Below are 271,030 nucleotides of genomic sequence, written 5' to 3'. Positions count from 1 at the left end.
CTCTTCTAGGTGTCCTTAATAACTCAAGGAAGAAAAGTGTAAAAAAAGCTAGAAGCTTCTAAGTATGGGAAAAGTCTGGATCCAAATTCTTAATATATAGATTCTTACTGTGCATATGCTTTTTTGATAGGCGTATTGAGATTAGGACAGCTGACAAAGCTCTCAGTCTCACAAGCACCGTGCATAGTCCCTCTGAATGCAACTGTTCTGCTACAGGCCGATGCTTCTGCCACGAAGGGAGGCTGCCCTCTTGGATTGTCCTGTACTCCAATGGGTCAGGCTTTCAGCTGCCTGTAGAGAAAAGCAAAAGGAAAGGTCACCACACACGCATTCTGGCTGTCAGTCAACTCTTCCTCATTACAGCCATGATAGATGCAGCTGTACAGGTCCATGAGATCCTTTTTGTGTTCTACCCCATTCCCTCAGCATTTACAAGGTGAAAAGCTCACCTGATTGCAGCTTTCAGACTCTGATACCAGTCATTAATATCTTGTTGATCACTGGACATCAACAAAAGTGTCTTGTGTGGAAAGGAAAGCTGGAAGAGAAGCAGAATCTGGTGTCGCTCTGTACCAACCCTTGCCAAGGTGGCAACTCCGACACAAGGAGAGACATGCCCACTGATCTTCCAACTCAGCCCTGCATGCAGATTTCCACTATTTTTTCCCCCCTAATAAAACAAACAGTGGCACTAGGCAAAACCAGAGACTGGACAGTACAGACCCAATGCAAAACCTGTCTTACTGCAGGCATCCATCCATGCTACAGGTGACAGCTCCCTTGGGTTCCTGTGCTTAACAGGGTGCTTGAAAGTGGGCAACGTCAGTCCTCATGTGCTTTGTTTTTTTAATGTTTTTTTTTTCTACCAAACGCTTACACTGAGAAGCCCTCCCTGGCTCTGTGTATGGCCAAACACTTTATCCACAGTGCACTCCTGAAGTGGGTAGACAGCCTGGCATGTGAATTTGTTCGAGTTTAACAGGTGCAGCGGATGGCAGGGCCTTGTTACAATAAGGATATCAGAAAAAAGGAAGAACATTCTGTGCTTCAGTTCTTCTCCCTTTGAAGGCACCACCAACAGCCAGCCTTCCCGGATATACCAGCGCCCTGAGCGTGCAAGGGAAACAGACAAACAGACAGTTGTAAATTACTGGCCAAAAAAAGGCATTACAGCACCACAGAAAACATATTTTCTACCTTCACTCAACAACGTACACACATTGCAACAACCACATTCAGATTGGAGCTATGTCTTGGAGACCCTTAAACAGAGCAATTTCAAGACTCTTCTCCAAGCGACCATTTCACAAGTGTCCAGGCTGGAAACGTTTCCTCCGTCTATAAGTTGGAGCATGCTCTTGGCATGGAGAACACGGTCACACAAGAAAAATCTGTTATCCAGGGAGATGACCTTGCATGCCAGTGACTGTCACCATATACATCGTGGCTGTCAACACAAATACTCTGGTTTGTGGCACTTAAACCATGCAGATAAAAGATTCTTATCATGTACAGGGTGTGGTTCATGCATCTTAAAATAAAACAACACAGTCACCAAGCCCTTAACACTCAAAAAGGGTATGCAGTTCGTGCATGGAGAGGGAGAACACTGCTACTTACGTTCTCCCAAAATCCAAGTCTTTCTCTCATTCTCACCTAACAGTTGCTCTCCTGACCTCCTTGGACTCTCAGTGACTAACTTTGAGCTACGTGTCATCAACTTCTATCTGAAGGTCAGGCAATTAAGCTGCTGCTTATTCTTGCCAAAAGACACTTTTATTACTCATTTTCCATTTTAAAAGTGCCCAGGTAAGTAATTACTAGCTACATTCTACATGACTACTGACTAGTTACGTTCCTTCACCACCTATCTGGAATTTGGGCAGTATGATTTGGGTCAGACATGAAGACAATTCAGGTGCGTTTCAGGTATCGCGATCTAACAGGAAAAGCAGAGCTGTTTGTAAGACCCACCCGGTGCCAAGACCTTGGTCTTCTGTCCTTTCAGCAGTTTCTGAATCCGAAGTAGTTGCAGTGAGTTCTCTCTGTTACGAATGACATCTTGGACCCATCGAGATACCTCAGAAACGCAGTTCACAGCCTCTGAAATTACAGCAGCATATTCTGAAGTTGCATGAGTACATGCTATTCTTCATCTATCTTGGTGTGAAAAGAATGGTGAAATTAAGAAATTACTATTTTAAACCAAGTATCAGCAATGAAGTTGCTCATAAATTTCAGCAGGAGATTAGACCTCCAGAGGCCCCTTTCAACCAAACTTCTATGGTTCTGAAAAGACATATGTTTGCCAGTGAGATATCAAACAAAGAATTTTCTGAATTTGAAGGGGAAAAAAACGCCTCACTGCAAGTAATGTTGACTGCTGATAGATGATAAAGGGCCTAGGAAAAAATTGAAGGAGAGGACCAAAAGAGCACTCGTTTTTCTGATGTAACCTCTAGACCTTTCCCCCTGTCTGCTGCTCTCCATTGCTATTTCCTGTACCTGCCTCCTGGGATATAGCTCTGGATAAAAAATGGTGATTGGAAGCAGTAATGCCCTAAAACCTCAGGCAGAAGAGGGCTTTGTTTTTTTCCCGTGGAAAGTAGATGGAAGATTAGAATCAGCAAGGAGTTTAACTAATAAAGATACCAGGATTTATAAGGAGGAACATACTTGCAAGTTTCTGGTACTCTGTGTTGTCTGGGCTGGTGTTCTCCAGCAGGTCTCTGAGAAAGTGTTTGTACCTAAGATAGAAGGAGCAGTTTTATTTCACAAAGAGACACCAGAAACAGCAGCCACTCCTATTTGTGAAAGATGGTGATGATTTTTTTTCCAGGCTATGCAATCTGAACCTGAAGGGCCAAGCCACCTCTGATTTTAGCCCTGTTATTATCAAGGCATCCAATAAACTGCCTCCCCTTTTTCCATAAGTCTATCACATTATGTTCTCTTACATTTGTGACACCCAGGCCTTCTTCACGTGAGAACTGTGCCATCTGTGCCAGGGGGTCTCTGCTTTCATCAAGAGCCTGTCCTCCCACATTCCTCCATCCTGGACAGCAGACCAGTTCTGCCATTCTCTGGACATGTGGTTCACTAATTACATAACTTATATAATTTTTATGTATAGTTTTTAATGCCCTTTGCTGCAATCCCCTTGCCACACACAAGCCAGAACCAAGACAACACCAGTGTGCATCTAGAAAGAAAAATAAGAGCCAAGAATTTTCTAGACAGATTGTCAGTAAACTAAAGAAACATCTCTGTGTCCAGCAATCCTACTGGCACATACTGACATCCAGCCCATCAGATACAGATGCAAGATGTCTGTGTTTTTTTGTCTTTTTCTGTAATTTCTCGAAACCTTCCTTAATTTCATAAAACAATATGTTTGTTCAGTAATATGCTGCTGTTCTGTTCTTTGGAGTAATGGCTGCAGTTAATGAAAGATATTTTAATAACAGGTCTAATCCTCCAATTTATAGCAATGTCTTTGTGTTTTTTTTAGTGTGGGAATGTGGGCAGGGAACATAGTATTAGTATTATTAAATTATTAAATTATTATTAAAACCCAATAGTTGGGAGAGTTTTGTCCATTACTGAAGACATTCCTATGTAAATGTTGAACTATGAGAGTTTTGTGAACTTATTCAACATAAATGGTTGTTTCTATCACCTCTCCAGGAAGTGGCTTCCAAATATATGAACTTCATTACTAAATATGAAAATAAAATGAGTATGTTCAAAGAACTGTGAGGTAGAGCTCCTGTCATGTAGAGCACTCAGAATTGCTTACTTACTGGTGCAATCTCTTCAGGGGCAAAGGAAGAAGATCCTCTAGCTTCCTCCCTTGAAAATGAGGTCGAGACTCCTGGAGTTTCTTAAAGCGTCGAAATGACTTATTCTTCTTCAGCTGTTCCTATGTGGGACAGAGCACAGAGCTTGAGAGTACAGAATAAATATAAGCACAGACTTTAATGTCCTGTGCCTGAACTTCAAAAGCAGAATTCTAGTCCTAAACACAACCATCTGGTACTTCCTTTGTGGCCACGGACAAACTGTTTGCTTTCTCCTAACCATCATTTTCCCTGAGGGCAATGTTAGTGACATCCCCCGTTCATGCACAGCAATATAAAGCTAGTTTACATGGCACATAGAAGCAAAGAAAACAAGCAAGGGTATTTTACACAGGTAAAAAGCAAAGAGCCCATCAGTGGCTTTTATCACCAACCTTGCGCTTTTATTTCTTCAAAAGAAGTACTCAAATTGGCTTACTTTTCCCTTCTCATTTTTCATATCAAAAGTGAATGCATATGAATAGAAGCAGGGCAGAAACATATTAGAATATTTCCTATAGCAGTGAACGAGTTCTGACAAGAACTTGTAGGCAGGTGGCATGAATTCCAGGTAGAGTTTTCAGGAGTTCAAAATATATCCTGAAATCTCTTGGAAGACAGACCATCTGAAGAGGGAGGTAGAAAGGGGAAAAGGAAAAGAATAAGCAAGGAGGGAGGGAAAGCAAAATTTTCTATTGTAGAAAGGAATAAAAAAAGTGGGGGAAGGAAAAAAGGATATTCCACTGGAATCATTGAGTAAAGCTCTGCTCCCTCAAAAAAAAAAAAAAAAAGGGAAAAAAAAGGCATGCTGGAAACAACAAGCATTAAAAATTTGAAACTTTAAATAAGTTTCATGACAGAGAGACTTGTGAATAGCAGCAGCAGCACAGAGAGAGGAAGAAAACTTATCACTCCAGAAACAGAAGTAAGAAAAAGGGAAAGGAAGAAAAGAAAACAGGAAGGAGATAGGAAACGCTTACCTTCAAGGTTTTATCTGCCTGCTCCAAATTCTCAGAATAGTGACCATAAAGCTCCAGTTTCTGACATAAATTTTCCAGTCCTATTCCCAAATTCCCTCTCTCCAGGTGAAGTGAGAAAACCCTGTGCGTAGGAGGAAAGAAAACTATGGAGGGATACATCCCTTACCACATTTTCCCAGTTCCCTGTGATTAATTCCTATACTGACTTGTGTTTGTCAGCCAACACCTCACATCTTGTTTTCCATCCAGAGCATGTACATAATGTTCACAATGTCATCTGTAGAAAGTATTCCTTTCAAAAACATACTGCAGATTTACTGAGTTAAAAAATCACTGTCCAGACAGCAAGGTATCCAAATGTGTGGATAGAAAACAGCAGTTACCTGGTACATCTCCAAGTGCAACCAGGGCTAGCACTGCTAGAAGTATATGCCTGTTTCCCGAGACGTTAGGTTTACTTCCTGAAATCTTGTTTCCTCATTAGTATAGAATCCTCCCCATGTAATTGAAGAAACTGTATCAGAAGGTTCACTTACTGGCTGGCCTCGTATATGGATTCTAGGGGTCCAAATATGGTTTCCAGCACAGCAGGTTTTAGCGTCCCTTTGGCCTTTAAAATTTTCACGAAGAACTAAGCAGGAAAAAGAGAACTTATCAAACAGTTAACACAGCTCTACAGGATTGACTGGGTCTATTTCACTATTCCTCGATGCACGTGTTTTTAACCATGTCTGTTCTCTTTGCCCCCTCTGTGTCCCTCTGTTTCAAAGATCTCAAACATCTCAAGTCATGTGCTCCCTACATCCACAGCTTTGTGACTTACATCTGGATATGGACGAAAGCCAAGGGGCCAAAAAGCACAAACCATCAAATGTAACAGAGGAGGTAAAAAGTACCTTTCAGTCCCAACAATGTGAAAGGTGGGGACATGTCCCATGCCACAGATGCACAGTGCTGCTCTGCAGCACTTCCCAATGAGAACATGCTGCCTGAAAGCACCCACGCACCTAAGGGAGCCAGAATACTCACTGTGACCACCAGATCCAGCTGCCCAAGATACTGGTGTTCAGTTTCCAGCAGCTCCTTGGCCGTCCGGCTGCGCTTCCTGCCCCAACGGGCCCTCTGCTCTTCGACGGTGTTTACTCCAGCCATTAACATCAGGGCTGAGTCACTCAAGGCAGACACAGGGCCAAGATACAGAGAAGAGTATCCTGAAGAGCCAAGAGAGACCAACACATGACAAACGCATGACCTATGTAGAGCAACACATCTAGGCTTTGCTGCGGGATTAGGAAATCAGTTAGGAGCCACGGTCATTAACAGCTTCCCTGGACATTCCTGCCTGCAGATAACAGCAGCCCTGCTTCAACCAGAGGAACAGCGTTAGAAAGCTCGGACTGTGAAAGCAAGAGAAACCTTTGCACATTGCGGCAGGGTGGGAGCAAATCCCAAGCACTCAACCCCACATTTTCTAGCCCACAGGCTACTGCTGCCCGTGTTTTGCCTAATTCTTTATGTAACATTCTCAATAAAAATCAAGGAAGTTAGTGAGTGGAAGCAGAAAATGTAAGTAGAAACCAGCCATAGAATTGATCTTGGGAGAGGAGAGACAGAGAGCTCTTATGCGCTTTTCCCAGAGGTTCTCTAAGAAACTGGTGTTTTTTCTAACAGTTGCTTGTGGTCTTAGAGATGAGAAAGACCAAGCAACTGCCATGAATCACACTGTTCTTCTCATCCATTCAGGAAACAACAATTTTGCCATTCTAATAGGGCAGATGTGATGCCTCATTTAGTTAGAGAGAGAGAGTACGGATAAAGCTAATAACAGATAAGCAAGAGCTCAGCATCAGCATGAAGTTGCAGAGTGCTCACAAACAAGACCAGAATAACCACTCATCGCATAGTTTTAGGCAGGGAAGGCTTGTTGTGAACCCTTGAGATTGTGAACCCTTTACCACCTTTGGCAGCCTAAATCTGCAGGAAGACCAGAAAATGCTTTATCTAGCGATGGCATGAGCAGGTCAGCTTGCTTCTTTCCAGACACAGAATAAAAGTTATGATTAGACTTTCTGTACAGTTAGCTACTCCGTGTTCTGTTAGAAATACTTGAATTGCTTCTTAATATTTTAACAGTCTCAAAAAAAAAAAAAAGTAACAAGAGAAACCTCCCTTTATTACCTTAGCCCAACCACCCCTGATATTTTCCTGAAATCTTAACAACCCAGCACGTCAGCTCTAAGGCCATGTGCCTCGCACTGCACCCTGTCTCCAAGGTTAGTGACATTCCCAGGGGCTTTCAGCCACATGCTCCATTCTCCTACTGTCGTACCCCAACCAGAGAGAAACCAATGGGTCTTTTAAGACAAAAACAGGTCCAACAGCCCTGGAAGAAGAGCCTGCAGTTAGGACTGATCCTGCGCACACAGCTAGACACGCAGCTTGGCGATTTCTGTGCAGAGCGGAGGGCAGATTCCTGATCTGGCTCATGGGGTTCTTTGATTTGGGCCCCTGCAGCGAGCAGGGGAGAGTGGCACACACATGTACTGAGTGTGCAGGACCTCTTGCAAAGGCTCTGTCATTTGGTCTGTTTCCAAAGCAGGGCAGCAATTCACCAGGGCACCTACAGGGAAAACCACATGATCCTCAGGGAGCGTTGCTTCCACTTCCTGCGACTGACCTTCTGGAGAGCAGTTCTGAGGAGAAAGACCTGGGTGTCATGGTGGATGATAAGTTGACCATGAGGCGCCCTCGTGGCCAAGAAGGCCAAGGGGATCCTGGGGTGCATTAAGAAGAACGTCTCCAGCAGGTCGAGGGAGGTGATCCTGCCCCTCTACTCAGCCCTGGTGAGGCCGCATCTGGAGTATTGTGTCCAGTTCTGGGCTCCACAGTACAAGAGGGATGTGGAGCTGCTGGAGAGAGTCCAGCGCAGGGCTACAAGGATGATCAGGGGCCTGGAACATCTGCCCTATGAGGAGAGGCTGAGGGAGCTGGGCCTGTTCAGCCTGGAGAAGAGAAGGCTGAGAGGGGATCTGATCAGTGTCTATAAGTACCTCAAGGGAGGGAGTGAAGAGGATGGTGCTGGTCCCTTTTCAATGGCGGCCACTGACAGAACTAGAGGTAATGGCCAGAAACTGAAGCACCAAAAGTTCCACAGGAATTTAAGGAAAATTTTTTTAACAGTGAGGGTGACAGAGCACTGGAACAGGCTGCCCAGAGAGGTTGTGGAGTCTCCTTCTCTGGCGATCTTCAAAACCCGCTTGGATGCAGTCCTGTGCCACGTGCTCTAGGTGTCCCTGCGTGTGCAGGGGGGTTGGACTAGATGATCTCTAGAGGTCCCTTCCAACCCTAAGCATTCTATGATTCTATGATTCCCTCCACTTCCTCATTTTCACAAGTTTTGACAGTTTGACTGTCACTTCCTCCCTTCTGCCATTCATCTTCCCCATGAAAAAGCTAAAACTCCTCAGCCACGTGAGGAAGAGCTGCAGGAAGGCCAGCACACAGCCCCGGGCGTCCCCAGCCCGGCAGCTTGCAGCTCTGTGGCTCTCTGCCCTCCACGGAGCAGCATCCCGCATGCAAGAGGCCTGTGCAGCGTCATCGCTATCTGCAGCCTCCTTCTGCTTTTTATCTAAAGCCAGCGCCTCCCCTTCCCACCTCTGCCCTGGGCAGAGCCACCTCACACTCCTCAGAGCAGCCGGGTGCTGCTGTGGGTGCCCATGGGGGCCAGCAGACCCCAACTGGGCTCATGGGAGACCAGGGCACAGCCAGGCACCCCAGAGCCCGAGGTCTCAGCAACACAACCTGCTTCCCTCTGGCCCCCGGGCACTCTTCGGGGAGGGCAGGGGGGCTCAAATCCACACAGCCATATCTCCTAGCAGGGCTGAGGAGCAGCCAGCTGCCCCACAGCCCTGCCTGCCAGCCACACACTGCCCGTGCCCTGCAGCACCTGCCCACCAGACCCACAGAATCCCAGCCTCACTGATCAGCTTGTCACCCCATAGCACCCATTACCCCACAGCACCTGCCTGCTGGGCCCACAGCACCCACCACCCCACAGCCCGGCCTATCGCCCCACAGCCCAACCCAGCGCCCAGCAGCAACCGCTGCCCCACAACCTCCGCCAACCCACAGCGGCCCCCGGCCCCACAGCGCAGCTCCCCGGCCCCGCCGCCCCACGTGGGGCCGGCAGGAGGGACCCGCCGCCCGTTACCTGCACCACGACCCGGCCCGGCCGCTGCCGCCGCCCCGCGTTCAAACGGCGGCTCCGCCCCGTCGGGGGCGGCCCCGGGGCGGAGCGCGGGGCCCTGGGCGGGCGGGCTGCGGGCGCGGGCCGGGGCCGGGACACGCCGGGAGCGGGATGGTGTCGCCGGCGGAGCGGCGCCCGCGGGACGGGGCCGCCGGGGACCTGGCGGCGCTGGCGGAGCTGGACGAGGCGGCGCTGCTGGGGAGCCTGCGGGAGCGGTTCCTGCGGCAGGAGGTCTACGTGAGTGCGGGGCCGGGGCCGGGACCGGGGCCGGGGCCGGCGGGCGCTCACCCTCGTGCCTCCTCTCCCTGGGCCGCCAGACCGACGTCGGGGACATCCTCATCGCCATGAACCCCTTCCAGCGCCTGCCGCTCTACGGCCGGGAGGTCAGTGAGCGCCGCCGCTGCGGGGATCCCCGCGCCCGCCCAGGGCTGCCCCCCGCGCCCCTTCCCCGCTCTGCCCCGCTGTGTCCCCGCAGATCTCGGAGCAATACCGGCGCCACGAGCAGGGTACACTGCCGCCCCACATCTTCGCCGTCGCTGACCGGGCCTACCACGCCATGCTGGGCCGCCACGCTGCCGGGCCCCGCAGCCAGTGCATCGTCATCAGGTGAGGGCCACCGTGTCCCCAAGGGTCCCCATGGGCCCCCAGCCTGTGTATGGCCCGGGTAGCCCTCCTGCCGCCAGGCAGCTCCAGCTGCTGCCTCCCCCTTCAAAGAGCTCCCCGGTGCAGGCGAAGCTCCCTCCGCTTCAAAGGTTTCGGCGAGTCGAAACCCAGCCTCGTCTGCAGGCGCCTCTCTGCTCGGGAGCGGCTCGGAGAGCAGATGAAACAGCTTTTGTGGGGGAAAGAAAAAACAAACTGTGTTGGGTTGAAAGCGGCTGGCTGGGGAGGGCAGAGCGCTGGAGAGACTGACGTGCCCCGGGCAAAGAAACTGTAAGGGGCTCTGCTGGGGTGAAGCTGCGCGCCTGCCCCGCGTGGCGTGGAGGTGATAAGGACGGACAGACAAAGCGCGAGTAAGGAAAACTTGTTTACGAGGAGCCCTTTAGGAATTTGGTCACGAAAAATCTTACTCTACCAGGAAGTTCTTAGTATTAGAAGGCAAACAGAGTTTCTTGTGACCAAGTGTTGGAGTGTCGTGAGCACTTCACCCCATGATGTCACCGCTGCCGTGTTGGAACCGTGCCAGGCCACAGATGGCATCAGGTAGCAGGAAAAGCCTCAGAGTGCTAGCTAATTATCTACTGTGATTAGCTTAGACTTCAAAACGCCACCTCAGCTGAAATGTTAATGGGCAGCTGCTTAATTCTCTTCTTTAGGTTGGTAATCTGACCATGCTATCAATATTTTCATTCTACGTGTTAGGGAAATGACCCGTTGAATCACTCTTGAGCATCTCTGTGGGACTGGAAGTAGCCCCTAAAGGTCTAGGCCCTCCTGTTTCTCTAGCTGTGCATCACCCATGTCTGTGCTTTATGTGAAGTGTGTTGTTCACCAAACACATGAGAAGTTATGGCCATGGAGTCAACATGTAGAAGAGGCTCCTAGGAATGCAAAAAGTCACAGAAATTGTTGTGGGAGATGGAAAACCATCTCAGGTCTCTCTGAAGGTGTTCTGTGAAAAATCAGCATTCTCACTCATCTCCTAACAGCAGTTTGTGGTGTCAGAGATAAGAATCTGAGTTACTGCTATGCATCCTGCAATCCGGTTAACAAGTTTGTTCGTTCCTATAACAGGGTTTCCTTTATGCAAGCAGTAAAGTACTTGCTAATAAACTTATCTGGTATGGGCAATGCTGGGATTGGGGAAAGTATGAAGGGGGAGGAAGCCCCTTCTGGAGTGCCCATCTGCAGTCTACCATGAACCTGTGTGCTTTCCTCCAGGATATAAGCACAGCCTCTTTGGCTTTCCTGTTCTCCGTTTAGTCACTCCTACTTTGTGAGGTCTGGACGTGTTTCAGAGCCTACAACTGATGCTGGACGCAGCAGCTGCCTCCCAGGTGACAAAGGCTCATTAGGACTGCGTTGTCTTCTGCTGCAGCTTCCACTGTCTCCTATTACTTTCCATCCTGGCTTTAGTAGCAGCCTCAGCGTGTTGTAGCAGGGCATTCGGATCTCTTGGAGATGGCTTTTCTTTTCTTCAGAGTCTGGGGCATGTACACAGCTGCAGATGGAGAGGAAGGGTGCTTGCAAGACCTAGTGATGCTGTTCCTCTTGCTGCAGGATGTGAAGGTGGGCTCGAGCATGGCCGTGGAGTTCATCGATCACTATCTGTATCTATCACTACCTATCACTGTCGATCACTATCACTGATCACTATCTTGGCCTTGCCGAGGAAGGAAGTTGCTGAAAACAAACCAGCTTATGTACAGGGCAGGGACACTGTCTGGATGGCATGTCCTCAGCGAGGAAACGGTCCTGTTTTGTTGTGCATATTCAGATGATGGCGGCCTGGTGCGCGCTTGGGATCAGGTATCCGTCACGGGACTAAACGCCTCTAATGCTTTGCAGCTGTGCTGTGCCCACGGCTGCAGCAGCTGTGAGCTCGGGAAATGTTACAGAGTAAAACTGGCTTCTGTGAAGGAATCTGGCAGTGAGTCCTGGCATCCTCCCAGGAACCAGTGTCTCGCTCCGTGACAGGAGTAAACTGGGACCCTGGCTCCCAGCTGGCATCATGCTGAGATACTGTTTTCTTCTGTATTTCCTTTCCAAGCAGAACAATTCCCGAAGTTCAGTTCAGTTATTATAACATGATGCTCTCCCTCTGAAAATTGCTGCTCTTCCAGTCACTGCCTGGGCTCTCTTTTGGGGAGAAGAGCCCAGGTCAGCAGCCCACACTGCCTGAGTGCCCAGAGCTTTCTGTGTGAAAACTCTAGTGGAATTCGCCTCGTTCCGCCAGGCTTCGGGGAGCTACCGAGCAGTAAAGCCACAGCGGAAGCTCAAAGGTCAGATGTGCAAGCAGAGACCTACCCTCGGGTGTATACCTGCAGCATTTCCTGCATCTCATTCTTCCTATGCTTATGCTAAAGGTCTCTACCAGAATGGTGCCGGGCTCCTTTGACAGGCTGTACATCCCCAGTCCTCCCAGGCTTGAGGAAACTTTTCACGTGCTACTGCTTGACTTGGAGGTGGAGGCACTGGGAATATGTGACGCTGGAATGACGTGTGATGTCTCGACTGCTGGCCTTCGTGCCACATTCCCGTGTTCGGAAACAGCCGAAGCACATGGATGTGTGAAAGGCTGCAGGTCTGAGACTGCTGCGTGTCATGAGATCAGCGCTCAGTCGTGGATGGGGCAAAGCTCTCTGTAGAAAGGGGAAGCTGTCAGCTCAAGCATGTGCGAGGGAATCTGTGAACCAGACACTTTCAAAGGGTGTTGTTTTCCAAGAGCTAGATACGTGGGGTGTTTTTCCCTATGAAGCAGAGTGAGTGTGCTGTCTGGTGCATCTCATCTGGATGTGATAGTGTGGAACATCACAATGAACAGGGAAAAGTTCCTCTGGGAACATATCCATACCTTATGGAGCTCACTGTATAATAAAACTGTGGTCCAAGCTGATATACCATGTCTGATGTCGCTCAGAAAGTCATAACCACTTGGATAGAGCAGATGTTGCTTTCAAGTGATGGGACACCGAAATATAAGGTACAGGACAACTGCACTTTATGGCTGGTGGAAGTTAACTTTGCCTTTTCTTGGCAGTGGAGAGAGTGGTGCAGGGAAAACGGAGAGTACCAAGCTGCTGCTGCAGCACATAATGAAACTTTGTAAAGGCAACTCACAGCTGGAGCAGCAGATCTTACAGGTAGGTCACTATGGGGTGATATTCACAGATGGAGAAGTATTGATGCTGCAAGGTGGCTTCTGCGTGGCTCAGGGATCCTCCTGGTGCTTTATCACACTGGATGTGGGGCGGGGGGAAATTCTAGCCACATTGTAAGGAAATAGTGGGTAAGAATGGTGAAATAGCTGACCAAAAATGAGATGGGGTGGCAGGATCGGTAGTTCTGTTTGTTTGCAATGTAGTGGGCTCATTCTTAAATGATATAATCACTGTGATCATTTTAGCATGCTGTCTGTGAAAAGGGATTAGGGATTTTGGAATCGCCTTCTTCCTGTTCAATGTAGAACAGGGACTTCTTTGTTTCTGTAATACAAAATCTTGATTTAGTGATACACAGGGATGGAGAATCTGCAGAGCTTTTGGAAACATTTCTTTGACTAGTAAAACACTTGCTGTCAGGAGCATACCTGCTATTCCTGGCTAGCTTCATCTTTGCTGTTTCAATATACCTTTTCTGTCTGATTTTCATATACTCCTGTCTCTTTAATCTGAATTATTTTCATTTGAATTGCCATCCAAAAAGTTTTTGAGCAAATCATACCTTAACCTTCCATGTGAAAAAATAAGCAGAACGAGCCCTTGGACTACTTCATAAAAAAATCAGTGTTTTCACGTTTCCTGGGGAGCCTTAGAGGTGTTTCTGTGCTGTGCTTGGAGCTCTGGGACAGCTTATTATTGCAGGGCAGTGTCACGCATGGTGGATCTCAAATATATAGACAGAGTGAGTTAGCCCATTTGGGATTACAGTGCAGTGCTGCAAAGTTATGTTCAGCAGGTTACTCAGCATGTAGCCCAAGTCCCTTTGTCTCCAGCCAATAAGCATTCTTTGCTCTCATATGAATATATTATGAATATATTTGAATATATTTGTATTTTAATTCATTTTTCCAGGATATGATATAAGCACTGATGGAGCGCTTCCTATGCCATCAGTAATTGAAAACCATGCTAATCCTCAAGTGCTCAACTTAGATTTTTCCAAATAAGTTAGATTAGATCACTTAATTTCAAGAGCGTTCGTGCTATTTCTCTTCCTCTTTTAGGTAAATCCATTGCTTGAAGCTTTTGGCAATGCCCAGACTGTGATGAATGACAACAGCAGCCGTTTTGGAAAATACATACAGCTGCGTTTCCAGAAGAATACAGGTGAGGTCAAGGGCAACATTTGAAATGTCTAGTTTGGAGGATGGGTAGGCATTGGAGGGACTGGACTCAGTAGTCAGAACTTGTGGAGGGTAAAATTTGGAAACTTGATGCTCTGTGAGAAGGGTGTGCAACGGAGAAAATCTTATGGTAACTAGGACTTAAGGATAAGACCTGGACTAGGACAATATGGGGCATGCGAAAGGCATTACCTTAGGGTAAGGCGGAGGAGAGATGTCAGTTGTACTCCCTTGTCCCTGAAGTCTTGATTGTTTCTAATGGAGACATCTCTAAGGCGATGGGAAGCATGGGGAAAACCACTTCAAGGGAGGTGGGAGGCTTTAAGGGTGTTGTACACCAGATACCTATTTTAGGCAGCACTTATGCTCCTTTTAACAAAAAATAATGGGGAATAGCTCAGTCAACTTAATATTTCTAGAAGGTTGGCTTGTTACCTTTTTGAGTGCAGTGAAAGGCGCAAAGCTGAGTGAGTATCTGTTGGAGAAGTCACGAGTGGTACAACAAGATACTGGAGAAAGGAATTTCCATATCTTCTACTACATGTTTGCTGGGCTTTCATCAGAGAAAAAGGAGATGTATGGGCTATTGGATCCCTCACTGTACAGGTAATTCCAAGGCAGATCCTGGATTAGTGTTCATGGTGTGGGGTGGAGGAGGATGCAGCATAGCAGAGCCTGGCAGGGGTGAACAAATGAATGGAAACGGGAGGAGGATATGGATGGGGCCACATGAAGAGATCTTATGGATCAGCTTGGAAGCCAGCAGATTGAAAATCTCTTCTTTCGTTCTATTTGTATGACCTTGGAGAAGCTTTCCCATTCATGTCTCCACTGTCCCTGATCTGCTTTGTTACTGTGGGGTAGGGCTAGTGGCTGTGCTGATTATGTGATGATTGTATATGAATATACACTTTCTCAGGTACATAAGTGGACGCTTTGGTACAGAAGATGTAGCTCAGCATTGGAAGCACAAATATCAAGAGGTTTGCAATGCCCTTGACATGGTGGGCTTCCAAGAACAGGTGAGTCCCAAGGACTCCTCGCTTCCCTCTCCGGATGTAGGGTTTCTTTCTGGCTGCAGTTATTTCCCATTTCTCCACCCTCTGAACTTCCTATGCTGCTTCCAAACCATCTGAATCTTGCAGTCTTATGTAGAGCCTCCTTCTGCAGGTTCCCTGTGCGTTTCCCTCACCTCTTCACCTTCTCTGATAAAGAAATATGGAAGCTCTTTGGGGCAGGTTGTGTCTACACTATGGATGTTATATGTTACAGGCTGAGTGATGACAGTTTTTCAGTTACTCCTGTGTGTGTTTCAGGAACAAGTGGACATGCAGGCAATCTTGGCTGGTGTCTTGTCTCTGGGCAATGTGACCTTCGAGCCTCAGGAGAACAGTGTGTCTGTAAAAGTGAGTGAAGCTTCCCTGGGATGGCTGAAAGCTGCAGCGGTGAGTCACAAGGAGAATGGACAGAAGTCTTATCAATATGATACTGGTCCCTACTAGCTGTGTGACTGTATCATCTTTAGACAATACTTATGTTAAGAATTGCTCTTAAATGTATAAGATGATGGAGTTTTCTTGTAGGGATTTCAGGAGCTGCTCCTGCCAGAGATTGTAGGAGAAGTTTCATTCTCTAGAGAACTCCTGAAAAACAAGGAGATTCTTCCAGAAATGCCCAGTATGACCTCATGACTATCTTGACTACCTCTGTGGGATTGCTGGTGATATCCAAAAAGCCAGTTCTCAGCTTCTGTGTGTCTAGGGAACAATATTACCACTGAGCTGAGTTTTGCAGCACATAAACTGTACAGTGATTCTGAGGCCCTTTGTTCCTTTTCCCCAGAAATATTTTCCTGCATGTGGCAATATTACACTTAACTTGTTGGGTTCATATAATGCAAACTTCTTAAAATCAAGAGTCATGTGATACCAAGTGCGATGCCTTGGGGAAATTCAAGTGTACAGTACACAAGTTTTATTTTCTTGCTAGACTTGTAGCCTGGCCAAAGATACCATCTTAACTACTATCATTTTTTGTTAATCCTGAATTAAACATTTTGCTCTTCTGGCCAAATTAACATCAGATTAAGAACTACATATTTCCCTGAACCATCTAATTCTTCTTATATGGGAGGGATATATTATCTGCTTTGTTAACAACACAGAAGAGAAGGATTTAACAAATATTTCTGCCATTCTGCCTTCTCTGTGACTTTTTATTTTGACCTATTTGAAACCACAGTTCTTTTTTGTTGTTGTTTCACTTTCATCTCTGCCAGTTCCCCTCCTACACTGTTCACGAAGCAGCCACCTACATCTGTTCAGCAGCCATTTATTTATTTATTTATTTATCTCTTCACTTATTCACTAATGGGAATTTCTGGAAGGGAAGGGAATTTCTGTTAAAGCAGTTACTAAGGAGTTCACCTGCATCTGTATTCCCTTTGTTCCTGGTTCCTGTGAGTTCATGTGACTAGTCTAAAGTTTGTTGAAGCTCTCCTTAGCACCTGTAAAACCACCTCATCATGGTGCTGTACAATAAGTCATTAAACCATTCATCAGGGACTGGTGTATATCTCCTGTGTGAGGTGAAAGGTGGCAGCACTGGGAAATTAAGATGTAAAGTATGTCAAAGAGGGAGCGAGAGTGAGCTTGATCACTGCGTGGGATAGTGAAGATCTCAGGGTGTACATCTTTAATGCTGCCAAATGTTAAAGTAATATTTATATTGAAGCAAATCTCAAAGGCCTCCCTTTGAGCAATTGCTCCCTTTGAGCAATGCCTTTCCTCAAAGGAATGCCAAGGAATCATGGCTCCCTTACATTGGGTGTCCCATATGCTCAGGGAGATATAGTCCCCACATAAGGGTTCAGTGTTGGCTAATCTCCTGTATTTCCCTTCTCCAAGGGTCAGTTTGGAGTTCAAGAAGATGAGCTGTTGAAATGTCTCATTTGCACAATGTCAGTGACCCGGGGGGAGCAGATTCAGCGCTTTCACACCAAGCAGCAGGCAGAAGGTAAGAAACACATAAATCATAGAAGTGCTGATTAGAAAGACTGACATGCATTCGATGAAAGGGTGTCTCTATTCATGTGCAGTTTCTTAGTAACAAAGATTCCTATCAGTGCAGCTTCCTTGTTTCTCTTGCATAGGTAAGTATATCTGCGCTTGTCCTCTTGGACTCCTTGATGCATAGCACCATGAACATTGCTTTTGTTTGATCTCCCAGAGAACACAGAGCTGCTGAGAAACAACGAAATTATCCTTGCTTTCTCCCTCAAATCCAGCCTTGAAGACAACTGTAGATGTTTATCCTTGCTTTCTCCCTCAAATCAACTGTAGATGTTTGCGCAAAAGAGGGGGAGGCTGCTGCAGAGTGCTGGCAATGTGCAGATTTCTGGGTAGTAGATGGAGAAATAACTGAGATTATCAGTGTCATAGCACAGTATCAGGGAAGGAATGACGGAAAAGTATATTAAAATAGTAAATGTGAAGTGTTACTTTTTCTTTCAGCAAGAAAAGAAATTAACAAAGATAATCTTCACAAAAAAGGTTGAATTAAAATAAAAGACATGTAAAAAAAAATGAAATCCCAGAATTTCTAGATAATTGCTTAACCAAGTAGAAGAAAAAATGAAAACTGAGAATTATTTACTTCAGTTTCCCAAATGTCTCCTCTTGCCTCTCTCTAGGCAATAAAATAAACACTTCAGACAGTAGTGCATCAATTGATCGTGTTGATTAGGTCTCCCATTTCAAATATCAGCACATTTTTCAGCAATTTTATTCTTCTTGTTTAAATACGTCGAGGCAGAAATTGTTTAGCAGAAAGTTTAGGTATTTATAGTGACGATTCAGTTTTCCAAATGCTACTTGGAGGTGTTACTTGAATTTTGATTGTGATAGGGCTTCTACTCTGCAGACAGGCAGAAGAGGAAAGAAATCTGGATATTCTAAAGAACAGCTAGATTTTTTTTATAAACTTCTCCATTTTATGTGATCTTACAAGGGCTTTAGTACATCTATCTGTTATTACCTTGTAATCAGACTTCAGAAAGGAAGAGTTCTGTGCATGCTTGCACAGGGCAGGGAAGATTGTCAGATATCAGATTAGTTGCGCTCTCCAAAACAACTTCATAAACCATTGGACACTACTGCTTGAGGTGGATGTTTTGGGACTGCTTGTATGCTCTGTCCCCTACTCTTCTTTGAGAACTTTAGTGAGTCACTGTCATTCTCTCTCACCCTATGCAGATGCTCGAGACTCCATTGCAAAGGTAGCATATGGCCGAGTATTTGGCTGGATTGTTTCCAAGATCAATGAGCTACTAGCTGAGAATGTGGATCCTGAGGTGGAGCTGAGGGAGATAGGTGAGTTTTGCTTGTCTTGCTCCTGTTCTGCCATCAAAGTATGCATCCTTCAGACATGATGGAGGAACAGTGCAATATGAGGTATGACGACTGCATTCAGTGTTATCTTCTCAAAAAGATGATGGTGTTGAAGGTACTGGTCAACAGCGTCTGAAAGGCAGCCAGCTGGTCTGAAGTAACTGTGAGGCTGTCGTTCTGGGATGCTCTGGCTTTGCAGAGCCACTGGGTTTGGTGTGGGGGATCTCCTAGCGAGTTCTCCAAAAGGAACTTGGGCAGATCTCCAGGTGACAACTTAGCTTCGTGGGCTGTAAGGCGAGATGACAGTAGTTGTATTTTGGGGGTATTTAGCTACCTGCAGGAATAATTTGCAGGTTCCATCTCCCCTCTTCTAGGAATATTGGATATTTTTGGGTTTGAAAACTTTGCAGTGAATCGTTTTGAACAACTTTGCATAAACCTGGCCAACGAGCAGCTGCAGCATTTCTTCAACCATGTAAGTCTACAGTGGGTAATCTCGCATGGTGTGGTGGGGGAAAGCAGAGGACATGAAGAGTGAGAGGAAAGAAGGGCCATTGCCTAGAAAGATAGAAAGAGTGTTTGACACAGCAGAGTAGAGCAACAATCTGCCAGAGCAGAGGAACCACCTGTGCAGGGAAAGCAGGAGTGAATAGGTCAAGCAGTGACCAGACTAGTAGAGTAAGGACCAGTGAACATTGTGGTGATCTAAAAGATGTTCCTGCTTTATGCAGCATCAGTGAGCAGCTAGGTTACAGATGGGCATGTGGAATAGCAATTTTATCTTGGGCTCCTGATCCATGAGCAAGAGAGCCATGCCTACATACCCTGCTCAGGATGGGGAGGAAGGTGTTCAGAGTTGTCTAAGCCCAAAGTTTAGAGGCTTCAATTTCTGCTTTCTCTCTCCTAGCACATTTTCCAGCTGGAGCAGGCTGCCTACAGAGAAGAAGAGCTGCCTTGGGAAACTATTAAGTTCAACAATAATGAACCCATTCTGGTGAGTGATATAAGACTGACAGAGTGAGGTACTCTATCCAGCCAAGAGAGGGGACTTCCTCATTCCACCATGGGGAGGAGATGTATCTGGAAAGAAGCTCCATCAAGGATGGCATAGATGAGAAAGTACTGCTTTAATGGTATATAAAAACTTGCCTTTCCTTGCAGGACCTGCTCTTGGCCAAACCAGTTGGGCTGCTGTCTCTTCTGGATGAGCAGAGTGCATTCCCTCAGGTATGGGTGAGGTACGAGAGAGAGAAAATGGTGTGGAGAATTTGACAATGAATATGTGCTGCAAAGAGTGCTGTAATGTTGGTGCATTACTATAAGAACCAGGATGAGCAGAAATGTTTCCACGTGTGGATGATGGGACAGGACAGCTAGATCAAGGACAGTCCAAAGATATTAGCATCTCTGTGTAGAGTTAAATAAGCTTAAGTAGTCAGAAATTATTGCATGGTCAAGGCCACTTGCAACACTTCGTTTTATTTCTGTGTGTCCTGGTCAGGACTATGTTGTAGCATTATAATTTGATTATGAAAACTGTTTTCTTGCAGGCAACTGATAAAACATTTGTGGATAAACTGAACAGCAGTTTCAAGAGGAATTTGCACTTCCAGCCAAGTCGAGGTCGTGTTTTGGGTTTCAGCATCATTCACTATGCTGGGAATGTAAGTACAGTTTTTAGGAAGTGTGCTTTGGAAGGTGTGTAGCGGAGAAAAATGTGTTGCTTAAAAATAAGACTATGAAATTCAACAGTGTACAGCTCTAAAGGAGTGTTGTATCTCCTGGGAACTGCCTTCTAGGGTAAATGGAGCTCTTTAGCAAATGTAAGAGAAAATATTCTTCCCAGAGAAGCCCCATTTTCTTCAGGAGTCACAAGGTTTTAGAGATGTTTATGTCATATCTGTCATCACTATATTGAAGCTCTAGTCTTAAAATAGTCCTTCATAAAGTGAAAGCCCTGCATGCATTGTAAAGCCTTGATGGAGAAGCTAGTCGCTTATGTTTAGCTGTAAGGAGTGATACTGATACTGATACTGATAAAAGTCACTAATTTATTTCAAGCCCTGAGGAACTCAGTGAAAGCAAATAATAGTAAATATTTTGAAAATGTGAGCACTTGTTTATGTATTTAAATGTGAAAGCTCCTTGATTTAGGGCCAGTATATAACTTTACTGCCACTAGTTCTGAATGCATTGGCTCAGATATACTGAATTGATCGGAATTCATTCCTGTAGCAAGAACAAATGAGGTCAGGTCACTGCAGTATGTGATTTAGTAGTCTAATTCCCCAACTGTTGACTACATCATTCCTTATAATGTTCATTATTAGAAAGCTTAACACTTAACGTAGAAAGGAAAATGGCAGGCTGGAGATGAGAAAGGAAGGGAGCAAGAGAAGCAAGGGGCTGCATGGCAGCAAGCAGATTGGAAGCCTTTTCAAAGGGAAGAGAGAGAGCAAGGAGGAAGGAGTAAAGTGTAAACAAAAAGTAAATGAAGCATCATCACTGTGAAAGAATACAGAACAGGAAATGTGAGTGTCTCAGTGTTATGCTGCAGTCCTGTAGTTCTAACTTCTCAGCACCAACCTCTTGGTTTTGATGCTCAGAATGTGCCTCTGAAGAGAGTGTACAGTGGTCTGCACAAGCTGTATATGCATATACATCTAGATTAACAGTTGCTCCTCGCAAGCTCTTGAGGTGGCTTTTGGGGCCAACCTGTAAGAGCTGCTGCCCTTACTGACTTGTTGCACATTCCCCTAGGTACAATATACTGCTGGTGGCTTTCTGGAGAAGAACAGAGACACCTTGCCAGCCAATGTTCGTGGACTCTTCATCAACAGTGTCACCCCCTTGCTCAGTGTGCTCTTCACAGGCAAGTCACAGAATCACACAGAATCACAGAATGGTTAAGGTTGGAAGGGACCTCTAGATCATCTAGTCCAACCCCCCTGCTCAAGCAGGGACACCTAGAGCCTGTGGCACAGGGTGGCATCTAGGCGGGTTTGGAAGATCTCCAGAAAAGGAGACTCCACAAACTCTCTGGGCTGCCTGTCGCAGGGCTCTGTCACTCTCATATACTTTACTTTCCAACTTACTTTCAGGGCAAGTCTAGTCACACAGTTGAGGTGTTGAATAGTCCTTCTCTTATGATGGGGCAGGCTGCATTAATCAGGCCCCTCCTTTCAAGACCTAAGCATCAGAATTAGTTTTATGAACCATGAATGTGCTCCAGAGCTGGCAACCTCAGAGAGGTTCTGGGAAGGCTGCTGCCTAGAACAGCCTTCTGACTTATACAGATCTCTCTGAGCTGTTCCATTCCCCTTGGCACATACACATGATAGCAGAGATATCCGTCCCAGGAGTGCCTTCACATTGTTCCTCTTATGCAATTGAAGCACCCCTCCATACTGCATAGTTCCAGGATCACAAGCCTGACCTTTACAGATGCTAGTTAGAGTGACTGATAAATTTCATTTTTAGTCTTCACTGTGTTTTACAGTTTTTCTGCTTTGTTTCACAAATATCTGTCTTTGTTGTTTCTTCCATGCTGTTACTGAAGATATTCAGTCTAGTTCCAACTCTTTGTAAGTTCATAAACAACAGGTATAATCTGTTCTCAGTGCACGTGATACTGTTGCATCAAGGGTGTCATTATATTGTCCCGTAAACTCAAATTCCCTGAATTTCTCATTTTGTTGCTGAATTATTTTAAGTTATTTCACTTTATATAATCTCCCATGTTGACTGTTGTAGGTGATCTTTCTGTTTGCTAACTATACTTTTTTTTCTCTTGCATTGTTGGAGCTTCCTTGTTGATATTTCTTTTGAAGGTCATTAAGGATTGTTCAGTAACCTGGCTGCCTTTTCTTTTCTGTAGCGTAGCATAGGAGTGTTCTTCTCTTCTTCAGCTCTTTCCTTGTATTTTCCTCTGTTGTTCAGTTTTTGTGGGGAAATGTGCATGTGAAGTGAAGTCTGAAATATTTAAATATAGTTGATTGTGGGTGAGGGTACAAAAGTAGTTACTGTATTTATTTTTCCAGCTACTATCTCCAGGACAGGGACGCTAATGCCTCATGTCAAAGCCAAGGTATTGTACTTCTGGTCTGCATGGCAAATGATAATTGGTGGCTCTGTTCCCGATATTCCGTGGATAATCCTTTTGTTTGGTCTGGTTTTAGATCATACCAGGAGCAGATGACAAGTTCAACAGCACACGAAAGCAGTCAGTGGGAGCTCAGTTCCGGGTAAAGTACTGCTGCCTGCCGTGCCCCTTGAGATGTGTGCAGGGATATTCTTAAGAGCTTCCAGCTGCTACACATAGCAAAACTTCCAGCAAATGGACTGGGGCTTTCTGCCATCAGAGCCTGGGCACTCGAGGTTGAAAGAGCCTGAATTGGTGGGATGGGAAGGCAGTTCTCATGAGCAGGATGATGCGCTATAGAGCTCTGGTAACACGTTGCCTTGCTGGACTGTTGACGTTTCTGTTCTCCGCAGCATTCCCTGATGGTGCTCATGGAGCGGATGTATTCTGCCAGCCCGCACTTCGTGCGCTGTATAAAGCCCAACAGCCAGAAGGAGCCAGGCGTGGTGGACAGCCAGGTGGTGCTGCAGCAGGTGAGAAAATAGCAGTTTTCTTTACAGGTGCTTCAGTAAGTGTTGGTGAAAAATGGATCTAAGGAAGGGAAGTGCATATTCCACTGTAAGACCATGGATATGGTAGGAAGGTGGCTGGTCTGAATGAAGGCTTTTGTGGAGAAAACAGTAGGACACCCTTCTTACACTGGCAAAGATTCTGGGTGCTTACATGTCTTTGTGACAGCTTGCAAGGTCCAGGCTTTCCATTCATAGCTCTCTCCCATTTATTTTTTGTGAACGCAATCATAAGAGTTGCAGGATTTGGTAAATTCAGTCTTTAACTGAGAAATCATTTTTAAAGAAGCATTCATTTGAACTAGAGAGGTTTGGGACTGAATGAAGGAGTTTTTCTGCAGAGGAATGAGTGGATAACCTGATGACCTATTCTGACTTGTGACTGTCTGTCTCTCCGAACCTCTCTATGCTGCCACTTCAGCTCCGGTACAATGGATTGCTGGAGACCATCCGGATCCGACGAGAAGGTTTCTCCTGGAGACCCTCATTTGAGGAGTTTGCTGAAAGGTTTGTTAAACCTTTAGAAAGTTCCTTGTTAAATATTGTCAGAAAAGTGACCCTGGTAACTGTAATGGGGCAGAGAATAAAATTATCTTTAAAGTTTACATGCCTAAGACTACAGGGTTGTTTGCTGTGGAAGACTGAGAAAGGCACTGGTTTATTGTTATTTGCTGTGAGTGTTACATGGATTAGCATATCAAGGATATGACTCTTACCTTACTGAATTGGTTTGTTTTTGACAGATATGGAATTCTTCTAGTTAAACCAGATGTGTCTCTCACAAAAGAAAGGTAAGAATCCTACTTCTTTCATGTGCAATGTAATTTTAGTCCCTTTTGTTTTTCAGAAACATTTGCTGTCAGGATAGCATAGCAAACTGAGTAAAAGGAACAAATTAAGGATGTATTTTTGTGGTAATGGGAACCATAAATACCTAGACAAAGATAGCTAGGGTTTTATAAATCATTTAGTACAATGATGAATGAGATCTTTTGTAGATTGCTTTATGTATACTCTTTCTATCCTGTGGAAGGAGAATTGGTAAATGGACTCAGTTTCAAGGATTAGTTAGGATGTCCACAGTACTCAACTGGACATGAACTCAGTGCAGCCTCTCCAGGTTCTTTCCTGATGATTTGAAAAGAGTAAGTTGAAGACAGAGTTGACTAAGCAGCCAGCACTGGATGTCTCACAAACTGAAGACCATATATCTCTGGTACAAGAACTTGCTATGTGTACATGCACAACATACCCACAGCAACTGTTTTTTTTTTTTTTGTACCTTCCACAACATTTAAAATGTAAATGTCTCTCCAGCTCTGCAGTCTGTTCCTACAGTCAGCTTTCCCCTTCCAACCTCTAGGGCAGCAAATTCTCACCTCCTTCTCTTCTTTACTGTTCCAGTCCTTCCTGCCGCAGTCAACTGTGACAGATTGTGAGAATAAATCATGTAAGGCAGACAGCTGAGATATACATATATATATATTTATATATATATGTATATACACACACTCACACTTTTTTTTCTCCTTCTGAGAAAAGGATTTCAATGTTCTTCTGAAAAAGCTATCTTGTGGGAGCAGCAACTCCAGCCCTCATAGAAATTCCTTGAAATTTCAGACAAGGCAGAATTAATAAAGATTGCAAATCCAAGTGAGGTCAAGAGATGGTCTTATAATGAGAGAGGTGGTGGTAAGGAAGCAGCACCATGTATTTTCAGACATGAAAGTCACAGGATACATTTGGGAAAAATGTAACCTCACATGTAGGTTTGGCACAGCAGAATTTGGCTGAGGGAGAAGCTGTTTTGCTATGTAGCATGCTGGTAAAAAGTGCCACTACTTTTACTTTAGAGGTCTGGATGTGCGGGCAGAGGGAGGAGGTTGTCTTTGTGATGCTCCCGAATTTTTCCTGCAAAATGAAATCAGAATTGGAAAACCATCTCTTTCCAGGATTCATATAGATCCTACAGCTTGCATGCTCTAAAGTGGTCCGAATCTAAATGATAAAACCCACCTCTGAGAATAGGATACACCCTGCACACTTGCCTTCCAAGATGCTGAAGAGTGTCTGTCTTTAGGAACCCCTTTGCTGACACTCCACAGTGTGATTCTCTCCCAGCTCTACCTCAAGGAGCTTTATAGATTATAAGACTGAATGTGGTCAATGACAAAGGTCAAAGAATATAACATAGAAGTTCTAAGGCACTTTCATCTCCTTTATACACCTAAAATCACTGGCTGCAGCATTCACTTTGGGTGAAAAAAAGAATGACTTTTGCTTTTTTTTCCCTCTCTTTTAGCTGTTTGGAAATACTGCAAAGTACAGACCTGACAGGCTGGATATGTGGGTAGGTGTGGATTGCTGCTGTAGGGTTTGTGGCGGCCCGAACTGCAGAGACTTCATCCATGCAGACTGTTATCTGGCTTCCTTCGAGGAGGAAGCTATAGCTGTATGAAGGATCTATTCATGTATGATAGGATGCAAGTGCAGACAAACAGTGTTTCTCAGTGTTTCTTTCTCTCCTCTACCCACAGAAAGTCACGACTCTTCTTTAAATATTGGCACAAGGAACAGCTGGCAAAGTGTGTGGAGAAACTGGAAAGAGCAGCAGTTGTCATACAGAAAGGTGAGCACTGGGGCAGAACAGTCCCTTAACTCTGATCTCATACCAGAGAGTGAGGGCAGCCTTGTGAGTGGTGGTAAGCCGAGGAGACTCTGTCACTGTAAGTGAAACAGATCTCAGTCCTACTTTCAGAGACAGGGCAAAGGAATATTGCTTCCACTTGGGAGTGACAAGATACGATTAGCATTTTTTTCTCTAACCACAGCTTTTCTTTGAACAGCTTTCAGGGGATTCAGCTGCCGGAAGAGGTACTTGAAGCTGGTGGCTGAACTGAAAGCCCAGGCACTAAGGCTACAGGAGGAGGCAGAGAGACAGAGAATCCAGCAGCTGGAGATGGAAGCAGAAGCCCGAAGTGAGTTGCTTCCACTACCACTACATTAGCATAGGGCCGCTTTTGTGATGATCTCTTCAAAGTGCTTTAAATTGCTGGCCATGGTGGCATGTCCCTGCTGCCTGTGGAGCTGAAAGTTCCCCTTATGTGGTCCATCTGACAGTGAGGTTTTCTCTGTGAGGAAAGAGAAAATGGATGTCACTTACCTGGCTGCATTGGGAGGACTGCCAGGCTGGGCCTTTCCCATCTGCTCAGTGGGAAGTATTTTGTATCTCTGCTTTGTGATTTGTCACTTTTCCTTGTAGCATGTGGAGTGGGGGTTGACAGTGGACTTGAGGCCATGTTCTTTGGCTCTTTTGTCCCTTCCCAGCCTTGGGAGCCTGGCTGAGGAGAGAGCCAGGCTGAGCTCCACTTATTTTCTTGGTGGTTCTTATTTTCTTCCTACTGTTGCTATAGGGGGCGCTGGAAAGACAGAACATTTCCTGTTCTGTCTGCATGCTCGTTCCTACGCTGGGCATATGGAGGACAGATCCCATTGATCTTGGATCCCAGATTTCATCTACCTGTTCCTCTTGTTCCAGAAAGAGTCAGTCTGCCAGTTCCTCTACCACGAAAGAGACGTTCTCAGCCTTCTAGTCCTGCAGCTGATACACCACCACAGCCCCCAGTTCCACGGCCACGCAGCAAACTCACAGAGGTAGCAATATTAGCTCTGTCTGGGGTCACTTAGCCATGTGTGGCATTTCCCTGCTCCTTCTGTCTTCTGCATATGCATATTCTCTTGCATGTGGTCACAGGAGAACACTGTGTTTATCAGAGATGAGAGAGCCCTTTCCTAGTTTATTTAGTGAAAATATTTTGTCAGTGCCTTTGAGGAACTGAAAGCAGAGTCTGATGACTGGTGATCTTATCCGAAGTGCGGGGACTCAGGAATAGGATCTACCAAAGCGATCTCTTCTAGGAGCCTTGCCTCTGACCTTGCTTTCATGCCCACTTTCCCCTGTCCCCATTTTCAGTCCACTCCTTTTGATAATTTCCTGCACCCCCCTGGGCCTCGTCCCATTCTGGGGACAGAGGAACAGACTGGAGAAGAGGCAAAAATGAGGAAACTCAAGAGAGGAGCAACTCTTCGTTGGTTCAGAGAGACACAGGCCCAGAAAGTCATGCAGGATGATGGAGCCTTTCCCAGCTGGCTGCATGGGATGATCAGCAGGAGGTGAGTATGTTGGGATGGACACACTGATCACAGCTGGGTTTGGGACAAACAGGCAGAAGCTGCCATGTCCTTAGGAAGAGAGGTTGGAGTCCCATGGATTTGCCTCCATAAAGAAACTGAGGACATGCAAGACTTTTCAATGCCATGTTGTGAGCTTCAAACCGTTAGAGGGAGTTTGGCGCTCCTTGCCATGCAGTATGAATGCTGAAACTTTATGTGGGCCCAAGGAAAGGCAGTGCAAGCTCATGGAAAAGAAATCTGCTGTGGGTTCTTAAATACAGACTCTGTGCAGGCAAGGGAAGCTGAGAAAGTACTTGAAGGGGATGAAGGTGGACTTTTGGGCAGGCTCATTATGGCTGCTCTCACATTCTCAGTTGCTGTTCTTACAGCAGAGGAAGGTAGAATTCAATATACATTTATTAAAAAGCCTATTAAGAGAGGCTTTTGTGAGTATCCAGTGGCAAGATTTGCAAAGACCCCAGGTATGGGAGGAGGCAGAGTTTTGTGGTTGCCTCTGCCTAGGTAAGGAAAATGTAGCAAAGGTGGAATTAAAATCCCCTGGGTTGAGAGAGACATTCACAATAGCCAGCCTTCCTGTGGAGTGATTAAGTGACTGTGAATTCCAAAGTTTTTTTTTTTTTTTTTTTTTTTTTTGCAAAACCGTTATTTAAATGCCTAAAATTATGCCACTGTGTATGCCTTTCACATTACTCTCTTGGCTGAGCCAAACACTTCTTCTTTCCAAGCAGTGCGACAAGCAGTGAAATGCTGATTACGCCAGTGATCAGATAGCAGCAAGATAGTGAGGTTAGCAGGTAGATGCCAAAGTTTCTAGCTACAGTATCCCCTGTGTAGAAGTTAATTTATGGTGTTGCATGCCTGCTAACTGCCAGAGCCCTCTTATTTAGGGGGGTACTGCTGCCAAATGTGCCTAGCATTCAAACATCCTTATCATCCTATTCAGTTTGCAACTTTTTTTTTCCCCTGTTAATGCTGCAGGTCTCCTTTGGTCTTACTAGATCACAAGTTGCTGGGTTTTATTAGCTTGTCAGTGGGAGCATTACATTACTCAGAGACATTACACCGTGTCAGCTTAGTACAGAGCCCTTTAGTGGCTGTCAGCTACATTTTTAAGGTAATTAAATGACATGCATTAGTGCTTTTGTCGATAGATGCAAGAACGCCTGGGAAGAGCTAGTGCCTGTGGGGCATTTTTTTTTGCATTCAAATATAGGCTAGAGATGAGCACATCACTACGAAGGAAACAGCAGGTTCTCTGCCTGCAGGCTCTTCCCAAGACATACTGAGGCATACTTCTGAGCACTTCTGAAGTGGTACTTCATGCCACTGAATGACCAGAATCACTGGTCTCCCTGAATTAGTTTAGCCTCATGTACCAGAAGGGGAAGAGCAGTCCCAGCTTGCACTCGTGATGTGCAATTGCCTTTAATCTGGAGCAAGGCGTGTGGCCAGCACAAAGCAGTGCTTTGTCTATCGGGCATAAAGGGGAAGGGCCTCTTTCCAGTAGGGATGTTTAGGGAAGCAGAGCAGCCATAGCTGGCTTTTTTTCAAGGCACTGGGCTTACCTCGTGCTGAGCGCCACTAATGCAAAGGCTTCTCACTTCTTCCAGCAGCCCCAGAGCCGAGGAATTGCGCATGTGCACCAGCTTCTTATCCCAGCCATGCTTTGTCATGTGCTCTGTGCTGGATCGTGGTTGTTGCTATTGCACTGCTGGAGCAGGTTTGGAGCTGCCCTGCTTGGAAAGGCTTTGGCTGAGAGTATTGCAGCACATCAGCATGTTTATGCCTCCTTGCACTAGTAAGCTTGAGCCTGGAAACATCTAGCTGGGAACACAGTGGGCAGATAGTGGCCTCCTTGTAGATAGGGTCCGCTACGATGGTTGCAAGATTGGGAATGCCTATGTGGAGACAACTACTTGCAGACCTTTGAAAAATTCTTTCTTGCTTCCAGGGAAGCTGAAAATTTGCTGATTGATAAGCCTTTGGGCTGCTTCCTTGTTCGCATCAGCCAGAGCCGACCAGGCTACACCCTGACATACAGGTAATGAGCCTTGCAGAGAAGGAAGAAGAAATTCCTAAATGGAGCTACGTATGGCTGGAATAGTTAATTTTCTCCACAGAGTAGTCCACTGAGTCTAATGCTTAGCTTCTTCTGTGGGAGGTTGCCACAGACCCAGGCAAACAGGACACTGCAGAGCCTGTCTCTTGCCAAAGACTAGATCAGCCTGTGATTTAGTTGATGTGGGTTGGTTTGCAGGGTGCAGGTACTGCTTGGAGTATGTGAAATGGCTTTGTGGCTACAAGAAGCATTTACTGGGGCCTGAGGAAATGTGTTACAGCACAGGACATTATTCTAGAGAAGAGGAGAAGTAATCGGAGTATGCTAGAAGCAGGCAGCATCAGGCAAGAGGAAGGGCAGGTGATAATGTGGACAACAGGCCTGGGAGATGGTACGGCCTGCTGGGAGTTAGATCCAGAAGCCTGGGTTCTCTCTGTGCTCCCATTGCTCACTTTGGGAAAACCGATGCTCCTCTGGGACCTGTTACCACAGTGTCCAACACTCCAGCATGGAGGATCTCCTGCATCTTTGCAATATTTGGTACTGTGGCTTTTGATCCTTTCTGGGCCTCCTGAGACAACAAATACAGAAAGCAACAACCAGGTCCTGGAGAGATGCTGTGGCCTCGTGTCATGACTGTTTCTGTCTGTCCCTCTTGCCAGGGGTGAAGGCCGTTGCAGACACTACATGATTGAGATGCAGCCCAATGCACGCTATGTAATTCTGGGTGAGGACCGGGCTCATGCCTCGCTCACTGACCTGGTTCGGTATCACCAGGCCGTGGGCATCCAGCCCTTCATGGAGACGCTGACTGTTCCCTGCAGGCAGGTGAGTGCAGCAAAAGGGGCTGGGGCATGGGCTGTGCCCTGTGCCCTGTATCTCTGCTTTTGGTTCCTGTTGCGGGAGTCCTGTATTGGCTGAGCTGTCTGGCTGCTTCTGCATGTGCCAGGGAAGGGTAGTAGGTGGGCACTGGGGTTTTCTGGGTTGGATGTTACCCCTGCACTATTCTTGTCAGTAATCACAGCTGGATATTGCTCTTAGCTGTGCTGTTCGGGGTATGTAAAGGGTTTGTGGTGATAACTGCTGAATGCACTCTTTTCACCCTCAGAAAAGCAGTGAGAGTTTGGATTATGAAGACCTGGAGTGCCTCTCGCTGGCTGCATCCGCAGCCGAGGAGCAGAGCCCTCAGCAGGGGCAGACTTGCCTCTCTGGGTCTCCTGCTGGGAAGCCCATCCTACAGACAGGAGCAGCCTCAGTTCTCAAACGTGTGTGGTTGAGGAGGGCCAAGAAGGGCCAAGAGCAGCAGAGCCTTGATGAGAGCAGAACAAAGCCAAGCCCAGGAGAGCAGGGATGCAGCGAGCAGGCATTCCCTCGCCTTCACTCCTCCATTCGCCTGGCAATGCAAGAAATCCAGCAGGTGAGCAGGGAACAACCTTCCGCTGTCACAGGCTTGCCCTGGGGCTGGTGGAGATGCCCTGTCCAAATATAAGAGATAGGAGGCTTCCAGAGTGGTGCTTGATTTCCTGTCTCCTCAATGACCAGATTTATTTGGTGCTCTTGTCATCCAGATTGTGGGAGACCCTGGGGGGGGGGATCTCTTGAGATTCACAAAGAAAATCCACAACACAAGAGGTTGTGACGTGGCCAGTGACCTAGCCAGTACTTCCCTAATGCTGTGTCTTTGTTTCCCACTGCAGTTCTCTTCCGTTCCCTTGAACAGCTCCTGTACTGAGCTGCAGTCGAGCTCTGAGCATTGAGGACATGCAGCCCAAGTGACACGGTAAGCAGAGGGGATGCACAGGAGGCCAGATGGCAACTTTAGCACCTCCAGGAAATAGACAAGCAAAGGGGAGAGTCTCCTGGCCATCGACAAGAAATAGAGCAGGGCAGATGGAAAGCACCTGCCAGCTTCTACTCCATGCCTCTACAGAGATCAGTAGTAGAGGGAGGCCAGGATAAATGGGAACCACCAGCATAGGATTACGTTCCCGACACATGGGGAGAACATTGTGCTTGCAGTACTGCAACAAAACTGCTGGAGGGAGCTCGAGTTTGTTAGAGATCACAGTTTGGAGGTCTGAGACTGGAAGAGGATCATAAGAAAGTAAACCTACACACTAAATAGTGGTAATAACTCAAAGTTATGGAGAGTGGCATGTGTCAGAAGGGGATGCTAGGCAGAGGGCCTCACAAAGAGTGAGCTGAAGGAAGGCTGAGAAGAAGGCAGCAGTCTGAGGACTTTAAGGACATAAAGCAAGGTCTCAGCACCTGGTTAGTGAGGCTATAGCACACTGGGTGGGTTATAGAGGGTTTATGGAGGGGCTAGGAAGAGCTAAGCCAGTATCTTATTTGAATGAAGCATCTAGTGGATGTGTAGTCCACCTGTGCAGTCAGTGGGCTAAATCATTGTCCTATTCTTCAGTGGCTTATGCCAGGGAGAAGCAGTAGTGATGCTACTGCACACATCTATAAACATCTGGATTTGTTGGGTTGGTAGCAACTGGGAGTGGAGAAGGATCAGAAGAACATGCTGTTGGCTACAGATTTACTGCAAGGTGTACAGCTCTGCACCATCATTGCTGAGTGCCCTGCATCATTCAGCTCCCAGAAACTCATATTGGGCCACAGCTTATTAGCTGTCGCGAGTGGCTGACAGAGAGGTCTCCCTGCAGTGTTTGACTCAGTCATTTCATTCTTGTGTTTGGTTGTTAGTGCACCTGAGGACTCTTTTCTTGTGCCTGAGGTAATGTAGAAGAGAAACAAATTCTGTGGGATCTTCATAAATCATTGCAAGCATGCCATGCAGGGATTGCTGAATGAAGTCTTCCTTTTATGTTCTGCACTTCATTGTGTTTCCTGACTTTCTTGCAGGTGGAAACCATTTAGCCCTGTCATCTTTTGGTGCTACTGAGCCTTGCATAATTGGGTGAACACATCCAGGTATAGAGCAGCCTTCTCTTTTTTTCCCTGCACACAGCTGGCTCTGTGCCTTTAGGCAGGGCTGCTGCAGGAATGAACCTTCTTCAGCCTTCAGCTAGGTCTGCAGTACCTGGACCAGTCTCCTCTGGCAGCGGAAAGAAGTTGGGAACAATCACACTCTATGCACAGATCACAGTGTCTGACAATACTTCAGTGTGCCTGGAGAGCTGTCACCCATATTTAATGGGGTTGTTTGTCACAAACTGGATATTTCCCAACAAGGGGTTCGCTTTACAGCTGTGTGCTGATTTCCTAAGTGTTTTTTCTTGAGTCTTCTGTTTCTGCTCTGGGCCTGTGTGTCTGCGTCGCTGGGGGAAGCTGGGCTGGGGAGGCACAGCATGAATCTGGTGTGTGCTCTTTGTGGGTGCAGAAGCACCTGACCAGGAGCTGAGACTGTTAAAGGATGAGAAAATCTGTTTGCAGAGGGCATTACCAGTCCTTATTATCTGACACATTGCTTCCCCCCTACTTAGACAGTGTTCAAGCTGGGGAATAGGTGGCAAAACCGTGGTCTCTTCTTATCCCCACATCCTCCAATATGCCTGAGGGTAGAGGATTTCGGAGTATACAGGACTAGGTTACTTGTTTTGTATTTTCTGCCTTTTTAAAAGATCACTTTTCAGCCAAGTTGTTCTCCTAAGGAGAAGCCCGGGGTTTTCTTTGTTCCTGCAAACCTGCAGCCCGTTCAGGCATGGATTGTAAATGGAGAAGGGCTAACAGCGGGAGTGTAGACAGAGGTAATCGAGTAACTGCAGGCAGGACTGGACCTGTGAGGAGCTCCAAGTCAAGCTGTCCATGCTGCTCTAAGGGACAATGCCTGCCCAGGCACAGGGCAGCCTCATGTCTCAGTTTCCATCCAGATGCTGGCCCAAGCTCCCACCCCTCACATGTGCCTGACTGTCCTGTCCTGATGTCCGTCAGCCATGCAGCTGCCACCGTGGCCGGCTCACTGGGGAATAAACCGTATGCTGCTGAGTTTTTCCTTGCAAGAAGCAGTGTTATTTAGTGAGGAGGTTGCTGCCTCAGTTTGCTGAAAGAAGTTATGCAAAAGTTATGCAAAAGGTACATTCCCATGGAGCTAGGCCAGGAAGAGCTACCAGTCACCCATTGGTTTCTTCCATGTGTTGTGCAGTGCTGAGGCTATTTAAGGAAGGGATAAAGAAGCTCAGATATGTTGCTACTGCAGAGTTACTTCTGAGCTCTCCGAGTGCAGAACCCAAAGGCTCACAGTAATCCTGGTGTCCAGCTGCTGCCTCTGATGAGCTGATCTCCCCCCACACCTGAGTTGAGCTCTCTGTATCTGCCAGCAGGGCCAGGAGGTGCCTGCACGCCTGAACACGGATGCTGTCTGTGCCCACGGCTTTGCCAGAGCCTGCTGCACACTAGAGCTGCACCTGGAGAAACTAAGAATTACGATTCAGGATGCTTGTGGCGGAGCCTCTTAGTCCTGCCTTCACACATTAGGTTATTTCCACCTCCCTTACGTGTGCTCCTGCTGGGGCTGCAGCATTCGTGCCAAGCAGTCCTGGCTCAGGGAGAGCACTGCTGGGACGGGGAGGGAAGTGGTGGTTGTCACAGCGTGACATCCAGACTCTCTCCCAGCACTGCCCTGTCATGCAAACACACCTTCCTCCTGATGATGATGGGGTTGTGGCAGCTGTTTTGGGGGTCTTCAGAACAGGACCTGTCCAGGGAGTCGGGCTGCTGTTTGAAGAGCCCTCTCAGCTGAGTTCGGGTGCCTTTGCTGGGCAGCCTTGGGCTCCACAGCAATGTTTTCCTTGGCTTCCTCAGCCTCTGGGTGTCTGGAAAACCTTCCTTTGAGGTAGCTCATAAACCTGCCTTCCTGCCAAGACGTTACGAAAACCTCGCAGAACTAAGGCACGTACAAGCCATGCATTTCAGGAACTGAGATGCTGCCTCATTCTTTCCTAGTTTCTGTGCCATGGAGAGCAATACTGACCCAAGGGCTACCAGGAGAGCAGGTGAGAACAGCAGTGGTGAGAACTGGGGCAGACGTGCAAAGTGCCCTGCGGGCTGCCCCACTCCTGCCTCGGTGCTGTTGCTGGTACTGTGCTCTTGGAGCCGAGCTCCACGTGGCTCGGGGAAGCATTGCCAGCTTCTCTGCTGGCTGCACACAACAGGTCTCCTAACAATCTTCCCAAGACCAGAGCAGATACTCCACAAATTTCTTTTGCCCCGGCTTCAATGGGTAGAAAGAATCGCAATGGGAGCAGCCAGGAGAGCCTGCCTGGCACTGACCTGCGTAGTGAGTCTGCCCGGCACGTCGGGTTTCCTTCTTGTCTGCTGCTTCCACTCTTCCTGTGGGGGACATGGAGGGATCAGCAGAATTCCAGTCTGCTAGGCTGAGGAGGCTACGCAGCAGTGGAGGCATTGGCGTGATTTCTACAAGGGTGCAGTGAGCAGGAATGTCAATAAACCATGTGCTGCTGCTGTAAGCAAGGTCTAGCCATGCTTCTGGGGAGCAGGCAGGTGAGTGCTGAACTGTTGTGAGGAGAAACACATGCCAAAAATGGGGCAAAGCGGGGAAAAGTGCTGAGAATACATTAGGTTGTTAAAGTATAAAATGCATTTTTGTCATATTTACAGCTTCCAGCCAAAATCTCTCTGCAAGAAGAGCCTGAGTTATGCTGAGGGTTTCTTTCATCTTCTGTGGCTCTCATGCTGGATACCCTGCTGAACTCAAGCAGCTGCACTAGCACCATATCTTGTTTCCTGTGGCAGCAGCTTGTCTCGTGGCACTTCAGAGGCTGCAGCTCAGAGAAAGTAAGGTTTAAATCATGCAATCCAGAGTGCAGTGGCAGGTCATGTTGTATCATGTTATAGTTCAGCTGGCATGTGATGCACTGAATGAGATCTACTCACATAAAAGGCAAACGTTGGGCTGTACTGGGCTGCACAAATGGAGCAGCACGCAAGATGGGGCCTGGCAACCTGCAGACGCTCTGTGCAGTATTTCCTGCCTTCAGCTGAGCACAAGGAGGAAGGCTGGGGAGATGGCCAGGCACCGAGAGGGAGCCAGGCAGAAAAGTCAATGAGCAGGACCTGCAATCCTCTTGAATATATGACACCAGCATCTGGTAGATCTTGGGTTTTATTTGCTTCAGAAGAGAAGACAAAGTGCCTACTGCATTGTATATTTTTTTCTGATTTATTACAGTCCTGATAGTTTGTGGATATCTCCTTATGGCAGGAAAGTCACCATTTCCCTTGGTTTGTAATGAGCTATGCATGAAATTTTGTTTTCTTTCAGTTTAGATACAGCTCTAGCAAACCCTTACAGCATTCTCCTTGCTCTTCTACAACACATCCACCTCCTGCATGTGCTGTTGTCCCTGCACCCAGAGGCAGGTTTCCAGCAGTAGTTCCCCAGAGTTGTTGTGTGAGAGGAGGAGATGAGAGATGCAGTCTCCAACAACTCTAACAAGCCCTGCTGCTGTGACTGACTCCTACTGCAGCCTCTGGTGCATCCAGGTAGCGAGAATAGAAGATGAAGGCACCATCTTTGCCCTGATGGCTGTTTTCAATGCAGTAGATCCCTCTTCTCTCCCTGCAAGCACTCTCTCTTGCTTCCCTGCTGGCTTTCTGGCTGCCCCTCTCTGAGCAGTGCTTTAGGGCATCCGTCAGAGAGCTGCCCAGTTTTGCAGAGGGGTTTTCTGTCCCCTTCTTATCTACGATTGATGTCTGAACAATCTCAGCTACCTCAGTTAACAATCTCTGGATTAAGATTTACCTCTATCCTGGATCAGTCCTGTTTTGCCCATAGCAAAACTCTGATTTTACTTTGGCCTTCAGGGTGCCTGGCCAGGAGCTCATGATCAGACTGGCAAAAACAGAGGTTTTCTGTTTTCTCTCCTGCCATTCTCAACCCTTCTCCCTTTTGCCAGCTGTGTTTTTCCTCATCTCTCCTCAGTCTGGCTGTTACCTTTGATACAGTCTTTGAAGTCTTTGATAGAGACTTGTGTTTAGCAACATGGACCTGTGACCCAAGTACCAGTGTGTCTCTTGATTTCTTTTCACACAGCTTGCAGGTCTCGTGTTGTTTGCTTTTTTCTGGGCAATACCACACTACATGTTGCTTCGTCAGATATGTTTAAAGACCTGTTTTGGCCAGCGGCCCAGAAAAAAACTCTCCACTCTGTCCTTAGCCTCATGTTGGACTGTGTCAAACCACTGTGGAGTGTTGAAATAGTGGCTCTCAGATATGGTCTTTCCTATTCTTTAGCTGGTTAGTGTTTCCACACAGTGAGTGCATTGTTTTGCAGCAACACTTGCAGCAGGCTGTTCTTGATGACTGCTGTCCATGGCTTTGCTTCTCAGCTAGCTCATCCTGGGGCATCGAGAGAGCATAAGAAAACTGTCTGAAATATAGGGACACCAGCACAGGGCCCTGGTGTGACGGTGGCTGGCAGATGTGCATGGAGCAGACTAAGGAGCAATGTAGGCATGAAGTGCTGCTTCCTGTGATACCTGCTTCCAACAATATTTGTTTTAGTCATACTATGAACAGTCCTTGCTGAGTTGCTCTTCCATAAAACTCTCTCCTTGTTTTTGATCAGTATTTGCCTCCATAACAGCCTTAGGCAATTAGCTCTTCAGAATTTATGATGCATAGTGAAGAAGAATTGCTCACATTTTTTGTGCTTCTTTTATCTGCTATGACATTATTTAGTCAATATGCCCTTGTTTCTGTTTCTGTACTGTAAAACACCACAAATCATTTCCAAAACACCTCCCTCACCGAACACATTTTTATACACACCTGCTTCTCTCCATTGGTTGTCTTCTTCACGCTAGGCTTTTGATTCTCCTTCTTTGCCTTAGTGCCTTTTCTTGATCGCACAGTCTTCTCTGAGAGGGAAGGGAGAAAATACAGCTGCAGCGCAGAGCTCGAGACACCCTGCAGGCAGACAGCAGGGAACATCCCTCTGCCCCTGCCTTCCCACCGTGACCCCAGGCACCCTCCCTCGATGGGAATTACTGCACCAAACTATGTCCCTGTGCAGCCAGAACTTCTCCCTGTAAATCTTTAATTTCCTTTTAATTTAATTTGCCACTTTATTGTCCAGCTGTTCCTTGTGCAATCTTCCCCAAACTCTTCCTTCTTTCATAGCATTCATTCCCACTATACGGAATACCTTAATCTTATCAGCAAACTTTGTCCCATCACTGCTCACACTCTTTGCCAGGCCATTTATGAGTATATCGAAAGGCAGAGGCCCTTGCACAGATCCCAGGGGGGACATTGCTGGTGCTTCCCTCAATACCGAACACTGACCATGAGTCTCCCATTCCCTGTCTACTACGTTATCACTGATAATGAAACACAAACATGTTGTAGCAATAGACAAATTAAGGAACTCTGGTGTAGGGCCTTGCAGAGAGATTTTGGGGAATCCAGGAACACTGTATCCATCTACCCACCAAATTCCATGAAACAGGACTCTCTACTCTTTCAGAAAGTGAGCCATGACTTCCTTCCCTAGAATGGGGTTGCCCCTTTCCCTTCAGTCCTGCTTCTCTGTGTGTCCAGTAATGCTATTCCTGCTTCCCTATGCAGAAGTCAGGTTTGCAATGTGTAAGTCCAAAAGAAAGAAGGAAAGAAGGAAGAAGGAAAGAAGGAAAGAAAGGAAGAAAATCTAACCCTGGCATCTCATTTGCCTCCCGTAATTCCTCTGGTTTCAGCTGAATTAAGCAATAGATTTCTTGCCCTATAGCAGCTGAGATGTGCTCCTTGGTTCCTTCAGAGCTCTTGGAAAAATGCCATCTGGCCTATGCCACCTACTGTTCTTATTAATCTGTTCTGAAATGCTCATGCTTTCATCAGAAGCAGATCCTCCCATTTTTTTCCTATAAAAAAAAAAAAAGAAAGAAATTTCAGTGTGGGAATTTCCCGTAGTTCTTTGATAGTGTTGATAGCTCAGCATGTTTTTCTGCTATGGCTTTATCTCATTTGAATGGTTCTTTTACACCTCTACTATCTGTTGACTTTCTGGCAAGCTTCCAGTGTGGAAATGTCTTGGTTTTGTTTTCAGTTTTATGGCTTTAACAGCTTATCACTCTAATGCATTCTGTTATGGGTTCACATTGAATTTGTTGTGGTTAGTTCCCTTCAGGGACTTGCAGAAGGTGTTGAGGTATAACCAAGGACACACCGTCTCTTCCCATTATGCCTCGCTTATCTTTTTGCATGTTAATTCTACTCTTCAGTATGGACACTCGGTTTACTAATCTGAGTCCTTAGGGAACCCAATATAAAATCATGTCACATTTACCACCTTCCTATCTCTTGCCATTTACCACCTTCCTATCTCTTGCCATCAGTGCAGGTTATGGATCACCTAAGAGTTGAGCAGTTTCTTCTTGAGCTCCTTCAGAAACACTTCTACAGAAGGTAGCCTGGCATGGTCCCCACCAATCCCCAGCCCCAGGTGTTTTCTGCAGAGCTGCTGTTATATCTGCACAGGGCTCCTAACACCAAAGCTTGAGCTGGGGTGCATCAGCCGGCTCCAGCAAGGCTGTGGCTCCATGCGCAGCCGCACAGATGTCACCACGTGCATCCCTGGTGTCTTGGGAAAGGAAGTGCACAGAGAGGAGCTTTGGGGTCTGGGCTTGTTCAAGTAGGTTTTTAGCTTGAGCTCTTGTAAAAAAGCAGTGAAACTTCTTCTGAGTAAGGAATCTCAAATGATGCTTAGTGTGTCCTGGCTGCGGATGGAGCCACCTCAGTGTCTTTGCATTCCCAGCATGGTTAATCTGCAAACCCTCCTCAAACAATGGAGAGTTGGAGGTTTCAGAAGGGACTTTGTATTTGAGATAGCACTGCAAATCACACCCTGTCACAGCCAAAAACGTAAATTTTTCTTTAGCTTTGAATTGCAGTCCTGTTCTGCTTTACCTAAACTGTGGTATGCTTTTCTGGTTCCCAGTAGCTCAATGCAGGACTGCCAGCCCAGGTTACAGTTCTCAATAATTGCATTTTTCATTCCTGTGTTTACTTGTCTTAGAGGAAAGAAGCTTCTTTGGAAGCACCTGATTTCCCTGAAAAAGCCTCGGGGGGGCGAGGGGGGATGCGGGGAGTGCCATTTTTATACCAAAGGGGATTTCTTTTTAGAGGTGCCATTTTTTCTCAGGTCTGGTGCAATCTGTCTAGCACGTGTATCCTCTAGCTCCGTTGCTCCTGAGACCTGCTCCAAGGGCAGGTCCCGAGGTGAAGGAAACTTGGCCACTTTTCAGCCCCCTGACTAACGGCTGGGACAGGGGAAGGCAGTGTTAAGGCTCCAACAAAGGCTTAATGAATTCCAAAATCATGTGCTCCACGTGACAGCACTAATGCTGCCTTTCAGTGGCTAGCCCTGGGATCCAGCTAAACACACATTTGTCTGACGCATTCCCAGAGCCTGTTACTGCTCTTTTGATTCTGTTATCCCCTAGTGCTTCTGCTGCGGCAAGCGCGAGAGGCCAGGGCCGGGGGACCGCGGGGCCGAGCGGTGCCGGGCGCTACAGCTGTCCCATGGCATTAGCCTGACAGCCGCAGCGGAGCAGAGCGCAGCGCCGCGGAGGCTGCCGCGCTCACAGGGACCTCGCGCAGGCCGCGGGGTTGCCCGCTCCGAGGCTTTTGCACTCGCGCTGGTGTTCACTGACTGTGGTTTTCCTTTGAGATAAAGGAGCTTTCTCTGCTGTCCTGCTTGAGAAAAAGCAGCACGTGTCCACGAGCCTGCGTTTGCCCATGGTTTGTGTTTAATACGTGGTGCAGTCTGCCCCTGTTGTTTGAGCTCAGAGTGATATGTTTTCTAGGTCTTTTCCACTTTAAACTCTTATATATGGGTTTCTATATATGTAGTAAATGTTGTGTGTGTGTGTGTGTGTGTGTGTGTATGTGGTTTTATGTTCCTTCAAAGCTTCAGTGACTAAAATCTTGTTCAATTTTATCCTCTTGCTGTGCTCACACTGATTTCCTAAGCCATACACAGTTAGCACTTGGATGTCCCACCTGCCTGTCTCCAGGCACAGACAATCACCCTTCCTTCGGGTCCTGCTGAAAACAGATCCCTTTTTGCAGGGACTTCTGTGGAAGGAGGAGGTTGGTCTCGTTCTGTCTGTGTAGCAACAGAGTCTTCTTGCATGCAAAGCGCTGTTGGAGGCTGTCTTTAGATTTGAATTTTATCACAGTTCCCCAGAGCTTTGGATTGGCAAAGTGCTCTCTCTCTGCCCTCCTGATGGGGGTTGAAAAGTCTGGAGGTTCTTGCTTGGGACAACAGAGCCAGGCCTGACAAAATGCAAAGAGTCTTCACTGCACTTTAATGTCAGATGCCTATAATGTCTGTCAGGGACAACAGTTGTACACAGAGCCGAGGAGCTCCTCTGCTGGAAGAACAGGATAAATAAGGGCATCTAATTGCCTGCCCTGATGACACGTAATTTGTTGTTGCTTTGTGTTTTTGCAAACTCTTTTTCCCTCTAAGCAATGGGATCTGATGTGTCAGGCAAATAAAATGCTGGAAGACCGATTGTGGGAGGAGGTAACTACCAGCATCTGATGTAACCGAAACCATCCTTTCTGCACCGCTGCTGTAATAACATCTGCTGGGAAGAGTCTTTGCTTAGCAAGTAGGTATATTTAGATGGCCACCAGAAAAATCATAGTTGCCAATGAGTCTTAAGCCTAGAAGAGACCACAGGATTGCTCCTATGTGCACGGTGCAGAGCATCTGCCTTGTTTCTGCTGCTGTGGGCAGCTGTGTTCCCACCAGGCCGGCTGCTCTCACCCATGCAGTCTCTCTCCACTGTGAACCCAGCTTTGCTGCTGTTCTCTGATGAAACTGAAGGTTTCATGAAAGGTATCAAGTAGGAAACTAGAGGGAAAATCCCACGAGGAGAGCTGCATGGTAAAAACAGCTCCTATATGAGCATCCTAGGAGCAGCAGCTTCCTCCTGTATCATGTTTGCTGGAGTTAATGTGCTTGGGTCACCGGCTACGCAGTGTATTCTCTGGCTACCACCAGCCTTCGCCACTTGGGAAGGCTGTAGAGGCACTAGGACCGAACATGATGGCTAATGCAGGGGTTTGTGCAGCCCTGGGACAAGGTCCCTGGTCTTTAGCTGCACTCTCACGTGATGGTGGGTTGTCAAAGGTGTCCCCATATTGAGCTCCAAGGAGGCCCTCTGTCTCCAACAGGGAGTCCCAAGCTGAGGCCTAAGGTCCTAGGACACTCCAAATCCCTCGTGTCCAGGGAGCCCTCCCTGAAGCTCAGGGTCATTGCTGCTGTGTCCCTTCTGCCTTGTGCTGCCGCCAGGCAAAAGGCATGGATTAAGGGAGTGAAGGGACTTGACACATGTGATCCCAAGGCCCTGCCAAGAAACCTGGAAAACAAAACGATTTTGACAGAGCAGCTTGGCTGGGCAGTGCTTCCCTACATGCCAGCACTGAATGTGGATCTCAACCACCAGGAAAATCGGAAGGAGGTCAGGGAGGGAGAGGACCAGCTTGGGAGGAAGAGGACCAGCTTGGGAAAAACAGTAATTAACTAATAGACACTGTGGCCAAGTAAGACATCTCCACCCTCACTTCCGAGTGCCCTAACAGGACTCATTGGGGCCACCACTGTCGCATGGCTGTGAGTAGGAGGGAGACGAGGTGCTCCGGGCTCGCGCGCCTCCCTCATGCCCTGCATCCCATGAACTGCCCCACTTGCCACACAGACTCGGGGCAGGCCCCTCCACCCACGCTGAGGAAGGTGCTGCTCAGCAGTTGCCCAAGGGCCTCACCAGGAGCTGCAGCCCTTGCTGCTGTCCATGCTGTCAGCACTGCACTCCCGTGAGGCTCTTCTCCCACTTTCCACCATCTCTGCTCATACTGTGTTGTTGATCACGTCCACCCCAACACCCCGCTGGCAAAGTTATCTGTGGGTTTTATGGCCTAACAATGCGTGCAATGTTATTGCACTCAAAAGAAAACAAAGCTAAATCCATTTTAAATTAAAACAGTGCCCCAGTGTCATGCAACTGATGCAAACACGATCTGGCTCTGCAGCACTGCCTGCTCTCCGAGAGGTTTGCTCCAGAGGCACTGGGCTGCTCTCCTACCAGCAGACACCAGCTGCAGGCACTGCTTGATTTGCATGGTCCTCCTTGCTCAAAACCTCTGGGCTCTCCTGTGCCACTTTGGGTGACAGGCAAAGCACTGCTGTATGCCAGAAATGAGCAGAAGACAGAAAGCAGAGAAAGTTGAAAGGTCTGGGATCTTTTCATTGTAGTATAAGGCAGTCAGAGAGCCTTGCCCAGGTCTGTCCTGGGTGTATGAAGTCTTCAATGATCTGAAGAGAGCTCAGCTGTGGTACAGCAAAGCAGGGGACTGTTTTTTTTTTTTTTTTTGGCTCAAGAGATTTTCTCTCTTGGTTTTGCTCTTCGAGCTAAGAAATCGTTTTCTGCAACAGCCTCTCCTAGCAGCACTTGATACCTAGCAACATTATGGAGCCCGCTCAGCAGGCAAGGCTGATGGTGGCGAGGTGCTGTCTTGCAGGAACTCTTTCCCAGGCCTTCTCTGGAGTGGTTTCAATCCCTGCAGATTGGAACACAGACAGGTCTCTGACACTGTCCAGGGCAGATGCCCAATGCTCCTCAATGCCCCTCATGGGGAGGGTGGTGAGTGGGCAATGCTTCTGGGGGCACTGGGGCTGTGATCTGCCGGGTCCATTCTGGTCCCACGTGGAGATGGCAAAAGGCGAGAAGCTTCATCCCATTGTGCAGGGAGACACTGCAGCGACTTCTCTGGGCTGGGCAGAGCCGTTCGACTTGTTTGATTTATAGCTCTTTTATGTTTGCACTATTGTGCAGCAGCCATGGGTGTGGGCTTCACCCAGCAACTGCCTCGTTGCAGCAAGCCTTGCCAGGGGCAGCTTTGGCTGTAAATCCCGCCGCGATCCCTGCCCGCCTGCTCCTTTGCTGCTTGCCGCTGCACGCAGGAGGGCCCGGCACCGCAGGCGCTGGCTGGGGAAGATCAAGGCCAGCGTGTGCTGGCGGGACTTGAGACCCTTTGCCTTTATTAGCCCTGATTCAGGCAATTAAACCGCCAGGTAGCAACAAGTAAAAGCTCTTTTGTTTGCTCGTTCCATCTCTCTGCATCTGATCGGCACCGTTCTGGGGAAGATAGAGGCTCCATCCAGATAGAGGCCAGCACTAGTGCATCTGCTGGGAGCGCCTGTCGGGAAGGGGCTGCAGGGAGGACAGTGCTGCCCGTGGGACCCAGCCTGCCCCGGAGGAACATGCTGTCTTGGGAAACCAGTCCGTACATGGCCCCCCGGCACGTCTCCGCTACCAACTGTGCGCGCTTGGCTCTCCTCCCTGGTGTCACAATCCTGCGCACATCATCGCTGAGTTTGACTTCCTTTTGCTCTGCCTGTTGCCCAGCTCATTGCTGAACTGTGGCCCAGGAAAGTCAACACACGCAAGCAGACATAGGGCAAGTCAGGCTTAGGGAACGAGGGACTTTTCTCCTGGAAATCCATGTGCTGGAAAATGAACTTGGGTCATAAAAACAGCATGTAGGATGCTGTGCCAGGAGGAGGTGGTAATGCTTTTCCAGCTGAGGATTCTGTAGAAATATGGAAGATTCAGTAGAAATGGAAATATGGAGATTCTGTAGAAATATGGAAGGGATTCTGCCTCTGCATGCAGTTTTGGTAGGCTTGAGAATGCCATAAAGAGACTTATTCTGGTGTTCACATTTAAAAATAACTTTAATGGAAAATTGGAGAGGGCACAGGAAAAAAAACTTACAGATTCCTCTAGGGCTGGGAAAATGCCCAGCAATGAGCAATTTAAATGCCCAGCAGCAAGCAATTTAAAGGGCAAATGAAGATTTGATTGGTTTATCAAGGTGGCTTTTGAGAGGTGCCCTGGTTAGGATATGGGAACATACACTAGAATTGTTCAGGGTCTTAAACTAACAAGAGAGGATGAAGATCAATGGCTCAATCTTATGGTTAGACAAATTAAAAAGAGTTATGGAGCATATCACTTTAAAACGAAGGAGATTTCCCACTGGAGTAAATTCCCAAGGGAAATCCTAAGGCCCCCTAAATTTTGGAGGCTCTGTCATTTGAATGTGTCCTATGAAACTGTGTATTTCTCAAAAGACATGACTTAATTGCACACAAGCTGCTGGGCTCAGTACCAGGAAGGACTGAGTAAAGCGATGAGTAGCCAGGCAGATTACTGTAGTGAGCATTTTTGCAGCTCCAAGCCCACAAGCCCAAACTGCTCTGCTTGCCTACAACCCCAAACTTATTCTGCCACAGAGGAACCCTACCCCTTGCCCCACAAATCTCATAATTCTTTTAGACTGGTTACTGAAGCCACATGGATTAAGAGCAAATTAAAATGCAAACCTTGAATGCTTGTGAAAGTGTCTAATTGACTAACAATTGTCAGTGTCCCATGAATTCCCTTTCCTTTAGATATCTGATTTTTGGTCCTATGGCCCTTAAGAGGATGGGGCCACTCCCTTTCCAGTGGTGCCTGGTGATAGGATAAGAGGCAAGAGGCACAAACTGAAAGTTCAATCTGGGCATATAAATAAAACTTATTTACAGTGAGGATGATAGAGCACTGGACCAGGTTGCCCAGAGAGATTGTGGAGTCTCCATTCTTGAACATATTCAAAAGCCTCCTGGATGCGATCCGTGCCCTGGGTGCATGGGCAGGGGGGTTGGACCAGATGACCTCCAGAAATCCTTTCCTATCTCAACCACTCTGTGAACACAGCTTTCATTAGCCCATTTCCCTTTTTGAAGAAGCTCTTTAGAAAGTAAAAGCCATCCTGCAGGACAAAGTGTCTAGATGCCAATGTTTGGCCTGAGAGCTCTAACCAGCCCTCATCATCCCCTTTGAAGTAATGAATCATGCTTGGTTTCTAGGGGTACGGAGTTTACAGTTCTGGGGAAATGTGTACCAGGAAGCGTTTCACAACTTTCTGTAAATTACAACCAAGATCTGCTCATTTCTTATTCACCAAGACATCATTTCTCTTTCCTTAGAGCCGGCTCGCACTGGGGCAACAGAAGCAGCAGGAGTGTGTTAGCTTCCGGTGACGATAAACACGCGCCAGGGCTTGCTAATGGCTTCTCAAAAAAGTCCCTTCGCCAGCTCCTGCTTAACCATCCCTCTTCAAAGCTGTTCGCTCAATTGAAACAGCCAGGGAACTAACAAGAGTCATTAACATTGCTTCTCAGGTCGGGGGAAATTACTGTTCAAAAGCTGGTTACACCTTATATTGGCTACAAAGACTTTAAACGCTACACATTTAATTTAACTAAATAAAGCATAAAGTTAAAAATAATGTATGCAACCATGATTATTGATTTCAAAGACAGCAGCTAGAGAATTAGATGAAGGAAGGTACTTACTGAAGTCACCTGGACTGGGAAGCATCAGGACATGGCTATAGAGTGGCATAGATTTTCTTCAGTTCACTTGGTACAAAAGCTGTCTGAAGCTTGTGCTTTGAATAATGCTTGAGCTGCAGTCCTCAGGAGCTGTATAACTGCACTGAATGACACTGAGAAAGAGCAAAGAACATCCTGGCAGTAGGAAAAAAAACAGGCCACTCAGCAAAGGATGATGTGGCTTGGAAGTGAGGATGTGCAGGGAAAGCTTGGGAGATGTTCACAGTCAAGACTCTACAGGGAAAACCATAGTACACCACAAAAAGGTCTGCTGTGATATTAAATTTTTGGTGTGGCTGAACAACTGCAGGAATATTTTGCTAGATGTAGGAGGAGAGTTGGAGAACCCAGTAAAAAGCAAGTTTAAGGACAAATCTTCCCAGCTAGGATAAAGCTCAGAGATTAGTGCATTCAAACAGCTCCAAGTTCATAATCTCTTCCCCACAGAACTGAAATACCAGCAATCAGCTTTCAGCTCTGGTTGGTAGTAGTGCCACACGACTAGAGAATAACAAATGTTCCTCACTTTCGCTGGACAAAAAAAAAGACTGGGATATCTCTAGGTCCCTTAAACTGATCTCAACTTTCCTTCATATCCCGATCAAGCTATGGTAAGGTCTTTTTGGATGAAAGAAGTGTTCTGGGTTATTTGAGCAGAATTTCAATGAGTTGGTCAAAACAATGTCAGGTATGAATATTTATTAATATGAAGAAACTAAGGAAAAAAAAGGAGAGATTTAATAAAACAGGGGGAAATGACAAACCATCTCAAGAAAAAAAAACTAGGCAGTAAATAAAGTATTACTGAAGTTCATCAAAGACTGGTTTTAGGACTCATCTTCATAAATTGTGTCATTTAGGGACAGTCACAAAGAGCAAGAATGTGCCAACTGCTTTAAGCTGCCAGACACTGTCTTTATAGATGAAAATCAAGCTATGCACAGGAATGCTGCAGGACTGTGAAGACCATCAGTAATAGGATGAAACCTATTATTTCCAAATGCTGATGAGCTGCTAACGAGAAATGCTGACATTGTGAGCAGGCACTTGATTGTGTGCTTGCTATTTCACATGTAGCAAAGTATTTTTCATACAGATTAAATGTATAATTTAGCCTGCATGTGTTCAGAAATGATTAATTCAAATTCAAAGAGGTGCAGAGAGTTAATGTGAGCAGGGGAAGAACGGGCCATTGGTTTTCTTGTAAGCTCAGCTCTTTTGGACTTCTCTCTAACCTTTCTAAACACAGTTCGAGAAGGGATAGAGTTGCTGTCTATAAATACATCAGGGAATAAATGCTACCAAAGGGCAGCCCCACACAGGAACAAACAACTACACTTTGGTGGAAAAAAAATCAAAGATGGTTCACAAACACTGAAATTTTAGAATAACCTCAGGGAAATACAGGGCAGGCAGAGGACCCCTGCATTTCATGTAAGGCTTGAAGTTATAAAGGATGAAGTTATGAGGGAGGCCATGTAGCTGCTTCTTAGGAGCAGAGGATACGATGCCCACTCAGGTGATATCAGTCCTAACTTTCACATTTCTATAACTGAAACCTTTTTCTCTTTGCTGTAACTTATGAGAGCGATTTATTCATTGGTTGAGATAGATCATGGCAATCAGTGTTCTTGGAAGTGTTTGCCAGCTCCAAGTCTCCACACTGTTGATCCAGCTCCCTAGGCTATCCCACTGTGGTTGAGGTTTACCAGCAGCTGCTGGGGATATTGTTGGCTTACTTGAAGCAAACTGACACAGGAGCCCAGGAGCTCTTATGTAGTCCTTGTCTGAAGTCAGATTTTCTAGCTTCCAGAAGAAAGTACATATAATACAAATTAAAATTGTATATACAGAATCACAGAAAACATATACATGTATATGTTATACAAACACATAAATGTTTATTTTTAAGCAATCCCTGCTGGAGCTGCTAGAATGCATAGCTCCAAAGCAGCTGCCATAGCAGGGGGGTGGCCAGGTTTTCCATACTCCCAGGTCAACTGAGCCTCCAGCTATCTGCTTTCTAAACAGATGAGCAGGTAGCTCCAAGAACTGGCTTGACTATGTCTTGAGCACATCAGTCGTGGGGTTACTCTGGCCATAGGAATGCCAGTGAGTGTGGCCCCACTCCTTTGATGCAAGTCAGCAACGTCAGTGCTTTTTGCCAGCTCCTGCTAGCTTTTCTGCCTCTGTGACTGAAAATATATTTGCTAGAGCACTTGCTCATCACTGAGTAAGTTTGCCCCAGATGCTCAGAAGCAACTCCACAGGTAGCCTTGCTGCTGTCCATCATTCCTTTAATGATTCACCTAACAGCAGCGGTCACAAGAATGTTCCTGTTACGAGGGCAGGCCTGCGTGTTCCCGTTTTGAAAAGGTTGACTTCTGCACTGCCTTTCTGAAGATGGATTTCCGAAAAAAGATTCAAAAAAAGTAAGCTGCTTCTTAAAGCTTGAGCAGAATCTCTTGGGCCTGCTTGTCTTTTGAATGGTTATATATATACACAGAAGAAAGCAAAAACAACTGGAGGGAGACTTCTTTTTAGGTAACTGCTGCAAGATAAGGCAAAATCTCCCTCTCACTTTGAAAGAAAGATTATTACCTAGGCAATTCTAACCCACTCTCAAAAATAAATAATCACAAACTACAGGTGTTGGTGTCTGGGATTCACCTCATCAAATGGTGTGGACCATTCAGGTTGCATTTGGCAATCATCCACTGATCTTGTGAACAGGCCCAACAGCAGCACCGACAAACTACTGCCCACTGCTGTTATTTTAAAAGTAACAGACAATAAGTCTACACAAGAGCTCAGGAATTCGTTAAGTATATCCCATGGGAAAGGATTACTAATAAATTTAAATCAGGCCAAGTCCCAAAGTTCTTCTAAACACCCAAGTCTTTCCTTAGCATGATTTCATCTTTCCTACGAATAAAGTATTTTTTCCCAAAAAAAGAAAAAAATCCTTTTACAAGCATGTAGAGGTCATCCTTCGCCACAGTGGTGGGACACCCTTTGCAGAACGCCAAAACAAGATCAGCGAGCGTGTCCGAAAGCACGTTCACACTGGCCTGGCCCAAGGCATGTTGTGCTGCTGCAGGCAGCCGGAACGACCCGGCCGCCTGGCAGAGTAGGTGGCAGCTCCGCACTGCTGTGGAGAAGACAAGTCCCCTGGTATGTGGTCCTTGTGCCTCAGCTTGGACCTGGCCGAGAGCAGAGCAGAAGTTTGATGCTGTGAGTCTCAAGATGCCTCCTAGCAGGGAAGAGGAGAGACCTTGGAGAGGCTGGAAGCCTCAATGCCCAGAGAGAAGCCCAGGGAAGATCCTGGGGTGAGGAGGCTGCATTCCCATGAACATGCAAAGGAGGGCAGGCGCTGCGCTCTTCCCCTGCATGCAAGCCATTGGCACGGGGTTGTGATCCAGAGACCCAGCATTCCCCCAAGGGACATGTAGATGGAATGATCTGATTATGGAATTGCCTTCATTTGCCAAATATCCTTTCCATAGAAAGCTGACAGAGTGCCAGAGATCACAGCTGGAAAGAAGATGCACAAGCAATTACAGCCTCTGAGATGCGATATGCACAGCCTCAAGAACAGTAATGAAGAGGGAGTGGAAACCTAAGAAAGACAAGACAGTAAAGATAACTCCATTATTAGTCTATTTGCATGGAGTCAAAGCAGGGAACGCAGGAGAACCTGTCTAGGGAAGCAAACAGAAGGGATACACCCAGACACGAGGAGGGAATTGCGCAGGACTTGGTCCTGCATCAGAGAGAGAATGAGCTCCTCCTTCTTCCACTACAACCAGCCGCCTCCTCCTCCTCTTCGTTCAGACTGACACACACTACAATGACCATTAACAGGCGTGTGAGATGAAAGAGAGTTTGACTTTTATGGTTTGTTTTTCCCTGCAGCTTCATTTCCTTGAGCCTTGATAAATGAATGTCTTCCCATTTGATGAGTACGCTTATCTCCTTATCTGCTCTTGGTAGGAACAAGGCAAACCAGGGTAAAATCTGTTATTTGGGAGTGCGAGGATCCTACCTGCAGGTCATCTCAGGTGACAGGGTTGCCTGGAGAGATGAGCTGCCAGTGAACACACCATGGAGGGCACAAGCCCACGGTGCCGGATTGCAGAGGATCAGCCCGGTGGTTTGTGTTTCTACCTGTCAGCTTTTCAGGAGGAGGTTCCCTCTGCTAGGCACAAAATCTACACCCAGGCCTAGCAAGAGGTCCTCTATGCTATGGACAGGTCTTAAGGCCTGCAGCATTAATGGTAGTGACTGGGTTGAGCATGGGGACTGTGCTCTCGGGGGCTCTCTGAGCACATTCATAAGGGAAGGGAAGCAGCGGTGCAGGGCCTCTGAGGTCACGGCATTGATGTGGAACGTGAGAAGCAAGATGATCCTGAACCTGCGTGAGCTCTTTTTGAAGGCTTGCTTTATGCACACGTGCACGTTTGATCTCTAGGAGGTTTAGCATCCTGCGGCAAGGAGTTCCCCCAGTGCCTTCAGCAGTGCATGGAAGCTACTTTGTCTGGTTAGCGTCACAGCTTCTGCTTGGTGTTTTCAGAGAATGGTGCTGCTACTTCTGCTGCCCGGAGAGCAAGCAGATGCTCACTCCTTACTCACCCTTCCTGTACTAACGACGCTATGGCCGCGGGCATTGCTTTCCAGGCTGGGTGGGCAGCCATGCGCACTGTCACCTTGCCTTGAATGGAAACCGTTCTTACCCCCAAGCCCCTGTGTGAGCTGTTTACAATTCCCCCCCTTTGGTGATGGGGGGCACAGAACTGCAGGCAAAACCCATAAGGAGGTTTCACCAAAGATTCAGAGAACAGTGGGACACGTTTTTGTTTTGGTTTCTGCTCCTTTATTCATAATTCCTGATGTTCACTTTTTGCTCTGGGAGAAGTTATCTGACATCTCCTCTGTGACTCTTTGATCTCTTTTCTGAGTGCAAAAGCTAACTTCAAGTCCATCCTCATGCAGTGCATCCTCACTTCCACCATGCGTGTGTTGCCTTTACCAACATAGACCAGAGTCTACTCTTCATCTGCCCAACCCCACAGCACAGCTAATGACCCCTTGAGCCCCCCAGGAAGTTTAATCTATTACTCTCAATGAGAACACCAGCAAGGACGTGTGCGGGAAGCAGCAGAGCCCCGAACTTTCTGTCCAGGAGCAAAAGGGGCTTGGAAGGACAGCTGCTGGGGGCTGCAAACCCGCAGGGAGAAGACACAACCCTTACAGCTACTCCTTGGGGAGCACCAAGGGGTACCCTGGGGTGGCCCAGGGGACACTAGGCACTCAGGGGGTCCCTCACCCCATGGCTAAGGGGACACCAGGCACCCGGGGCGGCCCATGCCCCACAGAAGAGAGGACAGAGGCGCCGGGCGGCCCCCACCGCGCGGGGCGCCCCTCACCGCTCGGTCGCGGCGCGCAGGGTCCGCGCGGCGCCTCCCGCCCCCTGCCCGGGCCCCGCGGACGGGGTCTCCCGCGCCCTGCGCAGGGGCTGCGCCGCGCGCAGGTGGCGGCCGCGGGGCGGGGCAGCGGCGCCGCGCGCCCCCAGCCCCGCTCCCTCCGCGCGCAGAGGGGCCGCGGGTTCGAGTCCCAGCGCGGGCGGCCGGAGCGGCAGCGGCGGCTCCTCACCTGGCCGGGCGAAGCGGCGGGTAGACTTTGCCTCCAGCCTCTATAAAAGGTAACGGCGGCGTGAGTCAGAGCCCCCGCCTCCCGCCGCCCGCTCTCACGTACACACGGCAGCAAGCCGGTCCCGTCGGGCACTCGCCAGAGATGAGCCGCGCCGCGCTGCCGCCCGCCCGGCCGCCGCCGCTGCCACCGGCGCTCCTGCTGCCCGTCCTGCTGGCCGCCCTGAGCCGCGCCGCGGCCGCGCACAGCGCCGAGGACGCCGCGCCGCTCTCCCACGAGCGAGGTGAGCGCGGGGCCCCCCGACGTGCGCGCCGTGGAGGGGAGGGGGCTCCCCTGGCCGGGCCGGGGGCCGCGGGCAGCCCCCGGGCTGCCTCCCTGGCCGGGCTGCCCCTCTTTGTCCCGCTCCCGCCAGCCCGCGGCGCGGCGCCCCCTCGCCGCAGAGCCCCGCGCGGGGCTCCGGCTTTACGTGGAAAGTTAAGTCTGCCTATAAGTTCTCTATATACGTACATATATATATATGTGTCTGTGTGTGTGCACAACTTTTTGTTTTCTTTCTTACCTTGATTTTTTTCTTTTTGTCCTGCTAACTCCGTTTCCCAGCAGGTCGGGGGCTCGCAGCTGGAGCAGCGTGGTGAATGGCGGGACCTGCAGCGTGGTCTCCCCCGCTGTGATGGGGTCCCCGTCCATGGTGGGATGCCATCTGCCCCATGTTGTTTCCTCCTTCGGAAACAGGCATTAGTTCTTGGGGGCTCTAATCCCCTGGCCCCCGGAGCCATCCTGCAGCCGGTGGTGGCTCTGATTTTGGGGTGGCTGTTTGCAGGGGAGCCCTTGGCTCCTGGGTCCCTTTGTGCCCCAGGGGCTGTGGTGCTGCCAGGGTCTGGCCGGGGTTTGGGGACACACCGTGGGTTTGCACAGCACTGCGGCTGCACTGCGGGGACGCCTGTGCCATGACCACGCTGTGGTTCCTGGTACCGACTCCTCCGGCGCTTTGTGTTTCCCGGGCAGAGCGTGTCCTCGGTTATGCCTCTCGTAAGGAGTTGCCTTGACCTACGCAGGGGCAGCCACTGCACGATCCTGAGCCGACAATGGTTCGGTGCCAGGAACTTCTTTTGTTATTACAATGAACCATGTTCCTCACCAGAGCCGCTGCTCCCGCAGGGATATGGATGGTCCTTGTGGCCACAGTGGAGGAACCCTGGTGGCGGGCAGCCGGGCGCAGCGTGCCAGTGGGGTGCGCTGGCAGCCAGCGGCTGGCAACACCATGGGATTTGCTGTGGGATGGGGGATGCAGCTGGAGGCGGCAGGGACATGGCTACATAGCTCACTAGTGAGGAGTGGACAGCCTGGCCCACGCAATGTGGTTGCTGGTGGCTGGAAGTCCAGGCTGTGCCCTTGTTGAGGAGCTGGTTTTGGCTGGGACCCATGAGGGCAGCAGCTCTGCCCAGCTGTGTGTCTCAGCATTGCAGCCAGGCAAGGTGCTGATTCCCTCCCTGCCTCCCCCGGAGCCTGGGCAGCCTGCACAAGCCCAGGGCTGCCGCAGGGGCCTTTGCAGGTTGCCCAGCCCTCAGAGATGTGAAAGGGGGCCCTTCAAGTCTCTGGCTTGCCGAGAGATCCCATGATACAGCTATCTTCGGGAAGCAGTAGCTCCTTGCCTACTGCAGCCCCTTTCTTCTCTTCCCTCTCTTCAGGCCTGTCGTGTTCTCTTTCTTCCCACTTTCCTCCACCTCAGCCCATTTCTCTTGCTGTCGCCACTTATTTGCCTCATTCCCTGTCTTCACACCCCAAACCAAGGGTCGCCACCTGGGCTTCCCCTTTTTTCTCCCTTTTACTTGGATGCCCTATGCACTGCAAGGAGCTGCTGCCATTTCCTCTTCGCCCTGGCACTCGCTGACGTGGGAGCGCTCGGGTTCGCGGGGCACAGGAGAGCACTGTGCTGCGGCGCCCGCCCTGCGCCGTCCCGCACCTGAGCGGTCTCTGAGGGGAGCTGAACCAAGTCCCAAGTGCTCCGTCCTTCCCCAGGAGCGCAAAGCACAGTCCCTGCAGTGGCCTGAGGTCCCCGGGGCAGATTAAAGACTGATCCCAAAGACCTGCAACGGGTCAGAGTTTGTAAACACAAAAGGGTTTTAATGCAGCCAGGCTTGGGAGGGATCAGTGCCCTCAGAGCCAGCGCCTGCAGCTGAGTCCTGGGAGCAGAGGGCATGTGCAGGGTGTCTGCACAGGGAAACCGGGGCTGTGCTTGTGCAGAAGGGCCTGGCGCCCCAGAGCTGTGTTGCTGGGGAGAGGCCCTTCGTGGGGATCCCCAAAACGGTGTCCAATGGTGCATCCCATTGCCCAGACCCTGTGCTAGCTTTGAGCTTGCAGCGCCCTGGTCCGGGGACCTGCCTGCAGCTGGTGTGTCGCACAGAGGGAGAGCCATTGCACAGCCTGTGTGTCTTGGCCAGGGCATTGCTTTCAATGGAGACATATTTTGTAGGCTGAGATCTGTGGCTAGTTCCCGCTTAGAGGCTCTTGGTGCCTCCCTGCATCTCCTGGTTCTGACAGGGCGCTTAGGCATCAGAGATGAAGTCCTCTTCTGAGGACTGCAAGCTCCTGTGGCCGCCCCAGCCTGTCCCCTTCCCCAGGAGCACAGCAAGGTCCTGCCAGCATCACTGTGTTAATCATCCTCGTCCCACTGGCTCCTGGCTGCCACACCAGGATCCATCCAGAGAGCCAGTTCAGACAGGAGAGTCTGGCAGGATCCTGGTGTCCTCTGTGGCTGAGCACAGGGATATCATGTGCCTGGGATGAGGGAGCAGGATGTCTGAGACGGAAGCAAGCCCGTTGCCCTGCGTGCTGTGCACAAGCCCTTGCGTTTCTTTGTGGGAGCTCGAGGCCAGGAGGAGTCATTGGATGGCATTCGCGGTACAAGCGGCACGTGGTCACCACCCTGTGTTACAGGGCTGTCCTGCTGCAGCTTCAGCTGTGTGTTTGCTGCTCTGGGAAAAGCAATGGAAAGGACAGACACCCCCTGCTTTGAAGGTTCTGCTGAGGGCTCCCCTCTGGCTCCGTGCAGGTGATGCCCTGTACTTGCTTCATCCCCACATCCCTGTGTTGGGGACGGTGACATCTCCTCTCCTCTGCGGTGCCTTGGAGCAGTCAGCTGCTTTCCTGCAGGGCATCAGCCCGCCCTCGTGCTGGCACCTCCCCTGCCAAAAATCCCTTCTCCCACCCCCCACTTCCCTGCCGGCAGCGGGACATGCCGAGCAGCGCGCTGGTAATGGCTCCGCGGGAAAGCCTTGCGAGATGGTGCTGGGCAGCACGGAGGGAAGGGAACCACTGGCTGCAGTGCGGGTCCCAGGAATGGGAGGGCGAAGAGAGAGAGCCAGCAAAGTGGGGGGAAGCGCAAGGAGAGTGAAGTGGGAAAACTCATTTGGATCTCGGGCTGGGAATCATCTTGCCCTCAAGAAAAGGGAACGGCACTTAACTTTGAGCTGCACTGAGCCCCTGTGGAGCTGGAGTAGCTCTGTGGGGCTCTTCTTGCCCTCCCTGCAATGCCCTGGGTCCCCCATGTGTCCTCTCCTTGCCCCAACCTCCCAGCACACCCTTCCAAGCCCAGGGCAGTGGCTGGGTTTTCCCGCAGGTTTTGGGGAGTGCTTGAGGGCTCTGCCCCCGTGCCAGCGCTGCCAGGTGGGGCAGGGTGCGCAGGGCTGCTCGAGTGCAGCCTCTGCTGTTGTGGGAAGCAGCATCCATTCGGCAGCGAGGAGGAGGAGGATGGGTGCCTGGCAGGCTGCACTCTGCTGATGCAGGTGAGAACCAGGGTGCAATTGTGCAAACAGGCGTTGGGGCAGGGCACTGGGTTAATGTTTGTGGCACCTAGCATGGCAAGGTTGCCAATGCCCTCGCGTGGAAGGAAGTGAAGTATTGCTGCATGCTGGGGCCGGGTGATGCGAGACAGCATTGGCTACAATGCCTCGCGGCAGCGCTTGGGCCAAGGGGGTTCAGGCGGAGGCACACAGGGCTGTGAGGCGCTGCCGTGGGTGGCCGGGCTGCTGCTCCTGCTGTGCGCAAAGCTGTGGGATCAGGGAAACAAATCCAGCTGGCTTCAATATACCCATGAGTGCTCCTGGGTGCTTTTTGCCTTGGGGGCTGGAAGACCCCCCAGGAGAATCCACTGCAGCCAAATCAGGATTAATTTGGCTCCTGGGTGCAGCTGCAACCTGGAGGGTATTGGCACAAACAGAGGCTGGGATGGGTGGTGAGGCTGGCAGAGCAGGAGGCGCCAGTGCCCTGTTATCACCCCATCTACCATTTTAGCTTTGAGTCACTTGTAGGGGAGGCAGAGCCCCTGGAGCTCAGCAGAAATGGGTGCTGGAGCCGCATATGCCAGTCCAGGCATGTGCTGTGAGCCAGGGCGGTGTGTGCCGAGCAAGGGCTGCTGTGTCGCCTGCCTTGCTGGGCCTCCCCTGAACTGACTGCCCTTCTGAGATGTCCTCATGATGCAGGGGGGAAGGCTGCCAGGGCATCTCCTGAGGATCCTGGTCCCTAGACCAGAGCATCCTTGCAGCCCTTTGCTCTTTACCCTCTGGCCAGCAGCATGTTCCTTTCTAGAGGCTGGCAGAGCTGTCGTCCTCCTCCCCAGCTGCTGCAAGAGGCTGCCTGGAAAATCACAACCTGCTCTGACCTTTCCCGTCACTTTGGCCTGGGTGTCTGTAGTGCCACAGCTCTTCTTGCCTGGCGCTCCATGCCAGGATGGGATGGGAGCTGGCGCTGCCTGGTTGCAGAGCCCATGCTGTGGTGGGGGAGATCACCCTTGCTCCGTGCGTGGTTTTTGGTGGGTGCTCTTAGCCCTGGCTTCCAGGTAAGGACTTGGAGTGTTTTTTCCTCTTGGAGAAGGTAGGTTGGGAGCCCCAGCCAGAGCAAACGTCTGGCAGAGCAGGGACACTGGGCTCCTGCTTCCAGGCTGCGTTCACCTGCAAACAGTGCCAGGAAGGATGAGAGAGCAAGGACCATGTAGGGAGCCTGCCCCAGCTTGCGGTGCCCTTCACTTGCTGCCCCTCTTAGTGCATGTACGGTGCCAGGCTAAGTGAGTCCCGAGCACAGAGCTCCTGAGTGCAGACGTGCTACGGAGATGAGTTCCAGCAATGAAGGAGAAATGCCCCCAGGGCCCTTCCCATCCATCCAAGCCCAATCCAGCATGCTGCCGTGCCCTCTGCGGAACAGCAGCCAGGCCAAAGTCTCACTGGCGGCGCTTGCACCAGCACAGGGCCTTGTCCCGCTCCATCCTGGTGGGAGCCACATCCTGGCCCTCGGGCTGGCCAAATGGGATGGTGACAGCATCTTTGGTGCATGCCTGGATCCCCGCTGGAGAGAGGAGGGCAGGATCCCGCTGTGTCCAGGGCTTGTGCCGGACCTCCTAGGCCTGGGAAAATGAGCCTCTTCCTTTCTCACTCCTGAGCTGGAATCCGCTCCTATTAATAGCGGCAGCTGTCCAGAGCCAGCAGCAATGCCGGGGCAGAGCTGTGCTGGAGCCCTTGGAAAGGGGTTCAGTCCAGCACTTCTCCTGCTGGGAGTCTTCCCCAGCCACTGGCAGCACTTGCTGGTGCCAGTAAGACTTGGCTTTGGTGCTTTCCTGATGAGCAAAGCCACAGACCTGCCTTGTTCGATGCTTTTTCTTGGGAAAGAGTGAGGCTGCAGCCACCCTAGGGTAGCTGCAAGAGCACATACGCAGTTTCCCGATGACGGAAGCCGCTATCTGTAATTTTTACCATCATAAGGATGATAATAAATGGCCAAGCCTCAGTTTTCCCTCTGCCCAATGCATGCGGGAGACCTGGCTTTGCCCTGGGGACCTTGTCTCCTTCGGCAGGAAACGGAGCCTGCTGGGAGCATCTGGAGACCTGGGACGTTGCCCACAGTGGTGTGTGTGCTGCCCACCTTCCCTGCCACTTACGCTCCCTTTTTTCCTTTTCCTTTTCAAGGTCTTGGCCGGAATCATTGGAGCTATAAAGGTAAATACCTGCAGTTACTTCTGTTTTTTGCTACCACCCTAGAGGCTGGGCCTTCGCCAGCTGCAGTTAATGATTGCCAGGTTCCCGTGCGCGCTCTGCCGCTTACCCTTCCCTCCCGCCTGACTCCGGCGGGTTCGGCGGTGCCCAGGACCCTGGGGGACACGGCCGGCGCGATGGGAACTCCTGTCAGACCGGGAAGCAGCGTCGCTGCTGAGGGCTTCCTCAGCTCCCCGGGTGCCACAGGACAGCGCTTGCAGCCCAGCTCTCCCAGCCCATCCTGAGTGTCCCTGTCACGACACCCCAACCCACATCGCTGCGGCCCCTCGGGGTCCCATCATGGGGCAGGCGAGGCAGCAGGCCCAGCCGCTCAGAGCCACCAGCCTGCACTGAGCGAGTGCTCCTGCGCCTGCCAAGGCCCCTGCTTAAGTGATCTTCTCACACTCTTCCCAAACACCCCTAAAATAGACTTTCCTGGCAGCTCTGCGCATTCGGAGGCCCTGTCCTAATACAGCTGCGCGCAGGCATGTAGCAGCGCAGTGCTGTTCCTGTGCACGCTCCTATGCCACCAGCTAAGCTGCCTGCGGGATTTATTCCCTGGCTTGCACCCTCTTTTCCCGCACACTCCGTGGTCTCACATGCTCCCTCCCACACCAGATGTGCAGGAGTGGGACTCGCATGACCCGGACTGCGGTGGCGCGATGCAGTCGCCCATCAACATCAACACGGCCGAGACCGTCTTCAGCCCGCAGCTGCGGCTGATCCAGCTTGCTGGCTACAGCCTGTCCTCCAAGGAAATGCTCAAGCTGAAGAACAACGGGCACACAGGTGGGCAGCCAAAAGGATGTGAGACGGGGCACATCCCCAAGCCAAGACGTTGCTTGCGGCCCCTGCTGGCAGGGCTGACCTTGTCTGAAACTCTTCTCTTTGGGTCTCTGGTGAGAACACTGTCTTGCAGGCTTCATTCATGTCATCTTCAAGGCTGAAAGGGCAGCATTAGGCTATCTGGCCTGTAAGGTCTCAGTGCTTTTGCAGCTGGAGTGGAAAAACCAAGAGATGGAAAACTCACCACTGCCTCTGGGAGTTTCCTCCAGGAATTTACTATAATCCACATTTCTTTTTTTTTTTTTTTTCTTTTTTTTTTTAAAGAAAAAAAGACCGTAGCACTTATATCACAAGTTTCCAGCCATTAGTTCCTCTCCTGCATTTCACCGTTAAAGGACTACCTTGTTCCTGATACGATTTTGCCATTGAGGCGTTTACCTCTTAGCTTTTTAGGGCACAGTATTGGTCAGATTCCTTAAGTTATGTTTCAGGATGTTATCTCAGGAGCTTCAGGCATTTTTATAGGTCTTTTATTTCACGTCTCCACTTCTAGAACTTTTTTTGGAATGTGCGGATACAACATATTCACAGTATTTTAGTGTCAGTCTCATGCTGCTGGATGCAGAGATAACCCTGCCTCCCTCCCGCTCATTAGCCCACGGTTGTGCATGTGGGAACGGTGGCCCCATTTGTCACTTTGTCCTTGTGGGAGCACATTAAGTGTCTCATGTATGCTGATGTCTGCTGGGCCCCAAGCTGAGAAAAGGGAGCAGAGACCAGACTTAGAAGTTCCCTGGTGTGATAAGTCTCCTCCTTGCCTTGGTAGCTGGTGAGGCAGATTGAGCTGGTCTGCGCATACAACAAGTTCAAGAAGTTGGGCTTGCTGTGCTTGGTCAGATCAGCCTCACGTTGCTTGGACTTGCTGTGCATGGTCAGATCAGGCGCATGTTGCGTGCGCAGAGCCTTGTAATGCCTCCTGCCCCAGCGTGCCTGCATTTTTAAACTGCTTGTGCTCAGTTGTTGCTATTTTGGACACCCCTGGCATCTGGAGTTGATGGGTATTCAGAAGGGCAGTCATAGCACTTCCAGAGGGGGGAGAAATAATTTCCCGTGTGCTTACAAGATGCCTTTTTTTTATTATGGCAACTGTCACTCTTTTGTGATTATTCTGAAAAGCCAGAAGTAACTAAAATATTAAACATGTACTAAAATGTTTGTATAGTTAATCCACCTTATACTATACAGTGTATAAAGTTCTGAAATGGGAATGACTCACATAAATAATAGAAGGAATGCACCAATTAAGATACACAAAAGAAATGTAAAGCAGATAAGCTTCCAGAGAGGGAGCAATTTCTTGCTTCCTGTATTTGAGTTTTGTGTCTTTGAGCTCAGTGGCAGGGAACATGGTAGGGGACAAATGATTCATCATGACTATGGCTAGAACAGACTTCCTTGGTGTCCGGAGATGTTGCTGATATTTTGTAGCATGTCCCAATAGCCCAGCTTTAGCATTAGCCACATGGCTGCATGAGGACTGACTTGTTAGCCAGGACTTGGTCATGACTCGAACCAGGTTAAAGTAAAGGCAAATAAAAGTATATGTTTATGGTATGTATACAGGCATGATGAGAATGATTGCAGTAGAGTAATGCTTCCGTGGTACCAGCTCTGGTGCTTGTCGTACACACATGGGGCACTTCATTTGAATGGTCCCAGCTTGCCAAGTGATGCAGCTCTCTTTACGATTCCTCTACTCTCATAAGTGTTTAATACGCTGCCAATATCTTTCTCCGTGAGTTTTGCCCACAGTCTCCTTATTCTTGCTTACTGAATAAGTTATTGGGTAACATCTGGCTTAGAACTGACCCCTGGGAGATTCTGCAGAGGATTCTTCAGCAGTTTCACAGCAGCTACTTTTGAGGCTGTGTTTATAACCAAGGTGCCCTACAACCTGACGCTGAAAGTTGCAGCCTGCTGCATTGACACAGCAGTGTTCACTGTAGCCTCATTAAAGATAGAAAGAAAGTTTGTTTGTTGTGACCATTTTGCACAAACTCAAGGTGACTCTTTCCCTTGAGCTGTCCCCTCTGCTCACCCATGTGAAGGATTGAGCTTTTCATTTTCCTGACCAGCCTCTTCCATCTGCACCTGCAGTTGTCCTTGAACTGCCCGAGCTGCTGGCCATTGCTGGGGGCTATGCCCAGCAGTACAAAGCCGTGCAGCTGCACCTGCACTGGGGTTCTCCGTCGGGACCTGGCTCGGAGCACACCGTCAATAACCACCGCTTCCCCGCGGAGGTAAGGAGCTCCCATTCCTCCCCACTGCCCCTCTGCATCCTCGTCTCTGCCAGCAGCTGCATGGAGAAGGTGCCGTCCCACGGCCGCGCTTGCTGCTGGGTGAATGCTGTAGGCTTTCAGTGAGGATCTCTGCTCCTGCTCACCTCTGTGGAGGTAGTTTAGTGTAGGAGAGCACCAGCAGCACCTCAAGGGAGAGCCAGGCCTGTGACACAGCCTGCAGTATGAAGGCAGCCCCCAAGGACCCTCTGCCTGTGGTGGGCTGGGGCAGAGCTGGCCTGCAGCAGGCTCGAGGTGAGCAGGAGGGGATGGTCATGCAGGAGAGGACGCAAATCTGCCTGGCTTGCCCCAAGACGAAGTGGATTCTCCCTTGGGCAGTTGAGCCTGTTCTTCTGCACTGCAGCCCGGTCCTGGGCTGATGGAGCAGGAGCTGCAGTGACCCCTGGTCAGGGGCAGCCAGCCTGCTGCAGGGAGCTGTTTACTCTGTACACAAACTGTTCGCATTCTCTGCTGGTTCCTATCTGGTTTTCTCCCTCCTCCAGCACTTGTCCTCAAACCAAACCCAGCTCTGCAGTAAGTTCCCCTTCCTCCGTGCTGGTTTGCTGGTTGGGACCAGGGAGGATACAGTGGGAATCCTTCATGCTTGCCAGCCTTCAGCAGCACGTTTTCCTGGCCCCACTAGTGTGCTTGGTCACCGTGGCGGATGCTCAGCATTGGTTCATGGCTCTGCCACCCTTTCTGTGACAGGCTGGCCATGTGGAGCCCTGTGGCTGCGGGCACTGCCTGGAGGTGCCTGCGCTGCATCGGGGCTTGCACCTTTGCCTTCCAGATCCACGTGGTCCACTACAACACCAAGTACAACAACTTTAAGGAGGCCATGGTCCACCCTGATGGCTTGGCAGTGCTGGGAGCCTTCCTGGAGGTGAGGCCGATAGCTCAGTCTGGGCAGGACGGGTAGGAGAGTGATGGCAGCAGGATGTGGGTGAGCAGAGTTGGCCATAGCTCTGGGGACAGGCAAAGGTGCAAAAGTGCCTGGGGAGAAATAGATTGAGGGCAGGGTGATCCTGACGGCAAGAATGGGGCAGACTGGAGCAGGGTGGTCCATGCTGGGAGCAATTACTCCCTGCTGGCCCTGCCATCGGCTGCCTGTCCCACTTAGGTCTCCGTGTTCCCCACTTCTGTGGGGGCTCTGCTTTGCAGGTTGGGCCCAGGGAGAATCCGTACTATCGGCAGATACTTGAGCACCTGTACAAAATCGAAGGAGAAGGTAAGACTCTGTCCTACCTAGTGCTTGTCCTGGGGTGCAGCCACGGGGCAGGGAAGGGGAGCATTGCACAGCTTGTACAGAAGCAGTTTTTCAAAGTGCCCTCTGCAGCGCTTCCATGTGCTTTTTCCTGGCTCCAGGGCAAGTGACCTGCTCCTGGCTCCACTATGTTACAGCCAGGGAGCTGGTTCCCTGGGGAACGTGGTACAAGGCTGGGCTTGAGAGATGTCCCAGGTCAGATGTGTTCCAGGGACTCCATGCTGTGGTGCTCCTCTTGTCTCAAGTTTTGTGCCCTGAACACAGTGTTGCTCCATGGTGGGACAGAGCTCTTCTAGATAGCCTGGCCTCCTAGCCAGGTTGCATGCCTGCCCTGGTCCAAGGGGCTGCACTGGTCTGACTGGTGTTTCCTCTCGCAGATGAAGAAGTCTTGGTGCCTGGGTTCAACATCGCAGGCCTGCTTCCCGCCAACCTGAACCTCTACTTCCGCTACAACGGCTCTCTGACCACCCCTCCCTGCTACCAGACGGTGAAGTGGACGGTCTTCAACCAGACCGTGCAGCTCTCTCAAGATCAGGTCTGTCATGGCCCCGGGCTCCCAGCTGGCCCTTGCGCAGCTTCTGGAGCAGCCCCTGAAGCAGGCAGGGGCTCTGCTCTGCTCACACCGCTCTCCTGCCAGATCTCCCAGCTGGTGATGACCCTGAGAGGGGACGATGACAGCCCCCTGCAGAACAATTTCCGGGGCGTTCAGAAGCTGCACGGGCGACACGTGCTGGCGAGTTTCCAGATCACCCTCCCATCGGTGAAGCAGCTGCCTCCTGGTAAGGAGAGCACGGATGTGGGACACGCTCTGCTTGTTGGGTACAGGTGCAGGGGGGCAGGTTGAAAAGCTGGAATCCAGGTTTTGCTTTTCTTATGGAAAGGCAGTGTTTGCATGGGCTGCCATGCCCAGCAAAAGACTTAGAGCAGCACTTAGACAGGTCCCATCCCCCCTGTGCAGGATGCATGTCTTGTGCTGCATGGGGAAGATCAGCACCTAAGAGTATTTTTTGTCCTTGGTCATGCAGAGCAATGGTGACAAGGGCTGAAGGATGTATGAGATAAGTGTAAGGGCATACAGCTAACTTGTAGGCAGCCAGGTGCTTGGAGCTTTTTGGATCCCCAAAGCTGGTAGGTAAATTCAGTTTAGCATTCCCCTTGTACTTGGTTCATCCGCAAAGGCCTTTCTTGCGTTGGTAGTTTCCAACTATGTGTTTGTGGCTCTGTAGAAATTCCTGTTAGTCCTCAGGTGTGACTATCACTGCATCACTGAAATCCTGCCTGTTTCTGTACTTCGAGGTCACTCAGGCTTTTCTGTCCAACATCCTGTTCCTTTCTTGTTCTAGTGGCGTTTCGTAGTTAATATCACTATTCCCACACCTTGTGTCAAGGTGACTAACAGAAGTGGAACACAAGATTGGCCCCAGGCCTTTGGGGAAAGCCTCAAGTAAACTCATGCTGGCGTGTCACTTCCCCTCTCTGTTCCACCTCCCGGCTCCCTGCAGCCAGGTCTCTACCAGCCCTCTGCTTTCAATCCTGCTGTTCTCCAGCTTCATGAGCAGCTTCCCATGTGGCACCACATCAAATGCTTCACTGAAGTCTGGAGAGATAAAAATCTACTGCATTCACTTTGTCTAGAATATGAGTTATCAAAGAAGGATATCAGGTTAGGCTGGCATGCTCTATCTTTGGTAAACCTGCTAGACATTTTATCATATTTTCTATTTACCTCCAGGTCTTTTATGTGTTTCTCATAGAAGCTTTTTTTAGCCTTTAGTGGCTGAAACTTAAAGGAGGGGTGGATTTGTCCAGCTCAGCTTTTTCTTTCTTTGTTTGCTATTTAAATCAAACAACCCTGACTATAACAAATCCATGAAGTACTTGTTCCTGGATTTGTAGTTCTGAGTGCCAGGACAGTGTCCCAGTAGTCCTGGATGAGATTACTTGGTCCCCCACCTTGTGTGCCATGGGGTGATTGAGATTTGTTCCCACCTCTGCTCTGGTAATAGGTCATTGTAACATGCCTTTGCCCTGTGCACCGGACTTATTGAATGCTGGGGGGAAGCGCTTATTCAGCTTCAGAGCCACATCCCGCTTCGCTGTCCCCTGTGCCTCCTTCACCCCATGCTTGTTGATCTTTCCTGAGTCACCAGCAGTTGAGCAAAGCGGCCCCGGCCCATTCCGCCGCAGAGGCAAGGTCACGGCGGCGGCCGAGCCGCCGGCTCCTGCTGGCTCGCAAGCAGTGCCACCCCACGCGGGCTACACATGTGTGCAGGTGATAATGCAGCCATTTAAAGGCAACTATAGAGCGCCGGGTAAATATTTGCCTGGCACAGCCCCCACCCAGCATTTAGAGCCCAGGTGCAGTCTGAGCCCGCTGAGCCGTCCCTGCACTGGGTGCCCTGCGGGGACATGGAGGTGGCCGTGCCAGCCCCTGCCAGCTGCCGCCTCTCCTTCAGGGGCTGCTGGCAGTGAAGAGATGAGCCTGAGTTTTGTCCCCTCGTTTTGCCACAGATGACGGATACTCTCCGGATGCTACAGGGGCACGGCCCGGCCAGGCCCCACGCGCAGGTACCGCTGCGCTGGTGATGGGCCTGCTGCTCGCGCAGGGAGCAGGGGGTTTCTCGCCCCTGTCCTGGCTCCGGGAGCTGTCTTGCCTGGCCGGGTGCGCTTGCTGGGGTCTTTCTTGCTCAACTCGACAGCCGGCTGCTTGCCCGGCACAGAGCAGCAGAGTGACGTGTGGGGCACTTTAGGCTGGGTTCAGCAAATCCTCCCTGCAGGTGGTGGTTCAGCTCTTTCTAGTTTTTCCTTCCCCAATGCTTCTGCTGGTGTCATGGAGCCGGGCAGGATGCTGTGAGCTGCTCAGGGTGCAAAGAGGCAGTGCTGCCTTGTCTGCTGCAGAAAGGTGGTGGATTTTAGAGACTGCCCTACTTTGCCCATGCTACATTTAGCCCTGCAGATCTGGTACTCCCCAACACCTTAGGCAACCTCTTGACTGCTGTGTCTCTTTCAGGTAGTGACAGCTCATCAGAAGCAGGTAGGTGAGGGCCTGGGCTGCTGGCACAGAGGAGGGAGGTGGGTGATGCACCCTTGGGGTGGTACGTGCCTGGAAAAGGAGGAACCTGCCAGCTGTGCCCTTAGCTGGAGGGGCAGGCAACCAGAGTGCAGTGTGCTGAGCTGTCCTAGGCCTCCGGTAGCATCTGTGCAGGGGCGTCTCACAGTTCGTCTCTCCCATCTATGTTTCAGGCACAGAAAAACACAGCAGTTCATTCCAGGCAGGTAAGTACACCCATTTGGGACCGCTGGCTTTGTGTCTCCTTTGCCCTCTGCCCACGGGCTCCTGGCCTTTCCCAGCCTGGCCCTGGCTCCTTCGGGCCATAGCCGCAGGGGACTGTGCCCACTGTAACACACCTGCGCTTGCAGGGGACGTGCTGGCCGTGCTCTTCGGAGTGCTCTTTGCCGTCACGGCGCTGGCCTTCCTGCTCTACATCCACAAACACCGCAACCAGAATGCACGGTGAGTGATGGGATGCAGAGGGAGCTGCAGGCGAGGGAGAGAGGGATGGGTGGATCTCTGCTGTGGACAGAGGACAGCAGGAGACAAGTGTGGGCAGCCTCATAGGAAGAGGGTTAGTGGTGCTTTTTTTTGAGGTTCCCCCCACCCTGCTAACCTACCTTAATTCCTCCTCCTCCAGGCTGGACAATCCAAGCAAATCCAAGGTCATCTACACAGCAGCCACCACAGATGAGAATGCAGTGTGAGCCACGTGCTGCTGCTGCAGCAGCGCTGGCCCTGCCGCCCCCAGCCCTCACTCCTGCCCGGCCCATGGCAGGGCTGTCACTCTGGCACCGCACAGAGACTACTCACCTGGGGCAGCACCTGGCCTCAGCACATATTTTTGTTATAAAAAGATAAAAATGTGTTTAAAAAAAAGAAAGAAAAAAAAATGTAGGGCCAGCTCTGCCTCTGCTATTCCAGGCTGGGGGATAGGAAAAGGTGCTAGTCGAGCTGGCCCCATGGCACAGGGAGCCCAGGGCTCTTTTTCAAACCTGCAGAGAAAGCTGCAGCCTCCCTGTCCCAGGCAAAGGTCCAGAGCAAGCAGCACTGGGCTCCTAGCAGGGCCTGGCCCTGCCCTTCATCCCTCTGGGCCTTCTTCCTCCTTTTATTTGTATAAAGTGATGGAAAAATACAGTGAGGGGTTGGTAAGGCTGAAGAAATGCAGGATGGCAGTCCCTGTGCTCCCTTGCAGGCCAGTACCAGCCCTGTGGCCCCCACCCTGCTCCCCTCTCTGTGTGCTGGAGGCTCCGGAGAGCTCTCCACGAAGCCTAGGACCTCTCTCCTTTCTGAGAAATCCCAGAGCCTCCAGCTCAGCCCACACCCAACCCTGGAGGGTGCCAAGAGCAATGCAAACTTGCTGCTCCCCAGCTCTACCCGCCCTCCACCTCATAGACCTGCCTGGCACAGCCAGGGAGCTGCTGCCCCTGCCCATGGAAAACACCGCTGCCAGGCACCTCCGCTACATCTCTTTATTGGTATAAAAGCCCACTGCGGAGAAAGCTGCAGTCCCAGCTCTGAGCCCCATGGCAGTTTCTGCCTCCCAGTCCTGTAGCACCTCCTCAGCACTGATGCTGCTCTGAAAAATCCCCCCGCAGCCCTGGGAGAGGGCAATGATCCACTGGAATGGTCCCTGAGCCACCCCCCACCCCCAGCTGTGCAGGCACCCCTGTGGGGTGACTTGTCCTCCTGAGCCCTCAGCCGCACTCCAGCCGGCTCTGTGTCTGCCAGGCACCGTCTGCCCCAACCCTCCTCCCACCCTGCATCGCTTCAGCTCCCTCCAGTCCCCCACGCCGGCTGCTGCTGGCGCCCTGCACCCCACGCCACCCTCGCAGCCTCCCCTGCCCAGTCACTGCAGCTATCACCACCCAGCGCTGGGGCCACCTCTTCCCTGTGCACAGGTGGGACAGGTGGGCACCACAGCGTGTGGCTGGAGGAGCAACGTCCCCCTCTGGCAGGGGCGACAGCGGGGGAAGGAGCAGTGGGTTTCTTCGAGCAGTCCCAGGAAGTGTCCTTCGCAGGCAGGCGTACTCAGCCTGCAGGGCCTGCGTGGCTGGGCCAGAAAGGCCGGGTGCCCCGAGCAGAGCTGTCCTGCGGGGGCTCCCCAAGGGGCAGAGAAGCAAGGTGGCCCTGGCACCCACCCCGCAGGGCCTGGCCGCTCTCTCCACTTCCAGGAGAAAATGTATTGCAGAGAAGGTGACGGCCGCTCTCGCCAATGGAACTGAGGGGAGGGCAGGGGGCGGCTGGGGACAGGAATGTCCTGCAGGGCCTCAGGATCTTGCCTGGGGACTGGCTCCGCTCGGCAAACCTGTGGGGACAAAGAGATGGAACAGTCTTGGGTAAACTTCTTACCCCAACTGTTTCCCATGGTGGGAGACAACCCGTGTAAGATGCCAAGCCAGTTTCCCAATGTGTCTGGGGTAGTGAAGGCATCTTTGCTTCGGCCTCTGAGGCAACATCCTGGCTCAGCTCCTCCCAAGTAGCCCAGAAGGGACCAGCCCAGCCAGCTACCAAGCCCCACTATGGAACAGGACTTACAGAGCAGGAAGCGACGCATGTTCTGTGCAGATCCCCCTGACAGCAGGTAGGCCCAGGTGGCAGCAACGGCCATCAGCACGTAGGAGGGCACCAGGCTGCCCACATACACGGGGTTGCAGAATGACTGGAGAGACAGGCAGGAGAGGGAAGGGGTGAGTGAATGGGAGAGGCATCTCCCAAGCCCTGACAGGTGGGCACAGCCACCATTGTGTCCTGTTCCTCCCTCTTCCCCCTTGCGCAGCAGCTTCACTGAGGGGCTGGGTGGGATGGGCACACGTGGCAGCATCACAGTCCATGGCCTTGCCGAGCTGGTGGAGCACCAAGACAGAAGAAATCAACTCCAGGCATTTGCCTTTGTCGAGGGCTAGTCCCACACAGAGCTGGTTTCCCAAACCTTTGCTGGTGTCAAAGGCTGTTCCTCCCTGGGCATGGGGACCACCACACACCAAAGCCACCCCTGATGACGGGCCCCTGGCACAGGCCTCTGCTCGCTCCCTGCTACTCACCGATGCTGAAACCGCAAGGTGCATCACAACAACGGCCGCGATCTCCCACCAGCGCCGGTTCTCACAGCCGTGGAAAAACAGGATCCCCCAGAAGGTGTGAAGGAAAATCAGCACCATGGTCATAAAGGCTGCAGGGACAGGCACAGAGGGGAGTCAGGGGAGAGTCACCTGCCCTGACCTGAGGGCTTGGGCTAGGTGGAGGGGAGCCAGGCCAGGGAGAGGAGCAGAGGCACTGCTGGGAACATGAGGAGGGACAGGAGGAGGAGCAGGGAGGGTAGCAGGACACACAGAAGGGTTTGGCACAGGATGATGTTGCAGGTAGGGCTAGGAAGAGTAAGGGGAGGGGTAGCAAAGTGCAGAACAAAGCGCAGAAGATAAGGCGCTAAGACCATGGGGTGTAATCTCCATGATGGGTGCAGTGGAGGTGATGCACGTGCAGGACAAGGGCCAGGCCTATCACTCACCCGAGGTCAAGAAGTAGAGCTGCGAGTCTCCATAGATCCCCACAGTGCCGGGCCCCAGTGCGTCTGCCAGGAGATTGATCATGGAGAAGGCACCGCTCATGAGCCCGAAGCCCACGCCAGCCACTGCCAGGACAGAGACATTGTCAGGCCCAGAGCCCAGGGCGCCCACAGCCTCCCAGGGCCACCCAGGGATTCCCCAACCCCGGCCTCTTTCGGCACGAGAACCCTCCCTTTCCTCCCAGCAGGAGGCTCAGCACTGCCCTACCGCCCAGGTTCACCCATCGGGGCCATCTCTGGCTCCGCGCCGAGCCCACCACTCACCGTATGCCATCTGCTGAATGGAAATCGGGGAGCAGCCATCCTCACTGAGGGCCACGAGCCCCTCGATTGCCTTCCTGCAGAGGGAGAGCACGTTGGGGCCCTGCCAGCTGGGGCGCCACGGAGCAGCTGGGCAGCGAGCCAGGATTTTATCTTTGAGCCACCCTCTTTGCAATCTTGCAAAAGGAAGGGTGCAGCTGTGACATTGCTGGGGCCCTGACAGACACCTGTCATCGCACTCAGTGACCCAGCGACTGACTGACTCAGTGGCACTCTGCATATCACTAGAACGTGACAATAAACATTTACGACAATGCTGACAAATCTCGGCAGGGAGGGTGACCAAGCGGATCAGGAGCAGCACTCCTGTGTGTCCCTGTTTGTTCCCCTTGCTGAAGTGGCAAAACACCACAAAGAGGATTCGAAGGACTTCCCTCATTGCCTGACAAACCACGCGCACAAAAAATATACATTAGCGAAGGCAAATACAAATATGTTCCACACAGGGAGTTGCATGCAAGCCAACCCTATAGACCAAGCGTAGAGGAAAGCAAAATGGGCAGCTTCTCTGTGTGATGCTGCAACTGGTGTGCCGCTGTGGACGTACCCACAAATACGCTCCTTGCATCTGTATTTCTGGAAGTACAGGAAAAATAAGGAGTGTGTGGAGAAGAGCTCAAAGAGCTATAGAAATTGCTCTTGGACTCGGGTGCCTGGCCTGGTGAATTCCATCCACTCTGTGAGGTAGGACGAAACATCCGAAAGCTTCTTCAGCCTTAAGAAGAAAGCAGCCCTAAAAGGGGCTGGACTTCTGCAGAATGCAGCACACGACTTTATATTCCAGAGAGGGATCCATGGAGCTCTGCTACCCTCTGCCTTCCCAGCTCCAGAAGTGCTTGCTGCGGCGAGGAGCGTGACTCGCATACCTGCCACGGGCTCAACAACCGGCGCTGCTCCTGAGACACCCCTACCGGAGCTGGGACCTTTCCCAAGCCCCTCGTCTCCAGGCTGCCAGCCTTTCTCTGCCCTGCTCTTGCTCCCGGCCCTTCCTGCTTGCTTATTCCTTGCGCCACGCTGCCTGGCAAGACAGGAGTGCTGGGATCCCAGCGACTCCCTCTGCGCATCCACACTTCTCGGGCAGCATCTCCCGTCCTGAAGCACCAGCGTGGCCTGCAAGGCTCCACGCAGATCCCAGGGAGCCACAGCCTTCCTGAGACTGTGCCTAGACTTTGCCCTGGGCTGGCCCGGGTGCCATGCCTGAGGCAGTGATTGCTCCTGATGGGAACGAACTTCCCGGCAGCTGGCAGGGCTGCCCTGGGTCGGGAGCTGGCCCCAAAGGGGACAGCCTTGTCCCTCAGCAGGGACCTGAGTCCCGACACAGAAATACAGGGCAGGATTAGGAAGCTCTGGACAAGGCTTCAGGCTAACACCCAAGTGCAGATTGCTGGGTCAGGTCCTGCTGGCCTTGACACCTGCAAAGCACCTTTGCTACTTTAGGAAAGGGCAAAGTGATTCCTAGCAGAACAGCTGATCTCTCTGGGCCTGATGTGGTAGAAATCCCATGGAAAACCCGGCCTAAGGCCCCTCTCCCCACTGCAGGGACACAGGGCACTGCAGACACTGCCCTCCAGCAGTGCTGCCCTGACTCCTGGCCACAGGTTCATCCTGGCCAAGAAGCCCTGCCCCGAAGGTGAGGAACTGTTCGAATCCCCCCCAAACTCCCAAGGTTAATATCTCTCAGGTTCGCGGGGACAAACCACTCTGCCTATGTTACCACCACTCCTCCACGGGGCAGTCATCAAAGCATCCTAAATGGGACACCCAAGGCTGAGGAGCACAGAGAGCAGCAGGCGCTGCTGTGGGTCACACACAGACACAGCAGTTACACAACCCACTGCCACCTCCCTAGGGCTGAGCCGTTTTGCTCAGACGTAACGTGGGGTGTGACGCTGGCTCACAAACAACGTGACACTGCACCAGCCAAGACAGGCACCCCGAGCAGGGCACAGCCCTGAAACCTCCTGCAGGCTCTTCCTGGTGAAGCAAAGGGAAAGACTATGCTAAGAAAAGAACCAGACTTGTAAACACGTCCTTCATTCACACAGCAAAGTAGAAGTTTTTTCGTCTGGCATCCCACAGGCATCATCCAAACAATGGGAATGCTCTTGGATCTAGTCAGAACAGCCTGCTGGGAAGGCAGGATAAAAATCCTATAACCCATCCTGTAACAGCCTGGAGTCACAGCCTCCTGACCTCAATTAAGACACAAGTTTTAGCTGTAAGAATCTTAGTCTCCTAAGAAATGCTGACTGAGATCCTGAGCAGAGCTCAGGATGCAGAGGGAAAAGGCAAGGGCAATATCACTCCATTCCCAGATCCTGGGCCCAGCCCGGGGCTTGCTGAGGCTCAGGGTTAACTCAAGCTGCCTCTCTGGGTACAGTCACGGGGCTCCAAAGGACACGCCAGCACTCAGGAAGCACCAACATCCTCCGGCCCTGCCACAGTGAGACAGGATCAGCTGGGTGACAGGAGAGCCTCCTCCTCATGCCAGACCCACACCACATCCCTTACCTGAGGAGTTTGTAGTAGAGAAAGCGGAAGGCCTCCTGCAGCAGCACAGAAAACATCACCCCAAATATCAAGAGCCCCTTCTGCAACGGTTCATCGTTGGGGTCACTGGCTTTAACAGCAATAAACCAGATGAGGGAGGAGAGCAGCAGTGAGACGAGCCAGAAAAAAGCCCTGCAAGAGAGACAGAAATGCTGCTAAACACCGAGCGTTTGCTCTCTGCTCCATGGAGACAATTCCTGCCTCGGGCAGAAGAGCCTCCTTCTGTGCCCAAGCAGCGCAGACAGCGCCTGGAGCTGGGCAGACATCAGCGGGTGCCCATTCGTGGAGAGCCCTGGCTTTGCACCAGCCAAGGAGTGTCCACGACAGCCACTATCCCGCACCAAAAGGCTCCTACAAACATGTCCTGCTGCGGGTCTAAGTTGAGCGGAAAACTTATTCCCTGTCCGCTCCCAGAAGACACGTTCTACACCAAAGCGGTGCCCGAGAAACTCCCAAGGGCAGCGCTTCGGGCACAGGCCCCTGGGGCGGCAGGGCCTGCACGAGTAGCTCAGCCCAGAGCCGCCCTTCTCTGCCGTGACCCTGCCCAGAGCCCCGTTCCCATCCCCCCTTGCTGGGATGGCCCTGCGGCCGAGCACGGTGCCATGAGCTCCCGACATCACCGCGCTCAGCCACGCACGAGGCTCGCAGAGGCCGGCACCTCGTCCCCTCCCTCCAGAGCTGCTGGGGGCACAGCCAGATCCTCAGGGGCCAAGGAAGGGACCCTGCCTCCCCAGTGCCACTGGTGACATTGCCACCGCCACCACTGTCCCCACACAGAACTGGTGCCATGGCCACAGCTGCACCGCTGTTGCAACCTGCTACACCGGTGCTGGCACCGGGCTGTGCCCTCTGTGACTGCTGGTGCCGGTGCTGTGGTACCAGCGCTCCTCAGTGCATGTGGAGAGCGGTACCGGTGGTCCCGAGTCACACACCCACACTGGAACCAGGGCTGCACTGGTCAGTGCCAACGTCCTGCCCCAACGCTGGCCGTGCCCCACTCCTGCACTGGTACCAGTGCCCTGCTGTGCCAGGACTGGCGCCGGCGCCGCCCCAACACCAGCACCGGCTGCGGGACCAGCGCGGGGCCTGCTCCCCTCCTGCTGACATGACCAGTGTCCTGCACACACTGGTACCGGCTCCAGGGCTGCACTGGTGCTGCCAGCACTGGTACCAGTGCTGGTACCCGCAGCACAGTACCAGACCACCGCCAGTGCACAACAGACTGGACTGGGACCAGCGCCTGTACTGGTACCACTGCCATGCCCATGTCAGTACCACGACTGGTACCAATGTCCAGTACCGGTACCAGTGACATTGCCGTGCCAAAGCTGGTACCACAGCTGGTACCAATGTCCAGTACTGGTATTACTGTCACCGTTGTGCCCATGCTGGTACCACAACTCGTACTGGTACCAACAGTACTGGTACCAGTGACACTGCCGTGCCCGGGCTGGTACCACGACTGGTGCTGGTGCCCGTGCCGGGCTCATGCCGGTGGCGGTACCGGCGGGGCGGGCGGCGCGGCCCCGTGCGGGGCGGGACTGACCCGGCGATGAGGATGATGATGCGCAGCGGGTCGCGGGCGATGGTGAAGAGGAAGAGGCCGAACGCGGGACCAAAGGCGATGAAGGTGCACCCGAAGAACACGGCGAGCGTCATGGCGCCGCCGCCGCCGCGGGCCGCAGCGCGCCGGAGCCCCCCGGAACGGACCGGACGGCACCGGAACGCACCGGACGGCACCGAACCGCTCCGCCCGGCCCGCGCCGCGCCCGCCGCGCTTCCGGGCCGCCGTGACGTCACCGCGCCGCCGCCGGCGGAAGGACCACGGCGCGGAGGGGCGGAGCCACTGCGGGGAGGGGTGGGGCCACGACGAGCGGGGCGGGGTCACAGCTGGGAGGGCGGGGCCAGAGGGGGGGAGGGCGGGGCCACGACGAGTGGGGCGGGGTCACAGGGGAGGGCGGGGTCACGCCGAGCGGGGCGGGGTCACGGCGGGGAGGGCGGGGTCACGGCGGGCAGGGGCGGGGCCGAGGCCGCGTTCCCGTCGCCGGCCCCGTCCGTCGCGGGAAGGCGGCTCCGCCGTGGCGGGCTGGGACGCGCTCCGTGCAGTCCGGGTCTGGGGCAAGAAGCCCAGGGGTGGGGGCCGCGGCGGGGCTGCAGGGGCAGGTTGGGGACGGAGCGGAGCCACGGGGCACGGAAAAGGCCCCCCGCGCCAGGGGGAAGGGAGCGGGGCGCAGGAGGCCCCGGTGCAGGCACGGGAGGCGCCAGAGCTCGCGCAAACATATCCAAAGGTCGAGCGGGTGGGACGGAGCCGGCCGGGCCTTCGCTCTGGCTGCATCTGCCCATGTGGAGCTGGGATGCTGCAGCAGAACGGAGCGCCTTAGTTGGGGGGATATATGTGAACCAGGAGGCTGGAGTGGCCAGTGGGGACACGGGGCCTCACGGAAGGGTCTTGGCCGCGGCGTGACGGGTGCCCCAAGGCCCTGCAGCAGCATCGGACACACCCTGATAGGCACTGGCGATCGGTTGTCTGCAGTGCGGGCACTGCTTGCTGCCCCGGGTGCCCTGAGCGCTTTGGTGCCCTTGTCCCCTTGCAGCCAAACGAGGCGCTTTAGCCAGGCAGATTCAGGGCTTGGCACCAAGTCACTGGGTGCTGTGGGGGACTGCGAGATGCCCGTAGGGTACCCCGTCGCCCCTGGCCCCGTGTCCCTCTAGCACGGCTTGTGCACTGGGGGGGCCCTGGCTTTCCTGGCAGAGGACACCCCTCTCCATGTTGTCGCCAGTGCCCTGAGCACCACTACTTCCCTTTCAGGGTGGCCCGGGGCGGGAGGCTGCGGTGTGGGCAGATCATCCACCCTGGGGAGGAGAACAGAGATGAGGCAGCGCGCCCGAGCCCCCGGCATGAGGAGAGGCAGCGATAAGGTCCTCAGAGCCACGAGCCGCAGCGCTGGGCCTGGCGGAGCGCCGGAGGCCGGCAGCACCTGGCAGGAAGGAGGTGCGAACTCACCCTCCTTTCCTGAGCTACGTGTGGGGCAGCAAGCAGAGCAGAGCAGATAACAGGATTGATCCCTGTTGGCTGCTCATCGGGTGACAGCCTGGCTCGTTAAGGGGTCAGAGTGGCTTGTGTTTCCTGGCAGCGGGAGGCTCTGCTATTGGAGGGATATCCGCCCGTTGGCGTGGGACTGCAGGGCTCGGTGCGAGCCGCGGAGAGACCCCAACCAGGGCCAGAACTGGATCATGACTCTCGGGTCTCTCCAAGGGAGCCCTCTCCCTTTTTGGTGTCAGCAAGGGAGGAGGCACATCCCACTCTTCTTCGCTTTGTCCAAAGGAAAAAGGAACAAACCAGGAGGGAATTTCCTGAGCGCCTCAGGAATTGAGTGCCTATTGTAGTAGTATCTGCTGGTTTAGATTAGACCGCTGTCCCTGAGGAGGTGTTTGGTGCCTGCTAATAGGAAGTACAGCTCGTACACAGAGTAAGCGGCTGGCCTGGAGGAGACACTGATAAGCAATAGTGTGTGCACGTGTGTGGACACAGATTTGGGTATGTGCTGAGGCTGTTTTTAGCATGAATCGCATTAACACACTCCATGGAATGGAGGGGAATGCTTGCAAGGCCTCCCCAGTGCCACACAGGTAACGTGCTGGTTATGGTAGGGGACATGCTAGTGACATGTTGCTATCCACGCACACCTGGTTGGGGGCGGTCAGTTTGGGCTTTTGAGTTTCTTCCTGTGGGGCTGTGCATCACTCACATGCCAAGGAAGAGCTGGAGAAGGGGGGAAGCAGCCCAAACTGTGCGTTATCACTCCCAGCCCTCTGTGGCCAAAGAGGACAACCTTACACTGCCTCCCGTCGCATAGCAAGGCCAGAGCTGTGGGCGTGAACAAGGCAGGGGGACCCCCTCCACATCTTCTAGTGTCCATATGCACCCAAGAGGACACAGCACTCTCATCCGTCTTGTCAAACTGCTTTAATATTTGGACATGAAGACAGGACAGAGCCATTCCGGCTGTGCACAGACAAGATCCCCTCAAGCTACAGTGTAAGACTGCAGGGTTTCCCTTCTCAATGGATGTGTGGATTTGGCCAAGACGCAGTTCAGCTGATGACGTCCAGAGTGTGCCAGTGGGGTGCACGTGTGGGGTAGGGAAGAGGGATGGGGGCTCCCCAAGGCAGCTCAGAGGTTGTTCAGTTCCAACAAGGTCTGGTCCAGGACCTGGTGGATGCCAACGTTTTCCTCTTTGGCACTGGCCAGATTCTCTGTGAACACAAGGACATGGCCACACACAGGCAGCCACACGCACGCGGACACAGAGCCACGCACGCAGCACCAAGCACAGACACACACACACACAAATGGACATGTCAGTGTGGAAACAGCGTCCAAAGGAGCAGGGCCTCCCTCGGAGCCGAGCCTGCGCAAGCAGCCTCGGTGCCGGAAGGGATGAGCGCAGTCGCTCCAGGACCTGCCAGGGTGGCCAGGCCACCTGTGCCAGTCTCTGAGGACAACTGGTTCCTGCTCTCCAAACCCTGCTCTTCTGCTTCTCCCCTCCTCCCATCACATCCCATGGCCTGGGCATGCTCACCGGCTGGCCAGGCGACACAGCCTTGTGGCTCCCGATTTCCACAGAACATCCTACCCCAGGTTCCTGCTGGCTGGCTATGGGTGTGTGCGTGAGCCCCTGGCCAGCGAAAGAGGAGAACCAGCGTCTGTTCCAAAGGCCAGCGATGCTCCAAGAGAACAGGAGTGAGACAGCAGCCCATGAGGATGGGCAGAGGGACAGCACAGAGAAAGAGCAGAACTGATGAGGCTGCAGGAACAAGCTCCACCGGACAGAGCCTCCCCTGGCTCTCACTTCCCAGCTGCATCCTCCTCTTTTGAGAGATGGGGATGGGATGCAGGGCTCTCCTGGCCAGGTCCTGCACTGCTGCTCCAGCCCTATCTCCCAGCGTTCCCAGCCGGGCTCTGCCCCCCACTGCCCTGTCCCCTTCCCAGGACCTAGCCAGTGGGGCACTGCCTGGGCCCCAGCTCTACCTCAGCCCTCCCAGCAGGGAATTCCTGTTCCGAGGGGACCGTTTGAGATGACCAGAGCAATGAGGAAGACACTAGCTGCCTTAGAGGTCCCCATGCCCCTGGGAGCAGCAGGGGAAGGCAGCAATGCACAAGCAATGCATGTCTCTCCCGAGTGGGGCCAAGCTGACGCCAGGAGGAAGCCACCATGGCATGGGTGTCCCAGGACATCGTGAAAACCCTCCCTCCTCTCCCTGGGAAAACCAATCAGCTACAGAGGGGCTCTCCAGCCCCCCTGAGCAGGGCGGTCATCCCTGGGTGGGTGGTCGAGGCCGGGCTATCCCTGCTCCATGCACCACTGGGCTGCAGCGGGGAGCGGGCAGGACTCGCAGCCCTGAGGCAGCCTGGCCGGAACAGGCCAGGGGAGCAGCCAGGGCCTGGGAGCGACCCTGTGGGGCTGGGGGCCAGGGAGCGGAGAGCGCGGCAGCCCCGCGAGCCACGTGGTGGGAGCAGGCGTGGGCTGGGGCCGGGGAGCTTTGCGCAGCTCAGTTGTTAAGTTCAGTAAGGATGACCCGCAGTTCGTTAGTGAGAACACGGTTTTTCTCAGCCTCCTGCCTTGAGCGCTCTAGAGAAAATGAAGACGTCAGCGCAGCAGAGGGAAAGAGAGAGAGAAAGGAGAGTTAGCAAAAAGAGACAGTTCCCCCCGGTGAGACCTTGGTGGAGACCCTGCAGCGGCCGTGACCCAGTGGGAGTGGGGCTGAGCTGGGGCCGGCAGGGAGACAGCAGGCCCCAGGGCAGGGATGGGACCATAGGTCCGTCTGGTTGGGGAAGAGGTGGTGGGTCAGGGTACAATGCCAAGGAGGGAGGCAGGGGAGTCACTGAAGCCCCCTTTATGACCAGGAATCGCCCTTTTGACAGGGAAGGGTGATGTGAGAGAGATGCCAGGGCTTGGAAGGAGGCAGAAGATGAGTTGTGGCCGAGAGCCGGGGGAGGTGGCAGGGCCAAGGGCACAAAGGGCCCTGTCGCGCTAGGCCTCATGGCGTGGGAGCCATGAGGGGCTCCAGCTGAGGCAGCCCCAGCACTGGGGCGGCCGCGGGCTGCCATCAGCCACATCCTGTGCCCGGCTGCCGGCACCCGCGAGACACAGGCAGGAAATGAGGGGTGAGAGTGGGAAACCAGAGCAGCATGAAGAAACCAAAGGAGAAACCAAGGAGAGAAAATGCTTTATTGAGACCTACTCAGTAACCCAGAGGGACAGGACAGAAAAGAAAAAAAAGTCATGAAATGCAAACTGAACAGCGATATGCAAAGGACAGATGGGAGGCAGAGGGAAGCGGGAGTGGGGGCTGCCTGCCTGCCTGGGGAAGGGCTGCCCGCATGGCCTGATGCCCCCTCTGTCCCTCGGGGCCAGACCCCCCACCGGCTCCCCAAGGAGGACGGTGCTGGAGCAAAGGGGTTCTCCAGCCCAGGCCGGGCCCATTCCCTCCCCACAGCTGGGCAGCGCCGGGACATGGGTGCAGCCATGGGGAGTCCTCCGCAGCTGCCGACACCCCTCATCTCCCTGTGTGCCACGGGCAGCGTTGGCACCTCAGGAAAGCCAGCCCTGCCCAAACCTGCGCCGCCCAGGCATGTGGGCGCCCAGGCGGCCTGTGACCGCTCCCTATCCCCACACAGACCCCTTAGTAGCTAGTCCTTCATCTCCTGCCAGAGAGGGACAGTGCGGGACCGCCCCAAGGGGTCCCAAAGGAGCGGTGCAGAGCAGGAGCAGGAGCAGAGGAGGCGCGTGGGGCAGGAGGAGGCGGGGGGCAGGCAGGGCGGGCGAGCAGGGACGGGGGTGGTGGGCAGGGGGTGGCGCGGTGCTGGCGGCCGGCGGGGGCTCAGAGGGAGGTGATGTCGTTAAGCGCATTGTCCAGCTCCTCGCTGATGGCTTTGTACTTCATCTTCTGCGCATACACCTCGTCTGCAGGTGGGGGGCGGGTGGGGGGCGGTGGAGTAGTGCGGGGGAGAGAGAGCGGCGGTGAGGCGGGAGCGGGCAAGTGTGGCGCCGAGCACGGTGAGGGCGCGAGGGGAGGGGACACGACCCTCCTGCCGACCCGCAGCATCCTGGGGCCGGCGGGGCAGGGGCCGTGGTCCCCAGCAGCTCTTCATCCCCATGGCATCCCCATCCTGGAACCCATGACTGCCCAATGCCCTGGGCCACCCATTGCAGCCGCCCCAGCCATGCCCTGTCCTGCCCCAGCCAGGGGCACATGCCAGCACTGGCCAGGCCATTGCTGGGCATCCCCAGCCTTCCCCGGCTGCCTGTGCTCCCCACAAGACAGGGAGGTGGGGCAGGCAAAGGAATTTTACCTTCTAAATCATCGATGGTTTTCTCCAGCTTCGCCACAGACCGCTCAGCAAACTCTGCTCGGGTCTCTGCCTGCAGGAGCACAGGGGAGACAGGGTGAGTTGCAGATCCACAGGACACAACGGAGGTGTCTTCAAGCAGCATGGACTGCCCTGGACCCCAAACCTGCCCCTCCTGCATCTCATTCCATGAGCTCACACCTGTGTTCATTGGTGGAGCTGGTGAGCACATGGATTTGCCTCCATAGCGGGGTTCAATATTTATTTTGACTCTGTTTTGCGTTATTGGAGGTGTGTTGGCAATGCCCCCATGAAAGGCTCCTGTGCAGCCCACAATAGTCAGGCCACGATGCTGCCTTGTCATTACACTGCGCCCAGGAAGGGCAGCATCTTTAGTGCCCTCCTTGGCAGAGGCACCTGGGCAAAGCACCTTCTTATGGGACATCCTGTTCATCTCAATGTATTGGAAGAGAAGAACCCATCAGAGACCACACGCTTCACCACTCGTGTGCAACCAAGGCTGCACGGATCACTGCTAACCCAGTGTGGCTTGAAGTACAAGTGTGCAGGGCATGAGCTGCAGCCAGCAAATGTACCTCAAGCAGCACACCAGGGACGCTTCCTCGGAGGGCTGCAAGAGGGATTTATGCAGTGCAGCGACAGTGAGGGAAAACAAGAAGGAACCTCTCAGTCGAAGGTCAGGCTGCGCTAATGCTCTGCCTGGCCCAGAGCCCTTCTTCCCAGTCTTTGTGGTAACCTCCAAGTCTTCTTTCAATATAAATCAACCATTGATAAATTAATCTTGTGTCTTTTTTTTTTTTTACCAAAGGCTGAGCTGGCACTGTAGGAGCTGAGGTGAGTGGTGCCGCAGGAGCAGAGCATGGCACAGGGCTGGGGGATAGTGGGATGGGAAAATGTGTCCCAGTGGGGCTGTGCCTGGGGATCTTCCCCAGGGATATAAGTGTTGGCCCCCAAGAGGGTACAGAGAGACATTCCGAGGGCAGAGAGACCCTATTGGAGCATCCCAGAGTCAAGCACAGGGCATCCTGCCTGCCAGCATCTCTCCTTACCTCCTTCAGTTTTTCCCCTAGAAGCTTGATTTCCTCCTCGTACTTGTCCTCCTTGGTGGAATACTGCAGAGAGAGAGGGCACCTGTGAGCCATGCGGCATGGCTGCGGTTGCAAGTCACCCCGGCCCTCCACCAGGCCCCCCACACAGCTGGCCCCTCTCCCAGCCCCAGCTCAGCCAGCTCCTACCTTGTCAGCTTGGGCCTCCAGGGACTTCAAGTTGTTGGTGACAATTTTCAGCTCTTCCTCTAGGTCACCACATTTACTACATCCCAAGCAGGGGCCATCAGGTGAGGGAGTGGGGAGAGGGGCAGGCGAAGGACAGAGAGGAGCCAACAGAGCAGGTGCGGGGAAGGAGGAAAGAAAGAGAGAGAACAAGTTGAGAGAGGAGAAGAAAACAGCAAACGCAGGTGGAAGAGGAGCAGAGGCACCGTGGCAGCGAGCGGCGGCTGCTGGGACGCATCCGTTCCTCACAGCTCCTTGGAAGCGGGGACAGCATGGGGAGCATCCCTTCTCCCGCCATGCCTTGCACCAGCGTGCCCAGCCTGTCCTGTCCACGGGGCCACAGCTCCGACATGTGCTGCCCGCAGGGCGAGGGGGAGGAAAGGTGAGGCTGTGGCCAAGGCAGCGGTGTGGAGAGGAGAGAGGCAGCTTGGATGGTTCGAGAGACAGAGATGGAGAGAGAGGGGCTGCCGCGCGGCTCCCCGCTTCCCTGCTGCAGTACCTCTTCCTCTGCGGCCATGAGGGATTTGAGGGTCTGGTCCATGGTCCGCAGCTCTTCTTCCAACTGTCTCACTCGGCTGGGGGTGGGAAGATGGGGCACCCCGGGGCGGGGCAAGCAGAGAACAGGGTCAAACATGCTCCGGGCAGGCCCACTCCCCTGCCGACGCCTGTGATCGCCCTGGGGGCCTCCCCTGGCCGAACCTTGCCAGCAGCGCTGCCGGGGAAGGGACATCCCTGCACGCGCATGGCTCACGCCTGCGGCTCGGGCAAAGGCTGCCGGCGTCGGGAGCGACGCGCCGCGCGCGCTGCAACTCACCTCTCTGCAACCTCTGCCCGCTCCTCCGAGCGCTCCAGCTCTCCCTCAAGGACAACCAGCTTGCGGGCGACCTGTGGGCAGCAGCAAAAGGTTGGTCCTGCTGGGAGGCAGGCAGCACCCCGGTGAGGGGGTGGTCATGGGGATGCCAGGGCCTGTGAGTGGTGGCAGCGCACGGGGTAGAGGACGTGTGAGGGAGGTGTCACTCACCTCCTCATATTTGCGGTCGGCCTCCTCGGCTATGTGCTTTGCCTCCTTCAGCTGCATTTCCTGGAGCTCCATCTTCTCCTCGTCTTTCATGGCCCTGTTTTCGATGACCTTCATGCCTCTGAGGAAAGCCCAAGATAGAAGATGTTACCGCTGTGTCCGGTAGGCCGTGACCTGGCTCCTGTGATGGGGAGCCCTTCTCTGGCTCTGGAGATGAGGGGCATGGCCCAGGGACACCGGTACTTGTTGGACATCCTGTACATCAGAGTCGTGCTGGAGTGCTCCTGCACACAATTAAAGAAACCAGACTGCAAATCTGCCCCGAGGCCGCCCTGGGGCCACCTACCAGAGCGAGGAGCTGTAGCGTGGGGCTGGGCACAATCTCTGCAGAAGCAGCCTGGCAGCCCAGCAGCCTTGAGGAAACTCTAGGAAACTTCCCGTGGCAAAGCCATTTCTTTCAGGGATGAAGCTCAGAACCAGAAAGCAACGCAGCCTGTGGTGATCTCAGTGCCAGAGGGACATTGTGGATGGGCATCAGGGCCATCCTGCACTTCCCAGATCAACCGACACAGAATTCTTTCCTCCACTGACTCAGTGCCTGCTATCATTGAGGAAACATGTCACACCAGGAACACAATGACATTTCTGGCACTGGAAGCTCCTGGGCAGTGGCTGCTAGTCCCATAAAATCTAAGTGCCCTCCATCTGCACAGCCTTTCCTTGGGAGGTGTGACTGCCGCGCGGAGCTACACCATCGCCACCGGAGTATGGGGAAATGGCCTCCATAAGCAAGTTTCTGAACAAGGCTGTTTCCCTGCCGCTGCTACTGACAGCCAACCTCAACTCCTGGGTGCCAGGAGCTCTCCTGAGCACAGGGGTCTGCTGTGGGACAGAAAACATATTCTGAGCATCCTCTGGCTTTAGCTACTGCCTGATATTCATATGACCACCAGACCATTTTGCAGAATTCAAGAGTGCTCTGGAAATTTCAAAGAACACACTTATCTGGGGACTTTGCTGTGCTCTGACCTCACTCTCTCCCTTTGAGGTCTGCAGGAGGGCTGACACAATCTCCTCAGGGTCATGTAAGAAAACCTCTCTGCAGCCTCTTCTGCCGTGTGTGGGAACCTGAAGCTCAGCCCTTTCAGCCCAGGGCTGCCAGGCTCCTGGCAGCGCTCGTGGGCAGGGGATGGGCAGTGCCCTGTTGGACCCAAATCCCCGAAGCCCCCAAACCACCACTGTGAAGCCAAGGGTGACAGGGTCTGTCCACCATCCAGGGCCCCCTACTCATCGCTCCCTCCCCACATCGCACCTCTCGCTCTCATCAGCCGCCTTCTCGGCTTCCTCCAGCTTCTGCAGGGCGGTGGCCAGGCGCTCCTGGGCTCGGTCCAGCTCCTCCTCCACCAGCTGGATGCGGCGGTTCAGAGAAGCCACTTCGGCCTCGGCCTGGCGGAGAAGAAGCACTGCCATCACCCCTTGCCACAGCAGGGAACGGCTGCAAGACACTGGCACTGTCCAAGCTGCACGGCACCGACCCATGGCAGCCACAACAGCAGCTACCGCGCGCACCAAGACACCCCATCACAGCTGCTGTCCGGGTCATTTGGTGCCCAGCAGCACCGGGAGAGCCCTGGGAAGACACTCCCACCCAGCCACCCACCCTGCCCTGATTTCCAACCCCTCTGAGCTCTCCTCGTGCTCTAACGAGTTCCAGAGGCTAATTACAGGTTGCACATACATATATACATAGAAAACATTTTTCTTCAATTACTTCTGTTTTTTGCTGTCACGCAGGCTCCTTTACTCTATGCTGCAAGAGCTCCTGACCCATGATCACACCAGTGCTTGCCCTGCACCCGTCTGGACCCAGCAGTTTGTCCAAGGATACCCAGCTGATAGTGCTGTGTTCAAGGCGCTTTTCCAAGGATAACAGGATTTTTCTCCATCTTGTCTTTCGTCTCTAGCACCTCCTTGCGTACTGCTCCATCCTGAACACGCAGCCCAAGCACAAGTCCCTGCTTGCTGCATGTCCCAGCCATCGGCAGCCCCGCTCGATGCTCCCAGACCCTCCATCACTCCCCGGGGCACCCGACAGAGGGAAGAGGCGCCTTCCCTGGTCGGCCGGCCGGAGCGGCCGTGCTGTCATGGGGATGGTATTTGGGGTTTGCAGAGCAGTGAGTAAAGAAGCAGGAATGCCCTGCACAGATTCGCTCCTGAAAAGGCCATCGAAGCCACTTGTGGATTTCCTGTTTATGGAGGCGGCAGCAGAGCAAGTCCAGAGGCTCCCGGTGGGACACCCTCCCCGGCCCACGCCAAGGGACAGCCCAAGCCCCGTGCAGCCCCACGGAGCCTCCCGGCAGCTGAGGCCCCGTGACTTACAGCGCGGCAGTGGCAGCGACGGAGCCCGTGGCCCGCACAGGCTGGCGGGCGGCCAATTGGGGCCCACGGCACCGGGGCCCCGTGCGTTCCCAGGCTCCATGGGCCAGCGAGCCGGCACCCATGAGCCTGGGCCTGGCCCCACACCAGCCCCTCCATGCCTGCCCCCGCACTCTCCCATTCGGGAAGGCTTCCTGCTCCCGCCGTGGTCACAAACTGCTGCCTCGGCAGCTCCCGGCAGCTCCTGGCAGCGTGAAAAGCCCGGAGCGGGGGATGGACGGTGACGCGGCGACACCGCAGGGAGCGGCCCTGCACCCCGGGACACAAGGAGACCCGTGCCAACCCAGAGGATAATTATCCTGGTTTTCCACAGGCCGGGACTGGCCTGGCCAGCTACAGCTCCCGAGCCTGCCGGCTCTGCTGTCCCCATCCGGCTGCAGCTGCAACATCCTGCATGCAGAGGGGCCAAGGGGCAGCAGCGCAGGCACCCAAGAAGCAGGGAGCTGCTTTCACTACTGTGCTTGCCCTGTGCCGCCTACGGGGATGCCAGCCGGGCTGCCCCTGCTCCCGCACACAGCCGCACGAGCGCCTGGCCCCGGGATCTGGCACGTGGTCCCTTCCCGCTCTCAGGAAACCGGCAGCCGCCCCAAGCGCTGCCTGGGATGCGGCCAGCGCACGAATGCAGCGTGCAGCAGCTCAGGTTCCCGGCGGGCCCGCGGCAGTCCGGGCGGGAGGCAGACGGGTAGCCAGACCCACGGTGAGGCCGGCAAGTAGCCAGGACAGCCACCCCACCCGGCACATCCTCTCTGTTGCTCCCCAACAGAGTGGTCCCCATGGGTGCCACCGAGTGGGGAGCTTGGGCCGGAGCCCGCTGAGGCGCTGCCCTGCTGCCTTACAGTGAGCAGATTATTATTATTAATTATTGCTATTTTTCCCTTGGGAAGTGGCCCCAAAGCGGGGCAGAGCCCTGCCCGGCTGGACGCTGAGGAACATGAGCTCTCTGGCAGCGCCGGGCGGCCGGGGAACGCGATCTGCGCCTGCAGGAAGGGGCCGTTTCCTCTGCACGCAGCCCCGGTGACAAGAGCCCGGGCACCGCACCCAGCTCTGCTGCCCTCGATATCGGGAGGATGTCAAAGGAGCGGGGAAGGCATCGGAAAAAAAAACAAAACGGAAAGAAAAAAATACCCACAGAGCCAGGGAACAAGTTGGAGCCGGGAAATGCCGCCCCGCTGCCCCTGTGTGGAAAGCTCGGCCCCTGGCCGGGCTTCGGGGCAGCAGAGGGAGGTTTTGCAGCACTGGAAGCTCTTGGCTGGACACCTGCGTCACGGAGCCCACGGGAAGCCAGGCAAGGGCCCAGGCACAGGATTCTTAGCAGCGCGTGCCGCTGGCTGCTGGGGCATAGCCATCCTTTCCCAGGATCTGTCTGCTCCCAAGGGAGCAGGGCGGCGGGCTGGCCTCCGTCCCGGGCCTGGGCTCTTGTCTTCCGGCCTGGCCTCCCTCCTCCCTGGGGAGAGGCACCGGGGGACCCAGCGGGAGCACCCGACACAGCAGCCCGTGCAGCGCCCACCCTTGCACCCGCGAGACCGCAACATGGCCAGGATGCTGCCTGGACACCCCGCAACAGCCAGGTCTCCTGCAAGCTGCCGGAGCACGTGGCAAAAGGCACCCTCAACTTTCAGACTGGTCTCATCCCAACAGCCCAGCTCCCAGTGCCAGGACCAGTTGCCAGAGCAGCAGCAGCCCCGGGACAGGCTCCCCTTGCAGGCAGGGCCAGCTGGCCCTGCAGGGCAGCAGCATCAATCCGAAGAGGGGCCATCGCCCGCCTCTTGCCGCGGCCGCCGCGTCCCCAGCAGCACCGGAAACGCGGCTGGGGAGGCCCCGGCTCTGCCCTGCCCTGGCAGGAGGAGATGCCCCTTGCCGGCACCGTTGCCCGCGGTGGGGAGGGATGCCCAGCAGCCCGGGGCAGCCCGGGGCAGCCAAGCGCTGCCGTGACGCCCAGGGGAGCGCTCTGGAGCGCGCCCAGGGATGCCATGCGCCCTGGGGCCAGCTGCGGCGGGGCAGCCCCGGAAGGGAGCGGCGGTGGCTGTCTGCGCCGATAGCGGGATAGCGGGATGACATCCGCGCCAAGCCTTGCACCACGGCAGCGATGCCCGCGGGGTCCCACAGCTGGGTCTGACTCCTCACGGGGAGCCTTCACAGCCCCCGGGCGCTCCCAGAGGTGGCCAGCCTGGGACCCCCGCCCCAGCCCCGGCCGGGCCTTACCCGCTCGCGGGCCTGCCGCTCGGCATCGGCCTCACGCTGCAGGTGCGCGGCGCGCTCCTCGGCCTCTTCGGCCACCTGCTGCAGGCTCTGGATCTTCTTCTTCACAGCGTCGATGGAGCTGATGCCGGCCATGGCCCCGTGGTGGCGGCGGGGGAGCGCAGGGGAGGCCGCGCTGCGGAGCCCTTTGTGGGATCCGCGCTGGCTCGGGCAGGAAGCGCTCAGGCAGCGGCCGCTCCCGCCGCCCGCCCTGCCTCCATCCCTTCCTGCTCCTCCTCCTCCTCCTCCTCCTCCTCCCGCTGCTGCTGCTGCCACCGACCGACCGGACCTGGGCCTGCCACGCTGCCCTGCGCAGGGCAGGCGGGGATCCCTCACATGTGGTATAGCGGCCCCCAGCAGGGTGAATTGTGTCCCCTGGCAGGGTGCCTGACGGTGCCCATCCTGAGCAGGGTGCGCAGTGCCCTGGCACAGGGTGCATGGAGCCCCTCGGGGTGCCCCTCTGGGCAAGGTGCAAGCTCCCCCCACCCGCCAGACAGGGTTCACAGGACACACCGCACAGGGCACAAGGGGACCCCGGCAAGACCCACCGTGCCCCACATCGGGGTGCCCGGTCCCATCCACACGGAAGGAGCCCGAGTGGGACTTCTCCTGGGAGAGAGGAGCCTGGGGAGCCTGAGGGGCCACGGCTGCTGCAAGAGCCATGAGTCCTCAGGGCTGTTCCAGCACTGGACAGGGCTGGGGGACGCCCGGCCTGTTGCCTGCAGGAACCATGGGGTGACTGAGCGAGTGCCGTGGGGCAGAGGCAGCCCCAAGGGGCCGGAGGCCCGACTCTGCTCCCAGTGGCCATGCTGGGCAGCCCCTCGCCCCCTGAGGGTGCCCCCTGCAGCACCTGGGGGCTCTGTCCAGCTCCTAGCCCTCCATCCCGGCCAGAGCATGTGCCTGGCCAGAGCTGAGAGCTGATCCGTCGGGAGGAGCCGGCGCTGGCGTCACTCAATCCCCTGCTAAGGAGCTCTGACAGCTCCTGGGCACCCGGGGGCCACACTTCACACCTGCCTCCGGGAACACGCATTCCCGGGCTGCGCCAGCAGCTGCCACACGCTCGGATCAAGCAGGGAAGCAGTGGCCAAGGGCTGGCTCTGCTGGGCACCACCATTCCCAGCCTGGGAACTCTGCGGATGCTTTGGTGCCCACTGCACTCTCCTATTGCCCCAGCACAGCAGCCCGTGGGCCTGCACAGCACCCGGACACCGGAGGGGCCATGGGACTGGGGCTGGGCGCCCTGGGTGCCCATGGCCTGGCGGCCGCCGGGTGCCTCCAGTGCCTCTGGCGCTGGCCCCACCCCGGGATGCAGTCACTTCCCAGCAGAGCCCCGTTCCCTCCCACCAGCTCGGGGAATCACCAAATAAGAGCAAAGTCGCAGCCTGGGAGAGCGCCGGGGTGGGAACTCGGGTGAAGCCTTCGGGATTACGGCCTGGGAATGCCGGAGCTTGGAGTTTGCATTTCCTCGGGCGCTCACTGCACCCCACGGGCATAGCAGTCCCATGCAGGGCATTGGTGCCGGGCTGCTGGGCAGAGACCTCAGCAGCTGTGCCGCTGTGTCTGCGGTGAGCCTGCCCCACACCAACTGCAGCCTGTGCCAGAGCCCCTGCAAGAGTTGCCACAGATTGTCCCCCGCTCTGAGGCACAAGGACATGGTGGCTCTGCGGGATCTCCCCCTGCATCCTGCCTCCAAACAGGAGCGGGCTGCTGTTCCCCGAAGCTGCACCCTCATCTCTGTGCTGCAAACCGGCACCCACCGTGCAGCCACGTCAGCACCGCCAGCACCGGGGTGGCATCGGCGCCAGCGCAGCATCGGTGCCACCCATGAGCTCAGCGGTGCCAGGCACAGGCCACTGCCAGCTCCTTCCGAGAGCAGCACGGGGAGATTTACACTTTTAAGGCATTTGTTGACGCTTTTCCCAAGAGTGGGAAGTATCCCATAAGTGATATGCTCTGACCCGGTCCAGGGCTGGAGGCGCTCCATGTTCGCAAACACAGGCTGCCCAAGGCTGAAGCGCACCTGCACTCACTCCTGGCCTTAGTAAGGCTGATAACAGCCCTGTTCCTTGCTGTGTCCCCATGCTGGAGGAGGAGGTAACACAAGCCCCGACACTTAGCACTGTCAGCACATTCAGCTGCCTTGGTGGCTCCGGTGTCCAAGACATGGGGCATCCCGTCAGGCGTCAACACCTCCCGCGGGGCTCTGCTTTGCGATCGCTCCCTGCTCAGCACTGGGCAACCCAGGACGGTGCCACACAGCCCGTCACTACCTGCTGGCTCCGCTCTGCGCCCCTTGTCCCCACAGCCAATGCTGCAGTGGGGCGCATGCCCCTGCCACCCTGCGCCAGGGCACCCCATGCTGCGCTCGCCTAGACCAGTCTGACCCTGTGTAGACACCGCAGCCGCGCTGTCCCCACTGTGCCAAGCCAGCAGGTTTGGGTATCACATTAAATTTGGGCAGGCCAACAAGCCAAGACGCAGCTTTCCCAGGACAAACCTCTGCAAACGTCCCCCTCGAGCCTCAGCCTGGCAGGACTCAGGCGTTGGTGCAGGGCTGTGCGCCTCAGGGGTGTCCCTGTCCCCCGGATAAGGGCACAGGGAGCCGGAGCGGAGCTCACACGGAGGCATCGGTTCAACCCTGCGCCCAAGGAGAGCCCCACTGGCCATGGGCACCTCCTAACCCCAGGGGCACCCTGCCCCCGGCTCCTTCTCTGCACCTTTTGAAGCCCCAGAGGGGCTGGTGGGCCCAGGCCCTCCCGCTGCTCGTCCTTGTCTGCTCTCCCCTGCCCTTGGCAGCTGCCTCAGAGATTTGACGCATCTCCCCCATTTAGCTCCCTAAACCATCCGGGATTGAATTTTTTGTTCTCAATCCTAAAAAGCCTGGCCAGGCCCCTGCTGGCCACATGCCAGACGGCTCCCCTTTAGCTTCTCCTCCAGTTTCCAGGGTTGGTTTTCATCAGAGAAGGACTGGCTATCAAAAGGAGGATTTATTTATAGGGTGTCAAATACCCAGTGTGGCAGCACGGTCGTTACAGCCTGCCCGGCCCGCGAGGGCGCACACAGCTGTTCTGCCCTTCACCCTCGGCTGCCACCAGCCAAGTTCAACACCTTCCTCACATCTCCCCGGCGGGATCCGTTTCTCAGGAGAAACACCAGCCACAACACTAAATAAAACCGGTCCCGGACGTGTCCTTCACAGGGTGCCAGGCTGCCCACCGGACCCACCAGGAGCGCCCTGCATCCTTCCCTGCGGTCAGCGCGCTGTCACTGCAGTGGCTGGCCATGGGCAAGAGGTGCTTCTCCTCTCTGCTCCTCTTAGCTTTCCTACATAGCCCACCAAGTGTGTTCCTACGGCGGCACCAGAGCTGTGTGCCGGGGGACAGTGACGCAGCTGGGTCCTTGTCCCCACCGGGGCGCAGGGCTGAGCCAGGCAGGCGGCAGCTCCGCTCTACCCACCGCGCTCCGGAAAAGCCAGCGGCTGCCCCTGCACACGCCCGGCCCCGGGATGCTCCCGGCCCTGCATGCGCCGCTGCTCAGCCCGGCTCAGGGTCAGTGTCCGAGGAATGGGATCCCGCCAGTCTTCCCCACAGATGCTTTCCATATAAGGCTCCCCTCTTCCTTTGCCCACCCCCAGTCTGGCGCGCGTCGGGAGGGGTTGCTGAAGAGCCTACGTACGTCTGTAGCTTTCTTCTCCGCCTGCTCCAGCTTCTCCTGCGCCTCCTTGACGGACTCAGAATACTTCTCCACCTCATCCTCCGTGCCCTTCAGCTTCTTCTGCAGGCCCTGCTGTTCCTCCTCCAGCTGGGGAAGGGAAGGGAGCACAGAGATCAGGGTGAGGGCATGCAGGGCCGGAGGGCTCCAGCGCGCTGGCAGTGCCCATGGGGCTTGGGGAGATGGCCACCTTCATCCCGACGTGGCCCTGACAGGGGGCGTGGGAAGGGAGCACAAGGACATGCTCACTCTGTCAGCTTTGGGCTGCAGGTCCTTGGAGAGCACCAGGGTTCAGTATCCCTGAGCCTGAAGGGGGAAAGGAGGTGGCGGCCTCCTCCCTGTGCTGGAGACTGTTTAGGTCCCACCTTTGGGACACAGCTCCAGAGGCCACTGAGATCTCCCTGTCTATGCACGTGGGATGGCAGCACGTTGTCTCCATGAGAAAGGGACGAGGAGGTGGCAGGTGGGGTGCTGAGGTGTCCCCCTGAGGCATGGCCTGCGTCTCAGGCTGACCAAGGTGAGTGGTGGGTCAGTACGATGGGGGTGCAGGTCCCCAGGGCTGGGCACTGAGTGGGATGGGGTTCCCACAGCTACACACCTCATGTTGTGAGGTCCCCAGGTTTGGACACTTTAGGGTCCCCAGGGCTGGCAACCCTCTTGGGTGAGAGAACCGGGGGTGGGCACCCTTAGGGCAGTGCCTTCCAGGTGGGACATTCAGTGGGCTGAGGTCCTCAGGGTTGGACACCAGGAGCAGTAAGGTCCCCAGGGCTGGACACAGGGAGAGGTGAGGTCCCCAGGGCTGGGCGCCCATGAGGGTGACATGCTCCCCAGGGCTGGGCACCCATCAAGGTGAGGTCCCCAGGGCTGGGCGCCCACTGGGGTGATTTCCCAGTGCTGCGCACCCCACATGGCGATGTCCCCGGGGGTAGTCACTCTCAAGGCACGGTGCCCTGGCCGCACTGCGGGGAGGGTGACGGGGCCCACCTGCTTGCAGCGGTCCTCCGCCTGCTTCTTGTCGGCCTCCGCCTGCTCAGCGCGGTCGATGGCGTTCTCCTTGTCCAGCTTCAGCATCTGCATCTTCTTCTTGATGGCCTCCATGGCGGCGGCGGGCGCGGGGCGCGGAGCGGCGGCAGCGGCAGGAGCGGCGGGAGCGGCGGGGGCACCGGCTCTGCGCCCCCCGGCCCGCCGCGCCGCCTAAGAGCCGGGGAGGGGCCGCTCCGCCGGGGCCGCCCCCGCGCCTCCCCCGCCGCCCGCCAGCACCTTTTAGGGACAGGCTCGACACGGGCCGGGGGGGCCGCCGGCCGCGCCGCCGCCCCGCGCCCGGGCTGCGGGGCCCCGCGGGGGGCTCGGGCCGCCGACCGCGCGGCGGCTCCGCGCTGGGGACGCGCCGGTGGCGCTGCCATCGGCACCGCGTGCACCGCGATGGGGACGTGTCCTGCTCGGGGCACCCTGGTGGCACTGGCTAAGGACACCCTGGTGGCCCTGGTTAAGGACACCTCCGTGGCGGGCACCCTGGTGGCACTCATTAAGGACAGCTCGGTGGCACTGACTAAAGACACCCTGGTGACACTGGTTAAGGACACCTCAGTGGCACTGGGTGGTAGGCACCCTGGTGGCACTCATTAGGGAGAGCTCAGTGGCACTGGCTAAAGACACCCTGGTGGCATTGGTTAAGGACACCTTGGTGGCACTGGCTAAGGACACTCTAATGGCACTCGTTAAGGACACCTCAGTGACACTGCGCAGTGGGCACGCTGGTGACGCTGCTTAAGGACACCTCAGTGGCACTGTGCTAGGAGCATCCTGGTGACGCTGGTTAAAGGCATCCTGGTGGCACTGTGCTCAGGACACGCCACGGCACTGCAGTGGACACATCCCTGTAGCACCCCACCAGGGGCACCCTGATGACACTGAGCTACACACTGCCTGTGGCACCACACTGGGGACACCCTGGGGGCACCACGCTTGGAGCAATTGGGGCATCCCGGTAACTCTGGGTTAAGAGCGCCTTGTCACACTGCACTGGGCACACCCCAGTGTCACTGCGCTGGGGCACACCCACAGGCTCTGATTGACTTGGGGACACCCACAGGCTCGCACAGTGCTTGCAGGCACCCATCCACAGGCTGTGATGCACTGGGGAACACCCACAGGCTGGCACTGCACCCCAGGGACACCCACAGGGGGTGTCTGTGCTCAGGAGCACCCACAGGCTGTGATAGAGCTTGGAGACACCCTAAGGACTGCTACAGAGCTTGGAGGGAAATAAACAGGGACAAGTGATGGAGCTCTGTCGCGTTGCAGCACCATGGGGCAGGAAGGCACCGTTTGGGATGGGCTCCCCAGCGTAGTGCCAAAATCTCTCCTGAGTTTCACCGTCGTGGCGTGGCTGCTTGTGCCCGGGACCTATAGACAGGCACACACTGCGTGGGACGCCGTTGGCCCCGCCACGTCCCAGCTGCCCTGCGCAACCCGCTGCTTTCTGCTCTAAATAAACCAAATTCATCCGGGCAAAAAAATGCAAACCCTTTGGATCCGGGATCCTCTAAAAATAACCCGGCTTTAATAATGCTCGTAAATGTTCCTGGCGCATTCCCAGCTGCAGGGGTGGGCTCCCAAGCGGGGGGCCTGCAGGAGCCGCTGGAGCAAAGCCTCATGCCCAAAGCCCAAAGTCCGAAGCCCGAAGCTGGGCCAGGCTGCTGACGAGGCCGGGCTGAGCCCAGAGCAGGCACCGGCAGCAGCTCTTGCAGGAGCCAGGGAGCAAGCTCAGCCCCTGTTTGCAGGGAGGCGCAGCAGCAACGCGGGCAGTGGCCGCTCGCTGCTCCCTCCCCAGGGCTGAGCGGCTGCTGGAGATATTGGGAAAAAAGGGAAGAGGAGGCACCACTGGAGGCTGGCGTGCAGCTATTAATACTGATGAATTAGGCACATATTTGTGCAAGGAGACTCAGTGACTGCCAGAACAAAATGTCCAAGGGGAGGAGCCACCGTCTCCGGGCGCTCTCGGACCGGGATAGATGGCTTTTCAAAGATGCTTTAGCCCAGAACAAGTTAATGGGCTCGGCCCCTGGAGGAATCATGCTGATCCAGGCAGCAGGATCAGCCAGGCAGGATGCCAGGAGGGTCCCACAATGCTTCGCCACGTCCCCCGCATATTACACTCCTGCCATCCGGTTAGGTGCTGTGTGCTCTGGCCTCAGCACCTCAGCACTCAGAGATGGACAGAGAAGGATCGTGGGGCTGGGATCCATGTTGCCCAGGCGCCCCTCCATGTCCAGCTGCCCTCTGAGGGGGAGCCGGTTCAGGGTTCCCACCTTATCCCATCTCTGAGGGACGTCTGAGATGGAAGGTCCTGGCCCTCTGGGCTCCCTTTGCTCGGGCTGGAGGAGAAAAGGCACCTCCTGGCCAAGGTCACCCCAGTGTGAAGGCGACGTTGTCGCAAGCCAACGCAGCAGCAGCCGCAGCAGCCTGCGTGCTCAACTGGCTGCAGAGCAGCCTTGGTGCCCTTCAGGGGACACAGACTCGGCCGCAGGAGCCCAGAGCCTGCGTCCACAGCCGTTTCCATGGCTGGGGATGCACTGTGGGGATGTGGTGCCTGCCACCCCGCTCGTGGCGCCCAGTGGGTTTGTCCCGCTGGCAGCGCTCCTGGGGGACGCGCCGGTACCTGCTGGTGGCCTGGTGCAGGGTCAGGCCAGTGCAGATTGTCAGGGGACAGCTGGGAGGGCTGGGATTCCTGCAGGAGCCACAAATCCCCCTTGGAGCCAGGCCACGGTGGTGCAGACCGGGGGGGCTCAGCCGCGGCCACCCTGCCACGTGGACCGGAGCAGCGCGGGCCTCTCTGGGAGATCTGCAGCAGGGGCAAACGGCCCTCACCTGCTGCCCGGCTCCGTGGGCCATGCCAGCGTGGGGTGATACGACGCAAAGGTGCAAAGGGCTTGCAGAGTTGTGACACCCAGCACTCGCAGTCACCCCCAGGGTTGGCCAGGCCCGCTAGAGCGGGGAGCAGGAAGGTAGATATTCCCCCTGCTGGGGTCCCTCCCCAGCAAGATGCCCCAGGCTTTAGGCAGCTTTCGCACATTTCTGTACGTCTTCTGGTGCACAAAGCGCTGCCAAGACTTGAGCTTTCCCAGTGCTGGCCATGGCCGCCCTCGTGCCTCTCCAGAGCTGCTGAGGCCTTCCATGCTCGCGTCACTTGTGGCTCGTGGGCACTCCAGCCTTGTGGAGGCTCTAGGGACAACCTCCAGGGGCAACAGGACCATGGGGCTGGATCTGCCCACGAGGCCGAGCAGGGCCAGTGATGCCTGCGCGTGATGACCTGGGGGGGGACACACACGTCCCGTCCATCCATCCGTCCTGGCGGGGCTGGCGCTCCCCGAGTCCTGCTGAGTGACGGGGCGGGAACAGGTGGGGAAGGGGCCTCGCGCGAGCAGCTGCCACCCGCTCAGGTCGGCCCCGGGGGGCTATTTCGGGGCGTGAGCTCAGCCCCGGCGGCCTGCAGGGCTCAGGCTGCATTCCTGGCACCACCATGTGCCGCTTCCCCTCTGGTGCTCGTGGGGATGCGCCTGGCTGCCCCAGGGAGCTGCAGGGCTCTGGGTGCTCCCTGAGGCGTGTTGGGCGCCGTGGACACCCCCTCTGTGGGTGACAAGGCCGGCACCCAGCGTGTTCCCTGCGCCGCACGGGGCGCCCAGCCCCGTGGGTATTTTCGTCTCACAGCAGGGGCTGGGCGGGAGGCCAGGCCGGGCGCACAAGGCCCCGGGCGTGCTGGGGAGCCCAGCGGGGCCCAAATCCCCCAGCAACAGCAGTGCCCCCTCCCCACGGCAGCACCTGCGGGGCGGCCGCGCGGCTGCTGCAGGGGGCCGGGTGCTGGACGTGCCTCGAATACTTTCCGTGCTGCCTAAGCACCCGCTCGGCGCTCCCCGCCCCCAGGAGCGCTGCTAACCGGCCTGCGCGTGGGGCCGACCCCGCTACCGCAAGGAGCAGTCACTGCGGTGAGCTGGGGCTCGTGGAGCCTCTCGCTCCGTGTTCGGCTCCTGCGCTGTGGTGCTGCCACGTCCTGTTGCATTTTTCTCCCTCGTGCAGGGCTGGGCTGAACCTGCAGCCTGTGCAGGGAAAGGGCCCAGGTGGCAAATCTCCCCCTAGGGGCAGTCACCGCCTCCGTGTGCCCTCACCGGAGCTCTGGAGGGAAAGCCAGGGCCCCAGGCCTTTTGAGGAAATTCTTCTGGGTGCATCGCTTCCTTTTAGGATTTTCATTTATACCCACAACTCAACCACCACCAGCTGCACCTCCTTGTCCCTGAAGCAGTTGGGCTCCGGGTCTCCTTGCCTGAGTGTGCTGGCCCATGTACCCTCTCTCACTGTGTCAACAGGAGCACACACACATACGGACCAGGAAAGCGGGAAAAACTCTTTTATTGATTATCATCTCAAACCAAGGAGACATCCCCATTCCCCCCACTCCAGAGCATTGGTGGGGAGCTAGTTTCCTTGACTCTTTAATATGGGAAGCTTAAAGTATCAAAATAGTGAGAGAAGCCTCAGCGAGTGCAAAGGGAGGGGGTGGAAAACTGGCATCCCGGAGCCAAGGAGGGGCGGGGAGCCAGGCTCCGGACCAGGGCGCCCCGTTGGGAACTGGAGCGCAGGCACCAGGGTGGCTCTGCTGCCCTGACGGGGGCAGTTAGGGGGGAGGATATGAGCAGGGCAATAAATGAACTTGGAAAGCTGCAACCTCGTTACTAGAGAGATTGAAAGTTACAAAAATACCAAAGATCTTGGGAAATGATGCAGGCACTTGGGAACGAGGAAGAGGGCAGAGCCGGCGGGGGCTTGCAGGGAGGTAAGGCCCCGCGGGAAGGCGACGACGTGGCAGAGAGCAGCGCGAGGGGCTCGGCCGGCGCACACCAGAGTGCAGGCACGAGGGCTCCCAGCTCGGCCATTCCGAGGAGAGGCTCGGGCTGAAGGCGACACTTGTGGGGCACTTGGGGCCTCCTCGGAAAGCTGCGGGGGCTGCGGCAGGCAGGCAGCGTAGCCAGGGCTAAGGCATCAAAGGTGAAAGGTGGGTCTGTGCGAGGGTTGAGCAAGACAACGCGTGGAGCTGCTCCGACCCCTGTGTGCACAAGGAGGGAAGGCACCAGCCTCCCCCCGTCCCACGCGGAGCGGGGAGAGAAGAAAAGAGCTGGGAAGAGAATGACAAGGCACATGGGAAGGCCCCGTGGAGCTTGGGCATCGGAGCTGGAGTACACAGAGCCCGTGTGTGGCCCAGGGCCCTCTAGCCCCTGCACCCCAGGGCACAGCACAGGCCAGGGCCAGTCCACACGAGGCCCCGCTGCAGCCAGCGCTGCGGCCGCGCTGCGCGTGGGGCGAGTGCGCGTGGGAAGGTGGGCTGGGCGGCAAAGCGGAGGTGCTGGTGCGGCGCCTGCTTAGGGCAGTGTGAGCGGTGTCTCAGTTAGGCCCGGCGCTCCGGGTGCAGGCAGAGCTCTGGGCTAGCCAAGGCAGCCCTTCAGCTTGAGCTGGGTCTTCTTAAATAGGAGCCGGTGGCAGCAGTCTGTGCAGCGAGTGGCGGGAGGGCTCTGCCCGGGAGCAGCTGCGTCGCACACGGCTCAGTTCTGCTCCTCGTCCCGGAGCTCCGAGGGCAGGAACTTGTACTGCTGTTGCCGGATCATGGCCAGCTTCTTGCGGGCCTCCTCCAGTTCCCGCTCCTTGCGCAGCATCTCCTCCTGGGCGGCGATGATCTGCGGGCAAGAAGGCAGTGAGAGCCCGCAGGATCGCTGCTCCCTTCCCCTACGGGCTCACAGCTCGAGCCAGATCACAGCCAGGAGACAGGACTGGGACCATTTTCACACGGTAGGCAGTTCTCAGCCCTCGCCCTGCCCCACTTGTGTCCTGGCTGCTGGGATGGTGCTGGTACCACTGTTACGTGCCTGGGACTGTGGTACAAGCACATTCACTAGTGGTGCCTGCTACTACAAGCAGGAGGAGGACTGGGAATCCTTGGGATTTAATTGACGGTGGGTGGCAGAGGTGCAATTTCCCTGCCCGCAGTATTGCTGAGGCTCTCTGGAGAGCTGCTCAGTGTTGCTGGATCACAGCACTGTGCCCTATAAAGAAGAGCCCCTCTCCTCACCTGTGCAATTCCCCCGACCATCTTCTCCTTCACCACCACGGTCTCATCATGGTCCTGGAAGGCAGCTGCTTTCTGTGCTGCCTTCACCAGATTGTCAGATGCTCTCTTCACGGCATTGCCAGCGGCCTGCAGCGGGCGAGAGGGAGAGGCAGCAGTGGTGAGGCCCGGCCTGCTGAGCACGGTCTCGCTCCAGGACACACCAGCTCCATCCTCCGGGCATGAGGACGCTAGGGAAGCCTCGCTGCAGGGGAGGCATCGTCGCCAGAACACAGGGCCGGCTGCGAGCGCGCAGGGAAGTGGGGAGCGGAGGGCAGAGATGTGGCCATGGCGCGGCACGGCTCTGGGAATGCAGGCGGGAAGGGAGGCTGTGCGCAGGGGCAGGCATCGGGAGCAGCGCCCTGGGATGACGCACGCCCAGGGAGGTGCAGGGCCCCCTCCGCGCACGGCTGGATGCGGGATGAGAGCAAAAGCTGGAGTGTGGCCAAGCGCGGGAGCCCTGCAGCGACCCCCGGGCACAGCTGGGCCAGGGGCTTGTGCTGCAGCCCCCCGGGGCCTCCGCTTTCCCCCAGGCCGGGCAGGGGCCAGGCGGCGGGGCCGGGCAGGAGAGGCGCCGGGAGCTGCGGGCAGATTCCTTTACATGGTTAGCTGCGCGTCGCCTCAGCAACCCGCTCATGACCATTTCAGGCACTGCTGCTCCCGGCGCGGGCGCTCCCGTCCCACACTGGGCATGCACACGGAGTCCCTGGCTCCGCGTCCCATCTCAGCAGCGGGGCAGGCACGTTGGAGCGGCCTGGCTGACGCTCCCCAGCCTTCGGCCCTGAAGAACCACCCCAAAAACACAGGGCTGGGACCTTGTCTGGGCCACACATGGGCATTAACCCCTTGCGTGCTATGGTGTTTCTGGGTTAATGGCAGAGCAAGGAACTACAAAATGTGCCCCAAGCATTAACCCCTTGAATGCCAGGGGTCTGATGTGCACATTTCAATCATGCCTGGGTCAGACAAGTAGATCTGAATGCCTCTAGGCTCAGTAACCAAGTCCTGGAGCACAGCGACTGAGTCCTGGAGCACAGCAGCCCAGATCACACATCCCAGCACACAGCTGACCCAGGGAGGCCAAGCTGTGCCCCAGTGCTGCTCTCCTGTGCTAGGCACCTGTCTCCAAGGACTTTACGGATCCCCTTGTTTCCCCCACTCCTCCCATGGCAGGTCCAGCCATGGAGCCTGGGAGGTGGGAGCCCACAGTGCCTGGACGTGCCCTTGGAGGTGGTGCAGAAGAGCAGTGACGTGGCTAAAAGCCATCCCTGGTGACAAGACACAGAGGCCTGTCTGAGGCAGCACGCCAGGCCTGACACCCTGTGCCCGCCTCGGGGCTCACTGCAGCCCTGCAGCAAGGGGAAGCTACGGGAAGGGCATTCCCTTAGCTAGGCACAGGGAGTGGCGGAACCAGCTCTGCTTCCCACAGGGAACCCTCTCTGCTGGCACCCACGGGGCAGGCCCTGAGGAAGCCTCCAACAATGGCACGCAGGGAGCATGAGCCCTGGGGAGACGCCTCTGCTCAGGCACCTTTCTGGTGCGCCACAGTGCCATCCTAGGCTCCCCGCATGCCATGATCGCACTTCCACCCACCCCTGGAGCACTCAGTTGATGCTGAGGAACCTAGGGAGCCAATTAGCGCAGGAGAGATTAACTGGGACTCACCTGGAGCCTCTTCATGGCCTCTGAGTCATGGTCAGCCTTCACCTTGCAGGCCACCAGGAGCTGCGCCGTGGAGGCAGCCACCTGCTTGGCCGACGAGATGAGTTTCTCTTCGCTGGCGTGGCCTTGCACTGCGGCATTGGCAGCTTCGCACAGGTTGTTTGTGGCAGCAGCCACCATGCGCGCCTGCAGAGAGAGCGTAGGAGAGGGTGTGGGAGCCTCCTCCTCAGAGCTTGTACCTCCCATGCAGGCAGGAGGGCACGCGATAGAGACCAGCACCTCCCACACCATGACCCAGGTGGTGGGAGTGGGAAAAGGGGCTGCGTATTCTGTGCAGGAGAAGCACAAGGGCCGAGTGTCCTCATCTTTGCAGCGCAGCCTGCATGAGGCATCTGCCCTGTCCCATGATGGCTACGTGCAACCTTGATACTCACGGCTGAAATGAGTCCCTGGGACCACTGCCCGTCGTCCACTGCATTGGCCGGGATGGTGCCCACCTGCGAGTCGGGAGAGGAGGAGTGAGTCTCAGCGCCCCTTGTGCCCCTTGCTGCAGGACATGGGAGCAGGCAGCAGTGCATGCTGCAGTGTACCCAGGCTGCCCTGCTGCCCAGTGCCAGGAGAGCCGGGCTTCTCAGCTCTACCTGAGACCGACTCTTGTTTCAAAGCCCAGGAGCAGGAACATGCCCCCTAGAAACACATGCAGTCTCAACCAAAGACGACTGTAATAGAGAATGTGCCACAGCCTTACATACATCTGCCCTTTCTGTTTAATCTCTGCACCTTATCTCTTAACATGTTCAGCTTCGTGCCTCCAGCCACACAGGGCTAGTTTTACCTGTTGGCCCAAGACAGGGCCCCTGGGATCACATTTGTGGCAAGCCCTTATCAGCTGGGCTCCAGTCAACTGTAGCTGCTGTTTGGTCATGTTAACCAGACTAAGTGCTGTGTATCTCCACGATGAGGCTGATGTGCTGCCCACTGGTTGTCCTCACACATCTCCGAACCATCTCCCAATGCTCCTACTTCCCCTTCAGCAGGATCTTTGATACACAAGGCTTTCCTCAGGGTGCTATACAAAGGGAAATGCTGTCCACCAGCCACCCTTGCATCAGTGTCTCTGAGCTGTTTTCTGCACAAGCTCACCTGCCATGGGTTGTGCAGGGTTCAGGAGCCCATCACTGCACAGACAGCACTCCACCACAGAGTCACATGCTATCTATTTCTACCCCTATCTCATCAACCTTACCTTTCCTTGGGCCACCAATTCTCTCTGGGCTGCTGAGGCTGCCTTCACCAGGGCACTTGTGGCTGCAGCAATGGACTTGGCAGCTTCTAGAATTTGCTCCTCAAAGTTCAGACTCTCATCTGCTTGCTGTAGGTGAAAAGAGGGTTATGAGAGAGGTGTTGGGAAACAAGATACAGCATATCCTGGAATCTCTGGAAGTTGGCGGAAAGTTGAGGGGTGCACATACAGAGATGGAACTATGGCTGTGGGACACAGAGGGCAAGAAGCTGCTGGAGAAAGATCCAGTTGCAGATGTGGGGAGGCAGTGGCAGTGCAGGAAGGGGAAGGAGAGATGGACACACAGTTAGGAGAGCCCCCAGCTTGCTCAAAGCTCAGCATAGGTTGTCAGATGGGGCTTAGCACCACTACCTTGGGCTTGGCCCTTGGTTTCAGCTGCTCCAATTTCTTGGCTGCAGCCTCAATGGCAGCTGCTGCCCCCAGCAGCTCGTTCTCAGCAATGACAGTGGGATCTTCTGGGTCAACCCATTCCGTCCCTAGAGGAAAAAAGAACCAAGATAGGCTAAACCTGCACAGGGCCACATTTCTGGTTGTGATCCCTAGCCCTGTACATCCCCATCTGTGAGCTTGGGGCAGGCTCTCACCCTACCTACTCCCACCAGCTGCTTGGACACAGACCATAATCATGGCCCTAGATCCTGTCTCCCAAGCCGGAAGCAGCACATGGACTTACCTTTCATGGCCTCGGCAGCCTGGATGAGCTCAGTGACGGAGCTGGCCACGCGCTTAGAGTATGCAGCCAGCTGCTGCTTCAGCTCGTGCGTTGGCTTCTGCAGGATCTGTGGGGAAAGGAGCGGGGGTGTGGGTGACCTGGGCACACTGTGAAGCAGGTGACAGGTCCGTAACTTCTCCTTTTCTGTATGAACCTTCCTGTCAGGTTCTCACAACCCTCTATTTGTCCCTCATTCCCAGAATTTGTCTGCCTAGGGCAGGGTCTGCCAGTCCTGCTTGGGGCCCAACCATCTTCATTTTGCGTTGCTGCTAGTGCCACTCACCAGCCATTGCACAGCAAGGAGTCCCGGATACTCTCTTTGAAATGGTGGGTTCCTCAGTCCTCCCTACCAGGTGCTGTCCCTTCGCCATGTATTATTTGCAGTCCTTTTTAATGTGACACTGTCTGGTCTCATTCTGCATAGGATAAGGATGATCCTCCCTTTAGCCCCGTGGAGTCCATTCCCTCTGGGACATCTCACGGCAATGAGTTCCTCAGGTTTAAGTTACAGTTTCTTCATGCACTCAACAACTACCCCACCCAGGACTTCCCTCTCCTTCCAAAGCATTTCAAGACCCATAATCACTTTCCTCTCCCCATTCCTATTTCTGAAAATCTGTCTGCAAATGTGGGATGTGCAGGGGAGGACACAGCGCAACATCCCAGTCCCTCGAGAGTCCTATAAGGACAGAAGGAGGAGCCCTGAGGAGGAGCACACTCCCCCGGTGCCCGGGCATGCACACAGCACAGCACACTCTAGCCCCCAGCACAGCACACGTGTTTACACACACAGTCTCTCGCTTCGCCTGGCGTAGAGACACACGCAGACCTGTCGCTTGCTGTCACCCAGGACAGGCGGAGAACAGGCTCCTGGCTCCGCATAGCACAGCATGTGCTGGCTCGTGCACACACGGAGAGCGTCAGCCTGAGCGCGTGTACGTGCACGTGCAGGGAGAGACCGCAGGGTCCTTCCAAAACCCGCCGCGCGCACACAAAACGCACGCGCACACAGTGCCACCCCAGCAGCAGGCTGGGCACGCGGGCGAGCAGGGACCATGCACAAGTTGGCACCAGGAGTCACACCAAGCTCCACCTTACTCACCGGCTGAAAGGAAAGGACAGAGAAGAGAGAGAAGGCAGTGAGCGGCCTGAGAGGGACACAAGCGCGCCAGGAAGGGGGTGCACTCAGGGCAAGGCTCCTGCAGGGTCCAGCAGCCGTGCCGGGCTCGGACCCTGCGGGAGCCACAGGCACCGGGCAGGAGCGGGGAGAGCGAGGCAGGGCCACGACCGCTGCAGTGCACAGAGGGGCGCGGGGGAGCGCGGACAGGCGGCTGCTCCCCGGAGAAGGGGCAAAGAGAGACCAGAAAGAGAAGTCAGAGGGAAAGATCAGAGGCACCAGGTCAGGAGCTGCAATCGTTAATTCGCCTTCTGCCCAGCCAGCCTCACCCAGGCACAGAGCTGGGGCCGCCCCGGGACAAGGCTGGCTAGACGGAGAGGCTCCGAGGGCTGGAAACCGCCTCCGCCTGGAGCATCCAGGAGCGGCTGCCCTCTGCTTCCCGCTCCACACCTTGTCCTACCCACTCTGAACTGTCCAACTGCACTTTCCAGCCACTGGATTTTTCTGCCTTTTTTTTTTTTTTTTTTTTGACAGAAGCCTATTGTTACCAAATACCAATTCCCGGTGGAGGTTCAAATTCCTTCCCCTCCCAGATGAAATATGCTAACTTGCTTACTCTTTTGCTGGGAGACGCATTTTCCACCCAGAGTCAAATAACTCCTGCGGCTCTTTCCTGAACCCTAACCAAACTCTTGTTCACACTCTGAATGAGCTGTCAGTTCCCAATGGTCTTGCTGATGCTGGGAGGAGAGGCTCTGTCACATCCATAGGGGGACTTGAGGTCCCCTGTACAGAGAACATGAACTAGCCCTGCTGAGCTAAACAAGAGCCCACAGCAAGGTGCCCCAGCAGCACCTCCACATCCTTTCTACTCACTGTGCTCCAGGAACCCACTGACCTCTCATAAATGTGACCAGTGTTCTTGGTTCCTGCTTTCACGGATCAGTGTGTTGTGAGGGCTGTGGGAGCCCAGCGCTGATTCTTACAGGAGTTTTGTTCTAGACTCATGCGGTTCCATCCTAGAAAATTTACAGGACTTGCATGTGGCAAGAAATCTCCAAGCTGACAGTACACAGTGACAGCCAGTTTGCTGTCATATGCACATCTAGGTAAAGTGCCTCATTCTGCTGTCTGCTCTAGTGATGTATTCAAAATTGCTAAATGCTCTCTATCCAGAGCTGAAAGTACCCTGCAGGCTATAAGCTTGCTAAAATGCACCTTCGGTGAACACTGTAGGAGATAGACTACGTGATTTCTATTAAAGAATCATCGCATGTCAGTTGGACAGCTACACCCAAACTACAGTCAAATGGCGTGCATCTGCAAGAACACTGACCTTGGAGATGGCTACGCTAAGTCATCACCCCAATCATCTGCTAGCAACAGGTCAGCCAGAGAGTTTCACTCAGCACTTCAGTCTTGGCTGCGGTGATACATGTGGGGCTAAAGCAGCTTCCAGAAAGAGACCTGATCTAGATGCAAAGCATGGAAAATCCAGTGCTTCCCTTGGGATTGTATCCCAGCAGTCATCTTCTTCAGGATTCACCTGTGATTTCACCTGTGTCTGGTTTCAATCTCCAGCCATCAATTCCTGCCCACCTTCTCTTTCTTCTTCCAGTGCTAGTTACACTCTTCCTAAAGGAACTCATTTTTCTTTGAAGGAAACAGCCTGAGTTCCCCATATTTGCATTTAGTGAATCTAAACAACATGAAACCTTCTCATTTAATCAAGTTAGTAAAATCCTCACTGTTCTTTTTGCTACGCTAGTTCCAGGGTTACTGGAAGCTCCACAGGCACCACTTTTGTTCAGCTTTCCAACAAACCCAGCTTTATCTTTACTATCTTGCCAAGAATGCAAACTACTGGAACTAGTTCATTGGATCCCTTCTTCCAGCCCCTTGGCTAATCCATTCTTAATTTGCTTCATGTAAACCACACTGATATTGCAGAGAGCTAATTAAAGCAGTCAACTGAACCACTCTGGAGGAGTAAGCCACAGGGAGAGTGCATCAAGAGGGTGCAGTTGGCCTTTGCAGTCAACAGCTCTGCCAAGGCAGGCACTGCTCATCTAACACTTTTACAAGCTTAACAAGCTCTGCTTTCACACTAGCTGAAGTTTCTTACTCCCACCACTCTTAATGGAAGCTGTTTCAGGACTTTGCTCCCGTGTTGTCGAATTTCCTGCCTCGATCTGTTTACAGCCAGTTAATCTCCATCTGTTGTTGGCCAAATACTTTTGTTTAAAGACTGTTCATCTCTGACATCTGTTTCCTGAAGTAATTATAAGGAGCACTCCCATTCTAGTTCACCTTCGTTTTGTCAGTCTAAGCAGCCAGAGAAAACAGAAGATGCTCCTTTCTTGTACAGGACTGGGGACGGAGATGGGGCCACACACTAGGCACAGGGCAGGAATTTCAGAAGGAATCCAGCACCAGCTCTTCAGAGATGAGCTGAGAGCTATTACCTAGTTCAGACCAAAGCTACTTTTAACAAAACTAGCCCATGGCACTGCAACAGTGAAGCTGCTCAGCACAGAGTTCAGCAAAATTGCCCATCTCCCCAGGAGCACTGGATGAAGACAGGCTGGCAGCCTGCGTGGAGCTGTGTGCTGTGCAGTCTCAAGTCAGTAAGCAGGTCAGTTCCTGGTAGAAAGAAGAAAAGAGCAGGCCTTTTTAGATCAGTCTGACCTGTACCCGGGTGGCCATGACACATCACCTGCTCACCTTGCCTTCTGCCCTGCAACAGGGGACTGGCTGCATGCAGCTTCTGCAGAGGCAGCAAGGAAGAGTGTGAAAGGATCTCAGAACTTGCAGAGCCCAGAGGGATTTGGGGATTTGGGCAGCACCCTGGTGTCTATGGGTTGCCTCTGCAAATTGTGGGAGCAAGAGTAGAGACACTCACCACCAGGACGTGCTCCAGCAGCTCCAGGTATCCATCGGCACATTCCCTGCCGAAGCGCAGCGCTCGCTGCCGCACGTCCGCGCTCACCTCTGGGTGATAGGCAGCCTCCTGAGACAGAGACAGGGAGCCCAGATTCACATCTGGATGTTCCTCCACAGCAGCAACTGGGCTTGTGCCAGGGACCCTCAGCTGCGGGTAGGGCACACGCTGCCCCCCACAGCACCCGTGCTGGACTCCACCAAAGCCTGGCCAGGCGCGGGTACCTTGCAGGCGCGCAGCATGTCAGCGATGGCGCGGCGGCTCAGGTTCGCCGTGGCAATGACATCCTCCTGCCGACACGAGTTGCCAGCAGCCACAGCCTTGGCTGTTGCCATTGTGATGCCTTTTGTCATACGGATGAAGTCCTCTGGAGTTGAGGTCTTGGCAGGAGGCACTGGGCTGGAGAAGACCTGCAAGACGAGAGGCAGGGGTGAGTTGTAAAGGCAGGTGGCAGACAGGACATCGGCTGAGGCACCAAGGCTGCCTGGTTGGAAGCCCAGCCTGTACTCACTGCCAGCTCTTGGCGTATGTGCTCTATTGTAGCCTCCAGCGCCCGTGTTCCCTTTGTGGCCTCATCCTCGACAGCCTTCACCGTCTTCAGCAAGGAAGTGACATTTGTGACCATAACCTGTTGAAAGGATAAAAGAACCAGGTTGATCCCATGCAAGGTCTTGGATACTGCCAACACATTTTATTCCATCCTGATTTGGCCCAAAATTGCCATTCCCCATACTGCAGATCACATCACCTCATTTTCTTCTTCCAATAGTGCTTCTCTGCATGTCATGTATTCACCATGTCTGTGCCCACCCCTCCCCTCATGTTCCTCGCATGATGACAGACAAGGACAGAAGGTCTCCTACCCTTTTTCTAGCCCTCCTGCCCTATCCATTCTTCCCCATCCGCCCAGCACACTCCAACTCAGACCTTGGCAGAGTTCTTCAACTGGTAGACAGCAGGGTCATCCCCAGCTTTGCCGGCAGCTGCCTTGGTGGCACCAATCAGGTCTCCAAGTGCCTTGGCCACATCCTTCACAGCATTGATCAAAACCACCTGGGGAAAGAAAGATCAGGGTAATGGCTTTGTGATGGTCACACTGAGGTTGGTGGTAGCCCACGAGTGAGACATCTGGGCACAGATGTACCTGAGTATCCAGAGTCCAGCTCAATCAGCTCTGCTGAGCAGCCAAAACCCAGCCAGTCCTCACTGAGACACACAGAGCCCAGAACAACACAAGACACCCTACACTCTCAACTTCAAACCCAAGGAATTTATGAGCAGCCTCTTTTCAAAGCAGACATCCCCTCCTACCTGAGTCTCAGGGTCTTCAGAACCTAGGCTGGCAGCACCCAGTTTCACCACTTCTGCCAGGCGTGTGATGGTGGACACAGAGGACTGGGCAGCCTGGGCTAGCTTCTCCTGGCTGGCTGTGGCATTCTGCACCAGCACCTTGGTGTCCTCCACCAGCGCCTTGGCTGTCTTCAAGATGCCCTCCCTGAGGAGAACAAGGGTCAGAAAAAACACAGCCCTGTGTATGTGCATTTATACAGTATGTTAAGCACTGATAGTCAAGCACCTGCTCTCTACATGGACACACACTCCTTGGATAGCCACACAACGTGCTAACAGCCTGGCCATGTGCCGCAACAGAGAGGCAGAGTATAACTCGTGTGTGCGTGAGGGATCTAGAAAGATGTTAAGCCCAGCCTTCGATACATAAGATGAAGGGGAAAGAGAGCCAGTGTGACCTGGACTTTGCACGTCTCCTTAGGCTGGTCCACAACCAAGAAAAATAAGAGAGCGTGGGATATGATCCAACTCCCCAACTCTGGTTGGGTTGTGACCAGACGAGGTGCTGTATCTCCCACCCTGGTACCTGTGGTCAGCAAAGGTCTCAGAGTTCTCCCGGTTGAGGGTTCCTGCAGTGGCAAACATGATGGTGGTGTCGAGATCAGCAATGATGCCAGAGACAGCACTGGCTGCTGTAATACAGGCCTGTGTGCCGCGGTTGCCAGCCTGCAGGGCTGCCAGCACGTGAGACACCTGAAGAAAACATGCAGAGTGACTCGGAGAGCAGGGCAAATACAGGCAGCCTCTACTATACACATTCCCAGATACCTCTACAGGACAGATTCAAACTAAGAGGAGAAAACAGTCACTATGGGGTCTCAGCATCCTTTGTAAGCTTTCATTTATTTTTATCTTGAAGTTAACCTATCAAGTTTGGAGATACAGGACTCCTAATTTCCAAATAAGAAAAGTTTGAATAATGGGTATCAGATTGTTATAGCTTATTTCCTTCTTTAACTGTTAAACTCATTTCTTACTACTTTGGCAAACACTCATAGCAGAATAAGTTTCCTGATGGAAAGTAATCTTGGAAAGGAAAAAGCATGCAGACACGTATCAGGCAGTATGAACAAAATATTTGTTTTGCTTTTGTAAACTTGCTTACAAATATTGCAGATTTATCCTTACCAATGAGGTTTTTAGCCACGCTTTTATCTGTTATTATTGTGTTCTCTAGACTGATAGGATACTTTCCACCAATAACAGCAGAAGGTGCAGATCTACCACCCAACATGAGCTGCTTGCTAGAGATGCAGTGAACACGACCCGTCCCACTAAGGCGCTGATCTAGAGCAGCCTAGGCTGCTGTTACTGCACCTGGCTCAGAGGTGGTTCAACCCAACACCCCTCCCTTCACCTGCCTTGCACAACGTTCCCCGTCTCCCTGCTGGGCCGCTCACCTTCTCGGAAACCTTGCGCGCACTCTCTATCAGCTCCTTCTTGGTGTAGGCATCATTGGGGCTGCACTGCAGGGCGCCAGCCTTGGTTACCAGGGCAGCACAGCCGTGACCCAGCTCCTGCACCCGGCGCTTGATGTGGGAGCCAATCTGGAAGCAAACGTGCATATCATCTCTAGAAGGAACTAACGCTTGCATCTGTGATACCTAATGGGAAAAGCCAACCGCTCCCTCTCTGCTCCAACAGGAATTCCCAATATTGCCCCTCTCTGCTAGTCCTTCCATTCAGGAGACCTGCTGCTGCCCTGCCAAAAGGAAACACAGCTTTGCTCCACATTTCCACACGTTTGCCAGGAAGGTCTGAATGCTGCCTCCCCTCACCTCTGGCAGGAAGTTTGAAGGCCTCCCAATCTCTGCTCTCACTCCAGGAAATTCTGCTCTTCCCTATGACACACACCAGTACTTTGGCCCATGCTTACAGGCAGACTTCACGGTTTCATGGCTCCTACCTCTTCATTCTCAGCAGTGAGTGCTGCCAGCTTGGCCTCTTGTGCCAGCTGCCCATAATCATTGGTGAGTTGGTTGGCCAGGGTGCCCAGCTCATCTGGGTTGGTAGTGGATTTGGTGACCTGCAGGTGGAAGAACAGAAGTCAGAGAGACCCTATGTTGGGACAGGCAAGCAAGGAAGGCAGTGTCCCCAAGCTGGGTGAGATCATAGGCCCACTCCACTGTCTATTTTCTTCCCCTCTGGAGCAGAGGCATGACCAGGGGGACAGTGGCATACTAGCTGGCCCTGGCACTCACCATCTCCTGCACAGTCACTGCAATGGCTTTGGCTGTCTTCACCATGGTAGTCTGATAGTCCACAAAGGATCCCTCTGGCTCACCCACTGGTCCCTCATCCAGCTGCAAGAGAAGACCAGAAGAGTTTGGCAACAGCCCCAGCCCACAGATCCTCCTTGACTGTGCACCACAGCAGGAGGCTCTTCTGCTTTTCCCACCACCTGCTTCAACCTGGACCTCTCTGAGGTCCTCTCACCTGGTTGATAGCCTGGGTGATGGAATCTACCATACCGCCAACGACACCGGCAGCGCTGGCTGCCTCATTCAGTGTGGTGGTCAGGTCCTCCACGGCTTCCTTCATCATCTGCACGGCCTCCTCCAGAGCCTCCTGGGTGTGGGCAGCTTGCTGCAAGGACAAGCTAGAGTGAGTGAAGGCAGCTGCTCCCCAGAGCCTTCCCACCCACAGGGCATGCTGCACACTTAGCCACATTTGCACACACGCATGCACCTTGGCATGTCCTGGGGGCATCTCTTTCCTCCCCTCCAGACAACCTCTTCTCAGGTCTTCATATCCAGCATCCGTACATACTGCATATAGTACGTGTAGAAGCCCCTCACACTTAATCCACACGCAGAGGAGAACATGCCACAAACATGTACCTCCTGCTCACCTTGGGGTTCCCACCAGCCTCCTTGGCAGTGTACAACATCTGCAGGGCAGACTCAGCCAGGGTTTTGGTCTGGTCCAGGAGGTTCATCTGCTGCTGGTGGTTGGGTGTTTTGGAGGCAGCTCCTATAGCTGCCATAATGAGTGGCTCAAAGTATTGAGCCATCTGGGACACCTAAGAAAGAGCAGTATTAGTGCCAGCACCTTCCATCGCAGGCTATGGCGATAGCTACAGCCTCTGTCCCAGTGTGAGCACCTCTGTACACATTTACCTGCCTAATCAACAGCTCCCCACCCCAACCCCTCTGGTTACCTTGTGCCCCAGCTGAGAGGCCTCAGCCCGGGCTGCACTGGCCACTGGTTCAATCAGGTTGCTGATCTCTTGAACAGCTGTGATCATCTGGTTGTGCAAAGCCTGGCGTAAAGAAAGCACACAGGGTAAGGCTACAGCAGGGCTGGTGTCCCTGGGCTCCACTGCGTCATGGGGAGGAAGGACATCTGTCCCAGTTAAGCAACAAGATCACAGGGCTCCAAAGTGCTGGCTTACTGGATGAGTATCTGACTTCTCAATTCTGGATATAGAGAGTGCTTGCAGACATAATTTCCTAGGTACAGCACAGCTCAGCACACTGGACAGGAGCACAGTCCAGCTCCATGTGGCTCGGCCAGTCACATAACCACCTGAACCATGCAGAACTGGAACAAAGCTGCCACACATTGATGGGGACTCAGAGGACAGGAAGATCCCTTTGAAACTCCATTCAGGGCAACCAGCCTCAGCCTGGGAGGAGAGGTAGTCCCAGGGCCTCAGAGCAGATTGCGATGGGTACTGGCAGCTGAGAGGGGCAGCTCATCCCAGAAGGAAGATGAGACGGCAGAAGCTGCAGCTTGGGGTGGCAAGGCAGAGCTCCCCTTTCCAGGGCAGTGCTTGGACCACAGGGGAGAGTTTGGAATGAGCTTGCCTTGTCCTATGCTTGGATAGAACCCTGCAACATGAGAAAGTGCCAGCAAAGAAGCCCTGGGTGAAAGGAGAGGAAGCCAGCAGGGACTCTGGAAACATGTGCTAGCTGTTGGGCACTTCTCATTTGCAGGGGACAGACATGCTGAGGCTGGGAAGGCTTTGGAGCAGCATGTTCCCAACTCACCTCCTGGGAAATATCTTCTCGAGGGGCCAGCTGCTGGCTAATGGCAGCAAGGGAAGCCTGGTCCACCTCCCGCATACACCTGTTCAGGACCTCGATGGCCTCGTCACACTCCCTCTGTCCAGGAGCTTTGTCCCTGCACGACAGATGGATCAATACCACGCCAAGCGTGCCTGGCACTGGCATGTACCATGGCACCCTATCATAGCAAACTTTGTTGGTGCCAGTGAGGGGCAGGACCCCTCTCCTTTGCCTTGAGCAACTGAGAATCCAGAGCTATGGCTGAGGATGCAGAGATGGCCACAGCACAGCCCCCACTCACCTCATGTTGGTGATCAGCTTCTTGATGGAGTCAGAGACCGTGCGAGAGTGGCCAGCCAGCACCGACCACTGGGGCGGGTCCTTGGGGTTGACAGCTAGAGAGCGGGCGGTCTGGATAAGGCCCGCGGAGCTCTCCAGCATGGTCTTGGCAGAAGAGATGATGGGCTCCATAGCTCTGCGGCCCTGCGCAGGGAGACGATGGCCCAGTGACCCAAACACACAGTGGTGCGAGGGCATAGGGGAGAGACATTACCCCCTCTCCTGCAGTCCTCGCCCAAGAGCAACCATTTAAGCCTAAGGCTCTCCTGCCTCCTCGCATCCACTCCAGGCACAGGCCCTCTGCTAGGGCTCATCCCTAGCTCAGCAGTGCCTCACACTGCCAAGTGCAGCTCCTCTCCATCTTAAGGCAGTTCCCATCCCAGCCTGGCTGTCTTCTCCCTGTCTCTGTGGGATCTCACCTCGGGGCTGATCTGGGCAGGAACAGTGGCAAACTCTGGGTTGGAGGCAAAGGCTGTCAGGTTATCCACAGCCTCTATGAGAGGGGCTGTAGCTGCACGGCACCTCTCCCGGTTCTCCTCGTTGAAAGCACCATCCAGAGCCTGGCACACAGGAGAGACCATGCAATTATCTAAAGCCAGGCATGCCCCAATTCCCACCCAACTGCTCCCTAGTCCTTGCCCACCTCTGTAGGGCTACCAACAGCAACCTTGACAGAAAACCATACCTTGATAGTCTTCACCAAGTTGGCAGTGCTGTTGGCCACTTCCTTGGCCGACTGGACAAACTGGCGCTTGGCGACAGGGTTGGCAGTGCGGGAGGAGGCCAGTCGGCATGTGTTGCACAGGGCTGAAGTGTGTTTAGCTACGATGGTGGCTGCTGACAGCACCTGTAGAGAAAAGAAGAGTGAGGCAGGACCCCAGCATCTGCCCGCACCTCCAGCTCTCCCTTCCCACCAGCTCCAAGCCCACATGGGGCAGCAGGGTGTGCAGGGAACATACAGAGCAGGGAAATGCCAGCCCTCACCCTGTGCCTCCCTAGGAGAATCACCAAAGTCCTGCATGCCCTCACAGCCCCTGTCACTGTGTTGGCCAAACTGCCAGCTTGTTCCCTGTATGGCTGATTAGGCCTGATGAGACACTAGCCATAATCTCAGCCAGCTCTTTGGACTCGGCTCTTTGGGTAGTCTCTCATTCTCTTTCATCCAAGGGAACATCCCCCACGTCACCCCATTTCATACTCACCTGGGACTGTGTGCATGCAGGGTCCACGAGGTTCTGGCAGGCCATTTGGATGGCTTGGTTGGCTCTGGCAAACTGAGTGGGGTCTACCAAGCCTTGCTGCCCAGCCTGGCTGTTGGGATCTGAGACACCCACGAGGTAGGCGGCCTGGGAACAGGAAACAGGGTGTGAGAATGTGCCCGCAATGGAAGGGGAGCCAGAGCCCCAGGGCAGGCGCATGGCATGGAGGTGAGCGGCACAGGAAGGTGTCCCTGACACTGCACGAAGTGGTCAAGGAGGCTGTGTGGAACACAAGGTCTCACCTGGGCTGCTGCCTCTGTGAGGCCACACAGAGCTTTGGAGGCTGCACTGATGGACTCTCCGAACTCCGGCAGTTTGCTGTTCTTCGCGTTCTGGGAAATCCCAGCCATGGACTCCCCAGAACCTGCAGGACACACCAACCACCACACAGGGCACCACATACGTTAGTGACTGCATGCTCCCAGACTCAGAGTTCACTGTCCTTCACAAAAAGCATATTTGTAACCTTGAGGAAAAGGAATCAGGTGAGGAAGAACTCTTCCTCTTTGCATCTTTGCCTCTATCCCTCCCAAACTTCTCCATCCTCACACCCCTCCAAAACCCTTGTCCCCAGACCCACTCCCATCTCAGGGCTCACCTTGGAGTTTTCCATAACACTATCAAGGCAGTTGAAGTAGGACATGTCATTAACGGTCTGAGTGGGGTTCTCCAACAGTTCCTTCACAGTCTGCAGGGACACAAGTGTCAGATTAAGGAAATCACTGTAGCAAGGTCTGTGCTCTCCAGCTCCCAAACCTGGCAGTGCTCTCATGCAACTTGGTGTAGTTGCCCCTCTCCCCACTCCAGTGATGGAGGCACCCCACCTTGTGCTACCCAGTCAAGCCCCCACAAAAGAGAATCCCCTGGACATTGAGCCCCTCTGTGATGCTTCCTGGTTCTTCTCACCTCCAGCTCCCTCAGAGCATTGTCACACTCCTTCTGGCCTGGAGCCTGCTGGGTGCACATCGTGATCAGCTGGTTAATGCTGTCAGTCACAGCCCTGCCAGAACAGGAGAGACATAACCATGGATTAATGCCAGCTCCATCACCTGGACCCACTGCTACTGCAAATAGCATATTGACTTGTCATGGGGGATGTCCTGGCTATAGCAAACAGGTAAAGGCTCTGAGGCACATTCCTACTCCTCCTTCAGGGTCTATCTCTTTTGACAGACCACCACAGAGCAGCCAGGTCAGCTTTACTCTAGACAAGTGATCTCAGGAGAGCTCAACAGCAAGTTGAGCCCCATGGAGGCACGCTCCGGGTCTAGACTCTGCCTCCCTTTGCTGCAGGCCCAGACCAAGCCCTTGTCTATCTCCCTTGATGTACAGCAAACAGTTCCTCCTACCGTGCAGCTGCTGCTAGCTGATTCTTGAGATTGGGGGATGTGGGATCAGCAGAAAGTGCCTTCGCAGCCAGCAACAGCTTGCTGGAGGACATGGAGATGCTCTTCAAGTTTGACACCACCTGGGCCTGGTCTTCCTTAGTCTGGAAGAAGCCAAGAATAGTCACCTACAGGTTTCTAAAGTCCATGCCCACCCAGCCTCCACCCACGGTCCTCTGGCAGCCTGACCCCAGTCTTCCAGGCTAAAGCTCCCTTAATTCAGCTTGTTTGCCTGCTGCTGTATCCTTGCTACTGTCAATTAACACTTGCAGAGACAACCCAAGCTATTCCTCCCCCTGCTACTGCAGCTTACTCTGCCCCCAGACCCCACTTCACCAGTTGCGTTATCCACAGCCACTCATCACAATCCTCTAGCCACTGATCCCTTGGCAACTCTGCCCATGGTCAAACATCTTCCTGGGCACCCAAAGGCCTCTCATGATATGTCAGTTCACAATGATATGTCAGTTCACAATGTGTCACGAACAACAGGCATTTGCTCTCACCGGGGACAGGCTGGCCATCTCCACTCCAGCCTGCAAGAACTCATTGAAGTCTTGCCCAAATTTGCCAGAGGACTTGGCCAGGTCTTGAGGGGTGCCACGTGATGCCTGCACCAGCTCGTTGGCAGACTGGTTGAGACCTGCTGCTGCTTGATTCAGCTGGCTCTGCGCTTCCTGGAAGCTCTTGTTGCTGGGTGGGAACTGGAGGAAGAGAAAGAGATTAGGAGCACTGGAGAGACTGGGAAGAAGTCAGAGATGGAGGAAGAAAACCCAGCATCTAGGAGTACACATTGTGGCCAGAAAACCCCAGAGCAGCTGCCTGGCTCTCCAGCAGCAGGGATTTGCAGCACACACAAGTAGCTTACATGCTGCTGCTTGGCCAGACCTGACAAAGCCCAGTGTGCCCTGGATAAGTACTGAAGTACTCACAGTACTGAAGATGTTAACGTGTACCTGAAATCCAAGCCTTCCTGACAGAAAGGCTACTTAGGGACATGCTGGAGAAATTAGCTCCTGTCACCACCGCAAAGCTTCCCTATTTCATCCTGGCCTGCCTAACTCACCGAATCTGCCAGCAGCCTCTTGCTGGCCTCGCCCACGGTACGGATGGCAGCGTCCACATCCCGCTGCCCAGGGAGGCAGTTCACACAGCGATTCAGGGCCTGAGACACTGCCTTGGCTACCTGTGGAGAGTGAGAAGGTCACTGCCACATGCACATCTCCTCCAGCACTGCTGCACCACAGAAGCCTTTACCAGAGTCCATGCACTGTGGCTGACACCAGCCTTGCATCCTTCCCTGGCTGCAGGGATGTGCCAAGGATGTGCCAAGGGTGCTGGGGCCTGGTTCTCACCTGGGCCAGACGCTGCTGGCTCTCTGGGTCACCAGGCTTGGCCACAGCTTTTCGTGCTTCCTCAATGAGGTTGTTTGCTTTATCCATGACATCGCCAGCGCACTCCAGCATGGCACTCTGTGCCTGCGGGTCCGAGGTGTTGGCTGCGATGCCACGGGCAGCCTGGCTGAGTGACCGCAGGGCCTGGGCCACCTCTCGGGCAGCAATTCCTGTGGGAGAGGGGTAAGGCAGTGATTGAAGCCAAGCAGAAATAACAAGGTTCTCGCCCTAGAATGCACCCATGCCTTCCACGTGCTCTGCCTCATTCAGGCCAAGAGACCAGGCAATCTCCCACCACTTCTGGATCTTTCTTCCTGTTCCACTGAGCTTCTCATCGGCATGGAGCCCTCTGGCTTGTGTCCTGCTCAGAAACAGCTACCCCTGAGTACAAGGGATCTTTACTAAGGGGTGAAATTCACTCCTGCACAAAACGAAGGCTTAGCCCTTGCCTATCTCCAAGTTCAGTCCCAAAGCTAGTAGTACCTGTGTAGTTCTCGTTGCCCTGGGCCACCTCTCCAAGGAGGTGAGCAATAGCAGAGCTGACAGCTTTCGTGCTGTTCCCCAGGTCCTGGGCACACTTCTCCATCTGCGGGATGATCAGTGATAATGTATCAACGGGTTACATCTCCAGCATCCACCCATGCATTTCCCACTCTCCCTTCTCTGACCTCAGCCACAGCACCCGCTACTCTCCAACACACTGCTCCCACGCAGCACCTGCTGCTCCTGCTTGCTCACCCAGGCCCCTTCCCTGCCTGGCCACCTCCTCCCAGAGCCCTTACCGTCTCTCCCGGCAGAGGCTTCAGTTTGCCGTCCCTGGCAGCTGCCTTGGCTTCCTGCAAGTCCCTCTCCAGGCTCTGCACAAGGCCCAGGGCAGAGTCTATTTCCAGAGGCCCACAAGCCTCCTGAGCCTGCAAAGAAGAGATGGAAAAATGAGTGAGGAACAGCTGTATTCACCTCGGTGTTTTCGAGAACTCACCTTACAACAGGGCCACTCCCACCTCTGTGCTAGCATCCCATATTTAGTATGACCGAGGCCTTGCAGCTGGTCAGAACTATTCTCTTACCTTCTGTGCAGCCGTACGGAGCTCAGCCAGAGCTGCAGCCAAGTTCTTGGCACACTGGCTAAGCTGCATAGCAGAGGCCTGGTCTGTAATGGTGGGGACAGTGGCCTTGGCTGCAGCTACCATCTTCCCACCGGGCTGCAAGTCCAAAAGAAAGGTCATGAGAATGGGATAACATGCAGCATGTCGTCTTTGCCCATGTCCAACAGGTTTCCCGGTGCCTTGGTGGGGCAAACAGCACAACACAATTTCTAATGCATGCAAGTGTCAGAGCCCACAGAGGATGCTCCTCGCAGAGGGAGGACACAGGCGAGTAAAAGTACCTGCAGGAAGTTCTGGCTGGCAGCAATGAGAGCCAGCTGGGCGCTGGGGCTGTCCGGCTGGGACTGGCTTCCCCGTACACCTTGTACCAGCATCGGGATCTGATCTGCCACAACCTGTGACCAGGGAGGAGAGTCACTGGAGAGGTCCAGCCAGGAGGAGACGCGAAGCACACACAGCACCTTCCTGCCAGTCCAGCCTGGCGCTCTGTGTGCTCTGCCCACTGCCTGCAACTCCCTTGGCTTTGCCACGTGCAGATCTGACTGATAGTAACTGTGTTTATTCCCAGATCATTGGTCAAAAAAACAAAACACAAACAAAAAAAAAATCAGATTTGGATAGAAACCTAGTCCCCGCAGAACTGCATTACAAATGCTATCCCTAGGGTCTGTTCTCCAACAACAACTCCACTTAGGCTGATCTACTGATATTAAACAACGATAATACCTCATTCGAGATGCTGTCTTGTATTAAGTCAAGTTTTAAGCTTTTAAAGATTTTATCAATCCATTTTGCAATCTTATAAAAAGGTATCCCATTAACACAAAAAGCCTCACCCCCAATTTGACATTTTTTTTCTTAAACTAAGATTGCCCAGAATTAACATGTTAAAATATGAGAATATAATGACAGTCTCATGCCAGCTTTTCCATAATTTTTCCCTAGAGGTAAGGGAGGTTTGTAAATGTTAAGGACAAATGTTTCTTCTCAGAGCAGGGGTGTAACATTCATACCTTTGCAGACATTTTTTCCAAGAAAAGGAACAGTCATTAAAAATGTGTCCTTAGCTACTGTTAAGGCAGAATTCGAGGACTCTAAGGTAAGAGCTGTTTCTTGCATGCCCAACCTCCTGTGGCTGAGCACAACGCCAAGCTGGCTCAGCTGTGCCACAATGTGGTTGATCAGACAGAGGATAGGAGCAGCTGGCACAGCCTTGGCCACTGGGCAACGCTGGAGCAGGGAGAGACACTAGGGCACAGCCTGGACGTGGCAGCACAGCAGGGTAGGGACAAGGGGCTCCTCACCTTGCAGCTCTGCACCAGCTGCTGCTGCGCTGCGGGGTTCTTGTTGGAGAGTGCTGCATGCTGCGCGGCTGCGATGGTCTGCGTGGCCGACGCTGCGGCCTGCTTGGCCGCGTGCTGCAGGGTGAACACACAGGTTAGTGGCAAACCGTACAGGACAGTCTGTCCTGAAATCCTGGCCCAGAAACTCCTCTTGCCACAGAGTGGGGACCCAGCTCCCTGTCCTAGCTCCTTCCAAGCTTCTGTTGTGCCTCTGCCTGCAACAACTTGGCATCCCAGCATCTTTGATGCAGGGGATTAGTCTGACATCCCAAAGCAATGAAGTTTGCTCAAAGGAAGGGAGGAACCTGGTCAGAGACCAGGAAGGAAGATGACAGAGTAGGAAGTAATAACGAGGTCTCCATGGGGAATAGTGTGGACACTACTTAACTTTGTGAAAGTAGCTTCATCACTCCAGAAAGTGCAGAGATCACTGTTTTGTGAGCTGATCTCACAACCTAACCATGCCTCCCCATGTTGTAGCAGTCCTCTGCCTGAGTGCAAGATGGGCATCTTACCTCAAGCTTGTGCACAAGCTTTTTCTTAATGGCGTTCTGAGCTGCAGCATTTGTTGCCATGCGGAGCCCCTCAGCTGCTTCACGCAACCGCTGCTGCTGTTCCTCGCTGTCTGGGTGGGCTGCAGCTCCCTGGACAAAGCACAAAACCCATCAAACCTTCCAGCACCATCCAGGTCCCTTGTCCCCTCAGAGCAGCTGTTGTGCTCTGTCCTGACAGCCGGCTGTGTCCCCAGCAGTTTGACTTCCTACAGGAAAGGGAGATGCTGAGGTGCTAAAAATCCCCCCAGAAGAGCTCAGCAATACAGGAGTTAACAACATCTCTCCTTGGTTATTATGTGCAGCTTCAGGATAGCTCTACATGTCACTGCACAGGTCCTCAGCTCACTGCAGGCCCTTACTCTGGAACACTGGAAACAACTCCCCTGCTCTCCCAACACCTTGAGCAGAGGAGAAAGCCTTGGCCATGAAACTGCACCCGAGTACCTGACAGAGACCCACTTCCCCAAGCAGGGACTGCTGGTGAGCTGGGGGCCAGAGGTCTGTGCTGACACCAGACTGGGTTACGCAGAGCAGTTCGCGCTGCCAAAGCAGGTGCTCATCCTGCCAGCAACTTCTCTCCCTGCTTCTGCCCCTCACGCAACGAACCTTTGCAGCCTCCACCATCTTGGCAGTGGCGTCAGCCAGAATCTTGGCAGCACTCAGCAGCTTGCGCGAGTTCTCTAGGTCTGTCTCTCCCTCAGCATCGGCTTTGATGGCGTTGACCAGGTCGGAGGTTGCCTGGGCCAGAATACGAGCCTGCCGCACCATTTCTCCTGGCAAAGGGAGGAAAGGCAGCCTGTCAGCCCTTGCAAAAGCGTTTGCAGTGGCCAACAAATCCTTGATACCTGCCTAATAGAGGCTCTGCACACACTGCTATCATCCTTAGCAGGCTTGTTCTAGACCCTGCCACAGCAGGAGTGTGAGCAGCAGGGCTACAGCAAGACACAAACAAGCTCCCCAGTGAGCACACAGCAGTTACATGGAAGCATGACCCTGGTAAAGAGGAGGTTCCGTTTATCTGCCCTTTCTCCAGTCCTCACTGCCTGCCCCAGGTGCCATTAGCTGTTCTCACCTGCATCGCCCATGGAGCTGAATATGTTCTCGGTGACGTTAAGGATGGTGTCGGTGGCCTGGTCATAGCGCCCAATGGGCTGCCCGCCCGTGGCGTGCTGCTTGATGTGCTGCAGCAGGTCATTCAGGGCCTGCGTGACCGCCGTGGCTGCCATCCCCACCTGCTTGAGGAGCTGGTCATCGCTGGTGGCTGCTTTGGAGGCCTCCACACAGCCCTCCGCTGATTTGGCCACCAACTTGCCAGCCTCAATGAGCTGCTCCTGGCAAACCGGTGAGCTGATTGTGGGAGCCACTACCTGGAGGAGAGGAGAAGGGCTGGGCAGTGAGCAGGATTCTGGCACTGCAAAGCTGCTGTTCTCTACTCAGCAGCAGACAACCTACAACACACATAGCTACTACACCCAATCCCTGCCTCTCCAAAGTGGATATCCACCCCTGGGACACAGCAACAGCTACTCCAGGCAAGCTGAGCCAGAGGCAGCTGAACCTTCAGGCCCCAAATCCCTAAGTTGCAGCTCGAGGGGATGAGGAGCTGGTCCTAGCACAACTACAGTACAGCTTTCCTAGCGTAAACAACGGCTCCAAGTCTTTCTCCCATGCTGAAGCAAGGATTAACGCTGCCCGGCTCCAGGATGATTTCCTACCTTGGTACAGGCCACCAGCTGGGAGGTGGAGAGTGCGCATTGCGTAGCGGCCGCGATCACCTGCGTCTGCAGCGCCGAGTCCTCGGTTTTCTGAGCCACGTTCTTGGCTTTCAGCACCAGCGCAGCAGCCGCGCTGGCCACGGCCTTTGCCAGCTGCATGAGCATGTCCTGGGGGCGATGGAGAGGGTCAGCACAGGAACCGCGATGGGAGCCGTGCACCAGCTGCTTCATGTGGCTCTCGTGAAATATTCAGCAGGGAAACATGAGCTCCAGGGGCCTTTCATCCACCCCAGGGCAGCACTGAACACCTGGAGTGGCTGGCAACACCCTGGTGCCATTCCCACTGCGAGCAACAGCCTCAGTGAGACAGCAGCCCTGCCTCAAGCTGCAGCCCGCACTGCGGCAGCGCCCAGTGCCAGGCACTGTCCTGACCACAGACACCTCCAACAACAGCTCGGGCAGCATTCAGCATCACCCGCAACACCCAGGACTCAGACACTGCATCAAACCCCTGACCGCACTGCAGCAAAAACCTGCTGCAAGGCACCATCAGCAACAGCAGGCTTCGCATCCCAGAAACACTTGGCTTTGGCCAAACTGCAGGCAAAACCAAACCATGGTGTAATCACCCAGTAGGCAGCCTTCAGAACCACCCTGTGGCACTGCCCTCCCACAGGGCCCACACTGCAGGCAAGTAGGAGATCCTGCCCCAGCTGCTCAGTCATATCCTGGGGACACGGGCACATATCTGACAGGCAAGAGGATCATCCGCTCTGTACCTTTGAGCTACATCTTGGTTGTCTTTTGCACAGGCTTTGGGGGAACACAGAACCGCCCTGCTAGCACAACAGGCACTGAGCAGCACATGCAGGCTACCTCCTAGCAAGGACATCTGACCTCACTGTGACGACACAGCTCTAAGAATTCGTGCTGGTTTCTATCAGCAGCACCCACAAGCGTTTGCCTCACTAGAGCCACTGTTCTGCACTGCACCATGGCCAAGGGCCCTGACACAATGTGCTGTTCATAGCACCAAGCTCCCTGCCTGCTGCTGCAGGTACAACCCCATTGCAAACTGCAGCTAAGCAACTGCCCAGCCCAAATCCTCTTTTCAAGTACACTCACACACACTGAGCACACCTGCATCCCACTACTGCAAAACCTCCCAACACCAACCCCAAAGTATTTCATAGTCACCCCGTGGGTTTCCACCTGTTTCTCATCACTTCCTGCAAGCAAAGCCTGTTTCTGTTACAATCCACCACCGTTCTAGATGCAATGATAGTCCAGACAGCACATGCACCAAGCTCAGGAGTCCCAGGCCCCCAAGCCACAGCAACTACCCAAGAAGAAATCCCAAGAGAAGAGCACAGAGGAGGGAAGTAGATACACTCGGGTCTTGTAGCTGACTGGCAGAGTGCCTTGCACATGTACAAATTACAGCCCAGTTCCTAAATCTGCCACTTGGTCCTAGTAGCATCCACTGGTTGAATGAGAGACTTGGCATGTCAGATCTGCTGCAGGGGTATCTGCAAGGGGCAGAGAAAACTGGAGCTGATTTCTCAGCTTCTCTTGGGCTGCCTCTGTCCTAGCACTCCTCCATACCATCACTTTCCCCTAACTGTGCGCATTCTCCTCTGATGAGCACCCACCCTACTGCTAGCTTTTCTGTTCTCTTTGGCTCTCTGCCCAGAAACTTCTGCTCATACCCAGGCCATGTGGCCATGCTATAGACACGTCTGAGTTCTGAAGTGTGTTTCAGCCCCTACTATGGTTAGATCCCCCTCTCTGGCATGCTCTGTTACCCACCTTGTGCTGGAACTAGCAACCATAAAGAAACAAGCCAGCTGGTTCCAACTCACCAAAAAAGCATGAGGCTTCAGCTAGTTCAGCTGCCTGATCTGGCAAGTCAACATCACCGAGTGGTACAAGGGAACCAGAAGGAGACCAGGAGGCTGTTGCAAGGGGTGACTAATATGGCAGAGCTCACTGGAAGAGTGACCCGAGTGCATGAACTTCTGAGAGTCAATCACAAGAAAAGCAGATTTTTTGACAAGTGCCCTTCTCCAAAGAATTCAGCTGATTGGTCCCACAAGAGCAGCCCTTCCATCAGAGAGGGGCAGAAACACCGAGCCATGCCTACAGCCCCTTTTTACCGTCTTTGGGTCAGATGTGGGCAGGATCCAAGCACGCCGGCTTTCTGGGATCTACATGGGAATCCACAAGATAAGAGGCATTATTTAACAGGGCTCTAACTACAGAGATGGGAAATGGCCTGTCCCTTCCCCTGGCAAAGTCACCATGCACAGCCTAAGCTGTAGTATGGACAGCTCCTCCTGGAATGACCCCACGTAAAGACAGATGGTTTTATTGAGCGTGTGTCTTCAGGTACAGTCAGAGCCCCACCACTCACCTGGAACCGAGGATCAGTATCACTTTCTCCGATTTGCTGCAGCAGTTCTCCGCTTGTCTGGCCCACGAGGCCGGCGGCTTGCAGGAGATTCTGGCGGGGCTGCAAAGAACAAGGCAAAAAATCACTCAGGATGGAAATCAAGCTCACCCTGCTCCTCCCCTTCGCTTCTGTCCACCCTACCCCAACCCACGCTTCCTCCAACATGCCTCCTCAGCCCCATATGCCCCTCGACCCCTCCTGCTCCCCTCACACCTCAGCACTGGCAGGTTGAGCAGTTTTCAGCAAGTCCGAGACGGCGCTTGCCAGGTTCTTGGCTGCCTGCAGCAGCTGCCGTCCGTTCCCTCCCTCGTCCTCCATGAGCGCGGCCAGCAGTTTTACACCCTTGGACATCTCCGTCAGGTTAGAAGATATGGTGGTGACAGCACAGCCCACGGCTGTGTAGTCTGTATCTGCTGGATCCCCTGCAGAGGGAGCAAATAGGAGCAGGGGAGTACGGACACATTCCAGTGACCCCCCAGGGCTATTCCCAAGCCTGTAACTGATGGGATTCACCTTCTCGCGAGTGGAGAAAGAAACCCCTCCAGCTCCAAGGCCTTGAACGTGGACTCATTAGTCCTGAGGCTGGCTTGTGCACCTCCAGAGCACATAACACAGGGAAAGAGCTACAGCATGTTGTGGTGGTGGCCACCGGTATGCCAGAGACAACAAACTTGTGGTTCAGACAGCCAAGACAGAGAAAGGAATAGGACAGCCTGGGTACAGATAGGGATGCTGGGGGGTCTCAAGGCAGTGGCAGCATGTCTGGTTCTACAGGCACACTGGCAGCAGCCAGGGTTCAGTTAGCCTGGGCCAGGCTGGCTCTGTCAAGACCCTGAGGGAGGACAGGAGACTCAACTCCAGCCAAAGGCCAGAGGAGATCAAGCCTCTCCCAGAGACAGAGTTTTCAAGTAGCCCTATCTTCCACCTACCTGCAGTTAGATTGACCACTGAGGCAGTGCCAGCAGTGATGGCATCCACTTGAGAATGGATCTCATGCTTTGACTCGTCCATCTTGTTTTTTCGCCAAGCTTTGGAGGCCTGAAAGGAGGAGATAGGGATCAGTCCTGCCTGGTGCTGGTGTGCAGTTGTACACACGCTCACAGAGTGCGATGCAGTAGAGAGGAGACAAGAACAAAGCAAGGAACAAAGAACCGTTACCATCCAAGACTCCTCATCCCTCTTCTAAACCCGAAAGTGTAAAGAGAGGCAGAAAAACTGTCAGAGAGACGAAGCATCCTCTCTGCTCCTGCCCCTAGAGTTGGATACAACTTGACCTCTTAGTGAGGAGCAGAACCTCCCAGCATTACTGAAACCCTCTTCTGAGAAAACTGCCAGTCATGACCAGCCTAACCAGCACTCTTTCCAAAGAGGTTCCCCACCCAAATAAATCAGTGACCCCTCTTCATGAGGCACTCACGGCATCCTGCCCAAGAGGTGGCAAGGTCTCGAAGTCATCCAGTGTGGCCTGGGCTGCGTGTACGGCCTGCATGCTGGAGTTGATGGTGCCAGTCAGGGCCTGCTGCGCTGAAGTCTGTAACACAAGGACAGACTGAGGTACAGTGGAGGCTCAAAGTCCAAGGTTAAATATCCAACTTTTTTGCCTGAGCACAAAACGGTGGGAATAGGCTGTCGAGAAAAGGGAAGGGCACCAACTCCAGTAGCAGCAGGGATCTGCTGCAAACCAAAGCATTGGTGCAGCTGGCTGGGACAGCAGCTAAGAGCCACACTCAGCCTGAGGACTGGAAGGAACAGCTCTGTGACTGCCGGTCAGGGCAAAGCTCCAGGGTGGAGACCTCTGGAAAAATCTCCTGTAGAGAACTGCAGTATATGTATCTGGGGCTCCTGGGGAACCTTGGAGGGGGATGGAGATAAAGTCCGCAGATTGGGAGTGGGCGGACACTAACTCAGCAAGGTTAGCAAGGAGACAGGACCAACCAGAGCCCCTGCTCTTCAGGACAGGCTAATGCCTGGCTAGATGGCACCAGCTCAATGGCCAAATCTCAAGGGGCAATGGCAAAGGGAGATCTTACCAGGGGAGGCATGTGCCCTCGGTGCATCTGGCCGCTGGTGATCTGCAGCTGGGGCTGTGGCATCGTGCCCACTTGGAAGTTCTCTGGCCCTCCAGCCCCTGTCCGCATGATGGCTGGCAGGGCCACTGAACCCAGCTCTGCTTTGCCCACACGGTTAAACTGCTGCTGCAAGACAGTCGACCTGCCAAGGGAAGAAACACTAGCTGCAGCTGGCAGCATTTGGGTCACATTTCTACAGGAAATTAGGGATCCCTCCTGGGCCAGCACCTTGTCTGCCACCCACAACTTCATGGACAAGGCCAAGCCCTTAGTGTAAAAGGATCTCCATGGCCCTGGCCCCAGCGTTCCTGGGAAAATTGAAGGTAAAGGATTGGCAGCTCTCCTTGCAGACAGTGCAGCAGGTTTGGTTGGAGCATTCAACTTCTGTTTAGTATCTACCTTTCTCTGGACTTACTTCTTAGGGGACACAGAGTCTTCCAGCATGGTGGACTCCTCATCTCCCTCCAAGCCAAAGTGGTCTTTGCTCTTTTTCTGTGGAGGGAAGACAAAATGTATCAGTCAGCATACACCTCCCAGGCTCCCCCATTTCCAGTAGCCCAGATTAGGGTGCCGTACCAGGCCTATGGGACCCCCTCGCCCCTGCATGTGCCTGTCTCCAGCCTCTCCCTGCAAGGTTGTGAGCCAGCAGCTCTCCATCTGGAGCTGCATCTTGCACCTCATTCAGGTGAGGACCTGGTTACAGGCGCTTGGCTTCCCCTCTGAACCCACATAGGTACCCACCTTCTTCAGGATGATGTCAATGTAGCCAGCAATCAGTTGGGCAATCTGCTCCCCCTCTGTTGTCTGCACTGAGTAGTAACCGTCCTGGTAATCTCCAAAATCCTGAAACGGGATAGCACCCAGTAGCACCAAAGCAGGGCACACACTGCCATTCTGAGCCCCTCTGGTATGTGCTAAGCACCCAGGACTGCTCTCTGTGCCAAAGTGTGGCTCTGCCCCTTCACAGCAACCTGCTCTCCACGACCGGGAGAGGCAGCTGGAGCACAGCAAGGGAGTCCCACAGAAGGAAAATTATTTGTGACAAGAGGTTTGTATGACAGTGCCTGGGGCTGTTCTGCAGCCAACACACATGAGGACAGAGGGCCCTGGTGGCAGGAGCACTGCCACAGCAGAGGGGCAAGGAAGCAGGATTGGGGCAGCCCCCTACCAGGGTGAAGCTCTTGGGTGAAGCTGCCCAGCGCTTGATGTTGGTCAGACTCCACTCCTGAATCACTTCCTTGGTTTTCTCATCCACACGCATCACACACTCCTTGGTGATCCCCAGTAGCCGCGGCACCAGCTTGTTCTTCCCTTTCATCTTCTCCTGCATGCCATGACAAAAGTGTTACAGACTGCCCTGGGGCTGACCCTCAGCACAGCCCTGCCGAGACTTCAGCTCTCCAGAGCCAAACCGCCAAGGCAAAGCTCGCTGGGGTCTCACTTCACTAGGAAGTACCATTTGGGTGATAGTATCTGTGACGTGGTCTTGAAAAGGAAATGAGAAGAAGCATGAACCAAGTGACAGGGGAGCACACAGGGAAAGTCAGATAGTACAGGCATAAAGTGGGGACACTAGGAAACCTGGAAAAATGTTGGGAATTAAGTGGACTAAAGTGAAATAGGCAGATGCAACAGGAAAGATGGAGGAGGCCAGGGAAAGGCTGGAAAGAAGGAAGGTGGGCTGGCCAGGCATGGCATCTGAGGCTCAGGGAGCTGCTATTTTACCTTGACCAGGAAGAAGGAGACCCCATAAGTCTTCAGGGAACGGGCAAGTTTCACGTAGCGAACTTTGGCCTCGATCTCACTCATGTTCCCACAGTTCTTGTGAGCCTGAAATAACAAAGAGAGAACATCACACCAGCTCTGTGGTCCCCGGCTGCGCGCCAATGCTGGTGGTGACACCATCACCTTGTTGCAGTCTTTCCGGGCTCTCCCCTCTCTGACACCCCGGCCCTGTTAGCATCCTCTTTCCCACTACAGTTATAACATTCCTCTGACCCCCTTACACCTCAAGAGCTGCCCCATCTACCCACTTCAACTTCACACTCCTATGTCCCATCTATCAAGCTGCTACCTGCTCTCCTGTTCAGGTTCGGAGGTGCAACCTCCAGGGACAAGAGAAGCCCAAATCTCTGGTGAGGAGGAATGACAAACCTAGGACTTAACACAGCCCTGCACATACCATAAAGATCTTGCGCTCCCCTTTCTGCTTGATGTATTCCTTGGGCAGGAAATCCTTGAGTCTACAAAAAGACAAAAGCAACTGTAACCAGTAGAGCCCTGAAACCACTTGTTTTTGCCAAAGCCACTTGTCTCTGCCTATGAATAGGCCCAAAAGTCTTGGACAAACCTCTGTCAGGACATGGGCTGAGAGTTTTGGGGAACAGGAAGGATGTGGGAGAGGCTGCTGCAACAAGGGAAATTCAGCACCTTAAAAGAGACTCCTTTTTGAAACCACCTCTCCACTTTCCAGGCTGCTGATGCTACAGGCAGGTGCAACTTAAAGAGCTCACAGGCTGAGGACAGCCCTATTAACAGGCCCACAGAAGTCTCTCATCCTGCACTGAGAGGGGAGGAAAACAGTCTTAGCAGAGCATGTTTTGTGCTCAGAAGCACAGCTGGCCTTAATGTCCATTTAGCCCCAGGAGCTGCCCTGCGGAGAGTAGGGTGGAGGCACCAAGGATCAGTCTCTTGTGCAGCATTAGGCTGCACCGTAGGGCTGGGCTGCCCACAAAGCTGGAGCAGTTCCATGTCCTAGGGTACTGCTGGGGTGCGAGAGGTAAAGGGATGAGGTTTGACACCCTTCATGTTTGGTGTTAACCTCCACGCTCGGGCACGGAGCACGAGGGGGGCAGCGCTGCCAGGAGAAGGGTGGTTCAGAACCCCGAGGGAGCACCAATGTCAGTGGTCCAAGGAGGTGTTGAGCTGTTCAAGTCATCTCTGGACAGGGACCGGGGGCTCCCCAGGACACTCACTCCAAGAAGCCTGGTTTGTGCTTCTGTTCGTTGTGTGGCCCAAATTGGATCTGGCACTGGTAACCAGCAAAGTCGCAGGCTTTGTCAAATGAGACAGGGTGGGAACCGTTAAGGATGTCATCGCGAGCCTGTGTGGGAAAAGAAGACAGGACACAGGCTGGGGACAGCGAGCCCTGCCACACAGCCCAGTAACTGCCACAGCTCCCTTTTACACTAGGTGCCACTGCCACAGACGAGGCTCACTGCTGCCCTGCACCTGGGACATCCTGCAGCAGGACAGTGTATGAAAAGTGATCCTATCTCACCTACTGAAACAGAGATGCAGAGCAACAGCTCAGAAACATGCTGTCTGGTGTCTAGAAGCTGTGCTGCTGTATGGAAAACAAATGGCACTGACAAGGCAGCCCCCCTACCCCCAGGGACAGCAAGGCTAGTCAGCAATCCTGGCCTCAGAACAGCAGCAGAACTTCTGGCCTGGGGACAGGATGGCTCCTGTCACACACACAGGAAACATGGGATCTCCTTGGAAATTTTAGAACTGAGAAGGAGGCAGGGCAGGGATTGTTACTGTTGGCTTTTACCCAGGAAATCTCTTCCAGGTGACAACTGAGCACCCTGAATTGATCCTCTAGGCTGCTCCTGGCCAAGAACCTCACCCATCAGCCATGATAAGGGGCTGGCAAAGGGCAACGCAGCAAGGCACAGCTGGCTTGGTAACAACAGCGAAGTACCTGCACGTAGAGCAGGTTGAGCTGCACAGGATCTCGCGAGTCCACGTTCTGGTCAGAGTAGAAGAACTTGCGGCGCAGCAGCAACGTCTCACTGTCGTCAATGCCTTGCTCGCGCAGGGTCCGGCCGTGGTCCAACCAGTTCACTGCAGGCAACGCCAGAACATGAGCAACGATGGACACCCCAACAGGGCTGGTCTTGGCCCAAGGTGTGGAATCTAGCAGGACTGCTCATGCAGGCCAAGAGGCTGAAGCTGTTCTGGTGAACTCTCCCAGAGCAAGAGAGTCCAGAGTGTGCAGGCACTTGTGCCCCTGCAGCAGCCCTGGTGCTGCCTCTGTGCCCCTGCCTCAGGTCTTCACCTTCCAGGAGGCACAGCTCCCACTCCCACCCGCTAAGCTGCCAGCCCAGCTGCTCCTCATGCAGGCTCACTCCATCCCAAGTACTTGCAGGCACATACACTCGTCATCCGTGTGCAGCTTCTGCTTGAGCTTCTCCATTTTCTTCTCATCTCGCAGCAGGGTCTTGTCCTTCTTCAGGGTGCCAGTAACCTCCTCTTTCTTCTCTTCCATGATCTCCCGAACAAGCGAGTACTCATCGTAGTTGGTGATGCCTGCAGAAACACAGAAGGCTGAGCTCAGCACAATCCTTCTGCCAGGCACTAGGCCTGGAGCAAGACGGAGGGGAGCAGAGTGCTGCCCCTCCCTGCTTTAAACACTTGTTGGACACAAGCACAGCCTGCAACCAGGCTGGTCACCACAGAGCTGGCACTGCTCCCCCTTCCCTGCCATGCCCTGGCCACCCCGTTACCCTCCCACAAGACACTGTCCTCTCTTGCCACCTCCCTTCCTCCCCTGTGTTTCTTACCAATGCGGGCACATATTGTCATGAGCATGTCTGTGACAGTTTTGGAGTCGTCGACCATGACCGTTTTCACAGTCCCATCCAGCATGCGGATCTTCAGAGGCCGCTGCTTCTTTTTGTACTCCATGGTATCCTACAGACAGAGCAGAGCACAGTTCTCAGCAGCGGCACCGCTGCTACCACCTAACAGCACCGCACCATGGCACCCATAGCCACTCTGTTTCCAGCACTGTCTTGAGGAGGACAAGTAATAGGAGTGTTCAGGGTGTCAGGCTGCATGGGGCACTGCAGTGCGCGTCAAAACCACAGCCAGTGCAGGGACTCACAGCTCCCGCGTCCCTGGGAGCATGTCCGACAGAGCAGCCAGGCTGCAAACACAGGCTCTGGGCACTTACCCCATTGCGAAGCATGTAGTAGTCCAGAGCCTTCCCAGCTTCCAGCCAGATCCCTTTCTTGGGGTCTTCATCAGAAAGGAAGAGCCCAAAATCGTTGGCTGAAACACAAAGCAAGGTCTCCGTCAGTGCGGCCAGAGGAACTGAGGCCCAGGGGCCTGGCGCCGGGGGCCTGATTCCTGCGCAGCTCAGGAGTTCCTTTGGAAACGAATCTCCCTGTCACGGCTGAACGTCCAAGGGAAGGGAGGGAGGTCTGCTTCACGGCCAGGGTGGCATGCAGCACATGAAGCAGCTCTGCTGAGTAACAAAAGCAAGGAAATGCCAGGCTGTGCTCAGACATGTGAATCCAGGTCCTTGACAGGGCCTTCGAGATGCCAGGCTGTGCTCAGACACGTGAATCCAGGAGGTCCAGCCAAGTCAACCACTGTGCAGGACACAGAAGTATCTGCACACATGGGAGCGGGTACCCAGAACCGCTGCAAGCGGAGAGAAAAGCTTCAAGAGGCCAGACATAGTGCAAACTCAGCCTCAGTGGTACAAGGCACTGTAACCTCCACCCAGGGCTCAGCACAGGTTCACGTTATTTAGTATCTCCACCGGTGACTGTGAGAAGGTCCACAGAGAAATCTCTCTGTTTGCGCATAACACTGAGTTCTTTTGTCAGGCTGACAGCAAGTGACCCCTTAAAACTGAAATGGAGGAAAAAAAACCAACCACATAAACAGGAAGCAAATTTCAGGGAAGATGCTTTGCCATATATTTATTTATGGAAAAAAATCATATAAGGTATGCCTACACAATGCTTAACTTGGAACTGACAGCTACAGCTGAAGAAAGAGCTTAGGGTTTAGACTCCGAAATCATTGGTACAACAAGCAAAAGCAGCCAGGAAAGCGAACAAAACGTTGGGCATCATCAAGAACAGTACTGAGAACAAGCTGTTCAGAGTATCACTTTAACTGTCTATAAAAACTTGGCACATCCACATTTTTGAATACTATGTCCTATTCTAGTCTGCACGTATCCAGAAGGACATAGCAGAGATCGAAAAGATAGAGAGAAGGGTAACTTAAGTGATCAACCAGAAAGAGCAGGTGCCTTATAAGAGAAGATTGGAAAGCTGAAACTCCTCAGTTTGGAGGAGAAGACGACTGAAGCAGGATATAATCAAGATTTGCAAAGTCTCAAAAGTGGTGGATAAGTGTATAACTATTCGTCAAATCTTGATATATCTTTTATCCATCTTTCATCCAGCTCAGACTGGAAGTTGTCTTGGCTTCTCAGTTTAGTTGTTTACTGGTCACTAATTTTAAAAGTGGTCATCTCCTTGGCAGTTTTCTGCAGGGAAAGAAAAAATCCTGAGCCAGCACACTCCAACCCAGCTAACACTGTGGTTAACATCTCACTGAACAGATGGCGTAAAAGAGAGCAGAAAAATCAGCGGTGCTTGCCTTCTTTTTTTAAAGCTTTTTTTTTTAAAGTAAATTCTGAGAGGATGATTCTGAAGCTGGATATACTGAAAAACCAAGTCCGGATCCATAGATGGAGAGGGACTTCCTGAGACAGAGCAAGAGCACAGCTAGAAACTTGCACCAAAAAGCATCCAAAAGGCAGCAAGGTGTCTCAGTGCATAACACAAGAGATCCCGGCTTTTGGAAGATCCAGTGCCAAAAATTAAGCGGTCAGGTGAGTGAGATGCCCTGAGGAAGCACTGAAACCATATACAAGAGGCAGGGGAATCTGGGTGATGCATGTGTCAATGGATCACACTTCCCTTTCCCAGCCCAGAAAGAGAAGCTGCAGAGGAAGCTGCTCGGGAAGGGCTATCTGGGAAGTAACCTGGATTGTGGACTGTGTTACAATACAGCACTCAGATATCACTAAGTGGCAGTCACCTGCTAAAGGTGACAAGAGAAAAAAAACAACCCAGAGCTACTCAAAAAGGGATCCATGAATACCACACAGCAAGTAAGTGAAGAGGAAGAAAAGGTGCCAGGATCTTACAGAAGCAGTAAAGCCATGAGCTACAGACAAAGGCAGAAGTGAATAAATGGGGCAACAGTATCTGGGGTTCCAGAACTGCAACCCAAGCCCTTGGGGTAGGAAGGGCGCTGGTGGAAGAGGACAGCGGGGTAAGGAGCAGAGATGCAAGTTCAGGGCAGCTCCCCAACAGGATCTGACCAGAACTTCAACACTCAGACTTTCCTCTCCAACAATGCAGAGCATCAGTTAAGGAAAAAAAAACATAAAAAAATGAAAAGCAAGTTGAGAATAACCAGCTCTCTTTAAGGATTTCTCTCTCTCTCTTATAGGTAGCCTGGCTCATGCCCAGGAGCAGGAAATGTAATATTCCTTCTAAAGCCGTTACAGCTCTGCCTCTGTGTAAACGTCCAGTGCCTCTTTGAAACCCAAAGTCTTGGTCCGAAAGTCTCTCTCTGACAATGCACTTGACAGACCAAGGGGACATGACATGAAAAAACATGCCAAGTTAGAGTGGCATTTCCTTTTATCCAAATAGCAATCGCTGCTCCCAGACGCGAGCGCTCGGGCTCGCCAAGAGAGTGGGCACGGGCGTCCGCCCTCCCATCCACAGAGCCTCCCACGGACACGGCCTCATCCCGTCCCCTGCGAGCAGCTCCGATGGGACGGGAGCCCCTCGCTCCGCTGCTGCCCCGGAGGCAGGCGGCACATCGGCTGCCGCCGGAGGCCCCACCCTCCGCGTGCGCTAATATTTTCCGCGCTGTTCCCTGTTCCTCTTCCCGCGCCTGCTGGCACCACGCTTGCCTTCTGCTGAGCGCACTGCTATATAGAGGCCTTTACTCAGCTGCCTGCGGTGACACCAGCTCCCTTTCATGAGTCAAGGCAGTTTATTTACAAGAGGCAGAGCCCTTTTAGGCACTGGCATTCAGACTTGGCAGAGAGCACGGGCAGATCCAGCTGGGAGAGGAGTTGCTTCATTCCAGGGAAAGCCAGGACTACGTAGTGGAAGAGGAGAGCTGCAGGGAGCCCATCAGCGTGGGTAGTGATAATACCCCCAAAACTGGCAGCGAGTCTCATCCTGCTGTCCCAGACCCGTATCTGCTTGCTGTAATCTTGTGTAGACCACGTATCCCAGAGCATGAATCAAACTATGAGGTCATCTGCCACAGATTTAATTCTGAGTCTCCCAGAAGCAAGGAGATACTGGGACTGATGAGCTCAGCACGGTCACCAAGTACCAGCACGTTGCAGAGGACTGCTGGGGAAGGGACAGACCACACAAAGGACAACCTACGTCCCAAAGGAAGCGTTCATTTATGTTGTTTATTAATACTCCTTAGATCCAGGACAACTGTTTAAATGCATACAAACAAGTGATCTTGGCTCGTTATAGGGATTATGAATAGGAGAGAGAAGAAGGAGGAAGAACATTAGGCTTAACAGAGCTTGATGACTATTTCACTTTCAGATGAGTTTCACTATCCCACATACCAATTTCTTCTAAGGTATAAAAAAGGGAGCCTAGGCAGAGAACTCTGTGCTGTTGCCCCACATGAGCAACCCGAAAGCACAGAGGGTTTTCTAGGAACACTATATTGCTTCTGCCTTGCACCACTACAGAACTGCATGTTGGCCAAGGGAGTGTCAGGTCACTACATTTCCTCAGGCCCACTAGTAGGAGAGATCTAGGGGAGCAAGTGCTCAAGGAATGCAAGAGTTATAGTACCAGACCATGAAAATGGACCAATTAAAAATCTAACAGCAATAACAGTAAAATAAACAAAAAAGCCAATGCTAAAAGGTGACAAACTGCATTCTGCACTTTGCCAGAAGAAAAAAGAAAATCCAATTCCTTTAACCTAAAGTTTTATCCAGCTGCAATTACTATGTCCAGGTAAAGCCAGCTTCTGTGCTCCGTGCTATTTTTGGGGGGGTAACAAATTCAAACAGTGGGAACACCAGCTTAATTTCTGGTAGCCTATCCAGCCAAAGGGCAGGGAGATCTCCAGGCTGAAGAGCTCTGTCAGAACCACCTTCCCCAGAGAGCTCGCACAGAGCGGGACTTGTAACGCTCCGTCAAACAAAGCTCAGAGCTACTTTCATCTCTCAGTGTGAGGGAAGTTTTCCAGACTTTGAATCAGAGTCATGGCACTTTTCTGAATACTTTCCAGTGGAACCAGGCTCTTGGATGAGGACGATTCATCAGATGCAGAATGTTTTGCAAGGATATACCAGTTTCAACAAAACCCTCATGAGTGAAAGCTTCTTGAGTTCAGAGTAAAGTGTTTTTTGCACAAGATGGTGGCTGCAAAACAGCCAACAACCTGGAGCAGTTACTAGGGGAGGACCAGATCAGGCTCTGGGCTCAGTCAGACAGGGAAAACCTGGTTCTCCCCCATACCTGCAAAACACCCAAACAATCATGCTGATTATTCTTGTTACATGTGGGAACAAATCCAGAATGGCTCTGGGACAAAACTGAAGAGGGAGGGACTTTGAAATATCCAAGGTGTTTTTTTTTTTTTCTTTTTCTCCTAAGGGGGAATGTACAGACATTTTCTGATCAAACATAGCAGGTCACCGAGCACACAGAAACAATAAGTAACTTGTCCAAAGCTCCAGAAACGGGAGAGGGGACTTTTCATCCAGGAAAAGACTAGTGGCTAAAGGGTGCCAGCACATACGAGGGGCCTTTCAGGGCAATTTGTATGGGCATAAAAAGCAAAAAACGGGACATTTTGTGAGAAAAGCAAAAGAAATACTTCTAGAAGAAAGTAGGACAGGACAGGAACTGACCCCAAAGAACACAAGTTGAGATGGGTGGCCACCAGTGCAGGTTACTTACGTTGCCCCATCTGGGCCTCCGGCACCCGTTCCCGGATCATCCGGCAGGCATCATATACCATGGTGGAAGGCTCGAACTGCATGGTCTTCACGACATTGCCGATGCTGATCTTCAGCGAGAGGGCAACCATGGTGGCGGTGTGACAGTCCTCACTTCTGCGTCACCTGCCAGAGGAGACAGAACCGGATCAGCTCCGCTGCTGAGCCCGCATCCGGACCAGCACCTCACTGCTGCTCAGGGAGTCTCAATTCCTCCCATAACTACTACTCCTTTATATGCATTTAAGAGCCCAGGCACCTCTCTACACTAATGGAGAGAAGCTTCCAGTGATGGACATCTCCAGACAGACAGGCACAGGCATCTAAGCAAGGTCTTTCATAAACGAAATTCAAAGTCTGCAATCTCTTTACACACAAGGACTGGTCCGGGGCCTTCAGCCAAAGTTAAAGGCTTTTGTCCCCCTATCAGGGCCTTGACTCCAAGGTCACACAGTCAATTTTGTTCAAATACAGAAGTGAGCATAGCTGTTACTCAGCACAGACACTGTCAGCAAGGAGGAAATGAGTGCATGGGAGCATTGCAAGATAAGACAGGAGAGCGTGATGGAAGGACTTGTAATTACGAACTGCCATGACACAGACACCACAAGAGGAAACCCAAAGTTTGACCCAGAGCCAGTATGGTCCTGCCCTGGCTATCAGGACTCCTCAGGGGCCTCACAGTGACATCCGACAGTGCTAAGCTGGGAAACTGAGGAGAGAGATGTGATCCTCAGCTACCCCAAAATTCCCCAGAATGTATGACAGGCACCCACACTTCCTAGACATGAGGGACCCGGAGAAACGGAAAAGCCTGGAGCTGCTCAGAGAGGAGAGATAAAGAAAGGGAAAGGGTGGCTCCTATCAGCTCCTGTCCCTTGGGAGAGGGAAGTCACTAAATTTGAAGAACCACAAATTAAAAGCGGGGGGAGGAAGACACTGTCTATACACAGCAGGATTTGCTGGGGGAACCCCCACTCCTGGAGAACATCGAGTCAAGTCAGCAAGAGCCGCTGCCACAGAGGTAATTGTCTAAAACCAAAGGGGCTCTCCAGACCTGAATGAGAGCCAGGCGCTTGCTCACAGCATATGGGCTGTTACTGGCTCCTTCCTCCAGGGCTCTGAGTTGCACAAGGAACAGGGTACAAGGCACCACACAGCCGGGGCCAGCACAGAGATCCTAAAGGCAAGGTGCAGCTCACCTGAGCAGGGCACTCTGGCAAGCAGATGACCACGTAGGTCTTGAAAAAGAAGAAATTTCTTGTGTGAATAAAGGAAGTTCAGCTACACGCATCAGTTCAGCCCTCAGGGAGGCACCTGCCCCAGATGCGCTTGGGGCAGGGAGGGCACCATTTCCTCCTCTGCTCCACGCGGCCCGCTGTCACTTTGCTGGCTGTGCAACCACCTCCCTTAAAATGCCATTCCCAGGCAGCACTTTCTGGTGGGCTTAGGACAGCCCAGCAGCAACATGCACTGGGAAGCGACACAGCGCAACGTGTCATGATGAAGCCACATGGGAGACGGCCAACCTGATAAGCCTAAGGGGACTGGGAGCACAGAGGAGCGTCCTGGACTGCAACAGCAGAGGGAATGAAGAGGAAGGTGAAGAGAGATCAGCTGTACTCAGCATATCAAAACTGTTTAAGCCTCCTGCCTGTCCTCTCCGTCCAAGTCTTCTCTTGCTGTCCTCCTCCCAAACCCACATATTCTCCTTGGGGCGACAGCCTCTTTGTCCCCCACCCCCTTCTCACCGACCCTTCCAAGGGGGCTAACAAGCCTGCCCAAGCACCTGGCGGGGTCATTCCCACGTGGAGCCCCAGTGGAAATTGAGCGGGAGGACAAGGCGCACGGCCGGGCTGTGGGAACGGGTGCAGCTGTGTAAGCTGGGGCAGGCCCCGTGGGAGAGCATCGAGCTCGCTGTGCGGCGCGGGGCCCGCGACAGGCCCCGGGGCAGGATGCTGGCTGAACCAGCTCCGCTCTGGAGCACACGCCGGCTCTGTACCTGCCAGGCCTGGGAGCAGCAGGTATTTTGGCCTGGGAAGTAACTGAGCCCTGGACATGGTCAGGAAGGAGCGTATCCACTCATCATGGCAGGAGCAGAGAGGTGCTCCCCAGGCACAGAGAAGCAGCTTTGGTGCCAGAGGCCCACAAAAAGGGTAAAGACCTGCCGTTAGAAGAGGCGCAAAGAGAGCAGAGCCACAAGATTGAGAAGATGACCGTAAACAGGCCCAGCTGCTCACAGAGCCAGCGCTCTCCCACCATGGGCAGAACGGGCAGAGGAAAACAAGGTTGTAGACATGAGCACTCAGCTTGCAGGTCTCGCACGCTGGCTCCACGGTGTCTCACCAGGACGCAGCCCTTGGTCTCTCTTTTTTCCCCTCCCAGCTCAGAGCTGCCAGGAGCCATTTCCAACGCTGCAGCCACCACCAGCAGCCCAGGCGACCTCCATCCCTCGCGGCCATTTTGCACTTTCCCCAAGCGGCTGCCTACCTCCCCGGCTGCCCTGGCACCACACAGCTTATCAAGTCAAAGCCTTCAAAAATAAAAATAAACAAAAAATGGCAGGCCCACGGTGGCTGGTGAGGCACTGTGCAGCGCCAGGCGCCTGGTCCTGTGCTCCACCGCAAACAAACCCCACCCCGCTGTGCCGATACGCGGCTGTGGGTTTCCTGCTGCCGCCGCACACGCTCCGGTGCTGGGCTTCAACGCTGGGCTTCAATGCTGGCTGGAGGCACCTGCGGTGCTGGGCAGAAAGGCTGCAGGATACATTGCGGCCCAGGGAGCTGCCCCAGGCCGGGGCTGGTGGCCCCGCTCCTGCGGTCATGCTGATAAACCACACTCGGCATTTTGCCTTCCCTTCACTTCCCCCCAAGCAGCCAACACCTCTGCCGGGCGAGAGCAAAATGGAGAAGCAGGCGGCATACAGCGAAGTGCTCACGAGCTTCCTCTGGGGACTTACCCAGCAAGCAGGCTGCGAGCCCGTGGCGTCAGCCACCCCACGGCACAGCCCAGGCCCGACGAGCTCACCCCACTTCCACACGCACAGCGAACACTTTGCAATGGCTTGGCACCGCTCTCCAGGCCCACAAGCAGCAGAGGCTTTTGCTCTATCTCCCCTCCGTGGGTTGTCTCTAAAGCCAGCTGCTTCCCTTTCCTCAGCACCCAAGTTCTGAGGCTTTTCTATCACAGGAATGTGACAGATGTCCAGGAATCCAACATCCAGGAACACAGCTCCCGCTGTTGACGTTGTGTGACCCCAATCTGACACGGCGCTACCTGAATAACCATTTTGTTTCTCCCTCGCTGCATATTTCAGAAGGCAGGTCTGGTCTCCACTCTGTTTCCTCCTAGTCAGTATATTCCCGTTCCTTCTCAAGTTCAGACAGCACTTCCAGCAGCAACCGACCAAATGCTGTGCCAACAAGTCCACAAGCAACCCACCAGCTGGGCAGGCCACCCAGGCACGGCCTCAAGTTGTCTAGAACTATACATTTTTATGACTTTTAAGAAAAAGGAATCATAACTAATGCCAGAGGAGGACAGAGCCAGTTTAGGTGGTGAACCACCTGCCCCAGGAGGCGTGGGCAATGCTGACATCCGCACTCAGGACCCCGTGTCAGACACAGGCAGAACAATCTAGCTAGTCGAGGCCACTTGAGCCACTGCCCACAATCTGGCAGCGCTCGTGTCCCCCACAGACAAGCACCTGGCTTTCCCCACCGCAACCCACTGTCCCCAAAACTGGAGAAAGTCACCTCACCGCTGCCAGCTGGACCTCAGCCTCTGGACAGGTGAAGATCGCTCTCTGCAAAGCCAGGCTCTGTCGTGAGAGCAAAACCTCAGTGCTTCAGGGACTGCGCTGCAGTCCCAGTCCTCGCTCTGGCTATGGATCAGGTGGCTGCTCCTGAGAAACCGGGGCGAGGGGAATGGCCCATCCAGCACCACTCTGACGAGATGCAGACAGAGCCCCGAGGCAGAACCTGCCCCAATTTGAAGTGACAGAAGCCTTTGAATTCACTGTAAGAAAGGGAAGCTCATAGTTGCTGATTTCTACTGCACTTACATGCTGACATGAGGTTGCATGAGCAGCCTTTGAAGTAGTAGAAAAGCCACAATCCTTGCTAGAGCGCAGAATAGCACTAGGACCCTTTTCTCCTCCTCAGTCAGTTGATTTCCAGGCATAAGTGCTTATCTGCCCCACAGCAGCTGAACAAGCACCAGCTCTTACAACAGTACCGTTCATTAAAAATAGCAGCTTGGAAAGGCACCATTCCCACTGTGTATGGTATTAGTGCTCCAAAACTAGCATCTATTGCACCAAATGTTGCCCTAAACCAGGGTAAGGGTCTCCTTGCACAAGGCAACTTGTTGGGAGGGAGGGAGCTCAGCAAAGAAGAGGAGCTGCAAGGTCCAAGACCCAGAGTAGCAGAGAGAGGAAGAACCTTGTGAGCTTGATAGGAGAGAAGCAAGAAGCGTCTTGAGGCATTGATAGAGGCAAGAAGCTTGACAGGAGCCTCATCTTGGGCCTTTAGGCAACCCTGAATCACCCAGAGTCCTTGCAGAAAAATGTTTCGCTCGATGGGTGCAGTCCTGACGGCACGGGCCACAACACACGCGATGCAGAGTAACTGCAAGATGTACACCAAAAAGGGTAGTGTTCCTGCCACTCCTCCCCCGTCAGATCTAGAGATTACCCAGCTGCAGGGCATGTTTTCCCAGGAATCCGCATGGCTCCTGGAGCCATAGTTGTCCCCTGAGTCAGTCTGACCTGACTCACCTGCCATGGCAGGATGCCAGACATGAAGCAGATGCGGGCAGAGGAGTGCCCTGTTGCAGCAGCACCTATAATTATGTTGAATTACACAATCCAGTGAGGTGGTTTAATTTACACTTGTGCAGGTTTGTGTTGGTCCCGAAAGGGGTAATACCTCTTTCAGTTTCTCTCCTCAGCCAGGCAAGCCCAGCTCCTCCTTGCATTGGAGTCTCCCTGCGCTCGCCCGGTCTCTGCGCTGCTGCACGCAAGCCCGAGAATCAGCATTTCTGTGCCTCGAGTGCCTTTGCTATGCAATCTAATGCCCTGGATATTGCATTTGCTGGAGAAGCACTATTAGGAATAAAGCAGGTGAGCAGGAAGGATCCAAGCAAGCTGGCAAGACACTCACCCACAGCACCTGGTACTGCTGAAGCTCTTGAAGCAACTACTAAAGGAGCAGTGCCACGGAGCTGCATGGACCAAGCCCCAAGCCATAGGGGAATATGGAATATGAAAGAAATAACAGGTTGACCTCAGACCGAGCACCCTCAAAAGGCCTCTGAAAGAGCAGGGCTGGCTTTCATGACATAACTGGAACAACAATATGTTGTTGCAGCAGATCAAACTCAGAGCGCAATAACAAAAACAAGAGGAGGCTGTAAATGAGCCTGCCACCTGCCTGCTTGTGGCTTGCAGGGAGAGCCCCTTCCGCTCGGGCTGCTCTTGACCCAGGACGCTCGCAGCGCTCCCCAGGGCTGCGGCAGCCCCTGGCGCCCTACGGAGCGTCGCTTGCGCCCTCGCCTCGTCGCAGGCCTGGCGGCCACTGCTCCCTTCAGCTGCCCCGGCCTCCCACCAGCCCCGAGGCTGCACCCTCCAAGGCTGCATTTCCTTTCCTCTCCCACAAGCCTGCCCAGAGGAAGGGACACACACGCTCTCTGGAGGGAATGACCCGATGCAGAAATCGGCCCCAGGGACTTTCTCGTCCTTACACCACCAGATGGCTGGAGGATGCAGAACACACACAGGAAGCATCACATCTGCTTTTGGTATTTATTTTTCTATCAGACAGCCAATTATGGCCACCTCGCTCCCCCAGTGCTGCTAAAGGGGCTGTATCATCCTGGCCTGCCAATCTGAACCACTGACTCCAGTGTTACGTGCAAGGAAACAGTCCCTGTGCTTCCAGAAGATGCTGGTCATCCAGCATGGCACGGGTCGAGCAAGTGCCCGCATCCTTCCAGGCCCCTACCCTGGGTTGGCCTGGGAGCTTCAGAAGCCTCAGTCCTTGGGGAATGGTCCCCAGAGCTGCCCGGAGACTCGGAGCGGCAGCAAAGGAAGTGGCAGACAGCTCGCAACGGCTCTCGGCCCCTTGGCTTTAAGGGACGGAGGAGGAAAGAGCAAGACCTGACAAAAATGGACAAAAAGTAACTGGATCTGATTTTGGTCGGGAATGAGTCAGAGCAGGCAGAAATAGAGGGGGATGGAAGGGCTGGGTATGCTGGGAAGGCCGGGCACGGCTCCCGTGGGCCTGCAGAGAGCAGCAAGGCCAGGAGGGCCCGGTCGGGGCAGCGCCCATTCCCGCAGCCCGTGGAGGCCGCGCTCCTGCAGCCCGCGGAGGCCGCGCTCCCGCAGCCCGTGGAGGCCGCGCTCCCGCAGCCCGCGGAGGCCGCGCTCCCTCCCGCTCGGGCGCGAGGCTCTGGGGTCGGAGGGGTGGAGCGCGGCCGCCTCCGCCGGCGCTCGGAGCCCGTCCAGCTCTGCATTCCTGAGCCGTTCAGCAATGTTGCTGCAAGAGCCGCTCACAGAGGCCCACGGCTCCCCATTGGCTCCACGCGCCGCTCACAAGGAATGAAATGTATTTCAGGGCTGGAGGGAGGCAGCCAGCAGCACCAGAGCATCGCTGGCATGTGGGGAACAGCCCGGGAGCAAAGAGCACCCGGCTGCAGCAAGCAGGGGATTTACAGCGGGGGAAGCAGCCTCCTCCAGGGCGGCAGGGCAGGGAGAGCAGCCCAGCGCTCCTGCTCCCGTGCACACGCGCGGAGAGCATTGGAATGGTGGGAGGGTCCGGAGCTGGGGGGAGCAAGCGGATTCATTTGGCCTCCTCCAGTACTCGTAACTGGAAACTATCACTAGGGTGGCAAAGCCCAGGCCTGGGCAGTCACACTTTAATTCAGAATGCTCCATGAGCCTGTTATTTCAGAGGCTGCTCCTAGACGCCCATTTTGGGCTTGCAGTGGGAACAGGCAGGATTAAGCACACTGCAGCAGCAGAGTATCTGGGAAAGCTCCACAGCCCATCTAAGGAGAAAGGAGCGTGCGCTCCCAGTCAGCCTCACCTGACGGGGACAAACCTCCTCTGGAGCTCAGGCGTGGGGTAAGTTAACCCCGCAGGCAGAAGCAGCCTGTACATGGCAGGAGCAAGAAGTACATGGAGCATTTTTATGCCATGGCCTTTAGTGTTGTTTCTTCCTGATAAGGGAGCAAATATCATCCAAATTGTGCTCCGTAACTGAAACATGCAGTTAGTGTAGTAAAGATGGTGCAAACAGGCAGCAACCCTTTCAACCTTGCTGTAAAACTGCCGTGCACCGAATATTCAAGCCCAGTTATTTTTTTCAAAAGCGATTGATTCAATCAATCAGCAATTGCGCCACAAAGTGAATTGAAAGACAAACCCAGCTTGGAAAAACATGACATTTTATAGGGAGAGCACTGCCTCCACCCCAGGACATGCAATTTGAAGGGAGAAGCATATTACTGTGCCACGCACACCCTTCTCCAGCTCTCCGGGGCCAGGCAGGTTCTTCACAACCACCAACACAAGCATTAGCTGTGTTCTGCAGAAAGCAACACGTTGCCTTACAAGACATATGACATCAAGGACTAGAAGGAAAAAAAATAAAATAAAATAAAAAAATCACACTTCTTTTTGCAGTGGTTGCTTCATGCCTGAACCAATGCAAAGTTCTGCAGCAGTGCAAGGGCTGGAAATATCAAGCAAGTATTGAAAGGAAAGAAAGATGATGCATATTTATTTCCATATTCTACGGAAACAACTTAAGCGCCAACAGCTGAACTTTGCTCACATCAACTTCTAAAGCAGAAATAATCTTTGCTATTTAAATAGTAAAGTTTATCAATCTCTATAATCATTCATTAAGGAATGCCATAACTAATCACAAAGTTTGCAATCTGTCTGGATGTCTGCTTGTGGAAATATCTACTTCAACAGGGCAGCAGTCTTGGGGCTTGATGCAGAAGGCCCGTGTGGACTTCCTTGTGGGTACTATGTTTTTAGAAAAAATAATTAAAAATAAATAAATATCAGGCTATGTAAGGGACAGAATGGGAGTTCTGGACAGCAAAGCTAAACCAATTCTCATTGCCACAGGCAGCGCACAAGCAGTGCCATTTAGAAACTACTCTTGTGACCGCTTCTGCCTTTGTTTGGCAGAGACATCCCAAGTGTTAAACACATCTTGCTGAGAAAGAAGAAACGCCAGTTTTCCCAAAGGGAGTTCTAAATTCCTTTCGCAAGAGGAATGCCAGGGCTGCACTTTGCCACTGACAGGGAGCTCTCAGGAAGACCAAGCAGCGGGTTTGCAGGCAGCTGCTTACAAGTACCCTGACATTTGCACTACGCACACAGGGCCTTTGCTCAGAGCATGAGAAGGCTCCTTTGATGTGCACAAACCTACTGAGAGGCACTGACTGCACACAGAGCGGCCGGAGGAGATTTCAGACCAACTGAACAGGCTCTGGGCTGGCGACACCACTCCTGGTCTCCACAGCAATCCGGCATCACCTAAACTAGAGTGACCCAAATCCACGGCAGGATTTCGCACACTTGCAAACACACAGCCCAAAGGACCCATGTTGAACCCACTAAAATGGGGAAGAGGCCAAAACATGCTGATGTAAACCTGAATTTTTCATTTTCTTCTACTATCCAACACAGTTCCAGAACTTCTGCTCTAAGTATATAAAACAGCCCCTAGTGCCCAAATGATGTGAAATTACTGAAACAAAATAAAGGAAAAACAGCCAAATTTAAACTGTCCCTGTGCATGGGAGAAGAAAGTGGAAGGACAGGCTTGATGAATGCCCCAAAATTTTCTATGCTGGCCAGGTGTCAGGAAAAGCGAGCACGTTAGTAAGCATTTATTGGTATGCAAAAGCAGATAAGCCCCCATAGCAGTGATTCAGCTAATTATCGGGCTACAAATGAGAGGAACACATCTACCATTCAGTTGAAAACTGCAAGCGTTGCATCTGTGGAAACACACACAACCGTTTCCAGCTTTGCGAAGCAAACGCTGCTTCAACAGGTGCCAGAAGATGGGCTCTCTTCTTCCAAGCCTTTTGCAGGCTCCCACCCGCCTCCCCAGGAAATTCCCCATCTGCTTCCTTTCCCCTCAGCCCACCGTCAGAGCCTTAGTTAGCTCTGGGGCCCATGTTTATTATATTAAGGAAGCGGAGGGATGTTGCTGACTCACGGGCAGAGGTGAGCCCAGAACAGCAGCATTTAGATGACCTTCAGCCTAACCCCAAGCATCCTTCATGCTTGGAGCCACATGGGCTGGGGGGAAAGACAGGACACGAAAGCCCATGCGGAAGGGAGAAGAAACAGCAAGAGCTGCCCCGGTTTCAGTTTTGCTTCAGATGTGGCGCCAGCTCGGGAGTTTGCACTACGCAAGTGAAATGGATTACTGCATTTAAGGACTTTTGGCTTGAATTACTTCTAGCCCGTGCTTTGAGCTTCATTTAAAAACAAGCCACCAGGCGCACTGGAAATTGTGCAAACCCAAGGATCGATGAGAGCAAGAACAATAGGTGACCTTGGGCAGCCCGCAGGAAAGGAGCTGGGCCGGAGCCGCGAGCTCTCCCGCTGCCAGCCCCAGCGCCAAGTGGCTTTTCTACCATTTTCTACCTTTCAAAGCACTGATTTTTTTTCTCAAAGCCGCTTCAGTCTAAGGAACGACTATGTCATTTCTGGGATCGCTGAATGTAAGTTTTCCATCACATGATGCAACTGCTATATTTGTGCCGAGTGACTTTAGAGCAACAAGGCAAGAACAGTTGCAAAATTTTATTAAAAAAAAAAATAAATATATATCCATTAGTACTTCCAGACTGTCTTCAGACACAGCCTGTGCAACACGCTGGTGGAAAGTCTCCAGAACAAACTGCAAATCTTTACCAAATAAAACAATTTCGCTGCTTTAAATATATGAGCTCTAAAAGAGACAGCACACAAGACTGCTTTAGAGCAATGTCAAAATATTTAGGAAAGGCTGGAATATTCCTACAGCTCATGTGCGGCAGCTGCGCGGGGATGGGAGAGCGGCGGCCGAGAGCTCTTTACAGGAAGTTTTATCAGCCATTCTGCACAGCCACAGACTGCTAATAGCTCCGTGGCTGCAGCCAGCCAGGGCTTTTTATAAGCACAGCAGTTACACACTTGGTTAACATGGACTCCGGCTGCCAACAGCTACTCACCAGCGAAATCCCTGCAATTTTCGCGTCCATAAAGGTCAGCAAAAAAGCAAACACTCATTTGCAGAGCTATGAAACATTTGCACAGATTTTGCAGGGAAAACTGCAAGAAGTTTCACATTAAGGAGGCGGGTGCAGAAAGCAAAGGTTATTCATTACCCAGAATTCACTCGCGGCAGCAGTACAGCTTTTATTTAACTAGCAGACCCATCGATCTTTAATCTTTTGGCACGAAGGGCAGCACTGATTCCCACCGTGGTTCGCCAGGCAGAAGCCACCACAGTCTCCACCTCGCCCTGCATGCAGACGCTTTAGCTGCCTGGCCAGGACTCAGCCCCTGCTGCTTGGAAGGTCCATTCCTGTTTTAACACTTCTTCCGCCCCCCATTCCTTTTCAATTTAAGAGAAGACAAAGCAAGTAGAAATGAAATTCCCATTTACAACTAGAAATCACATCCCCATTCCCAACCATCCTATGCCAATTGCTGTTACAGCTTCCTCCGGTACAGAATGCCCCAAATCCACCTCACAAAGCCAGGCTGCAAGCAGGAGGCAGGAAATCTCAGGCTGGAGCTCCACAAATGCTGCATTAGCAAGAAGCAGCTCTGCCCTCCTCCTCCTCCTCCTCCAGCCCGTCACCAGCATCAGCCCGACGACGACAATGGCACAAGGAACTGAGTCAAAGAGCCGAGCCCACTGGCGCCCCGCTTCCTCCTTCCCAGCCGCTTCCCGACCCGGATTCGCACTGCGGGAGGGCTTCTCCCAGCCAGCGCAGCCACGGATGCACCCGGGCACGGAGACAGGCCGAAGAGGAGCACAACAGCCCGGAGACCCCTGGAGACTCCCGGCCCGCGCTTGGTGGCAGCGGGTAGCCCAGGCTTTGCTGACAGGCTCACATTCCAGCGGCTGCCCTGGTGTTATTTGTGGTTGGAAGGAGAGACGTAAGGGAGACGGATAATGACCAGGCTCCTCGGGAGAAGCCGCTTCCCAAGCGGGGAGGAGGAAGCGGAGGCCCCCAGCAGCTGCTTCCCAGCTTCCTTCCCCACGACCAGGCTCTGCGGCTCGGGGTGGTCGTGTTGATGGGAAGAAAGGAGCATCCTCCGGTCCCAGCAGAGATGCAATGGGAGGAGTGGTGCCATTCCACGCAGAGCAGCCGGGACGTGGGAAACAAGCACGGGACGGAGACCCAGGGCAGGGTGGGCTGAGGTGGGAAGCAACAGGGCGAGCAGGAATCCTCTCTAGGCCCATGGTTATTACAGCTCTGCTGTCGCCTTCAGATTGGGGAACACCACAGTTCCCCCCAACACAGGGAACCATGAAACCAATCTCCAGATGTCCCAAAATTAACCTGCACTGGCGAGAGCAGCCTCAGCCATTAAGGCCAGTGTTTGCCCTTCACCACCAGGTCCATCTGCTGCCATCAGGCACCATCCTTCTCCCACAGAGCAGCCCAGGCAGCTCTGAGCTGGAAGCAGAAGCTCCTCCGCCACTTCTCCAGCATGGGGAGGAACTCCCCAAACTGCAGCACGTGTAGGGTGACCCACAACAAGGCAAAGACACGGAACAGAAAGGCAGGTGGCACAGGGCGCCTGCGCAGGCAGCACGTCCCCTCCTGCGACCACCGCCCCAGCTCCTCCAGGCACAGGCTCTTCTTTGGCCTTAGCGAACCAGGACATCAGCAGTGGCCTGACCGACCTCTCAGGAGCTCGCTCGGGCTCTACAGAGACCAGAGGCCCTAATGCTGCCACCCACATCAGACAGAATCACAGAATGGTTAAGGTTGGAAGGGACCTCTAGAGAACATCTAGTCCAACCCCTCTGCTCCAACAGGGACACCTAGAGCACGTGGCACAGGGGGCATCCAAGCAGGGTTTGAAGATCTCCAGAGAAGGAGACTCCACAGCCTCTCTGCGCAGCCTGTTCACTGGCCACCTCTGAGTTGCCAGGGGTGGCCACACGCGGCTTGGGAGCTGCCCACAGGGGCCTTCAGCTTTGGTACACACAACCAACCCAAGCTTGCAGAGATGCAACCACCTTCTTCCCCCTCTCCTCTCCAAACCTGGGCATATGGACAGCCCAGGGCAAGGCAGGGGCAGCACGGGAGCACCCTGGGAGAGTCAAGGCACATGCTTGGGGCCCCGGAAAAAGGTGACACGGCTGACCTCATTCCTTTCGCAGCAAGCTGCAGATAAAACAGCTCTGTAAAAGCCAGCGTCCTGGGCGATGCCTGCAGGAGGCCAGTGTGGGCTACTTGCCATTTCAAGGCGTGCTTATATCATCTGCCCCCATTATGAAGTCACCACGGGTCACAGCGGCCACTACAGAAACGTAGCCCTTGGCAAGGGTTGCACAAGGCCGTGTTACTCACCTAGGTGAAGCAACACACACAGAGTCAGTGAGGTAACAGAAACAAAAGCAGAGCTTTGCCACGCGGCTGCTCAGGTAGCCTGGGGCTATCAAAGGTGTCTCCTCACCGCACTCACACCCAGAGCTCTGGGTAGGGCCAAGGCACAGGGCTGTGCAAGCCCGTCCCCAGCTAAGAGTCACCAGACTGCAGCTCCAAAATGGAGAGGGCTCCACACCGAACGTGACGAGCGTCAACTCCAGTAACGTAAGATCCAATGGACCTTCCAACTCCCGTCCCCTCGTCCCCAAGCAACTGCCAGGACAGGCCACTTAAGGAGCTGGGCCCACATGGGATGGGCCCAGCTCTCTCAGTATTCACCCCCGCACCCAAGCACACAACAGGACTGAGCAGAAAGAGGTTGAGGCATCAGCACACATGACCCCACACGGCTACATGGAGGTGCTGAGTAAAACAGGCACTAGGGAGACCTCGCGCACCAGGACAGCAATTCCTGCTGCTAAGGAACCCAGAGAGGGGACAGCTACAGAGGAGACAAGTCCAACTGCCCTGTGTGCCAGCCCACCTTGCTTGTTTCCTCACTGACGACACGAGCCAGCAGCCCGCAGGCCACGTCACAAAGAGTTGCTATTTTACCACTCAGTGGTTTTCACCTCAAGATCTGTGGACTACTTTAAAGGGGTTAACGAAGGGTAACCGAAAACAAAGAGTCTAATGCCAGGAAACTTAAATCTAACACTCAAGGTCCATGCCTTGGTTGGCACACATTTTAGATGGCTGCCAGCGAAGCGAGGCTGAAATCTGCTGCTCCAGAAGAATCTGTTCCCTCTCCTGCTTCATCTCTCACCCTTCCGGGTCCTCCAGACCCTTTATCAGGAAACCAGCAGATTCCAGCAACGTTAAAGATCCCAAAAATATGTCCCCTCCCCTTCTCTGCAGTGACATGAAGGGAGAGAGGAGAAAGGAGTAAACAATTATTGCTACCAAATATGGATCTAACAGCCAGCGATGAAGCCACAGCCTAAGCATTTAAACATCCTGCCGGCAGATTCAAAGGGCCAAGGACCATCCTTCACAGGAGGCTGCTTGGAGCAGGGAGCTCTATGGCTTTGGCACCAGGCGCCAGAGAGCAGAGGGAAAAGACAGGGCAAAGTAGGGCCAGGAGGGAACAAGGAGTCACAGCAGACAGAGAGATGTGGGAGCCTTCCCCTGACTCAGTAACTCGCTCCACCTGGGGCATGGTGGCAGCTCCCCTGTCCCTTGCACCATGAAAGGGCCTTCTCCAGAGGCAGCCCCCTCCTTCCCAGCGCTCCAGCACGGAATGAGCAATGGTTATGGCAACCACAACGCGGCTGCAGCATGAGAACCCATGTTTCCCCTCATGGGTTTAGTTCACGGCCACAACGTTCCCACCCTCAGCACCGCTGGGGCAGCCGGAGCGCCCGTCGCATCCCGCAGTGCCCCGGGGAGGCGCGGGAGGCCGGGAGCGATGCATCCCACCCAGCACCCTCCCGGGGGCACAATCGGCCCTTTGTCCCCGGCTCAGCGGCCCACGTGAGCTGGCTGCAGGAGCAGGAGCTCCCCGGGGTAACCAGTGACCTCCTCCAGCTCCGAGGCAGCCAGGACACACGGCCTGGAGCAGAACGTCCTCCAGCTTCTCCATTCAGCCGCAAGTCACATAGGTGAAATCCAGCCTTATCCCAGCACTGTAGAGCTTGCCTGTGCCTCCTGGGCTTGCAGAGGCAGCATTCCAGTTTGGATTTCCCCCTTCCCACCAGCAAACCTTTTAAAAAGCCACGCAAGGGGATGGGGGAGGAAAACTGTCGGAGACACCCTTCCCACTTCCCCTCAGCCCCCGGTCGCTATACGTCAAGTGGGCCGGACAGGAAGAGAAGAGGCACTTAGGCAATGCAGGGCCCAGAAGAGAAAATTAAAAAAGGAAAGCTGCATAGCTCTGATGCCACGGTTATACTGCTGCTCCCCACGGCATGAAACAACTTCACCAGCCTCAGGGCCTCACTGCATGCAGGGCGGCAGCTTGTCCTCCTTCATGAGGCCCAGGTCTGGGCACCTTGTTAACAGGACTGTAGCCGTGTCGCTGTCAAACGCTGCTTTCGGCTACACAGTTTAAAGCCTGCTCTAAAAAGCGCTGCTTTTCCCTCCCTTGCAGACTCCCATCCATAAATACCCACAGTCTGCCTGTCTATGAACACCCCTGGGCACATGGCAAGGAAGCTGGGAGCCTCCTGCCCCTGGAGCTATAATCAGCTGTAAGCAGCTCGGAAGAGCGGAGCCCGCCGGACTTTGCGGGAAGGAAGCGCCGGGGGCACCTCCAGCCCATGGGGCTCCCTTTGGGTGAACAGACTAAGCCAAGCCACATCCCAGACGCAGCAGCTGCCAGGCAGGATCAGGCTGCCGCAGCCAGACAAATTCCCAGGAGGAGCAATCGCCTTTAGGGCCACCCGAGGTGACAGCAGCCGGGAGCCCCTTGCCCAGAGCCGTGTCTGGGGGCTGCTTTCAGCGGCCCTGAGCTCCTGCCGCCCTCTGCATCCCGCCATGCACCCGCACACGGGATGCTCCTTAGCAGCCCACTCTGTGGGACAGGAGGGACATCAGCTGCCCCACCGCTGCCTCCCTTCAGTTTCATACTTATTGGGAGTGTCCCAGGAAGGCCTTTTCTATTTCAGGACCTGTCTCTGCTGCTTTGACTTCTGGCTGCTTCTCTCGGGTGGGTTTGCAATCAGACATTCCGTTCTTTCTTCTGCTGGAAGCATGGGCCACACAGGGGCATCCCGCTCACTCTTGGGCGTGTCGTGCCAAACGGACACCACCAACACGAGCTGGGGCATCGAGCAAAGCCGCAACACCCCATTCGCTTGCTGGACTCACTTCAGGGCGCTAGTGAGACTAGTTCAGTCCCCTGCACCACATCCCCCTAAGGGATGGCCACAGCATCGCCAGGTTCAATCCGCTCAGCGTGACCCCCTCAGCGAGCCCCTCGCATCGGATGGGATGAGTCAGGCTCGACTCTGCACGCAGACGCCTTTGAGCGGATCCCATATGGGCTGCAGCAGGGCAGCAGCTGACTCAGAAACCCAAGGAACGGGAGTGGCGGCGGCGCGCGCCATCCTCGAGCGCTTCCCCGCGCGTCCCCCAGCACCGCACAGCTGCGCTACGAGGAGCGCTCGTGCTTCCCCCTTCCCCACGGCACGGAGCGTCCCGCCGCGGCGCCGGCCAGCGCAGGAAGCGGCAGGGAGGAGCAGGCCGCCATGGACGACCTCGGTGGCGACGGCTCCCTTCAGCTGGCCTTTAAATCAGTCCCCGCAGGCCACGTGACCGACTTCCATCCAAGTCGCGCGGCCTCCAGGGAGGCCACCGCAGCTTCCCCACTGGGTGCAGCTACTTCCAGGCAGCGCCAACAGGATGTGGCCGAGATGAGCCAGATAAGTGCAGCATGCGAGCGGGACCGGGGCACCGAGGCGCACGCTGGAGCCCCGGCCGCGGCACCGGCAGCCCGGGCAGAGCCTGCCACGGCCGGGGCAGCGGGCAGGGAACGCGGGACGCACGTTTTGCACGGCCTCGCCTCCCACCCGTGTCCCGGCCCCGCGGCGCGCGGGAGGCTGCAGGTCTCGGTACTGGTGCGAGGCCGGCAGCGGTAACGCGGGCGCCGCGCGAGAGGCCGCCGCGCCCGGGCCCGGCACGTGCCGGCCGGGAGCCCCGCTGGGGCGGCCGGGTCGGCTCCCCGGGGAGGCCCCGGCTCCGCTCCCGAGTCCAGCGCCGCCGGCCGCGGCGCCGCTCGCCGCGTTCTCTCCACGCGGGTTCGTGCACATCGCGGAGCCGCCTTTCCGGCGGCGCCGGGACCGCGGGCCTCGGCACGAACGGTGCCGCCGTTAACGGGGTCCTGCCCGCGGGCCGCCCGGCGCCCCCTTCCCGGCTGAGCGAGGGCGGGTGAGCGGAGCCCCGCGCGCGGAGCCGCCGCCGCCGCCGCCGCCGCCGCCTCCTACCTGTGCGCGGGCCGGAGCTGCGCGCGGGAGCGCCGGGAGCGCCGAGCCTCTGCGGCAGCGCCCGCTCCCGCCCCGCCGCGCCCGCGCATGCGCCGCCCGCCGCGCCGCGCCCGCGACGGCCACGCCCCTACGAGTCAGGACACGCCCCTAACGGCATGGCCACGCCCCCTTCCATCCAGACCACGCCCCTAGGTCATGGACACGCCCCCCGCGCCTGCTACCGTGTTTCCTCCTCCTCTCCCCTCCCTCCGCGTGCGGCCTGCTGGGAGGGCGCTGACGTCATCCGTGGTGCGTTGGAAGCGGCGCTGCCGGAGGTAACGGGCCGGGGCCTCCGGGTCCGGGCCGTCCCCCGTCCCCCGCCGCCGGGTGGGCGCCAACAGCCCCCGGTTAGAGTGCCGGGGGAGCCAGGTGTCCCGCCACCTTCAGAGCGGCCGGGGGGCCCAGGCGTCCGGGTGCGCCCGCCCACCCGCCCCACCTCAGAGCGGGCCGCGCGGGGGGCCCAGGCGTCCGGGCCGCAGGCGGGGCCCAGCGCGGCGGCGGGAGCGGGCGCGGGCGCCGTCGCCCCCGGGGCTCCGCGAGCCGAGGGCAGGGCCCGTCGCGCCGGGCGAGCGGCGGCCTTCGCGGTGCCACGTAGGAAGGAGCTGCCGCCGCGCCCGCCTCCCGGCCCGCGCCGGCCCTCGCAGGGCGCCGCCGTGTCCGCCCACCCTGCCTGGCGCCCCCTTCCTCTCCCTGCTCCCTCGCCTGCTCCCTCCGCAGTGACCAGTGCACTTGGCACAGCAGCTTCCTGGGGCAGCAGCCGCCTGTGTGCAGGCTACACCGACCCCTTCCTTGCATTTGATTTTCTCCCATCCAAGCTGTGACATGTCAGCTACATCCAAAAACCTAACGGTGTCATGGGGCCCTTCGCTTTCTCTCGTTTTCCAGCAGTTCTGCGGGCAGAGCCTCCTCCCAATGGCCTGTTCTTGCTCGGCAGGGGCAGCCAGGCAGGGTGCCATGAGCAGTGGTAATCACCTTGTTGGGATAGTGTCATCGCTGCGGGGTGCTGACCACTCTTCCCTGCATGGGGAGACTTCAGCACAGCGGTAGAGTGACCTCCCAGGGAACTGCTGGTGTTTTCCCTGGTGCCCACGGTCATTTTGGCTGTTTTTTTTCAGATGTCGAGCCCAGAGGAATTGGCTGACCTGGCAGATGAGGATCTGCTTGACTTTCTCCTAAAGGATGATGCTCCTTGCACCGAAATACCAGGGGAGGAGAACAACCTGCTGGAAGACTGGGGCCTGTCAGAGCCCGAGGTGAGTTGTTCTGGAGGGATTGCTGAGGGTTGTGGTCCAGGAGTTTTGGCTCCCTGCTTAGTGGAAGCTTTTTCACTGCAGCTTCTGAACAATGAGGTGGATGCCTTCATCAGCTCCCTGCTGAGCCCCTTTGTAGAAGAACCGAGCACGCTGCCAGGTTCCTCACCTGCTGACAGTGACAGTGGCGTTTCTGAGGACCACAATTTGTCCCATAGCCCTGGCAGTGATTTTGCCAGCAGCCCTCGGAGCTCCGACGTTGTTCAGTTTGATCACAATTACTCCCTTCATCAGGATGGGCCCATGCTGGAAAGTGTGAGGTCTGAGGTGGCAGAAGGAGATGTTTCCATCGACCTTGGTAAGTGGGGCTGTCTGTTCCAGACATACAGCGCTGGGCTTAGAAGGAAAACAGGCCAGTGTAGGGTTTTCTTGTGTGGATCGCAGAGAACCAGCGTGGTGGTTCTCTGCAGTCGTGATCTCATGGTGCTAAACTTGTCTGGCATGATGTCTGTACTGCCCCACCGGGACCTGGGGCTTGACTCTCTTCTCTTCCCTTAGAGACATGGACAGGTTTAGAAACCTCAGCTGAGACACTAGAAGAGGACTCGGCTTTTCCTTTTGCTGTCGCTGTGGATGCTGGACCCCAGTATGTTTCTGGAGCTGCCATGCAGGTACTGACTGCCTAAGGCACAGAACTGTGTCCCTTTGCCCATCTTGTCCCCTCCTCCCCTTGCACAGTCACTGGGGGGTATCTCTGAGGAGAGCACGATGCTGCTTGGGCTACCACATGCCTTTCTGTGCCCTGGGCTGCACTCTCTTTGCTTTGGATCCTCAGGAGACCTGTTTGGGCTGTTTTCTAGTTCGACTTCCCAGAGCTGATCCTGACGGAGGAGGAGAGGCAGCTCCTAGAGAAAGAGGGGGTTTCGTTACCGACCAGTCTGCCGCTGACAAAAGTGAGTCCTTGTGACGGCTGGCAATTCCCAAACTGCCTCAGAGTGCGTGAATAGCTCTGAGAACAGCTGCCTTAGGGCAGAGATTTAAAATGCAGGACAGTGCCTGACTGAGAGTATTAACCTCTGTGTGCTGAATTCAGGCATCATCTGGCAGGGCCAGGGAAGCTGGATCCCTTCGAGGACCAGAAGGATCCATGTGCAAAGCAGTCTCTGTTTTTTCATGGCCAAGTAGATGCAGAGTACCCCCCCAGCATTAGCTGTTGCGGGGGTAATGTGGTGTCTTGTGGTGGCAGGTTGCTGTCTGCACAACAGAGGCTGGAATAGTGTGGAAAGATTTATTGCTGCTCAGGGCATCTCCAGCAGTGTGAAATACCCCTTGGCAGTAGCCCTGAGCTACCTGCAGGGACGTAGAGAGCAGCAAGAAGCCTGGCTGCTCTCAGGCTGTTTACAGAGACAGTTGCACTGCAGCTGCCTTCAGCATTTTTCCTGCTGCTTGCCTAGTGGCTTGTGAGCTGTGTCTTTTCATCTTGTTTGCATGTGCCTTGCTCTTGGTAGACTGATAAACTGCTGGTTAAATCAGCAGGCCAGAGTTCGACTGGCTCGCCTTCCAGCCAGTCTAGTTCATTCTGTGGTTTGGGGGAGGACAGAAGCAAAAGGACCTGGGTTGCTGCCCTTCTGCTCAGGAGTGAGTGCTCAGACATGCCTAGGTGCTGCTGGGGCTGAGTTGCCACCCCCCTGGGGTGTCTGCTCAGCAGCGATGGCTCTTGCAGGCTGAGGAGTGGCTCCTGAAGAAGGTGAGACGGAAGATCCGGAACAAGCAGTCAGCCCAGGATAGTCGCCGCAGGAAGAAGATCTACGTGGATGGCTTGGAAAACAGGTACCTGCTCATGGCTCTGCTGCTGCTGGCATCTTGTAGCGCTGGGCAGAAAGTGAGGCCAAGTCTATAGTTTAATCCTCCCGAGAAGAGCTGCAGCCTGAAAGCTCAGAAAATGGTCTGCTCTGCTCCCGGGAGGTGGCGCAGGGCTCGTTCAGTTTCAGCACAGTGCTGGCTTGCCGGGATCCCCGTGTTCTCCCCGTGAGACCGGCATGGCTCGCCTGCAGGACTGCCAGGTATGCTCCTGAGAGCAGGCATCGTCACAGATCGGCGTGGTGCTTCTCCGAGGGACAGGTCGGGGCTCATCCCGCCCCGCAGCTTGTGTGCAATGTCCTTCTTGGGCTTTGCGCTGCCCAAAGTGTCTAACCCAGCCACCCATAGAGTTGGTGGCTGATTCCCTGCGAAGGGGAGGGAGTGCAGAGGACGGTGATGGTCTCTTTTCAGTGGTGGCCACTGATAGGACTAGAGGAAATGGCCGGAAACTGAAACACCAAAAATTCCAAAGGAACTTAAGGAAAAATTTCTTAACAGTGAGGGTGACAGAGCACTGGAACAGGCTGCCCAGAGAGGTTGTAGAGTCTCCTTCTCTGGAGATCTTCAAAACCCGCTTGGATGCAGTCCTGTGCCACGTGCTCTAGGTGTCCCTGCGTATGTAGGGGGGTTGGACTAGATGATCTCTAGAGGTCCCTTCCAACCTTAAGCATTCTATGATTCTATGATTCTATTGGCTAACAAAACCTCTCTGTGTTTCTCCCTTTTGCTGTTCATCTGCCCTGGAAGGGTGGCAGCCTGCACAGCTCAGAACCACGAGCTCCAGAAGAAGGTGCAGCTGCTGCAGAAGCAGAACATGTGAGTTGTCGTTGTGGGACGTGGCTGGGGATGGGGTGTGGAAGGCTGTGCTCACAACTCTGATCTGTCCCTGGCTGAAAAGGGGAAGTTCTTTATTCTGCCACTGCATTAATCTGTGTTTCCTGCTCTCCTGCAGGTCGTTACTTGAGCAGCTGCGGAAACTCCAGGCGCTGGTGAGACAGTCCACAACCAAAACTACCACAGCAAGCACCTGCATTATGGTGAGTGGCTTCAGCCCGAGCTTCTCTGAAGGCGTCTCTGTTGTCACCGCAAGTGTGGTGAGCAGTATTAATGGCAGCCAGTGATGCCTGTGCCTGCCCTAAGGTCAGGAGGGCTTTGCTCATGGCTTCTCTTTCCCTTTCCAGGTCCTGGTTCTGTCCTTCTGCCTTATTCTCTCCCCCAGCCTCTATTCCTTTGGGAGCAGAGGGCCGCAGCCGGAGCTCCGAGGTGAGTGCCTGGGGAATGAGGGACAGCTCCGGGTGCAGTGTCCCCCTGCAGGGCAGAGCGCTTCCTTCAGAGACGGCCTGAGTTCCTGGCAGCAGCCCCTTGCCTGGGGCTGGATTTGTGTTTGGCTTTGCTGTCTGGGCAGTGCCAGAGCCACTCAAATCCTCTTGCTCTGGGAGCACAAACCATGCTCACACCTGGTGGCTGTGCAGCGTTGTTTCCTTGTCTCCCAGGGGAAGAGGCAGCCCTAGTTCAATGTCTTCTCTTCCCACGGACTCTGCAGTGTCCTGTGCTCAAAACAGGCCCGCGAGAGCTTGTGTCCCGCTCCCCGGGAGGGGGTGACAAGGCTGCCTCTGCCTCTCTTGCAGTGCTGTCACGGCAGATCCGCGAGTTCCCCAGCCAGGTTTGGCAGGCAGCACCTGGTGTGCAGGAGGAAGCGGTGCTGGAGACACTTAGTGCAGAGCCTGAAGACACCTCGCTTCTGGGAAGCCTCAACCAGTCCCGAGAAGAGGGGCAGAATCCACCCAAGCCTGATCCCACATCCTCTTTCAACAGCAACTCGTCCTCTGACCCTCCAGTGGCAGCCAGCTCCGAGCTGGGTACTCCCCAGCCGCAGGAACAGCGCTCCAGGAGTGCTGCTTTGCACTCGGCAGTGCCAGCTGCTTGGGAAACCAAGAGGCAGGAGTGGGTGGAACGTGCTGCCAGTGTTGTCATCCAGCAGCACCGTGTCGATGAGATGTGACCATCTCACCTCGCCTGCCAGGGCGGTGCCGTGCGCCCTGTCAAGAAGAGACAGACAGAGAACTGTGTTAGCAGATAATCTATCAAAGCAAATGCTTTTAAATACTCCCCTGGTAGGTGGCAGCTCAGCAGGTTTTATTATTTTAGAGGTGGCCTGCTCGTACAGCCTGCGTGTGTATCCGGAACAGGCGCCTGTCAGAGATGGGGTGAGATAGGAAGCTTGAGGAGCTCTGTTTCCTGCTGTGGCTGCTGACGTGGTCTGAGGCCCTTGGTGCCTGTGGGGCTCGCTAGGGAAGGGCTGCTGTGTGGAGGGTGAAGGCGCTCTGTGCTCGAGGGGCCTGGTACCTGCCCTGCCTGCAGGCAGGTGCCCTGTCCCGCTTCCCGCCGCCCCGTTAGAGTGGAACAGGCTGCATCATGGCCTGCTGGCTGTGTGTGGCAGCCAGCCCTTTAGCCCTGCGCTGCCGTCTCGTGTCTGTGCGTGGGGTGGTGGGCTGGATGCCGGCCTCCCGTGTGCCAAGGGATACCCTGCTTCTGCACAGGCGCTGCACTCCCCCTGGTGCGGTCCTTCCCCAGCTGTGGGCACCTGTCTGCCCTCCAGCTTCTTGGGGACTACCATCTCCCATGAGCCTGGGAGCAGGACTTCGGAGTTCCAAGGAGGAAAATGGGCAAGCCTTGTACCAGACAACCAAAGCAGGAGTGGTAGAGAGCAGCAGAGCTGCTGGCTGTCGTGAAGGCTCTGCAGGCAGCCCCGCTTCAAAGCCGCTGTGTCCCTGTGTGCCCAAGCCCTCCTGCGCTGGCCAGTGAAGCAGGCGGCTGCGGTCGCTCTCTGCAAGGCCGAGCGAAGCGCTTTGACCTGGGGGCTGGTGCCTCTCCTGGAGCGCAGAGTGGCTCCCCTCCCCCTCATCGGTTCTCAGCCAGTGAAGACGTTTCCATGTTAATGCCGCGTAAATAAAGCATGTCCTCTACACCACCGTGCTCTTGGGGTCATGTCAGTGCGGGGTGCACAGCGGCGTGCAGGGCCTGCGCTCAGGCCTGCAGCTGCGTGAAAGCATCTCCGAGTGCAGGAGCTGGGGCTGCAGGAGGCCTGACATCTGCTTTCGGTCTGTGCGGATAGCTCAGGAGAGCCCCTGGGAGTGGACCCTGCGCTGCATTCCCTCCTGTGCTGAGGGGAGGCCGTGTGCGGTTGCAGTGCAGTGCTGCTCCCTGTCCCCTTTCAAAGGGCTGTGGGGATGCAGCCCCGCTCTGAGCACCCCGAGGCCAGCTGTGGGTGGCGGGGGAGCCGTGGCAATGCGCCCGCAGCGCATGCGGTGAAGCAGTCAGCGCAGCGGAACTGAGCAGCTTCCCCCAAGGAAGCGAGAGGGCCGCCGGCTGCCCCCAGCTCTGCTTTTGTAACTGAGGAGCTGCACAATCGCAGGAAGTGGCGCAAAGGCAGTGGTGCAGCCCCTCCTGTCCTGTCCCATTCTGCCCCCCACCCCAGGCCGAGGGGTGTGGGAGGGCCGGGGGACACAGGTGGTGGCTCAGTGGGGGCAGGTGTCTGCAGAGCCGGGAGCCACTCTGGTTCTTGCCCTGGCTGTGCCCCAGGCTGAGCGCCCTGGAGTGGCGCAGGCTCTGTGCTCCTCGGGAGCTCCCTGCCGCTCTGCATCTCAGTTTGCAATCACTGTGTAAGCTGCAGATCGCAGCGTCTGCCTCAGCCCTGCCTGCTTGCCCTGGTTGGGAGCGAGAGCTGGGGACATTGCTTTCAGCTGAAGCCACCCGCAGAGCTGGGTGGCTTGTCCGGTCGCAGCCTGAGGGTGCTCCAATGGCCTGTCCCATGGAAATGCACCCACACTGTGCCCTGGCACTTCCCGGAGCGGGAGCATGGCTCTGCTGGAACTGCCTGTCCCTGCCTGCCCCACCAGAGCCCAGGCAGAGGTTGGGCTGCGGCAGCGAGCGGCGGTGCTTGTCTGGCCTCTTTCCACATCCACTCTGCTCCAGTTGCACCTCTGTGGTACCACTGGCACTCCCAGGCAGCTTCACAGACCTGTGTCTTCAGGAGTGTTTTGAGAACACCCTGTGTTTTCCTCTCTGGACTGCCTAGGCCTTGCGAATGCTGGAGTTAAGCCTTCCCTCAAACCTCCCTTCTCAGAGCCACTGAATCTGGGGCTGATCGGCTCAGATCTGCGGCCCCAGGAGCTGATGTTTTACTTTCTTGACTGGGACAAGCAGCACCTGGCATCTCCTTGCAGCCTGTTTTCTCCAGGAACGCAGAGACCTGGAGGCTGGTGCCCTTGGTGCAGGCGGTCACCACGTGCAGCGCTCCAGTCCAGTGCTGCTGGATGCCCAGGAAGCCTCTCAGCCCTGCGGGAGGTTCGCGCCTTGGCTCAGTGCTCACCAGGACCTGTGTGAATCATCAGAACCAAAGCGTTGTGGAGCTGCCAGCAGTGTGAGGAGCCAGCAACTGGGCTGCTGTGTGGCCAGGAGCAATGGGGACACCCCTGTGCTCCAGTGTAGTCTCGACTGCCTGGCTTGGCTTGGTCAGAAAAAAGATACTGCTATGAGACAAGGCAGGGCGCCAGGAAAACACATGGGGTGCCGCAGCCGAAGCATCTGAACAGCAGCTCTTGGCACAAGGACCCATCCGTGCGGTCAGCACGGCCCTTCAGAGCAGGGATGCTGCGCCGGGACGCTGTTCGAGGGGCTGTGTTATCTTGGAGGCTAAAGCCAGTTCAGGTGCTGCCCTTGTGATGTGTCTGCATGGACGGCTTTGGGGAACAATTGCTTTGCTGGTCCCGGTGCTGCTCCACCGCTGGCATTTGTGCCAACTCATTCCAGCCCCTCTGGATGAGGCTGGCCTGAGGCTTGGGCTTGAGTCACCATTAGCTCTTTTAGTCCAGAACATGACCCATTTCCCACTGCATCCTGGCTGAAAGGCAGTAGGTACCTACATGAACACAGTGTGTTTTCACCCAGCCCTCAGTGTAGCGGCACTGCCAATGATTTAATTTTGGTCAGAAGAGTAACAACAAACCTGCCCCGGTGACCGGTGTGCACCCTCCCCCCTGTAAGGCATAGCCTGGCAGAGCACAACCAGGAGGCTTTAGGGCAAAATATTCTGCTCATGCCTCTAGAACTGACAGTGTAAGACAGAAACCCTCTCTTTTCTGTCTGACAAGTGCGTGTGTCGTTAGTGCTGTTCTCCTTTCCTGAGAGCATGCATTTTAAGCGAGGTTAGGAAAGTGTGAAATGAGGCTCGTTTGCAAGGGCTGGGGAGGGGCAGGGGAGCTACGAGTCCCTTCTCCCTGTCTCCGAGATCAGGAAGAGTATTTCCTCGGCATTTCAGCTGCCGACAGAGCAATAGGAAGTACTGCCCTCTCTAACAGCAACCACAGCCCTTCCTAAGGCCACGTATTTGATCCATGAGCACCAGCTGCTGGATGTTGGTGGAAGCAGAAAAAAAAAGGAGGAGCAATTGGGGAGACACTCAGGCTGGAGCCGCGTACTGGGAATTCCATCCACCCATGGTGCACATGCATCCTCCCGGCATCCTCCTGTCACGCCATGGGGCTCGTGGGGGCTGCACGGCCCTGGCCACCTGGCTCTTCCGGTGGCTCCGGGTAGCTCTGCATCGCCCCTGTGTGTTTCCTCTGGTGCCTCCCCAGGGTGCCGGGGAGCACCGTCCCTGCTGGAGCACGTGCCTCCTCAGGAAGGCCGTGGGATGCTGTAGTCTCCTGAGCACAACCCTAGAGAAGGGGCCTCGCTGCGCGGGTTTGAGTCAGGGTAGAACACAGAGGCAACAACTACTTTTCCTCCCCGCCCAAAAAATGCTTTATTTTCCCCCCGATGTGCAGTATTCCCGTTGGGCTGATGGAAGAACTCCGCACTGCCGGGCTGCGAGCAGCAGAAGGATGCGCCGTCTCCTTGCGGCCGTGGCCTTGCTCTCCAGGCGTCGCCCCTGGCCATCACTTTATCCGGGTGAAAGCGCTGGTGCCGATCCTGCAGGGATCCCCTCCACCCATTGCAGCAGCTCCGGGCTGCAGTGGAGGGGCTCTCCTTCACGCCCAAAGCCAAGGGCCCCTTTTCCCACTCTGAGATGGGGGGATTTCTACCCTGCTCGGGATGCGTGGCCCATTGGCCATGGTGGCCAAGGGGGTGGTGGCAAGCGCTCACCTGGTGGCTTTCCAGTCTTGGCCAGGGTTCTCCACCTCGTCCCGCAGCAGCCACAGCGCATGCAGGGCCTCCTCGCCGGCCTCGTCCACGTAGCACTGGCCCACAAAGGCCGTGGTCCTGCCCCCGGGCGCCCCTGCGAGGGCGATGCAGCCGCAGCGTGAGCCGTCCTGCAGGCACTGCTCTGGCTGCCCTGACAGCGCCGTGCCGGCCCCCGCCGCCGCCTACCTCGCTGCCTCCAGTGCACGACAAACGAGAAGACGGGGTGTGCCGCCAGCTCCGCGTCCTGCTGCATCCCCTTCAGCGGCGATGCCAGCAGCTGTGAGTCGCCGGCGGCCGCCCCCGGCAGGTAGGAGCCCAGGAAGCTGCCGTCGGGCTCCAGCACGGACACCACCATGCGGCCGCCGTCGTCGCTCCGCCACGAGCCGGACAGGACGCACTGCGAGGCGAGGGATGGGCTGGGGACTCCGCGCTGCCACGCGCAGCACCGGCACCATGGGCACCGCGAGCTTCCCGGCAGCCCCCCGGGGCAAGTGGTTTTTGCCACCAGAGCTGTTCAGTGCAGAGGTCCCCAAGGCAATTCCCGCTGTCTGTAGCGAGACTGTCCCCTCCCTCCTGGCCAGTCTGTGACTTCCCGCTGTCCCAATACCTTCCTGGTGGCCAGGCTGGCGCACGGCACCAGGGCCAGGAGCAGGAGCACAGTGATCGCAGCGCTCCCCATGGCCATGGAACTCCTGCGACCACCTTCGCCATGGCCCCTTTATAGCCCCGTGGCCGTAACTGGAGCCCCCAGGTCGCACGGTGCGTGGCAGGGCGCCCGGGAACGCGAGGCCAGCAGGTCTGCGTGACCCAGCCAGCTCCGCGGGGCCGCTATACATAGAGCAGCCTGGCCACCCCAGAGCAGCCCTGCTCCCAGGGAGGCTCCCAGGATGCCAGGGATGGGGACAGGGCTCTGTGGCTGGTAGTTATGGGGGTTGAATCCTCACTTGCCTCCCTGCCCTGCCTGCTCTACCCTCCTTGCCCTCCTTCTGCCATGCTCTGCAGCATGCAGAAATTGCTCCTGATTGCTCTGTTCTGTTGCCATCTTTGTTTTCCTCTCTGTTTTTAAGGCTCCACCCTAATAGCAACCTGGAAAAAAAAACAGCTTCCTTGATTGGAAACTCGTTTCCTGAAAATTTTGGGCTGGGAGTCCTTGCTGGCTTGATCCCTTGTATGCCCCGTGCTTTGGTGGCATGGCCGGGGCTGGCTCACCCGCCACAATTGGACAGCGTATCCTGAGTGCAAATATTCACCCCTACGCCCGCTGGGGTTGTGTTTGTCCTGTTGCTGAGGAAGAGGCTTTGGACATAAACCTGCCAAAGTCCTTGCTTGAAAATAGCTGACTATATTTGGCTGCAGCCTTGCCTGAGGTGATGGGATGCAGCATCCACAGGAGGCAAAGCATGCCCAGCAGGGGGCCATTTCCCAGTTTCTGGGCTGTGTCTCTGAGCACTGCGGTGGGCAGAGCAGGCGCGGGGCTGCAGCACGTGAACATTAAGGTGGGTGCTGTTGCCTAAACATGTGTGTGCCTAAACACCTGGCTCCCTGGGCTGGAAGCTCCCTGGTAGATGCTGCGAACAAGGAGGATTCCCTTCCAGCGGGAAGGCTGCCTCTGGCAGAGCCGCTGGCACTGCCAAGCGCCAGCCAGGAGCCCCGGTGCATCCCAGGCACTGGGCACTGCTTGGTGCCTCATCCCTGGGACAGGATCCTCTCTCTCTTCTTACCCCATCGCTATTTTTTGTTGCCTTTTATGCATTTCCGAAAGGCTTTTCCTAGGATCAAGCTCCCAAGAAATCCGCCCTTCCCTCTTCTCCTGCACCAACATGGGGGATATTTTGCTGTCGCCCTGTGGGCTATGCATGGTCCTGTCAGGATGCTGCTGCGCTGAGGGTTTGCATATAGGCAGGGACACTTTGCTTCATCCGAGGTGCTGGCTGGCCTGGAAATGCCCCTGCATCCAACAGCGTTGCTGACCCATGGAGGGTGCCGGCTTAGATTGTGTTTCCAAGCCCTTGGTGGCTCTCACCCGCCAGACTGGACAGGGTGTTCTGCTTGCACATTTAATCACCCTGTGCTGGGGTTATATTCGTCATGTCACTACGGAAGAGGCTGAGATAAACCTGTCAAAAACCTGACTTGAAAATAGCTGACTAAACTTGGCTGCCATCCTGGGTGAATCCAAATTCGTGGTTACAACAGGCAGCAGTACGTCTCCCACCCACCGTCACGGCACCTTTGCTGTGAGACCGCGTGGGATGGGCATTGCTGGTGGCTAGAGGTGATGGGACACAGTTTGCACACGTGGCCCTGCAAGTGGCACCCAGGGCAGCTCTGGGCTCACTTGTATAGGGTACATGGATAATCCCGGGGCTGCAAAAATGCCTGGCGGGGAGGGATACAGAGGGCTCGCCTGCTCGCTGCAAAGATGGCAGCTTGACCTGGGATGCAGGAGGTCTCCCTGCCACCAACAGGCAGCCGAGGAGCAGGGGCAAATTGGGATTAGGATAAGGAGGGGAATGTGCGCAGGGAGCTGGATGTGGGGAGCAGCCCCAATGCCCCTGGAGATGGGTAGTGCTGGCCAGAAATAGCCCTTAGCCCTTGCCTCTGTGGGGCACCCGTTGGCTGCAGAGACGGAAGCAGCATCAGGGCGAATGAAGGCAATTTTTTAAAACAAGATATAATAAAAATATCTGTGCATGAGGTAATATTTTGGGCAGGGGAGGCTCGTTTTTGTTCTGATGCACGGAAACCATGAGGGCTGCAGGAGGACCCAGCTGGTGCACACTCTGAACATCCAGCTGGGGTCCCGTGCAGCATCCGGATGGGGTCCTGCGCAGGCACCGTCGGGGTCGTGCCTGCCCCTTGCAGGGACGCGACACAGCGGAGGTGGAGCCTGGGCATCCCGGGGAGGCAACGTCGGGCCTGGTGGGTCCCGACTGCAGGTGGAGGCACCTTCAAGGCGCGGGCGACGGGCTGTCCTCGCAGGAGGGAGCCCAGCTCTGGAGGGTCTTCCCTGTGGGGCTGCGCTTGCGCGTGAAGACATTTCTGCCCACCCTGCAAAGAGGCAGAGAGCTGTGGCCGGTGGCGGTAGCCCGGCTGAGGGGCTGCCCGAGCAGGGACATGCTCCTACCTTGTGGCTCTCCAGTCATCCTCCAAAGAGCCCACGGGCTCGCGCAGCAGCCAGGTGGTGGCCAGGACCTCCTTCCCACCTGTGTCCACGAAGCACTGCCCCACAAAGACAGCCGTGGCATCTGCGGGAAACGGGCAGGAGGAGGGGGACAGTGCCCAGACTCAGGGAGCTCTTCATGCCCAGGACCACTGAGAGCACCTTACAGACCCCATGGGCTGCACGGGCTGATGCCAGGGTGCTCCAGCCACCCTGCTCCAGGTGCTGCTGCAGCCATCCCACCCGCCGTGTAGTGATTCCCCCTCGGTCTCCCCATCTCCTGACCACTTCCCTTTGCTCAGACACATGAGAGTGTTTTGCACAAAGCAGATCTGGCTCTCCCATGCTCTTCCCTGTCCCGTGCCCATGCCCACACCGCCCAGCACCTACTGGAGAACTTCTCCCAGCGCACGGTGAAGCCAAAAGTGGGCCAGGCTGCCTCGCTGAGGTCCTGCTGGGCACCTCTGAGGGGGGACACGCGGATGCAGCCGCCGGACAGGCTCACTCGGGTCAGGTATTTGCCCTGGAAGCCGCCGTCATCCCGCAGTGCTGAGATCTCCATCAGTGACTCCTGCTCGTTCCTCCACAGTCCTCTCAAGTCACACTGCAAGGGGCACAGACATGGGCTGTGCAGGCACCAGGCAAAGGCACCTGTGGACCCGCGGGCCATCTGTCTGCCTCCCCACCACGGGGGCCTGTTATCCATCCCCAGGTGCCCCTGGCCACAGTTTGGATATGAGAGACATCCTGTGAGAATGGCGGCTGTCCTGCTCCCCCAGGGAGGTGAAGCTGCCACCCCCAGCACCCGCACAGGGTGCCTGTGCATGAGCAAAAGCGTGCGTGGTGGTGGTAGGGGACATTCTCCTTTTCTCTTCTGCTCCCATTACCTCCCGAGCCCGTGCTTTGCAGTGCCAAAGCTCCCCACCTGCATCCCTTGTCCCAGGTGGAAAAAGCACCAAGCCGAGGAGCCCCCGGCTGCTCACACCGCATCCCAGGACACGCTCCCGCCGCGCCGGACCCATACCTTTCTGCTCACCGGGCTGGCGTGTGGCACTGGGACCAGAAGCAGGAGCAGGAGCAGGGTGAACACATGGCTCCCCATGGCCACGGGGCTCCCGCGACCACCTGCGCCCCGGCCCCTTTATAGCCCCACAGCCGTAACCGGAGCCCCCCCGGGCTGGTGGATAGCACAGAGCCGGCTGGCGGTGGCAGGGCGCCCGGGAAACGCGAGGCCAGCAGGTCTGCATGACCCGGCCAGCACCGCGGCACGCGGGGCCGCTATACATAGAGCAGGCCCGGGGGGGCCCACGCCGGCACGGTCTGCACAGCCCTTGGCCCAGGCTGGGGAGGACGGGGGCTGTGGGGCCTTGGGACACGGTGCTGCCAGCCCTGCTCCTTGCACTGAAGCCATCAAGGGCTGCATGGAGCATTCACACCGCTGCCACCATCCCACTGCCACTGCCCTGATGCAAGGATGCTGGGATGCACGGCCCCATCAGCTGTCCTCCCCAGATGCAAAAATGCACCTCTCTCCCTGTGATTTTGTCCTAATGATAATTGCCTTCTCTGTTAGAGGTTTATGCTGCTTTTCTCAGCTGTTGGGCTTTTCTTGGTTCTGGAAGCAGTGGCAGATTGCAACTCTTCTCCAGCTCTTGAACACTCCTCAGTTAATCCCTGCTGTAAGTGCTGATGGGCCCGTCTGGTACTGTGCTGAAGTTAACATGGGAACTAGACCATGCAGACGCACACTGGGTGATGGTTAGTGGACTTCGCAAAAGTTACTGATGCCTTTTCCCCTGGCAGAGATGAGCAGCTTCTGGGAAGGTCTGCTCCAAGCTGAGGCATTCGCTCCCCACATCTTGGCTTGCTGCAGCCACCTCCTGAAGCTGCCTCGCTCAGCATCAGGGTCACCATATCAGCATCACCATAGATGTGGCAGGTTTCTCTCCACCCTCCCGCAAACAACCAGGCAGCCCCAAACTGGCTTTGTGCCAAAGTCTGGGAGCAATGACAAGACAAGACACTTTCAGCTTGGCAGCCCTGAAACTTTACTGTGAATGGAGCAATTCTGCAGGTCATGGCGGGAGGAGCAGCTCAGCTCCGCTCCTCTGCATGGGAGATGCAGAGCCGAGAGAATGGAGAGGTGGGCAGAGGTTTTAAAAATTCATAGCGGAGGTAGGGCACAGACAAATCCTCTGTGGTGGTTGTGTGTCCCATCACCGGGACCGGCTGAACACGTCACTGCCAATACTGCAAGGAAACAGAGAGCTCACACCTTGGTGCATCATGACCAGGAGGGACTTTTTGCTCTGACCCCCATGCAGCACAGGAGGTGACCACCAATACTGCCCATCCTGAGCACAGCAATTAGCAACCAGCAAAGCACCCTCCAAGTGCTCTAAAGGAGTCATGGGCTCTGCTCTGCCAAAACCTCACCTGGTGGCTTTCCAGTCCTCCTTGAGGTTGCCAACCTCGTCTCTCAGGAGCCATGTGGTCCTCAGAATTTCCTTCCCATCATCATCCACGAAGCACTGTCCTGTGAAGACGGTGGTGGAATCTGCAGGGAAGGGACGGGAGGTGGGGTGAGTGCTGAGGACAGGAGCTTGGGGAGACAGCACCATTCGGTCGAATAGAGGTCCCTCATGCTGTTCATGTCTGAGAAAGGAAACGGAGTGGCTCTATGCAGTGGGGAGAGGATTAGGAGGATAAGAAGGGGATGACTGGTGCACTCAGGACCCTGGGAATGCAGAGCTTTCTATGGGTATTCTCAGCTCCTGAATTGGGTGTTTCTTTGTGCTTAGGAGGTTTCACCCCAGTGAAAAAGGCTACCATGACCAGCTAGGTTCAAGAGCAGCCTCTTGCAGGAGTCTCATCATCTCATAAAGGAAGCACCTGCAAACAATGTGGATGGTTTTGTCCCAGGTCATAACAGTATATCTCATAGCAGGACCGCTTGGAACTGAGAGCCCCTCTGTGTCTTGTGGTGACACTTGGGTGATTGTTCCCTCTCCAACTGGAACCAGGGACAGGGAACCTGGTGGATTTGGGATTTGCAGGTTTTGGGGGTGACAAGCCCAGACGCACCCAGGTCAGGCTTTATCCCCTACTCTTCTCAGGCTGGACCTGTCCTGGACACACACCAGGGGGCGGGAGGTGCCAACACATGGGCAGCTCCCGGTTTGGGGACAAGGGAGTGCTGGGGACATCACAAGGGAGGGCAAGGAGCTACTGCTGGGGACACCACAGGGAGCCTGGGGAAGGGATAAGCACCTGAAAAACTCCAGTTGACAGTGAAACCAAAGGTGGGCTGGTTCTCCTTGTTCTTGAGATGCTGGGATCCCTGCAGCGGAGAAATCTTGATTTCGTTGTTCGATGCTGTCACGGCAGTGTGATACAAGCCAGAGAACTCGCCTTTGTCATTCACAAAATTGATGGTCATGTTGGAGCCCAGGTTGTTGCTCCAAAATCCTGTCAGGACACACTGCAAAGGAGGTGTCAGCAGAGCCAGGACAGGGACAAAACGTGGGAAGAGGAGCCCTGTGGGGTGCCTCGCAGCACGAGCCACGCACCCGGCTCCACTTTACCTTGCTCTTCTCATCAGCGCTGATGGATGCTACCGCCAGGGCGAGGATGAACGCGATGCTGAGTCTGTCCATCCTGCTGGAGTGCGGGTGCTTGCTGCCAAACTGCTGCAACTGCTGGGCTGTGCTGCCTGGGGAGCGCATGTGTTGGCCTTATATACGCCTGGAGATGGGGCCTGTGGTGTTGATTGTTTTCACATGCTCCAAGGAGTTAGTGCCAATCGGCTCTTATCTCACCCCTCCATCTTGCTGACTTTCCCAGAACGGCCTTGAGCAAACAAACAAGGAAAGTGAAAGGGGAAGTCTGACAAGACACTTGCATCTCCTGCCCAGGGGGGATGTCCTGCCTAATGAGAGCCCCATGGATGTCCCCGCTCACCAAGGGGTTTCACAGCCCTGCGGGGAAGAGGGCCGCACGGAGTGGGTGCAAGTGCTGCCTGGCGCGGTTGGTGGGGCTCTGCTGGGCGAGGTTGGGCTGCTGGCTCCATCCCCTGTGTGTCTGCCACACGCAGCTGCAGGGGAGCAGCAGGGAGAGGACTCCCGGAGGGCTAGGCTCTGCTTTCCTCCTGTGCTCATGCTGCACTGGGCTGTCTTTCCTCTTTGGATTAAACACCCTTTTTTTGGGGAAAAAAAAAACCCTCTGTGGGTTTTCCGATCCATGAGGTTTTCACCTCCTTGAGTAGAAAACCCTTGAAAAGAAAAGAAAAGAAAAGAAAAGAAAAGAAAAGAAAAGAAAAGAAAAGAAAAGAAAAGAAAAGAAAAGAAAAGAAAAGAAAAGAGAAAAGAGAAAAGAGAAAAGAAAAGAAAAGAAAAGAAAAGAAAAGAAAAGAAAAGAAAAGAAAAGAAAAGAAAAGAAAAGAAAAGAAAAGGGAAGAGAAAAGAAAAGAGAAAAGAAAAGAAAAGAAAAGAAAAGAAAAGAAAAGAAAAGAAAAGAAAAGAAAAGAAAAGAAAAGAAAAGAAAAGAAAAGAAAAGAAAAGAAAAGAAAAGAAAAGAAAAGAAAAGAAAAGAAAAGTTCTTTCCAACAGTTTCTTCCCAAATCAGGGCTCAGTGGCTTGCATTCTCCAGGGGATAGTAGGGCCAAGGGGCTGGCAGAGGGTCACTCATGACCCTGGAGGAGCTCCCGGCCCATGAAGGCTGCAGAAAGGGCCCGGCTCGAGGAGAGGGCAGGGGAGGAGAGCAAGGCTGCCTCCCTACTGCAGGTTTTGGCAGTGGCTTTAGTGCGGACAGCTCCCAAGTAGGATGTGCCCATCCGGTCTGGTGAGGCTGTCAGGAATGAAAAGGACACGGACATGGCCCGTGTGGCAAGAGCTATAGGACTTCAGTTATGAACAGGTGACCAAAATGAGTATCAAGTTTTCTTTACGTATCGGCCACATATTGGGGCTGTGGCTCTGCTCAAACACAGAGGAACTAGCCACAGATTCCCTGAGTCACCCAGGAAGTTCTCAGCTATGTGTCTGCCCTTCTGAGACATGGATGGGACTGACATTGAACCCTGAGGCACCGCACACTGCGTCACTGACACTGAAACAGGTGATTTATCTGGATTATCATGGTTAGATGTTTGTCTCATGGTTACAGGAATCCACAGGACATAATTTCAGACACTCCTCCTGCTTTTGTGGTTCAATTCATGGGCTTTGAGTATGAGAGTTAACTGCCTGACTGGAGAATCTGCCCCTCCCCTCCAGAGCTCGTGCTGTGGATGTGATCAGACTGTACCTAGGTAAGGCACTTGCTATCAGATAACGGACACTCTTCTCTATGTGGAGAGGATATTTAAGATAAGTTTTCTATATAGTTGAGATAACTGGAAAAATGACTCATGCACGTGCTAGAGCGGTCACAGAGGAGCGTGGCCAGCAGGACTCTGGGACTGTTCACACCAGTGGTTTGGGGCATTTTGCTTGATCCCAGTGATGCCACAGGGAGAAAGGACTCTTGCAACAGGGATTCCTGTCACTGTCTGGAACCAGCGCCTTTTTTGAGAGATTTGAGACTCTACATGAGCATCCTGCTATGCCAAGAGGATCTCTATCTATGCCAAGAAGCCCCAGATAAAGTATGGTGGTGATGATGATGATGATTAACAAACGATCTCTGCGTGATTGTCTGTATGACACCCTAGCAGCAATATGTGGTGCATTTCTGTCAGGTGCCTCCTGCCTCCTCCATCTCCCACTCCCTGAAGGTTCACAGTGAGTAGAACAACGGTGGCCAAGACGATGTGATTTTTATCCCGTGGGCTGGATTTCATGCCACAAGAGGGTCTGCAGCGGAGCTCAGGGGGTGCTAGGCCAATGGACACAAGATGGATGGAGGTGGCAGGTGAGGTGTTTGGCAGGGGAGAAACTAGAGTTCTTGCAAAGTTCTGCAAGCAGCTCTCATGGCTCAGTACCAAAACAACCCATCGAATTTCATGCTAAAGAAGCGAAACACCTACAAGGAAGAAGCCTCAGCCACATGCACTCACTAATGCCCAGTGTGTCCCTGGCAGTACCACGTCTTGTCGCCCCCACTCCGAAATCTGCTGGCGACCGGCAGGGCTGGATGCATTGAAGCTGTGTTGGGTACCCTCATGGGCTTTCAGACGTGCAAATTCCCATGTCAGCTCCCTGCCTTGCTCCTTGGTGCTGATACACAGCCAGGAGAAGATGCACAGCCCAGGCGGCAGTCGCCTGCAGGCAGCATTGGCCACAGAGCGACGTGGGGCACCCCTGGGCTGGCCCTGCACCCTTCTGCTCCCCGCATTTCTAGTCCCAGTAAAGCCTGGACTAAATGCTACCTCAAAACACGGGCACATGCGGAGGCTTATTGGAAACGGACTTCAAGCAGAGCAGCTGCAGATTTGAGGACACCATGGGCTGGGGGCAGCATAATTGTTCTCCCTCCTGAGAAACTGTGAGAGAACAGACTCTCCAGAAATGCTGCACGAGACCCAGAAAAGCTGCTCAATTTTGCAGACAGAAGGGAGGCAATGTGGAAAAAATAACATTGCTTAAGAATCAGGAGAGGCTTCTGAAAGACGAAAAACAAAGAGCAAAAAATATGCAAACCCCCAGTAAGGCACACCAAACAAATGGAAAAACTTGCTAAAGCCACTGGTGCTATTACTAAAACTTTGCCAAGGACCCAGGTGCCAGGAAGCACAGCAAGCCGGGTCACACGGCACCATGGGCTGCTGGAAAGCTTGGTGAGAACCTGCCGGCTCCTTGGGGACAGCAGCATCCTGGGGCCAGCAGCGCCCCGGGCACGGCAGCGCTCGAGGATGGGAGCTTGAGGAACTGCCTTGACTTCAGACTCGGCTTTCCTGGAAATCAGCACCGGTGGCAGGGAGGGAGGGGGTGGCTGGGCAGGCCAGTCACTCTGCACAGCGCTTGTTCCTCCAGCGAGGTGTTCCTGCCTGCACTGCCCGTTTCCAGTAAATGACAAGGACTGCGTCAGGCAGTTTCGGGGCTGGACCTGCCATGTTCACCAGTGCACAGCACCGCACGGCCCCTGTGCTCACTGGGAGCAGAGGACCCAGCGCGGGGCTCTGGGTCTGACCCAGCTTGGCCAGCACCTGCTCCCTGCACGCAGGGTTCTCCCTGTGACGCCCCGTCCCTGCACAGAGCTGTTGTGGCCGGAGTAGGGTGACGAACAGCAGAACTAGACGACCAAGCAGCCAGGGCCAACTGGAAGAAGGAGAGGCCAGAGCAGGGGTGGAGGGTCCCCCCTCCATTGCAGAGGGCTAACCCAGAACTACTAAGGGAGGGAACTTGACGCAGCCAGGCAGGGCATTAGCTGGAGCCTAACACAATGTCCTGAACAGGAAGCACTTCGTCCTAGTGACAAACCTCTACTGAAAAATAACCTAAGAATTTCTTGGGGCTGAAGGAGTATCTGGCACGGGAAAGCAGAATGTGAGGGTGCACAAATAGAGGGTCCCTGCTCCCTCGGACCTTCCCTGTTTCTGTCTCCCACGTGGGCCCGTCCGTCCTTGGCAGCTGGCAATGCAGGTCATTCTGCTCCCCTCGCCTTCCCAGCATACATCTACAAAATGCACCACACTGAGTTCAAAGATAAGACTTTAATTTTATTTACTTAATTTTAATTTTTAATTTAATTTATTTATTTAATTTTATTCCCCTTTTCCGAGACTCTTTTCCCAAAGATGAAAACAGCTTCAGAGCAGAGACCAAAGCGCAGCTCTACCCTGGTTGGGAGAGCACAAGCTGCAGGCAATTCGGTACACCAGTGCAGTACCAGCAGACACACAGCTTTAGACAGATGCTTTGTCTGAGCCCTGTGAGGATGGGGGTGGCAAGTGCAGGGGCTTGCCCACAGCCTGGGTGCTGGGGGACCGGCCAGGGGATGCCCAACACTGACAAGAGAGGGACCCCTATGCCAGGTAGATCATCTAGGGTTTGCTCATAGGGCTGTTTTGGAGATGACTGTGGAAGCACCAAAAGGTATTATTACTGGGAAGACACCCACATTGCCTGTCTGTAGGGGCTCTCACGTGCAGAGGCAGTGATGGTAGGTGTTGGGGCTCATGGTGTGGCGCAGTCCACACAAGGCCCCATGAGAAGGAAAACACGGACTGTGAAGAGGCAGCTCCTGAGTTCCTTGTGAGGAGCTTATCAGAGCAAAAACTCAACTCTCATGATTTTTTCAGACAGGTGAGAGCTGACATAAGCTCCAGATATGTTATGAGGCCCCATGTCAGAGAGCTGCCTTCGACATACAAAGCTCAGAGGCAGCAAGCTGCTGAGCAAAAGCCCTTGTTCTGAGTACAGCAGGTGCCCCAGCTGACAGCCAACTCCCATAGCCCTGTGGGGCACACAGGCTGTTCCTGTCCTGACTCTGATTCTCCTGGTTTGGAAGAGTTTCTTGCTGAAGAACCTCAAAGCAGCTTGAGCAGAGGTCCTGCTGAGTCCCTGGTGGCATCAGCACACAGCCCATCAGTTTCCCTGGGCCTGGAATTCTAAGTTACAAGAGTGAGAAGTGACAAGCAGAAAAGTGAGGTGACAAGCAGAGGGTTGCACCATCCTTCACGGCAGGTAGGACTGTCGGAGAGGCTTATCCTTCTTCGTCTGGGTTCACCCGAGTGAAGACATTGTGTCCGCTCCTGCAGGGAAGCAGGTGCATGACAGACCCTATTAGTGCCCACCCAGCAGATAGGCAAACACCCCAAGGGGCAGGGATGCCGCTGCTCACCTGGTGGCCTTCCAGTCGTTGTCCAGGTTATCGACCTTCTCGCGCAGGAGCCAGGCTGTCTGCAAGACCTCCCGCTCCTTGTCATCCGTGAAGCACTGGCCCACAAAGACAGCCGTGGAGTCTGCGGAGATTGAGCAGCCATCAGCTCCCACGGGGTTTGTCCCGACAAGGAGTGCCTCGGGATGTGTCATGCTCTCTGCAAGGTGCTCAGCAGACAGACAGATGCTCCCAGAGTGGAGAAGGGAGGCCAAGCAACAGGACCTGCCTTGTCCACCCAGAGCTGCTGCCCCTACATACCAGAAAAACTCTTCCAGTTGACGACGAAGCCAAACGTGCACTTATCGTCCCCATCCAAGTGCTGGGACCCACGGAGGGGCGAAGGCTTGATTGGCTTCTGAGTGCTTGAGACAGCAGTGTGGTACATGCCGGAGAAGTCGCCCTTGTTGTCCACGTTGAACACCTGCATCTTGGAGCCCAGATCATTCTTCCACCACCCGGCCAGGTTGCACTGTTGAGGAAAGCAGTGTGGTCCCCCGGGGCTGGCTCCTACGCAGCACCAGGGAGACGGCCCTTGCCTGCTGCCCCCCAGACCCATGGAGCACTGCTGCCCAGCCACAGAGCACTCTCCTGGGCAGCAGAGACCCTCTAAGGACCCCTCGGACTCACTCCTGACCTGAGAGGTTCCTTGCATCTCCTGAGAAGTTCCTTGCTCGTGGCAGATCCTGGGTAAGCACCTGAGAGCATCTAAAATTTTGCTAACTCTTGGGAAACTTTGTGAAGTTCTCTCTATGATTCACCATCCCCACGAATAGGAACCACTGACTGAATCTAGGACCAGGATCGGGTCCAGCTGCCTCCAGACTCCTCTCAGGAGGAGCTTGGAAAGCGAGGGAGTCCTCAGGCAGGCCCTTCCTGGCACTTTCAGCTGACCCTGTCCTCCACACAGCAAATATCTGAGTGGAACTCGCCACTGCCTACTTGCATCTGAACTTGTCTGGACACTATTTGACCTCACTACAACTTATTTCTGCTTCTCTCTTACGAGTGAGATGCATCACTCCTTGCTCATCCCCAGTGAGCTTCCCCAATGACTTCAGCTGTGGGGCAGGCACCAAAGTTACTTTGCTGCTTCTCATGGGCTGGTTCTTCATGCTGCCTGGCCACCTCTTGATGTTTGCTTCTTTTTCTTCCTTCATGTTGGCCTTTTCCTCTCTAAGGGTCTCAGCTGGCTCGCAAAGTAGCTTTAAAAACAAATGAAAAAACCAGTCAGGGTTTTGGCAGCAGTAGTAGCTGCTCTCGGGAGCTTAGGGAGGCTGACAGAGGTGAGGATGCGAGCGGGAGGCATGAGCCCACTATGCCTTCTATTCAGGCACTTCTCTTGAAGGTAACTGATTTATAAAGCCATCACAATCTCAGAAACATCATCAGAGACAAAAAATAGTTAAAGCAAATAGAACTAAAAGGATAAGGAAAAAAAAAAAAAAAAGCTCTAAAGGCAGGAGCCCCAGACAGAGCCCCAGACAGGCAGGATCAGTTTAGAGGGGGAGTGCCCAGCGGGAGAGAGCCTTGCTGTGGGCAACTCATGCCGCGCTTGGCAGGTGTGCTGGGGCTCTGGGGAGAGCCCTCTGCCCTGGACAGAGCCTCGGGGAATCCCCCAGATTCCGTGGGGCAGGGATCTCTCTGCGCATGGGTCCTGAAGCAGGGGCTCCCCCCGCCCCGAGCTACCCCTGGGGATGGCGCATGTCCCCATTCCTCTCCTCCCCCACCCAGCAGAGCTCCCACTCGTGTTCTACTCAGAGCTGCGGTGCCTCTGGGGTTGCTCATGACCCATCCTCCCTGGAAAAGGGTTCCCACGCATGTCCCACCAGGGCTGGCTCATGTCCCATTTCACCCCGGAGCTGCACTGCCCCTGGAGAGGGCTCATGACCCGCTCCCCTGAAGCAGGGTTCCCACGCGCATCCCATCCTGAAGCAGGGCTGCCCCTGCAGATGGCTCGTGTCCCACCCCCTTGGAGCAGGACTCCCACGCGTGTCCCACCCCGGAGTGGGGGCTCCCACACATGTTCCCACTCCCACCTGGCTTCCCACAGCAGCTCCAGCCAATACAGCTCCGAGGACAGCGGAGAGGAGACGGCGGCGGCTGCTCATCTCAGGCGGCTCATCTCACGCTGCAGGATGGCGGAGCTGCCGTCCCTTTATAGCTCAGCCTGGCCCTCACCGCCTCGCCGGAACGCCCACAGTCGAGCCTGGGTGACAGCGCTGCACACTCAAACCTGTGACTTCCCATAAAGCAGCTGCTTTCTGTTTCTGTTGCTATTCCTATTTCTACTTCTGTTTCCGTGAGAAAGGAACAGGATGTACTGCTCATTGCCTTTGGGATGGGGCTTTGGCTTTGTATAGAGTTTGGACAGCAGGTTTACAAGAATTGCTGCAGCAGTCAGTCCTGCTCGAGAGCAGCAGCTGTGACTGTGGAGCAGGGACCCAGAGCAGCTCCCTGCTCTGTCAGTGCCCAGTGGATCCTGCTGCCTCCAGGCTTCCCCTTCTGGGAACAGCCAAGCTTTCCAGAAACTGCCCAGTGCCTGGGCAATCTGGGTGCTGCTCCTCTGTCAAGGGACAACTTCACTTTTGCCATCTGAAGTGACTGGTTGTTTTTGGAGCAATGCTCCAAAAGATGCAAATGAGGCTGTTCCCCAGGCCCCGCTTCTCTCATCCCCCTCCATGTCCCACAGTCCTCATCGGGCTTCAGTCCACATCCAAAGCCCACATGTCCCTGCTCAGCACCCCAGGCATGCGACCCCAAGGCAGCTGTAGCTCCATGTAGCTGTAGCCTGAGCTGTAGCTCAGACCCCAGCGCAGACCCCAGCTCAGACCCCATTTCCATGTCCCACTGTTGGCAGGACTCATCCTGTCCCCATCTTTCCAGATTTCTAACTTTCCAGATCAGTTATCCTCAAGGTACTTGACCCCCTGAGCTGGAAGGTATCTATGGAGAGCGGAAGAAACCCCTCATAATTCAGGAGGAAGCAGTCATGACTTGCTACTCTACTTGGATACATACAAGCCTATGGTGCCAGATAAGATTCACACGAGGATTCTGAGGGAGCTGGCGGAAGTGCTCGCCAAGCTGCTTTGCAAGTCAACACAGGAGGTCCCAGATGACTGGAGCCTGGTCAATAGGGCACTCATCTACAAGAATGGTCAGATGAAGGATCCAGGGAACTGCAGACCTGTCAGCCTCACCTTGGTATCAGGAAAAGTTATGGAGCAGATCATCTTGAAGGTGATTACACAGCATGTGTGAGACAACTAGGGGATCAGGCCCAGCTAACATGGGTTCATGAACGGCAGGTCCTGACTCACCAGTGTGATCACCTTCTATGACCAGGTGACTCGCCTAGTGGATGAGGGGAAGGCTGTGGACATGGTCTACATGCACTTCAGAAAGGCCTTTGACACGGCCTCCCACTGCCTTCTCCTGCAGAAACTGGCAGCTCATGGCTTAGGCAGACATACTCTTTGCTGGGTGAAGAATTGGCTGGATGGCCAGGCCCAGAGAGTGGTGGTGAATGGAGTTAAATCCATCTGGTGACCAATCATGGGTGGTGTTTCCCAGTGGTCAGTGTTGGGGCCTGTCCTCCTTAATATCTTTGTCAACAATCTGGATGAGGGTATGGAGTGCGCCCTCAGCAAATTTGCAGACAAATTTGCAGTTTTGGGCCCCTGGCTACAGGAAAGACCTGGAGGTGCTGGAGCATGTCCAAAGAAGGGCAGCGAAGATGGCGGAGGGGCTGGAGCACAGACCTTAGGAGGAACAGCTGAAGGAGCTGGGGTTATTTAGTCTGCAGAAAAGGAGGCTCAGGGTAGCGTCCTCGGGAGAACTCAGTTGCTCTCTGCAACTACCTGAAAGGAGGTTGTAGTGAGGCAGGGGTCAATCTCTTTTCCAGAATAACTACTGACAGGACAAGAGAAAATGGCCTCAAACCATGTCAGGTTCAGGTTAGACATTAGGAAGAACTTCTACGCAGAAAGAATGGTGAAACATTGGAACAGGCTGCCCAGGGAAGTGATGGAGTCACCATCCCTGACAGTGTTCAAGAAATGTGTAGATGAGGCATTTAGGGACGTGGTTTAACAGGCATGGTGTTGAGGGACTTAGGGTGGAACTCAATGATCTCCAAGGTCTTTTCCAACCATAATAATTCCATGATTCTATGATTGATCTCTAGTGATCATGGTAGCATTCTGTTAGTGGGAAATCATCATTATGGCTAAGCTTCATGAATGAAAATATGGGAAAAGCTTTACCCATGTTTGCTGCAAGTGCGCTGATAGCTAAAAAGACCAATGCGGGAAAGGCAAGTCCAGTTGCAAAAGGCACAGCAGAAGGTCTGCTTAGGCAGTATTGGCAAGGCATGGTTCTTTCTGCGTTGTCTTTTCTCTTCAAGACTGATTCTGTGTGTGTTCTCAAAGGAAGCAGCAGCATTATGGATGGTGCGTCTCCGTGTCTCTTGATTCAAGGCCAGAGTGGGCCACTCTTGGTAGTCAATACGGCCAAAGCTGAGGTATTGTTTCAGGGAGTCCTTGCATCTCCTCTTTAGGGCACCTCTCTTGCAGCAGCCGGTGGCGAGTTCACCATAGAGCACAATCTTAGAGAGCTGGTGATCTTCCATCCTGGAGAAGTGCCCTGCCCAGTGCAGTTGCATTCTCAGCAGCATGACTTCAATACTGGTGACCCCTGCCCATTCAAGGACAGCCACATTAGCCACATGATCAGTCCAGTGGGTGTTTAGGATTGTATGGAGGCAGCGCTGATGGAAGCGATTGAGAAGTCGCAGGTGGTGGTGGTAGATGACTCATGAATCAGACCCATATAAAAGAGGAGACAGTACAATGGCTCTATAGACACTAATCTTGGTACCTCTTTTCAGGCGTTTATTGCACCAGACTCTTTTATGAAGTTCTCCGAAAGCACTGTATGCCTTTGCTAACCTGTTGTCTATCTCATTGTCAATCTTACCGTCTGAGGAAATGATGCTTCCTAGATAGTTGAACTTTGGACTGACTTAAGCTCTGATTTGCCTATGGTGATGTGGGGATGATGGAAGGCTTCCTGAGGTGCAGGTTGGTAGAGAACTTCTGTCTTCTTCAATCTGACTTCCAGCCCAAAAAGCTCAGCAGCCTCTGCAAAGCAGGATGTTAAGCACTGCAGTGCTGCTTCTGTAGGAGCAACAAGGGCGGCATCGTCAGCAAAAAGCAGCTCACGGACAAGGTGATTTAGGATCTTAGCGTGGGCCTTCAGATGCCTTAGGTTGAATAGGTTTCCATCAGTATGATATCAGATGTAAATGCCGTTTTCTTCATCGAGGTCTGCCGTGGCCCTTTGGAGCACCATGCTGAAGAAGATTGTGAATAGAGCTGGTGCGAGAATGCAACCTTGTTTCACACCATTGGTTATTGGGAAGGGCTCAGAGAGTGCATTGGCATATCTGACTTGGCCGCGCCGATCCTCGTGTAACAGAATAATCATCTTGAGGAACTTGGGGGGACATCCTAATTGTTCCAAGATCTACTACAGGCCTTTTCTGCTCACAGTGTCAAAAGCTTTGGTGAGGTCAATGAAAGTTATATAGAGTCCTTTGTTCTGTTCCCTTTTTCTTGCAGTTGTCTGAGAACAAATACCATGTCTGTGGTACTCCTGTTGGCTCTGAAACCACATTGGTTTCAGGTAAGAGCTCTTCTGAGATAGCAGGTATTAATCTGTTCAAAAGTATTCTTGAAAGGATTTTTCCAGCAGTGGAGAGCAGAGTTATACCTCGATAGTTTGAGCAGTCTGACTTTTCTCCTTTCTTCTTGTACAGGGTGATGATGACTGCATCACGGAGATCTGGTGGTAGTTCGCTTTTTTTCCAGCAGTGCACAGCTGGCTTGTGAAATTTAGCATGGAGTGCTTGGCCTCCATGCTTCCAGACTGCAGGTGTCATTCCATCAACCCCAGCTGCCTTGCCAGTTTTCACCTACTTTCACCTGCTCTCCCGTAGTAGGAGCTACATCCAATTGGTTTTTCACCGGTTCTTATGTAATGTGCTCAATCTTAGACTACACGATTGGCACTGAAGAGAGTTTGGAAATGTTCAGACCATCGATTCAGGATGGAGGTTTTATCTGTCAGAAGCATTTGTACTGAGTAGGGAGCAGAGAGCTTTGAAGGCAGTATGTGGGTCCATACACTGCTTTCAGAGCCTCATAGAATTCTCTGTGGTCACCCGAATTTGTGCAGAGTTGAGTCATTTCTGCTAGGTTGATCCACCACTTGTTCTGCATGTCTCGAAGTTGCTGTTGGAGCTTACTGCATGCAAGACAAAAGGCTGCTTTTCTTACATGGCAAGATGGCTGAGCTAGGTGTGCTTGGTGAGCAGTTCTCTTCTTTGTCAACAATTCCTGGATCTCTTCATTGTGCAGTGTCGATGTTGAGTCATGATAATTCGTGGGCAATTAGTGCAGAACGATGCTCAGGATGCCCACTGTTCACTGTATCAAGCATGGTTCTGATGTTCCAACATGTGAGGGTCATTCTGACACACCTTTGGAGGCAGGTGTATGCCTTTGTCTCTTTGTCCTTGTTTGACCGCATCCGAAGATGTCTGTTGGCCATGGCTAGCCAACCGGGTGGAGGGTGGAGATGAGCTTTGCTTAGGCCACCTTTTCTAGGCCCCTCTCCATGTGGAGAAAGCAGTGCTCTCCTTCAAAAAGGCTGCTTGGTCATTCAGGATGTTGCCAAGCAAGACTGTCATCTCCGGGGTCAGTCTTGAGCAGGCGTCCTCAAACTACGGCCCGCGGGTCGGATACAGCCCCCCAGGGTCCTCAATCCGGCCCGCCGGTATCTACAGAACCCCCCCGCCCCTCCACGCCAGGGGTTGGGGGGAACCAAGCAGCCGCAGGTGACTTCCTGCCACTGAATCCGCGCGCCGCCTCCGCAGGCCCCAAGCACCCGCCGGGACTGGGCTGAAACCAGCGCCTCGTCCCCGACCTGACCCCGCCAGGGGGCGCCTCTCGGCTACAAACCGCGCCGCCGCCGCCCCGTCCTCTTCCTGCTCCTCCTCCGCCATGCGCGGCAGGCGAGAGGCGCGGGCATCTCCTCTGCCGGGCAAGCTCAGTCGGCAGCCTCTGCACTGCGAGCTCCGGCCAACTCGGGCGAATCGCCAGAGCCCCGGCGCGGCAAAGTCCTTCAGTCCCTTCTGGCCGCCCTTTCCACACTGCGCGGCCGGGCTGAGGAGGGGGCGGCGGCATCAGCGAGGGGGGCGGCTCCCCCGTCTCTCCCTCCCTCCCTCCAGCTCCCAGGCAGGACCAGTAGCCAGCACCAGTGGGAAACGCGCGCACCATCGTGTCAAAAAAAAGAAACATTGACTCCGAGTGCAGGGTATTCCAAGAAAAGGGGACTTCAGGAGCTGTTTGTCTGATATGCCAGAATTCAGTGTCTGTGTTCAAGGAATACAATTTGCGTCGCCACTACGAAACTCAACATAAAGATAAATATGATTCTGTGGTTGGACAAATGAGACTGAAACATGGATTGACAACTCAGCAAAATACTTTTGTGAAGCAAAAGCAGCTCAATATATCATCACTTCGAGCAAGCTATCGAGTTGCCAAGCTCATAGCGCGCACTTGCAGAGCATTCATAGCATAGAGGGAGAATTTGTTAAAGAATGCCTTCTTTCTGTTGCCAAAGAGATGTGTCCAGAGAAGGCGGTTTTATTTAGTACAGTGAGTTTTTCAGGACCTACAATTACACGAAGGATTGAAGAAATGGGGGAAAATTTGAATCTGCAGTTGCAAAACTCCTCAAAAAAACTTTGCTATTTCTCATTGGCACTCGACGAAAGCAATGATGTTCACGATTCTGCACAACTTCTAATTTTCATTCATGGGACAAATGATTCTTTCAAAGTCACAGAGGAGCTTGCTGCACTGAAAAACATCAAAGGAACAACTACAGAGAAGGATATCTATGAGAAAGTTTGCCAAACTATGAATGATTTGTAGCTGGACTGGGGTAAACTATTCAGTGTGACAACTGATGGTGCTCCTAGCATGGTGGAGTCCATGAAAGGAGTGGTTGCACGCATTAACAAAGAGATGGACAAACACAACCATTCACATCCAATAGCCATACACTGCATCATCCACTAACAAGCACGGTGTTGTAAATCACTGAAGCTGGACTCTGTCATGACAATTGTGGTTTCTTGTGTTAACTTCATTAGAGCTCATGCACTAAACCACAGACAGTTTCAGGAATTTCTGTCTGAGCTAAATGTTGCCTATGAAGATATTCTGTACCACACAGAAGTCCACTGGCTGAGTTGAGGGAGAGTTTTGAAACGATTTTATGACTTACTTCCACAGGTTTATGATTTTATGCTTTCTAAAAGCAAAGAAGTACCAGAGCTCAAAGATGCAGAATGGAAATGGCACCTTGCGTTTCTGACAGATGTAACAGAGCTACTCAACTATTTCAATGGATATGTATTCACATGTGAAAGCATTTCAAGTCAAATTAGACCTGCTCATTAACAAAGTAAAGGAGGAAAACTTCTGCCATCTTCCCACAACTCAAAACCTGTCTGCAAAAAAACAGCAGTTGCATTCCCAAACAAAACATGTATGGATGTACTAGAAATGTTGCAAAAGGAGTTTCAAATTAGATTTAAAGAGCTTCATCTCCATGAACAGGACATACAGCTTTTCCAGAACCCATTTTCTGTTGACATTGAAACTGTTGATCCGATTTACCAAATGGAATTGACTGAACTACAGACTTGTGACTCGCTGAAAGATGCATTCAAATCAAGCAGCTTTACTAATTTCTATGCATCTCTCCCCTCAGAGACATATCATAATCTCAGGAACCATACACTCAAAATTGCAACCATCTTTGGCAGCACCTATGTCTGTGAGCAGACTTTTTCCCGAATGAAACATCTGAAATCTTCAATCAGATCCAGACTAACTGATGAACACTTGCATCACTTGCTATGACTAGCAGTGACAAATATGGAACCCAATACTGACCATCTCATTAGCCAAAAGCAGGCCCATAGTTCACATTGAAATATTATTTGTTTTTGTTGATTACAATTGTTCTTCATTTTAAATATTGCATTCTTTTTCCTGTTTTTTGTGCACTACTACAAATAAAATATGTGCAGTGTGCATAGGAATTCATTCATTTTTTTCCAAACTGTAGTCCGGCCCCTGACAATGTCTGAGGGACAGTGAACCGGGCCCATGTTTGAAAACTTTGAGGACCCCTGGTCTTGAGCGACCAGTGTCCTGAACCACTTGCACACAGGGTTGGGTCTGCAGCTTCCAGTGCACCTTATCACCTGCTGTTTCATCCCTCACCTGTTCCTACAGGCCTTTACAAATGTGGGTGTATCCTTCAAGTATGCGCAGTGGATTTTTTAGGTGAGGCTCAGTGTGCGTGGAACTGGCCCCAACCTTTACTCCTAAAGTTCACCTGCCAGGACCTAGCGAGCTCAGACGGTGGCAACAAAGTCCTTAGGACGAATGCTAGGTTAGAGTATCCTTCTCTGAGATGGATGGCCTTTCAGGGCTAAGTGAGCTCCATCTGCCCGGGTTTGGTGTTAGAGTTGTCCTTCTCCTAGAGTGGTTGCTGGGAGGCTAGTGAGCCAATCCTGCCTGTGGACACTCTTTCTCTGACCCTTCACCTGTCTGGCATAGGAGACCCTACCGGAGGCATATGCCACTGCCAGCATAGCTCGCAACCTCATAAGGGCACACAAACTTCTCCCCCTGCGACAAGGGGGTGTCTGCAGAGAAGTCTCCGTTAGTGGGAAATAGATGCACATATATAGGTAATATATTACACGGATCCCTCTAGTAACTGGCTTAGAACACCCAGTCTATCCTGTAGCCCCCCCTGGAGTCTTGTCTTCTTAGGTGACCTTCATGCATGGACACGCACGTATGCAGGTGGATCTCTGGTGACTGCTCCACATCTGGGGCCCTACTGGGAGCTGACCCCAAACCCCACAGAGTCTCTCACGGTTCCTTTGAACTCTGAACCTCCTTGGCTCCTCCAGTGTCTACCCTGAGATGCCTTCCCCAGACAGAGCCCAGACTCCCAAGTCTCCTACCCTCTGACCGGCCTGTGTGACCAGGCTGACTGCAGCCTGCTTACCCACAGATACCCCTTTTATCCCCTGCTCCCTCTATTTTCCCTCACTTCTTCCTCCTCAAAGCCCCTTGATGCCTGCCTTTCCCCACACTTTGGTGTGCTCCAAAACATCCCATACTGTCACCCCATGCGTTTACCCATACCTTTCCCTGGCATCTCCTGTCATGCTTCCTGAGCCTCAGAGCAGCCTCCCGGACCCACAGCTTTGGGACCTCCTGCCGGGCCCTGCAGCCTGTGTCTCTGCCCCCCGGCACTTCCTGGCCCACTGCTGCCCACCCAGGGATTGCAACATCCCAGGGTGGATGCTCTGCTTCCCCGCCAGGGCAGCTGGTCAGACGCAGAGGCCCACGGTAGATCATGCCACTGCAGCCAGAAACACCAGGCTCCAGTGGAGGTGCAGACAGGGCTGAGCCATGGGGCAGGATCCATGGATGGCCCTCAAGAAGGACCAACTGCCGTGAGGTCAGATGTGTGAGCTGGTAGGAGCCCCATGAGCAGAACCACCTAGCACTGTTCGCTGCGTGCAGGAGAGGGCATCAGTCGCCCGTGCAACAGCCTGACATCAGAGAACACATCCAGCCTGTGGGCCTGGCCAGCGGCTCAGCTCTCCAAGGAGCCGCAGGAAGAAGAGGCAAGGCAAAGAGAAAGCTGCTCCCCCCCAGTCCACCTTCGCAGCCCAGGCCCCCAAACCAGACCCCCCAAACCCATGTGGTCACCCTCCAGCCATCCGTGCTTTCAGGATGGCTGAAGCACAAGATCTCACCTTGCCACAACTTCCCTGATTTCCTTGGGAGTCTCCCACCATTTGCTCAGCACCTCCTCGGTATATGTCACCCACACTGAGGTTTCCACCCCCATCACTGCCAGAGCAGCTGCAGCAATGGGCAGCTTGTGCCATCCGCCCTCCCACCTGCCACAGCCATTTGCTGCTGCCCTGTGGTGCATCCAGGCACCAGTGAGCTTCGGGCAGATGCTTTTCCCCTCTCAGCTGGGTCGTTCCAGTTGCAAATACAGTCCCTGGACCCACCATGTGCGGTTTTGGAGGTGCCTGTTGGATTTCTGCTTTCTGCGGATTTTGTGCTTCCGCAACCGGAACATTTGGGGGTTACTTGGAGTAACCCATGCGCACAGGGCATTGCTCAAAAAGAGCTGTGCGAAATGCTGTGGAGCTCAAAGGGAAGTGTGTGTGGGCCAACGGTCGAACGGCCGCCTTCCCTGCCCTGCTCCACCAGGACGTGCGCACGGTGGCCTCGGCAGCTCCCCAGCCTCCCTCGGCACCCAAGTGTTCCCTTAGACCCTGGGCCATTACCAGCCTCCACCCTGCAGCCGCAATGCACAGAGTGACTTGGTGGCTCATCACCCTGGGCTCGTGCTCACCTCCACCATAAGGAGATTGGTGGTACAAGGTGAAGGCTGGGGCCTGGGATGCTGGGAGCATGGCTGCAAGTCCTGCTGCCTCCCTGCATTGGACACATCCCAGCCACAAGAGCAGACACAGGGGGCTGGGATGGGCACAGACGCTGCCCTCCCCAATCCCATGCCCTCTGCCCGGTGCCGGTAATGGAGACAGGCTGCAGACGGGCTGCTTCTGTGCAGAGACAGGTTTATTTGGCCCCAGGTGCCAGCAGGCTGCGGGGCTGCGGGCGGCAGGCAGGAGAGCAGAGCAGTGGCTCTGTGGGGCTGGCAAAGAAGGAGAGACAGAGCGAGAGCAGGAGATGCATCAGGCTGTGGCCCACCTCTTCCTCACTTGACCCGAGTAAAGACGTTGGTGCCGATCCTGCAGGAAAGCGTGTTATAGCATGGGGAGAGTGAGGCAGCCCACAATGTGGCTGAGGAGCAAGCCAGATGCTCACCTGGTGGCTTTCCAGCTGTCCCTGCGGGTCGGCACCTCCTCCCGCAGCAGCCATGTGGTCTCCAGTGTCTCCTTCCCAGTGCGGTGGTCCACAAAGCACTGGCCCACAAAGGCGGTGACGGAGTCTGCGCAGGGCCGAATGGAGGGCAAAGGGAGGTTCAGCCTCTGCACCCACAGGTCACCCGTGGGAACCCTCGCCGGCCACCCCCGAGCCCTTTGCCATGCAAGGGCACCGCTGCACCTGCAAACTGCCACTGCACCGTGAAGCCAAAGGTGGCCTGGCCCTTGGTGCCTGGCTGCTGCTGGGCCCCTCGCAGGGGAGACGCCAGGATCCGCTTGTTGGTGGCTGCCACCGCCGTGTGGTAGGAGCCGGTGAAGGTGCCCTCAGCATCGAGGGCCGACAGGGTCATGTTGGAGCCCAGCTGGTTCCTCCACAGGCCCTGCAGGTTGCACTGGGGACCAAGCAGTCACATTGGTGCCTCATCACAGCACACGGGGCTGCCGGGCTGGGTGACGACTGTGTCCCCACACAGACATGGTGGCCTGGGGCAGCCTCGCCGTGTGGGGCATGTGTGCTGGCCAGCCCAGCTCTGCCTGTGGCCAGCAGCATGCGGCAACCAGGACTGGCCACCTGGGGCACTAACTGTGCCAGCACCTCCCCGTGCTCACGGCAGGGCAGAGCCAACCCCAAACCCTGGGCACTGAAGAGCGCGGCAGAGTGTGTCACCCCCTCGGACACTTACGCTGCACCCCGGCACTGCGCAGCGGTAGCATGCAGCCCCGGCATGCACGTGGCAGCGGCAGAGCTGCCCTTACCTTCCTCGCTGAGGCGGCGCTGAGGCTCAGCAGGGCCACGGCAAGGACGAGTGCCATGCGGCGCTTCCCCATGGCTTCTAGCAGCAGCATTCCGCGAGGTCTGGGAGAGCCCACACCGCACGCACTTTGCCCGGGCTGCGTCCGGGGCCCTTTATAGCGTGGGAGCTGGGGTGGGCAGCGACGGCGCCTGCCGGGCCCGCTGCCAAGGACAGGTCCCCGCTGGGCTGCCCCGACCTCGCAAGGGGCCTCACACTGGCCATGCCCACAGCTGGCAGCAGCCCAGGTGCCACCGGTGGCTCCCAGGAGCTGGGACAGGCTGCGGCTGCCAGGCTTGGAGATGGAGGAAGTGCCATGTGGAGGTCCCAGCAGCAGGGCTGATCCAGGACAGGGATGGCATGGGGAGCCCAGGATAGCATGGGGAGGACTCAGAGGGACAAGAGCCAAGTGGGCGCTTGCAGAAAAGTTTTACTGAGAATGGGGGAGGTGATGGGGTTGAGGGTGCTGCATTGGTCGAGCCCAGTCTGGAGACGAGGCAGTGGTGGGAGGAGGAGGCGGTGCGGCCCCCAGTTCCGTCACTTCACATATGGTGATACTTTGTGGGTGAAGATGTTGACATTGACTCTGCAGGACAGAGTGGGGAGAGGGGATTTAGGGAGGGAAACAGAATGCCTGCTGGCCTGGCACCCTGCCCAGGAGCTTAGAGATGTAGGGGGAGAGTAACACGTCTCCGGGCCCCCCACAGCAGTGTCTGCAGCACCAGGGACTGGGTGCCACTGTCCCTGCTGCAGTAGTGCAGCTACCAGCTGACACCAAGGGCCGTACTCTGCCTCCCGGCCACGGTCTTTGCTCTGCCACTGGGTAGGATTAAAGGCTGTTAAGCACAAGGTATGTTGCTCCATGCCCAGGACTGTGTGCAGGGGTCTGTGTTCCGTGCACTGTCAGGGCTTATCTGGTGGCATTCCAGTTGTTGTGGATGCTCTTGACCCGCAATCGCATTAGCCACATGGTCTTCCAAATTTCCTTTCCATACTCATCCACAAAGCACTGGTCTTACGAAGACACTGGTGGATTCTGCAGAGCCAGGGCAAGAGGAGGGTGGAAAGTGCTGACCAGGGGCGTGAATGACCCCAAAGGATGGCAAGGAAAGGCAATGGTTGGGCTCTGCCCTCTCCTCTTGCCAGACTGGATTTGCCCCAGACATAAGTCATACTTGAGGACTGGGAGGTACCACCACCAAAACAACTCCAAGGTTGGGGATGGAGAAGCATCAGGGACCGGGAAGAGGTCAGGGCAGCAGCTGGGACACTGCAGGGGAGGTGGCAGCACTGTCAGAAACATCACAGAGGAGGGCAGGGGACCATCAGGGAATCACAGAATGGCAGAGGTTGGAAGGGGCCTCTGGAGAGAGCTTTTCCTCACATAACAGGTACTCCAGTTCCCTAATGATCTTTATAGCCCTACACTGGACTCTCTAGCAGTGCCATGTCTCTCTTGGGCGAGGACAAGGGATTCTCAAGGGATCTCCCTCTGAATGAGGGCAAGGCACCAATGGGGACACCACAGGGGTGTCATGGGAGCATCAGTTGCATCTCAGGAGAGGGCATAAGATCATCAGGAATACTGCAGACAAGGTCAAGGGGCTGCTGGGGACTTCACAGCAAGTGTGGGGAAGGGAGAAGCACCTGAGAAAGTCCAGCTGACAGTGAAACCGAAAATGGGCTATTCTTTATTGATGTGCTGGAATTCCCTCAGTGGAGACTCCTGGATACCACTTTTATTGTCTGCTACAGAGGAGTCGTAGGAGCCATCAAACTTGCCTTTGGTGTTTCACAGCATTGATGGTCATATTGGAGCCCAGGTCGTTGATCCAATCTCCTGTCAGGTTACACTGCAAAGAGAGAATGAGCAGGGGGCACTCAGCACCCAGCCCCACGGCATTGCTGGTCATGCCTGGAGCCAGCCCAGTTCAGGGCTGCCTTTAACTTGCACTCAGCAGAGCAGCTGGAAACGGCCAGTGCCAGGGCGAGCACCAGGAGGACAGGGGTCACCTGCTTGGTGTCTGCAGCTGGGAGGTGGTTGCTGATGTCCGGGACGTGCTCCTCACAGGGTCTGTCTGTGTGCCGCCTCCCTCTCATTTTATTGCTGCCAGGGTCCCAGCCCTGCCCTGGCATTGCATAACCTGGTGAAATGCCAAGACCTGAACCACAGGCTCAATCAGGGTTGAGTTACATACAGCTGAATATGCCTCTGCCTTTGTGAAGTACACAGAACTCACCTGTAGAATTGCTTATGCTCACCTGCACATAGGCTCCTAAAATTGTAACTTCTGTAGGGTCTCATGCAAGTGTTCTTGACCTTGAAGGGAACTTTCCCATCCAAAGCCGGTCCCGGTCCCGGACCATAAGGAAAGTAGGACATACCACATGTTACCACTTACAAAGAAAATGCAAGTTTTGCCGATTTGGTTTTATAAAATCTGGACCCTCTTGCAGTGAGTTTGGAGACATCACTTATGGGTTGACACACCACGTAAGACTTCCCAATTGCCTGGAAGGTCCTCCAAATCCTCGCTGCAACAGGGGCTCCCCAGTGACTGCAGATCTGAATGATGGTAAAGTATTTAGGCAATTGGTGATGTATCTTTTTCTTGATCACTATTCTCTTTCTTGTAGAGTAATGTTCAAATGCATTACCTTGCTTATTTTGTCAGTTGTTAAAATCCAGCACATAGTAAGCTTATTGTTTTGTTAGATTTATCACATGCTCCTGGCCACAGGCTGCTGTGCCACTCATTACCAAATGTGCCATGTGGGTACTGGATAGTGTATAGACTCCATCTAGCCTTGCACTCCAGTTCCTCAGCTGGAGATAAAGGACCACTAGGAGGAGGGCAAGATCCTGACCTTCTTTGCTTTGGCATTATTAAGGAATAAAGAACAGGACCACTAAGAGGAGGGTATTTGGCATTATTGTGGCAAAAGAGCAGGGATTACAGAGACAAAAGACAAAAACAAACAAACAAACAAACAAACAAAAAACCCAAACGCTCCAAGCCACCCACTCTCTCAGCTCCTCCCACCATCCATCACCGATCAGATAATGACAGACCATGTCTATGTCACCTTAAAGGATGTCTAGAAGTGAAAACGTTCTACAAAAGCTCTACAGGAGGTCTGTTACTGAGATGCAGCTCCTCCATGAGTGGGCATCATGTGGAGGAACAGCTGCCCACGCTCAAATTCCAGCTGCCCCCTATACGGTAAGAAACCTTTGAAATCTCAAAAAGGGAAATTTGAAATCTGAACAAGGGAAATTTGGGTGAGGATTGCATGTAAGCTTCTGGGAGATGGCCAGAGCAGGAGGGGTTCATTTTGGTCATGAGAGCCTAGATGAGTGAGAAGGAGCGGGGTAAAGGAAGCTTACTGCAAGAAACGGGAGCCAAGGAATTCCTGGATTTGCAGAGAGCAAGGTAAGGTCTGGAAATCCCTTACTTCACCCTCATTGCAGGCTAAGGAGCAGGGAGCGTGATGAGTAGGGTTCCTGCTGCAGCAGCTCTTTTAGTCGGCCACAGAGTGGGTGGGTATTTTGGGCTGTCTTCACAAACCACCTGAGCTCCGACTCTGCACAACTTGGAGGCTGTTACACTGCAGCCAAAGGGACTGTGATCGGAGGAATTCTATGTTGTTAAAAAAAAAAAGAAAGAAAAAAATACAAAATACTTTGGAATTTAGTCTTTTAATGCTGACAACATACCATGTTTACACAGGGATTTCTGCATCGCGTTACTTCAGTATCATAAAATTGTCCTTACATCATATTTGCTGCTAGCCAGATGGTCTGAAGCAGCTCAGTCTTACATGGGAGTCTCTTACCTGCTCTGTAAGGACTTTCAGTGCTCCTGATGCCATCAGGACGCACTGAAGAGGGAGGTGAAGGACACTGAGGTCAGAGGAAAAGCCGGCCTGCGGCGCGCACCTCCAGCCTTGCTTCTTCCCGGCGGGAACTGCGGGCGCCTCCGCTCGCCCCTGCCCGTGGCTGCTGCTGTGGAGCCAGGGAGGCCATAGCGGGTGCCAGGCCAGGCTGGACACCCACTGCCAGGGCAGGGCAGCTGCCTCTGCGGAGCTTCTTTCGGGTTTCAGCCCAGCGCCTGCAGGGTCGAGGCTGGAGAGCCTGGGGTAGCTCATATCTAGTGCATAGGGTCAGGAAACCGCACCCAGAGCAGGGAGGACCACTCGGGGTGCAGAGAGCAGTGTCCTTCCACCCTCCCTGGACACACGGACCCTCCCAGGACACTTTTTTGCTGCGGCTGCGGGTTGGGGGTCCGATACGGCATGGGGTCTCGGGCGGGCAGCAGTTCCCAGGAGCCGGGACGGCTGCCAAGGACGGATCCCCCCGGGCCAGGCTGTCCTGGGAGCGGCACAGGGAGGGCACAGAGCGATGAGAGCCGAGGAGCCGCTTGCAGCAAAGCTTTATTGGCAACAACAGGGAGGGAGGTGAGAGTCCTGCATCAGTTGAGCCGGACCGGGAGCCACGGTGGTGCGGGTGGTTGGAGGGGAAGACAGAGCAGACCCAGCTCTAACATTCCCTCTGTTTCTCCAGGCGGGTGAAGGTGCTGACGCCAACCCTGTGGGACACAGAAGGGGGAGAGGGGATTTAGGGAGGGAAACACATTCCTGGAGGCTGGAGACGTGGGGTCTGTGTAGGGGAAGATGTCTCTGGGCCCCCCTCCCAGTGTCTGCAGCACCAGGAGCTGGGTGCCACCTCCTGCTCTGGAGCACTGCACCTCCCCGCCGCTCTGCTCCCAGCCGCGCTCTTTGCTCTGCCACTGGGCAGGATTCAAGGCTGTTAAGCACAAGGTATGTTGTCCCCGTTATTCCCTGGCTCCATGCCCAGAACCATACGCCGGGGGCCGTGTTCCCTGCACTGCTCGCAACTCACCTGGTGGCTTTCCAGTCATCCTCGAGGCAGTCCACGGGATCTCGCAGGAGCCATGTGGTCTTCAGAACTTCCTTGCCATTCTTGTCCACGAAGTACTGGCCAGCGAAGACAGTGATGGAGCCTGCAGAGGCGGGAGAAAGCACAGAGTGGGGGCGTGAAGCGCCCGCAGGACAACGGGGGAAGCCCATGGTCTGAAACCTGCCCCTGCCTTGGGTGTCCCCACGTGCCTGGTCTCTGGAGCCAGGACCTTATTCCTAGGTACCTTGGGGGGCATCTGGAGCATGGAGTGAGCTCAGGACACCTGGTCAGCCGTTCCCTTCAGCCGCCGTCGGGAGGATGTCATGGGGCCGTGGGGGGACCGACAGGGACAGTGCAGGGGAGGACAGGGCATAGCTGGGGACAGCACATGGGAGGGCAGGGAGCAGCAGTGTTCCACCAGGGACATTGTAGCAGAGGGGACAACAGCAATAGGGACCTCACAAGGGAGGGCAGGGAACTGTCAGGGATATTGCAGGGGAGGACAGGGCACTGTCAGGGGTGTCATAGGGAAGGGCAAGGGATAACAGAGGACATCACAGGGGAGGACTGGGTGCCACTGTGGACAGAAAGGTAACATGAAGATCATCTCCAGGGAGGGCAAGGGGCTACTGGAGGCATCAGAGGGAAGGGCAGAGACACCAGAAGGAGGCTGGGGAAGGGAGAAGCACCTGGCAAAGTCAATTTGATAGTGAAACCGAAGGTGGGCTGTTCTTCATTCCTCTGCTGGAATCCACGCAGTGGAAATGTACCTTCTGCCACAAAGGCCCTGTAGATACCATCAAACTCGCCTCTGTCGTTCACATCATTGATGAACATAGTGCAGCCCAGTTCGTTGATCCAAGCTCCTGACAGGAGACTCTGCAAAGACAGAATGAGCATGGGCAGTTGGCACCCAGCCCCACGGCACTGCCAGCCGTGCCTGGAGCCAGCCCGACCCGCGGCTGCCTTTAACTGGCGCTCAGCAGAGCAGCTGGGAACGGCCAGTGCTAGGCGAGCACCAGGAGGACAGGGGTCACCTCCATGGTGTCTGCAGCTGGGAGGTGGTTGCTGATGTCCAGGACGTGCTCCTCAGAATGGTCTGTCTGTGTGCCGCCTCCCTCTCATTTTATTGCTGCCGGGGCCCCCACCTCTGCCCCGGCATTGCATAACCTGGGTGTTCCCATCTCCTGGTCCTCTCCACATGCTCCTGACCACAGGCTGCTGCACTCCTCATTACCTAAGGGCAGCATGAGGGTACTGGATGGTGTTAGACCCAATCTGGCCTGCCATTCCAGTACCTCAGCTGGAGATAAGGGACCACTAAGAGGAGGGCAAGGTCCGGACATCCTTTGCTTTGGCCTTATTAAGGGTTAAGAGTAGGGACCACTAAGAGGAGGGCATGGTCTGGACATCCTTTACCTCAGCATTATTAAGGACTAAAGAATAGGACCACTAAGAGGAGGGCAAGGTCTGAACATCCTTTACCTTGGCATTACTGTGGCAAAAGAGCAGGGATCACAGAGACTTACAGCTCTCAGATAACTTTGGTATACATACCTCATAGTATTTATTAAAAAAAAAATGAGACGGGTTACCCAGCAATCTAAATCAATCTATTCCATCAAAAGGTAAACTGGCTTATTACGAGTATCCTAAGTATTCTCCTCAGACTTTCTGAACCATTCTCAGGAGAAGGGACCTTTGATATGAATAAAATGGTGTATTTAAGGAAAGTACTAGAAAAATCAGGAGCTATGGTGCTCTGGAATTATTGGGATGCTTCCATCGACAAATACGTTATGAACGTGGAATGAATGGATTGATTCAAGGACAACTCTGAAACCATAAGCAGGCTGCCAAAGGGAGCATGAGTACAGACCAAGCTGCTCACAAGCCACACTGGTGATGACTGGCATAAGTCAAATGCAGGGGCATGTGGTGGGGCTTTTATCCTCAACTGTCAGCTACCTCCTCCCCTCCCCTGGGTCTGGCTCCAGCAGGAGCCTCGTTGCCTTCTGTTTCCTAAAGACTCCAACCTTGGCCAACATGGTGGGCTCAGGTGAGACATCACACCAGGAGGACCCCTTGTGTGTCTTGTCTCTTTCCCCTTTGTTCTCTGGTTTTAGTTTAGGGCTGGATACTCACCTCGGCAGCAGAGACCATAAATTGACATTCAGGTAGCACAGGTCCATTCTGACTTTCCTTTGTCTACTGACATGAGTGAAAATGGAAACCAGAAGGAAATCCCAGTACCCCAGGGAGACTCTGGCACATGATGTGTATACATGTGGCCATTCTCTCAAACACTGCAGACACGTAAGCAAAGATTTCTGGGCCAGCTCCGTGGAGCTGCAACGTCTTCCAACTATTGCAGGTCCATGCTAGATCCTGCTCCACGCTTGATTGTGTTACTGCTGGTTTGCCTCCTTCCAATCTACCCTCAACTGCAGCAGCAGCTCTCAGTCGGCAAGGATAAATGTGTCGCTCTTGGCAAACTCCTTTTTTGTCTCGGTTTTGTGTTCAGTTCCTGCCTTGTTGTGAAGGAAAGCTCTTTTATTTACTCTAGAATGACCCTAGAAAGACATTCCACTCTTAATTCTGCTTCTCTTTTACCTACTGCATCTGATGGTGAACCTCAGCTCTGTAATCTTTTAGCTGACTTATTTTCCTCTCTGTGGCTGCATCTTAAAGGCAGCTGTATCTTAAAGATGTTCTTTAAATGAATCCTGTCCAGTTTGTTGACGGGTTTGTAATCTGGAATATGCTCTTGTAATAATTGAGATGTTCCCCGTTGGCTAGAAGCTCACCTTTCTAAACGAGACGAATCTACCACAGTAGCAAAAAAACTGCTGAAACTATTTATGCTCTGGTTTGGATGACCGTTGGCCATTCATACTGACTGAGGCACTCATTTTATGGGACTCATCATTTGTGATGTATGCAAAGTTTTATATGTTGAACAGCAATTGCACTGTGCCCCTCATTCTGAACCAAGGGGGAGTGTGGAATGAAAAAATGCAGCCTTGAAAACCTGCATTGCAGAAACTTGTGCAGAAACTAAGCTCAAGTGGCTAGAGGCCCCATTTCAATGCAGCATATTTGAAATCCGGCAGACCAAAACCACGCATTATCACTGTATTAAATCCTTATGATAAGGCCTATGCGACTGCTACCTACCCCTCCAGCTGAACCAAGAAACCTGATATTAGAGGACAATCAACTGTTAGATTATGGTAGAGAACTCCTGAAAAGTTTTGTGTGTCTGTACCCACAGACCGCACTGCTGTGCTGTGCCATCCCTTACAACCAGAAAAGTGGATATATGTGAAAGTACTGCAGAGAAAAAGTGTTCTCCGGTCTTGATGCCAAGGATCCTACCAAATCTTATTAATCACCAGTACTGCTGCATGCTGCAAAGAACCACCCACTTGGACACCTGCGTCTCACTGCAAGAAGGTAGCAACACCTACAGAACACAGCCCAACCAACCTCTCTTCTGAGACAGAGGAAACCTGCTGTAATCCAGGTGTGCCTTCCAGTTCCTCGGTCTCTCAGAGCCTAAGGTGTAATCTTAGGTCTTGAAGGAACGTTGTTGCAGGCGAGAGTGGGCCGTGGAGTACCATGCCCTTTGATAGAACGTGTGTTTTGGGAGCACCTATGGTTCTTGGTATCACACTGTGTAAAACCTAAATGGTGCCTGTCATGAAGAGACAGATCCTTTTGGCAGGCTTCACTATTTCCCTGAGCTTGGTCTCAGCACACCTAGGCATAATGTGACAACATCATGGTAACACAAAGTTCAAAGACAAATCCAATTCCATCAATTTGCCCAATGCTTCACACCCCAATTAGATTTGGAGCGATGCGAGAAGGTCCTAATAGCTATTCCAACCCCAGTGGAACAAACAGATCACTCAATCTTAGATGCTTTGCAGGCACTTCATCTGGGAATTCAGTGTTTGGTGAAGTGGGTAGCAGGGCAGAACTGCTTTGCCCTTGGCTTTCCGTTAGCTTCTCAAGGAAGAATTTGTGCTTGAGTGAATGGAAGATGCTGCGTTTAGATGGACTGCGTTTAGTCGAACCTGACTTTGTGAAGCTACATGCAGGCCTACGACAAGTACGCAAGGTAAGAGCAGAGCAAGCATTTGAATGGTAGGGACAGGTGCCTTAACCAAGGAGGAGGGACCAAGGAATGGTTAAGAGGACTGTTAACATCAGCGATTATAGGAGCTCTAATCATTGTAATTATGTGTGTTTTTGTAAGGCTTATTCACAGCTGTGTGTCAGTATGCATCAAGTCACACACAGATCCCACACTCCTCACTGATCAATCCCAATATGAAACGAAGGAACTCCACAAACAAATGTTGCAGACACTGCAGAGGGATGAAGAAGATATGAGTCGGCTCACAAACATGCAATGTCGAGGAGAGTGAGGCTGGAAAAGGCTCACAGGGTGCAATGTGAAAGCAAAAGAGCATCAACGGTAGCAAGACTGACTCCGTTTTGCTGGTCCCTGCCATCCTGGGAGTGAGCAAAGGGTGAAGTTGTGAGCCTTGTGTGTCCGCTTAAACCCTGTGGAGCAGTGAGGCCAAGCTGGCCAGTAACTGAAGAGGTTGCTAGTGGAAAAAAAGATTAAAAAAAACAATCCATGCTCCAAACAACGCACTCTCTCAGCTCCTCCCCACATACATTGCCAATCAGATAATGACAGACAGTGGCTGTCACCTTAAAGGATGTCAAGAAGTCAAAATATTCTCAGCTGCATCTGCAGCTGAGATGCAATTCCTCCACAAGCGAGCATCATGTGGAGGAACAGCTGCCCACGCTCAAATTCCAGCTGCCACCTCTACGGTAAGAAACCTTTGAAATCTCAACAAGGGAAATTTGGGTGAGGATTGCCTGTTAGCTTCTGAGAGATTGTCAAAGCAGCAGGGTTTCATTTTGCTCATGAGAGCCTGGATGAGTGAGTAGGAGCGGGGTAAGGGAAGGTTACTACAAGAAATGGGAGCCAAGGAATTCCTGGATTTGCAGAGAGCAAGGTAAGGTCTGGAAATCCCTTACTTCACCCTCATTGCAGGCTAAGGAGCAGGGAGCATGACGAGTAGGGTTCCTGCTGCAGCAGCTCTTTTAGTCGGCCACAGAGTGGGTGGGTATTTTGGGCTGTCTTCACAAACCACCTGAGCTCCGACTCTGCACAGCTTGGAGGCTCCTACGCTCCAGCCAAAGTGACTGTGATCGGAGGAATTCTATGTTCTTTTTTTAAAAAAAGAAAAAAAATACAAAATACTTTGGAATTTAGTCTTTTAATGCTGACAACATACCATGTTTACATAGGGATTTCTGCATCGCACTACTTCGGTAGCATAAAATTGTCCTTACATCATATTTGCTGCTAGCCAGATGGTCTGAAGCAGCTCAGTCTTACATGGGAGTCTCTTACCTGCTCTTTAAGGACTTTCAGTGCTCCTGATGCCATCAGGACGCCCTGAAGAGGGAGGTGAAGGACACTGAGGTCAGAGGAAAAGCCGGCCTGCGGCGCGCACCTCCAGCCTTGCTTCTTCCCGGCGGGAACTGCGGGCGCCTCCACTCGCCCCTGCCCGTGGCTGCTGCTGTGGAGCCAGGGAGGCCATAGCGGGTGCCAGGCCAGGCTGGACACCCACCGTCAGGGCAGGGCAGCTGCCTCTGCGGAGCTTCTTTCGGGTTTCAGCCCAGTGCCTGCAGGGTCGAGGCTGGAGAGCCTGGGGTAGCTCATATCTAGTGCATAGGGTCGGGAAACCGCACCCAGAGCAGGGAGGACCGCTCGGGGTGCAGAGAGCAGTGTCCTTCCACCCTTCCTGGACACACAGACCCTCCCAGGACACTTTTTTGCTGCGGCTGCGGGTTGGGGGTCCGATACGGCATGGGGCCGCGGGCGGGCAGCAGTTCCCAGGAGCCGGGACGGCTGCCAAGGACGGATCCCCCCGGGCCAGGCTGTCCTGGGAGCGGCACAGGGAGGGCACAGAGCGATGAGAGCCGAGGAGCCGCTTGCAGCAAAGCTTTATTGGCAACAACAGGGAGGAAGGTGAGAGTCCTGCACCGCTTGAGCCGGACTGGGAGCCACGGCAGTGCGGGCGGTTGGAGGGGAAGACAGAGCGGGCCCCAGCTCTATCGCTCCCTCTGTTTCTTCAGACGGGTGAAGGTGTTGACGCCAACACTGTGGGACACAGAAGGGGGAGAGGGGATTTATGGAGGGAAACATGTTCCTGGAGGCTGGCAACATGGGGGCTGTGTAGGGGAAGATGTCCCCGGGCCTCCTTCCCACTGTCTGCAGCACCAGGAGCTGGGTGCCACCTCCTGCTCTGGAGCGCTGCACCTCCCCGCCGCTCTGCTCCCAGCTGCGCTCTTTGCTCTGCCACTGGGCAGGATTAAAGGCTGTTAAGCACAAGGTATGTTGTCCCCGTTATTCCCTGGCTCCATGCCCAGAACCATGCGCCAGGGGCCATCTTCCCTGCACTGCTTGCGACTCACCTGGTGGCTTTCCAGTCATCCTCGAGGCTGTTGACGTGGCTTCGCAGGAGCCACATGGTCTTCAAAACTTCCTTGCTGTTGTTCACGAAGCACTGGCCAGTGAAGACGGTGATGGAGTCTGCAGAGGCAGGAGAAAGCACAGAGTGGAGGCGTAAAACACCCGCAGGACAGCAGGGGAAGACCATGGTCTGAAACCTGCCCTCTACCTCAGGCGTCCCTATGTGCCTGGTCTCTGGAGTCAGAGGCTTATTTCTAGGGACCTCAGGGGGCATGTGGAGCATGGAGTGAGCTCAGGACACCTGGCCAGCCATTCCCTTCAGCCGCTGTCAGAAGGATGTGGTGGGGCGGTGGGGGGACCAGCAGGAACAGCGCAGGGGAGGGCAGGACACAGCTGGGAACAGCACATGGGAGGGCAGGGAGCACCAGTGTCCCACCAAGGATGTTGTATCAGAGGGGACAACACCAATAGGGACCTCACAAGGGAGGGCAGAGGATTGTCAGGGATATTGCAGGGGAGAACAGGGCACTGTCAGGGGTGTCATAGGGAAGGGCAAGGGAGAACAGAGGACATCACAGGGGAGGACAGGGCACCACAGTGGACAGAAAGGCACCATGAAGACCATCTCCGGGGAGGGCAAGGGGCCACTGGAGACATCAGAGGGAAGGGCAGAGACACCAGAGGGATGCTGGCGAAAGGAGAAGCACCTGAGAAATTCCAGTTGACAGTGAAACCGAAGGTGGCATTTTTGCACTGGTCCTTGACGTGCTGGTAGCCCTGCAGTGGGGAGACCTTGATTTCATTGTTGGTGGCTTTCACGGCAGTGTGGTAGCTGCCATTGAACTCGCCTTTGCTGTTCAGTTCATTGATGGTCATATTGGAGCCCAGGTCGTTGGTCCAGTTTCCTGTTAGGTTACACTGCAAAGAGAGAATGAGCACGGGGCACTCAGCACCCAGCCCCACGGCACTGCTGGCCGTGCCTGGAGCCAGCCTAGGTTGCGGCTGCCTTTACCGGTTGTTGTGCAGAGCAGCTGGGAACGGCCAGTGCCAGGGTGAGCGCCAGGAGGACAGGGGTCACCTGCATGGTGTCTGCAGCTGGGAGGTGGTTGCTGGTGTCCGAGACGTGCTCCTCACAGGGTCTGTCTGTGTGCCACCTCCCTCTCCTTTTTATTGCTGCCAGGGACCCCAGCTCTGCCCCGGCATTTCATAACCTGGGTGTTCCCATCTCCTGGTCCTCTCCATATGTACCTGGCCACAGGCTTCTGCACTCCTCATTACCTAAGGGCAGCATGAGGGTAGATGTTGGTGTTAGACCCAATCTGGCCTGCCATTCCAGTACCTCAGTTGGAGATAAGGAACCACTAAGAGGAGGGCAAGGTTCGGACATCCTTTGCTTTGGCCTTATTAAGGGTTAAGAGTAGGAACCACTAAGAGGAGGGCAAGGTCCGGACATCCTTTGCTTTGGCCTTATTTAGGGTTAAGAGTAGGGACCACTAAGAGGAGGGCAAGGTCCGGACATCCTTTACCTCAGCATTATTAAGGACTAAAGAATAGGACCACTAAGAGGAGGGCAAGGTCTGAACATCCTTTACCTAGGCATTACTGTGGCAAAAGAGCAGGGACCACAGAGACTTACAGCTCTCAGGTAGCTTTGGTATACATACCTCATAGTATTTATTAAAAATGAGATGGGTTACCCAGCCATCTAAATCAATCCTATTCCATCAATAGGTACACTGGCTTATTTTGAGTATACTCATTATTTTCCTCAGACTTTCTGAACCATTCTCAGGAAAAGGGACCTTTGATATGAATAAAATGGAGTGCTTAAGGGAAGTACTAGAAAAATCAGGAGCTATGGTGCTCTGGAATTATTGGGATGCTTCCATCGACAAATACAGTATGAACATGGAATGAATGGATTGATTCAAGGACAACTCTGAAACCATAAGCAGGCTGCCAAAGGGAGCATGAGTACAGACCAAGCTGCTCACAAGCCACACTGGTGATGACTGGCATAAGTCAAATGCAGGGGCATGTGGTGGGGCTTTTATCCTCAACTGTCAGCTACCTCCTCCCCTCCCCTGGGTCTGGCTCCAGGAGGAGGCTTGTTGCTTTCTGTTTGCTAAAGACCCCAACCTTGGCCAACATGGTGGGCTCAGGTGAGACATCACACCAGGAGGACCCCTTGTGTGTCTTGTCTCTTTCCCCTTTGTTCTCTGGTTTTAGTTTAGGGCTGGATACTCACCTCGGCAGCAGAGACCATAAATTGACATTCAGGTAGCACAGGTCCCTTCTGACTTTCCTTTGTTTCCTGACATGAGTGAAAATGGAAACCAGAAGGAAATCCCAGTACCCCAGGGAGACTCTGGCACATGATGTGTATACATGTGGCCATTCTCTCAAACACTGCAGACACGTAAGCAAAGATTTCTGGGCCAGCTCCGTGGAGCTGCAACGTCTTCCAACTATTGCAAGTCCATGCTAGATCCTACTCCATGCTTGATTATGTTACTGCTGGTTTGCCTCCTTCCAATCTACCCTCAACTGCAGCAGCAGCTCTCAGTCGGCAAGGATAAGCATGTCACTCTTGGCCACCCCTTTTTTGTCTCGGTTTTGTGTTCAGTTCCTGCCTTGTTGTTGTGAAGGAAAGCTCTTTTATTTACTCTAGAATGACCCTAGAATGACATTCTGCCCTTAATTCTGCTTCTCTTTTACCTACTGCATCTGATGGTGAACCTCAGCACTGTAACCTTCTAGCTGGTTTATTTACCTCTCCGTGGCTGCATCTTAAAGCTGGTTGTATCGTAAAGATGTTCCTTTAATGAATCCTGTCCAATTTGTTGACAGGTTTGTAATCTGGAATATGCTCTGGTAATAATTGAGACGTTCCGCAGTTGGCTAGAAGCTCACCTTTCTAAACGAGACGAATCTACCACAGTAGCTAAAAAGCTGCTGAAAGTATTTATGCACTGGTTTGGATGACCTTTGGCCATTCATACTGACTGAGGCACTCATTTTATGGGACTAATCATTTGTGATGTATGCAAAGTTTTATATGTTGAACAGCAATTGCACTGTGTCCCTCATCCCGAACCAGGGGAGAGTAGGGACTGAAAGAACGCAGCCTTGAAAACCTGCATTGCAGAAACTTGTGCTGAAACTAAGCTCAAGTGTCTAGAGGCCCCATTTCATTGCAGCATATTTGAAATCCGGCAGACCAAAATCACACACTATCACTGTATTAAATCCTTATGAGAAGGCCTATGTGACTGCTACCTACCCCTCCAACTGAACCAAGAAACCTGATATTAGAGGACAATCAACTGTTAGATCATGATAGAGAACTCCCGAAAAGTTTGTGTTTCTGTACCCAGAGATGCATGACGCTCTTGCAGAACGCACTGCTGTGCTGTGCCATCCCTTATAACCAGATCATAGAATCATAGAACGCTTAAGGTTGGAAGGGATCTCTAGAGGTCATCTAGTCCAACCCCCCTGCACACGCAGGGTCACCTAGAGCACGTGGCACAGGACTGCGTCCAAGCGGGTTTTGAAGATCTCCAGAGAAGGAGACTCCACAACCTCTCTGGGAAGCCTCTTCCAGTGCTCTGTCACCCTCACTGTTAAAAAAAATTTCCTTAAGTTCCTGTGGAATTTTTGGTGCTTCTGTTTGTGGCCATTACCTCTAGTTCTGTCAGTGGCCCCACTGAAAAGAGGCCAGCACCATCCTCCTCACTCCCTCCCCTGAGGTACTTATAGACACTGCTTAGATCCCGTCTCAGCCTTCTCTTCTCCAGGCTGAACAGGCCCAGCTCCCTCACTCTCTCCTCATTGAGCAGAGGTTCCAGGCCCCTGATCATCCGTGTGGCCCTGCGTTGAACTGTCTCCAGCAGTTCCACATCCCTCTTGTACTGTGGAGCCCAGAACTGGACACAATACTCCAGATGTGGTCTCACCAGGGCTGAGTAGAGGGGCAGGATCACCTCCCTCGACCTGCTGGAGATGCTCTTCTTAATGCACCCCAGGATTCCCTTGGCCTTCTTGGCCACGAGGGCACACTGCAGCCTCATGGTCAACTTGTCGTCCACCATGATGCCCAGGTCTTTCTCTGCAGAGCTGCCCTCCAGAAGGTCGATCCCCAGCCTGTACTGGTGTCTAGGGTTATTCCTCCCCAGATGCAGAACCTTGCACTTGGCCTTGTTGAATTGCATGAGGTTTTTCACCGCCCAGTTGTCCAGTCTGTCCAGGTCCCTCTGGATGGCAGCGCAGCCCTCTGGGGTATCAACTACTCCTCCCAGTCTTGTATCATCAGCAAACTTGCTGAGCGTGCACTCTGTGCCTGCATCCAGGTCATTGATGAGTAAATTGAACAGGACTGGACCAAGGACTGACCCCTGGAGGACACTGCTAGCTACAGGCCTCCAACTAGACTCTGCACCACTGATCACCACCCTCTGAGCTCTGCCATCCAGCCAGTTCCTAATCCACCTCACTGTGCACTCATCTATCTCACACTTCTGGAGCTTGCCCAGGAGGATGTTGTGAGGGACGGTGTCAAAAGCCTTGGTGAGTTCAAGACAGATGACATCCACTGCTCTCCCCTCATCTATCCAGCTGGTCATTCCATCATAGAAGGCTATCAGGTTAGTCAAGCAAGATTTCCCCTTGGTGAATCCATGCTGACTACTCTTGAGCATTTTCTTGTCCTCCATGTGCCTGGAAACAACGGCCAGTATGAGCCGTTCCATCACTTTTCCGGGGACAGAGGTGAGGCTCACTGGTCTGTAGTTTCCTGGGTCCTCCTTCTTGCCTTTTTTGAAGACTGGCATGACATTGGCCTTCTTCCAGTCCTCCGGCACCTCCCCCATTCTCCAGGATCTTTCAAAGATGATGTAGAGCGGCTTAGCTATGACATCCACCAGCTCACACAGCACTCTGGGGTGCATCCCATCAGGGACAATGGACTTGTGGGTATCAAGTTTCCTTAGGTGCTCTCTGATCCAATCTTCCTTTACCCGGGGCGAGTCTTCATCTCTCCAGGCTTCTTCTCTTGTCCCTAGGGCCCGGGACTCTAAAGGGCTGCCCTTGGTAAACACCGAAGTGAAGAAGGCATTCAGCAACTCTGCTTTTTCTGTGCTATTTGTAACCCGGGTGCCCATCTCGTTCACCAGCAGACTGAGGTTTTCCCTGATCTTCCTTTTGCTGTTAATATATTTGAAGAAGATTTTCTTGTTATTTTTAATGTCCCTTGTCAGATTGCGTTCCAGCCGCGCCTTAGCTTTCCTTGTCTCATCTCTGCATTCCCTGACTACGTTCCTGTATTTCTCCCAGGGGGCCTGTGCTTTTTTCCACATTCTGTATACCGTCGCCTTCTGCTTGAGCATTACCACAAGCTCCATGCTCATCCACGCAGGTCTCCTGCCCCCTCTTCCTGACTTCTTATACACAGGGATGCACTGCTGCTGGGTGTGGAGGAAGTGCCGCTTGAAAGCTAACCAGAGAAGTGGATATATGTGAAAGCACTGCGGAGAAAGAGTGTTCTCCAGTCCTGATGCCAAGGATCCTACCAAATCTTATTAATCACCAGTACTGCTGCCTGCTGCAAAGAACCACCCACTTGGACACCTGCGTCTCACTGCAAGAAGGTAGCAACACCTACCAGCCCAACCAACCTCTCTTCTGAGACAGAGGAAGCCTGCTGTAATTCAGATGTGCCTTCCAGTTCCTCAGTCTCTCAGATCCTAAGGTGTAATCTTAGGTCTTGAAGGAACGTTGTTGCAGGCAAGAGTGAGCTGTGGAGTACCATGCCCTTTGACAGAACGTGTGTTTTGGGAGCACCTATGGTTCTTGGTATCACACTGTGTAAAATCTAAATGGTGCCTGTCATGAAGAGACAGATCCTTTTGGCAGGCTTCGCTACCTCCCTGAGCTGGGTCTCAGCACACCAAGGTATAATGTGACAACATCATGGTAACACAGTGTTCAAAGACAAATCCCATTCCATCAATTGCCCAATGCTTCATATCCCAATTAGATATAGAGCAGTGCGAGAAGGTCCTAATAGCTATTCCAACCCCAGTGGAACAAACAGATCACTCAATCTTAGATGCTTTGCAGGCACTTCATCTGGGAATTCAGTGTTTGGTGAAGTGGGTAGCGGGGCAGAAATGCTTGGCCCTTGGCTTTCCGTTAGCTTCTCAAGGAAGAATTTGTGCTTGAGTGAATGGAAGATGCTGCGTTTAGATGGACTGCGTTTAGTCGAACCTGACTTTGTGAAGCTACATGCAGGCCTACGACAAGTACGCAAGGTAAGAGCAGAGCAAGCATTTGAATGGTAGGGACAGGTGCCTTAACCAAGGAGGAGGGACCAAGGAATGGTTAAGAGGACTGTTAACATCAGCGATTATAGGAGCTCTAATCATTGTAATTATGTGTGTTTTTGTAAGGCTTATTCACAGCTGTGTGTCAGTATGCATCAAGTCACACACAGATCCCACACTCCTCACTGATCAATCCCAATATGAAACGAAGGAACTCCACAAACAAATGTTGCAGACACTGCAGAGGGATGAAGAAGATATGAGTCGGCTCACAAACATGCAATGTCGAGGAGAGTGAGGCTGGAAAAGGCTCACAGGGTGCAATGTGAAAGCAAAAGAGCATCAACGGTAGCAAGACTGACTCCGTTTTGCTGGTCCCTGCCATCCTGGGAGTGAGCAAAGGGTGAAGTTGTGAGCCTTGTGTGTCCACTTAAACCCTGTGGAGCAGTGCGGCCAAGCTGGCCAGTAACTGAAGAGGTTGCTAGTGGAAAAAAAGATTAAAAAAAAAAACAATCCAAGCTCCAAACAACGCACTCTCTCAGCTCCTCCCCGCATACATTGCCAATCAGATAATGACAGACAGTGGCTATGTCACCTTAAAGGATGTCAAGAAGTCAAAATATTCTCAGCTGCATCTGCAGCTGAGATGCAGCTCCTCCACAAGCGGGCATCATGTGGAGGAACAGCTGCCCACGCTCAAATTCCAGCTGCCACCTCTACGGTAAGAAACCTTTGAAATCTCAACAGGGGAAATTCGGGTGAGGATTGCATGTAAACTTCTTCTGGGATACTGCCAGAGCAGCAGGGGTTCATTTTGGTCATGAGAGCCTGGATGAATGGGTAGGAGCAGGGTAAGGGAAGGTTACTGCAAGAAATGGGAGCCAAGGAATTCCTGGATTTGCAAAGAGCAAGGTAAGGTCTGGAAATCCCTTACTTCACCCTCATTGCAGGCTAAGGAGCAGGGAGCGTGATGAGTAGGGTTCCTGCTGCAGCAGCTCTTTTAGTCGACCACAGAGTGGGTGGAAATTTTGGGCTGGCTTCGCAAACCACCTGAGCTGCGACTCTACACAGCTTAGAGGCGCTTATGCTCCAACCAAAGTGACTTTGATTCAAGGAATTCTATGTTGTCTTTTTTAAAAAAAAGAAAAAAAAATACAAAATACTTTGGAATATAGTCTTTTAATGCTGACAACATACCATGTTTACACAGGGATTTCTGCATCGCATTACTTCAGTACCATAAAATGGTCCTTACATCATTTTTGCTGCTAGTCAGATGGTCTGAAGCAGCTCAGTCTTACATTGGAGTCTCTTACCTGCTCTGTAAGGACTTTCAGTGCTCCTGATGCCATCAGGACGCCCTGAAGAGGGAGGTGAAGGACACTGAGGTCAGAGGAAAAGCTGGCGTGCGGCCCGCACCTCCAGCCTTGCTTCTTCCCGGCAGGAACTGCGGGCGCCTCCGCTCGCCCCTGCCCATGGCTGCTGCTGTGGAGCCAGGGAGGCCATAGCGGGTGCCAGGCCAGGCTGGACACCCACCGTCAGGGCAGGGCAGCTGCCCCTGCGGAGCTTCTTTCGGGTTTCAGCCCAGCGCCTGCAGGGTCGAGGCTGGAGAGCCTGGGGTAGCTCATATCTAGTGCACAGGGTCGGGAAACCGCACCCAGAGCAGGGAGGACCGCTCGGGGTGCAGAGAGCAGTGTCCTGCCACCCTCCCTGGACACACGGACCCTCCCAGGACACTTTTTTGCTGCGGCTGCGGGTTGAGTGTCCGATACGGCATGGGGACTCGGGCGGGCAGCAGCTCCCGGCAGCCGGGACCGCTGCCAAGGATGGATTCCCCTGGGCCAGGCTGTCCTGGGAGCGGCACAGGGAGGGCACAGAGCGATGAGAGCCGAGGAGCCGCTTGCAGCAAAGCTTTATTGGCAACAACAGGGAGGGAGGTGAGAGTCCTGCACCGGTCGAGCCCGACCGGGAGCCATGGTGGTGCGGGTGGTTGGAGGGGAAGACAGAGCAGCCCCCAGCTCTATCACTCCCTCCGCCTCTCCAGGCGAATGAAGGTGTTGACGCCAACCCTGTGGGACACAGAAGCGGGAGAGGGGATTTAGGGAGGGAAACATGTTCCTGGAGGCTGGAGACATGGGGTCTGTGTAGGGGAAGATGTCTTTGGGCCCCCCTCCCAGTGTCTGCAGCACCAGGAGCTGGGTGCCACCTCCTGCTCTGGAGCGCTGCACCTCCCCGCCGCTCTGCTCCCAGCCGCACTCTTTGCTCTGCCGCTGGGCAGGATTAAAGGCTGTTAAGCACAAGGTATGCTGTCCCCGTTATTCCCTGGCTCCATGCCCAGAACCATACGCCGGGGGCCATGTTCCCTGCACTGCTTGCGACTCACCTGGTGGCTTTCCAGTCATCCTCGAGGCTGTTGACGTGGCTTCGCAGGAGCCACATGGTCTTCAAAACTTCCTTGCCATTCTTGTCCACAAAGCACTGGCCGGTGAAGACGGTGATGGCATCTGCAGAGGCAGGAGAAAGCACAGAGTGGAGGCGTGAAGCGCCCGCAGGACAGCGGGGGAAGCCCATGGTCTGAAACCTGCCCTCTGCCTTGGGCATCCCCATGTGTCTGGTCTCTGGAGCCAGGGGGTTATTTCTAGGGACCTCAGGGGGCATGTGGAGCATGGAGTGAGCTCAGGACACCTGGCCAGCCGTTCCCTTCAGCCGCTGTCAGAAGGATGTCGTGGGGTGGTGAGGGGACCAACAGGAACAGCGCAGGGGAGGGCAGGACACAGCTGGGGACAGCACATGGGAGGGCAGGGACCTCCGGTGTCTCACCAAGGATGTTGTATCAGAGGGGACAACACCAATAGGGACCTCACAAGGGAGGGCAGAGGATTGTCAGGGATATTGCAGGGTAGGACAGGGCACTGTCAGGGGTGTCATAGGGAAGGGCAAGGGAGAACAGAGGACATCACAGGGGAGGACAGGGCACCACTGTGGACAGAAAGGCACCATGAAGACCATCTCCAGGGAGGGCAAGGGGTCACTGGAGACATCAGAGGGAAGGGCAGAGACACCAGAAGGAGGTTGGGGAAAGGAGAAGCACCTGAGAAAGCCCAGTTGACAGTGAAACCGAAGGTGGCCTTGTTGCGCTGGTTCTTGCGTTGCTGGGAGCCCTGCAGCGGGGAGACCTTGATTTCGTTGTTGGTGGCTGTCACGGCAGTGAGGTAAGTGCCACTGAACTCGCCTTTGCTGTTCAATTCATTGATGGTCATATTGGAGCCCAGGTCGTTGATCCAAGATCCTGTCAGAACACACTGCAAAGAGAGAATGAGCACGGGGCACTCAGCACCCAGCCCCACCGCATTGCTGATCGTGCCTGGAGCCAGCCCAGCCCACGGCTGCCTTTACCTTCCGTTCAGCAGAGCAGCTGGGAACAGCCAGTGCCAGGGCGAGCACCAGGAGGACAGGGGTCACCTGCATGGTGTCTGCAGCTGGGAGGTGGTTGCTGATATTCAGGACGTGCTCCTCACAGGGCTCTGTCTGTGTACCGCCTCCCTCTCCTTTTTATTGCTGCCGGGCCCCCCGTGCCAGCTCTGCCCAGGCATTACATAACCTGGGTGTTTCCGAAGTTGTGTTTCCTAGCGATATGAGAGGGTGATTGCATGCAGATATTCCCAGCAGTTTGTTTCGAGGCAGCTCCTCCTTGCTCACATGCCCCTAAGCTGGAGACGAGCCCAGGCAGCCAGCAGTGAGGTGCAGGGCTGGCAGAGGGTGAGGTCTCGCTCTGCCATGGTCTCATGGTGGCTCTGCTACAGACCAAAATGCTGCTTGGCTAAGATTTTAGATGCTCATTTCCAGCCAGGACAGCTTCAGGGCCAGAGGCAGCCTCTTGGGATATACTGGGAGATGGGCATTGCTGGGACCATCACGCCAGAGAGGGGTCGGCAGTTGGGCAGAGGGAGGGGGGCAAGAACAGGCTGTGTGCGATAGTTAGCCACCCACTATGGGAACTCTGAACTGACCTCCAAGGCAGGAAAAGACCCTCCAAGGGTGGCTCCCCTGAAGTCCTTCCCGCTGCAGACTGGGACCATCCCTGGCATCTTCTCCTGCTCCTCTCCATGCTGCCGGCTGTGGGCGGCTGCACCCCTCGTTATCCAAATGCACCATGCAGCTGCCAGACAGTGCTAACACCAACCTACTCCGGAGATGGCACCCAATCCGCTCCCCCATGCTGGATACCCTCCTGCAGACCTCCTTCTGCACCACACTGCCTGCAGAGGTTCCTTCATGCTGCCCTGCACCCCAGCAGCTCCTGCAGTGCCTAAGGTGCTTGTGGTTTCCTAGCTGCTCTGCTCCAGCCACAGCACCTTCCTCTTGCCCAGACGCTGCTTGCAGGGTGCCCGTGCTATTGTCTTGCCTCGTGCTCGCCGGGTTCCCACGCAACCCCTTGAATGGCACGACGGGGCATTAGCCGCTCTGCAGAGGGATGTTTTCCTGTGGCCGGATGGGCACTTCCCATGCCAGGCGAGGTGACGCCCTGGCCTGCGGCCACTGGCAGCTGAGTCTTGCCGGGGCCCAGCGGGCACCACCTCTTCAAGGCACCTGGGCCTCTCTAAGGGCCTAGAGCGGCTCCTGGCCAAGGCCCGGCAGGAAGGAGGCATTCGGGCCTCTCGTGTCCCCAGCGGGCCCTGTGCACCTGGGCTCGGCTCTGCGGCTCCCCCTCAGGCTCCCAGCGCCCACGGGCCGCCCGCTTGCTGCCCCGTCCACTCGCTTGCACCAGGCTTGAGACTGGGCCTTGTTCCGTTCCTGACAGAGCTGGGGCTTCTGCTGGCAGGGAGTGAGTTTGTTTGCAAAAAGGAACAAAACCAAACATTCCCCAAATAGCTCGCGTGTTGGATTTTGATGCTGACAGGAAGCCATGTTTACGCAAGGATTTTTAAATAGCTTCAGGTTGGTATTTATAAAATCAACCTTATGTTGCATCGGTGGCTGGCCAGGGAGTCTGAGGCGGCTCGTCTCACACCTGTTTTTCCCATCTCTTGACTAGCAGTCTTCTCCTAAAATACTGGGTTGGGACTCCCTCACCATCATGCTGAGGGATCATTTAGATCTGTTCATCAATGAATGCTCTGTTTTTTTCCTTAAAATGGGGAGAGGGAATCTCTTGTAACACTTCTCGATTTTCAGCTGCTTTTTAGTCTCATTTCTGAACGCTGGCTTCCCTTCAACATCTAAATCCACTCCCTTGCACTGCTCATCACTCTGGGTCACTCTCCTCACCAGCTCTCAGCACTTACTGGAGCTCTGCTCCACGTGGCCCCGCTCACTGCGAGGGGGAATTCCCACTCGCTCCTTCCTTTTTCAGGTTTAGGAATTTATGCCAAGACATACTTTTTGCTGCTGCAGCCACCGCGTTTACTTTGGCCGTGGTGGCTGGTGCATGTGCTTGCAGCCTCGCTGCTGGGAAGCACCACCCCGCGCTGCCCGGCCTTGCGCACACTCATCCAGGACAGCTGCGAGGACGGGGAGGTACTGAGTGAAGCCCAGAGGTGGCCCAAGCAAGTCCAGGTTTGTGTTTGGGACATTCACAACCCGACACAACCATCCCGGTGCTCTCTGCCCGTTTTCCGTTTTGCATTTGCAAGCCCTGAGGTGAGCAGCTTGTCCACTGAGCGCAAGCGCCAGCCCAGCCTGAGGAGGAGCGCAATGGTCCAGCAATATCCGCTGGCAGGAAGGGAAGCAAAACCCCTCAACAGCCTGCGGAGATCCTTAGTGCTGTGTGCCCAGGTGACCCTCCAAATGTAGCCCCTGCACCGGCTGCACAAGCACACATGAGCAGGGATGCAGTGAGGAGCAGGTGAACACCTAGCCCGAAACTGGAAGCCGGAAGAGGATGAAGAAGCTCAGCGTGGAAAGACCTGGGCTGTAAGCACATGTGCGTGTGGCTTTGAGGAACATCTGAAGAAAAGTCCAACACTGTGATTAAGCGGGAATGGAGCTAACTTTGAAAAAAAAAAAGAGGTAGGGATAAATGTTAGAGAATAACTAATTATCTCGCAAAGATTAGTCGCCATCACGACAAATAGAGGTGTCCCTGCACTCATTTCCAAAAATTAACCCTATAATGGCTCCGTTTTAATTGGTACATTATATAAAGTGAAAAGAAAGATCCAGTGATGGAGTAACAAGACTGAAGCTCCCAACCCTTGAAGGAAGGTGTCTGTGCAAGTGGCTCTCAAGGGTTAAGGTGCAGGCCAGCAGGCCTCTGCAGTGAAAAAAGTGCTGCGATAAGGGGATGATTTAGAGAACCATGTTTGCTCTTTGCCTGCTGGGTTGGAGTGTGAGTCTATTTTGGCGACTGCCAATGTTAGGCAAACAGCATCTCACAGAAAAGATGGATAAAATAATGGAGCAAAACCGCTGCCACTTGGACGCTGGGGACTGCTGAAGAGGGAGGTATTTCAGCTTTGGTAATGGATGCACCAAGTTAGAGGGAAACTGGCACCCGCTCAGCTCCTCCAGCCTCAGTTTTCCCTGGCTGGACCTGCGGGTGCCTCTGCCCCGCTTGCCACTAGTGTGGGGCAGACAGCCATGCTGCAGGACCACCTCTGTGGGCGCGCCCTGGTGCCATCACCCGACAGAGCACATGGACGGCCCTGGGCTGTTTTGGAGCTCACAGGAGCGTCGCAGAATACAAACCACTGGCGGTGGGGACAAGGCTGAAAATTCCAGGAAAACTAAAGCTTTGGTGCATAGCTAATGGAAAGAGTTGAAGGAGGGGGGAGGACCACACCTCCATCTCCAGGGTAGTGGAAACACTGCAAACAGCTCACTGCAAACCAAAAACTGGTGGTGCCCAGCAATTGCACAACTCCAGAAATTCAAGTTCAGTGCTGGGAAAAGCCCAGCTCCCCTGTGCCTCCCACTCAAAGCCCCTTGAGCATGGCCAGAGCCCCGCGGGCACCAGGGCCGCCGCCCAGCGAGTCCCACCACGCGCCTGCTGGGCTCCGGGGGACTCCGTGCCCCTGCCTCAGGGACAGCAGCTTGGAGACCTTCCCATCGCTGCTGCCCAGCACCCGCTCCTGGCTCCCATTCCCAGGCGGTCCTGACGCCAAAGAGCACAATAGAGGCTGGCAGAGTGGGCCGTGCCCACCAAGACCTGCCCGGATAACATTATTTCTCAGCCCACACGGACGCAGGAGCTCTCTCTGGGGGAGTGCAGGGAAAGAAAGGGCCATTCATTGCCACGCTGGCAGTGCTGGGTCTGCACCAGCCCTGCAATCCCTGCGTGTGAGAGCAGCCCTAGGCGCGGCGAACCCACACGGTGCCAGTGGGTGCTCAGAGGGTCCCGATGGGGTTCGTCCGCATAGCCCGAGTGAAGGCCGAGCCGCCACCATGCTGTGAGCTGGAGAGCGGAGCGTCTCCTGAGCCCAGCTCGCTGCAGCCTTTGGGCCTGGTACAGAGGTACAGAGGTGACCGGGTCACCCACGGATAGCCTGGAGTCTGCAGCGCGTTCTGGGACCCACAGCAAGAGGGTGCAGGTCAGGGCAGTGGCTGGGAACCTCCGCCGTCCCGGTCCTCCCGTGAGCGCAGGCAGGGAGGCTTAAACATTAACGAGCAGCCACACAGCGAGCAGCACTTATGACCAACGTGCTGCGAGAGGCTGAAACAGGCAGAGGGAGGTGGCAGACAGGGGAAGGGATGGACGCCAGGCCAGGGTCCTGGAAAAAGGCCAGGTAGCTGCTCTCCTACCCCCAGACCCTTCGCTCTTTTAGTGGCCCTTGTTGCTCCTTTTAGTGACCATGGCCCTGCTGTGCGACCCAGGGGCCCCAGGTCAGCCTGGCCTGACCTCCCCCTTGCCCAGAGGCTGGCCCAGCACTTCCCTGTTACACAGCTCACACAAGGGCTGGGGCTTGCACGGCCTAGGCTGGTCACTGCAGGCAGCCCAGGTGAAAAGAGGCCGGGCTCAGGCTCACGCTTAAACTGATTGTCAGGGCCAAGACTCAGAGCAGCCCCTCAGAGAATGGGGAAGCACCCCGCCTTTCTCCTGTGGTAGCAAAGCTAAGGGGTCTGTCCCAGGGGTAACAAGCAAAGTGCCTGAGGCCTCCTTGCTTCCCCTGCTTCCCCTTCCTCTGTGAGCAGAGAGGGGAAAGGGAAGGAGGGCAGCAGCAGGGAGCACAAGCTGGACACTGGGAGTCAGGGCTCATACCACGGCCCTGCAGACACACAAGCAGCCAGAGAGAAGAGCCCCAGAGGTCTGAGGCAGGGAGGAAGTGGATGCTAATGGCATTTTTGTTATTAAGGCCAGGGTCTTTACCTCCTTCATAGGGCTTGTAACTACACAGGAGTAGCGAACAAGGGACAGGACTCAAATTGCAGTCTAGGACCTCAGTGCAACTGGGTAGAGGGTAGTTTCTGCTCCTACCATAAACACAGTGGCACAGAGAGAAAAAAAAAAAAAAAAAAAACACACACACACACACAAAACAAGCCCATGACACCAAGCCTGTAGTTGCGGCCTGCCCCACAGCTGCCGTTACAAACCACTCACACAGACCTCTGCGCAAACCAGCTAAGGTTAGGATGAGCTTTGAAGGAACAGGGAGAAGGCTAGGGGTGCATGCTCAAAGGAAGTACAAAAAGCTCAAAGCAAATACACCACCCAGGACAGACAGTTGGATAATCATTTATTGAGAACTTAAATTAAAATGATTCATAACATAAAATCTGTTCCACTGCTCTCAAGAGCTACATTGCTGTGCCAGCAGGGAGGGTGTCACATCACCAGACCAGGGACGCGCTGCTCCACGCAGGCCAGGATCTGGGCTCAGATTGTCATGGGCCAGGGCCAGGATTGTACTTGCCACAAGCTCTCCTGTGTGCCCTGTGTTGGGCTAATGTGCATGTGGCTCCTGGTGGCTCCTCAGCACTGCACCACGCCCAGAGCTCAATCCAGGTGCAGGCAGAGCCAGGGGGGTCAGCCCAGAAGAGCGTGTTTGTCTGCAGCAGTTACAAAGCAGAGGAACAACTACAGCATCCACGTGTCTACGTACAGCAGCAATGAGCAGCCACAGCTAGCGCAGGCAGCCGCGTCCTGCTCTAGTCCAAGGTCCTCACTTAATATGCACAAATACACATCACACACAAACTTATTAGCCCTGCAGGCCCCTCCTACCTTACCAGGCCCACTGACTTCTCCCAGACAAAGTCTGAAGGAGAAAGGTCTTGTTCACTCCTGGGAGATGGAACCAGCTCATGCTGGGGAAAGCCACTTGTCCTGCAGGCTGGCAGAGCCCTGAGTGATAGGAAAAGGGAGGCACAACCCTTGGCAGTATCCCCTTATCCCACTCTTCTCCTTTCACTGATGAGGGTGAGCAGACGTAATTTGTGCCTCTGGACTCCCTCATGCTCAGCATCTGTCTGGGGGCCCCCTCCCTGCCACAGGCGGAAGGGCATGATCTGTGAGCTGGGTGAGGAGATCGGGAAGGAAAACAACAGTTTGAACATTATCAAGGGCACCCCGGCAGGTCCCTGCCCTGCAGCTGAAGCCACCATCCCAGGGTGCGTTCCCTCATCTGCTCGGCACCATGGTGCTCCGGGGATCAGGGGTGGAGGGCGTTTGTGTGGGTGGCCGTGGGGGCAGTGGCTGCACGGCCAGCCCGGCTCTCCAGGGCCAGCTGCATGCTCCAGATGCTGAGGGGCCGCATGTAGGCCAGTGAGCGGAACACCTTCTTCTCGCAGTAGGCCTCCGGCGTCTGGAAGGCCATGCCCAGCTTCTCCCAAACCGTGCGGTAGCAGCCCTCTGCCGTGTGGAAACCTTCCTCCACCAGGCCCTGCAGCAGAAGGAAGAAAGGCGGCCGTCAGGACCCGCACGGAGCATGGGGAGAGGGCCCAGAGCCAGGGCTTGCTGCCCTCAAGGCACAGAGCGCCCCGCTCACCTCCTGGATCATGGTGGCAGCCAGGGCGTACACCACGCCGATCCACACCTCCTTGGACTGCACGCTGGACGTGTCGGGCACCCCATGGGGCGTCATGCCGTTCACAGCACCCATGGTGCCACCTGCAAAGCCCATGACGTTCTTCTCAAAGATGGTCTTCAGCGCGCTGACAACGTGACTCTTGGGGAAGGCCTGCACGTGGAGACAGAGCGCACAAGGGAGAGAGTGCAAGTACGCACGTACGCCTGGCCTCAGTGGTTACTCATTCTTCTCAGCCAGGGTTAAATTTTAGGCTAGAAGAGGCCACTATTGCTCCTCTTCAGAACACAGGACAATTCCACACATCTTCCTTGCAGGAAATCCAATAACTTGGCTAATTATCATGACTCCATGAAAAGCCTCTAACCTTCAGTCACTGATCAAACCCGTTGCTTCTCTTAGAAGCTTGCTCTGGAGATCAAGCCAACCCCACTCAATCACCTCAATTGAACTCTCAGCCTTTGTTTCTGCTCACAGCTGCATGTTTCTCAAGGTAATGAGTACCTAGGGTCCCACGCTTCCTCCTGGGGAAACTGCTCTACTGTTCTTTCATCCCATCAGTCTGCTTCCATCAGCTACCACAGTTAAAACAGGCACTGCAATGCCTAGAAGAGAGGGGTTACTTAAAGCAGAGATGGTCAAAACGGGCACAACTGCAGTCCTTAGGGGTCTGGGGTCAATGGGACTGAAAATACCTTATTGTTGAAATAAAAGATTTTGGTAAGGCTGTATGATGACATGGGAAGGCAGGTGCCAAGTGGGAGGTAAGCAGTATGGATAGTGCCAGGTTCCTCCTTCAAAATTTGTCACTGCTAGTAGTGAACTCCTGGGGTACCTCAGACTTCGTATGAGTAAGTCTCGAGAATCATACAAAAAAGCTAGCCATGGTAAGTTACTTAACTGGACACTTGACTGAAGCTTCACTGAATGGAGAAAAAAAAAAAAGTAAGAACTTGGCTTCTTTTTGACCACTTTTGAGAAGTTAAATTTCTAAAATTTTGTAATTGGGTGGTGAGGCAAGTGTCATGGAAGAGCTCAGGCTGCAATATATAGGATGTCTGATGTTGTCAGTGTCTGGTTTTGAAAAATCTGAAATGTTCATGCCAAACAAAGGTTAAGAGCATAAAAAAAAACTTACAGGGAAAGAGATGGTGACTTTCTAGATATGTAGTCATTTCAAGGAAAGCTTCAGGAGGAAGTGAAAAACATCTTTTTCCCAGAAGAGAGTTAAAAAAAAAATCAATTGCTCAAACTGAGGCTAATAGTTCAACTTAGGAGAACAAAATGCAAATAATCATGCTGAGTAAGCCCTTAGAAAAGCAGCAACAGTCCTGTGAGCCAAATAGAAAGCAGTGGAGCTGCTGTGAGGTACTGCATGGAGATTAAAACGCTTCTGCACACAGCTAAAAGTTAACAGTGTTTTTCCACTTCTCTCAGTATTACAATAATGCTAAGAAATATTATTGCAGAGATCACTGCCTGTGGGGCAGATGCAGAACTCAACTCAGTGATGTTGCAACAGGAGGACTGTTTAGTCTCATCCTATGTTAACGTAATTAGAAAGCAGACTTTTCACGATGACCAAATTGGGAGTGATGGCTTTGGACCTGGAACATAGCAAGTGTTATAGCACTTTGTGAAAGCAGAAGGTCACGTAATTCTTGGCTCATTAGTCCAGCTCAACCAGATTTTTCTTGTAAGTTGGTTGCAGTCAAGGCCAGAGGAAAAGGAAAGGATGATGAAATGAAATATAAGCTTTCCAAAGGTAACTTTTGTAAATTCATATCAAGAAAAGGCATATCCCTTTTTTTCTGCATTGAAGTCAAGCAACAAATACTGTATTTTTTTTTCCAGTGTAGCTGGGAATAAGTATAAGTATTATTAAGGAAAAGGGAATTACTGGAGGGGCTGTGTGAATTTCTCTTTCTGGCAGAATTCCTCCAGGTCTGGGGTCACAGATTTTCTTTCTTATTTCATTACTGACCTGGGCACACAGCAGGAGTGTGCTAATGTAGTGACAAACATAGGAGCGGTGCCAGCAACACAGAAATCAAAACATCATGCGGACAAAATTGTATTACGGTATACTGTAAGTTTACTAAAAGCTCCATTGAGCTCAAAGCTCACTAGTTACAGGAGATGAAAGACACCCTAAGTCTAGTCCAAGGCCCGAGGAAGAGGCAAGTAAAGTTTTTGACTGCACTGGTTTTATCATTTTCCCCACAAAGGGATGTTTCGGTATCACTGCATGGGGCCTGAGTAAGATGCTGATGCAGTTCTGAGCACAGCCCTAGTTCCCCTGCTCAAGCAATCCAAACTGGAGGGAATACAGGAGGGCACAAGCAGAAGCCAGCGGTCCTCATTAAATTCCAGCATGTTTAGCACTGCTGCTTCCAGGATTGTCTATACCAAGCTTCTCTCAAACACTAACAGAGTAATTTATCGCCCTCATGCAATAGGTCATATCATTCTGCCTTCTCTCAGACACACAAAGCTTTCATTCTGCACCACTACAACAGGTTTTGCTGTCTAGTAATAAGGTCTGTCAATTGCCTACTGGTCACAGATAATCCAACAGATTGCTCTCTGCCACCCTCTTGTGTCCTGAGAATTATAATACTAACATCTGACAGAACTATCTGAGTCAAGCCTTCTCTTGCAAACAAAGGTCTACGGACTTTAGGGCCCCAAGTAGATTTTGGTCTCCTCCAGCTTTCATTCAGGACTTCAAAACGGCCATCATTAAAAAGTGCAGAAAATGTCTCTGTTAATCAAATAATATTTTGCTGAGAGTTCCAGTAGGAACTTCTTTGAAGCAAGTTCAATTTGACAGATTATGCACTTCCATTGCATAGTCTACTCACAAATTTATTTCAGTTATATGAGCTGCACTGATTTGCATGAAGTGCTCTGTTCCAGTGTGTTGTGACTGCACAGAAACGGGCCAGAGTCCCTGCCCCAGCAGCTATCAGACTAATGCGTAACCCACACCACATGCTAGCCCTGCTGCTCTTCAAGTGCAAGGCCCCAGCTCACTGCAGCCCAGCTGCTCCTTCTCTTACCTCAAACTGCCCTTGGTCCAGGCCACAAGCCCCAAGGAACCACTGCCCAGCACACTGGTCTGACATGATGCTGCTGGAGGTGATGCTCCCACTGCTGTCATAGTTGTAGTATTTTCCTGTAAGAGACAGTAAACATTTGTATTCCATGGGCATGCTCCTCCTAATCCTCCCAGGAAGGCAAGGAGGTGGCACCTTTGCCCCAAGACGTTCCTCTCCTTTCCAAGCCACTCCTTGGCATCATATCCTTTCTGTTCCCCTGGCTCCTTTTGTGGGGGACAACATCTCTGCCTCACTGGCACTTACTCCTTCCTGGCCATTTAGAGACATGGCTTCTTCCTACCTTCCCTTGTCCTCCATTTGAGGCTAAGGCTCCCCAGAAAGACTCAGGGCCCGAGGAAGACCTGCACCCTAATCCCCAAGCAGACCATGACCAGGCTGCTAGTCCCTACTCACCATTCCAGAGCAGCCTCTCATATGACTCCTTGCCCTTCTGCAGGATAGCAGAGTATTTCTGCATGGTCCCATGGTCACCCAGCACATCTGCCATCTTGCACATCATGCAGACGGCTGCCAGCCACAGCCCACCACAATAGGCACTGCAGAATAAAGAAAAGCAGTCTTAGCAACTCCGGATACAGCTTGGCTTGTGCAGATCCCTGCGACACGCTGGGGCTGTCCTCCCAGCTCAGAGTTATCTCCCCTGCCCACTCTGCCACCCTCCACCTGCTCAGCACTCACTGCTTTCCTGCTCACCTGGCTCCTGTTACTACCCACGCATCATATGTCTGGTCAGCAAAGCCACCGTTCTCGATGAGCCCATCGTTGTCTTTGTCAAACTGCAGCTCCGACTCCATCACAGTCTGTGGAAGGCAGGAGATGGTCATGCAGTTTGAGCACCCTCTGCAGCTTTCTCCCAAGACTGCCCCTCATGTCTCTTCAGGGATGATTTGCCCCTGCTCCCTGAATGTCACAGGGACGATGCTGCTTCCTTCCCCATGGCTTCAGTGAGAGGCTGTGAGGCAGGACTGTCCCCTCAGTACCTGGCAGACTGGCCACATGTCCCTCAAGTACAGGTTGTCCTGTGTCAGGTAGTAGTCACGGTACACCTGCAGCACAAACTTCAGGTTCAGGTCCTTCCAGTTGGCTGTGTCGTGAATCAGGTAGGCATTGACACGCTGCCACGGTTCATCGTCTACACAAGGACAGAGCAGATGTGCAACACAACACCCATTCCTTTACCCAGGTGCAAGGTCCCAGGAGTGCAATGGTCAAACAACACTGAAAATAACAGATTGCATCCTGTGCCATCCCTGAGAGCAGCCTTCTACCTGCTGCTGTAGCTTCACCACATCCCCCTTGTGCAGGCATGACCTGCATCGCCATCACCTCCCTGAACAGTGAGGGCCATCCAAACCTCCTGCTCCCAAAAGCAGTGCACTCCGTGCACCATACAGCTTTCCCAAGCATGGGTTGTCCCACAGCTTGTGAGGAACTAACAAAGAGCTATGTCCACAGCCCCACATCTGCTTCAGCTCTCAACAGTCCTGGCCAGGGCAGGCCCCATACCTGGCTCCCCAATGTCATGTGGTACCACGTTCTTCAGCTTCACCTGGGCTGTCTGACCACCCATCAAGTACTGCCGGAGCTGGACATCCTCATTTACCACTGTGACAGCTGGGGAGGGTGATAAACAAGCAGCATGAGAATACATCGGGCAGCGTAGCAGTAAGCCCTAACCACAGGCCACCAGCGCCTCACTGTTTGCAGCACACCAGCCTCCCAACCTAGACTGGCATGGCAAGAGCCAGCACCCTGCAAGGGGGTGAGGGCACATCAGGCTGCTTCCAGGCTCCTCTCAGCACAGGACACATGACCCTCTGTCCTTTACCTTATAGCAGGGGCACAAGGTCCTCATGTGACACTGCCTTAACTGAGGTGGTGGCAGCACCAAGGGCTAGAAAGGAGCCCAGCAGCCTCAGCCCTCTCAGCTCAGCTGTGCTCTGAGACTCTCCCCTCTGGGACCACTGTTGGCTGTGCAAACAGAGCAGCCTCCAGGCGTGCCCAAAGTATCAGGGTCTGCAGACAGCTGCATACTTCCTCTCCATCCTCAAGGGGCATGGAAAGAGAATTGTCAGGACCAAGGGTGTCCCCAGCCCAGATAGGTCCAACTCTGCACCCTAAGCCCAACTCATACCCAGAAGGTATCAGAACACTCAGCAGAGAGAAAAGATATGGGAAAAAACATCAGGTGCTCCCAAGTCCCAGGGCACAAGAGTGGAGGGGATGCTGGCCCCACAACACCTATTTCTAAGCAGAAGCAGTCCCAAATCCTCCATGTCTCCTGTAGCTCAAGACATCAGCAGGAGTCAAGCTAAGGTCTTCCAGGTCACTCACCAATGTCATACTGCAGGCTGATCTGCAGCTTGGGCCACAGCATGACGAGAGCGAAGGAGGCATAGAAGTGGACATCGTAGGTATTGTACATCCGGTACTCCTGGCCTGTAAGCACAGAGGGAGAGTGAAGGAGAGGAGACGTACTGCAAAGGAAGGGAAAGGAGGGAGAGATCCTTTCCTCCCTTCCTCCCACACAGCCCCAGAGGCTGGGCCCTCTCCCTGGCACAGGCAGGGATTCCCATTAGAAGAGACACTTTACATTCCCCATGCAGGTCACCCGGCAGAAGACTTCATGCTGCACCATGCCTGACCCCACAGCAGGTTCTTTGGGAACAGGTAGTCAGCTCCCTAACCAGCAGCATGCAAAAGAGCTGCTGCACCACAGACAAAGTAGCAGCAGAGAGGGTTGAGTTGGGACCATCCATCACTTCTCTGCAAGTTACCTTCCAAATAAGCAAACCTTCCGTACTCCTGCAGGACGGGGAGGAGCTGGGACAGGCCAGTGTCCACTGGCCCCTGCACATCCTCCTCGCAGCAGTCCGGGGGCAGCTCCACCCAGATGGTCCCCCCGTCCGTGAGGAAGTAGAGCTCATTGAACAGGGCTGACTTGTACCAGGAAGGCAGCTGGCTGCAGACAAAAGGGAAACTTGGTCACAGGGACCAGGGTAGGAGCCTGAGCACAGATGCGGGTACAGCTCCCACCCCAGCAGCCCCACGAGCCTGCAGGCATCATGCTGTGCTCCAGAGCTGGGGCCAGCACCTGGCAAGGACACCTATTCCCTGCTGCATCTCCCCCAGCACACGCAACGGAGCTGTGCAGAGCTGCGGGACCACTGTCCTGGTCACCTTGCTGCCGCTCGCCTGCTCATTCCCTGAGACCCAGTCCCAACTTTTCAGCCTGGTACTGTCTGCCAAGAGAGTGCTAAACTGCTCTGCACAGGGTGCTGTTCTGATCTAGCTCACCTGTTCTCCAGGACAGGCTTCTGCCACACGTCAATCTTCTTCTCCCACTCCTCGTAGTGCGTCAGAGCATAGTGTGACAGGGCAGGGGCAGCGTCGCCCTCGCTGCTGAAATAGCGCGTGTATCGCCTGCGGAACAGGGTCTTGTCAGGATCCTCACTGCTTGCCCCCAAAGCCTCTGTGGGCAGGCACAGGTGGGAACACCCCACTTGGCCATCCCCAGGAAGGGAGAGAAGCTGGACTGCACGAGGAAGATAATCCTATAATCCTGGCAGGACTGCTAGTGTCAGAATGCTGGGGCTAGAAAAGACTATGATGCAACAAGACAGCACTGCGTGCTACAGGGACAGAGCTGGAGGGTCTAAACCTCCATGGCAGCCAAGAGTTAAACAAATAGTGCTGAGGACTGCCTAAAAGGACAGCAAAAGGGTCAGAAAGCAGGTCACATAGCCCCTGGGCAAGGGGCTATTCTCTCTTTCCATGAGCTTGCAGCTCACAGCCACACCAGAGCACAGCTGGCTGTGAACAGGCAGCAGCACAAGGTTCCTGGGGCAGCATGCAAGGCCAGAGTTGCAAAGCAGGGAGGAAAAAAGAGGTCGCTCCAGGCACTTAAGCCAAGCTCTACCTGGAGCAGGCTGTGTGGCTGTACACAATTCACCCACCTGAGGTGCAGTTTCTCCTTGGAGCCAAAGTGAACACGGGGCATGTCCCACGCCAGAGCCAGCTCGAGTGTCCCGTGCCCTCGGGCAGGCACGGTACAGCTGACACACACAGCTGCCGCAACCACCTCTCCCTCCTCCGTGGGGGCGCTTCTACCTGCCAAAAAGCGTTCACAAATGACCACGAAAGCCTGCTGAGCCCAGAGCGACTGGGGGTGATATCTCAAGGGTGGTGTCTTGAGGACACTCGGGCATGCCCCAGTCCCCTTGTGACCTGGGGAAAGCACCCAAGACATTTTGGGGATGATACTCCTACACGTGAGTAACTGCTTTTTGCAAACAGGAAAAATTATCTGCCATAGGTACAGGGTTAAAAATTATAAATAAACACAGCAGCAAATTAGGCACAGAAGTCACCAAGCATGAGTGGAATGGATCGAGTACCTCATTACTTAATAATTGCTGCTACCACCAGTGTAGACGCAATCACTCAAACACTAGTCTTCATTCCAACTGTTTGAAGAATGCTGGAATTGTGCCTGTATTTAAGAAAACCCCCTTGAGGAGTTGGATAATTACATGCCAGCCCTGACATGCGTGCCAGGTAAACTTATTTAGGCAACAATTTTAACAGGAGCGCAAGATCCTGACTATGATAATGTTCAGCTTGCAGAGAAGAAAACCACATCCCCATAGCCTCAAGAGCTCGGAGTGCAGCTGTGAGGCTGCTCTGCAGACAAGCAGCTAGGAGACAGGTCTCCGGAAACATTTATGCAAATGCTTTACATAACTTAAGCTTCAAATTTATTTTTTTAACAAAGGCTCAGCACCAGCATCATCAAATCTGTCAGCATTATTCCTGGCTAAATGCTGGCTGGAACACTTGGCAAATGGTCAAGTTCTTACTGCAATAACAGGTTATCAACAAGAGTCCATTTTAAGGCTCTCTGCAGAGGAAATGAGCAGACAGCCGAGAATGGTGCTGAATTTTCCAGGAAATTTCAGAGAGCTTCAGGAAAGCCATGTAGTAACAAGGCAACAGCAAATTATGCCAGCACCAGAACTTGAGAAGTGCTAAATGCCCACTAGAAGGCCAAATCTAAACTGGCATCACTCCCAGCACTGACAACTTAAATTGAGAAAAGGTGGCTGGACATCAATCAGTCTAAGAAGATAGGGTCAGTCTAGGAAGACTTTAGTCAATCTAGGAAGATATCAGTATGCACAAAATATATAGTGGAGAAGAGCCCTGAAGTGGTACAAATAGCTTTTGGAGAACCTTCCTCATGTCATGAAACCACAATAAGAACAGCAAGATAATGAACAGGAAATTCAAACATAGATTAAATCCCTTTTCAAGCAGCCTAAGTGACCTAGGACTCTTGGGCACAGGCCAAGCACACCAAGAGCAAGAGCCGAATAACAACCCCAGGTGAGTCAGCCCTTCCGTGTACCTGCTGGCCCTGCACAGCCTTGTCAAGAGCTTCTCCCACTTTAGGCCTTTCCCTTGCACTGTACAAGGGACAGGAAGGACCTTTCCACAGGGACAGATTTTCTCTATTCAGTTCTGCCAGAGTTTCCTCCAGCCATTGCACTCCCTGCCACCACATCCAGGCAACCAGAGGAAGGGAACCCAGCTCTGCTTGCCAGGGCTGGTGCTCTGCTCCCTGCTACCAGGCTCCCTCTGCTCACACCTGCACAGCCCTGACCTCAGTCAGAGAGGGAAAGGAGGACTCACCCGCAGGGGAATCCAGCTGGCCGTCCTGAAGGAGGTCTTGCCACACCTCCTTACCTGATCCTGTGGGATTGAAGGCTGTGAAGTGGGTAACTCTGGCGCCAGCCTGGGGATGAAAAGCCTGTGTCAAGGTTAGGGCCGCCTCCAAAGGGCAGGTAACAAGAGCACCTTGTGCTGGGTGAGACAAGGTCAAATTCCCTCAGAATCCAAACTAGGAGCTAATGTTTTTGTGGGACAGATAGAAAACAGTGAATTAACCCTAGTCCCGCAGCCCTGAATTCACAATCCGCACATTGTCCACCAGTGCTAACTCCAGATCTATCCATCTGGTGTCCTGCAAGCTTCACCCACAGCTTCTGTATAGGAATCCCACCACCCTGAGAATGATCCTTGGAGCCTATTTGGAGTCACATCCCTGTTCTTACCCTGGCAGCTGGGGAAGTGCCAGTGTTGGTGCTAACTCTCACGCAAGGCACATCACACATCCATCCTTCCCCAGCTGCCAAAAAGAGCCCACAGATCCCACACTCAACAGGGCTGCACTGCTCTCCCCACACCCACCAAACAGGGTTGGACGGAGCAGGATGGGATCATTCCTAGGGACAACAGTCCAGATCTCTGTCACGTGGGATGCTCATGTCTTGCCCCTGCCTCCCCACTATGAGAGATGCTGTGAGCCCGCAGATCCCCATGAACCAGCCAGCCCTTTACCTTCTCACGGGCAGAGATAGCGAGGCTGAAGGGATTCACGGGAGTGCAGTGATGCAGGACAACGCCACCAACACGTGTGCCCTCCTTCTCAAAGGCAAAGGGCTCGTTCCAGTGCCCTCCTCTCTTGTCCTCCTTCGTACCCATGCCATTCTGCAGGCTGAACATGATGGAGACCTCCACGTCCTCATCGTTCCCGTTCTCCACCTCCCAGATGAACACTCCCACCGGCAGGCTGGAGTCCTGGTAGAGACAGACAACACCATGTACAGAGCTTGCACTCTGCAACAACTGCTCCGAGCACCGCTTCCCCCAGCGCCAGGGGAAACAGTCTGGGCTGGGGCAGGTGCAGGAACACAAGGAATAACTCAGTCTTTCACCTCCACATTTGGAGTCTGTTTCCAACCTGGATCAGCTGGAGCAGAGGAATTGTGGGGCCAGGCAATACAAAACTCAGGTCACAAACCCTGGGTAAGCAAGTCCACAGCAGAGGGAACCGGGGTCAAACATCCAAATGCATCTTGAGTGCTCAACACCTGCAGCTACAACCCACCTGGTTCTTGAGGGACCATCAGGGCCAGGAATGTCCGCAGCACAGCTGCCTGCCCTCACCTTGGCTCGGAATGCCGAGTGGGATTAGCGAGGCATCCCTTACTGCCAGTGCCTGGAATTTCCTTATTTCTGCAGGGGTTCATAGAATCATAGAATGCTTAAGGTTGGAAGGGACCTCTAGAGATCATAGTCTAGTCCAACCCCCCTGCATACGCAGGGACACCTAGAGCACGTGGCACAGGACTGCATCCAAGCGGGTTTGGAAGATCTCCAGAGAAGGAGACTCCACAACCTCTCTGGGCAGCCTGTTCCAGTGCTCTGTCACCCTCACTGTTAAGAAATTTTTCCTCAAGTTCCTGTGGAACTTTTGGTGCTTCAGTTTGTGGCCATTAGCTCTAGTTCTGTCAGTGGCCACCACTGAAAAGAGACCAGCACCATCCTCTTCACTCCCTCCCTTGAGGTACTTATAGACACTGATTAGATCCCCTCTCAGCCTTCTCTTCTCCAGGCTGAACAGGCCCAGCTCCCTCAGCCTCTCCTCATAGGGCAGATGTTCCAGGCCCCTGATCATCCTTGTAGCCCTGCGCTGGACTCTCTCCAGCAGCTCCACATCCGTCTTGTACTGTGAGACCCAGAACTGGACACAATACTCCAGATGTGGCCTCAGCAGGGCTGAGTAGAGGGGCAGGATCACCTCCCTTGACCTGCTGGAGACGCTCTTCTTAATGCACTCCAGGATCCCTGTTGCATATAGTTAAGGTCCGGCGGCCAGAAGATATCGTGCTGTACGGAAAGATAGGGCCCCTAACAGCCAATAGTGTTAGTTTATGATGTAAGCAGACGGATGTGACGTTGTAAACCTTAGCTATATAACACCTTGTTACCCATCAATAAAGGCCATTTTGCTGTCTACCACATTGGTGTCAACGAGCTGATGGCCCGAGTGGCCTGGGGGTGGTCGCCGTGTCATTTCTGAACCAAGTTGCCGCGCCGTTTGAACGGCAACAGATCCCCTTGGCCTTCTTGGCCACACCGCTGCCTCATGGTCAACTTGTCGTCCACCATGACATCCAGGTCCCTGTCTGCAGAGCTGCCCTCCACAAGGTCGGTCCCCAGCCTGTACTGGTGTCTGGGGTTATTCCTCCCCAGGTGCAGGACCTTGCACTTGGCCTTGTTGAATTGCATGAGGTTTTTCACCGCCCAGTTGTCCAGTCTGTCCAGGTCCCTCTGGATGGCAGCGCAGCCCTCTGGGGTATCAGCTACTCCTCCTAGTTTGGTATCATCAGCAAACTTGCTGAGGGAGCACTCTGTGCCTTCATCCAGGTCACTGATGAATAAATTGAACAGGACTGGACCAAGGACTGACCCCTGCAGGACAGCGCTAGCTACAGGCCTCCAACTAGACTCTGCACCGCTGATCACCAGTCTCTGGGCCCTGCCATCCTAATCCTAATCCACCTCACTGTCCACTCATCTATCCCACACTTCTGGAGCTTGCCCAGGAGGATGTTGTGAGGGACAGTGTCAAAAGCCTTGGGGAAGTTGAGATAGACGACATCCACCGCTCTCCCCTCATCTATCCTGCCGGTCATTTCATCACAGAAGGTTATCAGGTTAGTCAAGCAAGATTTCCCCTTGGGTTCCTCCTGCCCAAGGAGCATTGCCAAGCACAGACTGTAGTGGGTCAACTCTAGCTAATACACAGCCACCACATGGGAAGGACAGGCAGAAACCAGCTAAAACACCCTCAGGAGCACCTTGATTGATCGCTCAGCTGATCCACAAAAGCAGACTGAGGGATTCCCAAAACACAAGTACCTGACCCTTCATACAGGAAGGGCACAGCTGCTGGACTGCCACACTGCAAGGGCTTGGGAAAGTCATAGCATTGGAACAGGTGCAGGAACAAGCAGGACGAAGCACCCAACACACCAAAAAAGAAAGGAAGAGCTGTCAGCAAAGAATGAGAAGGAAAAATGGGCTATCCCCACCAGCATCAACAGCTTTGGAGTAGGCAGAGTCTTACCAAGGTTGGCTGTTACAGCCCAGAGAACAGCTGGCACTATGGACATGATCGTGGGACAGAAAAGACCAGGGTGGGAAAGAAAAATAAGCAAGCATGGAAGCTTACAGAATTAGGCCATCTAAGCCACATCTATTTCTATGGCACCCCAGGAGTGCTGGGACCAACCAGGTGGGGAAAGCTATAAGCATCAGCAGAGACACTCCATCCATCCCTGATCTGTTCCTGGCCTGGCCCTGCTTCCTTCCAGCTGCAAGCAATCTGGGAATAAACAAGCTCTGCTCTTCCATGTCCCTTTGCTACTCCTGAAACTAAACAGAGAGGACAAGGAATTCATCACCTCCTGCAGCCTTTGTGGGTAGAGCATGTAGTGCTCTGGGGTCTAAAACTCACCTGCTCCAAGCTCCCCAAACTGGAAACAAGATCCACAAGTCAAGCTGCTATGTAGGGTCTGGACTAACAGGACAGGACTGTGTCTGCTCTGCTCAGCCTTTATTTCTACCCGGGCAGCTCTGGCATGTCCCAGCCAACCTGAAGTGCAACAGCAGCGCTGCCACAGCCTGGCGCAGACACTTGCTCTTCCAGCATATCTGCTGCTGCGGGGGCAGTCTGACCCGCTTTCCTCGAGGGTGACTGCGTGTGGCCGCATCTGTCACACCACCCAAAGGAGCATTCCCTTCCTTACTCGTTTGTGGAAAAATGACCAGCGCTGCAGACAAGGCAGCAGCAGCACCTGCCTCCACAGCTCAACCAGGGAATCCACAGCTAATGACTGCTTCAGACTCCCCGAAGGGTGCACTGGGGCATTCCAGCCCCACAACAGCCGCAGTCCTCTTCAAAACTGCATGTTGTCCGCAACTGTAAATAGCACCCGTGCCATCCAGCGCCTGGGGAGGGCTGCAGTGAGCAGCATGCCACCACTGCCTTACCTGGTAGTCGTGGGGGATGACAGGGGAGACCTGGCGGCAGGTGAGCACCACGTTTTGCCCTGGGAGCTCGTAGACAGTCCAGGCACGGGGGTAGAGCGCGTGGTAGAAGGCATAGTGGCCACAGTAGCCCCAGTTCCAGCCCTGCAGAGTGCTGGGTCTCTCCACTGACAGCACCTGCTGGTAAACGGTCAGGCCCTTGCGACGCAGACACACTGTGAACTGGGCAGAAAAGGAGAGCAAAGTGGTGAGACAAGTCCAGAAGCAGAGGCCTCCGCAGCACAGAGCGGCTCCAGAGCAGTTTGTACTTCTGATCCGGCTCTTGATCCATACACAAATCGAGCTCTGGCTGCCTTGGAGGGACCCATGCACCCAAACCACACCAGCACCTCCCAGGAGGGATGACTGGCAGATATGTCCAGCATGAGGCCCTTCCCGAGAGGCTTCTTTTAAGGAGAGAAACTCCTTCTGCCTGGCACAGGCACTCAAGGATCCCAAGCCTCCAAAGCACTCAGAGGTGGGCTCAAATCTTGTAAAATCTCAGATGTTTCTCCCAAAGGAACAAAAATTCAGGCTCATGTGACCCCTTCCTAGCTCCATGTGTATTTCGGACAGTCCTCACACAGATGAGTTGCCAACGGCCCTAGAAACAACAGCTTCTCTCCCAGCCAGCTGGGACGAGGGCTCAGGAGGTGTGAGGCCGCTGGGGCTGCACAGGCAGCAGCCTCCGGCCACCACGGACAGTCACTTCTAGTCCCTCCTCCTTTACAGTCCTCAGGCCAGGGTGTCCAGGTTGGCCTGGAGTCAGCACTGTCACTTTACAGCACCTGCCCTCTACCCCGGGGCATCTGCAAGGCTGAGCCTGCCTGGCCCACGCTACAAACAGCGCTGCCAAGCACGAAGGGATAGGGCTGGAGGACAGGGCGCTGCCGCGCGGTTGCGCCTACCTGGTCAGCGATGACTGTTTCGTAATGGTAAATCCCAGGATTTAGCTGCCAGCGGCAGAACTCGCCTCGCCAGCCGCGGGTGATGGTGCCACCCCCGATGCCGCCCAGCGGGCACCCTAGCAAAAACAGAGATTGTCGGTCCTGGTGCTCCTTGCTCTGCTGTGAATCCAGGCCCCTAAGCACTGCCCAGGGGAGTTTCTAGCACCATGATCTCCAGCCCTGCAGCACCCACCACAGCAGTGCCTGCCCCTACTCCTCCCGTCCACTCTCCAGACCTGTGGCCTGGTGCCCCTGTCCTGTCCCTCTTCACCCATCTCACCCCAACCACGAAGCCCTAGGAGATCTCAGCAGCGCTACCACCAAAGCCTGGCAGCAGCTCCAGGATCCTGGGGAAAATGCTGGCATTCCCCCCCCACCAGCCCAGTGCCCAATGCAGAGGCTCACCATAGATCTGCTGCAGAGGAACTGCAGATAGGAGGTCGATGAAGGGATATTTCTTCTCAAAGCGGGTTTTCTTGTACCACCACAACAAATATCTGCAAGGAGAAGCGGGTATGAGAGGACGCGGGAGCTGTCTCACTGCCCCCTCTCCATGACTGTTCCGGTACGCAGTGCATGTTCCAGCTGCCTCCCCGTGCAGGGGCACCAAGGCCTTGCAGGAAGCTCTGGCCGCAGTGACATGCTGTGACAGCTCCTATCCTCAAGATCGTGCTGCTTACAGCTCAGGAACCGCTCCCAGCAGAGCAGGTCTCCGACCCACCCCAAGCCACGTCCTGTGTGCCACGGCAAGGGCAGGAAACGGAGCACTCCAACAGCCAGGTAGAGATCCCAGGCACGCATAACCCCCTTTGCTGTCACCAGCAGCATGGAGGGGACAGCAGTCACAGCAACAGAGGCACCAAAGTGAATTTAAGGGTCATCTAACACAGCAAGAGCACCTCTCAGTCACTCTGTGCTCTCTGCACCCTTCCAAGGCGCAGGAAGGGATTTTGGTAAACCAGGACACAAGTCACTGACACCACGCGCTCTCTGCTCTTACGCTAAAACTCATTTTCAGTCATGTGGCCACTATATCTTCACCTTTATTTGCCATTTTCTAAGGTTCCCAAATCTCCCAGGTCTCTGTTCCCCAGGACACAGCCCTACACGATCCCATGGCAGCGCACCCTCCTGTTCCCACAAAGGCAGCTCCATGTTTGCCCATTTACGGCTGCTCCAAAGGGGCCCTGCAGGCCCAGAGAACCAGCCTGGCCTGTGCAGCTGCCCTGAATCAGCACCTCCAGCAGCCTGCCCCTATCTTTGGGTTTCATCAGCAGCAACTGCTTTTCTGGAAGGCGAGATAGCTCTGATTTTACATTGCTGGAGCCAGGGTTTGGTGCTGGGGCCTCTCAAGGAAGAGCCTTTTCTGCCGGCGCCGCAGAGCGCATCCAGCCGCTTCACAAGGGGGTTATGGGCTTGTAAGACAAGGTGCCCACACAGAGCTGCCATGGCCTGGCCCAGGTGGATCCCAGCTCTTTGGGGAGTTCGCTGCCTTGTAAAAGCACTTGTTTCGTGATCATATCACAGGAGAACATCTGAATTTCCTGCCAGTCGTTGCACGAGTTTTATCATCTCAGCAACAACCTCCTCCTCCGTTTCCCTGTCACATCACAGAACCCGGTGAGAGAACGTGGGCGATTCCCCGAGTAATTTGGCTAATCATCAACCCTCACAGGCTGAAAAGTCACCGGGAGAAAGGCCGCGTGCTCTGCAATACCTACCGCCGCGGCAGGGCTGGGGGGCATCCTTTTCCATTCAAATTGGCAGTAGAATTAAAACTTGTCAAGACATGACCCGGCTTTCCCCGTCACTCTGGATCTGCACCGTGAACGTCTTCCAGAGTGGATCAGCTACGTTGCAGTGCGGCACATGGGCATCTCCGGAGACCCTCCTGCCCTGCCAGCACAGCAGCCACCTTCTCTCCTGCCCCAGCATGTGCCAGGGGTCAGAGTTTCCCAACTGCTTATTTGCATGTTTGCAGCTGTGTGTGTTTCAATATAGGAATTATCCCTATGAGCCCCGATTAACACATGGCCTAAAAACGCCAGCCTGGAGTTGCCCTAGTCACGCCACACTGCATGTCCAGGCTGCAGGAGAGGTGGGAAGAGGAACAGAGGACAATGTTAACCAGAGGCTCAGCTCAGTGGTGACACAGGAACCTGAATCAGCCCAGGATGTGACTGCTCCTCCTGAAATCCCGGACTTTCTTGGGATGAGCACGCTGCAGTCCCAAGGCCGTCTGGAAGCTCAGGTGACAGCATGAGGCAAGGTTGCGACTTGCGGCGCTCCAAGGCATGACAGCTTTGGAGGATGCAGCATCTTCCAGCCATTGGTGCCCCCAAAGAAAGGCTCTGTTACTCACCCTCTGCCCTAAGCAAGCGGGGAGCAGCCATGGTTCAATTGACTCAGAGCCAGCAACATCAACACGACGCTTCCAGAGGCACAAGGAAAAGGATCCTGTTGACGCAGCAGTTTCATGTACTCATATCCCTACTCAAAGGGCCGGAAGAGCCACGTGCGGCGCGCGGTGACCCAGCCTGACGATACACCCACACCCGTCTTGTTTCCTGGTTGAGCTCTCCTAGGCACACAAGCAGGCAGAAGCCAGGGGATAGTCCTGGATATTTCCACATCACCTCATCGATCGGCAGCTCCCTCTCCCTTGCTTGCTGGACAGCAGCCATGCTACAAGTCAGCCTTGCCCTCTACATGCACTTAGAGATCAGTCTGCCCCATAAGCCTGAGCAAGAACCTACGGCCTTTTTTTAATTTAGTTTCTTGCTGGGGTAAAAAAAAAATGGAGAGAGTCTTCTGAAGCTTAAAGCCTTTTCCTAGAAGCTATACAAGCTGCTACAAATGTGGAAATGGCACACGACCCAATCCCTGCCTCCTTAAAACCAGAGGTAACCCCTCAGCTCACACAAGCAGGGACTGCAGATCCTCGGTGACCCTAGCGCCACGGGGACTGCGGTGCCTCCGCAGCGGCTGTTCTTTCCAGCAGCCCTTGTCTCCTGCGCTCCATTCCCAGGGACTCCAGCCCTGCATTAGCTCACGTTGCTCCGGCAAAACCTGTGCACGCCCCAGCCCACGGCGGGTCCTTATCCGCCCTCCATCAGGCTCTGCGGGCAGCAGCCTCGCACGGTCCGTCCTGAGCTTCCCACCTTGATCCGGGCACGATTCCCTGGGCACGATGGGAGGCAGGAGCAGGAAAAGAAGAGTTCTATAAACAGAGGTGATAAATGCAACGCAAGCACAACTAAACTGCCTTGCCATGCATTTCGGTATCAGCCTTGCACACACGCAGGACTGTAAAACACGGTCAGCGTCCAGAGAGCAATCTCACGAGCACGGCTTTCCAAGGCTAAGGTATTGCTTCTCATGTGTGTTTTTTTGCGGTTATTTAAGGCACGCAATAATCCAACACTGGCTCTGCCGCACTTCTGAGGGCCTCCCAAATACCGGATCAGCTACAGTTCACAGCATTTCGGAATATTTTTAATTAAACCAACGCTTTATCTCCCCAATCTGCCAAGGAAAGGCCGCCTTGTGCAACGCGGCGCGCGCGGCTGTCCAGGGAAGCGGCTCCCACACAGACGCTCAGCGCGAGCCTCGAAGGCGACAGGGAGAGGGGGACACCCCTTGCAGAGGCTGCTCCCCACGGATGCCACAGATCGGAGCTCCCAGCAGGCAGCCCTCGGACACAGCCCGGGCTGCAGGGCATCTGCAAGCGCCCTCCGCGCCTGCCCGTCTCCCGCAGGCCGCAGCGCCTCGTCCCTGCGCCCTCCCCACTCCTCGGGTGCTGGGGGACCCCCTTGCGGCACAGGTTGCCCCACGGATGTCCCCACGGTGCAGCGGCCACCCCCTCTCCGTCCCATGTCACCTGCACCTGGGGGTCACGCACACCCGCAGCATGTCACTTAGAGCCACCCTACACCCCCATACTGCGTCCCCTAGGGCCACCGCACACCCCTATACCCTGTCCCTTGCTGTCACCCCCCACGCAAGTCACCCAGGCCAACCCCCAGTCCCATTCCCTGCCACCCAGGGCCATCCCCCTCCACGCCAAGTCATTAGCCCGTCCCCGCCGCATCCTGTCCCCCGGGGCCACCCCCCGCACAGACGCTGTCCCCGCGCCCCCCGCTCCGCCGTACCGCCAGCCGAGGCCGGCGTGCCGCAGGACTTCGGCGAGCGGCACGTCGCAGGCGCCGTAGGGCTGCCGCAGCTCCTCGAAGCGGTGCGCGAGGCAGAGGCGCCAGCCGTGCGCCGCCACGCCGCGGCCCCGCGCCGCGCCCTCGTAGCGCCGCATCAGCAGCGGCGCCGTGTCCGCCATGGCCGACAGCGCGGCCCCGCGCCCCGCGCGCGCCCTCTTCACCGCGCGCCGCCACGCCCCGCGCGCGCCCTCCGGCCGCGGCGCCGCCCCGGCCCGCCCCGCCGGACGGGGCCTCCCGGGGGCGGCCGAGCGGCGGCGCCGAGCACTGACGAGCGGGGCCGAGCGCAGCCGAGCTCAGCCCGAGCGGAGCCGATTGAGACCCGAGCGCTGCCGAGCTCAGCCCGGGCTGTTCCGAACGTTGCCGAGCGCAGCCCGGGCGCTGCCGGGTTTTGCCGAGCGCAGCCCGAGCGCCCCGCGAGAGTTGCCGAGCGGCGGCGGGGGAGCCGGGCCCGGTCGGCGCGGGGCGTGCGGGGCGGCGAGCGGCGAGCGGCGGCCGGTGCGGGGCGGTGAGTGGGGCCGGGGGGCGCGCGCGGCGCTGCAGCGGCCCGGGCTGCCCTGGGCCCCCGCCCGGCTGTGTTTGCGAGCGGGTGTTTGCGGGCACCGCCGGCTGCGCCCGGGGGGAGGGGAGGGGAGGGCTGTGCCTGTGTGTTTGTGTGCGTGTCTGCGTGTGTGCGTGTGTGCGTGTCTGCGTGCGTGCACGCGCGACCTGGCTGTGCCCCGTCCCCCTGTACCTGTGTGTGTGAGTGTGTGTGTGAGTGTGTGTGTGCGTGTGTGTGAGTGAGTGACCTGGCTGTACCCCATCCCCCTGTACCTGTGTGTGTGAGTGTGTGTGTGAGTGTGTGTGTGTGCGTGTGTGTTTGAGTGAGTGATCTGGCTGTACCCCATCCCACTGTACCTGTGTGTGTGTGTGTGTGAGTGTAACCTGGCTGTACCCCTGTACCTGTGTGAATATGTGTGAATGTGTGTGTGTGTGTTTGAGTGAGTGACCTGGCTGTACCCCGTCCCCCTGTACCTGTGTGTGTGTGACGTGGCTTTCCCGGGTCTCCCTGTACCTATGCGCGTGTGAATATATGTATGTGTGTGTGTGTGACCTGGCTGTACCTTCTTCCTCTCTACCTGTGTGTGTGTGTATGTGTGTGTGTGTGGTCCCCCTGTAGCTCTGTGTGTGAGTCTGTATGTGTGACCTGGCTGTCCCCAGTTCCCCTGTACCTGTGTGTATGTGTGTCAGTGTGACAAGGTCCGTAGGCCCCCGTATCGATATGTATGTATGACAGTGTGACAAGACTGTTCCAGTCCCCCTGGACCTGTGTTTATGTGTCAGTGTCCCCGGTCCCCCTGTACCTGTGCGTCAGTGACCAGGGCTGTCCCTCCCCCCCAGCACGTGTGTGTGTCTGGCTGGGCTGTCCCTCACCCCCCAATACCTGTATTTCTCCCTGACCGCCCTGAACACGTGTGTGCCCCCCACGCGGGCTGCGGCCGACCCCCCTGCGCGCCCGCACGCCTGGGGCCGCTGCTGGCTTCGCTGTGTCCACGTGCGGAGCCGCGCTGCATCGCGCCCTCTCTCCACAGGCACCGTTCTACTTGGCCGGCGCACACGCAGCAGAGCCGTCCGAGCCATGATCGAGGTGCTGGCCAAGCTGGGCCGCGGGCCCGTGTTCCTGGCGGGGGAGATGCTCGAGTGCGTGATCACGTTCACCAACCCCTTATCGGCCTCGTCCACCTCCGCCAGCAGGTAGGGCAGCTGCCTCGCTCCCTGCAGCGCTCAGGAGCAGTCACGGCAGCGCTGCGGGGCAGCTCCCGGCCCCCGCGCGTTGTGCAAGTGGTGCTTGGCCCCATCTCTGTTTGCTGTCAGGGCTGAATCTGGGAGGCAATCATACTTTTCTGCTCCCAAGAGAGACTGGAGGAAAATATGCAGTTAAAGATGCTCATGGAGATGGTCTTTGCTGTCCCTTGAGTGAGCCCTCAGCGGCAGAGTCACTGGCAGAAAATGAAGCCAAACTGGCTATGAAACCAGGGAGTCTGGTTACACCAGTGCGGCAGACTTACCAGGCAACCTCCGCACAGCGTCACTATTTCCTACTTTTCTGGAAGGAACTCTCCATGCCTGGCACTACACAGACAAGTCAGGGTGATCCTACCTCAGGATTGCCCATCAAAGGGGCAAGCCCAGAGAGGGGACGAGTCAGAGACCAGAGACGCTCTCTGCGGCCCAGCCCTTGAGTCCCAGCTCCCTCTGTGCCTTCGTTTTGCCTGTAGGTAGGCATGGAGGAAGGGTGAGCAGAGAGGAGCTTCCTGTACTGGCTCACAGGGAATATGTAGGGTAAATTCCACACAGAATTTACCCAAAGCCTCTGTGCCTCATGTTGCTCTGTGCGTGACCTTGGCTGGTTCTGCGGGGGCTGGAGGTTGCTTTCTTCTCATGGGTCCTTCCTGGGAAGTATCATTTCCAGGATCAGTGCTGGTACAAATCTCCGGCAGGTCTGTTGCAGTGTGATGCAATGGAACTGCTGTTGCCACTTCTGCCCTCAGCAGCAGCAAAGCAGTCTGGTGGTATCACCACTGTGGGACCTTTTAATCTGTGGGACCCAAGCTTCCATGACTTTCCATCTTTTCTTCAGGTTTTCTCTCGCCCAAGGAGTTAAACTCCCAAGCCGAGCTATGGCACGAGCCGCTAGCTTCCAGAACCCTGTCTTGTAAAGTGATAGTGTTGTTTTTTCCCAGCTCTGGGAAGACAGTGTGTGAGGGGATGGTCAGCTCCAGCCTGGCTGGGTGCAGAGCTCTGGCTCTGTTCTGGGGCTGACTCAGTGCAGCTCCTATTACTTGGAAACATGCAGGACTGCAGAGGTAGAAAGCGGAGCAGTTTTGGAGTAATGGGAGATTCATCTCTGCATTTCAAAAACTGCCTCATGAGGAAAAAAAAGGTATGTGACCAAGTTGAGCAGTCCAGGCTATATCAGACAAATGGGAACATCTAATAGATGGGTGGATGAAAATAAAGCTATAGCGTAAAAGCAATAGCCAGGTCAAGGTTCAGTCACTGCAGTAAACAGAGGGACTTCTCAAGGAGTAGCTCTCAGGGCTGGTGAAAGCTGCCTTGAATTTGGGCCACTTTCTCTTTTGCTTTATAGGGCAGAATTTGCTTACTACCCTATATATGCTTCATATATTTGAAGCATAGGGTAGTAAGCAAATGGCATAGAGAGAATTTGATTGTGATGTGTGAGGCATATGAAAAATGAGTCCAAGATGTTCCACACAAGGCTGTGACATGATGACAGGGGCTGTTGCAGGCTACGGGAGTTGTAACGAAAAGTGGGAGAAGGGAGAAGTGTCCTCAGCACTAAGACAGGATCCTGCCAGCTGAAAGAGCAAGGTCTGCTGGCAGAAAGACACATGCAAATTTTGTTTGTGTGTGGTTAAAAAATAGAGCAATTCTGGGGTATTTTGTGATGTGGTAGTGAAAATAAATGAAGACAAGATTCACTGTGTTCAAACAGACAAGAATCCTGTGTTTGAAGGTACCATAACCATGTTAAGGTTATATAAAATTACTAAAAAACTGTCTCTTAAGAGCACTTGTGTGTTTTCATGTAGCAGAAGTCTTATGAAACCCCTATGAAAAAGCCACACTCTGAAGATACAGAATTACAGCATGTGGAGTTAGTAGTAACAGGGCAGAGAATCCAACACATTAGCAGCCAGAACTGGCAAGTTATTAAATAGTGCCCAGCTGATCAGCTAAAAGGAATGCAGCAGACTGATGAGATGGTGATGCTAAATAACACCAGAGGAACCAGACACTGCCCAGATTGGCCGTGTACCTATTAAAATACAGATAGATAAGGGTTTGGAGCTGAAAGATGTGAGCGATGCCATGGGAAATACCCCGTGGGACAGTCAAGGCTATAACGAAGTCAGAGATGCAAGACTGTTTTCATATTGGGCACAGATCAATTCTTGTGACTGAACAGGAAGACAGCAAAATGACACCCTTGCCTCCCCTACAGCCTCCAGGGAATTCCTCCCAGTGCTTCCTCCTTGGCTGAAATAAGGAATACCGTGCACACGGAGACTGCAGAGTCTTGTGGTGTTTCAAACAGAAGAACCTCATGACTATGGGGACAGGCAGAGAGGGCCAGGGGAGAGCTGCCAAGAGCCCAAATCCAGAGCAGGAAGGGTGACCTCTGTGATCGGTGTTGGTGACAGGCGCCCACTGCTTTGGTTGGTGTCGGAGGCATCTCCGAGGTGCTTGGGTTTTGTCTGAGAGCCAGGCTTTATTTCATACTATGTTTTAATCTGCATTTGCTTTCTAAGAAAAAAAAAAGTGGGTATTGCAGCATTCCCTGCCCTAGGCCTTGTCTTTTGTGAGCAGCCAAGGAACATGCTCATTCTCTCCCATCCCAGCTCCAAGCTGGTTTTTCAGCCTGGTCCCCCCAGCCTCCAAGCTGGGATTCAGCCCTCACGCAGTGCTTCTGGTGCAGCTATAGGTGCCCCAGGAGTTTGTACTAAATACCGGGGGCGGCCGAGCCTCAGAGCAAGAAGCAGGGTAGGACCTGAGACTTTATTCTTGCACTGCAGTCGAGAGAGGTTTTCTCTGGAGCGAGCAGAGCTGCGTCTCTGCCTGAGTTGGAGGTCCTGGTTGTTTCCAGTTTGATTTTGCCCAGCCATTTCCCTGCTGCCGCCCCCTCGCCAGAGGCAGAAGTTGGCGTCCTGCTGCTCATGTCACTTCTCGTTCATGATGGCTAAAAGTCTCCTGCCCGGCATGGCCCACGTGGGACAGCTAGAGCTTTCCTCGCATTAGTGCAGGTCCATGGCCGGATTGGTGATGAGGAGGGGACCAAGCAAGGAGGGCCTTGGACTGGTTCTCAAGACCCTTCTCCTCAGTGTCTTTGGTGGCAGATCCCTGTGGGACTTGGCACAGGCCACGTTATCCCTTGGGAGCTCTCAATGGAAGGGGCTGCTGACCCGTGTTGCTTCCCATCTCTGACTTTGCATGGGGCAGGGGTGTTTCTGCAGCGTTTGTGCTGTGCCCAATGTGTTGTGGCTCTGACTGACTCAAAAAAATCGCTGCTAAGCAAGGGGCTGCGGGCTCAGCCCTTGGGTGAAGCCTCATGTTGGTGGCTGTCATGCAGCGGAGGCAGAAGTGGCGTTGAGTACACAGCCCAGCCCAGGTTTGCCCCAAGGACCTGCTCGGAGCAGAGCTTTGTGAGTGGCTTCCGCGACCAGCAAGTGAAGCGAGACCCTGTCCCAGGAAGGTTCTGGCTTGTTTTAATCCAGGTTAAAGTGTAGACATGAATGTTGTTTTTCTTTGCTCCCAGCGAGATGCTGGCATGGGCCAGTGCCCAGATCCACTGCCAGTTCCACGCGAGCGAGAGCCGCGTAGCGCTTCCCCCCTCGGACGGCAGCAAGCCCGACGTGCAGGCCGAGAACGAGACCGTCTTCGTCCCCAACAGAGGTGAGTCCTGCTCCCGTGGCCTCGGGAAGGGGGAGTGAGGGCATCGTGAGCAGGACTCAGCCAAATGGAGTGTGTGTCCGAGGGCAGCGCGCGCAGGCGCAGGGAGGTCTCTGTTGCTTTCCATGCGCAATTCCTTGATGCATGGCTGTTGTAGGGGCTTCGCACTGAGATCAAAGTGGTGCTGACTCGGGGCGACGCGCGAGGGCCGGAGGGGGTGACGTGCGAGGGCCAGGGTGACGCGCGAGGACTGGAGGGAGCGACACGCAAGGGCCGGGGTGATGCGCGAGGGCCGGAGCGACACGCGAGGACTGGAGGGAGCGACGCGCGAGGGCCAGGGCGACGCGCACGGGTGGAGGGTTGTCAGTTGAGCTGTTCTGGGAATATCTCATGATCTGCCTGGGGAATGGGGTATTTCCTTGTCGACCCCTTCTCCTTCCCGTTCCTTCTGGTGAGGGTAACATGCAGGGCCCCGGGCAGGCTGAGTGTCCCCTCCGTGTGGCCTGGAGGCTGTGAAGCACTCACGTAGTTTTGTTCTCTTCCAGGAGAGCGGGGTCAGTGTATCCTGTCCACTCCACCAAAGATTCTCTTCTGTGACTTGCGACTGGATCCTGGCGAGTCAAAGTCCTGTGAGTCCTGTCTTCTCTTCCTCTGCTCAAAGTATTCACCTCTTGGGAGCCCCGCTCTCACACTGGCTTTGCAGACCTGGGTGCTGCAAGTGGGAGACCTGGCACTCACAGAAGGCCGGGTCCCTTGGTGGGAGCATGAATGCCAAGGAACTGCTCCCTGCAGCATCATCCAGAGTTTGTTCTCCAGCGTACCAGGGCTACATACTGCTACATACTGCAGTGTCCCTCGGTTCTGCCCTCTGGCCCGTGTCCTTTGCCACAGGCCCGTTGTGTAGCTGCAAGGCATGAAACACTCTTGAAGTACCTTTGGCTGCAGCTGAAAGAACAGAAACACCTACCTGCTTTTCCTTGCCTTTTTTTGCTTCGGCTGCACTGGAGTATTCTTGGAATTTAATGGCATCCTCCGAAGGTCCATGCTTCTTCTGAAAGTTATGGCTGTCTTTCAAATCACAGTCTCGCCTGTCCTGTTTTTACTGACTTTTCTGCCACAAAATCAAGTACTTCTGATCTTCTCCCGCTTGGAGCTCTCCATCCCTTCAAAACCCTTCAACTGTGTTCTTCCATTGGGTCCCCTTCCAGCTGCTTCTTCATTGTTCCTTTCCCTTTTATTCTTTAGCTAAATTTTCATGGTTTCACAGAGAACCTCTTGGTTGGCAAACGTGTGACTGAGCCTGTCGTTTCTTGGCAGACTTCCTTTGCGTTTGAGCAGCCAGTGGTCCTTCAGTGCCTTAACATTAAGCGTCACAGGCTCTGTGCACGGACAGGCTCTTCAGCTTGCCCTGGGTATGTTCTGTGCCTGGGTGGTAGATGCTCCTCCAGTCTCAGAGCTCAGGAGCAGAGATGCGATGCTGGTGGTTCAAGGGGGGCTGCTGGAGTGTTCACCCCTGGGGAGGTGAGAGCAGAGCTGCAAACAGGACCAAGGAGATGCAAACTGTAACATACTGTTTCTGAGGCTGTGACCTGCTGCTGTTTTGGGCCCTCAGACCTGACTGCACAAAGCAGCAGGCAGGGTGAATGGCCGGGGCTTGACCAGGCCATCAACGGGCTGGGGTAGTGCTGTCCAGCAATGTGTCCTAAACAGTGACTTCCATTATCCAACACGGGGTCATTTGCCTCCTGTTCCTTCCCTCCCAAGCGGGAAGCTGGCCGTGCCGTGGCAGAGCAGGAGGCCTCATGTTCCAGAAGGTGCCTGTGCCAGGGAGGAGGAGGCAGAAATCTCCAGTGCCCCAGGTCTCACCTGGATCCCCCTGCGCTCCTTGCTGCTGGCAAGTGTTTGCCTGGAGCATTTGTTCTCCAGGAGCAGGGGGAGCCCCTTTCCCTGCAGTGGTTCCAACAGGCTGGGGAGGGCCTTGTTGTCCACAGCTTTTCCTGGCTCTGGGGCTCAGGTGGTTGCAGTGGATTACAAGGGGATCTCCTTACGTAACTGTTCAGCCTGCAGCTAAGCTAGCACTGGCACGTCCCTCGGGGGGACACGGCGCGCGCTCACGCTGCCCTGCTCATGCTGAACGCGAGCGGCCCGCAACTGCTTCGCGCTTCGACACAACCCCTGAGCAGAGACACGGTGCCAGCGATGCCTGGAGACGCTCGGCTGCCTGTTAACACCCTTCCCCTTGGGTGTGCAATGCAGGCACCGCTCGGATGCACCGGTGCGATGCTGCCGCGCGTGGCACAGCTTTCTAGCACCTACCCCCTGTCCCCCTCCCGCTGTGCCGTGCTCATGCGGCCAGCTTGCAGCAGCAAGGAGGTGACCCCAGGTACTCGCGCTTCCGTCCTCCTCTTGAAGCAGAGCCCGGCTCCACGGGGGCCTGTCCCTGCTCCCTGATGCCGCAGGCCCGGCTCTGCCAGGCTGCGCGGGCTGCAGCTGGCACTCACTCACCCATCATTCCTGGGGGCTCCTGCCAGCTCCGTGGAGGCAGAATTAAAGCTGTGTGGGTGTGTATCTTAATTCTTCATTTCCTGTTTTTCAGAAGTTTTGACTTTTGCTGCACAGTTCGGAAAGGCAGAAAAAAATGTCAAGAAATCTTAATTCTGCAACAGTGAAGTACTGTTATTAAAATATATTCAGAGCTGGCACGTTTAGCTGAGGTTGTGTGAGGCTGCTTTTTGATAAAAGCCTCATTTTCAATTGCCTACAAGCTAAGTCTTCCATATTTTCCCTTGCTATCCTACCTATATTTTGAAGTTGACTCACCTCTCATCACTTGGACACGTTGCCCAGGCCATGCTCTTTAAATTTGTCACCAATAGGCATTTTCTCGAGCCCTCAAGTAATTTCTGTGGCTTTTTGTTTTTGCTTCCGCTCAGTTTGGTGACATCTTTAACTATTTGCTGTATCACAGAGAGAGGAAGTGAAGGCTGCCCAGGCACAGGCCTGGGGTGCAGCAGGATGGGCAGGGAAGGCACCAGGAATGCATTTCCTTGTGGCCCCAGCGTTGAGACTGGGTCTTGCCGAGTCTCGGCCCCTCTGTGACAGGTAGCGAGCAGGGGTGTCTGCCTGGGCTTGGAGACATCCCTGGGCACTGCAGTCTGCTGCAGCTCACTGGCCCCTTCCTGTGAAATGCCGTGTGTTCATCCCAGAGGACAGGTCTGAGCTTTACCTGCACCCCTGTTCCCGCAGGACTCCCTTGCCCTTCTACATGTGAGAGACTGGCTGTAGAGCTCTAGGCACTGCTCTTGGTTTGGGTTGTTTTTCCTTTGAATCCTGCTTTTAAAATCTGGAAGTTATATTTAAAACGTAACCCTATCTTTTAATCTAAGCCTCAAAGTTTAGGATGTGCCAGATTTGGGGCAGGATCTGCGGTTCAGCAGCAGGATGCTGCCTTTCCTCTGGCAGGGGGTATCTGCGTCACGGTGGGCAAGCCGGAGGGAGACGGAGACTTTCCACCCGCTGTTTGCTTCATTGCTGTTACGCAGTTTGGGAAAGCTGCGGAAGGGCTCACACCATGCTGGGGTTCATGCAGTGGATAACAGGCTGTGAGAGGGCTGAGCACTGTGCAAAGCAGAAGGCTGGTGTCTCGGAGGTCACAGGCTCGTTCAGAGCAAGTCTGTGAAGGAGGCTGCTCCGTAAATGACTCCAAGGGTTGTTAGTTAATTATTTTTGGCTACTTATACCCACTTTGGCACGGAAAGGAAGCGGGCAGATGCGAAATTGGGTTGAGCTTGTGATGCGTAAGTCCTTCTGTGCTCGTGTTCCCGAGTTTCACAGCTTCCACATTCTCTGGATGCAAAGCTGGTGCATGTGGTTGCGATGCAGAAGCAGCGTCCGAAAGGCAGCATGTGCAGCACGGGGCGCTGCAGCAGAGCACATGCTCAGCCTGTCAAGGGAAAGAGGAGCCGGTGGGAAGCGCCCTGCCCTGCTCAGCCCCCCGCTCTTCTCAGCTTCCAGTGCGGGGAGTCCCTGGCCAGCAGCTCTAAGAACTTCGGCGTGGCCTTGGAAAGCAATCTCTTCGCGCTCCTTGCAGATTCCTACTGTGAGACGCTGCCCGTGGATGGCCCCCCTTCCTTCCGGGGACAGTCGGTGAAGTACGTGTACAAGCTGACCATCGGCTGCCAGCGTGTGAACTCCCCCATCAAGCTCCTGCGCGTGCCCTTCCGTGTCCTTGTCCTGCACGGTAAGGCCGCAGCGCTGTCCCCACCCTGGGCACAGGCCTGCCCATACCCTGCCCTGCCCTGCTGACTCTCCTACCTTCTCCCCAGGACTCAAGGATTACCAGTTCCCGCAGGATGAGGCTGTTGCTCCCTCAAACCCCTTTCTGGAGGAGGAGGAGGGCCTGAAGAAAGATTCTCGCCTCGCGGACCTGGCGACGGAACTGCTCATGGTGGCCACCTCCCGGCGCAGCTTGCGTAGGTCGCTCTCCCTGCTTGATCCTGCTCTCCTAGCCTGTGCCTGAGGCAGGCAGTACCCATGGGCCTGTCCTTGTCAGTGCCGTCTGCCAAAATGTCATGGTAGTAAAACAAAGCTGCGACTGCTGCTGTGGAGCAGCTCGGATCATGAGGAGCTGCTCAGATCAGCTTCCCCTAACCTCCTCCTTGCCAGGCTTAGGGTCTTCCTATCGCAGCCAGGTGGAGCCTCTTCCCTGACATATCACACATTGCATGGTTTCCTTTTGCTTCCTGCCAGCTCCTCTCCCTGCAGGGACCTGTCCTGCATTCCCAGGACTCATGTCTGTAGGCTCTGAAATCCCCCCAGGTTGCTGCACGGAGCAATCGCCAGGCTGCAACCTGTTTCCCTTTGCTCTCTGCACAGACCTGTATAACATCAGCAACACCCGCGGGAAGGTGGGGACCTTCTGCATCTTTAAGACAGTGTACAAGATCGGGGAGGACGTCATCGGGACATTTAACTTCTCAGAAGGCGACATCCCCTGTCTGCAGGTCGGTGCTGGCAGGGGCAGAGCTGTGGTTGCAGGGGTGGGAGAGCGAGCTCGTGCTCGGGATGGCACTAAGCTTCCCTGGGGTGTCCAGCGAGGCCTCGGTGGGACCCAGCTGAGGCCCTTTCGGGGTGTGAGGTGGAGAATGTGGCGCCCACCCGGGGGACGGGAGACCCACGGGCTGCGAGCAGTGTCAGTGCGAGCACCCTGCGCCTTGCCCTGCAGTACTCGGTGAGCCTGCAGACGGAGGAGAGCATCCAGGAGGAGTTCCAGCGGCGCCGGGGGCAGCCCGTCTCGTACAGCACGCACGCCCGCCATCAGGAGGCCTGCCTGCACACGGCGCAGAGCAGCTTCAGCCTGCCCGTGCCGCTGAGCTCCACGCCAGGCTTCGCCACCAACATCGGTGAGTGGCTGCCACACGACGGAGCTGCCCCGCTCTGCTCACAGCAGGGCTGCGATGTCCCCTCGCAGTGCGGGCGGCCCCTTCCTTGTCACCCTCCGTAGAGCCATGTGGCGTGAGAGGGAGCAGGGCCTCTGCGAGCAGGTGTATTAGCTTGTCCCCCTGCCGAGCCCTGACCCATTTGCTGTCCCTGTCCCTGGTGGTGTCGGCTGCTGACCCTGCTCTTGCCCACAGTGTCCCTGAAGTGGAGGCTGCACTTTGAGTTTGTGACCTCCGGGGAATCGGCAGGGACTTGCGTGGTGCGTGGGAGCCAGTCGGAGGCCGTCACCTGGACAGGCGTGGAGCAGATCCAAGTGGACACTTTCAGCTGGGACTTGCCCATCAAAGTCCTTCCCACCAACCCCATCCTGGCCTCCTACGTGTCTCAGTTCTCCAGCACCAACTCCATCAGCATCTAAGAGCAGGCAGAGCTGGTAGGAGCCTGCGGCACTGCAGGCGAGTGTGGACGGCAGCAGGACTGTGGGCAGCGGCGCCTCGGAGCGCCCCTGCCGCGAGGGCACCGGGCAGCTCTGCCTGCCTGGGGCAGAGGAGCTCTCCACTTGCTGCCATACCCAAGCTGCAGCCCAGGAGCTGGGAGCCACGTGCCGGCTCCCCTTCTCACCTGGGGCATCGCACAAGTCCCGGCGCTCGCAGGAAGGAGATCTGCCTGCCAGGGAACAGCCCCACGTGCCTTTAGCCCTTGAGGGCCTTCCAACAGAGACGGCCCAGCCCGAGGAAAGGAGAGCAGAGCTCTTCTGCTGAAGCCTCGGAGCAGCCCTGTGTGAAGGCTGTGTCCCTGCTGCGGGACCCCACAGGCAGGGTTCTCATTTTCAGGTGATCCGTGCTGGCCACCTGAGCGGGTTGGATGCTGCTCGCCGAGGAGGCTCTGTCCTGGTGCACATGTCCTGCACCGTGGAAGGGCTGTCTTGTGAGCCCGGCTCAGCACCCCTGTCACCCCAGCCCAGGCAAGGACGGGCCAGCCCTGCCAATGTGTGCTGGTGTTCAGGATGTAGCCAGGCGTTTTGGCACTGCAGCTGAGCGAGGTGGCAGTATTATGGTGTTGATCCCAAACTGAGAAGTGCAGAGGTCTGGGCTCTCTCTCGGTCACAAAGGCATCCTGCAGGTCTCAGGGTCCTTGCAGAGCAGGAGCAAAAATGGGTGCTGTGCATTGCTGGAGCTGGGCTTGAGTTCAGCTCTCATTGCTGAACAGCCCACTCTGCATTTCCACCAAACCTTTCAAAGAGTTTTCCTCTGCATGGGAATCTAATAAACATCTGAATGTGCAAACTCCATCTTGCAAAGTGCCTTTTTCCCAGCCCTGATCCTGCTGCCACAGCGGATGCAGGGTGTCACTGTGCCCCCGCCTGCACACATGGGGCAGGAGGGGGTGCATCTCTGCCAGCCTCTGGCGGTCTCTTGGGCGATGGGAAGCAGGCCCCGCGCGATGCACCTGGTGCTACTGCAGCTGCTGGTGACAAGGACCATGAGGAACGCGCCCTTCAGTTCAGCTCTGTCCGGAGCCCTGTGGGCCCCAGCACAAGCAGGAGCCGCTTGTTCTCCCGAAGGCTGTAGTGTGGCAGGCGCGAGCCTCGGCTGCAGGTGGGTTAGACCGAGGGGACAACAACAGACGCCTCCTGTTTGTTGAATATGTTTATTGCAAGAACAGAAACATCTACACAAGGCTCTGCACAACACGGGCACGGCATAGCGGGGCGGGCCGGGGACTGTGGGCTCCACCGTGGCGCACGCAGGTTGCTTCAGCTCCCTGAACACAAGCGGGGCACCTGGCTCCCCCAGCCCGCTCCCTGCTCCTGGGGAATGGGACAGGCTGCCCAGGGGAGGCTGGAGACACTCCAGTGGTTTCCCCCTGTGCGCTGCTGCCTGCCCAGGGCTGGCTCCGTTGCAATGTTGCCCAGGGCTGGCGCGCAGAGCTGGATCTGTGGGACGTGTTAGTGGTTCTAGAGGATTTTGCCTCTTGTGCCCCAGGGCAGAGAGGGGCTGGCCGGAGCGCACAGGTCCTGCACCCAGGGCCTTTGGCCTCACAGCCCCATTGGGGACATGTGTGCCCTGGCAAGGTGCATGGCCTGGGTGGGAAGCGAGGAGCCTCCGCTTGTGCAGGGCCTCCTCGGCATGCCGGCTCCTGGGGGCAGGGCCCGCTTCGGTTCTGGAAGCTGGAAGCAAAAGCAAAGCCGTACCAGGGCAGCACTAGGGTGTAAATGTCAGCTCAGTAGAGTGGATAGTGGTTTCCCTCGCAGATGGCTGCGGTGCCGTCTCTAGGGGATGGGGCAGGTGTGGCGCATGCAGGAGGCGCGCGCTGCACTGCGGAGGCTCGTGCTGCCGGCGCGGGGACCTCTATCTGCTCAGCCCCGCGTCCAGCACCTTGTTGCTCAGCGGCTCGGCGGTGCCCGCCGGACCCCACTCGTGCTCCAGGCCCTTCACGCAGGGCAGGCTGGGGTTGGCCTTTTGCACCACGGAGATCTGGCAGGTCTGCGAGTCGTAGTGAGCCTCGCACCAGTCGGGGAAGTCGATGGGGTGCTGGGTGCTGCGGAGAGGACACAGCAACATTAGCAATGTCAGTGTCTCGCATCTCAGGGCCCAGAGCCACGAGCAGGACGCCCACCTCTGCCCTTGCTGTGCTGGGTGCCCCGGGCTGTCCCTGGCTCCCCATGTGGCAGCATGAGGATCACGATCACCCTGCCACCCTCAGTGCCCCAGGGACAAGCCCTGCTTTCCGCAGCCACCACCCCCAGAGGCTGCAACGTTGCCGGCCGCATGCGCAGCCACCAGCTCATGGTGCTGCCTGCGCCGCTCACTCACGTCTCGCAGCAGCCCACGCCGACGGGGTGCAGGCAGGTGCACAGCAGGCAGTTGGTGCTCAGCCACGACTCGCCCAGTGAGAACTGCTTCCCCTCGTACTCGCAGGCAGCTGGAAAGAAACAAAGGCAATAAGCCAATGCCCGGGGGTGTGGGAGACTCCTCGGCAGCCCTCTGCCACAAAGAGGGGACGCGGTGGCATCGCAACATCCTGAGTGCTCAGTGGCTTGGAGGGTACTCGGTGTCCTCTCCACCCTCCTCCGCAGCCCGTCTCCCTGTGCTCCTGCAGGGGTGAGATGCTGGGGTTGTTGCCAACCCCGGGGTTCCCATCCAACCGCTCCGGCTGTGCCCTATACTTCCCGCACTGCCCTTGTGGCCCTGGGACTCAGGGCCACAGCGAGTGGCTCTTGGGGCACATGCCATGCCCAGTCGAGCACTGTGCAGCCCTGGAAGGAGGTGGCACCAGCAACATAGGCAGCCCTCACCCTTTGCCACTGGTCCTGCATGCACGGCCCTGGCCGGGCTCCTGCCAGGAGCTCTCCATGGCCCAGCGAGCAGTTTCTCAGCCAGAGCCCTGGGGAGCTGTTCTGTGATTTATAGACTGCTCCTTCCAGCCATCGCCAGTCTGGCGCACGCTTCCGAGCACAGCACAGCCCGTAGTGCTGCAAGGGACGGCCCCACCACCCGAGAATTCGGGGAAAGTCTTGCCTCAGCATCCCGCGTTCCCGGCTCGCCTCCCCAGGCTGCTTACCCTTAGCCTGGAAGTAGCATTTGGCCTGGGAGCCCGGCAGCTGGAGGAGCAGGGAGAGCAGCAGGCAAAGCCTTCCCCAGACACATGCCGTCTTCTGCGCTCTCGTGGCCATGGCCGTTGATGAGCTGGGCTTCTTCACGGTCCTGCTGAGATTGCCTTCCCTCTCTCTTCCCTTTGCTCCTTTCCCCTCTTTCTCTCTCTCTCTCTTTCTCTCTCTGCCTTTTTAATGCTCTTCCTCTGATCCCAAGAAGCGATATTTATAAAGTTCAGCTTTACGACCCTGGCCACCAGCTGTGCCCCACTGGAAAAGTTGTAAAACTCATTTCCTGATTTGAAAGGCATGAAAACAAGAGGTAGGATCAAGATTTTTAACAAGCTGTGAAAAGCTGATTCATGCCCTCCAGAAATGTCTCCAGTTGGAAGCCCCTGTGGGCGCAAGGCTCCGTGGTGAGGGGAGATCCAAGGGACCCCAGCGGGGTTGCCCTCGGCAGGGTCACAGGCGCAGCAGCTGTGTGCATTGGAGCCCTTGGCACGGCACCAGGAGCAGAGCATTGGAGTCCCCTCTTGGTCACACTGAGCCCTCTCTAATCCATCAAAACAGCAGAGATCACGGGAGCATCTTGCCTTGCCGGGCCCGAACGATGTGCTGGGGAGGCATCATGTTGGATGCTCCAGCCCAGCTGTAGCCGGGTTGCCTGGTGCAAGAGTAAGAAAACTGTCCCTCAGTAGTGTAACACAGTCACTCTTCAACCTGCCCTGTGACAGCAGGACATGTGGCACCTGGACTGCTGCGTCACAGAGCCATGCGGCCATTCCAGGGCTCGTGGCCACTAGCACATCCACCACCACGGGATACAGCGGCACAGCCCTGGTGGGCCTGCCTTGAGGTGTGAGGAGCACCTGGTTTGCCCTTCTCCGAGCAGAGCCCGTGGGTGTCCTCGCTGCTGGGATGGCTTGGCCTCTCCAGCCAGGCCAGGCTCACAGCCCTGCACAGGCTAAGGGACAACAGCTGGTTCCTGAGGATGAGAGGGGGTTGTATGGCGATGCCCATGTCATGGGGCGGGTGAGGAAGGACCTCACCAGGCTACCAAGCCCTCTGGGTCTTGCAGCCCAGCCTGTGAACACGGCAGCGGCCAAGTGCAGCCGGAGCTGAGCCACCCCGGGAACGCAAGACTAAATCCTGCAAAAGCCATAGGCAAGGCAAGGTGTGCAGGATGCAACAGACAGGTGAGAAACCAGGGAGTGAACGTAGGTTTGGACCATTGACCGTAGAAGGAAACAAGAACCTGGCTGTAAAGTCATGTGAAGACCACAGAGTGCTGGGAGACACAGCACACAGCACTGCCACCATCCTGTCACCAGCCCTAAGGAAATCCCTTTCCCAGACTGGCCCCATCCGCAGCAAAGGGATACGGTTTTCAGCCAATGGCCAGAGTGGCCGCAGAAACAGGACAGGAGTGTTGCAAGGGGCCAGGAGGCAAGGAGCCGTGGCCACGCATCCCTGGGCGCCTTGAGGTGAATGCTGAATTGCCAAGAGAAATTTGCAGCCCTCTTCAGAAGTGGCTGCCGGCAGCAGGAAATAGGACCCCAGGGACGGTCCAAGCGCAGCTCAGCCAGGGATGCTCTTGCAGTAGCAGTAGCACACGTGGGTCACCCGCTCCTACATTAAGCTTCCCACTTTCTGAAAGTTTGGGATAGGTTTACACCCTGACGCGTGAGGCTCAATATCCCTTCCAGAATTTGTGTTGGCACCCGCTATTATAGCTGGATATTTTTGTTATCCACATAAATGTCCAATACCTCCTTGAATCCTGCTAAATTTTGGCTGGGATGTTTTCCTGTGGCAGCCTAATTAAGCAGGGAGTGAAAAAATATTTCCTTTTATCCGTTTTGGATCCGCACCTGATTTCAAGGCAGGTCCCAGCCAGCGGAGCGGGATCGTGATGCATCTTGAGGACTCGGACACCGACCGACCCGGAGAAGAGGACCATGTGCAAGTGCAAGATTGTTGGGTCCAGACTGCAGGGAACAGGATGTCACCTGGGCAGAGATATCGTTGTGTCCAGGATATCATCATGCATGGGATATCAACACTGGAAGTGTAGAGATGGGCACTGCCCTGGGGCTGGATGCTGCTGAGCTCCCTGGACGAGGGACTCTCTAAAACCACTTTGCCGGGTGCACAGAGATCTCCTGTAAGAGCGTGACTTTGCTTAAAGTGTGTATTCCCAAACACAGCTATTAAGCTAAAGGAAAAAATGGAGAAGCAGATGGCAGCAAGTAAAATATCACTTAGAAAAGGCTGATAATAAAGAGGAGAAGCCCGCAGCAGCCATGAATAACCTACTGACCACAGGGCTGCAGGCAGGACTAGTTAAATGTATCAGCAATGAAGAAATTCGCCCTTTGGTACGGAGTTGTTACTGTACAAGGGGGATGAAAGTGTCCATCATCGGGGCAGTAAAGGAATATTCCTATTGCGTGTGTGCAAAGAAAAGTCTGGCATGCTAGCAATGAAATAACCCACCACCATTTCATCATCAATCAGAGAACATCCTGAACAAAGCAGTATTTTTAATCTGGAGATCATTTGCTCTGGTTCCTGAAATCCTCCGAGTGGAGACCCAGGCCCCAAGGAAGGCCACTGCCTCTGCTGCGACAGCAACATGGGAAAACATTCCTGGGATTTCTGTAACTCAACCTTTGCAGTTTCCTAATGAGAGGGTTAAGGTTAATATCCTGGTTGCAGCCTATGGGCATTTCATCGAAGTGTTTAGCTGTATAAACGTGGAGGGTGAGGAATGAGGCAGCGCGCTGCTAATGCGGGGAGCCAGAGCAAGGACGAAGGGGGCAGCTGGAGGCATCTGATGATGCTGGCAGGGCTGTGTGGAGCGGCCAGGTAGCACCTTGCCAGCCGCCCATGTCCTCCTCCATCCTGGGAGCTGCGGAGCACCCGCCTGGCCCAGCACAGGTTCCCTGAGGTCACCGGAGCGTTTCGGTCCAGCCTGGAGCTTGGAAAGCAGAGGCCGGAGCCAGACACGGTGCCCAGGATGCCCAGCACAAGCACCCACGGGATGCACGAGGTGGCATCGAGGCCACTGCCGTGTGGCTCGGGCACCACGGAGGAGCCGGCACCGACTGCTCCGCATCTGCAGCAGCGGCGGGACGGGGTGCTGAGGGCCCAGCACTGCCCCGCGGGAGGCACGCGGGTAATAAACATGATGGACACGTTGCCATCGGCAGGATCCAGGAGGGTTATAAAACCTGAATCTCCAGAGCCTTCAGCTGAGGCTGCAGCTGCAGAGCAGGAAGCAAACAGGATCCCGGCTGGCATTGTGAAAGCAAACACCATAAATCCGAGGAAGTGCTGCGATTGCTGTTTTAGGCACTGGGGAGCTTGGCTCCTGCTCCCCACAAGCACTTTTATTTTCTCTCTAAACAAAAAAAAAAAAAAAAAAGGAGGGGGAAAAATACCCAACTTATCACCAGGCCGAGCTGTCTTCTCCTCAAGCTGGTGCCAGTGCTGCCCTCAGCTCTGCAGAGTGTGTGTGGCAGTGCAAGGGCAGGGGCAGGGGTAACATCACTGCACAAGGCTTGCAGGATGGACTCTCTTTGTCCCCAGGGATGCCCGTGGCCATGAGAGGAGGGGACAGATGCACCCTTGCAGCGGAGACAAGCTGCAGCGCGGCTGAGACCCACAGGGCACCAGGACCCCAAGCGCTACGTGAATGCACTGGGATGGAGATGGGCTGGTGGCATCTGGGCCTGTGTCCTCCTCCCTGTGCTCATCATGACGTGTGGCTGCTCAGCACGGCCCTGCTGGGGGACAGCTGCAAAGAGAGTGCAAATCATGGGGGCAAGAGCCCCAGTCAGCGGTGTCCTGATGGTCTTTCCAGCATGAGAATGGGACGGCAAGGGTTCAGGCGGACAAGAGGGGAGAGGAGCAGGGTGGCCTTTGGAAAAGATACCAGCTAAGAAGAGACGAGGGCTGTTGCTTTGGTGAGGAGATAGAGCAGACGGGACGTGAGGAACATCCCGAAGCCACCTCATCCTCCATCCTGGCAGCCCCAGGGCCAGCAGCACCTCCTGCCTGTGGCACGAGCACCTTGCCCATCGCTTGGCTCACGCAGACAGCGTGGGGCAACCCTGGCCTCATCCCCCACAGAGCAGCCCCACAGAGCACCGAACCTCAGCGCCAGGAGGGTCACAGCCCCCTGCGCTGTCCCGCTTGTCAGGTGCCTGCAGGGACCTGCATCCCCGGTGTGGCGGGTGCTGGCCCCTCGGCGGGCACCTCCAGGCACGCGCAGCTGCCGGCGGCTCCGCTCGGCCTCCTCTTGAGGGAAACGTGACGGGAGGGCGAGGGGTGTTTAGGAAAACAGACCTTGGCACTTGATGGCCATCCTGGGAAAATAAAAACATCCGGGCGGGCAGCAGTACTGTGAGTGCGAGAGAGCGGCACTCCATAAATCCCCTGGAGCAGGTGCTTTGTAGTCGGCACAAGGAAATGAGCACATTATTCATCCCGGCTTAAACCCCTGAATGTTTCCTGTCCTGTGAGTCAGAAATAACCTTGGGAGATCATTCCTGGGCCACGCAGGAGCCACGCTGTCCAAGAAAGGACCGCACGCCCCTCTGGCCTGGGGCCCACAGGAGAGCAGCCCCAGTGAGCAGCCACAAGCTGAGCTGGGACACAAGGGAACCTTCTCCTGCCAGGGCCTGGCGTCTTGCTCTCCATGGCCATCCCCAGCATTTGGGAGGAACCTCGGGAGCTATGTCCATGCAGAAAGATGTATCAAGTAGGAATACAGCAGCCTGGTCCAGGACGGCGACAGGCCCTGGCCTGAGCCCTCTGCTCCAACCAGGATCTCACATGCTCCATTGGTGGGTGACGCCGACCCTGCATGGGCCTCGTGGCCCTGCAATCCCAACACGCTCGAAGCTGCCAGTTGTTAAATGTTAGGAGATATCTGAAAGAAGGTTGTAGAGGGGCAGGTGCCGAGCTCTTCTTCAAAATAACTACTAATAGGACAAGGGGAAATGGCCTCAAGTTGCTCCAGGGGAAGCTGAGGTCAGGTATCAGGAAAAATTTCTACACAAAAAGAGCAGTCAAGCATTGGAACAAGTTGCCCAGGGAAGTGGTGGAATCACTGTCCCTGGCAGTGTTCAAGAAATGTGTAGATGAGGCGTTTACGGACACGGTTTAGCAGGCATGGTGGTGATGAGTTTATGGTTGGACTTGATGATCTCAAAGGTCTTTTCCTACCATAATTATTCCATGATTCTATCATTTCTTCATGAGGGTGGTCAAACCCTAGAGTAGGGGCCAGAGAGGGAACCTCCATCTCTGGAGACCTTCAGCCCTCAATGCGGCCAGATCCTGAGCAACCTGCTGGAGGTTGGCCCTACTCCAGGGGCTCAGGCTGAGCTGCTGCTGTCTCTTCTAGCCACCATCCCTCTGTGACTCCATTAACACATGCGGGTCTGGTTAGGTGATGGCACCTGGAGAGGCACTGGCAGCTGGTGACTCGCAGGGAACGTGTTCCCTGACGGACACACTGGATCTCTGTCCTTACTGCATGGACCAGCCCCAAACCTGCCCTGAGGATGTGGAACTTCTAGAAAGGGTCCAGTGTAGAGTGACAACGATAATTAAGGGACTGAAGCATCTGTCTTATGAGAAAAGACTAAGCGAGTTTGGCCTGTTTAGCCTAGAGAAGAGAAGACTGAGAAGGGATCTGATCAGTATGTATAAGTATCTGAGTGGAGAATGTAGGGAGGATGGGGCCAAACTCTTCTCGTTGGTGGCCAGTGGCAGGACAAGGAGTAATGGGTGTAGATTGAAACACAGGAAGTTCCATCTCCATGTGAGGAAAAACTTCTTTACTGTGAGGGTGACAGAGCACTGCAAGAGGCTTCCTAGGAACTATATGATCTCTAGAGGTCCCTTCCAACCTCAATCATTTTGTGATTCTGTGAACAACACAGCTGTCACATTACCCATGCTTTTCCCTTTAAAATATTCACCTCTGCTCCGTGTTTTTCCGTTGTTGGCACGTAAAATCCAAAGGCAAACATGGAATTCTTCGGGTTACCCTGACAACAAGAGCACGGGAAGCCCATAAACGCAGAGGTCGCCCCATGTGCACCACAACAACCCTGCACATTATCTCATGCTGCCGGCTCGCTGCTCCCGCACAGCCTGGCACCTGGCACAACTCCGCAGTCACCTCCATCTCCTCGACCAATGTGCAGGCAGGGCCAATGTGCAGGCAGGAAAGGGCACACAGCACCCGGGGAGCTGCTGAGGTCCCAAAAGTTGTTCCGGGACTGCAGAGAGGCCATGTAGCTGCAGGTGCTGGAGGACAAGACCTTCTGGCGATGTTCTGCAGTGAGGTGTCCTCCTGAGGAGCTCTCCTCCTCCAGCGCATTGGTAGGGCAGAGCCTGCCAGGCCCTGCATGTGGCTCCTGCCTCCTTCCCACCCCAAATCCTCTCATTACCAAACCCATTTAGAATTCCCAGCTCACAACGTGGCTGCAGCAAGAGAGCCAGAGCCTGCCGGAGCCACCACGTGCTTTCCCAGGGCTATGTCAGAGCACTAGACCTCCCGGTGACCGGGTGCGCTACACGTCTCTCATGCCCTGTGTCCCGTGCGGCTCCTCTGCATGGCGCAAGAGACAGCAGTGCTGAGGCACTTCACTCCTGGTGCCTGCAGCGCTCTTCACAGCCACCTCCGGGGCTGACAGCTTCCTGGCCTGCTCCTGCACAGAGGTCACTACGGCTGGCACGCTCACGCAGCCCGCTGGTGGCCTCTGCTCCTTCCCGGGGGACATTTTTTACTAGTTAAACAATCACCAGCTCTGAGGACTTTGGGCTTCTTTTTGCCACCTTTGCCCAGCAAGACGAGAACCGCTGGGGCACGTGCGGGCGGGCAGGGAGCACCACGGCCGAGTGTGGGCTCAGCACCCACTGGTGTGTGGCAGCCTCAGGCCCCAGAGCAGACCCAGTGCATGGGGACGGCTGCTGCAGGATGCTCTCAGGAGGGACAGGGGTCTACAGCGGGGCTTCTGCAGGGAGACCGAGCCAGGACAAGGGTTTGGCAGTGGCTTTCACCTCGAATCCTTAAAAATGAGCTTTCTAGTGGAAAATTCTTGGATCCAAGCCAGATGCAAGTGCAGGAAATAAGTGCAATGCTGCAGGGCTCAGGACCTGCAGGAGGGGAGGGTGACATGTAGACACCCTGCCTAGAGCAACACAAGTGCCAGCCCTGCATGTCCCAGGATCTGACTGGGGTCTCCTGTGTCACCCACAGGCCGCCGGCTGCGGACTCCACACTGCATATCCCGGGTTGTTGTCCTGGTAACAACGGACTGTCTCGGGGAGAGATCTTCCTCAGGGATGAGCCGCACGGGAGCCGCTATCCCCTTCCCAGCCCCTCGTGGTCCGCGCCGTGCGCGGCGCCCCGGCCGTGCGACATCCCGCGCGGGCGCTGCGCAGCGCGCGGCGACGGTCCCCGGGCCCCCTCTGCTGGCATTTGCACGCAAACACTCCCTGCCCAGCCTGTCACAGCCCCGGACCCCGAGCAAAGTCTGGCCCCGGAGCAAAGCCCAGCTCCACACAGCGCAGCAGCCCTCTGCGCTCCCGGGTGGGCTCCCCACGGCCTGGGCATCACTTCACCCCGGTGCAGGCAGCACGACCCGTCCGGGGAGGTGGATGCGTCAGCCCAGAGGTGTGCCCTGCACTACCCTCCTGCGCCAGGGTCCCCAGCAGTCCCCCAGAGTGGCATCCCGCAGGTCTGGAGCCCCCAGTGCTGCTGCCCGTGGGGGAGCTGCCCCAGACCCTCCCCGCTCCAAGTGCGCTCCCCATTTGGTTACATCTGCTCCCACACCAGCCGTGTCCTTGGGCTCTGCCGCTCGGAGCCGCAACCTCTCCGGGGTATTTATAGACGGCAACCCAATCCCGGGAGCTCAGGTGGTGCCGGCTGCGCAAGCCGAGCTCCGCGACCCCATGCGGGGAAGGCACGTCGTTCAAGGCCGGGACGCCAGCCGTGGCCCTGGCAGGAGGGCGGCCCGCGGAGGTGCCGGCCCGGCCGTCGTCGCAGCTCCGCGCCATCGCACCCGGAAACGTCACCCTGCCGCACGGCACGGATGCGGCCACGAGCCGTGGGGCAGGGGCCCGCCGCGGGGCTGGCGGGGGAGCGCGCAGCAGCCCCGTGGGGCCGCGGGCTGGCCGGGAATGCGAGGAATGCGGCGTGCGGCGTCCGCGCAGCCCGGCGGGCACGTTGCCCCTGCCGCGGCCCCACTGCAACCCCCGGCGGCCCCCGAGCAGGGGCAGCTGCCCAGCGCAGCCCCCGCCTCCCGCCGGACAGGAGCCGCAGCCTCACTCCACCCCACGATCCTCGCCCCACGGCGGTCCTGAAAGTGCTGGGGTTGCCCAAGGCTCCCTGCCCCACAGCCGGTGCTCACTCCAAGGTGCCCCCTCGGCTCTGTCCAAGGGCCTCTGCTCCTCTCACAGCCCCGCAGTGGGTCTCCCCCTCCCTCCTGCCCCCCAGCCCACAGGCTCGCGCCCCACGGACAATTTCGGCATCAGTGTCTGGCTCTGGGGCCTTTGCAGTGGCTTGAAAGTCGTGAGGCAAATGCACTGCTGCCTCCAGCCTCCCATGACGGGGAGCCAGGGGGCACCAGTGGGGGCGTTTGGGGAAGGAGCACTGCCCGGCCCCACTGGCCCAGCTGGTTCCCGTTGTTACCAGCAGCTTGATACCATGGCAGGGGTTGAGCCCCTGCTGGCTCAAGGCCCCTGTGCCATCCCAGCAGTGTAACTCCAGCACCCAGGGCTGGGGGACAGCGAGGACACTGGAGGCAGGGGCACCTCTGCCCTGGGGTACTCTCCCCACCTGGAGCTGTGTGGGGCTGTGTGCCAGGGGGTGCACAAGGGGACTCCACTTGGCACTAAATCAAAGCATTGGCGTCGGGAGGCTCATATAGAGGAGAGCACAAGGTGGGTGCAAGGAGATCTCGCAACGCAGGACACACCCTGGCAGGGACACTCACACCCAGGGCCCTCGCACCCGCCCTGCACCTCACAGCTCAGTCCACCCGGGCTGGTAATCCTCCCCCAACTCAGAGCACCCTGAACCCCCACTCCTATAACCTAGGGTGCCCCTCAGGGGGGACAACCACACGCAGGACGTCCTCCTGCACCCCACAGCATTCCCCCCCCCAACCCCATAGAGACCCCCTAATAGCCCAGAGCTCGGACCCCCCTCCCGCGGACCCCCGCGCGGGTCCCCGCCGGCCGAGCGCGCGGTGGGCGCGGGGCCGCCCCGACGGCGGCTCCGGTGTCGGCGGCGCGGCGGGGGCGGCGGGGGGCGGCAGGGGGCGCTGGCCCCGTGGCGGCCGGCGCGGTCCCGCCCGGGGGGAGGCGCCGGCGGCGGCGGCGGGGCGGGCGCGGCGGGCGCGGCGCAGGGAGCCGCGGGCGGCGGCCGGGGCGCAGGAGCCAGCGCGGCCCATGGCTCCGCGGCTGCCGCTGGTGCTGGCGGCGCTGCTGGCGGCGGCGGGCGGCGGCGGCGGGCGGCGGGCGGCGGCCCCCGACGGGGCGGGCGCCAACCTCACGGTGGCCGTGGTGCTGCCCGAGCGCAACGTGAGCTACGCGTGGGCCTGGCCGCGCGTGGGGCCGGCGCTGAGCCTGGCGCTGGAGGCGCTGGAGCGGGGCGAGCCGCCGCTGCTGCCGCGGCCCTTCTCGGTGCGCGTCGAGTTCATGAGCTCGGAGCTGGAGGGCGCCTGCTCCGAGTACGTGGCGCCGCTCAAGGCCGTGGACCTCAAGCTCTACCACGACCCCGACGTGCTCTTCGGGCCGGGCTGCGTGTACCCGGCCGCCGCGGTGGGCCGCTTCGCCTCGCACTGGCGCTTGCCGCTCATCACGGCGGGCGCCGTGGCCACCGGCTTCAGCCAGAAGCGCAAGCTCTACAGCACGACGGTGCGCACGGGGCCCTCGGCACACAAGCTGGGTGCCTTCGTGGCCCACCTGCACGCGCACTTCAACTGGAGCAGCCGCGCCGCGCTCCTCTACGCCGACCGCCGCACCGACGACCGGCCCTACTACTTCACCATCGAGGGCGTCTACGAGGAGCTGCAGGAGGGCAGCAACATCACCCTGCGCCACCACATCTACTCGCCCGACGAGGGCGGCCCCGACGCAGCCGTCCACTTCATCAAGGCCAGCGGGCGCGGTGCGCAGCGGGGCGGGATGGGGACGGGGTGAGGGGGCTGCGTGGGGACTCTGCGCGGGGCTGCGCGCGAGCGGGGGTGGGGGGACACAAGGGGGTCGTGCGCGAAGCTGCGCGCAGTGTCGGGGGGGGGGAAGGGCAGGGGAGGGGGACCCCCTGCGCGCAAGGGAGGGGGTGGCGCGAGGGGTCCCTGCGCGCTGGGGCAGGGAGGGTGTGAGGGGACCCTGCGCGAGGCTGCGCGCAGTGGCGGGGGGGGGGCGCAAGGCAGAGGAGCGGGGTGCGCACGGGGACTGTGTGCGGAGCTGTGTGAGGAGGAGGGCTCGGGGGGCCCTGCCTGGGGCCAGGCACAGTGTGAGGGGTGGAGGGCCCATTCGTGGGTCTCAGAGGGAAGGGGTAAAGCCCTGAAGAGGGCACAGGAAGAGGCCAGAGGCACCGAGGGAGCTGTGGGGCACAGTGCGGGGCTGGGGGCACGGTGGGAGCTGTGTGAGGCTCTCATAGGGATGGGAGCAGCACAGCAGGGGACAGAGCAGTCCTTGGCCCTCCTGCCAGCCATTGCTGTCAGGGTTTCTGTGGCCAGGGCAGCCAGGGGACCACGCGCTCCCTGTCTCCATCCCACTGTGCCCTCGCCCAGGTGGGCACTGCCAGGGGCTCTATCGGATGTCTCAGGTTGCATGTGGTGAGAGAGCAGGCCCAGGAACACTTGGGGATCCCTTTGAGCTCCCCCTGCCACAGCCCATCCCGGTCGCCCTGCCCTCTCCCGAACAAGCTCAGGCATAGCCTGCACTGGCTGCGTTTGCAGCCACTGTAGGGCAGTTTGGCCGCGAGTGCCCTGCACAGCTTGTGACAGTGTGGACGTGGCTGCAGAACAGTCCTGCTATGATCAGGAGGTGGCCGTGTGCCAGCCAGGGTACCCTTGGGTTGTGCTGGTGACACCAGTGACACCGATGGGGCGATGGCAGCCCCGGGGGGGCACGGGCAGGCAGGACTGACATGCGGGTGAGCTACGAGCATTGCTGGCAGATGCCAGGGCTGCGCTGGCCCCCGGGGATGGGGCCTTGGGACGGCCCCACCCTGCTGATGGAGGGATAAATCAATTTGGCGCCTCGAGAGTGCCCAGGGAGAGCTGCTATATCGGGAGCGGGAGGAAATGGATGGGCTTACGGAGGCAGCTGGAGACCAAGGGCGGCCTGATGCTGCTTCATTATTGATGAGCGGAGGTTATCGATCCTGGAGACAACTGCTCCGCGCTGGTGCTTAATGGATCCTGAGATGATGCTGTGTCATTAAGAAGGACATGGAGCCGGGGCAAGCAGAGCCCAATTGGCCGGGGGGGATCTGGCGGAGGGAGCGTTGTTGCTGGCTGTGATGGACCAGGCAGCCGGGGTACGTTGGGCTCCCGGGGACCAGGGGCTCGATTGTCTGGGCTCTGCCGTATCTGGGACCCTGAGTGAGTGGGCCAGGGTACTCCACTCTTGGGGCCGTCGTGGCGGGTGCTCAGGGCTCTCGCAGGTGGGGAAGCTGCTGGTGCCAGCTCCCCCGTGGGACGGGCATCTTATGACAAGCAGAAGGAGCAGACAATTTGCTTGGCTGTGCACAGGGATGGAAGGTTCCCTGTGCTCCATGGGGCTTGGCACTTTCCATGGGACAGTGGCAAAGAACCACACACAGAAAAAAAAAAAAAAAGCTAAAATCAGTGATTCCAATCAGCATATCCGGCTTGGTGCCATAAATCTCCCTGATGTGCATTGATCCCTGCTGATGCACGAGGAGGCCCAGCGTGGGCAGAGCCGCGGGGGCAGCGCGGGGGCCCTCCTGACTGGCTATCCTGGCAGGGGAGTTTGGGCCCCTTGGCCACAGCTGGGTGCCAGAGGGCAGGATGTGGGGCTGGGAAACCTGAGAGCAGGCATGCGGACGGGAGCGGGTGTTTGGGGCTGCGGTGTTGGCATCCCGCGCAGGACGGGGGGCTGTTTCTTCCATCTTCAATTTCCTTCCCTAGGTGATGGGCAGGAGCCTGGTGAGCCTTTGCTAGGGAAAGCTGGGAGCAGCGCAGTTCAGAGAGCACGGGGCAGGCCCCGTGCTTCCCACTGCCCCTCTTGCCAGGCCCTGGGTGACGTGCAGGGGCCCTCGTCTCTCCCACTGCTCGCGAAGGCGCTGATGTGATTAGAGCCGAGGTTGAGGGAATTAGCAGAGCATCTGCCTGCACTGCACAGGTCCTCTGCCCAGGGAGACGGAGAACGGGGCCGATACCATGAGGAGGGTGGATTTTGCCTTCCCCATTCTCACATTATGGCTGGGAATGGGAATGGTCACTGGACTGAGGAGACGGAGTTGTCTTTGCGCAGGACGGGCCGTGTGTTGGCAGTGCCGCTCTGCGATGGCACCAACACAGAGCGCAGTGGTCCTGTGCAGGCAGTACGCAGAGAGGGTTTGCGGGACAGTCCCTCTCTCGTGGCGGCCGGGCGCGGGTTTCGTTCCCCAGCGTCAGCAGCCGCCTGTGTCCCGGCGAGCCGCACGCTGTCCCTGCCTCCCGCCCTTCGCGCACTGCCCCCGGGGATCACAGAGGAGCCGCTCCCCCCGGCTCCGCGTGGCCTTTTGGCCAGGCTGGGTTTACTGCTGGCGCCGGAGGCTGCTGCCCCCGTGTCCCACCATCTGCCACCAGCTGTTGCTGCTCCCCAGCCCGTGCTGGGCCTCTCCCTGGGAGCTTTAGCTGCTTTTCGGCAGCGTCCCCCAGCCTGGCGCCAGCTTCAGGCTGGTGACGGTTGTACTGGGTGGCCCCATGTGGGGCCCATGGTGTCCACGTGGCTCTTGCGTGGTGCTGAGTAGATGCTGTGCTGCCCGTCCCGCGAGGTGCTTTGGGCTATGGGAGATGACCTGTGTCCCTGTGCCGACTGTGCGTGGAACTGTGGGGCAGGCAGAGGGAGAGTGCATCCAACGAGGTGCCGCATTTGGAGTCGAAAACCTGACCGCCTAGGAAACCCCATCCTCTGTTCATGTATCCCTTGCCGACCTGCTGCAGACACCCACCCTGTGTCCAAGCCCCTCATCCATTCTCAGCAGGGACAGCGGCACTGGTGGCACTGAGTCGGGAACAGGGACCGTGACAAGGCAGAAGGAACGTGGACGTGCCTGCAGCAGAGCTGCGAATCTCCCGGGAAGGGAGCAGAGGCCCCTGGAGGAGGACGGGGAGGAGCCGCCTCCGGCTGTGCAGGGACACGTTGCCGCTGGGGCACCGGGCTCAGAGGCGATGCCAGAGGGGTGTTTGCGTTGGCCGCTCTGTGGCACGTTTGCCACCTTGTTCCCCTCCGGGCCCTTGGTGCCGTGCCCGCAAGCAGTTCCTGACACCTCTGCGGGTGCCCGGGGCAGCCCCACAGGGTTCCGCTCCCCTCCGTGGGCTGTCTCGCTACACCGTCACTGAGGTGGTCGCGAGGGCCTGCCTGGCCCCGTGCCCATGCGCGGCAGGGGCTCCCCCGGCGCCGGACCCAGCCCAGGGCTTCCTCGCTTGTCCCATCCCTCCCTCTTCCCTCCCTGCGCTCCAAATCTGGCCGGGGCCCTGGCGCGGCGCTGGCCCCGCGCGGGAGGGCTGCGAGCCGGGGCCAGCGTCTGAGCGTGACATTCCTCCGGCGCCCGCCGCCGCCTCCTCCCACGTTGCTCAATCCCGGGTTCCCAGCCAGCCTGGCTGGAGCAGGGGCCCTGGTTTTCCGGGGGGAGGGAGGAGGCAGTGGCAGGATCCTCTACTCTGGCCCTCCGAGGGCGAAGAGGGCCCCTGCTCGGGGGGTTTTCAGACAGTCTCGGGTGCAGCCGGCGCGGCGGCTGGCCCTGTGGCCCGTGGTGCTCCCGGGCAGCCTCTGCGCAGCGCCGGGGCCGGGTGTCCCGCCAGGGCCGGCAGAGCCGTCACGGTGTGCCCGGGGCAGCCGGGGCAGCGGGACGGGGCCCGGGCACCCCCTTGCCGCGTGCATCGCACCAGCAGATGCTCTGTTTCCAATTAATGCCGCGGCCGCCGAAGGTGCTGGAATCCGGGAACCTGCACATTCCTGCCGCACGACCGCAAACCCAAACATGTTTTTGTCCCTTCCCGAGTCTGGATTCCCCGGCGTCCTCTGGGCAAAGGCTGCCATCCTCCAGGGCCTGGCCCTGGGGCCGTGCTGGGCCTGTTTTGCCCTGCCTGTGGTGGTAGAGCCCCTTGATCTGGGACACCAGAGCCCCTTGAGTGGGGATATTGGGCCAGCAGGTTCCTGGCTGCGCTGGGATGGACTGGGAAGGATTGGGAGCATCTCGGGGACATGGTCTGTGGCTGTCACCTCTCTTTGACAGGAAGGTCCCCATGCACAGGGCCAGTACCTGGGGGCTCAGCCTGGGCAGGATCCGTTTCTGTGGGGGTCCAGGAGGGCTGTGTGGGACTGCTGGTTTTGGCGTGCCTTTTTGGGCAGGAACTGTCTGTTCCAGGGAGTGTGGGACGGGTGTGCGTGTGCCGGAGCGCTGTGCGTGGCTGATTTATGATTGTGCACGTGGGGCCTGTCCCCTATTTCGGAGCAAGGGTTCCCTTCTCATCTGTTGTCACCCTCTAGCCAAAGTGTCTGATATGGCAGGAGCAGGACAGGGCAGTGAGGGCCGTGGTGCTGGCCGGGCTCTCTGGCCATGGGGGCAGGAGCACGTGGACGTTACAAGGAGGTTACAAGCTCTGCCCCGGGTGCCCTGCAGTGATCTACCTGTGCGGCCCGCTGGAGATGCTGCGGCGGATCATGCAGCGGGCGCAGCGTGAGAACCTCACCAATGGCGACTACGTCTTCTTCTACGTGGACGTCTTCGGGGAGAGCCTGCGGGGTGATGCTGCCCGCGACGCCTTCAAGCCCTGGCAGCAGGGCCAGGGCCAGGACTCGGCGCTGCGCGAGGCCTTCCAGGTGAGCAGCGCTGTGCCCCCCTGCCCAGGCACAGGCACGGGGATGGGGTTGGCACCGCCGGGCCTGTGTGAGCGGCCGCGGTGCTGTGCTTGGTTGCAGTCGGTGCTGGTGATCACCTACCATGAGCCCCAAAACCCCGAGTACCAGCACTTCCAAACGCAGCTCATCCTGCGAGCCAAGGAGAATTTCGGGGTGCAGCTCAACTACTCCTTGGTAAGTGGGGCCCTGAGCTCGGGGCTGTGGGGACCAGTCTGAGCGGGGCTGTGGCGTGTCACCAGTGTGCAATGACAGGGCTACGTGCAATGCCAGCGGCGCCCTTTCTGGAGCCTGCGTGTATGGCCCTGGTGCCCAAGGTAGCAGGGCTGGGGACGCTGATGTCTCTGCCCGCAGATGAACCTGGTGGCCGGCTGTTTCTATGACGGGCTGCTGCTGTACGCCATGGTGCTGAACGAGACGCTGCGGGAGGGCGGCTCCAAGAAGAACGTCACGCGCATCATCCAGAAGATGCGGGACCGCAAGTTCCAGGGTAACAGCAGGGCCGGGGTGGGCGCCGAGGCTGGCGGCCTGGCCAAGACACGGTGGTGCTGGTACATGTGCTATGATACTGTCCCTGTCCCACCGTGATCTCGCTTCCCCTGCAGGGGTGACCGGGCTGGTAAGCATGGACAGCAACAATGACCGGGACACGGACTTCAACCTGTGGGCCATGGGCGATCCCGAGAGCGGGCAGTACGAGGTGGGCACTGGTGCCGGTCCTGCGCAGCCAGGGCAGCAGGGAGCATGCCACAGCCGGGGCCGGGATGCTCAGGATGCTGCGGGTGGGCTGGGAGGCCCTGGGGCTGGTGGGATCTGCAGGCTCAGCTCTCTCTGCCCGTAGGTGGTGGGACACTACTCGGGTGCGGAGAAGCAGATCCACTGGCTGGGCCAGCCCATTCGCTGGGTGAAGGGGGCACCCCCCTTGGACAACCCACCCTGTGTCTTCGATGTGGATGACTCCTCCTGCGATAAAAGTGGGTACTGGGGCAACTGGCCCCCAAGCCCCGGCCTCACATCCCTCAGTCCCCAGCGGGTACCTGGGAACCCCCCAGCTGGGCTCTGCCAGGCTCTTGAGGTGGTTTCCAGAGGGTGCTGGTCCACCTGCTGCCCACTGCAGGGTCTTTGGCCTCCGTGGGGTGGAAAGCTGGGTGGCACTAACAGCCCCTGCACCCTGCAGCTCCCCTCTCCATGCTGGCCATCGTGGCTTTGGGCGCCGGCCTCACCTTCGTCATGTTCGGCATCTCCAGCTTCCTCATCTTCAGGTCAGTGGGGGACCAGCAAGCCTCTGCTTTGGCCCTGGGCACCCCTTGACTTAGTGTGGGGCAGGCTGGGTGCGCTGGGTACTAGGCATGGTGGGGCGCCCGTCCTGTCCTCTGGGTGTCCCTGTGCAAGGCCACGGGTGCCTGACCATGCTGTGCTCCCCAGGAAGCTGATGCTGGAGAAGGAGCTGGCCAGCATGCTGTGGCGCATCCGCTGGGACGAGCTGCACTTTGGCAGCGCCGAGCGGTACCACAAGAGAGCAGGCAGCCGCCTCACGCTGTCCCTGGTGAGACCTGCGGAGCCCCGCGCCTTGTCCTGCCCCTGCACAGCTGTCCATTCCCTGTAGAGCCACCTCCCTGCCCCTATAGACTTTGCACTTCCCATAGAGCATTGAGCCCCCCACACCTTGCCCTGCAGAGCCCACTCTGCACTGGTCCCTGCGTTCCCCACCGCCCTGGGGGCGCTCGGCCCTGGAGTCCCATCCCTAAGACTCTCCTTTTGTCCCAGCGCGGCTCCAGCTATGGCTCCCTGATGACCGCCCATGGCAAATTCCAGATCTTCGCCAATACCGGCCACTTCAAGGTGAGCACATCTTGCTCCTGCCATGTCTCCACAGTCCTCATTACAGCATTTTTCATGCCTGGTTGTCCCCGCTCTGTGCATCCCTCATCCTCCCCATGTGGCACTGACCTTTCCTTCATCCCCTCTGTCCCAGGGCAACGTGGTGGCCATCAAGCACGTCAATAAGAAGCGCATCGAGCTGACACGGCAGGTCCTCTTCGAGCTGAAGCACGTAGGTGTGGGGTCTGGGCTCTGGCTCTGCTGGGGTGCCCTGCTTGGAGCAGAGGGGCTGGTCCTGTCAGCAGCGGGGGCATGAGGACATGGGGCCAGGCCAGTCTGTGGGTGTCCCATCTGATCTTGGCTCGGCTCTGCTTCCAACTCCAGATGCGGGACATCCAGTTCAACCACCTGACACGGTTCATCGGGGCATGCATCGACCCCCCCAACATCTGCATCGTGACTGAGTACTGCCCGCGGGGCAGCCTGCAGGTAGAGGGGCCGCGAGGCAGTCTAGGGGGCTGCACCTTGTGTTCGTGAGGGTCCCAGGGCTTTCTCAACGCTGAGCCTGACGGCTGGTGACCTCCTTGTACTGACCACAAACACCTGGTGGCCTGCAAGACTTGCTGGCAGGGCAGCAGTCATGCGAATGGTGGTGCCAGTGGGGTGGAGGCTCTTGGATGGGACAGGGCGGTCCCTGTCCCAGGCCAGTGTTGTCAAAGATCTGAAACTCATGGATGGGACAGGGTCAAGCCACCCTGATCAAGCCAAGCCTTGGCTCCCTGTGAGGCCAAGTGCTTGGTGCTGCTGTCCAGGGGTGCTCAGCAAGGCTCTTCTCACATGCAACACACTCTCACCAGGACGTCCTGGAGAATGAGAGCATCAATCTGGACTGGATGTTTCGCTACTCGCTCATCAATGACATCGTCAAGGTACCCCAGTGAGGGTGCTGGGCTGTGGGATGGGTGCTGGGGCTCTGCTCAAGGGTGCCAGCTTTGCATCGTCCGTCCGCCTGTTGGGTGCAGGGAATGGCCTTCCTGCACAACAGCATCATCGGGCACCACGGCAGCCTCAAGTCGTCCAACTGTGTGGTGGACAGCCGCTTCGTGCTGAAGATTACTGACTACGGGCTGGCCAGCTTCCGCTCGCCCTGCGACAGCGAGGACACACACGCCCTTTACGCCAGTGAGTGGTGGGCCCGGGCAGCCCCTGGTTGGTCCCCATGGGGTGGGATGGGGTGATCCTGTCTCACTGCCCCGTGGCCCTGTCCTGCCAGAGAAGCTGTGGACGGCGCCAGAGCTGCTGCAGAAGGGCCAGCTGCCCCCGCAGGGCATGCAAAAGGCTGATGTGTACAGCTTCGGCATCATCGTGCAGGAGATTGCCCTGCGCAACGGCCCCTTCTACATCGAGGGCATGGACCTGAGCCCCAAAGGTGAGGGGTGGCGGGGCAGGGAGAAGGACGGGATGGGGCAGCCCTGCTGCGGTGCCTGCACTCCGGTGCCGACGCTGCATCCCCCTATGCTGGCAGAGATTGTGCAGAAGGTGCGCAACAGTCAGAAGCCGTATTTCCGCCCCTACATCGACATCGGCGTACACAGCGAGGAGCTGGCCGTGCTCATGGAGCGCTGCTGGGCGCAGGAGCCCGCCGAGCGCCCCGACTTCGGCCAGATCAAGATCTTCATCCGCAGATTCAACAAGTGGGTGCTGGCAGGGACGGGGACGGCTGTGGGTGCCAGGGGCCACCCTGAGGGGACACCTCACCCCGTTGGGAGCTAGGGTGCGTCGCGGCCCCGTGCTTCCCATGTGTCCATGTCCCCGCAGGGAGGGCAGCACCAGCATCCTGGACAACCTGCTGTCGCGCATGGAGCAGTACGCCAACAACCTGGAGAAGCTGGTGGAGGAGCGGACGCAGGCCTACCTGGAGGAGAAGCGCAAGGCGGAGAACCTGCTCTACCAGATCCTGCCCCAGTGAGGACTGGCGAGACAGGAGCGCGCGGCGTCCCGGGGATGGGTGCCAACCTGTGCCCGCCGCCGGGCTCCCCAGCCTGGCTCTGCAGCCTGTGCTGGGTAAAGGGGAGGAGACCTGGGGCGCTGGGCATTGGGGAGGGAGCAAGTGATCCAGCTCATGGTCGCACCAAGCGCAAGGGCAGCGCTGGCCTGTGGTGCCCACTGTGCCCCCTTCCCTCCTCAGCTCTGTGGCAGAGCAGCTGAAGCGTGGGGAGACGGTGCGGGCCGAGGCTTTCGACAGCGTCACCATCTACTTCAGCGACATCGTGGGCTTCACCGCCCTGTCAGCTGAGAGCACCCCCATGCAGGTGGGCAGCGGCATGGTGCCACAGGCCGCGGGGAGGGACGTACCTGCTCGTAGCCCCGCGCTCACCTGCACTCCTTCCAGGTGGTGACGCTGCTGAACGATCTCTACACCTGCTTCGATGCCATCATTGACAACTTTGACGTGTACAAGGTGGGGGATATGTGCGCACGCAGCCCACACAGCGTGGTGCTGGCGCGAGGGGACACGGGGACGGGATTGAGGGCTGGGCATGGGGGCTCCCAGTGAGGCCGGTGCTGACGGGGCAGTGCGGGGCCTGCTGCTCCCCCAAACCCACCGCCGCAGGTGGAGACCATTGGGGACGCCTACATGGTGGTGTCGGGGCTGCCAGTGCGCAACGGGAAGCTGCACGCCCACGAGATCGTCCGCATGGCCCTGGCCCTGCTTGAGGCCGTCAAAACCTTCAAGATCCGGCACCGGCCCAATGACCAGCTCCGCCTGCGGATCGGCATCCACACCGGTGAGCCCCACGTGAGCCTTGCAGGTCAGTCAGCCCTGCCGGGCCCACACTGGCCCATCTGGAGGACACAGGACTGTGGGGAGCTGCTGACACCCCTGGGTGACCAAAGTGCCACGCTGGGATATTCCTGGAGAGGCGCTGGGCTGGGCTGCAGCTGGGAGCTGCCCTCCCACCACGCAGCAGCTCACACGCTCCTGTGACCGCAGGCCCTGTCTGCGCTGGCGTCGTCGGTCTGAAGATGCCCCGGTATTGCCTGTTTGGAGACACGGTGAACACGGCCTCGCGCATGGAGTCCAACGGCCAGGGTGTGTGCCGGGGCCAGCAGCGGGGCTCATAGCGGCAGGTTGCACCCTGCTCCCACGCACCAGTGACACCTCTTCTCCCTCTGTATGTGCCCCAGCCCTGAAGATCCATGTCTCGTCCACCACAAAGGAAGTCCTGGATGAGTTCGGCTGCTTTGAGCTGGAGCTGCGCGGGGATGTGGAGATGAAGGTGAGGCCTGGACGAGGTGGGGGACAGGGAAGGCATCCACTTGTGCAGCTGGGCAGTGCAGTTGAGAGCTGGGAGCCCTGGCAGATGTGCCAGGTCACATCCAAGTGGGAAGTGGTGGCACCAGAGCCCCCAGGGCGAGTGTAGGACGAGGTCCGCGCTGCAGCCAGGCTGCAGGCTGGGGAGGATCTGACTCCAGGGCTGGCTCAGTCGCGGCACTGAGTGCTCTCCTCCACCACCAGGGCAAGGGGAAGATGCGGACGTACTGGCTGCTGGGGGAGAGGAAGGACCCCCAGGGCGTGTGAGCCCGGCCGCGCCACCCCGCGGAGCCCCACGCCGTGCTCCATATCTGGCCACGCTTCCCTGCGCTCTGGGGGCCATGGCATGCGCCGGAGCGCATGGGGCTACCTAGCACCTGCGTCTCTCAGCTCTGGCCTCCTGGAGCAGGACGCAGCGCCTGCCCCTGCACAGGCACCAGCAAAACCCACCTCCCCCAGGGAGGATCCGTCCCCATCCCTGCTCCCTATCCCCCAGCCCTTGCTCCTGTTCCCCTCCCGGCTCAGCTGGCTCTGAGCCCGTTCCCTGGGGCCTGGCTGCCTCCACCCCGGGCATTTTGCCTCCTCTTCTCCCTCCTCGGGCCCTGACAGCCCCTGCCGCCCCTCCTCAGGGGCGAAGACGGGGGCTCCGCCAGGACTGGCCCCTCAGGTGGAGCCAGTGAAGCGCCCTGCACCCCGCCACGTCCCCTGCCCCTGTCACTGTCCTTCCACTCCCCTGTATATAGCCCTCCAACTCCGGGTTGTGTAAATACCACCCCCCCCCCAGGTGTAAATATAGCAGACAGATAGTGCAAACTATTTTGTTGAAATACAGATTTCCCCACAGCCCGCTGCCTCTGCCTCGTGCTTCACGCCCCCGCCGGGGCTGCAGAACAGGGAGGGCTGGAGGCGACTCGAGCACGAGCTGGGGCCAGGGGCCGGCGCAGGACACGTGCGGAGAGCCACCCCGTGGAGGCCGCGGCGCGGCGCCTGCTGGAGAGTGTTCAGGGCAGTTCTGGGAAGGCCTCGCCGCCGTGGGGTTTGCTTTGGCCCGCGGGCTGCAGTGCGTTCCTCTGAGCTCATGCTCTGGCTGCGCCACTGCCGCTTACTGGAACCCACCTGTGCCCGGGGAGCGGCACTGCCCGGGGCCCCCCGTGCGGCCCCGAGGGCCACGTGTCACCGGGGCACTAGGAGAGGACACGTCCCCAGGGAGCGGGCCAGGCCAGGGCTGACGAAAGGTGCCTGCGGCAGTAGGGGCATGCAGGTAGGCCCAGGACAGAGTGGGGCCTTGTTGTCCAGCAGCACAAGGACGCGGCCACCTCCGGATCTTTATTGCTCAGCCAGGCCGGCAGCGGGGGCAGCTCTGGCGGGCGTCAGGGCAGGGGCTGGCCCAGCTGCTCCGTGACGGGTGTGGAGAAGGCGGCGTTCCTCCGGAAGGGAGTGTCAGTGGTGCAGATGCTGGTGACACCCTGGAGGGGAAGGGGACGGGTGGCCGTGAGCAGTGCGGAGCCGGTGCAGGGCACGCGGGGCAGGGCGACGGGGGCTTACGGGCACGCTGTGCGCCTGCTCCAGCCAGTAGCTGCAGGGCTGCTCCGTGTAGCAGTCGTGGGGCTGTGGGTGGGAGAGGAGCAGCACCCATGAGTGGGGAGAAGGGCACCCGGCCCCCCGGGGGCGTGGGCGCTCCCCCCGGCTCTTCCCCCTGATGCACAGGGCAGCTGGTGTGAGCTGCGAGCGGCCTGGGAGCTGAGGCGAGCCAAGAGGTGCCCCGCTCGGCGCAAGCCGTACCTGCGTGGCGGGCAGCGGCGCGGGCTGGAAGCCCTCAGCGCGGTAGTCCCGGTGCGTGCTGGAGAGCGACTCCATGGGAGCAGGCGGCGGACAGGTCTCCTCCAGCACCTCCTTCCTGCAGGAGAGCTCTGGAGGCTCCAGCCGGGCAGGGCCCCGGCACCCTTCCCCCCCGCCACCACTCTCGCCTCACGAGCAAGGGTCTGAGGGCACGTGGACTTGCCTGTATTTCTGGTACAGCATGAACTCCAGCATGGCCTCCCGCTGCCCTGCGGGGGACGCGGGCACCGTCAGCCCCTGGGCTGCTTGCCCACGCTCGGCATCCCCGCACGGAGCGCTGCCTCACCGCGCCCCGGGAGCGCCGTCCTCCAGGGCTGGAGGTAGGAGTCCTTCATGGTGCTGCTGTCGGCCAGCCAGGAGGAGAGCTGGTGGGTGAGCAGCCCGCGGTGGCCGTGCCGGTAGAAGTAGCCCTCGCTGCCTAGCTCTGGCCTCGGCACGCGGTCCAGCTCGTTCGTGGCTCTCTGGGAACAGAGCATGTGGTGACCACAGCCTTTCCCCCCTGCCTCAAACACGATGGCCCCTGTGCTGTGGGCATTACCACTTATACCGACCCCCAAGCAGTGTCCATCAACACAGCTACCACAGCACAGGGCCGTGCCCATGCTGTGCAGCCACCACCATGCTGTGGTAACAGCACTCTTGTTTTTGGGCCTCCGCGTACTGCCCCCACAGCCCTGGCACAGGGGTGCACCATCAGGCTGGACCTAGCACAGTGCCAAAGCCTTCGTGCCTCTCAGTCCTTAGCAGAAACGTCTTAGAGCACCTTGCTGAGGGGCAGCCTCAGATACTGGGGCATGGTCTGCCAAAGGGAGACCATCCTTCCCATTGGCCCTGCTCACCAGCAAGGCTGGAAAGGAGACGCCAGCAGCGTGGTTAGGACCCTACTGAGGGCTGGACATCCTTGTGCAGCTACACAGACCCTAGGTAGGTGAAGGTGCCCACGTGCCTGGGAAGCAGCCCTGCACGGCTGCCCTGGCTGCCCCCAAAGTCCCGCTGTGGCTCCAGCGCAGTCCGGCAGCCCCTCGGAGCCTCCACACAGCAGGGCAGCTGGCACAGCAGAGGGCATCCCATCGCCTTGTCACGGAGTCACCACGTGCTCGTCGGCGCTGGTGGGCCGCCAGAGCACACAGTGCAACGTACCCGCAGCCTTTGGGTCGCTGCCCTGGAGTGCATACGACGCCCCACGCACAGGGCGCCCTGCTGCCCCGGGAACACACGTCCCTCTGCAGTGGTGGCCTGCACTCGTGCTGCCAGCCCAGCGCCTCCTGGACACACCACTCTGCACCGCACATGGAGCGGGACAGCAGCGCCCCCCGCCCGGGCTCTGCCCCCGCAGGCACCCCAGGGCGTTGGGTGCTGCGTGAGCACTGGGCTCTCACGTGCTTGGACACTTGAGACTAAATCTGAGCTCTCCAACTCTGCCCTGGCAGCAGGTCCATCACAAAGGGGCCGGGTTAGGGGACACCCGGGCCCGCGGCAGCCACGGCCTTTGCAAAGCGGATGCTGCCGGGCAGTGAGAACGCAGCGAGCAGCTGGTGAGGAGACTGGTAAGGCTGTCAACACGTTGGGTAAATATCCTGAGGGACAGGGCGCTCTGCATAACCTGGGACACTTCCTGGGCAGACACTGAGTGCAAGAGGAATTAGCCTCCAAAAATGGGGACCCTGGCCCCACTGCTGACCATCTCTTGGTGAAAAACCTGACATTTACAGCCACAGAAACCTAGCAGTGAGAAGAGCGTCCTCAGCTGTGCATGCAAAGGTCATTCGGACACAGCAGTTGGGCTCAGCCTCACTCGCCTCAGCAGGGCTCCCGAGCTGCGCTGGCGTCTTCAGCAGCGGCCGCAGCCCATGGCGCAGACACCTCCCTAGCTCCGATGGAAACTGCACGGCCTGGCGCTTCCTTGCACCACCTCGGTCCCTGCTGTCACCGGGGCATCCCCAGCTGTCAGCACGTCGACACTCCATGACAGACTGCAACACCCTCCTCTCTCCTCACAAACAACGTGCGTCCAGGTTACGGCACAAATTCCCGCTATTGGTCCCTACATCCATGCCGGCAGTATTGAATTTCATCCCCTTTCCATCCCATGGATGTCAAGGTCATACTGGGAGCGCCGGCTCGGCCAAGGGCGGCTATTTGTAGCGAGTGGGCTCAGGCAGGGGTGCTGACAGGCTCTGCTGCTGCAGGCTCAGACCGAGGGTGCTCGTGACAGCACTCCCAGGGCCTTCCCTCACCCCGTCCGCAGACGCAGCACGGAGGGCACCGGTGCTGCTCCCGAAAGGCCGGCAGCCCTCAGGAAGCCAGGCCGGTGCGGGGATGCCGGCGGTGGGGGTTACCTCCTCCTGCCAGTTGTGGATGAGGCAGCTCCCCCGGGTGTTGGGCTGGTTCGGCGGCTCCGCGGGCACCCACATGGGCACGGGCAGCGCCTGCTCCGCGCCGCAGGGCTCTGCCCTCCCAGGGCAGGGCGGCTGCTCCAGCCCAAGAGGTTCCATCCCAGCCTCCTCGGGCAGCACCGCTCCAGCTCCGTCCATGGGAGCCGCTGGGGCCAGCCTGGGGGTCATAGCTGTGCCCGCGAGCGTCTCCCCGTCGCACAACGGCCTCTTGGCTATCACGGGCACAGGCTCTTCGCCGGGGCGCAGGGCGGGCACGTGGCCCGTGAGAGCCACCCTGCAAGTGGGGACAGGACACGGTGACTGCGGCAAGGTGCTGGCAGCTGCCCTGCAGGGTCACCCTGCCGTGCTCCCGCCTGGGGGTGCACGGAGGGACGCCTGGGTGCGGGCACAGGGGACTCCTTTGCCTTTTGGGATGCATCAGTCCCAAAAGACCAGTCCACTGCTGGGTCTCCGCTCCAGAAGGATCTTCCCCTCCGCGGTCCCATCTCCGGCCGCTCCCAGCCCTGCACCCCTCCCCTTCTGGACTCTGCCCGCCACGGCGCCCTGGGCACGACCCTCCCCTTCTGCCTCCAAGTCTTCAAACGACTCCAGGGCCCCATCCCCCAGGCGCCCTCATGGCCCCGTACTCCAGATGGCCCCATGCCCCAATTGTCCCCATTCCCCAAATACCCTCCATGGTCCTGCATTCCCTAAAGCCTCCCTGCACCCTCCATCCCGAGTGCCCCCATGTCCCTGCACCCCAAACGTCCCCCCAAAGGACCCGCCAAGTCGCCCCCCCACCCCACCCTCGGGGGGTCTCGGGCCCGCGCCGCGCTCCGGGCTCCATGGCGGGACCCGCCGCTCCCTGCCGCGCATGCGCAAACACGGGCCAGCCGCCCGCCGCCGCTCCGTCTCCATGGAGACCGTAAACACCCTCCGCCCGGACCCGCCCCCCAAACTGCCCCCGGTTGATTGGTGGCGCCGAGCGCGGCCGCTCCTCCCATTGGCGGAGCGCCCGGCGGCGGAACGGGGGCGGTGCCCGCCCTCTCCGCGACACCGCAGGGGGCGGGACCAGCACCAACGGGAGGCCCACCAGGGACAAAGGGGCGTGGCCACGGGCTGAGGGGGCGGAGCCACTGCGGGGGGCCGCGGGGTCCCGGCCGTGCCCAGTGCCCCGGGGCGGGCGGGAGCGGAGCCGGCCCCGGCCCCGGGCACAGGCGGAGCCCTGGAGCCTGGCCAGCGCCCGCAGCCCTGCAGTGCTGCGCGGGGATATTTATAACAACAAGCGGCGCCTTCAGGTGAGGCCCGGCCGGGGGCCTGCTGGTGCCCTGTGGGCAAGGGCTTCACTTCTGCCTGGCTGTGGCTCCGAGCGAGGAGGAAACGTGGCCTGGAGCTGCTCTGCGCCACCGGTGTGTCCCCGCTGGGCAGGAGCCCCCAGGACCCTCGCTGAACCCCATGCAGTGGTGACTCCCATGTGCTGGGCACCTCACGACAGGCCCTCACGCTGGGAACGGTGCTGCACTGCGGCCTGGGGCTGCCTGCCCGCCTTGGGGATCTCCACCCTTTCACAAGATTTTCATCTCTCCCCTGGGGTCTTCAGCCTGTTCTCTGGGTCTCTGCTGCATTCTCAGCATCTGCACCCTGTGCTTGGGGTATCTCTTGCATCACTGGGGTCTTCAGCCCATCCTCAAGAGCTTCACTCCATCCTTGGGATCTGCACCATGCCGCAGGGTCTATTCCCCACCCTTAAGACCTCCATTCCATTCTCGGGGTCTCTACCCATCCTTGAGACCTTCATTGCACCCTCAGGGTGCCCTCCACCCTCAGGATTTTCATCCTCAAACTCTCCAACCTGCAGCTGGTCCCTCCCCAGGGGCCCAGTGCAGCCACTGGGGTCTGACCCTTTCCCCAGAGCAGCCCCAGCTCGAGCTCACGCCAGAGCAGCACCCTGCACTGATCCCCTGTGACACCCCAGTGACTGCAGCGCTAGGGGCACAGCGCAGGAGTGCAGGAAGCAGCCCGGGCCCCATGGCCCCATGGCCTCACACCATCCCGGGGCCCCGGGCAGCGCGCGGCGGCAGCCGCGCACCGAAGCCTGACAGAGTGGGCATTATGCACGGCAGCACCGCCCTCCCCGCGTGGCCGCCGCGGCCGTGCCAGGTGGGCCAGCGCCGGCCCCAGCGCTAAATATAGCGCAGCCCCGAGCTCGCGGCCAAGCAAACACACAGCGCAGGAGGCGCAGGGCAGGGAGCATGGGCAGCCCC

At 55.4% G+C, this 271,030-nt stretch overlaps 18 protein-coding genes, 1 non-coding gene and 3 pseudogenes across 31 annotated transcripts; 5 read left to right on the top strand and 17 right to left on the bottom strand.

Annotated features, from left to right (window-relative positions):
- Positions 1–229: 229 nt before the first annotated feature.
- On the bottom strand, positions 230–6,030 carry ARHGEF39 (Rho guanine nucleotide exchange factor 39). The gene is made up of 9 exons (XM_088520283.1): positions 5,849–6,030; positions 5,356–5,450; positions 4,820–4,940; positions 3,804–3,922; positions 2,673–2,747; positions 1,975–2,150; positions 878–1,107; positions 450–538; positions 230–291 (listed from the first exon to the last, which is right to left on the bottom strand). Exons 1-9 carry the CDS (start codon positions 5,975–5,977, stop codon positions 276–278), a joined length of 1,050 nt encoding a protein of 349 aa, XP_088376409.1. The 5' UTR covers positions 5,978–6,030; the 3' UTR covers positions 230–275.
- Positions 6,031–9,152: 3,122 nt separating this feature from the next.
- On the top strand, positions 9,153–31,135 carry LOC104578759 (myosin-IIIb). Its single transcript, XM_088520281.1, is given in 29 exon segments — positions 9,153–9,302; positions 9,383–9,448; positions 9,541–9,671; positions 12,763–12,865; positions 13,948–14,050; positions 14,517–14,673; positions 14,987–15,089; positions 15,384–15,512; positions 16,974–17,082; positions 18,321–18,437; positions 18,830–18,930; positions 19,363–19,449; positions 19,617–19,682; positions 20,006–20,119; positions 21,216–21,327; positions 22,496–22,542; positions 22,634–22,699; positions 22,950–23,069; positions 23,527–23,612; positions 23,849–23,896; positions 25,408–25,455; positions 25,643–25,734; positions 25,952–26,083; positions 26,644–26,759; positions 27,079–27,278; positions 29,251–29,340; positions 30,021–30,186; positions 30,467–30,783; positions 31,068–31,135. Coding segments are annotated over 29 exon segments (3,219 nt in total). The 5' UTR covers positions 9,153–9,176; the 3' UTR covers position 31,135.
- A 20,455-nt stretch (positions 31,136–51,590) lies between these two features.
- Positions 51,591–65,614, top strand: CA9 (carbonic anhydrase 9). Its single transcript, XM_088520255.1, has 14 exons — positions 51,591–51,729; positions 58,088–58,258; positions 60,413–60,555; positions 61,382–61,474; positions 61,753–61,819; positions 62,233–62,390; positions 62,493–62,634; positions 62,681–62,694; positions 63,269–63,299; positions 64,394–64,423; positions 64,866–64,889; positions 65,099–65,131; positions 65,276–65,369; positions 65,548–65,614. Exons 1-14 carry the CDS (start codon positions 51,591–51,593, stop codon positions 65,612–65,614), a joined length of 1,206 nt encoding a protein of 401 aa, XP_088376381.1.
- Positions 65,615–67,066: 1,452 nt separating this feature from the next.
- Positions 67,067–73,079, bottom strand: LOC104564771 (gamma-secretase subunit Aph-1b-like). Its single transcript, XM_010211404.2, has 7 exons — positions 72,890–73,079; positions 71,305–71,475; positions 68,737–68,810; positions 68,416–68,538; positions 67,952–68,079; positions 67,446–67,569; positions 67,067–67,215 (listed from the first exon to the last, which is right to left on the bottom strand). Exons 1-7 carry the CDS (start codon positions 73,000–73,002, stop codon positions 67,178–67,180), a joined length of 771 nt encoding a protein of 256 aa, XP_010209706.2. The 5' UTR covers positions 73,003–73,079; the 3' UTR covers positions 67,067–67,177.
- A 2,216-nt stretch (positions 73,080–75,295) lies between these two features.
- Positions 75,296–90,544, bottom strand: LOC104564770 (tropomyosin beta chain). Of its 12 annotated transcripts, none has more exons than XM_088520269.1 (9): positions 90,377–90,544; positions 89,357–89,482; positions 82,320–82,453; positions 81,011–81,128; positions 80,804–80,874; positions 80,489–80,564; positions 79,768–79,830; positions 78,701–78,770; positions 75,296–75,600 (listed from the first exon to the last, which is right to left on the bottom strand). In XM_088520269.1, exons 1-9 carry the CDS (start codon positions 90,488–90,490, stop codon positions 75,518–75,520), a joined length of 855 nt encoding a protein of 284 aa, XP_088376395.1. In that variant the 5' UTR covers positions 90,491–90,544; the 3' UTR covers positions 75,296–75,517. The 12 variants fall into 12 exon arrangements, with proteins under 12 accessions (XP_088376395.1, XP_088376402.1, XP_088376404.1 ...); XM_088520276.1 differs by lacking the exon at positions 80,489–80,564 and adding an exon at positions 79,954–80,029; XM_088520271.1 differs by lacking the exon at positions 75,296–75,600 and adding an exon at positions 76,885–76,976.
- A 5,207-nt stretch (positions 90,545–95,751) lies between these two features.
- TLN1 (talin 1) lies at positions 95,752–133,195 on the bottom strand. Its single transcript, XM_088520267.1, has 56 exons — positions 133,039–133,195; positions 128,217–128,314; positions 127,825–127,954; positions 127,418–127,570; positions 126,963–127,105; positions 126,232–126,359; positions 125,439–125,499; positions 124,982–125,086; positions 124,425–124,580; positions 123,998–124,099; positions 123,672–123,748; positions 123,218–123,398; positions 122,605–122,718; positions 122,117–122,225; positions 121,401–121,609; positions 121,149–121,247; positions 118,736–118,903; positions 118,093–118,387; positions 117,627–117,793; positions 116,982–117,110; positions 116,428–116,541; positions 115,405–115,518; positions 115,085–115,219; positions 114,800–114,928; positions 114,501–114,603; positions 113,979–114,187; positions 113,690–113,809; positions 113,130–113,327; positions 112,588–112,727; positions 112,145–112,238; positions 111,833–111,926; positions 111,481–111,602; positions 111,182–111,325; positions 110,665–110,826; positions 110,399–110,539; positions 109,942–110,123; positions 109,623–109,755; positions 108,791–108,892; positions 108,482–108,652; positions 108,067–108,216; positions 107,832–107,933; positions 107,537–107,656; positions 107,031–107,177; positions 106,157–106,323; positions 105,592–105,775; positions 105,208–105,333; positions 104,792–104,908; positions 104,505–104,690; positions 104,242–104,349; positions 100,184–100,289; positions 99,862–99,986; positions 99,454–99,579; positions 98,642–98,704; positions 98,211–98,393; positions 96,510–96,635; positions 95,752–96,117 (listed from the first exon to the last, which is right to left on the bottom strand). The coding sequence occupies exons 1-56, from the start codon at positions 133,166–133,168 to the stop codon at positions 95,986–95,988; spliced, it is 7,629 nt and encodes a 2,542-aa protein (XP_088376393.1). The 5' UTR covers positions 133,169–133,195; the 3' UTR covers positions 95,752–95,985.
- A 16,764-nt stretch (positions 133,196–149,959) lies between these two features.
- CREB3 (cAMP responsive element binding protein 3) lies at positions 149,960–154,955 on the top strand. Its single transcript, XM_088520266.1, has 10 exons — positions 149,960–150,003; positions 150,844–150,981; positions 151,063–151,336; positions 151,537–151,649; positions 151,839–151,931; positions 152,702–152,808; positions 153,586–153,654; positions 153,791–153,875; positions 154,020–154,101; positions 154,467–154,955. The coding sequence occupies exons 2-10, from the start codon at positions 150,844–150,846 to the stop codon at positions 154,838–154,840; spliced, it is 1,335 nt and encodes a 444-aa protein (XP_088376392.1). The 5' UTR covers positions 149,960–150,003; the 3' UTR covers positions 154,841–154,955.
- Positions 154,956–158,777: 3,822 nt separating this feature from the next.
- Positions 158,778–159,703, bottom strand: LOC148595594 (avidin-like). The gene is made up of 4 exons (XM_088520263.1): positions 159,632–159,703; positions 159,211–159,421; positions 158,986–159,118; positions 158,778–158,811 (listed from the first exon to the last, which is right to left on the bottom strand). The coding sequence occupies exons 1-4, from the start codon at positions 159,701–159,703 to the stop codon at positions 158,778–158,780; spliced, it is 450 nt and encodes a 149-aa protein (XP_088376389.1).
- Positions 159,704–161,975: 2,272 nt separating this feature from the next.
- On the bottom strand, positions 161,976–163,289 carry LOC104564768 (avidin). Its single transcript, XM_088520254.1, has 4 exons — positions 163,224–163,289; positions 162,578–162,791; positions 162,152–162,272; positions 161,976–162,075 (listed from the first exon to the last, which is right to left on the bottom strand). The coding sequence occupies exons 1-4, from the start codon at positions 163,287–163,289 to the stop codon at positions 161,976–161,978; spliced, it is 501 nt and encodes a 166-aa protein (XP_088376380.1).
- Positions 163,290–164,619: 1,330 nt separating this feature from the next.
- LOC104564767 (avidin) lies at positions 164,620–165,912 on the bottom strand. The gene is made up of 3 exons (XR_015913120.1): positions 165,772–165,912; positions 165,458–165,668; positions 164,620–164,744 (listed from the first exon to the last, which is right to left on the bottom strand). It is a non-coding gene; the product is annotated as an avidin (transcript).
- Positions 165,913–170,823: 4,911 nt separating this feature from the next.
- Positions 170,824–173,098, bottom strand: LOC104564766 (avidin). Of its 2 annotated transcripts, XM_088520262.1 has the most exons (5): positions 173,044–173,098; positions 172,090–172,197; positions 171,266–171,476; positions 170,969–171,089; positions 170,824–170,879 (listed from the first exon to the last, which is right to left on the bottom strand). In XM_088520262.1, the coding sequence occupies exons 2-5, from the start codon at positions 172,162–172,164 to the stop codon at positions 170,831–170,833; spliced, it is 456 nt and encodes a 151-aa protein (XP_088376388.1). In that variant the 5' UTR covers positions 172,165–172,197; positions 173,044–173,098; the 3' UTR covers positions 170,824–170,830. The 2 variants fall into 2 exon arrangements, with proteins under 2 accessions (XP_088376388.1, XP_010209700.1); XM_010211398.2 differs by lacking the exon at positions 173,044–173,098 and having other exon boundaries at positions 172,090–172,205.
- A 1,055-nt stretch (positions 173,099–174,153) lies between these two features.
- LOC148595593 (uncharacterized) lies at positions 174,154–182,026 on the bottom strand (annotated as a pseudogene).
- An 863-nt stretch (positions 182,027–182,889) lies between these two features.
- Positions 182,890–183,503, bottom strand: LOC148595592 (avidin-like). The gene is made up of 3 exons (XM_088520261.1): positions 183,262–183,503; positions 183,022–183,145; positions 182,890–182,945 (listed from the first exon to the last, which is right to left on the bottom strand). Exons 1-3 carry the CDS (start codon positions 183,428–183,430, stop codon positions 182,912–182,914), a joined length of 327 nt encoding a protein of 108 aa, XP_088376387.1. The 5' UTR covers positions 183,431–183,503; the 3' UTR covers positions 182,890–182,911.
- A 1,278-nt stretch (positions 183,504–184,781) lies between these two features.
- LOC148595591 (avidin-related protein 2-like) lies at positions 184,782–187,744 on the bottom strand (annotated as a pseudogene).
- A 667-nt stretch (positions 187,745–188,411) lies between these two features.
- LOC104574530 (avidin-related protein 4/5-like) lies at positions 188,412–189,835 on the bottom strand (annotated as a pseudogene).
- Positions 189,836–194,914: 5,079 nt separating this feature from the next.
- On the bottom strand, positions 194,915–196,432 carry LOC104565811 (avidin). The gene is made up of 4 exons (XM_088520259.1): positions 196,313–196,432; positions 196,008–196,218; positions 195,303–195,420; positions 194,915–194,988 (listed from the first exon to the last, which is right to left on the bottom strand). Exons 1-4 carry the CDS (start codon positions 196,382–196,384, stop codon positions 194,940–194,942), a joined length of 450 nt encoding a protein of 149 aa, XP_088376385.1. The 5' UTR covers positions 196,385–196,432; the 3' UTR covers positions 194,915–194,939.
- A 7,186-nt stretch (positions 196,433–203,618) lies between these two features.
- LOC104574529 (avidin) lies at positions 203,619–204,945 on the bottom strand. Its single transcript, XM_088520260.1, has 3 exons — positions 204,715–204,945; positions 204,007–204,127; positions 203,619–203,692 (listed from the first exon to the last, which is right to left on the bottom strand). Exons 1-3 carry the CDS (start codon positions 204,881–204,883, stop codon positions 203,647–203,649), a joined length of 336 nt encoding a protein of 111 aa, XP_088376386.1. The 5' UTR covers positions 204,884–204,945; the 3' UTR covers positions 203,619–203,646.
- Positions 204,946–211,213: 6,268 nt separating this feature from the next.
- On the bottom strand, positions 211,214–229,947 carry GBA2 (glucosylceramidase beta 2). The gene is made up of 17 exons (XM_088520284.1): positions 229,745–229,947; positions 225,999–226,090; positions 225,555–225,670; positions 224,611–224,829; positions 221,110–221,349; positions 220,402–220,504; positions 218,667–218,820; positions 218,008–218,133; positions 217,488–217,672; positions 217,045–217,149; positions 216,217–216,324; positions 215,691–215,842; positions 215,404–215,510; positions 215,104–215,246; positions 214,651–214,766; positions 211,550–211,741; positions 211,214–211,444 (listed from the first exon to the last, which is right to left on the bottom strand). Exons 1-17 carry the CDS (start codon positions 229,921–229,923, stop codon positions 211,214–211,216), a joined length of 2,568 nt encoding a protein of 855 aa, XP_088376410.1. The 5' UTR covers positions 229,924–229,947.
- Positions 229,948–231,415: 1,468 nt separating this feature from the next.
- RGP1 (RGP1 partner of RAB6A GEF complex) lies at positions 231,416–241,170 on the top strand. Its single transcript, XM_088520258.1, has 8 exons — positions 231,416–231,535; positions 235,122–235,258; positions 235,801–235,884; positions 239,346–239,495; positions 239,581–239,727; positions 240,131–240,258; positions 240,480–240,657; positions 240,889–241,170. Exons 1-8 carry the CDS (start codon positions 231,420–231,422, stop codon positions 241,110–241,112), a joined length of 1,164 nt encoding a protein of 387 aa, XP_088376384.1. The 5' UTR covers positions 231,416–231,419; the 3' UTR covers positions 241,113–241,170.
- Positions 241,171–243,045: 1,875 nt separating this feature from the next.
- Positions 243,046–244,370, bottom strand: LOC104572653 (prostate-associated microseminoprotein). Its single transcript, XM_088520257.1, has 3 exons — positions 244,259–244,370; positions 243,511–243,619; positions 243,046–243,235 (listed from the first exon to the last, which is right to left on the bottom strand). Exons 1-3 carry the CDS (start codon positions 244,368–244,370, stop codon positions 243,046–243,048), a joined length of 411 nt encoding a protein of 136 aa, XP_088376383.1.
- A 9,393-nt stretch (positions 244,371–253,763) lies between these two features.
- Positions 253,764–264,834, top strand: LOC104574262 (atrial natriuretic peptide receptor 2-like). The gene is made up of 22 exons (XM_088520265.1): positions 253,764–254,484; positions 259,180–259,379; positions 259,479–259,592; positions 259,770–259,905; positions 260,021–260,115; positions 260,257–260,389; positions 260,593–260,677; positions 260,841–260,961; positions 261,183–261,257; positions 261,391–261,468; positions 261,621–261,725; positions 262,094–262,165; positions 262,259–262,418; positions 262,510–262,665; positions 262,762–262,930; positions 263,055–263,201; positions 263,425–263,548; positions 263,629–263,697; positions 263,851–264,025; positions 264,232–264,330; positions 264,426–264,517; positions 264,757–264,834. Exons 1-22 carry the CDS (start codon positions 253,764–253,766, stop codon positions 264,817–264,819), a joined length of 3,189 nt encoding a protein of 1,062 aa, XP_088376391.1. The 3' UTR covers positions 264,820–264,834.
- A 1,088-nt stretch (positions 264,835–265,922) lies between these two features.
- Positions 265,923–269,616, bottom strand: LOC148595590 (sperm-associated antigen 8-like). The gene is made up of 7 exons (XM_088520256.1): positions 269,573–269,616; positions 268,731–269,061; positions 266,678–266,852; positions 266,551–266,600; positions 266,335–266,445; positions 266,098–266,160; positions 265,923–266,018 (listed from the first exon to the last, which is right to left on the bottom strand). Exons 1-7 carry the CDS (start codon positions 269,611–269,613, stop codon positions 265,923–265,925), a joined length of 867 nt encoding a protein of 288 aa, XP_088376382.1. The 5' UTR covers positions 269,614–269,616.
- Positions 269,617–271,030: the final 1,414 nt, after the last annotated feature.

Source organism: Tinamus guttatus, unplaced genomic scaffold, assembly GCF_059628265.1.
Source record: "Tinamus guttatus ecotype Peru unplaced genomic scaffold, ASM5962826v1 Tinamus_guttatus_pri_ptg000084l, whole genome shotgun sequence".
Classification (NCBI taxonomy): Eukaryota; Metazoa; Chordata; class Aves; order Tinamiformes; family Tinamidae; genus Tinamus; species Tinamus guttatus.
The sequence above is the reverse complement of the archived record's forward strand: the minus strand, read 5'-3'. Positions and strand labels throughout refer to the sequence as shown.

Excerpts from the sequence above, each read along its gene's own strand:
- ARHGEF39 (XM_088520283.1), bottom strand. The coding sequence starts at position 5,977 with ATGTTAATGGCTGGAGTAAACACCGTCGAAGAGCAGAGGGCCCGTTGG. Across the intron at positions 4,941-5,355 it reads TCCATATACGAGGCCAGCCA|GGTTTTCTCACTTCACCTGG; the intron begins GTAAGTGAACCT and ends TCCTACGCACAG. Across the intron at positions 2,151-2,672 it reads TACCAGAAACTTGCAAGTAT|AATAGCATGTACTCATGCAA; the intron begins GTTCCTCCTTAT and ends AGATAGATGAAG.
- CA9 (XM_088520255.1), top strand. The coding sequence starts at position 51,591 with ATGAGCCGCGCCGCGCTGCCGCCCGCCCGGCCGCCGCCGCTGCCACCG. Across the intron at positions 51,730-58,087 it reads GCCGCTCTCCCACGAGCGAG|ATGTGCAGGAGTGGGACTCG; the intron begins GTGAGCGCGGGG and ends CTCCCACACCAG. Across the intron at positions 62,391-62,492 it reads TGCAGCTCTCTCAAGATCAG|ATCTCCCAGCTGGTGATGAC; the intron begins GTCTGTCATGGC and ends CTCTCCTGCCAG.
- LOC104564771 (XM_010211404.2), bottom strand. The coding sequence starts at position 73,002 with ATGACGCTCGCCGTGTTCTTCGGGTGCACCTTCATCGCCTTTGGTCCC. Across the intron at positions 68,811-71,304 it reads CTCTACTACAAACTCCTCAG|GAAGGCAATCGAGGGGCTCG; the intron begins GTAAGGGATGTG and ends CTCCCTCTGCAG. Across the intron at positions 67,570-67,951 it reads ACCTTGCGGTTTCAGCATCG|TCATTCTGCAACCCCGTGTA; the intron begins GTGAGTAGCAGG and ends CTGTCTCTCCAG.
- LOC104564770 (XM_088520269.1), bottom strand. The coding sequence starts at position 90,490 with ATGGAGGCCATCAAGAAGAAGATGCAGATGCTGAAGCTGGACAAGGAG. Across the intron at positions 82,454-89,356 it reads CGGAGAAGAAAGCTACAGAC|GCCGAGGCCGAAGTGGCTTC; the intron begins GTACGTAGGCTC and ends CTTCTCCGCCAG. Across the intron at positions 75,601-78,700 it reads AACCATCGATGATTTAGAAG|AGAATCTGGCCAGTGCCAAA; the intron begins GTAAAATTCCTT and ends TTGTGTTCACAG.
- TLN1 (XM_088520267.1), bottom strand. The coding sequence starts at position 133,168 with ATGGTTGCCCTCTCGCTGAAGATCAGCATCGGCAATGTCGTGAAGACC. Across the intron at positions 124,581-124,981 it reads TCTCCTTCTTCCTGGTCAAG|GAGAAGATGAAAGGGAAGAA; the intron begins GTAAAATAGCAG and ends CATGGCATGCAG. Across the intron at positions 117,794-118,092 it reads CAGCTCCATGGGCGATGCAG|GAGAAATGGTGCGGCAGGCT; the intron begins GTGAGAACAGCT and ends TCCCTTTGCCAG.
- CREB3 (XM_088520266.1), top strand. The coding sequence starts at position 150,844 with ATGTCGAGCCCAGAGGAATTGGCTGACCTGGCAGATGAGGATCTGCTT. Across the intron at positions 151,337-151,536 it reads AGATGTTTCCATCGACCTTG|AGACATGGACAGGTTTAGAA; the intron begins GTAAGTGGGGCT and ends CTCTTCCCTTAG. Across the intron at positions 152,809-153,585 it reads GTGGATGGCTTGGAAAACAG|GGTGGCAGCCTGCACAGCTC; the intron begins GTACCTGCTCAT and ends CTGCCCTGGAAG.
- LOC148595594 (XM_088520263.1), bottom strand. The coding sequence starts at position 159,703 with ATGGGGAGCGCTGCGATCACTGTGCTCCTGCTCCTGGCCCTGGTGCCG. Across the intron at positions 159,119-159,210 it reads CGTGCACTGGAGGCAGCGAG|GGGCGCCCGGGGGCAGGACC; the intron begins GTAGGCGGCGGC and ends TCGCCCTCGCAG. Across the intron at positions 158,812-158,985 it reads CAAGACTGGAAAGCCACCAG|GATCGGCACCAGCGCTTTCA; the intron begins GTGAGCGCTTGC and ends GGATCCCTGCAG.
- LOC104564768 (XM_088520254.1), bottom strand. The coding sequence starts at position 163,289 with ATGGGGAGCCATGTGTTCACCCTGCTCCTGCTCCTGCTTCTGGTCCCA. Across the intron at positions 162,792-163,223 it reads CAGTGCCACACGCCAGCCCG|TGTGACTTGAGAGGACTGTG; the intron begins GTGAGCAGAAAG and ends TGCCCCTTGCAG. Across the intron at positions 162,076-162,151 it reads GATGACTGGAGAGCCACAAG|GGTGGGCAGAAATGTCTTCA; the intron begins GTAGGAGCATGT and ends GCCTCTTTGCAG.
- LOC104564766 (XM_088520262.1), bottom strand. The coding sequence starts at position 172,164 with ATGAAGGAAGAAAAAGAAGCAAACATCAAGAGGTGGCCAGGCAGCATG. Across the intron at positions 171,477-172,089 it reads AGCCCATGAGAAGCAGCAAA|TGCAACCTGGCCGGGTGGTG; the intron begins GTAACTTTGGTG and ends TTTCCTCAACAG. Across the intron at positions 171,090-171,265 it reads CAACTGGAAGAGTTTTTCTG|ACTCCACGGCTGTCTTTGTG; the intron begins GTATGTAGGGGC and ends CAATCTCCGCAG.
- LOC148595592 (XM_088520261.1), bottom strand. The coding sequence starts at position 183,430 with ATGACCCTGTCGGCCCTCGATGCTGAGGGCACCTTCACCGGCTCCTAC. Across the intron at positions 183,146-183,261 it reads GGTGCAGTGGCAGTTTGCAG|ACTCCGTCACCGCCTTTGTG; the intron begins GTGCAGCGGTGC and ends GGCCCTGCGCAG. Across the intron at positions 182,946-183,021 it reads GACAGCTGGAAAGCCACCAG|GATCGGCACCAACGTCTTTA; the intron begins GTGAGCATCTGG and ends GCTTTCCTGCAG.
- LOC104565811 (XM_088520259.1), bottom strand. The coding sequence starts at position 196,384 with ATGCAGGTGACCCCTGTCCTCCTGGCGCTCACCCTGGCACTGGCCGTT. Across the intron at positions 196,219-196,312 it reads GCTGCTCTGCACAACAACCG|TGTAACCTAACAGGAAACTG; the intron begins GTAAAGGCAGCC and ends CTCTCTTTGCAG. Across the intron at positions 195,421-196,007 it reads TGTCAACTGGAATTTCTCAG|ACTCCATCACCGTCTTCACT; the intron begins GTGCTTCTCCTT and ends CTGCCTCTGCAG.
- LOC104574529 (XM_088520260.1), bottom strand. The coding sequence starts at position 204,883 with ATGACCATCAATGAATTGAACAGCAAAGGCGAGTTCAGTGGCACTTAC. Across the intron at positions 204,128-204,714 it reads TGTCAACTGGGCTTTCTCAG|ATGCCATCACCGTCTTCACC; the intron begins GTGCTTCTCCTT and ends CTGCCTCTGCAG. Across the intron at positions 203,693-204,006 it reads GATGACTGGAAAGCCACCAG|GGTTGGCGTCAACACCTTCA; the intron begins GTGAGTCGCAAG and ends TGTGTCCCACAG.
- GBA2 (XM_088520284.1), bottom strand. The coding sequence starts at position 229,923 with ATGGCGGACACGGCGCCGCTGCTGATGCGGCGCTACGAGGGCGCGGCG. Across the intron at positions 217,673-218,007 it reads AAGCCTGTCCTGGAGAACAG|CCAGCTGCCTTCCTGGTACA; the intron begins GTGAGCTAGATC and ends TTTTGTCTGCAG. Across the intron at positions 216,325-217,044 it reads CAGCCTGCAGTATGACATTG|CTGTCACAGTGGTAAATGAG; the intron begins GTGAGTGACCTG and ends CACCCTCCCCAG.
- RGP1 (XM_088520258.1), top strand. The coding sequence starts at position 231,420 with ATGATCGAGGTGCTGGCCAAGCTGGGCCGCGGGCCCGTGTTCCTGGCG. Across the intron at positions 239,728-240,130 it reads CACCTCCCGGCGCAGCTTGC|ACCTGTATAACATCAGCAAC; the intron begins GTAGGTCGCTCT and ends CTCTCTGCACAG. Across the intron at positions 240,658-240,888 it reads AGGCTTCGCCACCAACATCG|TGTCCCTGAAGTGGAGGCTG; the intron begins GTGAGTGGCTGC and ends TCTTGCCCACAG.
- LOC104572653 (XM_088520257.1), bottom strand. The coding sequence starts at position 244,370 with ATGGCCACGAGAGCGCAGAAGACGGCATGTGTCTGGGGAAGGCTTTGC. Across the intron at positions 243,620-244,258 it reads ATGCTACTTCCAGGCTAAGG|CTGCCTGCGAGTACGAGGGG; the intron begins GTAAGCAGCCTG and ends GTTTCTTTCCAG. Across the intron at positions 243,236-243,510 it reads GGCGTGGGCTGCTGCGAGAC|CACCCAGCACCCCATCGACT; the intron begins GTGAGTGAGCGG and ends TCCTCTCCGCAG.
- LOC104574262 (XM_088520265.1), top strand. The coding sequence starts at position 253,764 with ATGGCTCCGCGGCTGCCGCTGGTGCTGGCGGCGCTGCTGGCGGCGGCG. Across the intron at positions 261,469-261,620 it reads TCCTCTTCGAGCTGAAGCAC|ATGCGGGACATCCAGTTCAA; the intron begins GTAGGTGTGGGG and ends TTCCAACTCCAG. Across the intron at positions 263,202-263,424 it reads CTCTACCAGATCCTGCCCCA|CTCTGTGGCAGAGCAGCTGA; the intron begins GTGAGGACTGGC and ends TTCCCTCCTCAG.
- LOC148595590 (XM_088520256.1), bottom strand. The coding sequence starts at position 269,613 with ATGGAGCCCGGAGCGCGGCGCGGGCCCGAGACCCCCCGAGG. Across the intron at positions 266,601-266,677 it reads GACGGCGCTCCCGGGGCGCG|GGCAGCGGGAGGCCATGCTG; the intron begins GTGAGGCAGCGC and ends CGTCCCCCGCAG. Across the intron at positions 266,019-266,097 it reads AGCAGGCGCACAGCGTGCCC|GGTGTCACCAGCATCTGCAC; the intron begins GTAAGCCCCCGT and ends CTTCCCCTCCAG.